This window comes from Oncorhynchus keta, chromosome 7, assembly GCF_023373465.1.
Source record: "Oncorhynchus keta strain PuntledgeMale-10-30-2019 chromosome 7, Oket_V2, whole genome shotgun sequence".
Classification (NCBI taxonomy): domain Eukaryota; kingdom Metazoa; phylum Chordata; class Actinopteri; order Salmoniformes; family Salmonidae; genus Oncorhynchus; species Oncorhynchus keta.
The window spans coordinates 42,598,287-42,886,644 of NC_068427.1; the positions used below are offsets into that span (position 1 = coordinate 42,598,287).

A 288,358-nucleotide genomic window follows, 5' to 3' on the forward strand; every position below is an offset into this window, starting at 1 on the left:
CCTGGGGAAGAGAGAGTAAAGTCTAACATCCCTGTTTTCTCAGAGCAGTCAAAATCTCTGGACTGTTTCCTGTCTGGGTCCTTCCCATCCCTCCAAGTGGAGGAACACAGGAAGTAACTACCCTCTAGGTGCTCTGAATGTCAGAATGCGGTGAGGACATTGCTCGGGGGCCTGATTCATGTTATCATCACACTCCAAAGCTTCACACGTTCCCCTCGCTCATCTCCCACGCTGGAGCTAGGAGCCTTAGGGGCCAGTGACATCACCAGGAAAATTACCCTCTCTTCCTGCTTTACTGTGACTAGAGTACAGCCACTGGCTAAGTAGAGAAAGAGAGGAGAGGGGTGTGGTAGGTTCTGAGAAGTGGAAATCTAGGGGCTTAGAGAAACCAATCAACTCAATTTGATTGGTTGTAAATGCACATGCTTATGACGCACATGCTTGATGATTACTGTGTTGTCACTTCTCATGCTTGATGATTACTGTGTTGTCACTTCTCATGCCTGATTACTGGGTTGTCACTTCACATGCTTGATGATTACTGCGTTGTCACTTCTCATGCTTGATGATTACTGTGTTGTCCCTTCTCATGCTAGATGATTACTGCGTTGTCACTTCTCATGCTTGATGATTACTGTGTTGTCACTTCTCATGCTTGATGATTACTGCATTGTCACTTCTCATGCCTGATGATTACTGTGTTGTCACTTCTCATGCTTGATGATTACTGTGTTGTCACTTCTCATGCTTGATGATTACTGTGTTGTCACTTCTCATGCCTGATGATTACTGTGTTGTCACTTCTCATGCTTGATGATTACTGTGTTGTCACTTCTCATGCTTGATGATTACTGTGTTGTCACTTCTCATGCTTGATGATTACTGCGTTGTCCCTTCTCATGCTTGATGATTACTGTGTTGTCACTTCTCATGCTTGATGATTACTGCGTTGTCACTTCTCATGCCTGATGATTACTGTGTTGTCACTTCTCATGCCTGATGATTACTGTGTTGTCACTTCTCATGCTTGATGATTACTGTGTTGTCCCTTCTCATGCTTGATGATTACTGTGTTGTCACTTCTCATGCTTGATGATTACTGTGTTGTCACTTCTCATGCCTGATGATCACTGTGTTGTCACTTCTCATGCTTGATGATTACTGTGTTGTCACTTCTCATGCCTGATGATCACTGTGTTGTCACTTCTCATGCCTGATGATTACTGTGTTGTCACTTCTCAGCAAGACTTTAAAGGCTGACTGTTGTGATTTACAGTATAAAGTCAAATTAATTCCGAGATGGACTGTTGAAAATAAAGGAGTGTCTGCTGTCTTCTTGGAGTATTTGACACAGAAGTACAAATGTTTGTTTTAAAAGACAACATCAGCATATGCTTACAAACGATGTGCAAACAAAGGGATTAAGTGACTCTGCTAAATCAACTTGTTTTTGTATCTGGTGAGTCACAGGCCTGAGACCTGAAGTCATCTTTTGGATGGAACAACATGGTGCTTGAACACATCTTGGTTTGGTTACCCGCTCTGATGTAGGCATTAAAATCGGAAACACGCCGGATTTTTCCCTTAGCGTACGCCTTGGTGACTCCAAACATGGCATAACATTTACGTTTCCGAGATATCCTGGGATGTTGAGTCGCATGCAGACCCTCATAAGGAAGAGTACCTGACAGGATGTTACAGAGGCTGTATGAGTGACATAAAAACCAGCTGTTACATTCGCCACTCCTAGCTAGCACAGAGCAGAGACATGGAGCTCTATGATGTCATCCGGAACACTCTCATTCTCACTGTGTAATGGAAAGAATTCTGGCATCACTCGGCTTTTTACAGAAACATACAGTCATTTGACAGTGTCACTTGGAGAATTTACACATGCTCCAAATGGGACCATTTTCTCAGCCCCACAAAATACAATTACCCACAGCACTGGTCACGCTTGTTGGATGATTCTGAAGTCGTCCGTTGACTGCACCTTCATAATCTCGAAATGAGGTACTCTTGTGGGCCTAATAACTTACATCATTAGAGGGAATGTTCTGTTTTGGGGGGTTAAGCTATTGTAATGTGAGGAAAATGAGTGATGTAGAAATACGCCAAGTCATCCTCAATCAAAGGCATGTTGATAAACTGCAGATATTTACCCTTTGTCTATGGTGACATGATAATTAGGAATGACAGGCTACGCAGTTGTTCTACATTAAGAATGAAAGATCTCAGTGTTTCTTTGGGTATAAATATTAATAAAAATGTGTGCAATGGTAGATTGTCCTTATGTTACTTGCGGGGGGGGTTGAACAGTTTGAACAGCCTTACCATCAGCAAAATAGAGGAAACACAATTCATGAATCTCCGGTACGTATACCTATACCAAAACTATAAGGATTATAGGGTTAAATAAATAAACATCTAGGATTTTGTATTCTAGCATAAATCAAATCGCATGTATTTATATAGCCCTTCTTACATCAGCTGATATCTCAAAGTGCTGTACAGAAACCCAGCCTAAAATCCCAAACAGCAAGCAATGCAGGTGTAGAAGCACGGTGGCTATGAAAAACTCCCTAGAAAGGCCAAAACCTAGGAAGAAACCTAGAGAGGAACCAGGCTAAGAGGGGTGGCCAGTCCTCTTCTGGCTGTGCCGGGTGGAGATTATAACAGAACTTGGCCAAGATGTTCAAATGTTCATAAATGACCAGCAGGGTCAAATAATAATAATCACAGTCGTTGTCGAGGGTGCAGCAAGTCAGCACCTCAGGAGTAAATGTCAGTTGGCTTTTCATAGCCGATCATTAAGAATATCTCTACCGCTCCTGCTGTCTCTAGAGAGTTGAAAACAGCAGGTCTGGGACAGGTAGCACGTCCGGTGATCAGGTCAGGGTTCCATAGCCGCAGGCAGAACAGTTGAGACTGGAGCAGCAGCATGGCCAGGTGGACTGGGGACAGCAAGGAGTCATCATGCCAGGTAGTCCTGAGGCATGGTCCTAGGGCTCACGTCCTCCGAGAGAGAGGAAAAAAGAGAGAATTAGAGAGAGCATACTTAAATGCACACAAGACAGGAGAAGTACTCCAGATATAACAAACTGACCCTAGCCCCTCAACACATAAACTACTGCATCATAAATACTGGAGGCTGAGACAGGAGGGGTCAGGAGACACTGTGGCCCCATTTGATGATACCCCCGGAGAGGGCCAAACAGGAACCCCACCCACTTTGCTAAAGCACAGCCCCCACACCAATAGAGGGATATCTTCAACCATCAACTTATCATCCTGAGACAAGGCCGAGTATAGCCCACAAAGATATCCGCCAAGGCACAACCCAAGGTAGGGCACCAACCCAGACAGGAAGATCATGACAGTGACTCAACCCACTCAAGTGAAGCACCCCTCCTAGGGACAGCATGAAAGAGCACCAGTAAGCCAGTGACTCAGCCCCTGTAAAAGGGTTAGAGGCAGAGAATCCCAGTGGAGAGAGGGGAACCGGCCAGGCAGAGACAGCAAGGGCGGTTCGTTGCTCCAGAGCCTTTCTGTTCACCTTCACACTCCTGGGCCATCATATGACCCAATGAAGAGATGAGTCTTCAGTACAGACTTAAAGGTTGAGACCGAGTCTGCGTTTCTCACATGGGTAGGTAGACCATTCCATAAAAATGGAGCTCTATAGGAGAAAGCCCTGCCTCCATCTGTTTGCTTAGAAATTCTAGGGACAATTAGGAGGCCTGAATCTTGTGACCGTAGCGTGTAGGTATGTATGGCAGGACCAAATTGGGAAGATAGGTAGGAGCAAGCCCATGTAATCCTTTGTAGGTTAGCAGTAAAACCTTGAAATCAGCCCTTGCCTTAACAGGAAGCCAGTGTAGGGAGGCTACCACTGGAATAATATGATCAAATTTGTTGGTTCTAGTCAGGATTCCAGCAGCCGTATTTAGCACTAACTGAAGTTTATTTAGTGCTTTATCCGGGTAGCCGGAAAGTAGAGCATTGCAGTAGTCTAACCTAGAAGTTAAAAAAAGCATGGATTCATTTTTCTGCATCATTTTTGGATAGAAAGTTTCTGATTTTTGCAATGTTACGTAGATGGAATCTTGATATGTTTGTCAAAAGAAAGATCAGGGTCCATAGTAATTCCGAGGTCCTTCACAGTTTTATTTGAGACGACTGTACAACCATCAAGATTAATTGTCAGATTCAACAGAAGATCTCTTTGTTTCTTGGGACCTAGAACAAGCATCTCTGTTTTGTCCGAATTTAAAAGCTGAAAGTTTGCAGCCACCTTATGTCTGAAACACAGCCTTCTAGCGAGGGCAATTTTGGGGCTTCATCCATGTTTCATTGAAATGTACAGGTGTGTGTCATCCGCAGTGAAAGTTAACATGATGTTTTCGAATGACATCCCCAAGAGGTAAATTAGATTTGCAATATGTAACAAAACCAGAATAGCATTACACAGAGATATATTACACAGTGATGGATGAGTAGATTAAGTAATGCAGAATACCTGTGGTTGCTTTGAATCAATAGCCGTGAATGATGGGGTTGTAGTCGGTTATCTATTAGCTAGAAAACAGGCCAATTCCAGTGACTGGTGCAGATGCAGCAGCCATAATCTGTTTACCTTTGTTCCACCCCGAGGCACTGCAGTGAGGAACAGATGTTAGCAGATGTTATGAGCCAGGTTCCATGTGACATAAAAGAGTGACATTTTAGACCGCTAAAACCCAATCCACACAGGAACACTATAATGACATTGTGGATATGCAGAGACCTAGAGCGCCCTCTAGTTTGAACTCTTTCAACACCTTTATCCAGTGGGAACGCATTCTAGTCATACTGTAACCAACCATCCTCTTACATGAACCCCTGCTCCCTCTGATGCATTACCTGTCTAAGGAGCTGTTTTGTTTTGCGCTCAAGGCGACCTGGAGCATTACAGCAACTCTCTCTGGGTCAAATAATGAACAACCCTAAACTATGAAATAACCTGCTAGTCTCTTTACGAAGAGGACCTCAGAGAAAACAGCCGGCCTGTAAAGAGCAGCTATCGCCCCCTCCATTCCCCTTCCCGCCCTCTACTCTCATATCTTACTCTCTTCCTTTCTCTTCCTGCCTTCAAAACTCTCAACGCTCCCAAGAGCTCCCACCTTTATTCCTGCGGTTTGTTTCCTTCTGCGGACTTACCTAACATGATCTTGGCAACGGACCACGGCCAATAATCCCTGGTGTGGGAGAGAGGTGGTGGGTGTACGCTACGTCTTCTCCACTCCTCTTCCACTTCTGCCCTGGAGGTGGTGGGTGTACGCTAGGTCTTCTCCACTCCTCTTCCACTCCTCTTCCACTTCTGCCCTGGAGGTGGTGGGTGTACGCCACTCCTCTTCCACTCCTCTTCCACTTCTGCCCTGGAGGTGGTGGGTGTACGCTAAGTCTTCTCCACTCCTCTTCCACTCCTCTTCCACTTCTGCCCTGGAGGTGGTGGGTGGACGCTACGTCTTCTCCACTCCTCTTCCACTTCTGCCCTGGAGGTGGTGGGTGTACGCTAAGTCTTCTCCACTCCTCTTCCACTTCTGCCCTGGAGGTGGTGGGTGTACGCTACGTCTTCTCCACTCCTCTTCCACTCCTCTTCCACTTCTGCCCTGGAGGTGGTGGGTGGACGCTACGTCTTCTCCACTCCTCTTCCACTTCTGCCCTGGAGGTGGTGGGTGTACGCTAAGTCTTCTCCACTCCTCTTCCACTTCTGCCCTGGAGGTGGTGGGTGGACGCTACGTCTTCTCCACTCCTCTTCCACTTCTGCCCTGGAGGTGGTGGGTGTACGCTAAGTCTTCTCCACTCCTCTTCCACTTCTGCCCTGGAGGTGGTGGGTGTACGCTACGTCTTCTCCACTCCTCTTCCACTCCTCTTCCACTTCTGCCCTGGAGGTGGTGGGTGGACGCTACGTCTTCTCCACTCCTCTTCCACTTCTGCCCTGGAGGTGGTGGGTGTACGCTAAGTCTTCTCCACTCCTCTTCCACTTCTGCCCTGGAGGTGGTGGGTGTACGCTACGTCTTCTCCACTCCTCTTCCACTTCTGCCCTGGAGGTGGTGGGTGTACGCTACGTCTTCTCCACTCCTCTTCCACTTCTGCCCTGGAGGTGGTGGGTGTACGCTACGTCTTCTCCACTCCTCTTCCACTTCTGCCCTGGAGGTGGTGGGTGTACGCTACGTCTTCTCCACTCCTCTTCCACTCCTCTTCCACTTCTGCCCTGGAGGTGGTGGGTGGACGCTCGTCTTCTCCACTCCTCTTCCACTTCTGCCCTGGAGGTGGTGGGTGGACGCTTCCGTCTTCTCCACTCCTCTTCCACTCCTCTTCCACTCCTCTTCCACTTCTGCCCTGGAGGTGGTGGGTGTACGCTACGTCTTCTCCACTCCTCTTCCACTCCTCTTCCACTTCTGCCCTGGAGGTGGTGGGTGTACGCTACGTCTTCTCCACTCCTCTTCCACTTCTGCCCTGGAGGTGGTGGGTGTACGCTACGTCTTCTCCACTCCTCTTCCACTTCTGCCCTGGAGGTGGTGGGTGTACGCTACGTCTTCTCCACTCCTCTTCCACTTCTGCCCTGGAGGTGGTGGGTGTACGCTAGGTCTTCTCCACTCCTCTTCCACTCCTCTTCCACTTCTGCCCTGGAGGTGGTGGGTGTACGCCACTCCTCTTCCACTCCTCTTCCACTTCTGCCCTGGAGGTGGTGGGTGTACGCTAAGTCTTCTCCACTCCTCTTCCACTCCTCTTCCACTTCTGCCCTGGAGGTGGTGGGTGTACGCTACGTCTTCTCCACTCCTCTTCCACTTCTGCCCTGGAGGTGGTGGGTGTACGCTACGTCTTCTCCACTCCTCTTCCACTTCTGCCCTGGAGGTGGTGGGTGTACGCTACGTCTTCTCCACTCCTCTTCCACTTCTGCCCTGGAGGTGGTGGGTGTACGCTACGTCTTCTCCACTCCTCTTCCACTCCTCTTCCACTTCTGCCCTGGAGGTGGTGGGTGGACGCTACGTCTTCTCCACTCCTCTTCCACTTCTGCCCTGGAGGTGGTGGGTGGACGCTACGTCTTCTCCACTCCTCTTCCACTCCTCTTCCACTCCTCTTCCACTTCTGCCCTGGAGGTGGTGGGTGTACGCTACGTCTTCTCCACTCCTCTTCCACTCCTCTTCCACTTCTGCCCTGGAGGTGGTGGGTGTACGCTACGTCTTCTCCACTCCTCTTCCACTTCTGCCCTGGAGGTGGTGGGTGTACGCTACGTCTTCTCCACTCCTCTTCCACTTCTGCCCTGGAGGTGGTGGGTGTACGCTACGTCTTCTCCACTCCTCTTCCACTTCTGCCCTGGAGGTGGTGGGTGTACGCTAGGTCTTCTCCACTCCTCTTCCACTCCTCTTCCACTTCTGCCCTGGAGGTGGTGGGTGTACGCCACTCCTCTTCCACTCCTCTTCCACTTCTGCCCTGGAGGTGGTGGGTGTACGCTAAGTCTTCTCCACTCCTCTTCCACTCCTCTTCCACTTCTGCCCTGGAGGTGGTGGGTGGACGCTACGTCTTCTCCACTCCTCTTCCACTTCTGCCCTGGAGGTGGTGGGTGTACGCTAATTCTTCTCCACTCCTCTTCCACTTCTGCCCTGGAGGTGGTGGGTGTACGCTACGTCTTCTCCACTCCTCTTCCACTCCTCTTCCACTTCTGCCCTGGAGGTGGTGGGTGGACGCTACGTCTTCTCCACTCCTCTTCCACTTCTGCCCTGGAGGTGGTGGGTGTACGCTAAGTCTTCTCCACTCCTCTTCCACTTCTGCCCTGGAGGTGGTGGGTGGACGCTACGTCTTCTCCACTCCTCTTCCACTTCTGCCCTGGAGGTGGTGGGTGTACGCTAAGTCTTCTCCACTCCTCTTCCACTTCTGCCCTGGAGGTGGTGGGTGTACGCTACGTCTTCTCCACTCCTCTTCCACTCCTCTTCCACTTCTGCCCTGGAGGTGGTGGGTGGACGCTACGTCTTCTCCACTCCTCTTCCACTTCTGCCCTGGAGGTGGTGGGTGTACGCTAAGTCTTCTCCACTCCTCTTCCACTTCTGCCCTGGAGGTGGTGGGTGTACGCTACGTCTTCTCCACTCCTCTTCCACTTCTGCCCTGGAGGTGGTGGGTGTACGCTACGTCTTCTCCACTCCTCTTCCACTTCTGCCCTGGAGGTGGTGGGTGTACGCTACGTCTTCTCCACTCCTCTTCCACTTCTGCCCTGGAGGTGGTGGGTGTACGCTACGTCTTCTCCACTCCTCTTCCACTCCTCTTCCACTTCTGCCCTGGAGGTGGTGGGTGGACGCTACGTCTTCTCCACTCCTCTTCCACTTCTGCCCTGGAGGTGGTGGGTGGACGCTACGTCTTCTCCACTCCTCTTCCACTCCTCTTCCACTCCTCTTCCACTTCTGCCCTGGAGGTGGTGGGTGTACGCTACGTCTTCTCCACTCCTCTTCCACTCCTCTTCCACTTCTGCCCTACGCTAAGTCTTCTCCACTCCTCTTCCACTTCTGCCCTGGAGGTGGTGGGTGTACGCTACGTCTTCTCCACTCCTCTTCCACTTCTGCCCTGGAGGTGGTGGGTGTACGCTACGTCTTCTCCACTCCTCTTCCACTTCTGCCCTGGAGGTGGTGGGTGTACGCTACGTCTTCTCCACTCCTCTTCCACTTCTGCCCTGGAGGTGGTGGGTGTACGCTACGTCTTCTCCACTCCTCTTCCACTCCTCTTCCACTTCTGCCCTGGAGGTGGTGGGTGTACGCTACGTCTTCTCCACTCCTCTTCCACTTCTGCCCTGGAGGTGGTGGGTGTACGCTACGTCTTCTCCACTCCTCTTCCACTCCTCTTCCACTTCTGCCCTGGAGGTGGTGGGTGTACGCTAAGTCTTCTCCACTCCTCTTCCACTCCTCTTCCACTGCTGCCCTGGAGGTGGTGGGTGTACGCTACGTCTTCTCCACTCCTCTTCCACTCCTCTTCCACTTCTGCCCTGGAGGTGGTGGGTGTACGCTAAGTCTTCTCCACTCCTCTTCCACTTCTGCCCTGGAGGTGGTGGGTGTACGCTACGTCTTCTCCACTCCTCTTCCACTCCTCTTCCACTTCTGCCCTGGAGGTGGTGGGTGTACGCTAAGTCTTCTCCACTCCTCTTCCACTCCTCTTCCACTTCTGCCCTGGAGGTGGTGGGTGTACGCTACTTCTTCTCCACTCCTCTTCCACTCCTCTTCCACTTCTGCCCTGGAGGTGGTGGGTGTACGCTAAGTCTTCTCCACTCCTCTTCCACTCCTCTTCCACTTCTGCCCTGGAGGTGGTGGGTGGACGCTACGTCTTCTCCACTCCTCTTCCACTTCTGCCCTGGAGGTGGTGGGTGTACGCTAAGTCTTCTCCACTCCTCTTCCACTCCTCTTCCACTTCTGCCCTGGAGGTGGTGGGTGTACGCTAAGTCTTCTCCACTCCTCTTCCACTCCTCTTCCACTTCTGCCCTGGAGGTGGTAGGTGTACGCTACGTCTTCTCCACTCCTCTTCCACTTCTGCCCTGGAGGTGGTGGGTGGACGCTACGTCTTCTCCACTCCTCTTCCACTTCTGCCCTGGAGGTGGTGGGTGTACGCTACGTCTTCTCCACTCCTCTTCCACTCCTCTTCCACTCCTCTTCCACTTCTGCCCAGGAGGTGGTGGGTGTACGCTAAGTCTTCTCCACTCCTCTTCCACTTCTGCCCTGGAGGTGGTGGGTGTACGCTACGTCTTCTCCACTCCTCTTCCACTTCTGCCCTGGAGGTGGTGGGTGTACGCTACGTCTTCTCCACTCCTCTTCCACTTCTGCCCTGGAGGTGGTGGGTGGACGCTACGTCTTCTCCACTCCTCTTCCACTCCTCTTCCACTTCTGCCCTGGAGGTGGTGGGTGGACGCTAGGTCTTCTCCACTCCTCTTCCACTTCTGCCCTGGAGGTGGTGGGTGTACGCTACGTCTTCTCCACTCCTCTTCCACTTCTGCCCTGGAGGTGGTGGGTGGACGCTACGTCTTCTCCACTCCTCTTCCACTCCTCTTCCACTCCTCTTCCACTTCTGCCCTGGAGGTGGTGGGTGGACGCTAGGTCTTCTCCACTCCTCTTCCACTTCTGCCCTGGAGGTGGTGGGTGTACGCTACGTCTTCTCCACTCCTCTTCCACTCCTCTTCCACTTCTGCCCTGGAGGTGGTGGGTGTACGCTACGTCTTCTCCACTCCTCTTCCACTTCTGCCCTGGAGGTGGTGGGTGTACGCTACGTCTTCTCCACTCCTCTTCCACTTCTGCCCAGGAGGTGGTGGGTGGACGCTACGTCTTCTCCACTCCACTACGTTTGGATGAGTTTACATATGTTGTGTTTTTTCTCTTCTGTTTAGCAATTTCCGAATACATTCTCCAACATATTACATGTAAATAATTGGGACTATTTGTTTGATTGGGCTAGCTTTCAGAGTGTAAAATTTGGTATGGCAATACAGTGCTGGGTGTCAATTTAAAAAGACAAACATCACATATTTGGGGGAAACCTTATTTGCACTATTCTCTGGCAACAGAGAACAAATACATGTTTTTGCTATCTAGACTGGAGGTAAAGTGGTCTTTACTACTGAATTAAACATGTGCACCTCAGAAAACACCAATTTGTTGGCATATTGATGGAGACTTAGGGATTTATGAAAGGTCTCTTATTCCTAAATTATTTTCTATATCTTTGTGTAAATTCTGCCCTGCATTAGGCATCAGATGATGCTTGGAAACTACTTGGCCCGACAAGGTGGGGGATTGGCAACAGAGGCTTATGCTCGTTAATCAGTCTTACAAAAACGCAATCTCCGAACAGATGTTTCTCCTTCTTTTATTTTTTTCCTCGCTGGCAGCTGCAAAGCTGTTTTAGGATGAGTGAGATTGGGAACAGGACACCACCTGTGTCTGAGATGCCATACAGGACCCCGTGGCTGGGAGCATCTGAGCTAATCTGTTGGAGACAAGAGAAGCAGAGGCACAGTGTGTTATTTTCAGATTGCCCTCAGTCCAGGAGGTGCTTTGTGCTCTCCCTTAATTGAACAGCATGTCCAGGCAAGACAACATGAAGGGAGTTGGTTTCTGGTAATCCTTAGGAAATTCTGTAAGACCTACAATCTTAGAAAAAAGGTGCTATCTAGAACCTTAAAGGGTGCTTCGGCTGTCCCAATAGGAGAACACTTTGAGGAACCCTTTTTGGTTTCAGGTAATGTAGAACCCTCTGTGGAAAGGGTTCTTTCTACCTGGAACTGAAAATAGTTATTCTATGGGAACAGCCGAAGAATGCTTTTTGAATCCTTTTTCCAAGAGTGTACAATAGGCCACATGGAGGGGCGGACACTGTTTAGCAGAAATATACAAGAGGACTTCTCTATCAGTAAAGTGGCAGTTTCTCTCACGACAGTCACCTTACTATAAACTCTTAGAAAAAAGGGTTCCAAAGGGTTCTTTGGCTGTTCCCATAGAAGAAACATTTTTGGTTCCAAGTAGAACCCTCTGTGGAAAGGGTTCTACATGGAACTCAAAATAGTTATACCTGGAACCGAAAGGGTTCTACCTGAATCCAAAAAGGGTTCTTCAAAGTGTTCTCTTATGGGGACAGCCGAAGAACCCTTTTAGGTTCTAGACAGCACCTTTTTTTCTAAGAGTGTACCACTCCAGTGCCTCTTAGCTTAACCCTCAGCTTAACCATCCATCATATAAAGGCCTATCTGTTGTTTAGCTCCGATAGTCATCTGGATATTATGAGCAGCTATTTGATCATGCTTGGCTAATCATTTAGCTCAGGCCATGGGGATATGGGCCTAATGCATTCAGTTTACAACTGACCAGGTATCCCCTTTCCCTTTAAAGCCTCTCTGTCAGTCTTTGACAAAACAAACTCTAGCTGCTCTGCTCTCTCTGCAGTTTGGCATTTATTGTCTGTGCCTGTTATATTCCAGGGACTAGAACCGTTCAAACTGAACATCCAAACCTCTGGACTGATACTGTGTTGGTTGTTATATTCCAGGGACTAGAACCGTTCAAACTGAACACTCAAACCTCTGGATTGATACTGTGTTGGTTGTTATATTCCAGGGACTAGAACCATTCAAACTGAACACTCAAACCTCTGGATTGATACTGTGTTGGTTGTTATATTCCAGGGACTAGAACCATTCAAACTGAACACTCAAACCTCTGGATTGATACTGTGTAGGTTGTTATATTCCAGGGACTAGAACCATTCAAACTGAACACTCAAACCTCTGGATTGATACTGTGTTGGTTGTTATATTCCAGGGACTAGAACCATTCAAACTGAACACTCAAACCTCTGGATTGATACTGTGTTGGTTGTTATATTCCAGGGACTAGAACCATTCAAACTGAACACTCAAACCTCTGGATTGATACTGTGTTGTTTTTTTGTTTGTTTGTTTATATATATATTTTACCTTTATTTAACTAGGCAAGTCAGTTTAAGAACAAATTCTTATTTTCAATGACGGCCTAGGAACAGTGGTTAACTGCCTGTTCAGGGGCAGAACGACAGATTTGTACCTTGTCAGCTCTGGGGTTTGAACTTGTAACCTTCCGGTTACTAGACCAACTCTCTAACCACTAGGCTACCCTGCCACCTTACCCTGCCTGTTATCTAACTTCACAGGCTTTATTCAACATCCCAAATCCTTTATAGTTTTTTTTCTCCTTAGCAACAGTTAATTGTTTCAGGGACTACTAACATCACCATACACAGTGGACCTGTAGAGTCCAACCCAACCTCAGAATGAAGGACGTTAAAATGTTGAATTTCCTATAAAAGCAGTATTTTAACAGCAATATTTTTTTAAGGGCCAGAGATACTCTTGGAGTCTCAATAAAGGAAACGATTCCGTCATCAAAAGACCTTTGATATGTTTTGTTAAACTAGAGGTGAACAGCAAATATCGGTTTTAGAGGCATTACTGACATTTCCTTGAAATTGGATAATTGTACCCTGCCTATGCAAAGCATTCAAAGGAGGCCACACAATTTGGCATGAAAGATATATTTTTTGGTGAGGATTAAATTATATGTTGTCGATGGAAGCATTTGTGCTATAATTTTGTGTCTCCCTTTCTTGAGACGTATAATTTTATACTGGATGTACTCTGTGCCAGAAAATGCATAATTTTACATTGTTGCTATGTGCTAGAGGATGGTGATTATCAATGTAGGATGATGGTTAGCTTAGCCTGAAGGTTGAACAAATATCACTTCTGTGAGAGTGCTCTTTTATAGGAAAATCCATTTCCCCCCCCTTTTTTAACTAATTCCCTCTTTGCTGATCTCACCACTGGTTGCGCTAATCATTGTTTTTTACATTTGTAAATAAAGTGTAGGTTAGATTTTGAACCTGTCTATTCTGATAGTTAGATACAGATGTGAATTAGACGGATAAACACTCAAAGATTGTTCCTGAGGCCTCCGACTGTGACCCAGGCATTAATTCAAGTTCAAGTCCAAGTTAAATCATCTTGCCATGTTTCAGCTCCACAACCACTGTATAGGGTGTGACAAAACCGTGTTCTGTAGTCAGAAGTCAATGCGGTGGGCATAACACAAATTAACACAACACATTGTTTAATTTCCCTTTTATATTTGACTTTTAACAACATCCATTCAGTTCATGTGGCATTCCAGATTTGTGGTATTTGGTGGAGTTATATCGACATACAGTAAGTCTTGTTTGAAGCTTTTTTGTGCTTCAGAAATTGCAACAAACAAACAGTTACCTCACAGCATGGGGCCAGGGAAGGCATCTGCTCGCAGTGACACAATGTCATAATATGGGAGGGGGGAGGTGCCCTCTTTAGCTGTTAAGCTGCCAGGCTAACTCACCGGCTGTGACGTAACAAGCTACCAATGTCAATATGAAAAGATAGCAAAACCATTAAGGCACAGTACTAGATATGTACACACCTGACGCAGGTACTTGATTACAGGGAGGAGAGTACTGATAAACATGACAAGCAAACATGTGTATACAAGCAAACATGTGTACACACACACACACACACACACACACACACACACACACACACACACACACACACACACACACACACACACACACACACACACACACACACACAGCCATCACATCACAAATTGTTATGATTCTCTGTAATCAGATTACACTAAGCATCCTAAATACACAGCGTTATACATTTAAAAAAATATATAATTACAAACTAATCTGAGGATGTGTGTGTGTGTGTGTGTGTGTGTGTGTGTGTGTGTGTGTGTGTGTGTGTGTGTGTGTGTGTGTGTGTGTGTGTGTGTGTGTGTGTGTGAGACGTGGGGGGGGATCTATACAGTGAGTATGTGGGGTATTAACCCCGTTTCTGTAAAGGATCATGCAGCCATATTTTATTATGATTTTGACCCGTTTGAACTTACAAACCCTGTTCGTCTGGACAAAATTAGAAGCACCGTAATAACAGACAGATGCAAGATTTAGCTGTTGTCAGGCAAATTTAGAAGAGACTGTTTTTAAAATGTGTAGTATTACCAGTTGCATTTGCTCTATATTGGGTCCATTCAAGCTTAATTTCCTTTATAAAGCATTTGTAAAATTGTTCCTCTGCTGTTCTTTACTTAAATCATAGGGTAGCTGAATTTACTCTTTAATTATAGGTCTATTTTCCCCTCACCAGTCAATTGTTCCATTCAATCACAAATTCCTGTGGGATGCCTATATCGACATAGGTAACATAAAAGATTAATAAAACATTATCAAACGTCAACAACGTCATCCATATCCACCATGTTACACAAATTGTGTTGTCGACAAAACATATATCATTCGGTTAGCTCAGTGAAATATCCCTATATGGGGTACCGTTGAGGTATAACTAACGTCATAGCATGGTGCCAAGCCACAGGTTTGCTCCTGGGATGGAGGATCCAGGAGAGAGGGAGGCTGAGCTGAGCTGTGAGCCAGTCACACCCATGCCCTTAGGCCCTGTGGTCGGGTGGAGTGGGCTGAAGCCCTGCGTGACAAAGCAACAGCAGAAACCTTTTGGTTAGTTACAGAGGCAAGGAAAGAGACTCTGGGTAAATAAACACTGTACTATGGAGAGAGACCTCATCCAAGGAAATATATATTAAGGATCGTATTTCTGAAAGAGCTGTGTCGAAATGAAAATACCCTTGATATAGAATCCAGTAGTATATACTTTTATACTTTCATGGCTGAGGCCATTTTCTATTTTTACATTGTATCAGGTTTCAGGTATGACCCAGATGCAGACAGTGTCGAAGAAACCAAAGTTTATTTCTGGAACAGGAGACAAAGGGCTGTGAGTCATGGGTTTAACTCTGGACACATGAAAGATGGGACGTATGCGGAGGGTACAGGGCAACAGAAGATGAACACCAGAGGGGCTGAAGACTTTGGAGATGGGAAAAGGGCCGATAAACCAGGGGGAGAGTTTGTGGGATGCCACCCGGAGGGGCAGATCCCTGGTGAACAGCCATACCTTCTGCCCAAGATGATACTGGGGAGCCGGGGTCCGGTGGTGATCCGCTTGTCGTCTATACCTGGAGGTGGTCTTGAGGAGAGCCTGCCGGGCTCTCCTCCAGGTACGACGACAGCGGCGGACAAACGTCTGGGCTGAAGGTATGTTGACCTTTTCTTCTTGCTCAGGGAAGAGTGGGGGCTGATACCCCAGGGAACGCTCAAAGGGTGATAGGCCCGTGGCAGAGAAGGGAAGGGTGTTGCAGGCGTATTCGACCCACACAAGCTACTGGCTCCAGGTGGTGGGAATGGAGACCAGACAGTGTGCAGAGTAGTTTCTAGGTCCTGGTTGGCTCGCTTCGACTGGTCATTGTACTGGGGGTGAACCCGGAGGACAGGCTGGCCGACGACCCAATGAGGGTGCAGAACACTTTCCAGAAACAGGGGGACTCCGAGAGGACTCCGGTCAGAGACCATGTCTACTGGCAGTCCATGGATCTGGAAGACATGCTGCACCATCAGCAGGGCCGTCTCTTTGTGAGAGGGTAGCGTGAGAGGAATGAAGTGAGCGGCTTTGGAAAACCAATCCACCACGGTCAGGATGGCCATCAGACAGGGGCAGACCCGTGACAAAGTCCAGGTAGATGTGAGACAGGGGACGGTGAGGGACAGGCAGAGGTTGGAGGAGACCAGACGGATATTGTTGAGAAGTCCTGTTCTGTGCACAGACCGTGCAAGCGGTGACGAAGGCGGAGACGTCAGGAACCATGGTAGGCCACCAAAAGCGTTTTCGCACAAAAGCTAGGGTCCGACAGGAGCCTGGGTGGCAGGCAAGCCTGGAGGAGTAGGCCCACTCCAGGACCGAGGAGTGGACCATGTCAGGAATGAGCATCCGGTTATCTGCCACCCCAGGGTTCGGCCGGGAACACTATGCCTCACGAACCTGCTTCACTAATCCCCAGCCGAGTGCCCCCGCCAGGCACGAGGTGGAACGGATGGTCTCAGGTTCCGGGGTAGTAGCCGTGGGGCTATAGTGGCGTGACAGCGCATCCGGCTTGACATTCTTGGATCCCGGCCGATATGAAAGGGAGAAGTTGAACCGGGTGAACAGTAGGGCCCACCTAGCTTGCCTGGAATTGAGGTGCTTGGCAGTGGGGAGATATTACGGGATCTTGTGGTCGGCCCACACAATTAAAGGATGACCCACCCCCTCTAGCCAGTGCCTCCACTCCTTCAACAGCATCTTTACCACGAGAAGCTCACGATTCCCACATCATATTTCCTCTCTGTGGCGTTGAGGCGGTGGGAGAAGAAGAACCTAGGATGTAACTTAAGGTCCAGGGCAGACCTCTGGGATAGGACAGCCCTCACTCTGTCATCTGAAGCATCGGCCTCCACCACGAACTGGCGGAACGGGTCAGGATGAACCAAGATGGGAGCTGTGGTGAAGCAGTGTTTGAAGTCCCGGAATGCCCAGTTAGCAGCTGGGGACCATGTGAATGGAACCTTGGGAGAGGTGAATGCAGATAGGGCGGAGGCAAGGGTGCTGTAGCCCTGGATAAAAAGGCGATAAAAGTTGGCGAATCCCAGGAAACGTTGCAGCTGTACTCTGGACGTAGGCTGGGGCCAATCCACCACCGCACTCACCTTCCCGGGATCCATCTGTACACTCCCTGCAGCGATGATGTAACCTAGAAAGGGGATGGTGGAGCAATAGAATTCACACTTCTCTGCTTTTACAAAAAGCTGGTTCTCCAGGTGGCGTTGGAGAACCTGTCGGACATGGAGCACATGTTCTTGGGTGGAGAGGGAGAAGATGAGGATGTCAATGAGGTAGATTAAGACGAACCGGTTCAACACCCCACGGATTAGTCCGTTAGTCTCATCTGACCAGCGTACCTTCTTCCATATGTTTGGGGAGTCTCCCACATGCCTTTTGGTGAACACCAATTTCTTTCTTCAACAGTGGGTTTTTCTTTCCACTATTCCATAAAGCCCAGCTCCTTGGAGTGTACAGTGGTCCTATGGACAGATACTCCAATCTCCGCTGTGGAGCTTTGCAGCTCCTTCAGGGTTATCTTTGGTCTTTGTGTTGTCTCTGATTAATGCCCTCCTTGCCTGGTCCATGGGTTTTGGTGGGCGGCCCTCTCTTTGCAGGTTTGTTGCGGTGCCATATTCTTTCCATTTTTTAAATAATGTATTTAATGGTAATCCGTGGGATGTTCAATGTTTCAGATATTTTTTTTATAACCCAACCCTGATCTGTGCTTCTCTACAACTTTGTCCCTGACCTGTTTGGAGTGCTCCTTGGTCTTCATGGTGCCGCTTGCTTGGTGGTGCCCCTTTCTTAGTGGTGTTGCAGACTCTGGGGCCTTTCAGAACAGGTGTAGATATACTGAGATCATGTGACAATTAGATTGCACGCAGGGGGACTTTTTTGAACTAATTATTGCCATCTGAAGGTAATTGGTTGCACCAGATCTTATTTAGGGGCTTCATAGGAAAGGGGGTGAATATATATGCACCCACCACTGTTCCGTTTTAAATTAAAAAAAATATATGTTTAAACAAGTTATTTTTTTCATTTCACTTCACCAATTTGGACTATTTTGTGTATGTCCATTACATGAAATACAAATAAAAATATATTTAAATTACAGGTTGTAATGCAACAAAATAGTAAAAAAAATGCCAAGGGGGTGAATACTTTTCCAAGGCACAGTAGGTTGATAGGGGTTGTATTGTGGCTGACCTGGCCTATAGAATGCCCATCCAGTGCTCTAACAACCATGGGAATGTAGTGGGGCTTAGTGGGGATATCCGGCTTGGAAGCCAGGTTAGCGTCAATAAAGTTATCATCTGCCCCAGAATCGATGAGTATCCAGAGAGATTTTGATTGGTTCCCCCACAGCAACATGACATGAAAAGGGATGCGAGTAAGGGGAGAGGAATAGTTATCCATATGGTCTTTTAGTGGTCAGGTGGAGATGAAATGACCAGTAGTCCCGCAATACAGGCAGCTCTTAGTGTGAAGCCTGAATAGCCGTTCAGCTGGAGACAGCCTAGCTCTGCATCATTGCATAGGCTCAGGAAGAGGTGATTCGGCAGTCTTCGGAGGCTCTCGGCGGATCTCGGATAGCCTTGGGTTTCCTCGGCAACGGAGCCATCGGGGACTTCCAGGATACCTCAGAGGCAAGGTGGAATTGAATCTCCTCTCCTTCCCTTTGTTCCCGTAGTCACCTATCGATCCGAATGGTCAAGGCGATGAGCGAGTTGAAATTCATCAGTAGTTCCTGGGATGCAAGCTCGTCCTTTGCTTCCTCCAATACTGTCCAACAGCGCTCCTGGGTTCAAGCACTCTCAGCTGCCAACTTGCTGAAATCGACAGCGTAGTCTGCCACACTACAGGAGTCTTGTCGTAGCTGGAGCAGCTTGCGAGCAGCCTCTCACCCAGACAACGGAGAATCAAACACAGTCCGAACCTCCTACACAAACTCTTCCAGACTGAAGCAGATGGCGGATTGTTGCTCCCACACCCCGTGGCCCAGGCGAGTGCCCTCCCGGATATCAGCTTCATGATGTACGCTATCCTCGAGTGGTCCAAGGGGAATGAAGAAGGCTGCCGTTTGAAAAATATGCGCACCGGGAGAGAAAAGCCCGGCAGGTTCCTGAATCTCCAGGGTAGCGTTCCGGAGGAGGAAAGCGGGGTTTTCGGGACATTGGGGCAGGCTGGGAGATCACCGTTGTGGTAAGCTGCCTAACAGGTAACCCACGGAATTGCTCCAGCAATGTGTTAAATGATCGGTCATGGTGTTCGACCAAGGTCTGGAACCCACCCATGAGACCACGAAGCAACTCATAGTGTCTTCCAATGGTGGCTCCTTGGGAGGAGAGGGTTTTGCAGAGCTGGCCCGAGTCTGCTGGGTCAGTCATAGCCAGTTCGTACTATCAGGTTTCAGGTATGACCCAATTGCAGACAGTGTCTGAGAAACAAAAGTGTATTTCTAGTACAGTGTCAGGCAAACGACAGGTCAAAGGCAGGCTGATGTCAATAATCCAGAAAGGGTGCAAAAAGGTCCAGAACGGCAGGCAGTCTCAGGGTCACGGCAGGCAGGGGTCAATAATCCAGTGAGATGGGACAAGGTTTAGAATGGCAGGCAGGCTCAGGGTCAGGGCAGGCAGAAAGGTCAAAACAGGGAATGATTAGAAAACAGGAACAAGAACAGACAAGAGCAGGGGAACAAATGCTGGTAGGTTTAACAAAACAAAATGAACTGGCAACAGACGAACAGAGAACACAGGTGTAAATACACAGGGGAAAATGGGGAAGATGGGCGACACATGGAGGCAGGTGGAGAAAAGCACAAAGACAGGTGAAGCAGATCAGGGTGTGACACATTGATGGAATTACAATTCCATCTTCAAGAATGTTTAGTTTCATCATAGTTTGGGCTTGTAAGGATTTGGAAAAACCTTGTATATGAAATCAGAAGTAATAATGTGGCTTCATATCTTGTTGTGGTTTTGATAGATTTGATCATAAATAGTGAAAATAGCCCATTTATAACACATTAACAACACATTTATAACATTGAGGGATTGTGAGCCTTTTCACCACAAGTATGTTGGAGACCCTCACCAAACTTGATAGAAAGGTTCATTTCAGCACTGACCAAATCTGAAGTTTTTTTTGTTACCAACGTGTTTTTTGTTTTGAAAGGTTCTCATCTGACATATAATTTGGACTGTGGTCTGTTTGAATATTGCCCTGCGGCTTGGCTGACATTTAGCAAACCTATGTGGAGTTGACATAACTTGTCTGTGGTTTACCTTACTCCAAAGGAGTGTATTCACACAGAACATTTTTATGACTTAATGCTATGAGAGTTGGCTCCACGTTCACATATCACACAGCAGAACTTTCCAATCTGGACTCTGGACTCTGTTTTATTAAACGTTGGCACGTCTTTATTTCGTAATGGACAATGGAAATGGTCCCTCTACATTTGGACTCTAAGACAACTGTCAAATTTGTCTTGACTCACTAAGTTCCTATAGGGCTACATTAGACTTACTTGGTTGCCATTGTATTAGTCGACTTGAGTCTTTGTCTGCTACTTACCCGACCCACCGGCTAAATGGTTGAAACTATATACAGTATTTGAATAATTGGGCTTGAGTCAATTTATATGACATACACATTAAGTACCAGCAACTCTCTGTCATGGTTCTGGAGTCATTGATGTACTCACATATGAGAGCAGAGTACATCTGAAATACTTCTTATTTCTGGTAATTATCTAAATGAAGTAGAGTTAGTTGTTCTTGTTAATTGAAATTAAACCAGTGTTCTTGTTTATTGAAATAAAACCAGTGTTGTCTTGTTTATTGAAATAAAACCAGTGTGTTCTTGTTTATTGAAATTAAACCAGTGTTGTCTTGTTAATTGAAATTAAACCAATTAAATTCATTAAACTACCTCAAGGACAGACAGAACATTGATATGCCCTCATGGACTACCATCTCACCAACTGCCAGGAAATCATGCTTTTCTGTTTCCATACACTGTGTGGCCGTAGAGTTTGTCATTTATAATCCTCAATCAATTGGTAGGATGGCAATAATTTCATACCTGTTGTCAGAGAAAAGTTACTATATCAACAACACATGGTTAAACATGATAAATGTCCTCCTGCTGAGGAGTGACGGACTCCATCCTAGCTGGAGGGGTGCTCTCATCTTATCTGCCAACATAGACAGGGCTCTAACTCCTCTAGCTCCACAATGAAATAGGGTGCAGGCCAGGCAGCAGGCTATTAGCCAGCCTGCCAGCATAGTGGAGTCTGCCACTAGCATAGTCAGTGTAGTCAGCTCAGCTATCACCATTGAGACCGTGTCTGTGCCTCGACCTAGGTTGGGCAAAACTAAACATGGCGGTGTTCGCCTTAGCAATCTCACTAGGATAAAGACCACCTCCATTCCTGTCATTACTGAAAGAGATCATGATACCTCACATCTCAAAATAGGGCTACTTAATGTTAGATCCCTTACTTCAAAAGCAATTATAGTCAATGAACTAATCACTGATCATAATCTTGATGTGATTGGCCTGACTGAAACATGGCTTAAGCCTGATGAATTTACTGTGTTAAATGAGGCCTCACCTCCTGGCTACACTAGTGACCATATCCCCCGTGCATCCCGCAAAGGCGGAGGTGTTGCTAACATTTACGATAGCAAATTTCAATTTACAAAAAAAAAAATGACGTTTTCGTCTTTTGAGCTTCTAGTCATGAAATCTATGCAGCCTACTCAATCACTTTTTATAGCTACTGTTTACAGGCCTCCTGGGCCATATACAGCATTTCTCACTGAGTTCCCTGAATTCCTATCAGACCTTGTAGTCATTGCAGATAATATTCTAATCTTTGGTGACTTTAATATTCACATGGAAAAGTCCACAGACCCACTCCAAAAGGCTTTTGGAGCCATCATCGACTCAGTGGGTTTTGTCCAACATGTCTCTGGACCCACTCACTGTCACAGTCATACGCTGGACCTAGTTTTGTCCCATGGAATAAATGTTGTGGATCTTAATGTTTTTCCTCATAATCCTGGACTATCGGACCACCATTTTATTACGTTTGCAATTGCAACAAATAATCTGCTCAGACCCCAACCAAGGAACATCAAAAGTCGTGCTATAAATTCACAGACAACACAAAGATTCCTTGATGCCCTTCCAGACTCCCTCTGCCTACCCAAGGACGCCAGAGGACAAAAATCCGTTAACCACCTAACTGAGGATCTCAATTTAACCTTGCGCAATACCCTAGATGCAGTTGCACCCTAAAAACTAAAAAAATGTCTCATAAGAAACTAGCTCCCTGGTACACAGAAAATACCCGAGCTCTGAAGCAAGCTTCCAGAAAATTGGAACGGAAATGGCGCCACACCAAACTGGAAGTCTTCCGACTAGCTTGGAAGGACGGTACCGTGCAGTACCGAAGAGCCCTTACTGCTGCTCGATCGTCCTATTTTTCTAACTTAATTGAGGAAAATAAGAACAATCCGAAATTCCTTTTTGATACTGTGGCAAAGCTAACTAAAAAGCAGCATTCCCCAAGAGAGGATGACTTTCACTTTAGCAGTGATAAATTCATGAACTTCTTTGAGGAAAAGATTATGATTATTAGAAAGCAAATTACGGACTCCTCTTTAAACCTGCGTATTCCTCCAAACCTCAGTTGTCCTGAGTCTGCACAACTCTGCCAGGACCTAGGATCAAGAGAGACGCTCAAGTGTTTTAGTACTATATCTCTTGACACAATGATGAAAATAATCATGGCCTCTAAACCTTCAAGCTGTATACTGGACCCTATTCCAACTAAACTACTGAAAGAGCTGCTTCCTGTGCTTGGCCCTCCTATGTTGAACATAATAAACGACTCTCTATCCACTGGATGTGTACCAAACTCACTAAAAGTGGCAGTAATAAAGCCTCTCTTGAAAAAGCCAAACCTTGACCCAGAAAATATAAAAAACTATCGGCCTATATCGAATCTTCCATTCCTCTCAAAGATTTTAGAGAAGGCTGTTGCGCAGCAACTCACTGCCTTCCTGAAGACAAACAATGTATACGAAATGCTTCAGTCTGGTTTTAGACCCCATCATAGCACTGAGACGGCACTTGTGAAGGTGGTAAATTACATTTTAATGGCATCGGACCGAGGCTCTGCATCTGTCCTCGTGCTCCTAGACCTTAGTGCTGCTTTTGATACCATCGATCACCACATTCTTTTGGAGAGATTGGAAACCCAAATTGGTCTACACGGACATGTTCTGGCCTGGTTTAGGTCTTATCTGTCGGAAAGATATCAGTTTGTCTCTGTGAATGGTTTGTCCTCTGACAAATCAACTGTACATTTCGGTGTTCCTCAAGGTTCTGTTTTAGGACCACTATTGTTTTCACTATATATTTTACCTCTTGGGGATGTTATTAGAAAACATAATGTAAACTTTCACTGCTATGCGGATGACACACAGCTGTACATTTCAATGAAACATGGTGAAGCCCCAAAATTGCCCTCGCTAGAAGCATGTGTTTCAGACATAAGGAAGTGGATGGCTGCAAACTTTCTACTATTAAACTCGGACAAAACAGAGATGCTTGTTCTAGGTCCCAAGAAACAAAGAGATCTTCTGTTGAATCTGACAATTAATCTTAATGGTTGTACAGTCGTCTCAAATAAAACTGTGAAGGACCTCGGCGTTACTCTGGACCCTGATCTCTCTTTTGAAGAACATATCAAGACCATTTCGAGGACAGCTTTTTTCCATCTACGTAACATTGCAAAAATCAGAAACTTTCTGTCCAAAAATGATGCAGAAAAATTAATCCATGCTTTTGTCACTTCTAGGTTAGACTACTGCAATGCTCTATTTTCCGGCTACCCGGATAAAGCACTAAATAAACTTCAGTTAGTGCTAAATACGGCTGCTAGAATCCTGACTAGAACCAAAAAATTTGATCATATTACTCCAGTGCTAGCCTCTCTACACTGGCTTCCTGTCAAAGCAAGGGCTGATTTCAAGGTTTTACTGCTAACCTACAAAGCATTACATGGGCTTGCTCCTACCTACCTCTCTGATTTGGTCCTGCCGTACATACCTACACGTCACGCAGGCCTCCTAATTGTCCCTAGAATTTCTAAGCAAACAGCTGGAGGCAGGGCTTTCTCCTATAGAGCTCCATTTTTATGGAACGGTCTGCCTACCCATGTCAGAGACGCAAACTCGGTCTCAACCTTTAAGTCTTTACTGAAGACTCATCTCTTCAGTGGGTCATATGATTGAGTGTAGTCTGGCCCAGGAGTGGGAAGGTGAACGGAAAGGCTCTGGAGCAACGGACCGCCCTTGCTGTCTCTGCCTGGCCGGTTCCCCTCTTTCCACTGGGATTCTCTGCCTCTAACCCTGTTACGGGGCTGAGTCACTGGCTTGCTGGGGCTCTCTCGTGCCGTCCCTGGGGGGTGCGTCACCTGGGTGGGTTGATTCACTGTTGTGGTCGGCCTGTCTGGGTTGCCCCCCTTGGGTTGTTCCGTGGCGGAGATCTTTGTGGGCTATACTCGGCCTTGTCTCAGGATGGTAAGTTGGTGGTTGAAGATATCCCTCTAGTGGTGTGGGGGCTGTGCTTTGGCAAAGTGGGTGGGGTTATATCCTTCCTGTTTGGCCCTGTCCGGGGGTGTCCTCGGATGGGGCCACAGTGTCTCCTGACCCCTCCTGTCTCAGCCTCCAGTATTTATGCTGCAGTAGTTTATGTGTCAGGGGGCTAGGGTCAGTTTGTTATATCTGGAGTACTTCTCCTGTCCTATTCGGTGTCCTGTGTGAATCTAAGTGTGCATTCTCTCCTTCTCTCTTTCTTTCTCTCTCTCGGAGGACCTGAGCCCTAGGACCATGCCCCAGGACTACCTGACATGATGACTCCTTGCTGTCCCCAGTCCACCTGGCCATGCTGCTGCTCCAGTTTCAACTGGCCTGGGCCCTAGGACCATGTCCCAGGACTACCTGACATGAGGACTCCTTGCTGTCCCCAGTCCACCTGGCCATGCTCCTGCTCCAGTTTCAACTGTTCTGCCTTACTATTATTCAACCATGCTGGTCATTTATGAACATTTGAACATCTTGGCCACGTTCTGTTATAATCTCCACCCGGCACAGCCAGAAGAGGACTGGCCACCCCACATATGCTCTCTCTAATTCTCTCTTTCTTTCTCTCTCTCGGAGGACCTGAGCCCTAGGACCGTGCCCCAGGACTACCTGACATGATGGCTCCTTGCTGTCCCCAGTCCACCTGACTGCTGCTGCTCCAGTTTCAACTGTTCTGCCTTATTATTATTCGACCATGCTGGTCATTTATGAACATTTGAACATCTTGGTCATGTTCTGTTATAATCTCTACCCGGCACAGCCAGAAGAGGACTGGCCACCCCACATAGCCCGGTTCCTCTCTAGGTTTCTTCCTAGGTTTTGGCCTTTCTAGGGAGTTTTTCCTAGCCACCGTGCTTTTACTCCTGCATTGTTTGCTGTTTGGGGTTTTAGGCTGGGTTTCTGTACAGCACTTTGAGATATCAGCTGATGTACGAAGGGCTATATAAATAAATTTGATTTGATTTGATTTGATTTGAAATGAGTGATGGATATTTTTTAAGCAATGGATAATGTATTTGATGTGGTTTACTGTGTTACAGCCCTACAATAACCCTAATGATTTACCCATCCAGAAGTAAACATTAGGTTTTTAACGTATTGTGGAAATGTGTCTAGTTTGTAATCAACAGTAGATTACATTTCTTGGATGTGAACAAAACAATAATTACAATAATTACATTGTGTTAACTTCTACATGATCGGTGTCCCTTCCACAGGACGGTTGAACTAATGTAGGCTAATGCGATTAGCATGAGGTTGTAAGTAACAAGAACATTTCCCAGGACATAGACATATCTGATTTTGGCAGAAAGCTTAAATTCTTGTTAATCTAACTGCACTGTCCAATTACCAGTAGCTATTACAGTGAAAGAATACGGTTGTTATTTTCTTTATTAATTTTCGCCATATCTATTATGTTATATTATTCTACATTCCTTTCACATTTCCACAAACTTCAAAGTGTTTCCTTTCAAATGGTACCAAGAATATGCATATACGGATGCTACACTACAGGACTGTTTTACTAGCACAGACTGGAATATGTTCCGGGATTCATCCAATGGTGTTGACGAATACACAACCTCAGTCATCAGCTTCATCAGTAAGTGCATCGATGACGTCGTCCCCATAGTGACTGTACATACATATCCCAACCAGAAGTCATGGATTACAGGCAACATCTGCATCGAGCTAAAGGCTAGAGCTGCCGCTTTCATGGAGCGGGAGACTAAGCCGGACACTTATCAGAAATCCCGCTATGCCCTCAGACGTACCATCAAACAAGCAAAGCGTCAATACAGGATTAAGATCGAATCCCATTACACCGGCTCTGTCGCTCGTCAGATGTGGCAGGGCTAGAAAACTATTATGGGCTACAAAGGGAAACGCAGACGCGAGCTGCCCAGTGATGCGAGCCTACCAGACAAGCTAAATGCCTTTTATGCTCGCTTCGAGGCAAGCAACACTGAAGCATGCACGAGAACACCAGCTGTTCAGGATGACTGTGTGATCACACTCTCGGTAGCCGATGTGAACAAAACCTTTAAACCGGTCAACATTCACAAAGCCGCAGGGCCAGACGGATTACCAGGACGTGTACTCAAAGCATGCGAGGACAAACTGTCAAGTGTCTTCACTGACATTTTCAACCTCTCCCTGACCGAGTCTGTAATACCTACATGTATCAAGCAGACCACCATTTTCCATGTGCCCAAGGAAGCGAAGGTAGCCTGCCTAAATGATTACCGCCTCGTGGCTCTCACGTCGGTAGCCATGAAGTGCTTTGAAAGGCTGGTCATGGCTCACATCCTCCCGCACACCCTATACCCACTCCAATTCTCATACCGCCCCAACAGAACTACAGATGACGCAATCTCAATCGCACTCCACACTGCCCTTTCTCACCTGGACAAATACAACACCTATGTGAGAATGTTGTTAAGCCTATGACAAAATATTTTAATCATCAGTCCAACTGAGTGAAGACTTTCATTACAATCCGCACTGTAGTGGAATTCATCAGTTGGCAGTGAGAGATCTTCCTATGTTAGCCTCTGTAGAGTATGGCAGATACTTGGCATTATCTGCTCTCCCATCAATGGCAATTTACATCAAGAGTTTCAAAAGACAGCTAGTTATGACACGCTGCACAAATAACGTAAGCAATTTATCTATTGCTTACATTATATCCCGAGTGTGTGTCCGGTTCGCAGCGTGGGTTTGAATATTGAACATAGTTTAATGAAACTTGGAAATACTCACAACTTGGTTATTAATATTCCACTAGGCCTGAGAAAATAAACTTCCTGTCAAAGAATATTGCCATGGCATCTCAAGTTGACACAGCAGTCAAACTAGTTGTCAGTAGTGCATTGTTGTTGATCACCTCTTTCAAAAAGGGCCAAAATCCCAAACCATTCATTATATTTCAATTTATGTTTTATTTTTCATTTCCCCTTTATTTTCCCCTATTCAACATGAATGGTTGAAACAATCTGGATTCTGTAGAAAGAAAGAAAGCCTGGTTGGCGAGGCAGGATGTGTCTTGCTGGGATCCTAATATGAGATTGTGGGGCACAGCTGACTGTAGACACTGTAAGGACACGCTGAACAGATTTTCTCACACATTGTAAAATGAAAATGACAGTTTTGTCAGTGTTAGTGGCCTGGCAGTGCTAATAAGCTAATCCTTCTTTGTACCCTGAACAAAAATATAAAGGCAACATGCAACAGTTTTTAAGATTTTACAGAGTTACATTCATATAAAGAAATCAGTCAATTTAAATAAATGTATTATGCCCTAGTCGATAGATTTAAAATCAAATCAAACTTTATTTGCTACATGCGAGGGAATACAGCAAGTGTAGACTTTACTGTGAAATGCTTACTTGCAAGCCCTTAACCAACATTGCAGTTCAAGAAGAAGAAAATATTTACCAAGTAGGCTAAAATAAAAAGTCATAATAAAAAGTAACACAATAAGAATAACAATAAAGAGGCTATATATGGTACCGGTACCGAGTCAGTGTGAGGGGGTACAGGCTAGTCGAGGTAATCTGTACATGTAGGTGGGGGCGAAGTGACTATGCATAGGTAACAAAAAAACTGTGAGTAGAAACAGTGCACAAGAGGGGGATTGGGGGGAGCTTGGTGTATTGATCCGTTCGCACTACCCTCTGTAGCGTCTTATGGTCAGATGCCGAGCAGTTGCCTTACCAGGCGGTGATGCAAACGGTCAGGATGCTCTCGAAGGTGCAGCTGTAGAACATTTTGAGGATCTGGGGGCCCATGCCAAATCGTTTCAGTCTCCTGAGGGGGAAAAAGTTTTGTCGTGCCCTATTCACAACTGCTTTGATATGTTTGGACCATTCTAGTTCGTTGGTGATGTGGACACCAAGGAACTTGAAACTCTTGACCCGCTCCAATACAGCCCAGTCGACGTTAATGGGTGCATGTTTGGCCCACCTTTTCCTGTAGTCCACGATCAGCTCCTTTGTCTTGCTCACATTGAGGGAGAGGTTGTTGTCCTGGCTCAACACTGCCAGTTCTCTGACCTCCTTCCTGCAGGCCGCCTCATCATTGTCGGTGATCAGGCCAACCACTGTTGTGTCGTCAGCAAACTTAATGGTGTTAGAGTCATGTTTGGCCACACAGTCATGGGTGATCAGGGAATAAAGGAGGGGACTAAGTACACACCCCTGAGGGGCCCCAGTGTTAAGGATCAGGGTTAAGGATATTACCACCTGGGGGCGGCCCTTTAGTCCCAAAGTCCTTAGCTTGGTGATGAGCTCCGTGGGCACTATGGTGTTGAACGCTGAGCTGTAGTCAATTAACCTCTCCGGGATATGTGGGCTAGCGTCCCACCTGGCCAAAAGCCAGGGAGAATGCAGAGCACCAAATTAAAATAAATTACTATAAAAATCAAAGTTTCATTAAATCACACATGCAAGATAGCAAATTAAAGCAACACTTGTTGTGAATCCAGCCAACATGTCAGATTTCAAAAAGGCTTTTCGGCAAAAGCAAACAATGCTATTATCTGAGGACAGCACCCCAGTAAACAAAGAGAGAGTAGCATTTTTCAAACCTGCAGGCACGACACAAAACGCAGAAATAAAACCTATCCACTATCTAACAGTACACTTCAAGTTACCCTCGTTCAAGATACTTCTTCATTACACAAAGGAAAAAAGGAAAAACCTCAACCCATTTCTAAAGACTGTTTACATCCAGTGGAAGTGGTAGGAACGGCAGGAAGGTCCCTTAGAAATCTGGATTCCCAATGAAAATTAATTGGAAAGAGTGTGACCTCAATTTTTTTTTATTCTGAATGCTTTGTCCTCTGGGTTTTGCCTGCTAATTAAGTTCTGTTATACTCACAGACATGATTCAAGTAGTTTTTGAAACTTCAGAGTGTTTTCTATCCAAATATACTAATAATATCCATATCTTATCGTCTGGGGATGAGTAGCAGGCAGTTGAATTTGGGCATGCAGTTCATCCGGTTGTGAAAATACTGCCCCCTGTCACCAAGAAGTTAATCCTGTTACGGCTAGGGGTTCCGCTAGCGGAACATTTTGACAACATCCTGTGAAATTGCAGAGCGCAAAATTGAAAATAAATTATTAGAAATATTTAACTTTCATGTTCCGGACAACTGTGTGATCACGCTCTCCCCAGCTGATGTTTGTTTATTTTTTTATTATTACTATTATTTTATTTTTTACATTAATCAACGTTTCAGTAAAAGTGCCAGTTTTAGCCAGCCAGCTAATTTTCAACCACAGCCCCTGGGCAGGTTATTAAAAACAATTACAATTTAGTCCATAGCAACATAGGACAAGCAAGACGTAGCATACAGCCATAGCAACATAGAACAAAAAGCAGCCAGACAAAATTCAAAAAAGCATCAAAGTGTTTCCACACCTCACAAGCTACAGACAACATGGAAAGCGGCAACACACAGCTAGGGACCATGTTCACAAATCTGATTGACCTTTAGCCATGTCTTCAAGCATTTTTAGAAAGTGTGATATGTGGTGTAGTTATGTGTGTCTGATGGCAGTGTATTCCAGACATGGGAAGCTCTCACAGAGAAAACGGATTTACTAAAGGTGCTTTTACTTAAGGGAACTATACAGTCACCTCTCATGGCAGACCTTGTGGATCTGCTGCCATATGTTTTGGTTTTCTGTTTCACAAAAATACTGAGTGGAGGGGGAGGAGCCAGGCCATTTAGGATCTTGAATACAAGACATGCGTCTGTGTATTGCACAAGATTTTCCCAACTCAGGAGCTCATGCTTTCTGAGGATGTAACAGTGATGATGGCTATTGGGCTTCCGATCAAGCACTTTGAGAGCCTGTTTGTAGACAGACTGAATAGGTTTTAATGTTGTACAGCAAGCTTGGGCCCAACTAGTTAAGCAGTATGTTAAGTGGGGGAGTATCATAAATTTGAAGTACAGTTTTGTTGTCAAACAATTTTGTATAAATCGGAAATTAGCTAGGTTGAATTTGGTTATTTGAATGACCTTTTTCACATGCTTTTTAAAAGTGAGGTTGGAATCAAGTATGATGCCAAGGTACTTAAAATCAGATACCACCTGGAGCTTCTCCCCTGACACATAGACATCTGGCTCAGTAGCATCTGTTGCCCTCTTTGTGAAGAACATGCAAACAGTTTTTTTCACATTGAGATGCAACCACGAGTCACTGAGCCACTTTGTAACCTGGACCATTACAGTAGTGAGTTCTTGTGCAGCTTGTTGTTTGCTCTTTGCATGCACATATATCACTGTATCATCTGCATACATTTGGACTTCAGACCCAGTACAGACAGAAGGCAGATCATTAATGTACAGGCTGAACAGGAGGGTCCCCAGTATTGACCCTTGGGGCACGCCCACATCATAGCTCAGAGTGGACGACAGCTCATTGCTCACTCTGACACACTGAGTTCTGCCTTCAAGGTATGATTTAATCCATCTCAAGGCATCAGGGGAAAAGTTGAACTCAGACAATTTTGTGATGAAGATCTCATGGTTAACAGTATCAAAAGCCTTCCTTAGGTCCAGAAACACAGCCCCAACAATGCCCCCTTTGTCCATTTTGAACATCACATTTTCCAGAAGAAAGCAGTTGGCCGTTTCTGTGGAGTGTTTCGCTCTGAAGCCAAACTGCATGGAGTGTAATGTGAAGGGGCTGTTGTTGAGGAGGGCAATCAGTTTTTCTGCTACACACTTTTCAACAACCTTTGACACCACAGGTAGTTTACTAATGGGCCTGTAGTTACTCACGTCAGCAGGGTCGCCTGATTTAAAGATGACTGTTATTATGGCCGACTTCCATACCCTTGGAAACACCCCAAGACCAATAGATGTGTTGGTGACCTTAGTAATGGGGCCAATGAGTGACTCTTTGTAGTTTTTAAGAAAGGTAGAGTCCAGCCCAAACACATCTTTGGCTCTAGAGTTCTTTAGTGAGATAATCACCTTGTTCACCTTTGACTCAGAAGCCTCCCTTATGGTGAAGACAGGTTGAGCATCATTTACTAGCACTGAGCCCAAGAAACCAGTGGTGGGGTTCTGTGTCAGTAACCTGACAGAGTCAATAAAGTAGGAATTGAAGGCTATTGCTATTTCAACTGCATCCTGTGTTAGATTGTTATTCACCATGATTTTTTGTCTTTTTGCAGTGTTACTATGGTCTTTCCCTGTTAACTTCTTTAGATTCTCCCAGATCAGTTTAGAATTTCCCTTTGTGTTAATTATGTTCATAAAAAAGTTTGCCTTGGCCTGTCTGATTTCTTTCATCACCTTATTTCTCAACATGGTAAACCTACTTCTGTCATGCTCTAATTTGGATATTAGGCTTTTTTTTTTAGAGCATAATCTCGTTCTTTCATGAATTTCCAGATTTCTCCATTTAGCCAAGGAAGAGTTTGGATTTGGATTTGATTTTCTTTAGGAGACCATTTATTGTAGTCTGGATTGTGGATAGAAAAACTTGACTATCAGCTTCCACGTCTGTATAGGACAAAAGATCATTCCAGTTAATTACCTTAATTGCGTTTTCAAAATAGCTTAATTCACTCTTAGGTATTCTGAGTTGATCCGACTTTCTAACAGTAGAGAGGTTAAACCTTCTCTTAGACAGGTTTCTGGCTATAAGTGTCAGATTATGATCAGATAGCCCAGGAACCATATTGAATGATTTAGTCACTCTTTCTGGTTTATTACTGAACACCAAATCAATCTGTGGTTTAGAGCAACAAGTCACCCTGGTTGGCCCTTTCACTAGCTGTGTAAGGTCAAAGGAATTAGTGATCCGTTTGAGAGTTTTCCTACAAAACATGTCTTCATAATTAATGTTAAAATCTCCCATTAAGATTACCTCTTTCCCAAAGTCACATTCCCTGAGCATGTTATTTAACTGATCAAACAACACACTTTAGGTGGAAGGTGGCCTATACATTCCAATAAGGGTAAAAGACATTTGGGGAGACAGTGTAACGTTCAGGCCAATACATTCTGGTTCATTATCACATGACCACTCAATTTGTTTACATCGGATATGTTCTTTAATGTAAATCATCACACCCCCTCCTCGTCTTCCTTCAATCCTGTCTCTCCTGAAAACAATGTAGCCAGGCACAATCAAAGCATCATATGAAGAGTTTTTATGGAGCCGTGTCTCTGAGAGGCAGAGGAAGTCAAGGTTGGAGTCTGTGAGTAGATGTTGAATTTGATCACGTTTTGGAATGACACTACGAATGTTCAAGTGCCCCCCTAGTAGTCTCTTGGGCTTAGTTCGTGGGTCCCAGATGACTCGAGAGTGATTGACACATTGAAAAAAGTTACATTTTCTGTGTTTTCTGACGGCTGGGTTTAGGCCGTTTTGTTTCGTTTTGATTAGGGGCAGTTCGTTAGCGCAATTCCCTCCCGTCTGCACTGGATGCGGAGAACTAATTAAAACAGCTTGGGTACCAGAAGCAGAGTCAGGGATCGCATATAGCGACTCTGGTATGTTGAAGAGTCAAAATCTATCCTAGGAAAGACCTTCAAACAGGTCAACATTCATAAGGCCGCAGGGCCAGATGGATTACCAGGACCTGTACTCCGAGCATGCACTAACCCAATTGGCAAGTGTCTTTACTGACATTTTCAACCTCTCCCTGTCTGAATCTGTAATACCAACATGTTTCAAGCAGATCACCATAGTCCCTGTGCCCAAGAACACTAAGGTAACCTGCTGAAATGACTACTGACCCATAGCACTCAGGTCTGTAGCAATGAAATTCTTTGAAAGGCTGGTCATGGCTCACATCAACACCATCATCGCAGAAACCCTAGACCCACTCCAATTTGAATACTGTACCAACAGATCCACAGATGATGCAATCTCTACCGCACTCCACACTTTCCTTTCACACCTGGACAAAAGAAACACCTACAGTATGTAAAAATGCTATTCATTGACTACAGCTCAGCGTTCAACACCATAGTGCCCTCAAAGCTCATCACTAAGCTAAGGACCCTGGGACTAAAGACCTCCCTCAGCAACTGGATCCTTGACTACCTGACAGGCCGACCCCAGGTGGTAAGGGTAGATAACAACACATCCTTTTTTTTGAGGGGGGGGGGGTATTTTCTTAAAACCGCATGGTTGGTTAAAGCTGTTGTATTCGGCACATGTGACACGGTTGTATGTGGTAGTCTGGAGTTGTCTGGGGTAGTATAGGGTAGTCTGGGGTAGTCTAGGGTAGTCTGGGGTAGTCTGGAGTATTCTGTGGTACTCTGGAGTAGTCTGGGGTAGTCCAGTATAGTCTGGGGTAATATATGGTAGACTGGGGTGTTCTGGGGTACTCGGGGGTAGTCTGGAGTATTTTGGGGTATTCTGGGGTTCTCTGGGGTAGTCTGGGGTATTCTGGGGTAATCTGGGGTAGTAAAATCAAATCTAATCTAATTTTATCAGTGACATTTGCCAAATACAACAGGTATTACAGTGAGATGCTTACTTACGAGCCCCTAACCAACAATGCAGTTTCAAAAAATACAGATAAGAACAAGAGGTAAAAGTAACAAGTAAAGAGCAGCAGTGAAATAACAATAGCGAGACTATATACAGGTGGGTACCGATACAGAGTCAATGTGGAGACTATATACATGTGGGTACCGATACAGAGTCAATGTGGAGACTATATACAGGTGGGTACCGATACAGAGTCAATGTGGAGACTATATACAGGTGGGTACCGATACAGAGTCAATGTGGAGACTATATACAGGTGGGTACCGATACAGAGTCAATGTGGAGGCTATATACAGGGGGGTACCGATACAGAGTCAATGTGGAGACTATATACAGGTGGGTACCGATACAGAGTCAATGTGGAGACTATATACAGGTGGGTACCGATACAGAGTCAATGTGGAGGCTATATACAGGGGGGTACCGATACAGAGTCAATGTGGAGACTATATACAGGTGGGTACCGATACAGAGTCAATGTGGAGACTATATACAGGGGGGTACCGATACAGAGTCAATGTGCAGGGGCATCGGTTATTTGAGGTAGTATGTACATGTAGGTAGAGTTATTATTAAAGTGACCATGCATAGGTGACAACAGAGAGGAGCGGTGGTGGAAAATGGCGCGGATACTCTGGACCCTGATCTCTCTTTTGAAGAGCATATCAAGACCTTTTTGAGGACAGCTTTTTTCCATCTACCTAAAATTGCAAAAATCAGAAACTTTCTGTCCAAAAATGATGCAGAATAATTAATCCATGCTTTTGTCACTTCTAGGTTAGACTACTGCAATGCTCTACTTTCCGGCTACCCGGATAAAGCACTAAATAAAATTCAGTTAGTGCTAAATACGGTCTCAACCTTTAAGTCTTTACTGAAGACTCATCACTTCAGTGGGTCATATGATTGAGTGTAGTCTGGCCCAGGAGTGGGAAGGTGAACGGAAAGGCTCTGGAGAAACGAACCACCCTTGCTGTCTCTGCCTGGCCGGTTCCCCTCTTTCCACTGGGATTCTCTGCCTCTAACCCTTTTACAGGGGCTGAGTCACTGGCTTACTGGGGCTCTCTCATGCCGTCCCTGGAGGGGGTGCGTCACCTGAGTGGGTTGATTCACTGTTGTGGTCATTCTGTCTGGGTTGGCGCCCCCCTTGGGTTGTGCCGTGGCGGAGATCTTTGTGGGCTATACTCAGCCTTGTCTCAGGATGGTAAGTTGGTGGTTGAAGATATCCCTCTAGTGGTGTGGGGGCTGTGCTTTGGCAAAGTGGGTGGGGTTATATCCTTCCTGTTTGGCCCTGTCCGGGGGTGTCTTCGGATGGGGCCACAGTGTCTCCTGACCCCTCCTGTCTCAGCCACCAGTATTTATGCTGCAGTAGTTTGTGTCGGGGGGCTAGGTTCAGTTTGTTATATCTGGAGTACTTCTCCTGTCCTATTCGGTGTCCTGTGTGAATCTAAGTGTGCGTTCTCTAATTCTCTCCTTCTTTCTTTCTCTCTCTCGGAGGACCTGAGCCCTAGGACCATTCCCCAGGACTACCTGACATGATGACTCCTTGCTGTCCCCAGTCCACGTGGCCATGCTGCTGCTCCAGTTTCAACTGTTCTGCCTTACTATTATTCGACCATGCTGGTCATTTATGAACATTTGAACATCTTGGCCATGTTCTGTTATAATTTCCACCCGGCACAGCCAGAAGAGGACTGGCCACCCCACATATGCTCTCTCTAATTCTCTCTTTCTTTCTCTCTCACCCTCGTGGCGTCTGTTTCTGACATGCACATTTATGCAGACACATGCACATTTGTGGCCTGCTGGAGGTCATTTTGCAGGGCTCTGGCAGTGCTCCTCCTGATCCTCCTTGCACAAAGGCGGAGGTAGCGGTCCTGCTGCTGGGTTGTTGCCCTCCTACGGCCTCCGTCATGCCTCCTGATGTACTGGCCTGTCTCCTGGTATCGCCTCCATGCTCTGGACACTACGCTGACAGACACAGCAAACCTTCTTGCTACAGCTTGCATTGATGTCCCATCCTGGATGAAATGCACTACCTGAGCCACTTGTGTGGGTTGTAAGACTCCGTCTCATGCTACCACGAGAGTGAAAGCACCGCCAGCATTCAAAAGTGACCAAAACATCAGCCAGGAAGCACAGGAACTGTGAAGTGGTCTGTGGTCACCACCTGCAGAACCACTCCTTTATTGGGGGTGTCTTGCTAATTGCCTATAATTTACACCTGTTGTCTATTCCATTTGCACAACAACTTCTTTATTGGGGGTGTCTTGCTAATTGCCTATATTTTCTACCTGTTGTCTATTCCATTTGCACAACAGCATGTGAAATTTATTGTCAATCAGTGTTGCTTCCTAAGTGGACAGTTTGATTTCACAGAAGTGTGATTGACTTGGAGTTACATTGTGTTGTTTAAGTGTTCCCTTTATTTTCTTGAGCAGTATATTTGTGTTTCTCCTGTTCTTTAGGTAGTCCTGTTTGGGTTTGCTCCATCCACTCCTTGGTATATTTTCTTTATTTTAGTTTGTCTGATATCAGGTCCAGTGGGGATCCAACTGGAGTTGCTTGGACAGAACTCAGTAGGGGCCCTTTGGTTGCATTTCAGAACCCATGTTAAACCCCCCACCCTTTTCGTTTTGGTTGCCAGTGGCTCATTTGCTAGTTCCTTATTTATTTTGAGCATACATGTTTGTTTTCTTAATGAGGGAACAAATCTATCAAACAATACAGGTTGTCACATGTGTTGGACACAGGGTAGGCATTGTGCGCTCCCACAGTATACTGCTAAGGAGTTGGAGATGTTATTCTTTCCCTGGCTTCTAATCATCTTTGGCAGCAGGTCCACTTCCTGTCCAGAAACTAAATGTCAGTCAACCAACAGAGAGCAGGAAGAGTGGCAGAGGAGATCTGGGTGCTGATGATCAGTGATCGGAGAATAGAAATACACACACACAAAAAACAAACTTTGCACATTCGGGGCATAGATACTATGCACATTTTTCCGTAGTAAATACAGAGTTACAAAGAGAACAGGCAATAAACATGTATAAACACAAGCGAATGTACCACTGCTGCACGCTCGCTGGCTCTCATCTTGACATCAGGCTGGAACTCATCAAAAAACAAGGATGGGAGAGGACAGACCTTTCCCACGTTACAAGCACTACAGGGCAATTTAGAAAGAAATCCCTGCAGAAAGACGCCAGCTCCGTGTGAGTCCAACTGTTTTGTAAACAATACAAAGGAAAGGCCAGCATATAAGTGATATGTGGCCTCAACCACACGCAGACTACTACTAGGTTGTTCACACTCTGAAACGACTCAGATAGCAGAGTCAGCGAGGTGAAACCTTAACAATACCTCACCATGACCATATGTGACATGGTAAAGTAATGTTATGTGTTTAACTCGTATCTCCTGCTTTGTCTCTGTGTAATAACTGTAATTAATCATTATTAATCTGAATTTAATACAATTTACAACAACTATTTCCTTTCATGTTATTTGATTTGTAATGATCTTTCCAGCACCCTGTTGCAGCAGAAGACCATTTAGATATTAAGGCTTGTGAACTTTCAGATCACAAAGTTTAAAAAAGGGTATATTACATTAACAATAACAAAATAGTGTGGGAGACAGTGTACACAGTCGCCACCCAGTCCCATAGGTTTGACTTATTATCCCTTCAGGCTTTCCACATCAAAGCGAAAAGTCAGGGCCCTGTCGAAGAGTACTTGGAACAACGTGACGTCTGATGATGAATTCTTAAGAAAAAACAAACTCTTCCCCCGAGGCACAGCTTTTTTTTTCTTTCTTTCTGTCTTTTTTCAGAGGCGTTCCAGTGTTCTTTCCGCTGTGGAATAAGGGTCCGTAATTTGGCTCAAATAATGTTTAAATAATCAAGAGGCTGCGAAGATTTGAACTAATTCCACAAGGAAGGCACCAGATGTTTTGGTCTCTCTCTCATTGATTGTACAGTTGTACATCTCCTCTGGGGAAGGAAGGAGTGAGTTTACGGTCATTTGACTTGTATCTCAGTCTATATATGTCTACCTGTACCTGTTATCTCTTGGGGAAACCTGAAAGTGACAACAGAAAGGCCTGTAAGACAAATATATATAAAATATAGTCTATATCAATTGTGGATGAGTTGAAATAAACATTTACTGATGGTGTTAAATCAGGTTTTCTGGACATAACAAAAGGTTTATCACTGGGATCGATTCATGGTCCGGTTCTTTTCACTATTTACATGAACAATATTAGTTTATCTGTACACAATTATAACTTTAACTTGTATGCGGACGACACTGTGGTGTATGCTATTGCTTCCACAGCTGACACATTTCTGTCAGAGCTTCAATTTGCCTTTATTTCCCTGCAGAAAGCCTTTGTTGAACTGAAATTGGTACTTAATGCAGGTAAAAACCAAGTACACTACATGACCAAAAGTATGTGGACACCCGCTCGTCGAAAATCTCATTCCAAAATCATGCACATTAATATGGAGTTGGTCCCCCCTTTGCTGTTATAACAGCCTCCACTCTTATGCGAAGGCTTTCCACTAGATGTTGGAACATTGCTACAGGGACTTGCTTCCATTCAGCCACAAGAGGTCGGGCACTGAAGTTGGGCGATTAGTTCTGGCTCGCAGTTGGTGTTTCAATTCATCCCAAATGTGTGTGATGGGGTTGAGGTCAGGGCTCTGTGCAGGCCAGTCAAGTTCTTCAACACCGATCTCGACAAACCATTTCTGTATGGACCTCGCTTTGTGCACGGGGGCATTGTCATGCTGAAACAGGGAAGGGCCTTCACCAAACTGTTACCACAAAGTTGGAAACACAGAATAGTCTAGAATGGCATTGTATGCTGTAGCGTTAATATTTCTCTTCACTGGAACTAAGGAGCCTGAAACATGAAAAACAGCCCCAGACCATTATTCAACATCCACCAACTTTACAGTTTGCACTATGCATTCGGGCAGGTAGCGTTTTCCTGGCATCCATCAAACCAAGATTAATCTGCCGGATTGCCAGATGGCGAAGGTCTATATTCATCAATCCAGATAACGCGTTTCCACTGCTCCAGAGTCCAGTGGTGGCAAGCTTTACGCCACTCCAGCCGACTCTTGGCATTGCAAATGTTGATCTTAGGCTTGTGCGCGGCTGTTCAGACATGGAAACCCATTTCATGAAGCTCCCAACGAACAGTTATTGAGCTGACGTTGCTTCCAGAGGCAATTTGGAACTCGGTAGTGAGTGTTGCAACCAAGGACAGATGCTTTTTAAGCGCTATGTGCTTCAGCACTTGTTCCCGTTCTGTGAGCTTGTGTGGCCTACCACTTTGTGGCTGAGTCGTTGTTACTCCTAGATGTTTTCACTTCACAGTAACAGCACTCATGGTTGACCGGGGTAGCCCTTTGATGACCTGACTTCATTGAAAGTTACTGAGCTCTTCGGTAGGGCCATTCCACTGCCAATGCTTACCTATGGAGATTGCATGGCTGTGTGCTCGATTTTATACACCTGTCAGAAACGGGTTTGGCTGAAATAGTCAAATCCACTCATTTGAAGGGTTTCCACATACTTTTGTATATATAATGTTTGTTATTTTCCAAATTGTATTACGCTACAGCCTTATTCTAAAATTGATTCAGTTGTTTTATCAATTACACACAAGACCCCATAATGACAAAGCAAAAACAGGTTTTTATACATTTTTGCAAATGTATATAAATACAAAAACTGGAAATATCACATTTACATAAGTATTCAGACCCTTTACTCAGTACTTTGTTAAAGCCCCTTTGGCAGCGATCACAGCCTCGAGTCTTCTTGGGTATGATGCTACAAGATTGGCACACCTGTATTTGTTTTTTTCCCCTCGTTCTTCTTTGCAGATCCACTCAAGCTCTGTCAGGTTGGATGGGGAGCATCGCTGCACAGCTATTTTCAAGTCTCCCCAGAGATGTTTGGTCAGGTTCAAGTCCAGGCTTTGGCTGGGTCACTCAAGGACATTCAGAGACTTGTCCCGAAGCCACTGCTGCGTTGTCTTGGCTGTGTGCTTAGGGTCATTGTTCTGTTGGAAAGTGAACCTTTACCCCAGTCTGAGGTCCTGAACACTCTGAAGCAGGTTTCCATGCTTCATCGTAGGGATGGTGCCAGTTTTCCTCCAGACGTGATGCTTGGCATTCAGGCCAAAGAGTTCAATCTTGGTTTCTTCAGACCAGAGACTCTTGTTTCTCATGGTCTGAGAGTCATTTTGACACCTTTTGCCAGACTCAAAGTAAGCTGTCATGCGGAGTGGCATCCGTCCCTTCACTTTACCATAAAGGCCTGATTGGTGGAGTGCTGCAGAGAATCTTGTGCTTCTGGATCGTTCTCCCATCTCCACTCTGGAGCTCTGTCAGAGTGACCATCGGGTTCTTGATTACCTCCTTGACCAAGACCCTTCTCCCCCGATTGCTCAATTTGGTCGGGCGGCCAGCTCTAGGAACAGTATTGGTTGTTCCAAACTTCTTCCATTTAAGAGTGATGGAGGCCACAATGTTCTTGGAGACCTTCAACGCTGCATAATTTTTAAGGTACCCTTCCCCAGATCTGTACCTCGACACAATCCTGTCTCGGAGCTCCACGGACAATTCCTTCAAACTCATCGCTTGGTTTTTGCTCTGACGTGCACTGTCAACTGTAGGACCTTATATAGACAGGTGTGTGCCTTTCCAAATCATGTCCAATCAATTGAATTTACCACAGGTGGACTCCAATCACATTGTAGAAACATCTCAAGGATGATCAAAGGAAACAGGATGCACCTGAGCTCAATTTCGATTCACATAGCAAAGGGTCTGAATACTTATGTTAATAAGGTTTTAATGTTTTAATGTTTAACAAATTAGCAAACAATTTGAAAACCTGTTTTCACTTTGTCATTATGGGGTATTGTGAGTAAATTGTTGATGTTTTTTTGTATTTAATCCATTTTACAGTAATGTAACAAAATGTGGAAAGGGTCAAGCGGTCTGAATAGTTTCCGAATGCCCTGTAGATGGGTATCTGGATGGACGAAAAGCTATCTTTCAAAAATCATGTTGATGGGTTAATTAAGAAACTAACTCTAAAAATACGAACGTAGGCTGGCCTCGTAGATTGCACTCTTTTTTGTATAACACTCTCTTCCGCCATACCTTACCTTATTGTTAACCTTCAGACGTACAGTACAAGGATTCGGGGATGGCTAACCCTGAAGATTCTTTCATAAATAAATAATAGATACATCTGCTTAAAAACAATTGTGGCCCTCATGTCGAATGATCTCCAAAAGTCTTTAAAGTTGGTGAAGTTGGTGCCTCTAGGGTATTTATATAGCCCTTCTTTACATCAGCTGATATCTCAAAATGCTGTACAGAAACAACAGGTCATCTCCTCAGGAGTAAATGTCAGTTGGCTTTTCATAGCCGATCATAAAGAGTATCTCTACCGCTCCTGCTGTCTCTAGAGAGTTGAAAACAGCAGGTCTGGGACCGGTAGCACGTCCGGTGAACAGGTCAGGGTTCCATAGCCGCAGGCGGCAGAACAGTTGAAACTGGAGCAGCAGCACGACCAGGTGGACTGGGGACAGCAAGGAGTCATCAGGCCAGATACCCCTGAGGCATGGTCCTAGGGCTCAGGTCCTCTGAGAGAGAGAGAGAGAGAGAGAGAGAGAGAGAGAGAGAGAGAGAGAGAGAGAGAGAGAGAGAGAGAGAGAGAGAGAGAGAGAGAGAGAGAGAGAGAGAGAGAGAGAGAAAGAAAGAAAGAAAGAAAGAAAGAAAGAAAGAAAGAAAGAAAGAAAGAAAGAAAGAAAGAAAGAAAGAAAGAATGAATGAATGAATGAATGAATGAATGAATGAATGAATGAATGAATGAATGAATGAATGAATGAATGAGAGAGAGTTAGAGAGAGCATAGTCCAACGATACCCCGGACAGGGCCAAAGAAAGTGTTTGTTTCTTAAGTTTGTGTTTTGTGTTTGCTTTTCATGTATAGTGTTTTTGCTTTGTCATAATGGGGTATTGCGTGCAGATTGATGGGGGAAAAAACTATTGAAGTAATTTTAGAACAAGGCTGTAACGTAACAAAATGTAGAAAAAGTCAGTAGGTCTGAATACTTTTAATTTATGTGTATGTAGATGTGTATAGTGTAATTGATGTGTGTATAGATATGTATACTTTCATTGATGTGTATATAGATGTGTATAGTGTAATTGATGTTTATTGATGTGTACGTGCAGGACTCATCTGTGAAAGATACCGTGGTCTCATCATGATTTTCTGATTAAATAAAGGTACAATAAATTCTAAGAAATACAAATGCACATTTTTAGACAATTGGATCATTTGTTTTCTTCCCCCTTGACAATGATGTTCCCTCTGTTTCTTTCTCAGAAATGCAATGCAATGCACACACACACACACACACGCACGCACGCACGCACGCACGCACGCACGCACGCACGCACGCACGCACACACACACACACACACACACACACACACACACACACACACACACACACACACACACACACACACACACACACACACACACACACTCAGTTGATCACCAGAGATCCATTGTGTGGCTAAGCTTTTGAAGACTTCCTGCAATGTGTTGCACATGTTGAGTGATGTTCTGAACCTTCTTATACCCACAATGGATTCATAATTGCAGTAAATGAACCACAGAAGAAATGTGTGCTCAACATTTTCTTAACTCCTCTTGGGTGTTGGGGATAAATAAATACATTTGAAATATGCTGAACAAAGAGTCGAAGATCACCCTGAAAGATTTAATCTAACATTTGATATTTGTGTATATAGATGAATGCACATTTCTAATCAGATTCTCTGCATTTAATTTGAGAATGATGAAAAGGAGAGACCAGGCCTAAATTAAGTTGCCTGCTGGGCCTCCAGAGGAGAGATTGAGAGGAGCTTGTGAGACTGTTTTTATTTGAATCCCGGTAATGAAGTTAATTTTACAAGGTTTCCGTTCATTAAGCACAGCTGGCTCAGGTGAAATGTAGACATTTACAGTAAGCACTAACACACACACACACACACACACACACACACACACACACACACACACACACACACACACACACACACACACACACACACACACACACACACACACACACACACACACACACACACACACACAACATGTAAACTGAAAGTATTGGACGATTGATCCTTGGTAAGTGAAACCAGAAAAAAAGCAAATCTGTCGTTCTGCCCCTGAACAGACAGTTAACCCACTGTTCCTAGACCAGTTAACCCACTGTTCCTAGACCAGTTAACCCACTGTTCCTAGACCAATTAACCCACTGTTCCTCGACCAGTTAACCCACTGTTCCTAGACCAGTTAACCCACTGTTCCTAGACCAGTTAACCCACTGTTCCTAGACCAGTTAACCCACTGTTCCTAGGCCGTCATTGAAAATAAGAATTTGTTCTTAACTGACTTGCCTAGTAAAATAAAGGTAAAATAAAATAAATAAAAAATAAGATGGAGCTACAGAGACACTACCTTTTGAAAAAATGTATTTCCAAATAAATGTAATACCTTTATATTTCACATCTTTGTGTTGGAGACAACCTCCCCCCAACTAACCACTGAGGGCCTTTATAACCATCACCGCGCTACAGAGGTCTGACACAGTGTGTGTTGAACCTGAGAGGGCTCTCTCCCAAGCTTTCACATGAAGAAAAGCTCAGGAATGTCCATGAGAAGTTCACTGTTACAACAGCACATCCTTTTCTCATTACGCTTCAATAACATACCTTTGATTCATTTTGGCTATTTTTAGCCACTTCCTGTCTATCTGTGGGGCAGTGGGGAAGAGTAGAGTGGGCTTTGGAGGGCCAGGTGGTCCATTCTCACAGGAAGTCGAGGCTTAGCACATATAACCTTACTTACTCATAGATCATATCTTATGACATTATATTATCTTCTAATTAAATTAAATTGTCCATAAAAACTTCTAATCAATGAACTTTAAAAAGTTGCCAATATGTTTATTTTTCACATTTATCTCAGTTGTCTGTAAATCTGCATATTCAGCTAGCTGCCTGGAGAGTTGCCACTTTGAGCCAGCGGTGCCCACGATGGAAAGAAGCAGTTCATTACACACTCCCAAATAAACAGATATTAAATGGGGTCCACACTCAGAGAGAGTGTAGAGTGCATCAGAGACATCAGAGACCCTTTCCTAAACAAAGGCAGTTAGCTCTGAGAGAGAGGGGGGAGATTTGACAGAGAGAGAGAGAGCGAGAGAGAGAAAGAGAGAGAGAGAGAGAGAGAGAGAGAGGAGAGAGGCAGAGGAGAGAGAGAGAGGGAGAGAGAGACAGAGAGAGAGAGACAGAGAGAGAGAGAAGAGAGAGAGAGAGAGACAGAGAGAGCAGAGAGAGAGAGAGACAGAGAGGGAAGATTTGACAGAGAGAGAGAGAGCGAGAGAGCGAAAGAGAGAGAGAGAGAGAGAGAGAGAGAGAGAGAGAGAGAGAGAGACAGAGAGACAGAGAGACAGGGAGATTTGACAGAGAGAAGAGAGAGAGGGGAGATTTGAGAGAGAGAGAGAGAGAGAGAGAGAGAGAGAGAGAGAGAGAGAGAGAGAGAGAGAGAGAGAGAGAGGAGTGTCCTGTTTAAGACGGAACAGTTGAGTTATGTACGTCTTGGCAGCGCAGCACATCGGCTGGGCCCAAGGCATCACGGCGCCACCTCAGGCTTTCAGCAGCGGCCGGGGCGTTCTCCCAGCACATGGCATTCATTTTGGGGGCTGTTGGGGAGCGAGATGGGGCTGCTTTTCCAAAGCTGAGCGGTGCCTGAGCAATTAGGGGCAGCAATTACAAAGGGTGGATCTCCTCTCTGGTAATGCCAAGAGTAATGCGCGGGCTGCCAGGGGTCTAATGGAAGTGACAGGGAAGGGAGTCGTAATGGTGATCGTATGCTTGATTTATACCAGGAAAGGTGCAGTGTTTTTGGGATGTTTCTACCCTCTGTTTCAGTGTCCCGCCAATCAGAATCAGAAAAAAGAAAACAGTAACACACGATGTAGCGGTGATGATGAGAGATGATGAGAGATTGAATATGTGACTGAACCGCTGCCTGGTTTCCTACCAATCACAGAAGATGTTTAACCCCCCTCCCGTGATGGAGGTATTTCCAGAAGTGGTAATCAAGTGCCACCAGAGTGTGAGGGCGGCATTGGCCTGGGGTGCTTTCTACATTTTAACAACAAATGTGGATTTTCACTTAGGGACCCCGGGCCTCCAGAATAAGATGGCTTGGCATCAGACAGAAGCACATCTGGACTGATCAAACAATGTTATGTTTTAAAACAAGTATAACTAGCAATTATCCAAAGTATTTTCATAATAGCAATACAGTTTGCCCACACCACTTTGAGCAACTTCTCTTTGGCGATTTACCCTCTCCTCCGCCAACAGCAATTGTCTTGACCTTGGAAGCTCCGTATAATTTCACTTTATAGATGTTTTTCTATGATATATGAGCAGTGATTATTGAATTTCTGAATTATGTAAGAAATAAGAAGAAATTATCCAAACTTTAAGTGATGTTGTAACTCAAGTTGTTGGCATGTTTCTGACCATATATTCGGTCTTGAAACTGCTAGATGCTTTGCGGTAAAGTTAGTTATTTTTCAGCATAATTAAAACTCCTTTCTGCTGTCAAATCACCCTCTAGTGGCCTCATGGGTGGAATGCTATTCATAGTTTCCATCATTTCATAATTAATAAACATGATTTAAAAACCCCACTGAAAATCCAGGGTGTTTCTTTGTCAAATGATTTTGTTATATTTCAATATTCTGTGATGTACACTACTGTTCAACAGTTTGGAGTCACTTAGAAATGTCCAAAAAAAAGCTATTTTTTTTGTCCATTAAAATAACATCAAGTTGATTCGAAATACAGTGTAGACATTGTTAATGTTTTAAATGGCTATTGTAGCTGGAAACAGAAGGTTTGTTTTTTTATGGAATATCCACATAGGTGTACAGAGGTCCATTATCAGCAATGTTGTGTTAGCTAATCCAAGTTTATCATTTTAAAAGGCTAATTGATCATTAGACAACCCTTTTGCAATACTGTTAGCACAGCTGGAAACTGTCATCCTGATTAAAGTAGCAATACAACTGGCCTTCTTCAGACCAGTTGCGTATCTGGAGCATCAGCATTTGTGGGTGCGATTACAAGCTTAAAATGGCCAGAAACAAAGAACTTCATTCTGAAATTGGTCAGTCTATTCTTGTAGAAATGAAATGAAGGCTAGAAATGAAGGCTATTCCATGTGAGAAATTGCCAAGAAACTGAAGATCTCGTACAGCGCTGTGTACCCTTCACAGAACAGCGCAAACTGGCTCTAACCAAAATAGAAAGAGAAACAGACAAGTCCTCAACTGGCAGCGTCGTTAAATAGGACCCGCAAAAACACCAGTCTCAACATCAACAGTGAAGAGGGGACTCCGGGTTGCTGGCCTTCTGGGCAGAGTTGCAAAGAAAAAGCCATATCTCAGACTGGCCAATGAAAATAAAAGATTAACGTGGGGGAAAAAAACATAGACACTGGACAGAGGAATTCTGCCTAGAAGGCCAGCATCCCGGAGTCACCTCTTCACTGTTGACGTTGAGACTGGTGTTTTGCGGGTACTATTTAATGAAACTGCCAGTTGAGGACTTGTGAGGCGTCTGTTTCTATAACTAGACAGTTTTCAGTTGTGTACCGGGGCCTCCCACTCCTCTTTCTATTCTGTTTAGAGTAGTACACAACGTTGTACGAGATCTTCAGTTTGTGCAATGTAATAAAGAGGTCAGGGGGTGTGTGTGATTGGAGTTCTTTTTCATACGCAAATGCTACAATATAGTCATAGACTTCTACAACAGAGACAACTCAATGATAGTATAGGCCGGCAACTGGTGACCTAGCCCAGAATAGGTCACAATTATTAGAGACTCCTATGGAGACTCCTAGTAGATTCCTATCTACCAATCAAAATGGTTTCGCACATGCCACCTGCTCCACATACTGTTAGTTGGAGGACGCTAATGCACATTTCTCATGCTCTGAAAATAATCTCCCATTTTTTTGTTCCGCCTGTTTTGGAGAGAATCTGAGTATGTGTCCCTGATCAAATTGTTGGATCTTTTTTTTTTTTTTGCTTCTGAATCACAAACGCCGGCCTTCATCAACGAATAGTCTCAGAAGAGTCATAATTCACCAAAATTTGAAAATGTGCCGATTTTCAGGAGCATAAAGTGCCCTATTTTTTCCATAAACGTAATCCTAAGTGTAAACATGACGTTATCTGGCCTGAAAACTGACAGTGCTGTGTACGCTGGCCGTGTAGGTTTTATTCGATTACAGACACATCATATGAAGAACTTATACATCTATGGCCAGACGTCATCTTTTCACTGTTTTCTGAAGAATCCATGTTTATGAGTTGATCTTAGTTTAGCACAGAGCTTTGTGTGGCGGCAGAAATGGCACGGGCCACTGTTGATGATGACGTGCGACGTGGTCGGTGTCCCTCACCTTGCTCTATTCAGACCTCTACCGCCTACACTGTCTGTGTAGTTTTATAGCACACTGTAGGCTACAAGTCGTAGGGCAAAAAATGTGAGTGGAGAATAAATCTGTTTATGGCTTTTGTGATAACCTTTCATATATTATATTATTATTATTATTTACAATAAATATGACTACACTGTTCAGAAAGGGTGAATACTGTAGTCTTGAATAGTATTCAAGTGGTTTACGCTTGGGGGAAATAAAACTACGGGGGAAATAAAATGTGTTTATTTGTTGCTCAAGCTGTTACCCTCACTCATTGACATCTAAACACACACAACACATAACTAAATGTTACCTTCAGTTATAAGGACAACCATGACTTGTTTCATGCTCCAAGCCCATGTCAATGATGTATCCAACTTTCCTCATCATGATTGAAAGTTTAACAACGTAGCTATATTATGTTAATCAGGATGTGAAGGAGAATATAAGCCCACGGAAGAGGAGGAGGAGGAGGAGGAGGAGGAAGAGTGGGTATGAGGGAACAGAATGAAGATTGATAGAACTCATGTTCTAGGGAGCAATAAAAGATGACAGTGATCAAATCTAGAAAACGGGTGGACTTGTTACTGTGCAGTAAGCTTCCTGCCCAAAACCCAAAAGGAACTTTGTCTGTGCCTACATTTTCAGTTTAACAAAAGCCTAACCATAATGGAGGCAAACGATGAGTTGAACGTTGGTACTCTCAAATCTAAAGTGGCTCGTCTTCATTGTTTTCTCATCTCACAAAAGAGATCCCTCCTTTAGTTGTTCCCCCACTACATTAAAATACTGTCAGGGATAAAGCAAATATAGGCTACTGCAGAAGAGCCTTCACTCTGAGACCACCAGTATCTAACACCTTCCTCCCTTCCTCCCTGGCAGGCTGGGCTCCTAGCTCCAACACCCCCGCCCTGTGTGTACGTAGCGGTCTGGTTGTTTTTACAGAGTAAGGATGCAGAGAACCAGAGTTTTAACCCCGGAACATGCCTACTTTAATTGTGATAGTCAATGTGCTTCTGTTGCATTTGTTTCTGTTACAGTATCTCAGGGATTAAAACTGAACTGGCTCTCACACAACTCATGTATTGTGTGTGTCTACCTTTCTGAACCTCTGTGGTAACAGCTGACTGTTTCTCTTCCCTGGCCTCCTCATCTCTGACCTTCCTCCAAGTCCTCCTTTTGGGTTTTCTTTCTGTCATTATGTCTTGGGAAACCCAGAGATATTGCTTGTGGTTTTGAGGCAAATAAGCTGGAATGAAAAAATTGATTCCTCTAGCCTTATCCTTAGCAACAGGCCCATCTGTTCTGACAACGGAGTCGGATGCCATTACAGGAGCATGCTCTGTCACGTGTTCCATGTAAAAGTTGTGTGTGTGTTGCCTTTTGTCTCTGAGATAAAGAGGCCTTATTTGAGAATGTCCTATCACCTAAGGGATCAGTGAGACCTACAGTAATTGAGTGGAATGTATATATTCGCTCCATTAGCTAAATGTAGTGTAACATGGCTTGTCACCACTGTGAAGCCAAACAAGTCACTTCAAAACCTCTCCAAAGTAATAGTTCTTATCAGAATTATAGACGTCGTCAAGGAGAAATCATGGACTTCCTCCTGTCCGCTTTCCTATTCATTTTACACTCACTGGCTAAGTAGAGTAAACATAGAGAGAGAGAGAGAGAGAGAGAGAGAGAGAGAGAGAGAGAGAGAGAGAGAGAGAGAGAGAGAGAGAGAGAGAGAGAGAGAGAGAGAGAGAGAGAGAGAGAGAGAGAGAGAGAGAGAGACAGATGAGGCAGATAGAGTGAGAGATGTGTGAGTGCCCAAAAAACGCCTATGGCGTTATCAAATTCAGAGCATTTAGAATGAGACTTTACCCAAACCAGAGACAGTTGGATGAAACCCTGAGGAAATTACATTTGCTGGTACTACAAGGCTAATATATTGTAATAAGTCTGAAAACGATCTTAAAACCCCCTAGAGTCAATGTCCGTGCCCCTGCAGACATCTAATTAGCATAATAATAAAATCCCTTGCAGTTTTAACTCGACATCTGTTTTTGTGCCACATCTGCAGTGAAAGGTGACAGAGCTCAGAGCGACGTTAGTCAGACCATGAGACATCTCGAAAATCGATCTTCTCATTAAATTGTTTGTAGCGTCCTAACGATTTGCCAACTATTATGACCCTTCTATGGAAAGATGAGACTCTCACGAACATGAAACATGTTCCCTGTTTTGATCTGTGACCCCAACACGGGTCTTGGGACTCGTCTGAAGTCAATACAGCCGGTCTGTCAACTTCCGTCTGTGCTACACAGGGAGCTTCCTCTCTGTACATGTTGTTTGTTATGCTCTAGTACGTCTGCAGGCCTCACAAGACCCGTTTGAAGGTCCCCCGTACCAGCTGAAAAAATGAAGTACAGTATATATGGAGACTGTTTAATGCCAAAAATAAGGGGTTAAATACATGTTAAAAATAAATAAATAAATAAATGTTTCCTAATCTTTGCTGTATCTATCAGATATTGGACAAACACTTCATAACAAACTTCCTTTTGATCTTAATTGGAGAATATCTGTTGTTCCATGTAGTTCATCTGTTGTTCAATGCATTTGTATGGTAATAGCAGTAAGGCCCAAAACATTTTTTTAAATATATTTTTATATATATATTTACACTTCAAGAGGACTTAAAATTCCAAATCAAGATAGAAAAATCATCCTTGATATGACTTTCCTAAAACACTTCTATTTAGCTTAGTAGAATATGACAGTGTTCTTGGTCCCTGGAACCAAACTGTTCTCTGCAATGAAATGACCATGGAAAGATTCTAAGTACAAGAGTCACTTGTGTATCCAGTCCTCTCATGTCCAATGACTAAAGCAATACTGACCAGCGCTTATTCAAAAACTATTATGGCAAAAAGTCCATCGTAATATGAGTCAATCTAACGCAGTTTATAAAATAAACATTTTAATAATTTCAAGATATCGCACGCGCGTGTGTGTGTACGTGTGTACACGTGTGTGTGTGTGTGTGCACATGCGTGTGCCACGCAAGTCAGTCTGTTGGCGTGTCTAATTAAGAGCTCAGTGAATTGATTGTGGAGAGTCATCAAACTTGGTCCCTAAGAAACTAGGCGACAGCTGACTGCCTAGGGGACAGTCCCTGTGATCAAAGAAGTACGTGTGACTAAGCGTCCTCACTGTGACAAAGTCCTGGCTCCTGATCCACTTCAGAGACGGAGGTTAGAGAGTGGTTTACGACCTGCAGGAGGCATGGAGGAAGCATCACAAGGCAGATGACCTCTTCATCTTCATTACACACAAGACTGTGCATGTGGACAGAGCACTGCGAATCAATCACCATCTGGTCCTCAACAAGACCTCAGGCCAAACAACAGAGAACAGAGATTAGCTATAGTTTTTAGTTTTACTTTAGTTGTAGAGTTTATGAAGGCAATCATTTGACAAAAAGGTTCACCTTTGAGACAACGTACATCTTATGAAATACAGGTGCAGAGCAATAAATTAATTGTTTAAAAATTATATTTTGGAGTGCTGTACATTTCATGAAAAATAATACCCAGAGGACAAGGTAGCTAAAAGGTATAGCTTTTTGTTCCTGGTGGGACCGTGCGTGCGGGCATTACACAGTATATTATTTTCAGTGGCATGGTAAGGAATCACTGCCCTTTCACACAGAGCTATCTAGGGTCAAACATGATAAATGGAAGGTCAACCATCTTATTATGAAGAAGCTTCTTCTAAGGAGTGCTCTGCTCTATTCATTAGTTATTGCTTAATGTATTCCTTCAACCAGAGGCAATGCGTGTCTTTGCGTCCAGATGCCTAAAAACCCGACGCGATATGAAAATCAGACCCCTAGGCGAAACTGTGCTGGAGACTGAGCAGACAAAAGGACTCTCTGTGATGTCGTGTCACCCCATTGATATTTGACTTGAGGTTTGTTGTGGAAGCCTTCTCCATAGTCCTTCTCATTAGCATATCTACTTTAAGTTTGGGGGCGGCGGTGGGTTGTGAATCTATAAACAAAGTTTCCATCATGTCTGATCTCTCCAAGAAAATGTGGAGAATGGCGATAATGCCACCAGTGTAGTAGGAACATGGAGCAAAGTGTAATTGTGTAAAGGAATGTATGACCAACTGCCATCCACAAAGGGCCTCTTTGGGAGATGAGAGATCATGTGATATTTATAGAATACAGTCCGTCTGTTCATGGAGTTGATTTCAATTAGTTTGTTTTCCAAGGAGCAAGGTAGTCTGGTCCTCTGTCCAACAAAATGTAATATGGTGAAATAATGAAGTCACTGTGTTCACATCAGCATTGATATGCAAGTTGCATCAGATCCCGCGAGGGAGTGGTGATATGATTCCAAGGTATGCATGCTCCATAACATCCTTTGTGTGTATGGCACTACATGCACTATGGCGGACTCAGGGAGGTCTGTATGCCTCAATGACAAACAACAAAGATCAGATACTTCTGGATGTGAAATGCATAAGTCACATGTAGCTACAGAGAGAGGACAACATTACATTTACATTTACATTACATTTAAGTCATTTAGCAGACGCTCTTATCCAGAGCGACTTACAAATTGGTGCATTCACCTTATGACATCCAGTGGAAAAGCCACTTTACAATAGTGCATCTAAATCTTTTAGGGGGGTGAGAAGGATTACTTATCCTATCCTGGGTATTCCTTAAAGAGGTGGGGTTTCAGGTGTCTCCGGAAGGTGGTGATTGACTCCGCTGTCCTGGCGTCGTGAGGGAGTTTGTTCCACCATTGGGGGGCCAGAGCAGCGAACAGTTTTGACTGGGCTGAGCGGGAACTGTACTTCCTCAGTGGTAGGGAGGCGAGCAGGCCAGACGTGGATGAACGCAGTGCCCTTGTTTGGGTGTAGGGCCTGATCAGAGCCTGGAGGTACTGAGGTGCCGTTCCCCTCACAGCTCCGTAGGCAAGCACCATGGTCTTGTAGCGGATGCGAGCTTCAACTGGAAGCCAGTGGAGAGAGCGGAGGAGCGGGGTGACGTGAGAGAACTTGGGAAGGTTGAACACCAGACGGGCTGCGGCGTTCTGGATGAGTTGTAGGGGTTTAATGGCACAGGCAGGGAGCCCAGCCAACAGCGAGTTGCAGTAATCCAGACGGGAGATGACAAGTGCCTGGATTAGGACCTGCGCCGCTTCCTGTGTGAGGCAGGGTCGTACTCTGCGGATGTTGTAGAGCATGAACCTACAGGAACGGGCCACCGCCTTGATGTTAGTTGAGAACGACAGGGTGTTGTCCAGGATCACGCCAAGGTTCTTAGTGCTCTGGGAGGAGGACACAATGGAGTTGTCAACCGTGATGGCGAGATCATGGAACGGGCAGTCCTTCCCCGGGAGGAAGAGCAGCTCCGTCTTGCCGAGGTTCAGCTTGAGGTGGTGATCCGTCATCCACACTGATATGTCTGCCAGACATGCAGAGATGCGATTTGCCACCTGGTCATCAGAAGGGGGAAAGGAGAAGATTAATTGTGTGTCGTCTGCATAGCAATGATAAGAGAGACCAACAACACTGTATTTCACCCCAGAGTGCCTGGCTGGTTGCACCAGTAAATTGAATCAAATCAAATGTTATTGGTCACACACACATGGTTAACAGATGTTATTGACAGTGTAGTGAAATGATTATGCTTCTAGATCCGACAGTACAGCAGTATCTAACAGGTAATATCTAACAATTCCACAACAAAACCTAATACACACAATCTAGTAAAGGAATGGGATGAGAATATATATGTATAACATATATGGATGAGCAGTGACAGAGCGGCTAAGATGCAATAGATAGTAAAGAATAGATAGTGTAGTGTACAGTGTACAGTATATAAACTCAGCAAAAAAAGAGTCAACCGAGTTTATTTTCAGCAAACTTAACATGTGTAAATATTTGTATGAACATAACAAGATTCAACAACCAAGATAAAACTGAACAAGTTCCACAGACATGTGACTAACAGAAATTGAATAATGTGTCCCTGAACAAAGGGGGGGTCAAAATCAAAAGTAACAGTCAGTATCTGGTGTGGCCACCAGCTGCATCCTCATGCACTGCACCAGATTTGCCAAATCTTGTAGTGAGATGCTACCCCCTCTTCCACCAAGGCACCTGCATGTTCCCGGACATTTCTGGGAGGAATGGGCCTAGCGCTCACCTTCCAATCCAAAAGGTCCCAGACATGCTCAAAGGGATTGATATCCGGGCTCTTCGCTGTCCAAGGCAGAACACTAACATTCCTGTCTTAATGGAATTCACGCAACGAACGAGCAGTATGGCTGGTGGCATTTTCATGTTGGAGGGTCATGTCAGGATGAGCCTGCAGGAAAGGTACCACATGAGGGAGGAGGATGTCTTCCCTGTACCCTGTAATATACAGCATTGAGATTGCCTGCAATGACAACAAGCTCAGTCCGATGATGCTGTGACACACCGCCCCAGACCATGACGGACCATCCACCTCCAAATCGATCCCACTCCAGAGTACAGGCCTCGATGTAACGCTCATTCCTTCGACGATAAACGCGAATCTGACCATCACCTCTGGTGAGACAAAACCGTGACTCGTCAGTGAAGAGCACTTTTTGCCAGACCTGTCTGGTCCAGTGACGGTGGGTTTGTGCCCATAGGCGACGTTGTTGCCAGTGATGTCTGGTGAGGACCTGCCTTACAACAGGCCTACAAGCCCTCAGTCCAGCCTCAGCCTATTGTGGCCAGTATGAGCACTGATTGAGGGATTGTGCGTTCCTGGTGTAACTCATTAAGTTGTTATTGCCATCCTGTACCTGTCCCGCAGCTGTGATGTTCGGATGTACTGATCCTGTGCAGGTGTTGATGCACATGGTCTGCCACTGCAAGGACGATCAGCTGTCCGTCCTGTCTCCCTGTCGCGCTGTCTTAGGCGTCTCACAGTACGAACATGGCAATTTATTGCCCTGGCCACATCTGCAGTCCTCATGCCTCCTTGCAGCATGCCTAAGGCACATTCACGCAGATGAGCAGGGACCCTGGGCATCTTTTTTGTGTGTTTTTCAGTCAGTAGAAAGGCCTCATTAGTGTCCTACGTTTTCATAACTGTGACCTTAATATGAGATAAGTAATGTGAGATATGTAAACATTCTTGAAGTGGCATTATTAAAGTGACTAGTGTTCCATTTATTAAAGTGGCCAATGATATCAAGACTGTAGATAGGCAACCCCCTCTCTGTGCTAGTGATGGTTGATTAACAATCTGATGGCATTGAGATTGAAAAACAGCTTCTATCTCTCTGTCCCAGCTTTGATGCACCTGTACTGACCTCGTCTTCTGGAACGAAGCGGGGTGAACAGGCATTGGCTTGGGTGGTTATTGTCCTTCCTGTGACATCAGGTGTTGTAGGTGTCCTAGTTTGCCCCCAGTGATGCATTGTGCAGACTGCACCACCCTCTGGAGAGCCTTGTGGTTGTGGGAGGTGCAGTTGCCGTACCAGGCGGTGATACAGCCCCAGTTTTGAGGATCAGCAGTACCAGGCGGGAAGCAGGCAGATCAAATGGCCCAACAGCCGACATGTCCATTCGGTGACACAGAGCTCACCCTGCCTCCATTCCGCCAGTCCAGAGCCAGCCTTGTGCCCTGTGGCCCTGTGGCTGTAAATGCCCTCTCTCAGGGATTGGTTAATGATTCTCCTTATCTGGGGCCAGCGAAGGACCCTCAAGCATATCATTGGACACTCAATGGACAGATAGAGAGAAATAGTGAGAAAGAGAGGGGGATCTACAGAGAGAGTGGCCAGGATGCGGCTGAGGGGTGGGGAGGGCAGCGTGGGGGGGCTAAATGGCATAGAATTCCACCCTGTGCTCTGGACGATATGAAGCGCAACATTGTACTTTTGCCACAATGGCCACAGTGTCGACACGATCCCGTCTAATTCAATTAGCCTGGGAGATGGTGCATAAATTCCCCAAGAATTCTTCTGATGCACAGAGGTTGCCGCCAATGATGAGGGCCAATGTGAGTGCGTCTGTGTTGGGAGGTTGCAGACTAACCTGCCCCTGGTACAATGGCGTGCCTATGAGAAGAATGGGGCTTTTACTTCAGGTCAAACCTGAACTTAAATGCCAAGGTCAGAAGTCACCCCGGATACGATGAAGTGCTGGTTTGACTGACCACTTCCCTTCAGTCAATGAGGTAAATTGATGACAGACTACACTGCTGCCACGCCTCCAGGAGAAGATGGGTGACACTTTAACTGAGCAAATATGGAAATATGTTGTGAAAAACGTCAGAATCCATTTGGAATACTCGGCACATGATTCAAAACAAGTTTGGAATACTATAGATCTCTATTTACATTGCCTTCATTGCATGCATTGTGTAGTACACATTGTTTAATACCACACAAATATAAACCATGTTCTCATTGATTATACAAAACAAAAGGAGAGCTTTTAAATTAAATGTCACAAATACAAATATTTTCAGTTAGAAAAGTCATTAAAATTGTTGTGTTGTCAAAACACTACAGGACCTGAATAACCCTAATGTGACCACATAATTCGTATTAAAATGTGATTCTGTACAGACTCACAGTAGTGTCATTACTGTAAATGTAACAAAAAACAGAAGCAACAACTTGACTGTTTCTAACCAGTTGGACCATCATTTTCTGGCTTACCGCACTGCAAGAGTACAACAACAGGAAGGAAGAAGGTATTTAGCTCATTATTAGTACATTTTCTCCAGCAAAATCCCCTTCTAGAATGAGTCACACCAGGTGGCCTCCAGATCGCCAAGTAGTGACACCATCTCTCAGTCTCTACATTGATGTAAAGGGTGTATTTCATGGAATCTGAAATAGATGTGTGCTGGATGTTTGGCAGCAGTTTAGATGGGGCCCCCGACATCTACAGGGCATTCGGAAAGTATTCAGACCCCTTGATTTTTCACACATTTTTTTATGTCACAGCATTATCCTTAAATTGATCAAATGTATTTTTTCCATCATTAATATACACACAACACCCCATAATGACAAAGCAAAAACAGCTAATTTTATTCTTCAAATTTATAAAAAATTAAAACCTGAAATAGCACATTTGCATAAGTATTCAACCCCTTTACTCAGTACTTTGTTGAAGCACCTTTTGCAGCGATCACAGCCTCGAGTCTTCTTGGGTATGACACCACAAGCTTGGCACACCTGTATTTGGGGAGTTTCTCCCATTCTTCTCTGCAGATCCTCTCAAATTCTGTCAGGCTGGACGGGGAGTGTCGCTGCACAGCTATATTCAGGTCTCTCCAGAGATGTTCAGTCAGGTTCAAGTCCGGGCTCTAGCTGGGCCACTCAAGGACATTCAGAGACTTGTCCTGAAGCCACTCCTGCGTTGTCTTGGCTCTGTGCTTAGGGTCGTTGTCCTGTTGTAAGGTGAACCTTCGCCCCAGTCTGAGGTCTTGAGTGCTCTGGAGCAGGTTTTCATCAAGGATCTCTCTGTATTTTGCTTCTTTCATCTGTGCCTTGATCCTGACTAGTCTCCCAGTCCCTGCCGCTGAAAAACATCCCCAGAATATGATGCTGCCACCACCATGCTTCACTGTAGGGATGGTGCCAGGGTTCCTCCAGACGTGATGTTTGGCAATCAAACCAAAGAGTTCAATCTTGGTTTCATCAGACCAGAGAATCTTGTTTCTCATGGTCTGAGAGTCCATTAGCTTTGGTAAACTCCAAGTGGGCTGTTATCTGCTTTTTACTGAGGAGTGGCTTCAGTCATCACTCATAAAAGCCTGATTAGTAGAGTGCTGCAGAGATGATGTCCTTCTGTAAGGTTCTCCCATCTCCACAGAGGAACTCTGGAGCTCTGTCAGAGTGACCATCGGGTTCTTGGTCATCTCCCTGACCAAGGCGCTTCTCCCCCGATAGCTCAGTTTGGTGGTTCCAAACTTCTTCCATTTAAGAACGACGGAGGCCACCATGATCTTGGGGACATTTACATTTACATTTACATTTAAGTCATTTAGCAGACGCTCTTATCCAGAGCGACTTACAAATTGGTGCAAACACCTATGACAACCAGTGGAACAGCCACTTGCATCTAAATCTTGTTGGGGGAGAAGGGGGGAGAAGGATTACTTACCCTTACTTACCCTATCCTAGGTATTCCTTGAAGAGGTGGGGTTTCAGGTGTCTCCGGAAGGTGGTGACCTTCAATGCTGCAGTAATGTGTTGGTAATCTTGATCTTGTCATCGACACAATCCTGTCTTGGAGCTCTACGGACAATTCCTTCGAGCTCATGGCTTGGTTTTTGCTCTGACATGCACTGTCAACTGTGGGACCTTATATAGACAGGTGTGTGCCTTTCCAAACCATGTCCAATCAATTGAATTTACCACAACTGGACTCCAATCAAGTTGTAGAAACATCTCAAGGAGGATCAATGGAAACAGGATGCACCTGAGCTCAATTGTGAGTCTCCTAGCAAAGGGTCTGAATATGTATGTAAATAAGGTATTTCTGTTTTTTTATGTTGAATAAATTATCAAACATTTAAAAAAATCTGTTTTGGCCTTGTCATTATGGGGTATTGTGTGCAAATTGATGAAGGGAAGTTTTTTTAAAATCCATTTGAGAACACGGCTGTAATGTAACAAAATGTTTAAAAAGTGAAGGGTCTGAATACTTTCAGAATGCACTGTTTACATACATTAGCAGGTAAAGGTTTGGACACACCTACTTATTCAAGGGGTTTTCTTTGTTTTTACTATTTTCTACATTGTAGAATAATAGTGAAGCCATCAAAAACCATGAAATTACATATATGGAATCATGTTGTGACCAAAGCACAAAATGTTTGAGAAACTGACGCATCACAAGTCCTTCCTTCTAGGCAGAGTTTCTCTGTCCAGCGTCTGTGTTCTTTTGCCCGTCTTTATCTTTTCTTGTTATTGGCCAGTCTGAGATGGCTTTTTCTTTGCAACTCTGCCTAGAAGGCCAGCATCCCGGAGGCGCCTCTTCACTGTTGACGTTGAGACTGGTGTTTTGTGGGTACTATTTAACAAAGCTGCCAGTTGAGGACTTGTGAGGCATCAGTTTCTCAAACTAGACACTCTAATGTACTTGTCCTCTTGCTCAGTTGTGCACCGGGGCCTCCCACTCCTCCTTTATTCTGGTTAGGGCCCGTTTGCACTGTTCTGTGAAGTGAGTAGTATACAGCGTTGTACGAGATCTTCAGTTTCTTTGTAATTTCTCGCATGGAATAGCCTTCATTTATCAGAACAGGAATAGACTGACGAGTTTTAGAACAAAGCCCTTGGTTTCTGGCCATGTTGAGCATGTAATTGAACCCACAAATGCTGATGCTCCAGATACTCAACTAGTTGGAAGAAGGCCAGTTATTTTGCTTCTTTAATCAGGACAACAGTTTTCAGCTGTACTAACATAATTGCAAAAGGGTTTTCTAATGATCAACTAGCCTTTTATAATGATAAACTTGGATTAGCTAACACAACATGCCATTGGGAACACAATGCTGATCATTGGCCTCTGTACGCCTATGTAGATATTCCATTAAAAATCTGTTGTTTCCAGCTACAGTAGTCATTTACAACATTAGCAATGTCTACACTGTATTTCTGATGAATTCTATGTTATTTTAATGGACAACAAATGTGCTTTTTTTATGACATTTCTAAGTGACCCCAAACTTTTCAACGGTAGTGTATATCTTTTTTTTTTTTGCCTGGTCAAAATGACCTCATTTGTATAGATCAGCCCATAAGAGTTTTAAACAGTGAAAGGTCATCTCATCCGATTCAGTGCTGTTGCTTGCTGGTATGTCTCCAGTGTTTGGTGTTAAAAGATCCCCTGAGATCAGACCTACATAGCTGAGGTTTCCGTTAGCTAAAGCAGTGACCACTCTCCAGGCTGTGGCATTCACAGTTGTGTCACCAAGCCCAGACAAAAAAATCTCATGACGTAAGAATGAATAGGTGTGTCTGCGTGGCAGCACTTTAGGGTTGCCAAGTACATGATCCAAAGATCTGGAAAAATACAATTACATTTTGGAAAAAAAGTGGTTAATGGGCAGAGAGCTGTTAATGTAGAGCACAATGCATTTTTCTGCCATAACTATGTATTTTCCTGTCATAACTATGTATTTGTCTGTCATAACTATGTATTTTCCTGTCATAACTATGTATTTTTCTGCCATAACTATGTATTTTTCTGTCATAACTATGTATTTTTCTGCCATAACTATGTATTTTTCTGCCATAACTATGTATTTTTCTGCCATAACTATGTATTTTTCTGTCATAACTATGTATTTTTCTGTCATAACTATGTATTTTTCTGCCATAACTATGTATTTTTCTGTCATAACTATGTATTTTTCTGTCATAACTATGTATTTTTCTGCCATAACTATGTATTTTTCTGCCATAACTATGTATTTTTCTGTCATAACTATGTATTTATGCCATAATTTTCCTGCCATAACTATGTATTTTTCTGCCATAACTATGTATTTTTCTGCCATAACTATGTATTTTTCTGCCATAACTATGTATTTTTCTGCCATAACTATGTATTTTTCTGTCATAACTATGTATTTTTCTGTCATAACTATGTATTTTTCTGCCATAACTGTGTATTTTTCTGCCATAACTGTGTATTTTTCTGTCATAACTATGTATTTTTCTGCCATAACTATGTATTTTTCTGCCATAACTATGTATTTTTCTGTCATAACTATGTATTTTTCTGTCATAACTATGTATTTTTCTGTCATAACTATGTATTTTTCTGCCATTATCCCTTGAAGGCATCGTAAAATATTTTATAGGAGTGGTTTTAATGACGTTCAAGGCACACACTGTAACTCCTATTAAAAACAAATTTACAAAGAACAAAACTAGGATTAACGTTGAAACTTAGCTACACATCCCGAAGTTTGCAAATAGTTCATAAATGAATATATATAATAGTAAGAAATCTCCCATAATTGTGGTCCTAACTAACTCCATATAGTCAATGTGGAGATTACTGACAAATCACTGGACTTTTGTACATTGAATTTATTTAAACATTCTTTGTTTGCTGATTTGACATAATTGTCCATCATCTAAATCACTCAAAGTGACATTAGGTCAAAAAGAATGAGAATACATAGATGCCCTTCAACAGGGTTTAAGAGGTCATGACCTCCAACAGGGTTTAAAAAGTCCATAAATTGAACATTACCTCCATTGTTAAGCGTGTGTGCTTCTGTTACGATATTGTGTCTAGATATAGGTGAAGGAGTCAAGCGCAGGAGAACAGAGATGTCTGAGTAGTGTTTTTTAATAGGCAAGTCCACAAAACATATAGGTCAGGTACAATACCAAAATAAACGCTCTCGACAAAAGAGAAACCAGTTACTCACGGAAGGAGGAAAAAAACAACGCTCCTAGAGCTTATACACACTCGGTATAATATGTGAATATAAACAGGCACAACCTCAACAAGCAACATAACAGGAATAATCCCGCACAAACCTAAGCAGAAAACAGGGGTAATTATATACACAGAAGTTAAAGCAAATGTGAACCAGGTGTGAAAGAACCAAAGACAAAACAAACGGAAAAAGCAAAACGATCATTGATGGCTAGTAGGCCGGCGACGCCGACCGCCGAGCACCGCCCGAACAGGGAGAGGAACCACCTTCGGTGGAAGTCGGCTTCTTAGAATTTCTAAACCTTCACCTCATTCCCTCCCACAATCACACACATACAGTACCTTCAGAAAATATTCAGACCTGTTGACTTTCCCACATCTTGTTGTGTTACAAAGTGGGATTAAAAATAATATAAATGTCATTATTTGTCAGCGATCTACACAAAATACTCTGTAATGTCAAAGTGGAGCTAAAATTCTAACTTTTTTTTTATTAATGGAAAAGGTAACACTAATATACATTATTTTGATTAGGTAAGTATTAAATCCCCTGAGTGAATACATTAGAATGACCTTTGGCAGCAATTACAGCTGTGAGTCTCTGAAAGCGTTGCACTCCTGGATTGTACAGTATTTTCCCATTATTCTTTTTAAATTCTTCAAGCTCTGTCAAGTTGGTTATTGATTTCTCCTTTAGTCCCCATTTGGACTAATCTTCCAAGAGTCCTTAAACATTAAAATACAATTTATAATACAAACACACTTTCACATATAACACACGATTACAAACATACATAATACTAGCATAATGACCCAATAAATACTAAATAAAAAAAAATATTGATTCTTCATCTACTATAATCCCACTATAATCCCACAACAGAAGAACCATATCTCCACCTTAAAACAACCCATGACTGCAACAGAAGAACCATATCTCCACCTTAAAACAACCCATGACTGCAACAGAAGAACCATATCTCCACCTTAAAACAACCCATGACTGCAACAGAAGAACCATATCTCCACCTTAAAACAACCCATGACTGCAACAGAAGAACCATATCTCCACCTTAAAACAACCCATGACTGCAACAGAAGAACCATATCTCCACCTTAAAACAACCCATGACTGCAACAGAAGAACCATATCTCCACCTTAAAACAACCCATGACTGCAACAGAAGAACCATATCTCCACCTTAAAACAATCCTAGCTGCATTCTTCTGTGCATTCTGCAGTCTCCTAACTTCACTTGATGGTGCATTTCCCCAGACCACCGAACAGTAGTTCACCTGACTCTCAATTAATGTTTGTGTTATTTGCTGAATAATTTTTCCTGGTAAATATTTAGCTATCCTTCTGTTTATGCATGCTGTTTTAATATATATATATATTTTTACATAGATTAGATATTTGAGACGACCATGAGAAGCAGTTGTCTAGCTGCACTCCCAATAGTTTGGTTTCTGCCACTTCTTCAATTTGTACTCCTCCCATACTTAATTGTATCCCATGCTGTTGTGGCCTTTTCCTAGTTGAACAGACCAACATAACTTTGGTTTTCATGGTGTTTAAAACAAGTTTGTTTTGGCAAACCCACTTCCTAATATTCTCCAAATCTCCTTGTAAAGCCTGCTGTACCTGTTGAACCGATTGTCTTGCTGCATAAATTCTAGTATCATCTGCAAATATAGTAGATTGAGTTTCAACCAAGGCATAGGGAAGGTTGTTAGTATATATTAGATAAAGAAGTGGCCCAAGGCAGCTGCCCTGCGGTATTCCACAGTTTAACACATTAGGGGACGAAAATGAACCATTGATATAGGTGGACTGTTTCCTGTCAGCTAGATATGACTGTACCCAATTCAATGCCACCTCCTTAAAACCATAATGCATTTATTTAGTCAAAATTATTTCATGATCCACTTAATCAAATGCTGCGCTGAAATCTAAAAATAGTACACCTAAAAATGTGCCATTATCCATAGCATTGAGCCACTGATCAGTCATGTCAACCAATGCAGTGGTAGTGGAATGGTTTTTGCGATAAACATGCTGATTGGCTGTAATCAGATCATTATTTTTCATGTACTCCCACTTTTGTCTACTCACAATACCCTCCAATATCTTACTGAGTGTAGTGAGTAGACTAATTGGTTGACTATTGGCAGGAGTAATAGGTTCTTTGCTGTCTTTCGGAATAGGACACAGTTTCACATGCTTCCATACATTTGCAAAAATTCCCTTTTCCAGTGACCAATTAAATATGTATCTCAGTGGAACTGCAATCTGGAGAGCAGCACAGTGAAGCAAAAAATGGTCCATAAGACCATAACCTGTAGATTTACCATCAGGTAATGACTTCAATAGGTTTAACACCTCCTCTACTGACACCGTTTGTAGACTAAAAGAGCAGATCTTATTGCTCATAATATGATCATACATCCATTGGACAATAGCTTGTTTGGAAGAATGTATGTCTACATTGTTGCTCGGTAATTTAATTTTCTGTGTAAAAAAATCAGCAAAATGATTGGCAATATCAACTGGTTTTGTTATTATTATCCAGTCAACCTCCACACTAGATGGGCATGATGAGATAGATGTACCAAGTAAGCCCTTAACTCTGTTCCATACCTTTTTAGAATAATTTTTACAGTCAATAAAAGCATTGTTGTAAAATAACTTTTTTTTCCTTCGATTCAATTTAACTGCAATTTAATGTTCTATAATTCTGTTCATCAATTTCTAATTTTGACTTGGCTTCTAAGACTTTTGCCATATTTCTTTGAGAAAAAGCCTCACCCAGTTCATCATCAATCCATGGAGATGGACGTGCACCAACTGTACTCTTTCTTATGGTCCATTACCTCCATGAGCAAATCAATAAAACATTCTGTAGGGTGATTTAAATCATCCTCTAGATAAATCAGCTCCCAGGGTACAGCAGCCAAATCATTTAGACATAACTCATGATTAAATGTTTTAAAATGTCTTTTGACCACAATCCTAGGGGGTTTCTTTGGAATCTTAGTGTTTATGGTTATGTCCACAATATTATGGTCTGTCCAGCCCACTGGCATTGATCTGTTTTTTTAGTATTGCAATGGTATATTACAGAAAATCAGCTCAATGCACGTGTCTGAACGATGACCCAACTTAATTGAAGATCTAGTAGTATCATTAACCATTTGTTTCAAACCACAGTTCTTGGCATATCTCATCAATTGTTCTATTCAAATGATTGTGATCCTTACAATTTATATTTAAATCCCCCAAGATAAATACATCTCTGTTGCTATGTGTGGCCTGGTCATCCAGATAGGACAGCTTAGAGCTAGGAGGTCTATACACACATCCTACCAATATGGGTGCCTGGTGAGGTAGATGTACTTGAGCCCATAGTGCCTCTATTTGACCTACATTAAGGTCATCCCTCCTCTTAAAAGGTATATGATTCTGAATATACAGTGCAACACCCCCACCATTCCTGTTCCTGTCCCTTCTCAGTAGACTATATCCTTGAATGTTAATTTGCCCATCATTTACAGATGCATCTAAATGTGTTTCGGTCAAAGCCAAAATATGAATATTATTTATGTTGACCAAGTTAAAAACCTCATGTATTTTGTTAGGAAGGCTACATACATTAACCTGTGCTATATGCAGCCCTTTCCTTATCAAGTGGAGATCAATATAGCATATATTCATTATACTGTAGTTGAAGTTGTCATGATACACTACAACACACAAACTCAGTTTTAAACATTAAATTAAAATAGCCAGGGAGTTACTCTAGAGTCCTGATACAGTTGCCCGTTGATATAAAGTTTATCCATCACCATGGAGACTCGTTGATTCAGGCAACGCTTTTCCGTCATGATGGGATATAGTTTTTTTCTCCTTTCATTGATCTCAGTGGGGAAGTGATCATTCATGCCAAAATCAGTGTTTCTGAGTTCTCTCCCCATGTTCTTCGTCATTTCCTTTTGATTCAATATATCAAAACATGCAATAACAGCCCGTGGCCTATTCCCAGAGGCCTTACCTATTCTATGGACTCTGGAGAACGTGGCATTACGCACAACATCCGTGGGCAATTTTAGTTGAGTTGACATAAAGGCTCGGACTGTGTCCTCACAGCCTCTGCTGTAGTCATTCTCCGGTATCCCTGAGAATATTAGATTGGACTGTGTCCTCACAGTCTCTGCTGTTGTCATTCTCCGGTATCCCTGAGAATATTAGATTGTTCCCCAATGATCGACACTGTACATCAAGCAATGTTTCTTTAAGTTGTTTGTTCTCCCTTTGCACCACCTCCACCTTGCTATGAATAGAGTCTACAGTACCTTTCAGCGCCGTGTTCTCTTTCCTTAGATCATCAATCTGACGTTGGCTGAATTCGAGACTGGCACATAATGCATAGATGTCCTCTCGTAATATATCCAAGATATCAAGTTTGGCAAGCCTTTCATTGATGGATTTTAACAAGTCAACATCCATATCAGTAAACCTCTCCCCACTCGCCACACGCGCCCTCTTACTAGGGGATGGTTTGGTTCCATCGTTGATACCTATTGGCTAACCTGGTTTTGTTTTGTTTTGTTGATTTGGTTGGTTGTCCTTAACAATGCTTGAATCCTCCGAAACAGCGACATTTTTCTTTGAGTTCGTAAGTATCTCTCGTCAATGAATCGTTCAAGAGTTAAACACACAAACAAACTGTTCAGCAACAGCGGCAGTCACGGAGAGTGTGCTGCGTATTGGAATTTTAATTCTTTAATCTAAGAATTGAAATTGAAGGAACTGCAAAAGCTCTGCAAACACGATACAAGCTCTGTTGATGGTGGTTTGATCATTGATAGAGAGCCATTTTCCATTTTCAAGCTGATTTATGTCAAAACTGTCACTCGGCCACTCAGGAGCGTTCAATGTCATCTTGGTAAGCAACACCAGTATATTTTCGGCCAGTATATATTCGTTGTTTTAGGTAATTGTCCTGCAGAGGTGAATTTGTTTACCAGCATCTGTTGGAAAGCAGACTGAACAAGGTTTTCCTCTCTGATTTTGCCTGTGCTAAGCTCTATTACATGTATTTTAATTCTAAAGAATGTCCTAGTCCTTGCAGATGACAAGCATACAAATAACATGATGCAGCCATCACCATGCTTGAAAATAAGAAGAGTGGTACTCAGTGATGTGTTGTGTTGGATTTGACCAAAACATAACGCTTTGTATTCAGGACATAAGGTACGTTTTTGGGGATTGTTTTTGGCCGTATTACTTTAGTGCCTCATTGCAAACAGAAAGCATGTTTTGGAATTTTGTTCTGCACAAGCTTCCTTCTTTTCATTCTGTCATTTATGTTAGTATTGTGGAGTAACTCCTATGTTGTTTATCCATCCTCAGTTCTCTCCTATCACAGCCATTAAACTGGAAAATCACCATTACACAGAACCCAAACCGGCTGCCCGCGTGTGCCATCGCGTGCTATCTTGCATAAATGTATATTACACCAAACACGATCATAACACACAGGTTAAAATATCAAAACAAACTCTAAACCAATTACATTAATTTTGGGACAAGTATGATAATTTAGCTAGTTCGCTTGCACTTGCTAGCTAATTTGTCCTGGGATATAAACATTGAGTTGTTATTTTACCTGAAATGCACAAGGTCCTCTACTCCGACAATTAATCCACACCTAAAACGGCCAACCAAATTGTTTCTAGTCATCTCTCCTCCTTCCAGGATATTCATCTTTGAACTTATATGGTGATCGCATCTAAACCTTCATAGTATTACCACGACGACCGGCAAAACAGTTAGTCTTTCAATCACCCACGTGGGTATAACTAATGAGGATATGGCACGGGGGTACCTGCTTCTATAAACCAATGAGGAGATGAGAGAGGCAGGACTTGCAGCGCGATTATGTTCTATTTAGACCTTGGCATAGCAAACCCTCGTTGACGCGCGCGAGCAGTGTGTGTGTGCAATAATTGAATAACATGGATTTCTACATTTATTCTGCTACGCTCGCACAAGCAATGTGTCCGGTCTGGTCAGCATGTTAGCCACATGGTGAAGTCCCTGAGCAGTTTCCTTCCTCTCCGGCAACTGAGTTAGTAAGGGCACCTGTATGTTTGTAGTGACTGGGTGTATTGATACATCATCCAAAGTGTTATTAACAACTGCACCATTGTTACCCATCTACCAATAGGTGATCTTATTTGCGAGCCATTGGAAAACCTCCCTGTTTTATGTGGTTTGAATCTGTGCTTGAAATTCACTGCCCGACTGAGGGACCTAACATAATAATAATATAATATATGCCATTTAGCGGAAGCTTTTATCCAAAGCGACTTACAGTCATGTGTGCATACATTCTACGTATGGGTGGTCCCGGGAATCGAACCCACTACCCTGGCGTTACAAGCGCCATGCTCTACCAACTGAGCTACAGAAGCCACAGATAATTGTATGTGCGGGGTACAGAGACAGTTCAGTCATTTAAAAATCATGTTAAACACTATTATTACACACAGTGAGTCCATGTAACTTATTATGTGACTTGTTAAGCATATTTTTACTCCCAAACTTATTTACGCCATAACAAAAGGGTTGAATGCTTATTGACTCAAGACATTTCAGCTTTTCATTTTTTATTAATTTGTAAACGTTTCTAAAAACATAATTCACATTAGGGAGTATTGCGTGTAGATCAGTGACACGACATCTCAATTTATTCCATTTTTAATTCAGGCTGTGACACAACAAAATGTGGAAAAAGTCAAGGGGTGTGAATACTTTATGCAGGCACTGTATGCCCACACACACACACACACACACAGTTAAATTGGTCCGCATTCTCCTCTGACAGGCTGTAGGTGTACTTGTTAGGGTGCCAGATTGCTTCTGGTAACATGGTCCTGCTGTTTTACCTGCGTGTGTCTGGGAAACACGCCAGTTCTCTTCCATTTTCCTCTCACTCTCCAAGGCACACAGCCCATAAACCTGTCAATATGCATGTAGGCCAAGTCACCTTTGCCACGATTTAACTCGCAAATTTCCTTTTCCCTCCAGTATAGATGCACGCACACACACACACACATACATACTTACACACACACATGCACACACTCACACACACACACAAACACACTCACAGAGAAAAAGCTTCACTTACTGAGCCTTGGCCTCTGAAAGATAATGCATTGAAGACAAGTGATATATGCTAATTCAATGTAGATGATGTTGTCACAACTCACTGTAATAATATCGTCGTAGAAAATCATAATGTCCATTCATTCCAGCAGTCATTGTTTTATCACATTACTTGAATAGTTGACCTAACAGGTATGAATCCATTTGGGTTGGGTGTCTTAATGAAATGTAATCCAACCTCTCACCACTGATAGAACATGGCATTATGCATTCCAGCACCTATTCCCAATTTGCACAGTTTCATTTAAGTAATCTTGTGAATCCCTCCCCATAAAGATGTGCTTAAATGAATGTGTGACATCAGTGCAACGGGATCTGGCCCGGCGGTGCGGCTGTGGAGACAGGAGAGGAATATATCAAAGCCTCAGACAGACATTTTTCTGTGATGTGTGGACGCCAGGGGACAGCCCAAAACCAAATTAATTGCTCAACAGAATATGTTAGAAGAGAGGGAGAAGGGAGAGAGAGACAGAGACAAAGAGGGAGGGGGTAGAGAGAGAGAGAGTGAGGGAGGGAGGGAGTTAGAGACAATAGTATAACAACACCGTTACAACAGGCTATTACAAAAACACTGTTACAACAATACTATTATAACAACACTATTATAACAACACTATTATAACAGGCTATTATAACAACACTATCATAACAGGCTACTATAAAAACACTATCATAACATGCTATAATAATAACACTATTATAACAATACTATTATAACAACACTATTATAACAACACTATTATAACAGGCTATTATAACAGGCTATTAAAACAGGCTATTATAGAAACACTATTACAACAGGCTATTATAAGAACACTTGTTTAACAGGCTATTACAACAACACCATTATAATGACACTATTACAACAACGCTACTATATCAACACCATTACAACACCACTATTATAACAGCACTATTATAACGACACTATTACAACAGGCTATTACAACAACACTATTATAACAGGCTATTATAACAACACTATTGTAACAATACTACTATAACACCGCTATTATAACAACACTATTGTAACAATACTACTATAACACCACTATTAAAACAGGCTATTATAGAAACACTATTACAACAGGCTATTACAACAACACTATTACAACAGGCTATTATAACAACACTATTACAACAGGCTATTATAACAACACTATTACAACAGGCTATTACAATAACACTATTACAACAGGCTATTACAACAACACTATTACAACAGGCTATTACAACAACACTAATATAACAACAGTGTTAAAACAGCACTAATATAACAACACTATTACAACAACACTATTATAACAACACTAATATAACAACACTATTATAACAACACTATTATAACAACACTATTATAACAACACTATTATAACAGGCTATTATAACAACACTATTATAACAACACTATTATAACAACACTATTGTAACAACACTATTATAACAACACTATTATAACACACTATTATAACAGGCTATTATAACAACACTAATATAGCAGACTATTATAACAACCCTATTATAACAACACTAGTATAACAACACTATTATAACAACACTAATATAACAATACTAGTATAACAACACTATTATAACAACAATACTATAACACCACTATTATAACAACACTATTATAACAACACTATTACAACAACACTACTATAACAATACTATTATAACAACACTATTATAACAACACTACTATAACAATACTATTATAACACCACTAGTATAACAACACTATTATAACAATACTATTATAACAACACTAATATAACAACCCCATTAAAATCAAATCAAATTTTATTTGTCACATACACATGGTTAGCAGATGATAATGCGAGTGTAGCGAAATGCTTGTGCTTCTAGTTCCGACAATGCAGTAATAACCAACAAGTAATCTAACTAACAATTCCAAAACTACTGTCTTATACACAGTGTAAGGGGATAAATAATATGTACATAAGGATATATGAATGAGTGATGGTACGGGGCAGCATACAGTAGATGGTATCGAGTACAGTATATACATATGAGATGCGTATGTAGACAAAGTAAACAAAGTGGCATAGTTAAAGTGGCTAGTGATACATGTATTACATAAGGATGCAGTCGATGATATAGAGTACAGTATATACGTATGCATATGAGATTAATAATGTAGGGTAAGTAACATTATATAAGGTAGCATTGTTTAAAGTGCCTAGTGATATATTTACATCATTTCCCATCAATTCCCATTATTAAAGTGGCTGGAGTTGGGTCAGTGTCAATGTCAGTGTGTTGGCAGCAGCCACTCAATGTTAGTGGTGGCTGTTTAACAGTCTGATGGCCTTGAGATAGAAGCTGTTTTTCAGTCTCTCGGTCCCAGCTTTGATGCACCTGTACTGACCTCGCCTTCTGGATGATAGCGGGGTGAGCAGGCAGTGGCTCGGGTGGTTGATGTTCTTGATGATCTTTATGGCCTTCCTGTAACATCGGGTGGTGTAGGTGGCCTGGAGGGCAGGTAGTTTGCCCCCGGTGATGCGTTGTGCAGACCTCACTACCCTCTGGAGAGCCTTACGGTTGAGGGCGGAGCAGTTGCCATACCAGGCGGTGATACAGCCCGCCAGGATGCTCTCGATTGTGCATCTGTAGAAGTTTGTGAGTGCTTTTGGTGACAAGCCGAATTTCTTCAGCCTCCTGAGGTTCTTCACGACGCTGTCTGTGTGAGTGGACCAATTCAGTTTGTCTGTGATGTGTATGCCGAGGAACTTAAAACTTGCAACCCTCTCCACTACTGTTCCATCGATGTGGATAGGGGGGAGTTCCCTCTGCTGTTTCCTGAAGTCCACAATCATCTCCTTAGTTTTGTTGACGTTGAGTGTGAGGTTATTTTCCTGACACCATGTGGTAGGGTCTACAGTCAATCCCGGACTACAAGAAGAAACCCAGCCCAGTCACGGACCAGGATGGGGATGCCGTCTGGACCTGCAGCCTTGTGAGGGTTAACACGTTTAAATGTCTTACTCACCTCGGGTGCAGTGAAGGAGAGACCGCATGTTTTCGTTGCAGGCCGTGTCAGTGGCACTGTATTGTCCTCAAAGCGGGCAAAAAAGTGATTTAGTCTGCCTGGGAGCAAGACATCCAGGCTATTATAACAACACTAGTATAACAACACTATTATAACAACACTACTATAACACCACTATTATAACAATACTATTATAACAACACTATTATAACAACACTATTATAACAATACTATTATAAGACCACTATTATAACAATACTATTATAACAATACTATTATAACAACACTACTATAACCCCACTATTATAACAACACTATTACACCTGGCTACTATAACAACACTAATATAACAACACTATTATAACAACACTATTATAACAACACTAGTATACAACACTATTATAACAACACTATTATAACAACACTAGTATGCAACACTATTATAACAACACTATTATAACAACACTAGTATACAACACTATTATCACAACACTATTATAACAATACTATTATAACAATACTATTATAACAACATTATAACAACACTATTATAACAACACTATTATAACAACACTAGTGTACAACACTATTATAACAACACTATTACACCTGGCTACTATAACAACACTATTATAACAACACTATTACACCTGGCTACTATAACAACACTATTATAACAACACTATTAAAACAACACTAGTATACAACACTATTATAACAACACTATTATAACAACACTAGTATGCAATACTATTATAGCAACACTACTATAACAACACTATTATAACAACACTATTACACCTGGCTACTATAACAACACTAATATAACAACACTAATATAACAACACTATTATAACAGGATATTATTTTCAAAAAACTATTATAACAGGCTATTATAACAACACTGTTATAGCAACACTACTGTAACAACACTATTGTAACAACACTATTATAACGATACTATTACACCTGGCTACTATAACAACACTATTATAACAGGTTACTATAACAACACTATTATAACAACACTATTATAACAACACTATTATAACAGGATATTATTTAAAAAACTATTATAACAGGCTATTATAACAACACTGTTATAGCAACACTACTGTAACAACACTATTATAACAACACTGTTACAACAACAATATTACAACAGGATATTATAAAAACTCTATTATAACAGGCTATTATAACAACACTGTTATAGCAACACTACTGTAGCAACACTATTGTAACAACACTATTATAACAACACTATTGTAACAACACTATTATAACAACACTATTATAACGATACTATTACACCTGGCTTCTATAACAACACTATTATAACAACACTATTACGCCTGGCTTCTATAACAACACTATTATAACAACACTATTATAACAACACTATTACACCTGGCTACTATAACTACACTATCATAACAAAGCTATTATAACAACATTATTACGACAGGATATTATAAAACCCTATTATAACAGGCTATTATAACAACACTATTATAACAACACTATTATAACAACACGACTGTAACAACACTATTGTAACAACACGATTATGACAGACCATTAAAACAACCATAATATAACAACACTACTTTAACAACACTATTACAACTGGCTATTATAACAACACTTTTAATTATTAATCTCTGAAACTGGAAACACTTATCTCCCTCACTAGCTTTAAGCACCAGCTGTCAGAGCAGCTCACAGATTACTGCACCTGTACATAGCCCATCTATAATTTAGCCCAAACAACTACCTCTTCCCCTACTGTGTTTATTTATTTATTTTGCTCGTTTGCACCCCATTATTTTTATTTCTACTTTGCACATTCTTCCACTGCAAATCTACCATTCCAGTGTTTTACTTGCTATATTGTATTTACTTCGCCACCATGGCCTTTTTTTGCCTTCACCTCCCTTATCTCACCTCATTTACTCACATCGTATATAGACTTATTTTTCTACTTTATTATTGACTGTATGTTTGTTTTACTCCATGTGTAACTCTGTGTTGTTGTATTATAACTCTGTGTTGTACACAATTATAAAAACACTATCACAACAACACTATTATAACAACACTATCACAACAGGCTATTATAACAACACTATTATAACAACACTATTATAACAACACTATCACAACAGGCTACTATAACAACACTATTATAACAGTCTAGTATAACAACACTATTATAACAACACTATTATAACAACACATTTATAAAAACATTATGATAACAGACTATCATAAAAGCAATTTTATAACAGGCTATTACAACAACACTGTTATAACAACACTATTATAACAACACTATTAAAACAGGCTATTATAACAACACTACTATAACAAAGTATTATAAAAGCAATATTATAACATGCTATTATAACAACACTATTATATCCGGCTATGATGACAACATCAACAACATTATAATAATATTATTACAACAACACTATTATAATAATATTGTGACAAAAGCACTATTATAATAATATTATTGCAACAACACTATTATAACAACACTATTACATCCGGCTATGATGACAACACTATTATAATAATATTATGACAACAGCACTATTATAATAATATTATTGCAACAACACTATTATAACAACACTATTATAACAGACTATTATAACAGCACTACTATAGCAGGCTATTAAAACAACACTATTATAACCAGCTATTATAACAACACTATCGTAACAACTGTATTATAACAACACTATTACAACGGGCTATTAATACAACAGGCTATTAATACAACACTGTTATAACAACACTATTATGGCAACACTATTATAACCAGCTATTATAACAACACTATTATAGCAACACTATTATAGCAACACTATTATACTTGGCTATTATAACACTATTACATCAACATCATTACAACAGGCTATTATAGTGCACACAGTTGAATTTGACACGTGTACAGAAACAGGGAGTTGACAATGTGAGGAGGACACCAGCAACCAGCGCTCTTCCTCCTGTTAGATGCAGAAGTGTTAATGTTTTTCCCTCGTGCATTAGTTTATGGTTTCACTTCCTACTTCCTACAGATGCTGTGCAATTCTGTAATTATCCTATGGCAGTCATTCCATGACTGTTGCCATTGTTAAATAATGTAGGCCTCTGTCTGAATTACTATACCTTATATATATTAGTTACAGTAAACTGTTGGCAGACACATATGCATAATTTATAGTTGGCTGTTGTAATGACAACTCTTCAGAGATTTTGGTGATGGGTAAGAATGAAAATTCCGCAGATTCAGCACTGCAATTTCACCACAGAATAGCAAATAAATTAAGGAAGTTTATTATGCTAAAGTTTAACCACTAATTAATGACAATAAGAAAACCATACACAATTTCCTCTCACTCTATCAATGTCTTCTCTTTCTCGCCACAGAATGTTTGGCTCTAAATGCGTACAGTGAATGAGTGTAAACGTGTTTAGTGACAGTGGTGTGGTGTGAAGCAGATCCTCTATCACAGGGCAGGGTGGGTTGGTTGGACTGTTATATATCAGCTGAGTCATTGTTGGTAATTGCTAACATCGGAAACTGTTTATTCTATTTGCATCCTGTATGCTCCAGAGCCTATAAAAAAAGAAAATATCTCATCCTTTTCCCTTAACAATTAGGGTTTATTCTTCTTGTGCCAGTGTCAGCAAATAAAAATACTTTGCATCAGCAAGTAAAGAGGTTTGTGGTATTCTATAACCATTGCTATTCACCCACAATGTTTTAGGCCCAATAATTGGGTTTAATTTTTAAGAAATATATCATTTTTCATATCTACGAGATTCTGGGGGAAGATGTGCAAAATTTGCTTGATTCAACAGTGAATAATTGGATTGTATAGCCATGCCCAAGGTTGAAATAAGTCATGATCATCTCCTAAGGGTCAGGACTGTCTTCACATAGAATTGTATAAACATAAACAATCATGCACACACTTCTAACTGACAGCCAATAGTACCATAGACGATTTATTTTACTGCAACTCCATGAGTATAAGAGAAGGGAATTTAATATATTCCAGATCTATCAAGTACAATGGAATGTCAATATAATAGTAAATATATAATAGTACATCTATCAGCGATTCTAACTCATAGTTGATATTAAGGACATAAGTTGCCCTTATTCAGGAATACAAAATTGGAAAGTTACGCCAAAATAGTTCCGTACGAGCTCCTGCCATTGTACTTCCTTTGGGGTCTGTCTCATCACAAAGTCAGGGAAGGGAAAAAAGCCTCTTATTAAAGTTCCTGATTGTGATAAGGCACAAGGCCTTCCATTCACACTGTGCCTCAGTGAGGTCATCTGTTTTGTAGTGAGCGGAGCTGCCTTTTTGTGTATCTGGGAAAGAGAGCATTTTGTGCATGATCCACGTTGTTATGACCTCCCAGAGAACACTCATCATACAGAGTGTGTAAGCCATTTGAGAAGGCCTTAGGGTGTGTGGCAGGACAAAAAAGGTGCTCAAATGTCAAAAGATACATTTATGTCGTTTGATGAGGGAAATAGGCATAAATTATGTCAAATGTCACAATGAAAAAACAGACACCATTTTATTTGAGCAAAATAATTGTTTTTTGCACATATGTATATGGCACATTCCTAAGACCTTTACATTGACACAAATACATGGTTGCATTAGCGAGCCAGGCAACCCTTTAATAACTCACCCCTTACACAATTTTACTTGACATTGTATTTGACGTGAGTATAAACTTTTTAAGAAACCGCAGTCAACAAATCATAATGCCCAATTAAGACGAGAAGCTGCTGATTTAATTAAGTGAACAGATAAAACAAAATTGGCAACACAACACAAGGACAGCGCCAGTGTCCCTAATGGTATGCCTACTAATGGTGCCTCGCAGTAATTATCGTAATTGTTCAACTATACTGTAGGTTAACACCAGGGGGAAGTGATACCACATACACCTACAACAGACTGCTGCATTCCATCCGTGGAGGCTTTTTCAGGAATTTAATAAAAAATCTAATATTGAAACATTAAAAAAGGAAGCATTTTTAAATAAAACTATACTAATTATATTTATATTACCAAATAATTAATAAAAACACACTGTTCTGTAATGAAGGTCTTCAACGGCACTCTATAGGGTAGCACCATGGTGTAGCCTGAGGACAGTTAGCTTCTGTCCTCCTCTGGGTACATTGACTTCAATACAAAACCAAGGAGGCTCATGGTTGTCACCCCCTTCCATAGACTTACACAGTAATTATGACAACTTCCAGAGGACATCCTCCAACCTTTCAGAGCTCTTGCAGCATGACCTGACATGTTGTTCCCCCAATCAAAGGATCAAATCATTAATATAGTACTGAAAGCATAAGCTACAGCTAGCTAGCACTGCATTGGATAAAATGTGGTGAGTAGTTGACTCAAAGATACAGACAATAGTTTAACAGATTATAACAAATACATTTTTTCCAAAATTAAGGAGAAGCGAGAGAGAGAGCTAGCTATATTTTGTAGTATATATATATATTCACTTTTATTTACTTAGCTAGCCTCAAATGCAGTGAGCTAGTTTAGGCTACTCAACCACCGGGATAAAACTATGTTATAGCTACCTGGCTATGGCTATCCAACACTGGAACTACCTTGAATTCCAAGTCAGGGTTCTGTAAGCTTTTGGGGCCCGCCGGTGTAACTGCTATACTTATTGCTGACTGTACACTGTACTGCATGATTGTAGTGGATTTACTAATGTGTTAGTTCTATTAGCTATGTTGACTTGACGTTAGCTAATATGGTGACAACAATGTAGGCTGTGTTAGTGATATGAAGGTTTGGCTTGGAATGTTTTTTTCGCCTTGTCATACACAGCTGATGTGTTGTGCACTTAAGTCCACAAGCAAAGAGAAAAGGTGAGAGGAGGAGAGCGTAGATACATGTGAGAAGGAATTATATGTGACCAAATTCAGGAAACTAGGTGTATGTCGCAAGTCACGACTTCACAAGAGAGCTGTTTGAACGTAAAAAATGTTTTTTTTTTTCTAAATGCGTTTTTTTTGAGAAATGCCTTCTCGAACATGTGAACTTTCATGTGCCTTAATTTCAAACTTGTATGACATCAGTAAATACAAATAAAATTGTTAAATGTTACGAGACTAGTTGGTTTATCCACAGAAAAAGAGCAACCTTCCCGCTAGCCATGATTGACTGAGATAATGAGTGGGCTGGACATGCCGAGAGAAAAGTTTGGATTGGTCTGCCATATAGCACTGTGTATTGGAGCTGGGCAGTATGTCTAGATAATTGTGTCAAAAGCAACTTTTAAAAAAATGTATCGTGTAGTTAAACATAAAGCTAATGTCAAGTTAAAGTGTACTGTTAGCTGGCTGGTTCGCTAGCAAAAGTTATGTGTTTGCTCTCCACTTTCTGGAGGACCGAGTTTTGAAATCAGTGGAATTCTAAGGAGAAATGTTAAAATGTTGCTACATAAGACTGAATCCAGGTGGTGAATCACATATATACAACAAGCTGTTTGTATGTGGCTGCTGTGAAAGTGAACTGTGATTGCGTGTAATCAGGGGTGTATTCATTGCGCTGATTCTATTGAAAAATGTTTCCTAAATGGAAGCAAATTGAACAAAACGGGGAATAAACATACCTGAATTTGTCTAATAGATACTCTCGTTTCCAAATGTGGGACTAATGATTACACATGTGTGATTACACATGTAGTAGCCTAAACCTATCGATGTTACATTGAGCTGGGAGAATGGAATTTTGTGACTGTCATCCAATATGCTGTAATAGAAATAAGGCAATATTCATTAAAAAAACATCCCCCCTTATCTTAAATGGCACCAACCACCACTGTTTTCAATTATACATGAGTGTATAGTAAATGTACTGGCAGCGCGGCTGCACCAGTGAAGAAATTAGAGCAAATTTGATTACAGGACCTGTGGTAATTCTGGCTCGCCTTTTTGAAGCACACTGTGAATCTATTTTCGTAACTGTATAATTCAGTAATAAGTACTGCTACAGTATGTTATTCTCTTAGATAAAAAATGGGCCATTCTTGCAAAAAACCTGTATGCTGTATGTCTCCCTGTGTCCTATAGAGATTTGTAAGAACAGACTGTTTGTACTGTCTTATAGTCTCTTGTTAGGCTGGCAAAACTTGTCTCATTATAATAAGCTATTTATTTATTTGGATCTCCATTAGCTTTTGCAGAAGCAGCAGCTACTCTTCCTGGGCCCCCCCCTCCCCAAAAAAACACAAAACATGACAACTAACAAAACACAAAACATGACAACTAACAAAACACAAAACATGACAACTAACAAAACACAAAACATGACAACTAACAAAACACAGATACACTGATGGACGAGGACAGTCACACACATTTAAAATTCTAAAATATAATACAAACAATACAACAACAACAAGTATGTGTGTGTTAGAGTGTGTCCCCTCACAGTTCAATGAGATGTTGTTCCATCTGTTTTTTAAAGGTATTAATTGCTGTTGTTTGCTTGAGTAACTGGAGATGAAAGGAATGAGCCCCACAGGCCATCATTCTAATGCACAATGGTAAAATGTACACAACTGCAAGACTTTGGCCACCTTATAGCATTTGAAATGTCGCAAAACCCAACCTAGTAGGTTCCTCATGTGGCAAACCTCACCTGGGGAAGCTTAGGTTGCAAACAAGCAGTAGGTTTGTGTAAGAGGTCTTTTAGCAACATCCTGTCACGGCAACGTTCACAAGTCAAATGACAGATTATCATGACATGACAATGAAATACTATTTCAATGTTTCGATTCATTACATTTTAATGATTAACTTCTCAGAAGAGTTCCAGGTAGAAAAGGATACAACCACCCCATTCAGTCAAACAAAAGCAAAATATTCTCTTTCCGTTGGTGGATGGTGAACTGTTTGACAGATGGTTCAGCCAAACTTCTAACTGCAAGTGTCTTCAAAGGATCTGTGTTCTGGCTCCCCATATGCAGCATCAGAGACTACAGAGCCACTGGATTTTGGAACGGGGCAAGAGGGTCGCTGTAACACGGTCGCACCACCTGCTTCTCTGATGTTGCTGCGTTTTGAAAGGCTCACAGGAACCCAACGTCTGCGGCTTCATTTCTGGTGTGTGTGTGTTCCCCATATGCATTTGTTTAACCCACCTGCTCCATGAGGCATTTCAGAGAGCAGTCAGCAAGGAAGCCTCCAGTCACTCCGGGTCTCCTAAATGAGCCTTGGAAGGCCATGAAAGAAAACTTCTCAACTCCTATGGCTGGTACGTTGTTCAGAGCTGCACACTGACAATCGGGGGTTGACTATGTTTCTGTATTTTGGCAAGACCTTAGATGCCTTCACAACATTAAATAAAAGACAATTGAATCTCTGATCACTCATCAGAGTATCATATCCCTGATCACTTATTTTCCACAACACCGCCTGAACGTCTGCCTGTGTCCTGAAAAGTTTTTTTGAGTTTACAGAGATACGAACTTCTGAAATATATTTTTTGAAGGCAGCGAACCGGCTGTGTTGGGGTGTACCGATGCAGTGGTACCATAATTGTTTACAATAACTTTTCATAGATCTTGAGCTAAAAGTATGCATTTCTTCACAATGAAAAATTACATTATGTTTTATGAGTAGTGCTTGGGACACCTGCTACCTTTGGGACTTTTAGGACTTAATAACTATACATAAACTGTAAGAATACAGGGATGTCCCATATTGGGTTGGAAAACAATAACTGTACTCTGAATGTTTTGTAACCACCAGGGGACCTGTGTAACAAAATGGTTCATTTATCCCCAACACATAACAATTACCGTTGCTTTTTGAGAATGGTATGCCTATTTGGATAGTTCACAGTATTTTCCCCTTTCAGTGCATATCTCATAAAGAGGTCTTTGATGGCATGGCATGGTGGCATAAACAACTGGCTGTTTGGTTTTTCTTTCTCTTCAGCAATGTATTATTCGAGTTGACTATATAGTCTAGAGATTGCTTGGAAATCTGTGGTTTTAACCGATAGTTTAGTCTAGAGCCCTCAAACTCAACTCTGGACCTCAAAATCAGTTCCACTGCATGTTTTCATTGTTCCCCTCGAATCAGGGACTGGTTTTGTCCTGGAACACCAGGTGGGTGCAATTAATTATCCGGTAGAACAGAAAACTAGCAGGCTCCAGACCACGTCGATTAAGAGTTTAATATCCCTGGTCTAGAGATTGCTTGGAGATCTGTGGTTTTAACCTATAAGAAGTCCAGCTTGAAAAAGATACCTATGTCTTTCTCAAGGTTATACTGAATGATCTGTTCTCAGTCATCTCCTAATCTCCTGAAGTGGAGAGTTTATTACTACTGTTATTACTGTTATTACCTTGTGTTATATATGCAGTATAGGGTGTGTTATATATGCAGTATCGGGTGTCTTATATATGCAGTATAGGGTGTGTTATATATGCAGTATCGGGTGTGTTATATATGCAGTATCGGGTGTGTTATATATGCAGTATAGGGTGTGTTATATATGCAGTATAGGGTGTGTTATATATGCAGTATAGGGTGTGTTATATATGCAGTATAGGGTGTGTTATATATGCAGTATAGGGTGTGTTATATATGCAGTATAGGGTGTGTTATATATGCAGTATAGGGTGTGTTATATATGCAGTATAGGGTGTGTTATATATGCAGTATAGGGTGTGTTATATATGCAGTATAGGGTGTGTTATATATGCAGTATAGGGTGTGTTATATATGCAGTATAGGGTGTGTTATATATGCAGTATAGGGTGTGTTATATATGCAGTATAGGGTGTGTTATATATGCAGTATAGGGTGTGTTATATATGCAGTATAGGGTGTGTTATATATGCAGTATCGGGTGTGTTATATATGCAGTATAGGGTGTGTTATATATGCAGTATAGGGTGTGTTATATATGCAGTATAGGGTGTGTTATATATGCAGTATAGGGTGTGTTATATATGCAGTATAGGGTGTGTTATATATGCAGTATAGGGTGTGTTATATATGCAGTATAGGGTGTGTTATATATGCAGTATAGGGTGTGTTATATATGCAGTATAGGGTGTGTTATATATGCAGTATCGGGTGTGTTATATATGCAGTATAGGGTGTGTTATATATGCAGTATAGGGTGTGTTATATAAGCAGTATCGTATAGGGTGTGGTGTGTTATATATGTAGTATAGGGTGTGTTATATATGCAGTATAGGGTGTGTTATATATGCAGTATAGGGTGTGTTATATATGCAGTATCGGGTGTGTTATATATGCAGTATAGGGTGTGTTATATATGCAGTATAGGGTGTGTTATATATGCAGTATCGGGTGCGTTATATATGTAGTATAGGGTGTGTTATATATGCAGTATAGGGTGTGTAATATATGCAGTATCGGGTGTGTTATATATGCAGTATAGTTATATATGCAGTATAGGGTGTGTTATATATGCAGTATAGGGTGTGTTATATATGCAGTATAGGGTGTGCAGTATAGGGTGTGTTATATATGCAGTATAGGGTGTGTTATATATGCAGTATAGGGTGTGTTATATATGCAGTATAGGGTGTGTTATATATGCAGTATAGGGTGTGTTATATATGCAGTATAGGGTGTGTTATATATGCAGTATAGGGTGTGTTATATATGCAGTATCGGGTGTGTTATATATGCAGTATAGGGTGTGTTATATATGCAGTATAGGGTGTGTTATATATGCAGTATAGGGTGTGTTATATATGCAGTATAGGGTGTGTTATATATGCAGTATAGGGTGTGTTATATATGCAGTATAGGGTGTGTTATATATGCAGTATAGGGTGTGTTATATATGCAGTATAGGGTGTGTTATATATGCAGTATAGGGTGTGTTATATATGCAGTATAGGGTGTGTTATATATGTGTTATATATGCAGTATAGGGTGTGTTATATATGCAGTATAGGGTGTGTTATATATGCAGTATAGGGTGTGTTATATATGTGTTATATATGCAGTATAGGGTGTGTTATATATGCAGTATAGGGTGTGTTATATATGCAGTATAGGGTGTGTTATATATGCAGTATAGGGTGTGTTATATATGTGTTATATATGCAGTATAGGGTGTGTTATATATGCAGTATAGGGTGTGTAATATATGCAGTATAGGGTGTGTTATATATGCAGTATAGGGTGTGTTATATATGTGTTATATATGCAGTATAGGGTGTGTTATATATGCAGTATAGGGTGTGTTATATATGCAGTATAGGGTGTGTTATATATGCAGTATAGGGTGTGTTATATATGTGTTATATATGCAGTATAGGGTGTGTTATATATGTAGTATAGGGTGTGTTATATAAGCAGTATCGGGTGTGTTATATATGTAGTATAGGGTGTGTTATATATGCAGTATAGGGTGTGTTATATATGCAGTATAGGGTGTGTTATATATGCAGTATCGGGTGTGTTATATATGCAGTATATGCAGTATAGGGTGTTATATATGCAGTATAGGGTGTGTTATATATGCAGTATAGGGTGTGTTATATATGCAGTATAGGGGGTGTGTTATATATGTAGAGTATAGGGTGTGTTATATATGCAGTATAGGGGTGTGTATATATATGCAGTATAGGGTGTGTTATATATGCAGTATAGGGTGTGTTATATATGCAGTATCGGGTGTGTTATATATGCAGTATAGGGTGTGTTATATATGCAGTATAGGGTGTGTTATATATGCAGTATAGGGTGTGTTATATATGCAGTATCGGGTGTGTTATATATGCAGTATAGGGTGTGTTATATATGCAGTATAGTATAGGGTGTGTTATATATGCAGTATAGGGTGTGTTATATATGCAGTATAGGGTGTGTATGCAGTATAGGGTGTGTTATATATGCAGTATAGGGTGTGTTATATATGCAGTATAGGGTGTGTTATATATGCAGTATAGGGTGTGTTATATATGCAGTATAGGGTGTGTTATATATGCAGTATAGGGTGTGTTATATATGCAGTATAGGGTGTGTTATATATGTGTTATATATGCAGTATAGGGTGTGTTATATATGCAGTATAGGGTGTGTTATATATGCAGTATAGGGTGTGTTATATATGTGTTATATATGCAGTATAGGGTGTGTTATATATGCAGTATAGGGTGTGTAATATATGCAGTATAGGGTGTGTTATATATGCAGTATAGGGTGTGTTATATATGTGTTATATATGCAGTATAGGGTGTGGTGTGTTATATATGCAGTATAGGGTGTGTAATATATGCAGTATAGGGTGTGTTATATATGCAGTATAGGGTGTGTTATATATGTGTTATATATGCAGTATAGGGTGTGTAATATATGCAGTATAGGGTATGTTATATATGCAGTATAGGGTGTGTTATATATGTGTTTTGGCTCTATTTACACAGGCAGCCAAATTCTGATCTTGTGTTCACAAATTGGTATTTTGACAAATCAGATCTGATGTGAAAAGATCTGATGTGATCGGTCGAAAGACCAATAGGTAGAAAATAATTCACCCAGTCCCTTGTTCTTGTAGGTCTCAGGCTGGGAGGAGTGTCCTACCAAATAGTTTTCTCCTGTTTGAAGATTAAAGGCACCGCCTGAGATGAAATTCAATACAAACACATATGAAGCGAAAAATGTATGATAACTTGGTCCTTGTGACCCCTTTATTCTTCCAAAAGAAAACAACACGAATAGTTTCCCTTTCCGACCACTCAGTCGTTGACAGCGTACCCTGGCTCTTAGCCTGATGTCAACTTTCCAGACACAAAGAGGGCTTGGAATTTTGTCAACGCGCCTCCCTAGCTCCACGTCAAGTCTTCACAACCATAATTTGTACTTAAAATATGCCCTGCATGAGTGAAGGAAAATCACTTTGCTATTATTGTCCTGGTTGGTTCCTGGTTAGACCTTCTCTGATGTTTTTGTTTGAACTTTGCTTCCACTTTTAATTCTGAAAATATATATTTTTTCCCCCAACTGAAAATATGATCAAGTTCCAGCCCAATCATCCTATTAAGTCAGTGATGGTTGTCTCCACTTGTTGATACTCCTCTTGCATCACTGAAGACACAAGAGACAAGAGTTGGACTTAGGTCTCCTCTACTTCTCTGAGTTCTCTATGTTTGCCAATTTACTGAAGTGTGTTTAACTGTTTCCTGTTACACTATGAAATGTTTTGAATAAGTGTTCCTTCTCGGGATTTCCTCCACAGCGATGTCAATCTAATGTGTATTAGTCATAAACAGTGGCTGCCATATAGAGACTCTGCCCACGCATATGATAGCACAGAAGACATCTCATATCACTGCCGCCCACCCTGGCCCAGCCTGACTGGTGCCTTTTACAAATCAAACAGGCTATTCTATGACTGCACTTGCTGTGCATGACTTCATTAGTAACTCTAAGGCTTAGGGTAATGGTGTCTCCCGCGAAGAGGACAAAAACTATCGGTAGAACCTTTGCTGGTTTGTTCAAGCCCACATTCTAGCATTAAATCCAGCATAACACGGCACTGTCCAAGCATAACACATTTGGTCATAGCTCAAGGAGGTGACCGAGGCTTGCAGACGTATTGTATACTGTTTCAGTCAGAGCTGTGGGGGAATATGTGTCAACATGATCCGTTATAGTAAGGAGGAATAGCGGGAGGGTGGTAAAGGCTTTGTAACACAATGTATTAGAGGGGCAATTTTCAACACAGAGATGTTTATCCAACAAGAAATATAAAGCCAAGAAGTCTAAGTCACTTTGGTTTTGATTTGTCGTGTCAGTGATCTGGCGCCCCACTACCCCCTACCAACTCTGTCTGCATTCTCTGTCTGCGGCTGCCAACGCAAACCTACATCTCTCCCCTGACACACTACCAGCACCTCCCTCTGCCCTCACGCCTTCCGTCTGCCCGCAAGCTGGAAACTCCCTCCTTTCTTTCACTTTCTTCTTTTCTCTCCTTCCCTCTCTTTCTGGTTTCTTTTCAAAGACACCAGGAATAATGTCTCCACGGAAACAAAAACACATGAGCGGCAACAGGATGAGTGAGAGTCAGTCCCACCCATGGCTTAAAGATGGGATCCTGCCCATCTGATGGCATTTAACAGAAGGAAGTGTACCTTTTCTAAAGTACAATAGTTGTAAGAATGTGAGAATGCATTCTCCCTCTCTGTAGTGTTTTCCTTGTTTTCTGAGTGGGACACACTCAGCATCCTCTTGTTCTTGCATTAAAATGGTTCCTCTGTCTACAAAGCACAATACTATATAGGACGATAGCTTTTGTTTCACACGAGCACAGATTCTAGATCACTGGATGTTTTCACATACTGTAGGCCTACATTAAAGGTGTTGGAGGACTGAGATTTAAATAGCTTGTAGGATGACATTTAATGAAAGTAATGAATAATGAAAACTTTAACAAATGTTTATATTCTTCAGGGCCTGCTAAGATCATATTCTCGTTATACTATCTAATAATTCTTAAAATCGCTCATCGTTTGTATCAAATAGTTCAAACTCTAAGCTATAAAATATATACGTCTCCCCTCTTGGCAAGGTACCATTACGATAAAATGTTGCATGGTAAGCTTGGTATAGTTTGATCTTCTTACAGTGAGATGACCAGAGACAGATATAACTCCAAGCTGTTGCTGGAGATTCTCCAAGAACAACAGGCGACGCAAAACACGACCCTGCCAGGACATCCTGACCCAACTCTCATTTCTGGGTAAACATCTAGAGAGCGAAAGCCGAAAGAACCGTCCACAAGTCAGCCTAAAGAATGCTAGAAATAGGAATTATGGTGATGTTTTATCCATGACCACGGTTGTTCCACAGTGGTTTCTCTTTCCTTGAAAGTTGACATCCTCGTCGGTGTCATCCATTGAATTTTTCAGTCAGTTGTAAGCAAGAGCCCAAAGATCATTTCAACCACGGCTCTAAATAGGTGACACCTTTACTGTTCACCCATGTCCGTGGGACAATGAATGTGCAGCGTCTTGCTGAGTGGTAAAGCGTCTTGCTGAGTGGCAAAACAACAACTATAACACTTTGACTGGAATGTCTGAGGCCCCTGTGGAACGTTTTCTCTTTCAAGGTAAGTAATACGGCTGAAGCAACCATAAAGGAGTCCCCTAGACCCCTGACCCTCCCATTCAAACCTCCCCAGTTACACAGCTAGTTGACATTGGCTCAGGCTCTCTGGGTGTGGAATTAAGACGGAACAGCTGACCTGTGATAGCTGGTAATCGTACTCTCTCAGAGAGAGAGAGAGCTCTACCACCTACAGTACAGAGCACACCACAGACCAATGCCTGGTGATAACAACTGTTGCCTTATGCTGTGTCTGTGTGGGTCTGCGATGGTTTACAGGAAGACCTGATTTATATAATAGTTATTATCTGGGTCAATAAAACTCTGCAATAGACCCCATGTGCTTAATTGAATTTCTGAATTTTATAGAAATATGACAAATATGTTTTTATAAAAATGATATATTTATATATACAGTATATATATATATATGAACCACTCACCTCAGCCAACATCTATCAGTGTGTGAGTAATACCTGCCCACCTGTGAACACTGTGATGTTGATGTATTCATGGAAACTAAACACTAAACCAGATGTAGGCTACCTCTCACTAGGATCTTGAATGACCCACAAGTCGTTACCCCACAGACAACGAACCAATGCCAAGAGCGTTCATGCAGTGCGTACAATATATACTGCACAGGAACGGGATTTTTATTGCTGCCTAGTAAAAACACTGCAAACGGCTGTTCTGGATAAGGGGGACGTAACCCAAGTGGCTGAAACAGACGAGAGCCGTTGGACAGTAATCCAGCAACTCAAGGTTTAACAACTTATTGACGGGTCATTTGTCTGACATCATAGGGAAGAAATTGATTTTTAGGGTTCAACAACCAGGGGTCAAGGCTAGGAAACAGTAGGGGCCAACACCCTAGGTTCAAGGCTAGGAAAGACAGTAGGGGTCAACACCAAGGGGTCTGTCACGCCCTGGTCGTAGTATTTTGTGTTTTTCTTCATGTATTTGGTCAGGCCAGGGTGTGACATGGGTTTTTGTATGTGGCGTGAAGATAGTGGGATTGTAGCTTAGTGGGGTGTTCTAGTTAAGTCTATGGCTGTCTGAAGTGGTTGGGAACCATATTTAGGCAGCCATATTCTTTGGTTGTGTTGTGGGTGATTGTCCTGAGTGTCTTGATGTCCTTGTTCGATGTTAGTTTACACAAGTATAGGCTGTTTTCGGTTTTTCGTTTATTTGTTTTGTAGTATTTGTGTTTAGTCGTGTTTACGTTTGTTTGATTAAACATGGATCGCAATCGACACGCTGCAGTTTGGTCCGACTCTCCTTCACCATATGAAAACCGTGACAGAATCACCCACCGTAAACGGACCAAGCAGCGTGTCAACAGGCAGGAGCAGCCCAAAGAGGAGCTGCGTATTAAGGATTTCTGGACATGGGAGGAAATCCTTGACGGGAGAGGACCCTGGGCTAAACCAGGGGAGTGTAGCCGCCCAAAGGTGCAGCAGGAGAAGAGGAAACAGGAGCAGCCCAAAGAGGAGTACAGTAGGGACTATACTTCTTGGGAGGAGATAGACAGGTGGGTGGTCGATCCAGGGAGAGTGCCGGAGCCCGCCTGGGATTCGATGGAGCAGTGCGCGGAAGGTTACAGGAGAATGAGTTTGGCGAAGCAAGCACGACGGCGCGGACGGAAGCCCAGGAATCAGCCCCAAAAATGTCTTGGGGGGCTTACAGGGAGTATGGCAATGCCAGGTAGGAGACCTGCGCAAACTCCCTGTGCTTACCGGGGGCTAAAGAGACCGGGCAGGCACCGTGTTATGCAGTGGTGCGCACGCGGTATATTCCAGCTCAGCATATCGGCCGGGCTAGATTGAGCGTCGAGCCAAATGCCATGAAGCCGGCTCTATGCATCTGGTCCCCAGTGCGTCTCCTTGGGCCGGCTTACATGGCACCAGCCTTGCGCTCGGTGTCTCCGGTTCGCCTACATAGCCCAGTACGGGCTATTCCACCTCGCCGCACTGGCAGGGCGACCGAGAGTATTCAACCAGGTAAGTTTGGGCAGGCTCGGTGCTCAAGAGCTCCAGTGCGCCTGCATGGTCCGGTCTATCCAGTACCACCTCCACACCCCAGCCCTCCGGTAGTAGCTCCCCGCACCAGGCTTCCTGTGCGTATCCTCGGCCCAGTACCACCAGTGCCAGCACCACGCATCAGGCCTATAGTGCGCCTCGCCTCTCCTGTGCTGCCGGAGTCTCCCGCCTGTCCGGCGCTGCAGCCCCTCAGCCCAGAGGCGCCAGAGCCCCTCAGCCCAGAGGCGCCAGAGCCCCTCAGCCCAGAGGCGCCAGAGCCCCTCTGTCCTGAGCTTCTTTTCACTCCTGAGCTTCTTTTCACTCCTGAGCTTCTTTTCACTCCTGACCTTCCCCTCAGTCCCGACCTTCCCCTCAGTCCCGAGCTTCCCCTCAGTCCCGAGCTTCCCCTCAGTCCCGAGCTTCACCTCAGTCCCGATCTGCTCCTCAGTCTAGTGAGGTTCTGGGTGAGGAATACTAGGCCATGGTTGGCGGCGAGGGTGGACTATCTAGGGACACAAGGAGAGGGGACTAAGACATTTACTGAGTTGGGTCCACGTCCCGCGCCGGAGCCGCCACCATGGACAGACGCCCACCCGGACCCTCCCTATTGATTTGAGGTGCGTTCGGGAGTCCGCACCTTAGGGGGGTTCTGTCACGCCCTGGTCGTAGTATTTTGTGTTTTTCTTCATGTATTTGGTCAGGCCAGGGTGTGACATGGGTTTTTGTATGTGGTGTGTAGATAGTGGGATTGTAGCTTAGTGGGGTGTTCTAGTTAAGTCTATGGCTGTCTGAAGTGGTTCTCAATCAGAGGCAGGTGTTTATCGTTGTCTCTGATTGGGAACCATATTTAGGCAGCCATATTCTTTGGTTGTATTGTGGGTGATTGTCCTGAGTGTTTTGATGTCCTTGTTCGATGTTAGTTTACACAAGTATAGGCTGTTTTCGTTTTTCGTTTATTTGTTTTGTAGTATTTGTGTTTAGTCGTGTTTACGTTTGTTTGATTAAACATGGATCACAATCGACATGCTGCAGTTTGGTCCAACTCTCCTTCACCAAATGAAAACCGTGACAGAATCACCCACCGTAAACGGACCAAGCAGCGTGTCAACAGGCAGGAGCAGCCCAAAGAGGAGCTGCGTATTAAGGATTTCTGGACATGGGAGGAAATCCTTGACGGGATAGGACCCTGTGCTAAACCAGGGGAGTGTAGCCTCCCAAAGGTGCAGCAGGAGAAGAGGAAACAGGAGCAGCCCAAAGAGGAGTACAGCAGGGACTATACTTCTTGGGAGGAGATAGACAGGTGGGCGGTCGACCCAGGGAGAGTGCCGGAGCCCGCCTGGGATTCGATGGAGCAGTGCGCGGAAGGTTACAGAAGAATGAGTTTGGCGAAGCAAGCACGACGGCGCGGACGGAAGCCCGGGAATCAGCCCCAAAAATGTATTGGGGGTGGCTTACAGGAAGTATGGCAACGCCAGGTAGGAGACCTGCGCAAACTCCCTGTGCTTACCGGGGGCTAGAGAGACCGGGCAGGCACCGTGTTATGCAGTGGTGCGGTGCATAGCCCGGTGTGGTATATTCCAGCTCCGCGTATCAGCCGGGCTAGATTGAGCGTTGAGCCAAATGCCATGAAGCCGGCTCTACGCATCTGGTCCCCAGTGCGTCTCCTTGGGCCGGCTTACATGGCACCAGCCTTGCGCTCGGTGACTCCGGTTCGCCTACATAGCCCAGTACGGGCTATTCCACCTCGCCGCACTGGCAGGGCGACCGAGAGTATTCAACCAGGTAAGGTTGGGCAGGCTCGGTGCTCAAGAGCTCCAGTGCGCCTGCACGGTCCGGTCTATCCAGTACCACCTCCACACCCCAGCCCTCCGGTAGCAGCTCCCCGCACCAGGCTTCCTGTGCGTATCCTCGGCCCAGTACCACCAGTGCCAGCACCACGCATCAGGCCTATAGTGCGCCTCGCCTCTCCTGTGCTGCCGGAGTCTCCCGCCTGTCCGGCACCGCCGCCGGAGTCTCCTGCCTGTCCGGCGCCGCCGCCGGAGTCTCCTGCCTGTCCGGTGCCAGAGCCCCTCAGCCCAGAGGCGCCAGAGCCCCTCTGTCCTGAGCTTCTTTTCACTCCGGAGCTTCTTTTCACTCCGGAGCTTCTTTTCACTCCTGAGCTTCTTTTCACTCCTGAGCTTCTTTTCATTCCTGACCTTCCCCTCAGTCCCGACCTTCCCCTCAGTCCCAAGCTTCCCCTCAGTCCCGAGCTTCCCCTCAGTCCCGAGCTTCCCCTCAGTCCCGAGCTTCCCCTCAGCCCCGAGCTTCACCTCAGTCCCGATCTGCTCCTCAGTCTAGTGGGGTTCTGGGTGAGGAATACTAGGCCATGGTTGGCGGCGAGGGTGGACTATCTAGGGACGCAAGGGGAGGGGACTAAGACATTTACTGAGTGGGGTCCACGTCCCGCGCCGGAGCCGCCACCATGGACAGACGCCCACCCGGACCCTCCCTATTGATTTGAGGTGCGTTCGGGAGTCCGCACCTTAGGGGGGTTCTGTCACGCCCTGGTCATAGTATTTTGTGTTTTTCTTCATGTATTTGGTCAGGCCAGGGTGTGACATGGGTTTTTGTATGTGGTGTGTAGATAGTGGGATTGTAGCTTAGTGGGGTGTTCTAGTTAAGTCTATGGCTGTCTGAAGTGGTTCTCAATCAGAGGCAGGTGTTTATCGTTGTCTCTGATTGGGAACCATATTTAGGCAGCCATTTTCTTTGGTTGTGTTGTGGGTGATTGTCCTGAGTGTCTTGATGTCCTTGTTCGATGTTAGTTTACACAAGTATAGGCTGTTTTCGGTTTTTCGTTTATTTGTTTTGTAGTATTTGTGTTTAGTCGTGTTTACGTTTGTTTGATTAAACATGGATCGCAATCGACACGCTGCAGTTTGGTCCGACTCTCCTTCACCATATGAAAACCGTGACAGGGTCAAGGCTAGTGAATATAGTAGGGGCAGGGGGCTTGGCTCTATACTGTATGCAATTACACACATGTAGTACTACCATTAGCATTAACCACAGCTCTTCACCATTGTTAGCAGAGTGAGAGAAATTAGCAACCTTTAATGTGAAGCTGTCTTGTCATGGAGAAGTTAGAGGAAACATTACATCAATGATGTTATCCCTTCCCTGCGAAGTCTGGAAACAGACAGACGGAGAAGAAATGGGGTGCTGGTCATTTGAAAAGAAAACACATGACACAAATCAAATCAAATGTTATTCAAATCCCCCAAAATGTAAATATGTCACATGCTTCGTCACAACAGGTGTAGACTAACAGTGAAATGCTTACTTATGGGCCCTTCCCAACAACGCAGAGAGAAAGAAAATAGAGAAACAATAGTAAATCAATAACACGTCATAATAAAATGTATAATAAATACACAATGAGTAAAGATAACTTGGCTATATACATTGGGTACAGGTACCGAGTCCATGTGCAGGGGTACGAGGTCATTTAGGTAGATACAATGCCTTCAGAAAGTATTCATACCCCTTGACTTATTCCACATTTAGTTGTGTTACAGCCTGAATTCAAAACGTTTTAAAAAATCTCACCCATCTACACACAACGCCCCATAATGACAAAGTGAAAACATGTTTTTAGAAAGGTTTACAAATTTATTGAAAATGAAATACAGAAATGTCTCATTTACATAAGTATGCACACCCCTGAGTCAAAACTTTGTAGAAGCACCTTTGGCAGCGATTACAGCTGTGAGTCTTCAAGGGTAAGTCTCTAAGAGCTTTCAGCACCTGGATTGTGCAACATTTGCCCATTATTTTCAAAATTCTTCAAGCTTTATCAAATTGTTTCTTGATCATTACTAGCAAACAATTTTCTGGTCTTGCCACAGATTTTGAAGTACAATTAAGTCCAAACTTTAAAACGGCCACTCAGTAACATTCACTGTCTTCTTCATTGTAGATTTGTTTTAGGTTATTGTCCTGTTGAGAGGTGAATGAATCTCCCAGTGTCTGTTGGAAAGCAGACTGAACCAGGTTATTGTCCTGTTGAGAGGTGAATGAATCTCCCAGTGTCTGTTGGAAAGCAGACTGAACCAGGTTATTGTCCTGTTGAGAGGTGAATGAATCTCCCAGTGTCTGTTGGAAAGCAGACTGAACCAGGTTATTGTCCTGTTGAGAGGTGAATGAATCTCCCAGTGTCTGTTGGAAAGCAGACTGAACCAGGTTATTGTCCTGTTGAGAGGTGAATGAATCTCCCAGTGTCTGTTGGAAAGCAGACTGAACCAGGTTATACTCCAGGATTTTGGCTGTGCTCAGCTCCCTTACGTTTCTTTTTTATCCTGAAAAACTCCCCCGCCCTTAACGACTACAAGCATACTCATAACATGATGCAAGAGAGGTACTCAGTAATTGGATTGGATTTGCCCCAAATGTAACACTTTGTATTCAGGACAAAAAGCGAATTGCTTTGCCACGTTTTTTGCAGTATTAGATCCGTGCCTTTTTGCAAACAGGATGTTTTGTAATATTTGTATTCTGTACAAGCTTCCTTCTTTTCATTCTGTCAATTAGATTAGTATTGTGGAGTAACTCCGATGCTGTTGATAAATCCTCAGTGTTCTCCTATCACAGCCATTAAACTCTGTAACTGCTATAAAGTCACCATTGGCCTCATGGTGAAATCCCTGAGCGGTTTTCTTCCTCTGTGGCAACTGAGTTAGGAAGGATTCCTGTATCTTTGTAGTGACTGGGTATATTGATACACCATCCAGAGTGTAATTAATAACTTCACCATGCTCAAAGGCATATTCAATATATGCTTTTTATTTGATTTATTTTTTACATATCAACAAATAGGTGATCTTCCCTGGACTTTGTGGTTGAATCTGTGTTTGAAATTCACTACTCGATTGAGGGGCCTTATGTGTGAGATACAGAGATGAGGTAGTCATAAAGAAATCATGTTAAACACTATTGCATACAATGTGAGTCCATGCAACTTATTAAGCAAATGTTTACTCCTGCACTTATTTAGGCTTGCCATAACAAAGGGGTTAATAAGTATTAACTCAAGACATTTCAGCTTTTCATTTAAATTAATTAAAAACATAATTCCACTTTAACATTATGGGATATTGTGTGTAGGCCAGTAACAAAAACTCAAAAATTGAAGGCTGTAAACATGACAAAATGTGGAGAAAGTCAAGTGGTGTGAATCATTTGTGAAAGTACTGTGTGTACATATAACTAGGAACAAAGTGATTAGGCAACAGGATAGTTAACCAAATAGCTACCCGGACTAAATATTTTGCAGTCTCGGGGCTTTGGGGTAAAATCTGTTCAGGGTCCTGTTGATTTCTGTTCAGGGCCCTGTTGATTTCTGTTCAGGGTCCGATCGGTTCCACATTCCATGCTAGAGCAGAGAGAAAAGTCTCTGACGTGGGTGGCTGGAGTCTTTGACCATTTTTAGGGGCATTCCTCTCAGACCGCCTGGTATAGAGGTTCTGGAGGGCAGATGGTCAGCCCCAGTGATGTACTGGGCTATACGGACTAGCCTATGTAGCGCTCTGCTGTTAGATGCCAATCAGTTGTCATTCCAAATGGTCATGCAGCCAGTCAAGATGTTCTCAATGGTGTAACTCTATAAGAGGTTAACAAAAGCTGGTGCGCAATCTCTAATATCAAGGAAGTCTGAGTTAGAATAAATCACCATAATCTATAGACCACACTATTTACCACACTACAGTTTTCATCCATATTTTTTGTAACGTTTTTTTTTTTACCACAACAAGCCGATGCTGGCACCAAGACCACACTCAACAACTGCACTATGCTGGCTTCAAGGCAATCAACACTGAACCATGCATGAGAGGACCAGCTGTTCCGTACGATTGTGTGATCACGCTCTCCGTAGCCGATGTGAGTAAGACCTTTAAACAGGTTAACATTCCACAGGGCCAGACAGATTTCCAGGATGCTGATCAGCTGGAAAGTATCACTGACATTTTCAACCTCTCCCTGACCCAGTATGTAATACCTACATGTTTCCAGCAGACAATCATAGTCCCTGTATCCAAGAAAACCAAAGTAACCTGTCTTAATGACTATCATCACATCGGTACTCACATCTGCAGCCATGAAATTCTTTGAAAGGCTGGTCATCAACAGCATAATCCCAGACACCCTGGACACACTCCAATTCGCATACCGCCCCAAAAGATCCACAGACGAAGCAATCTCCATTACACCCCACACTGCCCTCTCCCACCTGGACAAAAGGAACACCTATGTGAGAATGCTGTTAATTGACTAAAGTTCAGCATTCAACACTATAGTGCCCTCCAAGCTCCCAGGTGGTGAGGTTAGGCAACAACACATCTGCAGCTCTGAGCCTCAACACAGTATGCATGCACATTCACATGCACTACATACGCACACATATACACATAACACACATGTGCAAACCAACACATCACAAACACACACACACACACACACACACACACACACACACACACACACACACACACACACACACACACACACACACACACACACACACACACACACACACACACACACACACACACACACACACACACACACTCATCACTTGCTGCTGCTGTGTTCTGTATTTTACTCTAATAGCATATTAAATAGCTTATTATTATATATCCTGATGCCTAGTCACTTTACCCTGTCTTCATGTACATACAGTATCTACCGCAAATACCTTATTATCATCTCTCCTGATGCCTTGTCACTTTACCCTGCCTTCATGTACACATCTACCTGAAATACCTTATTATTATCTATCCTGATGCCTAGTCACTTTACCCTGTCTTCATGTACATACAGTATCTACCGCAAATACCTTATTATCATCTCTCCTGATGCCTTGTCACTTTACCCTGCCTTCATGTACACATCTACCTGAAATACCTTATTATTATCTATCCTGATGCCTAGTCGCTTTACCCTGCCTTCATGTACACATCTACCTGAAATACCTTATTATTATCTATCCTGATGCCTAGTCACTTTACCCTGTCTTCATGTACACATCTACATTGACTCGCAACCTGCATTCAGAATGACTGCTGGGTTGGGAAGACTTAGATATGAGACTGTCTATAGCATCTAAACCACAACAATCATTTAAGTAACAGATTGGATTAGTTTAGAAAAATGTATGGAATGTATATTTGAGTAGCATAACATTAATTAATCAATCAATATACATGCAAAAACAAATATATTTAAACAAACAATAACAAAAAAAATCTGCCTCCAATAGAGAATGCTGGGAAATATTATAATGATGGGAGTCGTTCTGGTTTAGCACTGGTTATTATCAGGAACACTGGGTTTCTTTGACACCAATGAGTCTCACAGTTAATTTAATGCCTAATCAACACTATAAATGTTACACTATGTATGTATCTAGGATAATGTGCAAAAACAGTGATCTAATTTTTCTAATTTGTCCAGTAAGGTTATGTTTGAAAGACCAAGATGTTCTGCAACATTTTACACATCGATCTACATATTCAGCCATCTTCCCCTTCTTTTGTACATTCAATAATATCTGCTCTTCCTCCTTCCTGCCATCTTTCCTTAGCAGGGAGACATAACACACAACACAGACGGTTGGGAAGCCTTCCTCTGGAAGGAGTCCTGCAAGGGCCTGGATTACAGAGAAGAAATGAAATTCTTCCTCCTCCGCTCTTCCTGTCATTCAAATCAAATCAAATCAAATTTATTTATATAGCCCTTCGTACATCAGCTGATATCTCAAAGTGCTGTACAGAAACCCAGCCTAAAACCCCAAACAGCAAACAATGCAGGTGTAAAAAATTAATCCCCTCTCCTCCCTCTCATTCCTCTTCTTATCATGGCTTCCTGTGCATGTACCTGAAAGGCCTTTCACAGGTACAGCTAATCCTCCATATGGTGGATACACTATCCCATCCAGCAGCAAACACACATCGAAAGTCAAATCTTTTCTTTTTGTGGCTGCTCTTTGTTGATTTAAAAAGAAGAAAAAAACGCCTGGATGTTATTCTATAGAAGGAACGTGATGGACCTCCCCATCCTCCATTCAATAGCAAGGCAGGTCAGACATACTCCGCACATGGATGCTGCAGTGTTTATAATGTGTTTCCGTGTCGTAAAACCATGTGTACGATCAATGCTTGATTTGATGTGGACTTTTCAGGGATTGGTGGTGGTGAATATATTTATACCTTTGTGAATCAGGTCAGTGTGTACAATATTGAGCATGTGGAGATCCTGGTAGTGTTATGTGTCGGGCAGTGTAAGGTGTGCGTAGCTTATAGACAGCTTTTCAGATGTTTGGAAATGCACATGCATGCTTCACTACTGAAGAGCTGGACAGACAATGGGGCGGAGACCGAGCTCCTTAACTCTGGTCCACACATTTCAACACACTCATTCACTTCCTCTTTGAGGGAGCCTGTCTGATAACAACCTCTACCTCCTGACGCCGTCCCACACACACACACACACACACACACACACACACACACACACACACACACACACACACACACACACACACACACACACACACACACACACACACACACACACACACACACACACACACACACACACACACACAAACTGTGTCAACTAAGGGGGTTGACAGTTGTGTGTACAGTAATCACTAGCCAGTCACATCCTCCTCCTATCCTCTTCAGGTATCACCCCACTGCTTCAACCCCAAGTCTTGTTCTCCCTGTCCACTTCCTGTCCTTGGCTGAGTCTTTCTGGAGCTAGCTCTATCTGCTCAGTGTAACATCTACTGAATATCAGGTGTGTCTTGCCCGCTTTTAAAGTGTCTGCCACAAATAAATGGCACACACACACACACACACAGACAAACACACATACACACATACACACACCCGAGCCACAGTTTCTGTTCTATCAGAGTTGACATGTCCAGTGTTCTTCATTATAACTACTGAGGGCATCATGACAGCCAAAAGGAAGTGGCAACCACTCCAGGAGTAAATTTAGCCCAGACATGACAGCCCTAAGATAGTTGACAGGACTAAGTCCCACCCCTTGTATAATGACCATGCATAGACTCATATAGGGCCTTGTTTTAGTAACATCAGTTTGGGGCAGCTGTCACTGCTAAGACACCAGGATATTGTGGTCTCCTTTCTTGAAATCGTTTGAATAAAACGACACTGAAACAAATGTTTCAGATTCCAGTTTTGTTATTGGAGATTTATTTCCTCATACAAGGGCTGACTTCACATGCGTATTTACGGCGCTACAAACTGGGTTAATGGGATTTGTGGTAATTGGAAATGAATACCTTCCAGACAAGGGTGTGAGTTTGAGAGGACTAACTCTTGTGTCTCATAGTGGACTGGTGTAAGAGGACTAACACCTGTGTCTCATAGTGGACTGGTGTGAGAGGACTAACACCTGTGTCTCATAGTGGACTGGTGTGAGAGGACTAACCTATGTCTAATAGTCCCATGTGTCTCCCAAGAGCAAAGTGTATTGATCTATTAAAGGGGCTTCCCTGATGATAAAACTGTAACAGGTGTGCACAGGCACGCCACACCTACCCAGACGTTATCCTATCCTGACAGGCACGCCAGACCTGCCTAGACGAAAACCTATCCTGACAGGCACGCCAGACCTGCCTAGATGATAACCTATCCTGACAGGCACGCCAGACCTGCCTAGATGATAACCTATCCTGACAGGCACGCCAGACCTGCCTAGATGATAACCTATCCTGACAGGCATGCCAGACCTGCCTAGATGATAATCTATCCTGACAGGCACGCCAGACCTGCCTAGATGATAACCTATCCTGACAGGCACGCCAGACCTGCCCAGACAATAACCTATCCTGACAGGCACGCCAGAGCTGCCTAGAAGATAACCTATCCTGACAGGCACGCCAGACCTGCTTAGATGATAACCTATCCTGACAGGCATGCCAGACCTGCCTAGACGATTACCTATCCTGACAGGCACGCCAGACCTGCCTAGATGATAACCTATGCTGACAGGCACACCAGACCTGCCCAGACAATAACCTATCCTGACTGGCAGGTAGGAAAGGAAAAGGTAGGAAAAGTCACTACACCGCAAGGTAGGAAAAGTCACTACACCACAAGGTAGGAAAAGTTACTACACCACAAGGTAGGAAAAGTCACTACACCACAAGGTAGGAAAAGTCAATACACCGCAAGGTAGGAAAAGTCACTATACTGCAAGGTAGGAAATCTCATTACCCCGCCCGCAAGAAAGGAAAGCTCATTACACTGCAAGGTAGGAATACTCACTACACTACAGGGTAGGAAAACTCACTACACCGCAAGGTAGGAAAACTCACTACACTACGAGGAAGGAAAACTCATTACAATGCAAGGTAGGAATACACACTACACTACAGGGTAGGAAAACTCATTACACCGCAAGGTAGGAAAACTCATTACACCGCAAGGTAGGAAAACTAATTACAATGCAAGGTAGGAATACTCACTAAACCGCAAGGTAGGAATACTCACTACACCGCAAGGTAGGAAAACTCATTACACCGCAAGGTAGGAATACACACTACACTACAGGGTAGGAAAACTCATTACACCGCAAGGTAGGAAAACCTATTACACCGCAAGGAAGGAAAACTCATTACACCGCAAGGTAGGAAAACTAATTACACCGCAAGGTAGGAAAACTCATTACACCGCAAGGTAGTAAAACTCATTACACCGCAAGGTAGGAAAACTCATTACACCGCAAGGTAGGAAAACTCATTACACCGCAAGGTAGTAAAACTCACTACACCGCAAGGTAGGAAAACTCATCACAATACAAGGTAGGAATACTGACTACACCGCAAGGTAGGAAAACTCACTACACCGCAAGGTAGGAATACTCACTACACTGCAGGGTAGGATTACTCACTACACAGCGAGGTAGGAAGATACTCACTACACTACAAGGTAGGATTGACTATTTAACAGGAAATACCTAACTGGTTCAATTTACAGGTAAATAGCTAACAGGTTCTAATTACCTGTAAATACCTAACAGGTTCTAATTACCTGTAAATACCTAACAGGTTCTAATTACCTGTAAATACCTAACAGGTTCTAATTACCTGTAAATACCTAACAGGTTCTAATTACCTGTAAATACCTAACAGGTTCTAATTACCTGTAAATACCTAACTGGTTCTAATTACCTGTAAATACCTAACAGGTTCTAATTACCTGTAACTACCTAACAGGTTCTAATTACCTGTAAATACCTAACAGGTTCTAATTACCTGTAAATACCTAACATGTTCTAATTACCTGTAAATACCTAACATGTTCTAATTACCTGTAAATACCCAACATGTTATTATTACCTGTAAATACCTAACAGGTTCTAATTACCTGTAAATACCTAACATGTTATTATTACCTGTAAATACCTAACAGGTTCTAATTACCTGTAAATACCCAACAGGTTCTAATTACCTGTAAATACCTAACTGGTTCTAATTACCTGTAAATACCTAACAGGTTCTAATTACCTGTAAATACCTAACAGGTTCTAATTACCTGTAAATACCCAACAGGTTCTAATTACCTGTAAATACCCAACAGGTTCTAATTACCTGTAAATACCCAACATGTTATTATTACCTGTAAATACCTAACAGGTTCTAATTACCTGTAACTACCTAACAGGTTCTAATTATCTGTAAATACCTAACATGTTATTATTACCTGTAAATACCTAACAGGTTCTAATTACCTGTAAATACCCAACAGGTTCTAATTACCTGTAAATACCTAACATGTTCTAATTACCTGTAAATACCTAACAGGTTCTAATTACCTGTAAATACCTAACTGGTTCAATTTACAGGTAAATGCCTAACAGGTTCTAATGACCAATTACCTGTAAATACCTAACAGGTTCTAGTTACCTGTAAATACCCAACAGGTTCTAATTACCTGTAAATACCCAACAGGTTCTAATTACCTGTAAATACCCAACAGGTTCTAATTACCTGTAAATACCTAACAGGTTCTAATTACCTGTAAATACCTAACAGGTAAATTAGGTTGAGATATTCCTCTCTTAGGGCAGTGGCAGGTTTTTCAAGGCCACCAAAGTCTCGGCTCTGACAAATATTTTGGTAAAGAGAGACTGAAGAGCAACAGCTAATCGCTGAGGACAGGATTGTCTAGACGAGACAGATCTATGCCTCTATAGTTTTAAGGGCATAATCTCACCAACAATTTAGAGCTTTGTGGCATCTTTAAAAATGAGTTAAGATACACAAAACAAATGGTCACTAAACTGCCCCAAAAAACAATATAATTTGAAGTCTATCAAGTAGTAGACCTTTCTGTTCCATGTTAAAAATGTAATCAAATAACAAATCTTAAAAATAAATCACGAAATGTATCTGAAAAACGAAAATTATTTGTGTCACAGTTGCCTATTTGAAATCTGCTTGTCATCAGTAATCGCTGCAGAGTTCCATCCCTTGAAAAAATAAAGAAGGTCTCTAACAGGAGGCACCAGGGTCCATGCAAAGCTTGGCAGGAGATCAACCCGGACTTTGCTGTCATACTGGCAGGGACACAAGAACCTATTTCTTTGGACAGGTCTTAATGAACGGGCCAGGCAAGGCAGAGAGAGATGGCCGGGTGGGTAGAGGGAGAATGGGACAACAAAAAGTGTCACGGCGGTTGTTGGTGGAAGAAGGTGAGGACCAAAGTGCAGCGTGGTGTGTGTCCATATTTATTCAAATGAACACGGAAATAACCAAAATAACACAGAGAAACGACCGAAAACCGTTCTAGCTGGTGCAGACACACAACAGACAACAGAAAATAAACACCCACGAAACACAGGTGGAAAAAGGCTACCTAAGTATGATTCTCAATCAGAGACAACTAACAACACCTGCCTCTGATTGAGAACCATACCAGGCCAAACTCAAAACACAACATAGAAAAACGAACATAGACAACCCACCCAGCTCACGCCCTGACCATACTAAAACAAAGACATAACAAAATAACTAAGGTCAGAACGGGACAATACCCCCCTTCCCAAATGTGCGGACTCTGGCCGCAAAACCTGAACCTATAGGGGAGGGTCTTGTTGGGTGTCTGTCCGTGGTGGCTTCTCTGGCGCGGGACGTGGACCCCAATCCACCAAAGTCTTTCTCCGCCTCTTTACCCGCCTCCGTGGCCTCTTAAGAGCGGCGACCCTCGCCGCCGACCTCGGACTGGGGACTCAAGCCACGGGTCCCTACTGGATGGGAGATTCCGGCAGCACCGGACGGACGGGAGATTCCGGCAGCACAGGACAGGCGGGAGACTCTGGCAGCTCAGGACAGACTGGAGACTCTGGCAGCTCAGGACAGACGGGAGACTCTGGCAGCTCAGAACAGACGGGAGACTCTGGCAGCGCTGGGCATGAGGAAGACTCTGGCAGCACTGGACAGGCGGGAGCACCTGTAAGGAGGAGACGGAGATACAGCCTGGTGCGGGAGGCTGCCACCGGAGGGCTGGTGCGTGGAGGCAGCACCGGATAGACCGGACCGTGGAGGCGCACTGCAGGTCTCGAGCACCGAGCCTGCCCAACCCTACCTGGCTGAATGCTCCCCGTAGCCAGGCCAGTGCGACGAGGTGGAATAACCCACACTGGGCTGTGCTGGCGAACCGGGGACACCATGCGTAGGGCTAGTGCCATGTACCCCAGCCCGAGGAGACGCACTGGAGACCAGATGCGCTGAGCCAGCTTCATGGCACCTAGCTCGATGCCCACTCTAGCCCGGCCGATACGAGGCGCTGCTATGTACCTCACCGGGCTATGCCTACGCACCAGGGACACCGTGCGCCTCACGGCATAACACGGTGCCTGCCCGGTCCCTCTCTCTCCAAGGTAAGCACGGGGAGTTGGCTCAGGTCTCCTACCTGACTTAGCCACACTCCCCGTGTTTCGCCCCCAATAAATGTTTGGGGCTGCCTCTCGGGCTTCCAACCACGCTGCCGTGCTGCCTCCTCATACCACCGCCGCTCAGCTCTCGCTGCCTCCTGCTCTGCTTTAGGGCGGCGATATTCTCCAGCCTGAGCCCAGGGTCCTTCTCCGTTCAAAATCTCCTCCCATGTCCAGGAGTCTTGAGATTTTGGCTGCTGCTGCGGCCTGTTTCCACGCTGCTTGGTCTTTTGGTGGTGTGTGTTTCTGTAACGTTCGTCGTTGGGAGAAAGAGAGGTGTGGACCAAGGTGCAGCGTGGTATGTGTCCATATTTATTAGAATGAACACGGAAATTACCAAAATAACAAAGAGAAACGACTGAAAACCGTTCTGACTGGTGCAGACACACAACAGACAACAGAAAATAAACACCCACGAAACACAGGTGGAAAAAGGCTACCTAAGTATGATTCTTAATCAGAGACAGCTAACGACACCTGCCTCTGATTGAGAACAATACCATGCCAAACTCAAAACACAACATAGAGAAAGGAACATAGACAACCCACCCAACTCACGCCCTGACCATACTAAAACAAAGACATAACAAAAGAACTGAGGTCAGAATGTGACAAAAAGCCTGGTTTATCTGACCCCTTGGGATTTTGAGTACCTCAACAAAAACACTGCACAGGGCAGATGTCACGATCGTCTAAGGTGGAAACAGCGGACCAAAGCACAGCATGGTGAGCGTACATACTTCTTTATTATAAGTCACCAACAAAACAATAAACATCAATATGAAAACGTGACGCCAACATAGTGCTCACAGGCAACTATACATGGACAACTACCCACAAATACAGGTGGGAAACAGTCTACCTAAGTACGGTTCTCAATCAGAGACAACGATAGACAGCTGCCTCTGATTGAGAACCACACCCGGCCAAACACACAGAAATACAAATCATAGAAAAAGGAGTTCTATGTCCCACTCAAATCACACCCTGACCAAACCAAAATAGAGACAGATAAAGCTCTCTACGGTCAGGGCGTGACAGCAGAACTATAATTTACCAAAACAATATCCTAAAATCCTTATAGTATAGTATATACTTTCATCGCTTTAACAATTGTCTGTGCCCAATAATGTTTGTACCATGTTTTGTGCTGCTACCATGTTGGTTGACTAACCAAGATGGCGTAGCAGTCGGATGTGTGTTTTGTCTTGTCCCGTGTAAATATAGTTTTTCCTTGTTTTTTTTCATATATATTTCGTATATATTTTAATTTCACTTTCCATCTACGGACTGAATATACTCTCTTGCAACCCGCCAATGTGGTATGGATCAGCTATTTTTTATACTTTTTTTGGCTACTAGCTAGTAGTCAGTTAGCCATTGCTAGGCCCATCTGCTAGGCCCATCTCTGGGCTACAATACCTGAACCCCCGCCGACCAATTACGACTGGACTACCTACGTAATTCCACCCGAGGGGGTTTTTCAACTGACTCCTCCGTCGCAACGTCCCCTGAATGGCCAACCGCTAGCCTGCTATCCGCGGCCCACTAGCTGTCTAGAGCATATCGGACTGTTAGCTTAAGAGGCCCATCGGACAAATCCTTTTGCCACTATACCTGCTGCTCCGTCCTCTGAACCGGAACCACCCAACAGAAGCTAGCCAGCTAACTAGCTACTAGCTAGTAGTCAGCTAGCCACTGCTAGCGGTCATCAGCTACCTTTTGCCCGGACAACTCTGGCCAGTCTGCACAGCACGACTCAAACTAGAGCAAATCTGACTCATTTTCCCTATATCTCCGGATTCCGACCGCAAGCTCTGAACCTTTTTTTTCTCCCTCACCTGTCTTTTTCTCCTATCATCTGTCTTGCATAGATTGTCAACAGTCCAAAAAAGGATTGCGCCAATGACAAGGCCAAGCTGGCTTGACCCTTAGAACATTCTGCATACTGATACAGTTTAGTAAAGAGAAAGAAATTGTCTATTGCACATAAGTTTTCCACAAGCAAGCTGCTATATGAGTGGCCACTCCTGGCTAACGTCTTTGTCCCGAAGCAAGAACCAATTAGCCTGGAGCTAGCCTTGCCAAGCCCATCTGCTAGCCTCCTAGCCGCGGCCCACTAGCTGTCGAGAGCACATCGGACTGTTAGCTTAAGAGGCCCATCGGACAAATTGTTTGGCCACTAAAACCTATTTTGCCAATTGGCGTGATTTACCACACGGAGCCCGGGTGTTCTGCTAGCTTGCTATCCCCAGCCCGCTAGCTGCCTGAAGCCACTCACTGGACTGCTATGATCATTTCGCTACACATGCCTATCCCTATGCCTTGTCCATTGCTATTTTGGTTAGGAATTATTGCCTTATTTCACTGTAGAGCCTCTAGCCACTTTAACTAACACTTACACTAACATTTTACTAGCACTTTAACTTGTGAAATTGTGTAACGGCGTTCGTTTGTCGAAAGAGAGTCGGACCAAAATGCAGCGTGGTTGTTACTCATGTTCTTTAATAAAGGTGAACGAGACATGAAATAACTTATAAATATACAAAACAACAAACGGAACGTGAAAATCTATACAGCCTGTCTGGTGAACACTAACACGGAGACAGGAACAATCACCCACGAAATACACAGTGAAACCCCGGCTACCTAAATATGGTTCCCAATCAGAGACAACGAGAATCACCTGACTCTGATTGAGAACCGCCTCAGGCAGCCAAACCTAAGCTACACCCCTACTCAGCCGCAATCCCAATAACTACAAAACCCCAATACGAAACACAACAAAATAAACCCATGTCACACCCTGGCCTGACCAAATATATAACGAAAACACAAAATACTATGACCAAGGCATGACAGAACCGCCCCCCCCCTAAGGTGCGGACTCCCGGACGCACCTCAAAACCATGGGGAGGGTCCGGGTGGGCGTCTGTCCATGGTGGCGGTTCCGGCTCGGGACGTGGACCCCACTCCATGAATGTAATAGTTCCTCCCCTTCGCGTCCTGGGATAATCCACCCTCGCCGCCGACCATGGCCTAATAGTCCTCACCCAGAACCCCACTGAACTGAGGGGCAGCTCGGGACTGAGGGGAAGCTCGGGACTGAGGGGAAGCTCGGGACTGGGGGGAAGCTCGGGACTGAGGGGAAACTCGGGACTGAGGGGCAGCTCGGGACTGAGGGGCAAGCCCGGGGATGAGGGTAAGCTCGGGACTGAGGGGAAGCCCGGGACTGAGGGGAAGCCCGGGACTGAAATGGCATATATTATTATTATTATTAGAAAGCCCAGTACTGAGAGAAAACCCAGTACTGAGAGGAAGCCCAGTACTGAGAGGAAGCCCAGTACTGAGATGAAGCTCAGGCAGGTAGTAGGCTCTGGTAGATCCTGGCTGGCTGGCGGATCTGGAAGATTCTGGTTGACTGGCAGATCTGGAAGAGACTGGTCGACTGGCAGATCTGGAAGAGACTGGTTGACTGGCAGATCTGGAAGAATCTGGTTGACTGGCAGATCTGGAAGATCATGGCTGACTGGCGGATCTAGCTGTTCTGGCTGCTCCATGCAGACTGACAGCTCTGGCTGCTCCATGCAGACTGGCAGCTTTGTGCAGACTGACAGCTCTGGCTGCTCCATGCAGATTGACAGCTCTGGCTGCTCCATGCAGACTGGCAGCTTTGTGCAGACTGACAGCTCTGGCTGCTCCATGCAGACTGGCAGCTCTGGCTGCTCCATGCAGACTGGCAGCTCTGGCTGCTCCATGCAGACTGGCAGCTCAGGCTGCTCCATGCAGACTGACAGCTCAGGCTGCTCCATGCAGGCTGACAGCTCTGGCTGCTCCATGTAGACTGGCAGCTCTGGCTGCTCTATGCAGACTGGCAGCTCTGGCTGCTCCATGCAGTCTGGCAGCTCAGGCTGCTCCGAACAGGCAGGAGGCTCCGGCAGCGCTGTAGAGGAGGAAGGCTCTGGAAGCGCTGAACAGGCGGGAGACTCCGACAGCGCCGGAGGGAAGGAAGGCTCTGGCTGTGCTGAACAGGCGAGGCGCACTGAAGACCTGGTGCGTGGTGCTAGAACTGGTGATACTGGATCGAGGACACGCACAGGAAGCCTGGTGTGGGGAGCTGCCACCGGAGGACTGGTATGTGAAGGTGGCACAGGATGGACTGGACCGTGAAGGTGTACTGGAGAGCCTGAGAGCAGGACTGGCACAGGACGTGCAAGGCTAGGTAGGTACACAGGAGGCCTAGTGCGTGAGGCTGGCACATTTTTCACCAGCCGACTAACACGCACCTCAGGACGAGTATGGAGCGCTGACCCAGGTGCCATCAAATCCCCGACACTCTCCGTCGGACAAATCTTGTACCTAAAGCACCAAGCTAGCAACTCCCTCATTACTCTTCACTCCACTTTCCCCATTAACTCCTTCACAGTCTCTGCTTCGCTCACCTCTAACACCGGCTCTGGTTCTGGTCTCCTCCTTGGCTCCTCACGATTAACAAGGACAGTTGGCTCAGGTCTATCTCCAGACTCTGCCTCTCTCCCTCTGAGACCCCCCCCCCCCAATACATTTTGGGGGCTGGCTCACGGGCTTTCTTCTGCGCCGTCGTGATTGTCTCTCCAACTCCATTCTCCTATAGCCCTCTTCGCACTGCTCCAGCGAATCCCAGGCGGGCTCCGGCACTCTCTCTGGGTCGACCGCCCACCTGTCTATTTCTTCCCACGTCGTATAGTCCCGATATTGTAGCTCCTGCTGCTGCTGTTGTTTCTCCTCATACCAGCGTCTCTCAGCTCTTGGCGCCTCCAGTTCTACTTTGGGGCGGTGATATTCTCCCGGCTGATCCCAGGGTCCTTCTCCGAACAATTCATCCTCCTTTCGCTGCTCCTGCTGTCGATGCCTGTTACCACGCCACTCGGTCCGTGTGTGGTGGGTGATTCTGTAACGGCGTTCGTTTGTCGAAAGAGTGTCGAACCAAAATGCAGCGTGGTTGTTACTCATGTTCTTTAATAAAGGTGAACGAGACATGAAATAACTTATAAATATACAAAACAACAAAAGGAACGTGAAAACCTATACAGCCTGTCTGGTGAACACTAACACGGAGACAGGAACAATCACCCACGAAATACACAGTGAAACCCTGGCTACCTAAATATGGTTCCCAATCAGAGACAACGAGAATCACCTGACTCGGATTGAGAACCGCCTCAGGCAGCCACGCCTAAACTACACCCCTACTCAGCCGCAATCCCAATAACTACAAAACCCCAATATGAAACACAACAAAATAAACCCATGTCACACCCTGGCCTGACCAAATATATAACGAAAACACAAAATACTATGACCAAGGCGTGACAAATTGTTAGGTTATATTACATGTTCGATATTACGGCATGGTCGGAACTAGAAGCAGAAGCATTTCGCTACACTTGCATTGACACCTGCTAACCATGTGTATGTGAAAAATACATTTGATTTGATTTGATTTGATTTTAGTTCCACCTCCCACACATGCGGGGACATCACCTGGTTTAAATGATATTTCTAGAGACAATATCTCTTTCATTGTCAGTCTATGCACAGGTTTACCCCACTGTATTCACATCCTACCATACCTTTGTCTGTACACTATGCCTTGAATCTATTCTACCGTGTTCAGAAATCGGCTCATTTTACTCTCTGTTCTAAACGTACTAGCCGGCCAGTTCTTTCAGCCTTTAGCCGTACCCTTATCCTACTCCTCCTCTGTTCCTCTGGTGATGTGGAGGTTAATCCAGGCCCTGCAGTGCCGAGCTACACTCCCTTTCCCCGGGCACTCTCATTTGTTGACTTGTGTAACCGTAAAAGCCTTGGGTTCATGCATGTTAACTATAGAAGCTTCCTCCCTAAGTTTGTTCTATCCACTGCCCTAGCACACTCTGCCAACCTGGATGTCTTAGCTGTGTCTAAATTCTGGTTTAGGAAGACCATTAAAAAAACTGAAATTTACATCCCTAACTATAACATTTTCGACAAGATAGAACTGCCAAAGGGTATGGAGTCGCAATCTACTGCAGGGATAGCCTGCAGAGTTCTGTCTTACTATCCAGGTCTGTGCCCAAACAATTCGAGCTTCTACCTCTCCAGAAACAAGTCTCTAACTGTTGCCGCTTGCTATAGACCACCTTATGTCCCCAGCTGTGCCCTGGACACCATATGCGAATTGATTACCCCCTATCTATCTTCAGAGCTTCTGCTGTTAGGTTACCTAAACTGGGACAAGCTTAACACCCCGGCCATCCTACAATCTAAGCTTGATGCTCTCAATCTCACACAAATTACCAATGAACACACCAGGTACAACCCCAAATCCGTAAACTAGGGCACCCTCATAGATTTCATCCTAACCCACCTGCCCTCTAAATTCACCTCTGCTGTCTTCAACCAGGATCTCAGCGATCACTGCCTCCATGCCTGCGTCCGTAATGGGTCTGCGACCACTCATCACTGTCAAACGCTCCCTAAAACACCTCAGCGTGCAGGCCTTTCTAAACGACCTGGCCCGGGTATCCTGGAATGATATTGACCTCATTCCATCAGTAGAGGATGCCTGGTTATTCTTTAAAAGTGCTTTCCTATCCATCTTAAATAAGCATGCCCCATTCAAAAAATATAGAACCAAGAATAGATATAGCCCTTGGTTCACTCCAGAACTGACTGCCCTTGACCAGCACAAAATCATCCTGTGGCGTACTGCATTCGCATAAAATAGCCCACGCGATATGCAACTTTTCTGGGAAGTTAGGAACCAATATACACAGGCAGTTAGGAAAGCAATGGCTAGCTTTTTCAAACAGAAATTTGCATCCTGTAGCACTAACTCCAAAAAGTTCTTCGAACAGTGTAAAGTCCATGGAGAATAGGAGCACCTCCTCCTAGCTGCCCACTGCACTGAGGCTAGGAAACACTGTCACCACCGATAAATCCGCAATAATTGCGAATTTCAAAAAGCATTTTTCTACGGCTGGCCATGCTTTTAACCTGGCTTCCCCTACCCCGGTCAACAGCACTGCACAGCAATCCCCCTCTTCAAAGGGGGAGACACTCTAGACCCAAACTGCTACAGCCCTATATCTATCCTACCCTGCCTTTCTAAGGTCTTCAAAAGCCAAATTAACAAACAGATCACTGTCCATTTTGAGTCCCACCGTACCTTCTACACTATGCAATCTGGTTTCCAAGCTGGTCATGGGTGCACCTCAGCCACGCTCAAGGTCCTAAATGACATCATAACCGCCATCGATAAGAGACAATACTGTGAAGCTGTATTCATCGACCTGGCCAAGGCTTTCGACTCTTATCAGAAGACTCAACAGCCTTGGTTTTTCAAATGACTGCCTCGCCTGGTTCACCAACTACTTCTCTGTGTCAAATCGGAGGGCCTGTTGTCCGGATCTCTGGCAGTCTCTATGCAGGTGTCACAGAGTTCAATTCTTGGACCGACTCTCTTCTCTGTATACATCAATGAGGTTGCTCTTGCTGCTGGTGAGTCCCTGATCCACCTCTACGCAGACGACACCATTCTGTATACTTCCGGCCCTTCTTTGGACACTGTGTTAACAACCCTCCAGGCAAGCTTCAATGCCATACAACTCTCCTTCAATGGCATCCAATTGCTCTTAAATACAAGTAAAACTAAATGCATGCTCTTCAACCGATCGCTACCTGCACCTATCCGCCTGTCCAACATCACTACTCTGGACGGCTCTGACTTAGAATACGTGGACAACTACAAATACTTAGATGTCTGGTTAGACTGTAAACTCTCCTTCCAGACCCATATCAAACATCTCCAATCCAAAGTTAAATCTAGAATTGGCTTCCTATTTCGCAACAAAGCATCCTTCACTCATGCTGCCAAACATACCCTTGTAAAACTGACCATCCTACCAATCCTCGACTTTGGCGATGTCATTTACAAAATAGCCTCCAATACCCTACTCAACAAATTGGATGCAGTCTATCACAGTGCAATCCGTTTTGTCACCAAAGCCCCATATACTACCCACCATTGCGACCTGTACGCTCTCGTTGGCTGGCCCTCGCTTCATACTCGTCGCCAAACCCACTGGCTCCATGTCATCTACAAGACCCTGCTAGGTAAAGTCCCCCCTTATCTCAGCTCGCTGGTCACCATAGCATCTCCCACCTGTAGCACACGCTCCAGCAGGTATATCTCTCTAGTCACCCCCAAAACCAATTCTTTCTTTGGCATCCTCTCCTTCCAGTTCTCTGCTGCCAATGACTGGAACGAACTACAAAAATCTCTGAAACTGGAAACACTTATCTCCCTCACTAGCTTTAAGCACCAACAGTCAGAGCATCTTACAGATTACTGCACCTGTACATAGCCCACCTATAATTTAGCCCAAACAACTACCTCTTTCCCAACTGTATTTAATTAATTTATTTGTTTTGCTCCTTTGCACCCCATTATTTTTATTTCTACTTTGCACATTCTTCCATTGCAAAACTACCATTCCAGTGTTTTACTTGCTATATTGTATTTACTTTGCCACCATGGCCTTTTTGCCTTTTCCTCCCTTCTCACCTAATTTGCTCACATTGTATATAGACTTGCTTGTTTATACTGTATTATTGACTGTATGTTTGTTTTACTCCATGTGTAACTCTGTGTCGTTGTATCTGACGAACTGCTTTGCTTTATCTTGGCCAGGTCGCAATTGTAAATGAGAACTTGTTCTCAACTTGCCTACCTGGTTAAATAAAGGTGAAATAAAAAATAATTAAAACATCTCCAATCCAAAATTAAATCTGGAATTGGCTTTCACAACAAAGAATTCTTCACTCATGCTGCTAAACATACCCTTGTAAAACTGACTATCCTTGACTTCCTTGACTTCGGCGATGTCATTTACAAAATAGCCTCCAACACTCTACTCAGCAAATTGCCATCCATTTTGTCACCAAAGCCTTACATACTACCCACTGCTGCGACCTGTATGCTCTCGTTGGCTGGCCGTCGCTTCATATCTGTCGACAAACACACTGGCTCCTGGTCATCTATAAGTCATTGCTAGGTAAATCCCCGCCTTATCTCAGCTCACTGGTCACCATAGCAGCACCCACCCATTGCACGCCCTCCAGCAGGTACATTTCACTGGTCACCCCAAAAGCCAATTCCTCCATCGGCCGCCTTTCCTTCCAGTCTCTGCTGCCAATGACTGAACAAAATCACTGAAGCTGTAGACTCATATCTCCCTCACTAGCTTTAAGCACCAGCTGTCAGAGCAGCTCACAGATCACTTCACCTGTACATAGCCAATCTGTAAATAGCCCATCCAACTACCTCATCACCAAATTGTTATTTATTTGATTTATTTTGCTCCTTTGCACGCCAGTACTGCTACTTGAACACTCTTGTTCTGCACATCTATCACACCCTATAATAAATTCGCCACTATGGCCTATTTATTGCCTCACCCCCCCCTTATCCTACCTCATTTGCACACACTGTATATAGACTTTCTCTATTGTATTATTGAATGTATGTTTGTTTATTCCGCGTGTAACTCTATGTTGTTGCTTGTGTCGCACTGCTTTGCTTTATCTTGGCCAGGTCGCAGTTGTAAATGAGAACTTGTTCTCAACTAGCCTCCCTGGTTAAATAAAGGTGTTCTCAACTAGCCTCCCTGGTTAAATAAAGGTGTTCTCAACTAGCCTACCTGGTTAAATAAAGGTGTTCTCAACTAGCCTACCTGGTTAAATAAAGGTGTTCTCAACTAGCCTACCTGGTTAAATAAAGGTGTTCTCAACTAGCCTCCCTGGTTAAATAAAGGTGTTCTCAACTAGCCTACCTGGTTAAATAAAGGTGTTCTCAACTGGTTAAATAAAGGTGTTCTCCAAGGTGTTCTCCTTAGCCTACCTGGTTAAATAAAGGTGTTCTCAACTAGCCTACCTGGTTAAATAAAGGTGTTCTCAACTAGCCTACCTGGTTAAATAAAGGTGTTCTCAACTAGCCTACCTGGTTAAATAAAGGTGTTCTCAACTAGCCTCCCTGGTTAAATAAAGGTGTTCTCAACTAGCCTACCTGGTTAAATAAAGGTGTTCTCAACTAGCCTACCTGGTTAAATAAAGGTGTTCTCAACTAGGTGCCTAGCCTACCTGGTTAAATAAAGGTGTTCTCAACTGGCCTACCTGGTTAAATAAAGGTGTTCTCAACTAGCCTCCTGGTTAAATAAAGGTGTTCTCAACTAGCCTACCTGGTTAAATAAAGGTGTTCTCAACTAGCCTACCTGGTTAAATAAAGGTGTTCTCTCAACTAGCCTACCTGGTTAAATAAAGGTGTTCTCAACTAGCCTACCTGGTTAAATAAAGGTGTTCTCAACTAGCCTACCTGGTTAAATAAAGGTGTTCTCTACTAGCCTACCTGGTTAAATCAACTAAGGTAAAGGTGTTCTCAACTAGCCTCCCTGGTTAAATAAAGGTGTTCTCAACTAGCCTACCTGGTTAAATAAAGGTGTTCTCAACTAGCCTCCCTGGTTAAATAAAGGTGTTCTCAACTAGCCTCCCTGGTTAAATAAAGGTGTTCTCAACTAGCCTACCTGGTTAAATAAAGGTGTTCTCAACTAGCCTCCCTGGTTAAATAAAGGTGTTCTCAACTAGCCTACCTGGTTAAATAAAGGTGTTCTCAACTAGCCTCCCTGGTTAAATAAATAAAGGTGTTCTCAACTAGCCTACCTGGTTAAATAAAGGTGTTCTCAACTAGCCTCCCTGGTTAAATAAAGGTGTTCTCAACTAGCCTACCTGGTTAAATAAAGGTGTTCTCAACTAGCCTACCTGGTTAAATAAAGGTGTTCTCAAATAGCCTACCTGGTTAAATAAAGGTGTTCTCAACTAGCCTCCCTGGTTAAATAAAGGTGTTCTCAACTAGCCTACCTGGTTAAATAAAGGTGTTCTCAGCCTACCTGGTTAAATAAAGGTGTTCTCAACTAGCCTACCTGGTTAAATAAAAGGTGTTCTCAACTAGCCTACCTGGTTAAATAAAGGTGTTCTCAACTAGCCTACCTGGTTAAATAAAGGTGTTCTCAACTAGCCTACCTGGTTAAAAAGGTGTTCTCAACTAGCCTACCTGGGTGTTCTCAACTAGCCTACCTGGTTAAATAAAGGTGTTCTCAACTAGCCTACCTGGTTAAATAAAGGTGTTCTCAACTAGCCTACCTGGTTAAATAAAGGTGTTCTCAACTAGCCTACCTGGTTAAATAAAGGTGTTCTCAACTAGCCTACCTGGTTAAATAAAGGTGTTCTCAACTAGCCTACCTGGTTAAATAAAGGTGTTCTCAACTAGCCTACCTGGTTAAATAAAGGTGTTCTCAACTAGCCTACCTGGTTAAATAAAGGTGTTCTCAACTAGCCTACCTGGTTAAATAAAGGTGTTCTCAACTAGCCTACCTGGTTAAATAAAGGTGTTCTCAACTAGCCTACCTGGTTAAATAAAGGTGTTCTCAACTAGCCTCCCTGGTTAAATAAAGGTGTTCTCAACTAGCCTCCCTGGTTAAATAAAGGTGTTCTCAACTAGCCTACCTGGTTAAATAAAGGTGTTCTCAACTAGCCTACCTGGTTAAATAAAGGTGTTCTCAACTAGCCTACCTGGTTAAATAAAGGTGTTCTCAACTAGCCTACCTGGTTAAATAAAGGTGTTCTCAACTAGCCTACCTGGTTAAATAAAGGTGTTCTCAACTAGCCTACCTGGTTAAATAAAGGTGTTCTCAACTAGCCTACCTGGTTAAATAAAGGTGTTCTCAACTAGCCTACCTGGTTAAATAAAGGTGTTCTCAACTAGCCTACCTGGTTAAATAAAGGTGTTCTCAACTAGCCTACCTGGTTAAATAAAGGTGTTCTCAACTAGCCTACCTGGTTAAATAAAGGTGTTCTCAACTAGCCTACCTGGTTAAATAAAGGTGTTCTCAACTAGCCTACCTGGTTAAATAAAGGTGTTCTCAACTAGCCTACCTGGTTAAATAAAGGTGTTCTCAACTAGCCTACCTGGTTAAATAAAGGTGTTCTCAACTAGCCTCCCTGGTTAAATAAAGGTGTTCTCAACTAGCCTACCTGGTTAAATAAAGGTGTTCTCCCAACTAGCCTACCTGGTTAAATAAAGGTGTTCTCAACTAGCCTACCTGGTTAAATAAAGGTGTTCTCAACTAGCCTACCTGGTTAAATAAAGGTGTTCTCAACTAGCCTCCCTGGTTAAATAAAGGTGTTCTCAACTAGCCTCCCTGGTTAAATAAAGGTGTTCTCAACTAGCCTCCCTGGTTAAATAAAGGTGTTCTCAACTAGCCTACCTGGTTAAATAAAGGTGTTCTCAACTAGCCTACCTGGTTAAATAAAGGTTAAATAAAATAAATGTAAAAATGTAAAAATGTTGTGTCGTTACCATGTTGTTGTCATGTTGTGTTGCTACCTTGATGTGTTGTCATGTGTTGCTGCCTTGCTATGTTGTTGTCTTAGGTCTCTCTTTATGTAGTGTTGTGTTGCCTCTCTTGTCATGATGTGTGTTTTGTCCTATATTTATTTGTATTTAAAAAAAAAAATCTCAGCAGGAAGTCTTCTGCCTTTTGGTAGTCTGTCATTGTAACATATAATTTAACTGACTTGCCTAGTTAAATAAAGATGAAATATAAAAATACAGTAAAATAAATAAAAGGGGGGTTATAGGGGATGAGGGTCATAGAAGAGGAGGGGACGAGGTTATGTGGAGATAGGAGAGGAGGGGGGAGTGGCGAAGGGCATGAGGTGTTGAAAGTGCTCCACAGGGATGCTGGCCCGTGTTAACTCCAATGTTTTGCACAGTTGTGTCAAGATGTCCCTTGGGTGGTGGACCATTCTTGATACACACAGAAAACTCTTGAGCAAGAAAAACCCTGCAGCGCTGCAGTTCTTGACACACTCAAGCCGATGTGCCTGGCACCTACTACCATACCCTGTTAAAAAGCACTTTTGTCTTGCCCCTTCACCCTCTGAATAGCACCTATACACAATCCTCAATTGTCTCAAGGCTTAAAAATCCTTATTTAACCAACCTCCTCCACATTCATCTACACTGATGGAATTTTTAACAGGTAACATCAATAAGGGATCATAGATTTCACCTGGATTCACCTGGATTCACCTGGCCAGTCTATGTCATGGAAAGAACAGGTGTTCCTATTTTATTTGTTTATTTTTTTTATGTTTTGTACATTCAGTGTATAAAAAGAGTGAAACAGTATGTAAACATTAGTATCCCTTTCCTGCAGTCAATGACCAAAAGCAACACCTTTGCCTCATGGGTGGAATGTTAGTCATATTTTTCATAATGTCATAATTAATAAAGATTATTTGAAATAAATTGCAGAAAATACTTTTCTTTCACTGTAGATTTGTTTAAGACTACCAAGAATCACTCTGTGTGACCCTGTTTTAGCCCACCGCAGTATAAGGTTAACGTCACCATTGTTCAATGACTCTATATACCTAGGGCAGCAGTCTCTAAGGTGCAGGGTAGAGTACGTGGTGATAGCTGGCTAGAACAGTAACTAGGATTCAGTCTGATGGCCTGGAGATTTGCCTTGATGCACCTGTACTGTCTCTGCGTTCAATATGGTAGCGGGGTGAACAGGCCGTGGGTCTGTTGGCTGAGGTCCTTGATGATCATCTTGGCCTTCCTGTGACACGGGTGCTGTAGATGTCCTGGAGGGCAGGCAGTGTGCCCTGGTGATGTGTTGGGCTGACCACACCACCCACTGGAGAGCCCTGCATTTGCAGGCGGTGCAATTAAAGTACCAAGCGGTGATACAGCCGACAGGATGCTCCGAATTATGCTTCCGTAGAAGTTTGTGAGGGTCTTAGGGGCCAAGCCTAATTTATTCAGCCACCTATCAGTGACGTGCACGTAGATGAACTTGAAGCTTTTGACCCTCTCCACTGCTGCCCCATCGATGTGGATGTCTCCTATAGACCACGATCAGTTTCTTTGTTTTGTTGACATTAGAGTGCCCTACCTCCACTCTGCCAGGGCTCTCACCTCCTTTCTGTAGGCTGTCTCGTCGTTGTTGGTAATCATGCCTACCAAATCAAATCAAATCAAATGTTATTGGTGACATACACATGGTTAGCAGATGTTATTGCGAGTGTAGAGAAATGCTTGTTCTTCTAGTTTCCGACAGTGCAGCAATATCTGACAAGTAATATCCACTTTTGTGTCGTCAGCAAATTTGATGATAGAGTTGGAGATGTGCGTGGCCACACAGTCATGGGTAAACAGGGAGTACAGGAGGGGGCTGAGCATGCACCCCTGTGGGGCCCCCATGTTGATGATCAGCATTGCGGAGGTGTTGTTGCCTACCTCCACCATTTGGGGTCATTCCGTCAGGATGTCCAGGACCCAGTTTTACAAGAAGGGTTTCAGATCCAGGGCCCTGAACTTAGTGATGAGCTTGGGGGGCACTATGGTGTTGAAGGCTGAGCTGCTTTATTACACTGTAATACAACAGTATGTGAACACCCTTTCAAATTAGTGGATTTGGCTATTTCAGCCACACTCATTGCTGACAGGTGTATAAAATTGAGCACACAGCCATGTAATCTCCATAGACAAACAAAACATTGGCAGTATAATGGCCTTACTGAAGAGCTCAGTGACTTTCATAGGATGCCATCTTTCCAACAAGTCAGTTTGTCAAATGTATGCCCTGCTAAAGCTGCTCCGGTCAACTGGTAGTGCTGTTATTGTAAAGTGGAAACATCTAGGTGCAACAGCCGTGTTCAGCCGTGAAAAAGTAGGCCACACAAGCTCACAGAACGGGACCGCTGAGTGCTGAAGCGAGTAGTGCATAAAAATCAATAACCTGCCCGAATACATAGTGCCAACTGGCAAAATTGGTGAAGGAAGAATAATGGACTGGGGCATTTTTTTATGGTTTGGGCTTGGCCACCAAGTTCCAGTGAAGGGAAATATTAATGACATTCTAGACGATTCAGTGACATTCTAGACAATTATGTGCTTCCAACTTTGTGGCAATAGTTTGGGGAAGGCCCTTTCTTGTTTTAGCATGACAATGCCCCCATGCGAGGTCCATACAGAAGTGGTTCGTCGAGAGCTGTGTGGAAGAACTTGACTGGCCTGCACAGAGCCCTGACCTCAACCCCATCGAACGCCTATAGGCTAAATTGGAACGCCGACTGCGAGCCAGGAAAAATCGGCCAACATTAGTGCCCGAGCTCACTAATGTTCTTGTGGCTGAATGGAATCAATTCCCCACAGAAATGTTCCAACATCTAGCGGAAAGCCTTCCCAGAAAAATGCCCTAACTCCATATTAATGCCCATTTGGAATGAGATGTTCAACGAGGAGGTGTCCAGATACTTTTGGTCATGTAGTGTATTTATTTATCTTGTGCAGGTGGGATAGGGCAGTGTGCAGTGCAATGGCAACTGAGTCAACCATGTCAGGTAAGGTGTAGATCATATGATCCTTAACTAGCCTCTCAAAGCACTTCATGATGACAGAAATGAGTGCTACGGGGGGTCATAGTCATTTTGTTTTAGTTACCTTTGCTTTCTTGGATATAGGAACAATCGTAGACATCTTGAAGCAAGTGGGGACAACAGACTGGGATACATAGAGATTGAAACTGTCTGTAAACACTCCATCCAACTGGTCTGCACATGCTCTGAGGACACGACTTGGGATGCCGGCAACTTTGCGAGGGTTGACTCGCTTAAATCACTTTCTCACGTAGGGCATGGCGAATGAGAATGCTGTTCATCGACTACAGCTCTGCATTTAACACCATAGTACCCTCCAAGCTCGTCATCAAGCTCGAGACCCTGGGTCTCGACCCCGCCCTGTGCAACTGGGTACTGGACTTCATGACGGGCCGCCCCCAGGTGGTGAAGGTAGGCAACAACATCTCCACCCCGCTGATCCTCAACACTGGGGCCCCACAAGGGTGCGTTCTGAGCCCTCTCCTGTACTCCCTGTTCACCCATGACTGCATGGCCACGCACGCCTCCAACTCAATCATCAATTTTGCGGACGACACAACAGTGGTAGGCTTGATTACCAACAACGACGAGACAGCCTACAGAGAGGAGGTGAGGGCCCTCGGAATGTGGTGTTAGGAAAATAACCTCACACTCAATGTCAACAAAACTAAGGAGATGATTGTGAACTTCAGGAAACAGCAGAGGGTACACCCCCCTATCCACATCGATGGAACAGTAGTGGAGAGGGTAGCAAGTTTTAAGTTCCTCGGCATACACATCACAGACAAACTGAATTGGTCCACCCACACAGACAGCATCGTGAAGAAGGCGCAGCAGCGCCTCTTCAACCTCAGGAGGCTGAAGAAATGTGGCTTGTCACCAAAAGCACTCACAAACTTCTACAGATGCACAATCGAGACCATCCTGGCGGGCTGTATCACCGCCTGGTACGGCAACTGCTCCGCCCACAACCGTAAGGCTCTCCAGAGGGTAGTGAGGTCTGCACAACGCATCACCGGGGGCAAACTACCTGCCCTCCAGGACACCTACACCACCCGATGTTACAGGAAGGCCATAAAGATCATCAAGGACAACAACCACCCGAGCCACTGCCTGTTCACCCCGCTATCATCCAGAAGGCGAGGTCAGTACAGGTGCATCAAAGCTGGGACCGAGAGACTGAAAAACAGCTTCTAATAATAATAATAATATAATAATAATAGCTTCTATCTCAAGGCCATCAGACTGAAGTTAAAAACAGCCACCACTAACATTGAGTGGCTGCTGCCAACACACTGACTCAACTCCAGCCACTTTAATAATGGGAATTGATGGGAAATTATGTAAAATATATCACTAGCCACTTTATACAATGCTACCTAATATAATGTTTACATACCCTACATTATTCATCTCATATGTATATTTATGTGATTTGATTTGATTTGTTTTGATGAGAGCACACAGTCCTCGTGAGCAGAGGGGGCCCACATCAGCAACTCAATGTTATTTTCCTTGAAGCGTGTTTAGCTCGTCCGGGAGCGAGGCATCGGTGTCCGTGACCTGGCTGGCTTTCCCTCTATAAACTGTAATGGTGATAGTTGCATAGCAAACTGCAAAAGGCAAAAGGCTATCAGACTAAATTAGTTTTGTTGTTGATTGAAGATGTTGTTTGTTGGATGCCAGTGGGCAACATTCCGATGCTAAACCACATCAGAGAGAACTGCCCTGTGGGTGTTCAATGTGTGACTGGTATTTTGAGGTGACAAGTTCAAGCAATTTAAATATAATCCACAAAACAGTGGAAAACATAAGTTGAGCAAATCTTTCTTTTCCACATTGTTCAAAATAATTAAAGTGGGAGAAGTTGGTCTTTTACCAAATAGGGCTATCTTCTGTATACCACCCCTACCTTGTCACAACAAAACTGATTGGCTCAAACACATTTATGAAGGAAAGAAATTCCACAAATTAACTTGTAATTGAAATGCATTCCAGGTGAATGGAAGCTGGTTGAGAGAATGCCAAGAGTGTGCAAAATTCTACTTTGAAGAATCTCAAAAATATTTTGATTTGTTTAACACTTTTTTGGTTACTGCATGATTCCATGTGTGTTATGTCATAGTTTTAATATCTTCACTATTATTCTACAATGTAAAAAATAGTACAAATAAAGAAAATCCCTTGAATGAGTAGGTGTCCAAACTTTTGACTGGTACTGAATATAAAGTCTAATTTTGGGATGCAAACTCAAAATGTGGACAACGTCAACTCTATATCTGATGTCATACATGTGTCTTCTTTTTTAAGACCATAACCATGTTTGTGAGGTGTATACTTTTGTTTCGAAGTAGATGTTTTCAAGACTACCAAGAAACACTGTGTGTGATCCTGATTTAGCCCACTGCAGTAGAAAGTTGTCTATTTGACTCTAATCTACTCCCTCAACCGTATCCCTCCTGTGTTGCAATAAGACCTCTTGAGCAACATTAGGTTTCTATCTTTGTGGTGTGTGTGTGTGTGTGTGTGTGTGTGTGTGCAGGGCATGACAACCCTCTCCTCAGGTTTTTGAGGTGACTGACACTGTCACTTCTCTTTTTGTTGTTCCTAGAACTTAACAGGTGGTTTTACCACATATATCTATGGACCACACTAAATAAGCCACATACAGAAATTCAGCTTTATACATCTAATATTATAAAATTAAAATAAATATTATTCCATTTGTTATTTTCTTCCCAAAAGGGACAACACGTTCAGTATAAATGTACTTTCATTCACAAACTTTTTCAGAAAACTGCACATACATTTTTCAACACAACTGTTTTAATCACATTGAGGTAAGTATGGTTTCAAAAAATATTTTTGGTCCATTTTCGAAATCAACCACGTTATTTCCCAGTGGGCAGAGACGTCAATTAAACCTGTATTCCACATTGGTTCAACGTCATTTCAGTGTGTCCCCAGTGGGTGGGAATGTCATTTAGATAATGGCAGTATATGCCATTTTTCATGATCAAAAGCTAATTGGAAGATTTAGGCAATTACGGAACTATGATATATGTATATATACTTGGTCAAACTCGGTGTCAGGACAAATGTTCTTAAAATGTTGTTCTTCTAGAAGAGACGAGAGGATGCTCTACTGACAGTAGATGTCGTAAAGATGTCTTGATCATAAAGAACCGCACTCGGGCATCGAAGTCTAATCAAATGTGATGTAATTTTACGAACCAACAGAGACACCAAAAAGAGAGATTTACTTTAAACACGTGTCCTCTGTGCACTTCCAGATAACCCTTGTGATTATTTAACACGTATCCCTGTCGTGGTTCATATTACAGGGCTTATTTACAGACATATTAGATACTTTACTTTTAGCATCCATGTAATTATTGTGATATAGTGAGGCCTTGGAAAAAGTGCTCCCCAATTCCATATGAATAAATACATGAAAAGTAGGCTACAATATATACATTCTTATGACATTCGATAATAATAATAACGTTACAACGTTATTATTGTTAACAACTTTAAAAGATTGCCGTAGAGCTCAAAATTACCTGATAACATCTTCACCCAGTTCCCATACTCCTGGTCTGGTATGATCTCCAGTCTAATCCAGTTGGCTATGAGTGGACTGATCATATTCCATTCATTGGTGAGCGTTTCATCCATGTAGAACATGCATAGACACAGAGAATATTTTAACAACCACAAACCATGTGTGTAACTCCCCCGATAGACATTATGTTACTGTACACGTGGTGATGTAAATGAAAACGAACTATGCTAAACATTTAACACTATTTAAAAAATCCACTCTACAGATGTATACGCATATTTGCAGACTATAATTTACGCCTTTACCGTAGCGTGTTTCGTTAATGCCAGTGATAGCCCGTTGAAAATATGCTGCATCTTCCCTCTTTCGTTTTTATACAAAAATTACAGTGTGGAATGGCACAGAATAATTTAAATGAGAATATAAACTCACTCAGTCAAGATAAAAAGGCAGAGGTATCCGCTGTAGTGCCTCTGAATACATGCCGGAAGACAGCCATTTGCGTGCAGGTAAACTACCTGTGCGCTCCAATCAGGTACCTTGGCGCTCCTTTCATATGCCAGTTTGGAGAGTAGTTGTCACCGCATTATAAATACCTTCTCTCTCACTCCAATACACTGCTGTTTTGTTTATTTTATGAAGTCGCTATTTGGAAATCTGATGCGTGGGTAATTCCTCTCACATTTGACTCAAAGCACAGCCTACAAATGATCAAATACAATCTCATGGGAGACAACAACTTGATCACGTTCTCCCGCTCCACAACAACGCGCGCACATACTCCTCAATTATCCCTGCGCGTGAAGATAGGTGGCGTATTAAGGATGTCTCGCGCCTCTATATTCCAGGAAAAGAAAAAGAGCGAAAAAATGTCATTAGAAGAGGCGTAACCCGTCAGTGCGCGTTCCCAGGTCTGTTTCGTGAAGTGGCTGAAAGAGACCAGTCCTAACCTGCCCATCAGGAATAACGGTCCCTCATCATCAAGCTATTTTCAAGGCTTATTACCAGTTATTTGCTTTGGATCCACAACGCACCCCTTTATCATCTCTCTGTGACGTTCTGTCTTCCAACCAGCTGTTTAGAGGATCACACTGACACCGGTACGTGTATTTTAACATATTGCTTTTTACATCAGTTTATTTGAATGAAACTTCAATAGCTTTGCGATTGAGGTAGATTTGCCATTCAGGTATCCGTGCGCCGTTGCGCAATTATCAAAGTTGGACAGCCTACCTGCTCAGGTGAGAAAGGTGCGCGCTGCTGCAGAAGTGGATAGACCGTTATATAGGCCTACCTGTGATCGGATGCTCTCCTATATTCCCTGTATCCTTTCCGGGAAATCAAATTGTATTCGATGTTATCCATTCCTATTCCCTTTGAGCTGTCCGAGTAGAAACGGGCGTAGGCTATTCGCGTTGGTTTGCCATCCATTGTATTTGCTAATTTTACGCATAGCCTTCTATTAGATAGATCAACATACACTGTGTTTTAAATCTACATTCCAAATTTGTGGACAGCTCATTATGTGTAGCTGGGGTTTGGGCAGTGACCACTAACATCCGGACTGTTGTGTGTGTTGTCGGCTATGTGTGTGTTCACTGCTGGTGCAAATGCCAAAGCCTTGTGAAAAAAAACATGCAATGTGATGAAGTGGCAAACATTTCCAAATGTAAGTCTCTAAACTAGAAGACCCTCGTTTGGGCTGGGCTTCTATCATTCTATTTCAATGGACTTTCCTCTAAAGTATATAATATTGAGCTTTTCCGTTTGTTGTCGTGTAAATGTTTATGGGTGTTTTTGTGTTTGTTTTCTTCTGTTACGGTTCGCTACCCTTTTAATACAAACTTCACTGACACCACGTCCCTACATTTAAAAAACATTTCAATCGGGTCTGGTGCTGCTTTTATTTTTACCAATCAGTTTAAATGGTAGATTAAATACATTTGAACATATCCTTATTAGAAAGGGGAAGTTAGTCTATTTCCCCACATATTGCAACATTTGGCACGTTTTTTTCTTGATGAATGTGTCCAACATCCCAACATCATGTGTATAATCTATTTAAAAAATGATTAGGTCTTTCGCAGATACACTCATAAACACAGTTTGGAAAAATTGAAAACAAACTCGAAATGACTGACATGATATGAGATGAGGCTATTTAGTTGAATCGAACACTTTGCTTAACTTGATTGAGGCAGATGATACAAAGGATTTCAGATTGTAGGCTGTGGGCTATTAATATATGTCGTTATAGATTAAAACTGAATCAATGTTTCTCGAGTGTGATACATTTGGTGATGACAGCAAAGTTGCCTAAGACTGACAGAAGGGACAGCCATAACAAACCTTCATTATCAAAGACATCAACAAGTCTCAGAAGTTGATGTATAAATTCAATTAGAAACTTGCACAGAAACATCCACCATTTAATTTGAGGTTTCATACAATAATCGACATTTTTGGAAGTGTATGCCTTGCTTTATTTCAGTCATCCTTGTAAGCTATTGAATGTGTCTGCCTGTCCGTCCTCCTCCTCCTTCTGCTCCGATTCATTGACAATCTGCCCGATTAGGAGACACATCAAAAGACCAGGCGACGGCGGACGCAGTACGGTCTTGCTCAAACTCCCTCTCCTGGACTTTAACCCATATGGAGTTTCATTGAAGAGTTTAGAGTGAATTAAAACGTTTTATTTCGGGCCCCTGTGGTTGAACGGGATCCATACAGTCATATTGTCCCAACATTTGTCGCCGTTTTGTTTGGTTATTAGATATCAACCGGAGCCTGCCTGTGCTGCTGACTGAAGGAGCCGAGCCCATGCGGACTGTAAGCCATCTGACCTAGACTAAACTCTTATCAATGAAGCAGGAGATCATGGCGGAGGGTCCCCGGTGTAAGAGGCGAAAACAATCAAACCCACAGAGAAAGAACGGTAAGAACATGTTTTAAGTTAAATAAAATGAATGTTTGGGAACATTTGTAAGTTTTACCAGCAGTCATTTGCGGGACCTCCCGCGCCTTGTCGCCTTTCACAGTTCGATTATAGTTTATATTCAGTGTAGGCACTGAGAATGGGGTGGTTGCGTAAAAGTACACTACATTTTGTTGTAGTTTTGAACTTAATCACTATGTAAAGCATTTTCATGTTTATTTTGAATGAGATTATGAGCGTTAAAGTTAACTATCAATGTCTCGAGCTGACTGTGTAGGAAAGGGATGTCAGAATGAGGCTCGAATGCGGTTCAGCGAGATCGTGCTACTTTCTAACAGGCAGGAAAACCGTTATTTGGGTAGGCCTATAGCGCGTCTCCTATGAATTGGATAAATCGGAGAAACCTGTGGATTAGGTAGAAACTGAACTGCGCTGTTAACTTTTGTGTGATTATGACGTAAATGTGCTTTATCTCACGATTGTTCAACACAGTTTCATTGTCGTGTGAATTGTGTTGTGTTGTGGGTATTGTGTTGTGCTATAATTGCCATTCACAAGTGACTTGGTGCCTTTAAAGACCTTTACCACGTCTTAGATATTATATATAGTCTGTCAACTCGGAGTTAATTAAAGGTCTTAAAATGGCCATGACAATAGGACACCGTTTCTGAATGTGTCAATTTTTGTTCGGGTCTGGTGCTGCACAAAGGCTACAGCACTAAACACAACACACCTCGTATAGGCAAGCTCAAAGACTGACCAAATTTCTGAAACGTTACTTGAGTTATGTGTTAACCTACAACGTTTCGAGGATATAGAAAACTCCTGAGTTTTGTGTAGGAGTTGTGTTGGGAGTGATAGGGATTTTGCGAGGGGGCATCCCTTTTGACGCCTCATCCATGTGTGTGTTATGCAAAGTTATATTTAATTCATGTAAATGTTGAACTGACTTGTTTTCTCTTGTTACTTTAATATCCCATGGTATTACATGTTTGATGTAAAACTGGTGTCACAGTAGTTTGTTTAATTTGTATTTTGTTGTATAGCACTATTGTAGCTAAACATGTATTTTTTAAACAATCTTTACATTTAAATTATATAGTTTTTTATATCACACATTTTCAGTCGACTTATTTTGTTTACTAGTTTTTATTTGTTTATTGATTCAGTGAACTCAGTATGTTGTTCAAGATGTTTACTACTGTCAAGCACGTTTCTGATCAACAAAGATAATACTGAACTATTGCAACTGAAGTTTAACCGCACATCGGTCTTTGTAAAAACCAAGATGAGAAGTGATTTTTCGAATTGCAATGGTTTTGTTAAATTTTTTAAGAACATTCAGCCAATGTCAATGTGGGCAAAAATTAAGAGAAAAAGAATGTTGACAATATTGTTTTGTCAGAGGCTATAATGGAGGACTACTGCTTCTGTTGTTTCTCCCAGGTGTGCATTTTTATTATTGATCATTTTAATGTGGAAATGTTTGTTTCCATTCCCCATTTAAACGAATTGCTTCTTCCCTGCGGGAGAATTTCATAGCCTTATAGGTCTATATTTTAATATGCAATTTGTTATTTTTCGCTTGTATTTGCCTGAATATGCCTCTAGGCATACTGTTGATGCAATACATTAATGGTAGGGTTAAGGCAACAACAGAAAAAACAGTTTTGGTCTGGTGTAAATATGTGTATTCAGAATGGATATAGTCATTCAGACTGAAAGTCTACTACGAAATACCTTTGCTTGTGAACTAGAACTTTTGCGAGTCTGAAGATCTTTTTTGCCTGTGGACAACTTTCACTCCGATGCAGTATTCCCAGAGGGATATCTGCTGTATACGGTCTGGAGGACCATATGCATTTTATTATCGCAAGGTAATACAGAACCAGAACTGTTGATGTCTGTGTTAATTTTCTTTTTCCATAATTCTCATCTTCGAAATATGCGATTTATTATGTAAATGAACTCTTAGAGTAGGCCTACAAATTGTCCGTATGGCCTGTTGCATACAGGCCTACAGTATCTTGTGGTTCGGCCTATACTTATTTTTCCCCCCACCTCACCTCATCTTAACTCCGTGACTGCCTAGTCCCAATCGGAGGTCACATTAGGCCCTGTGCAACTCGATATGCTCAGTCTGCACAACTTTGTTGCAGTTCGCAGCCCCCTCCCCGGTGCGAAACGTCACATCCAGCTGTGAGGGGTCGTTCAGTTGTGTGAACGCAGCTGTCAAAAGCGCTCCATTAGCCTCGCCTTAAAATACTCTTTCTTTCATTTTATATATATATATTTATTTTTTTGTTACACTATTTCAGCTTTCAAACCACAATTGGTGTATTAAAGTGTGTGAGGTAAATATAAATAAGACTGATCAATCACCTAATAAACTGGACATGTTATTGTCTTGCAACACTTATATAGTCAGAGTTATAAGACATTTAATACATGGGTTCATCTCAGGATTATCACAACATTCAAATGAAGGCATTGCTGTCATGGCCAGTATGCTAGTGGGTCCATAACTGTCTCAAGACAATGGGGTTTCAATGGAAGTGAGTTTCATTTCCCTGCTCCTATCATCAGCAGTGAGCAGTGTCAGGATGCCTGTTGTACCATTCATGCTACATTTCTCACAAACATGCCATTGTCCTTGCTGCTGGAGACATGTGTCTGTGTTACATCTGCTCCTGAAACGCCCTCTACTGCTCATCCTGTGTCTCCTTGACCTGCTGCTCTCTCCGTCTCCTTCACTGTGTGTGTGATAGTGTGGGCGGAGGCAGGTGTGCTGGAGTAAGAGCAGATCCCCACCAGCTGCAACCTGTTCCATAATCAAGACCTCTACAAATACTCAGCCCTGCCACTTCCATGCTGCCAGATTGTAATCTCTGCTCAGTCAGTCTACGCTTCTAGCCGTTTGTTACTGTTAGATCCTGTTATCCTGTTGTGCCTGTTTTCCTCTCCGCTACAGTTCCGCCCGCTCTGACTCTGGTCCTTGTCTCCAGTTCCACGTCTAGTCATCCTGCTTCCCCACACTACTACTCCCTTGGATTCCCCTCCAGGCCTGCTTACCCTGTCCCAACCCCCCTCGCTCCAGTCTCAGCCTATGCACCTGGTTTCCTGCAACCCACCCGAGCTTCCCCTGGCCTGCACTCCATCTTCCCCCTGTGTTTTAATAAATACCTTGGTTACTTCAATCCCATTCTCCTCGTCTGAGTCTGCTCTTGGGTTCCCCTGTTCCACTCTGCGTAACAATACGATCTTGCCAAAGAGAGGAACCCAGCAGACTCTGATACTCTCCACCAAACCATCATCTCCGTGAGCATCGGAGGGAGAGGGTAGGTAGGATTGCATGCACCATAACATCTGTTTCAGTGCCTTGTCCTCCTTCTCTGAATGCATCCCATCCCAAGGCTATTCCAGATCCTGAACACATGCAGCTCGGCAGGGCCCGTCTCTCTCTAGAGGAGAGGCAACAACGAATCAGCGCTAGGAGCTGCCTATACGGTGGCCAGGTTGGTCACTTTGTCTCCACTTGTTCCCATCCAGCAAAATAGGGGGCTCGGCAGTAGTGGGGGATAAACTGTTTAGCCGAATCGCCTGCCCATCTTCCCCCAGATCTCTGATTGAAGGCAACCTTGTGTGGCAGAGCCAAGCTTTTCCTCTGTCTGTTCTCATCAATTCGGGCACCGACGAGAGCTTCCTGGACTGAGGGGTCGTTACCTAGTTGGGTCTGGACACTGTCCCACTCGATTCACCCCTCGATGCTAACGCTCTCAATGGAAAGCTCCTTGCTCGTGTCTGTGAGAACCGTCCCTGTCATCCTGCGTCTCTCTGGAAATCACGAGGAAAATATCCGTTTCCACATAATCAACTGTCCTTACTCTCCCCTGGTTCTTGGCCATCCATGATTAAAGCTACACAACCCACAGACTGACGGGACCGCCTGAAAGGTAACCACTTGGAGTTCATTTTGTCACTCTAATTGTCTACATTCTGCCATCCCCTCTGCCTTGTCTGTGCCCCAGGTCATTCTAGAACCTCCGGACCTGTCATCAGTTCCTCCCGAGTATCACGATCTAGCTCCTGTTTTCAGCAAGTATCACACCCTGTCGCTGCCGCCTCATTGGCCGTACGACTGCGCCACTGACCTTCAGCCTGGAGCTCCTCTCCCCAGTAGCCAGTTTTTAACCTCTCCCGCCCCGATCAAAAGGCTGTGGAGAGGTACATCCCAGGATTCTCTGGCTGCAGTACATATCAAGCCATCTTCCTCCCCGTTGGGTGCTTGGTTTTTCTTTGTGAAGAAGGATGGGTCACTGAGGCCGTGCATACACTTTCGTGGGCTGAATCATTTTACAGTAAAGAACAAGTACCCTTTGCCACTCATCAGCTCTGATTTTGCCCCCCTCCATGGTGCCACTGTGTTTACCAAATTCGACCTCTGGAATGCCTACCACCTTGTTCTCATAAGAGAGGGGGACGAGTGGAAGACTGCATTCAACACACCACTTGGTCACTATGATTATTTGGTCATGCCTTTTGGTCTTACTAATGCCCCTGCTCTTTTCCAGAAGTTAGTCAATGATGTGCTGAGGAATGTGATTGGACGCTTTGTTTTTGTCTATTTAGATGACATCCTGATTTTTTCCAAGAACCCTGAGGCTCACCAGCAACACGTTGGCCAAGTTCTTAATGGCTGTTGGAGAATAAGCTTTTTGTTAAAGCTGAAAAATGTGAGTTCCATGCTGCCTCAGTGTCTTTCCTGGGTTATAATATTGCACAGGGACAGTTAAGTATGGACCCCGCCAAGGTCATGGCAGTCAAAGATTGGCCTGAGCCCAACAACCTGAAGCAGCTTCAGCATTTCCTGGGGTTTGCACATTTTTACAGACGTTTCCTCCACAACTACAGCCATCTGGCAGCACCTCTCACCACTCTCACCTCCACCTCCACTCCATTCCACTGGACTCCTGAGGCAGAGGCAGGATTTCTGGAACTCAAGCTTTGCTTCACCTCCGCTCCGGGCCTTACTCAGCCCGATCCAGAACTCCAGTTCATTGTGGAGCTGGACACCTCTGACAGCGGGGTAGGTGCTGTTCTGTCTCAACGTTCCCCCTCTGATCAGAAGGTCCACCCATGTGCATTCTTTTCCTGTAAAGCTCTCACCTGCAGAGAGGAATTTTGACATCGGAACCCAGGAACTCCTGGCAGTTAAGCTGGCTCATGAAGAATGGCGTCACTGGCTGGAGGGCTCTGTACCCCCCTTTATCGTGTGGACTGACCATAAAAACCTGTCCTATATACAGACCGCCTAAGGTCTGAACTCCGGGAAAGCCAACTGGGCTTTGTTCTTCGGTAGATTCAATTTCACATTCACTTATAGCCCCGGTTTGAAGAATACCAAGCTTGATGCCCTCTCTCACCAGTTCACCACCGACAACACAGGTACAGAGCCAGGAGCCATTGTGCTATCCACCTGCATCGTTGCCACTGTCGCCTGGGAGATCGAGTCCAGTATCCGCCAGGCTCAGCAGAACCAGCCTGACCCAGTGAATGATCCCTGTAATGCACGGTTTGTTCCAGATTGTGTTCGCTCTGATGTTCTTCAGTGGGGCCATTCTACCCACCTCACCTGTCTCCCTGGTATGAACTGGACCCTTGCCTTCCTGCGTCAACGCTTTTGGTGGCCCACCATGGAGAGAGATGTCTGGGAGTTTGTCTCAGCCTGTTCGGTTTGTGCCGGAACAAAACCTCCACTAAACCCACTTCGAGTCTGCTTCGCCCTCTTCCCATACCGAGTCACCCCTGGTCACACATAGCTCTGGACATCGTCACCGGCCTTCCCCCATCTAACGGTAACTCTGTCATCCTCGCCATTATTGACAGGTTTTCCAAAATGTCTCACTTCATTCCCCTCTCCAAGCTCCTGTCCTCCAGGGACCCTGCGGACCTGTTAGTATCCCATGTGTTTTGTCTGCATGCAAATTCCCACTGACATCGTTTCCAATAGAGGACCCCAGTTTACCTCCCAGGTATGGAGATCCTTCTGTTCAGCTCTTGGTATCAATGTCAATTTTTTTCTGGATATCATCCCCAGACCAACGGGAAGACCGACTGGGCCAACCAAGAGATGGAGACTGCCCTACGCTGCATGACTTCTGCTAACCCTTCCTCCTGGAGCGCTCAGCTACCCTGGGTTGAAAAATGCCCACAACTCCCTCACCAACGTCTCGTCAGATATGTCACGCTTCGAGTGTGCTCTGGGTTACCAATCCCCCTTGTTCCCCGCCCAAGAGGTTGCGGTTCCTTCTGTCCAGGGCCATCTGCACCTTTGTTACTGTACCTGGAGGAAGGCCCGGGCTGCCCTTCTTCGTGCCTCTCACAGGACCCAGTCCCAAGCCAACCGTTGCTGGGCCTCAGCTCCAGTCTACACTCCAGGTCAAAAGGTATGGCTCTCATCGAAGGACCTGCCATTGAAAGTGGCATCGAAAAAACGTTCCGCCCGATTCATTGGTTCCTTTGAAATTGACCATGTTGTTAACCCCTCTGCTGTGCTCCTGAAACTCCCAGCCTCAATCTGGATCCATCCTACCTTTCATGTATCCCTGATTAAACCTGTCTGCTCCAGTCCCCAGTCTCCTCCTGCAGCGGCTCCTCCACCCCCTCGGCTCCTCGATGACCATCCTGCCTATTCCGTCCGGCGACTTTTGAATGTGCGCCGTCGGGGTCGCGGCTGGCAGTACCTGATGGACTGGGAAGGATACGGGCCTAAGAAGCACTGCTGGGTGCCCTGCCATCACATTCTGGACTCCTCCCTCTTACATGATTTATATACCTCACACCCAGATAAGCCTGGTTGGGTGCATGTAGAGGGATTGGGTACTGTTACATCTGCTCCTGCCATGCCCTCAATTGCTCATCCTGTGTCTCCTTGACCTGCCGCCACTCCCCCAGTACCCTCTCCCTCTGTGTGTGTGTGATTGTGTGGGCGGAGACAGGTGTGCTGGAGTAAGAGCAGATCCCCACCAGCTGCAATCTGTTCCATAATCAAGACCTCTACAAATACTCAGCCCTGCCACTTCCACGCCGCCAGATTGTAATCTCTGCTCAGTCAGCCTACGCTTCTAGCCGTTTGTTACTGTTAGATCCTGTTATCCTATTGTGCCTGTTTTCCTCTCCGCTACAGTTCCGCCCGCTCTGACTCTGGTCCTTGTCTCCAGTTCCACGTCTCGTCATCCTGCTTCCCCACACTACTACTCCCTTGGATTCCCCTCCAGACCTGCTTACCCTGTCCCAACCCCTCTCGCTCCAGTCTCAGCCTCCGCACCTGGTTTCCTGCAACCCACCCGAGCTTCCCCTGGCCTGCACTCCATCTTCCCCCTGTGATTTAATAAATACCTTGGTTAATTCATCCCAGTCTCTTCGTCTGTGTCTGCTCTTGGGTTCCCCTGTTCCACTCCGTGTAACAGTCTGCCAGCTCACTATGGCTAATGGTATAATATGAGCACACTCATATGTGTTCATGTCTACGCATCCACACACACACACACACACACACACACACACACACACACACACACACACACACACACACACACACACACACACACACACACACACACACACACACACACACACACACACACACACACACACACACACACACACACACACACAGAGAGACACACCTTCTGTTCTGGAGCTCTTTGGTACTGCTACGGTGGTCCTTCAGAACGCCTTTGGTATGATTACCACTCTTGCTCAAATCAGCGCTGACCTGAATGCCTTTCATATCTGCTCCGCCATGCCTTATGCACCCCCCCCCCTCTGTCCCCTCCTCCACGCCCCCCCCACCCCCCCCCCCTCAGTAAACACCCCAGAGGGCAGAACAAAGAAAAGGAGCTCCTCTCCTCCTCCCTCTCTCCTCATTCTTAATCACAATTCAGGCCTTTCACCGCCGCCAGGCCGCTCTCGCATTCAGCATCCCAAAGCCTGAGATGAAAAGAGCTCAGAAAAATGGAAAGCAGACTGAGTGAGAGTGAGTGAGAGGGGGAATGAAAAAGAGAGATTATGGAAAAGAGGAACAGAAAGTGGGTAGTGACTGAGCGACATAACTTAGGTGTCTTCGACTGTTTGTCAGGCCTCCCCTGGTTACGTGCCCTATATAGCCTCCTTCCCACTCCGCCCAAGGGCTGGGCACTATTGGAGGACAGATAGGGTTACGGGATGCCATTCCTGGACTATTCACAGCTGAATAATAGGAGCGAGAGGGAGAAAGAGAGGGATGAGTGGTGTAGGGAGACAGAGAGAGGGATGAGTGGTGTAGGGAGTCAGAGAGAGGGATGAGTGGTGTAGGGAGTCAGAGAGAGGGATGAGTGGTGTAGGGAGACAGAGAGAGGGATGAGTGGTGTAGGGAGTCAGAGAGAGGGATGAGTGGTGTAGGGAGACAGAGAGAGGGATGAGTGGTGTAGGGAGCCATAGAGAGAGAGAGAGAGAGAGGGATGAGTGGTGTAGGGAGCCATAGAGAGAGAGAGGGATGAGTGGTGTAGGGAGACAGAGAGTGAGGGATGAGTGGTGTAGGGAGACAGAGAGTGAGGGGTGAGTGGTGTAGGGAGACAGAGAGTGAGGGATGAGTGGTGTAGGGAGATGGAGAGAGAGGGATGAGTGGTATAGGGAGACAGAGAGAGAGAGAGAGAGAGATGGATGAGTAGAGTGGGGAGACAGCGAGAGGGATGAGTGGTGTAGGGAGATGCAGAGAGAGGGATGAGTGGTATAGGGAGACAGAGAGAGAGAGGGATTAGTGGTTTTGGGAGACAGAGAGAGATAGAGAGGGATGAGTGGTGTGGGGAGACAGAGAGTGAGAGATGAGTGGTGTAGGGAGACGGGGAGAGAGGGATGAGTGGTATAGGGAGACAGAGAGAGAGATGGATTAGTGGTTTTGGGAGACAGAGAGAGAGGGATGAGTGGTGTGGGGAGACAGAGAGAGAGGGATGAGTGGTTTAGGGAGACAGAGAGAGAGGGATGAGTGGTGTGGGGAGACAGAGAGAGAGAGGGATGAGTGGTATAGGGAGACAGAGAGAGAGAGGGATTAGTGGTTTTGGGAGACAGAGAGAGAGAGAGAGAGAGGGATGCGTGGTGTGGGGAGACAGAGAGTGAGGGATGAGTGGTGTAGGGAGACAGAGAGAGAGAGAGATGGATGAGTAGAGTGGGGAGACAGCGAGAGGGATGAGTGGTGTAGGGAGATGCAGAGAGAGGGATGAGTGGTATAGGGAGACAGAGAGAGAGATGGATTAGTGGTTTTGGGAGACAGAGAGAGAGGGATGAGTGGTGTGGGGAGACAGAGAGAGAGGGATGAGTGGTTTTGGGAGACAGAGAGAGAGGGATGAGTGGTGTGGGGAGACAGAGAGAGAGGGATGAGTGGTGTGGGGAGACAGAGAGAGAGGGATGAGTGGTTTTGGGACACAGAGAGAGAGGGATGAGTGGTGTGGGGAGACAGAGAGAGAGGGATGAGTGGTGTGGGGAGACAGAGAGAGAGAGGGATTAGTGGTGTAGGGAGAGAGAGAGAGAGAGAGAGAGAGAGAGAGAGAGAGAGAGAGAGAGAGAGAGAGAGAGAGAGAGAGAGAGAGAGAGAGGGGATTAGTGGTGTAGGGAGAGAGAGAGGGGTAAATGGTAAGCAGTGAGAAAGGGAGAGAGAGGATAGAGAGGGAAATAGAGGGTGAGGTGAGGGGTGTGGATAGAGAGAGCAGGGTTGGTGGGGCGATTGAGGGAGGGAATGCAACAGATTGTTTAATGGCTCTGAAATAAATCTTGCGAGTGCTTGAGACTTTTCATATTCCATTTTAATCAGCATGACAGAGTTGGGGGCAGGTGTGATTAGTTTTTGTTTTCCCTTCTGGATTGGATGTGCTAGTCACATCGTGTGTTGTATAACGTTACACACTCCGCCCCATCCATCCCTCAACCCCTCACAACAAACTACTTTCCTAAAGTGTGTTATGCCTATATCTGTTCATTTCAAATACAGTGCATGCAATTTGAGCTTCCGTAAAGCCCAAGTCAGAGGCAAAACACGTGTCTTGCAGTGCTGTCCAGAGAGACATTGTGGTAGATCTCTCCTCTTTTCTCCTGCTTAAGAGGTCAGGAATCACGCATCTACAGAGGCAGAAAGAGACAGAAAGAGACAGAAAGAGAGAGAGAGAGCGAGAGAGAGAGAGAGAAGGAGTGAGAGAGAGAGAGAGAGAGAGAGAGAGAGAAAGGGGAAGAGAGAAAGAGAGAGAAATGGGGTGGGATGCTGCAACTTTATCACCATGTGATATGAATTCCTAATTTCTCTGTTCCTTCCCACCACCCCCAGAACTCTTTTTTTTGTTAAGAACAGGAGATTATCTTTATTCACCTTCATTCAACACCATCTCTCCCTTTGCCAGCCCAAGCTGTGAGGGATTTAGGCAGATTTACTTCACCAAACACCTTTGGACATTGGGGAGGAGACAGGCTTGCTTTGGGAAAAAGAGGGGATTTGTTCAAAGAGGTGCAAGAGAGATAATACGTCACCAGGCGGCCAGCCCATTATATTAACCAGGGTGCTGGTGGCCTAGGGAGGGAGCCGTGTTAAGTTTCTATGCAGCCACAGCCCCCTCCTCACTTCTTATACAGGGACAGATGGGCTGACTGGCCCCAATGACTGCTGTCTCCTTGCTATACACTCACAAACAATAACATACACTCTCTCATGTTTACACATTCACAGGGCAAATAACCAAGGTCAAGGTGTTAAGCATGGATGTACAGTTTTATACCTTTGTTTAAACATGAGTTTTGATCATATACTTGAAATGTGTTTTTTATTTTTTTATTTTACCCCTTATTTAACCAGGCAAGTCAGTTAAGAACAAATTCTTATTTTCAATGACGGCCTAGGAACAGTGGGTTAACTGCCTGTTCAGGGGCAGAACGACAGATTTGTACCTTGTCAGCTCGGGGATTTGAACTTGCAACCTTCCGGTTACTAGTCCAACACTCTAACCACTAGGCTACCCTGCCACCCCTGCTGTGTGTCACGAGGAGAGCTATGGAATTATTGAGTCGTGTGTTTGCACCCTACTGTATGTCCTGCTTGACTAAATCACAACAAAGCTACACCTCCTCCACCCCTCTCGTTGTGTAGCCTGCCTGCCTACCTGCCGTTCACTCACTCACTCACTCACCCTGTCCCAACCCCTCTCGCTCCAGTCTCAGCCTCCGCACTCACTCACTCACTCACTCACTCACTCACTCACTCACTCACTCACTCACTCACTCACTCACTCACTCACTCACTCACTCACTCACTCACTCACCCTGTTATTTAATACACTTCATGAGATGCATGGACCCTGCCTGCCTGCCTGCTTGTAAATGCCAAGACGTCTAACTGTACAAACAAAACTCATCACTGTGTCAGAAGCACAGAAATCTTCAGAACAGAGAGCCCGCTTCGACAGCTTCAGAACACCTACGCCTCCCTAAAGCTGCTGACTGGAACAGTGGCGATAGAGAGAGTGTTGCCTGGTGAAGTTAGTACTATGGGGTTGCACTGCACTGACCAATGTTGAGGGATACAAATGGCTGCTTAAGAGTCACATTGTGCTGGTTGTTTGTGTGCCTGGCAGTGTGTGTGTATTTCAAGGTTACTGACATGGGTTATTGTATATGTCTCTCCCTGTAACCATACTCACATTTTTTTTCATGAGTGAATACAGAGTACCCCCGTGACATTATGTGGGGCCACATCGCCTTTAGCCTAAACAGCTAGGATTTACCAAGGTCAGTAATGAGGTATGTCACTGCAGGCTACCGAAACAACAGCCCCAGTTATAATGAATGGGAATAAGGTTCAGCGCAACTATTAGTGGTGTGTGTGTGTGTGTGTTATCACTATTATGAGTCATAAAGTGAGCATACGGTGGTCTCTAAGCGAGGCCTGTATATATTTTGACTGAACATGTTTGAGCCGGATCACAACATTTGCACACACATCTATGGGCCATCCCTTAACATGGATATGTGGGCTTGATTGGTGTGGTGTGGTGCCCAGGGCAAAAGGTCACACACACATGGAACAATCAATAACGGATCGGTGGGTTAAGGTGTTATGACCTCCTTTTGTCCGTCAGCGAGTGTTCCAGTCAGATCTATACAACCAGGACTTGTTGTAAGATGGTCATATCATTGATCATTTATATATTTGATTTTTAATTTTAGGACCCCTGTCGGTATTATTTGATTAAATATTGAATTAGTCTTTTACTACTATATCCCATAGAAACGCATTCAGTAACATATTCACAAATGGCAAAACAGACAGTCCAAAAATGTATCATCAGGAATAAAGATTTAAAGTGTATGTCCTATATCTAGGACATATAAGAAAGCTCAGGAAATATTTTTGTTCTTTGAAAACATATTTAACCCCTTATTTTGTTGGCATAAAAAATACCTTCAGGGTGAAAACCTTTTGGAGTGAAACGGAACACCATCGTGTTTGTGAGAGTCTCATCTTTCCATAGTGGGGTCATATTAGTTTGTAGCCCAAATGGTTCGGACACTACAGACAAAAGTTGGCACATCGTCACTAATAAGTCATAGAGATCTACTGTTCCATGAAGAAGTCATAGTGCTGTTCCATGTAGAAGTAATAGAGATATACTGTTCCATATAGAAGTAATAGAGATCTATTGTTCCATGTAGAAGTAATAGAGATCTACTGTTCCATATAGAAGTAATAGAGATCTACTGTTCCATGTAGAAGTAATAGAGATCTACTGTTCCATATAGAAGTAATAGAGATCTACTGTTCCATGTAGAAGTAATAGAGATCTACTGTTCCATGTAGAAGTAATAGAGATCTACTGTTCCATGTAGAAGTAATAGAGATCTACTGTTCCATGTAGAAGTAATAGAGATCTACTGTTCCATGTAGAAGTAATAGAGATCTACTGTTCCATGTAGAAGTAATATAGATCTACTGTTCCATATAGAAGTAATATAGATCTACTGTTCCATGTAGAAGTAATATAGATCTACTGTTCCATGTAGAAGTAATATAGATCTACTGTTCCATGTAGAAGTAATATAGATCTACTGTTCCATGTAGAAGTAATATAGATCTACTGTTCCATATAGAAGTAATATAGATCTACTGTTCCATGTAGAAGTAATATAGATCTACTGTTCCATGTAGAAGTAATATAGATCTACTGTTCCATGTAGAAGTAATATAGATCTACTGTTCCATGTAGAAGTAATATAGATCTACTGTTCCATGTAGAAGTAATAGAGATCTACTGTTCCATGTAGTCATAGTACTGTTCCATATAGAAGTAATAGAGATCTACTGTTCAATGTAGAAGTAATAGAGATCTACTCTTCCATGTAGAAGTAATAGAGATCTACTCTTCCATGTAGAAGTAATAGAGATCTACTCTTCCATGTAGAAGTAATAGTACTGTTCCATGTAGAAGTAATAGTACTGTTCTTTGGAGATTCGTCTCTGGATGTCTGCAGTCCCTCTCTTCTGTTAGTCCTCTTCTGTTAGTCCTCTTCTGTTAGTCCTCTTCTGTTAGTCCTCTTCAGTTAGTCCTCTTCTGTTAGTCCTCTTCTGTTAGTCCTCTTCTGTTAGCCCTCTTCTGTTAGTCCTCTTCTGTTAGTCCTCTTCTGTTAGCCCTCTTCTGTTAGTCCTCTTGTGTTAGTCCTCTTCAGTTAGTCGTCTTCTGTTAGTCCTCATCTGAACTAGATCAGTACGCTTTAAGACCTCTGCTGGCAGTTTTCTACAGCAGGAAAATAATCCTGCAGCAACAGGAAATGTGAACAATTATGTGGATTATAATTAATGGTCAGTTTTTGGAAGGGGTTGATACATTTTTCATAAAGGAAAATCAAGACTGAAATTTCAAAGAGGAAATTACAAACTTCCGAAGCCTTTTAAAACCTCAAATACACTACAAGTTTTAAATGTCTTGCAATGCAGGAAAGCAACAGGATGATCAAATTGAGATCCGACATCTGTATAGCAACTGAAAGATGTCAAATAATGCCATCGCCGGAATTGCATTAGTGTTGCTTTCTAATCATTAGCTGAACCAATAACCCGGCATGAGTAGTGTGGATGTGAAACCTCACCACCCAGACAAATCTGTCCATTTACATGACAGTTACCGGGACAACAAAAAACACTGTGTACTTGAATTCCCTTGATGATCAGCTTTTGGGCAGTGTTTCTAGTTTGTAGGGCTGTGACTATGACGTGGCTAAAGAGACATCTGGAGAGGTAAATTTGGTCCTCTAATAGGTTCTGACTGGGGCCCAGGCTCCTCTGAGCCGTAGCTGTTCCCAGTGCTGTCACTGCCAAATGTCACCCAGACACCTCCCAGGTGACAAACACAACCAACAGGGTGAAGAGATTAGTCTTGGTGACAGCACCCATTCTCCATCCTGCTTCTTCCATCCTCATCCCCCAGCCAGACAGGCCCCAGCCAGCGCCTCCTGTCCTCGTCTGTTGTTTCCGATCCACTCTCTTGTTTTGGAATCTGTCCTGGTTGGTTTGGAGACATCCTTTGTTCACCATGCAGGGGTTCTCTCTCTCTGCAGCGTTAGGTTAACACTACCAATTCACTGTCCTGTTCTCCTATTGGATGGTCCGTAATGCTCCTGAGGATACATCAGCAGGGGTTCTCTCTCTCTGCAGCGTTAGGTTAACAATACCAATTCACTGTCCTGTCCTCCTATTGGATGGTCCGTAATGCTCCTGAGGGTACATCAGCAGGGGTTCTCTCTCTCTGCAGCGTTAGGTTAACACTACCAATTCACTGTCCTGTTCTCCTATTGGATGGTCCGTAATGCTCCTGAGGGTACATCAGCAGGGGTTCTCTCTCTCTGCAGCGTTAGGTTAACACTACCAATTCACTGTCCTGTTCTCCTATTGGATGGTCCGTAATGCTCCTGAGGGTACATCAGCAGGGGTTCTCTCTCTCTGCAGCGTTAGGTTAACACTACCAATTCACTGTCCTGTTCTCCTATTGGATGGTCCGTAATGCTCCTGAGGGTACATCAGCAGGGGTTCTCTCTCTCTGCAGCGTTAGGTTAACACTACCAATTCACTGTCCTGTTCTCCTATTGGATGGTCCGTAATGCTCCTGAGGGTACATCAGCAGGGATTCCAGTCAGGGATGAAAGGACACAACTTCCTGGTCACGGATCTAGCAATTAAAGTAATGAGGCTGTGCAGTGCACATGGAAGTCAGGCCTGAGCTGGGCCTCAGCTACAGCGATGATGCTGACTGCTGACTTCCGAGCCAGTCCTCCCTCTCAATAGATCCTCAATCTGATCTGCTCAGTCACAACCTCAGGCGTGGGCTGCTTGTGTCCTATCTCAGAGGGTGTCCCGTCTTTCTATTCCAGAGCTAAATGATCCCTTTCCTAGTGTTAGTCCTCCCACTCAGGGGTATTGGACCTGACATTCCTGTCGAAGAGAAGACATACAGGTTTTTTTGAAGGAAATGTGAGCACTCTTTTCTCCCTGCTGTGGGGTTGGATTGTAGTATGGTTGGGGAGCTCTGTCTTCATAAGTGATGAGTTAAAAGGTTTGTAAAAAAAAAAGGCCAGTTGTGTGACAGTTTCAGATCAGACGTCTTTAATTCTGTGTGTCATTTCAGGCGTGATCCATCCGATGTGGTTCTTCCATCACTGAGATGGCTGGTGTATTGTTGTATACTGTACCAAAGAGACTTCACTGCGAGATGTGTGCCACTCATCCAGACGGCACGGCACGTCTTCTTATAGTATCGTCTAAGCAGGCAAAATCACAGGGCATCTTAATGATTGGAGTTTTACAGTACAGGCGGCTGCACTCCTAATGACTTGCCATCTCTCTGGTTTTACCATAAAGGAGTGATCCTTCGCAATTAGATTTAATAAAATATTCATGTGTGGCACCTTCTCAGCCGTCCTCCTCGTAAATGAGCGCGCCACGCTTAATGCACCCCCTGTTTGTATTATGGAGGCAGCATGGCTTCTGTTTGTATTATGGAGGCAGCATGGCCCCTGTTTGTATTATGGAGGCAGCATGGCCCCTGTTTGTATTATGGAGGCAGCATGGCCCCTGTTTGTATTATGGAGGCAGCATGGCTTCTGTTTGTATTATGGAGGCAGCATGGCCCCTGTTTGTATTATGGAGGCAGCATGGCCCCTGTTTGTATTATGGAGGCAGCATGGCTTCTGTTTGTATTATGGAGGCAGCATGGCTTCTGTTTGTATTATGGAGGCAGCATGGCTTCTGTTTGTATTATGGAGGCAGCATGGCCCCTGTTTGTATTATGGAGGCAGCATGGCCCCTGTTTGTATTATGGAGGCAGCATGGCCCCTGTTTGTATTATGGAGGCAGCATGGCCCCTGTTTGTATTATGGAGGCAGCCTGGCCCCTGTTTGTATTATGGAGGCAGCATGGTTCCTGTTTGTATTATGGAGGCAGCATGGCTTCTGTTTGTATTATGGAGGCAGCCTGGCCCCTGTTTGTATTATGGAGGCAGCATGGCCCCTGTTTGTATTATGGAGGCAGCATGGCCCCTGTTTGTATTATGGAGGCAGCATGGCCCCTGTTTGTATTATGGAGGCAGCATGGCTTCTGTTTGTATTATGGAGGCAGCATGGCTTCTGTTTGTATTATGGAGGCAGCATGGCTTCTGTTTGTATTATGGAGGCAGCATGGCCCTTGTTTGTATTATGGAGGCAGCATGGCTTCTGTTTGTATTATGGAGGCAGCATGGCCCCTGTTTGTATTATGGAGGCAGCATGGCTTCTGTTTGTATTATGGAGGCAGCATGGCCCCTGTTTGTATTATGGAGGCAGCATGGCTTCTGTTTGTATTATGGAGGCAGCATGGCTTCTGTTTGTATTATGGAGGCAGCATGGCTTCTGTTTGTATTATGGAGGCAGCATGGCCCTGTTTGTATTATGGAGGCAGCATGGCCCCTGTTTGTATTATGGAGGCAGCATGGCTTCTGTTTGTATTATGGAGGCAGCATGGCCCTTGTTTGTATTATGGAGGCAGCATGGCTTCTGTTTGTATTATGGAGGCAGCATGGCCCTTGTTTGTATTATGGAGGCAGCATGGCCCCTGTTTGTAATATGGAGGCAGCATGGCTTCTGTTTGTATTATGGAGGCAGCATGGCCCTTGTTTGTATTATGGAGGCAGCATGGCTTCTGTTTGTAATATGGAGGCAGCATGGCTTCTGTTTGTATTATGGAGGCAGCATGGCCTTTGTTTGTATTATGGAGGCAGCATGGCCTCTGTTTGTATTATGGAGGCAGCATGGCTTCTGTTTGTATTATGGAGGCAGCATGGCTTCTGTTTGTATTATGGAGGCAGCATGGCTTCTGTTTTGTATTATGGAGGCAGCATGGCTTCTGTTTGTATTATGGAGGCAGCATGGCTTCTGTTTTGTATTATGGAGGCAGCATGGCTTCTGTTTGTATTATGGAGGCAGCATGGCTTCTGTTTTGTATTATGGAGGCAGCATGGCTTCTGTTTGTATTATGGAGGCAGCATGGCTTCTGTTTTGTATTATGGAGGCAGCATGGCTTCTGTTTGTATTATGGAGGCAGCATGGCTTCTGTTTTGTATTATGGAGGCAGCATGGCTTCTGTTTGTATTATGGAGGAAGGATGTCATGTTGGCAATTAGGGCTTTGCTCTGGCAAGCAACTGTAGCACAAGGCGGGGATAGGAGGTAGAGGAGGGAGGTATACATTGGGTAGGAAAGGGGAGAGTTGCTTGTTGTTACACATTCGATGCTCCTCCCCTTGAATTCTCATCTTTATCCTGAACAACAAAAAAGGCACAGGGGGAGTTTATGCCAGCCTGAACAAGACAGGAAGTGGTTTTATATGCTTAGGTATAAGTATTACATTTATTCTGTATGTTAAAATAGAGTCTGACATCATAGCCAGGTCCAGCATATTCTTTTGCGTCGATCAATGATGAAACACCTTTCAATGTTTAGATTGTCTGTCCCGTTCAGCAGTTTTTTTCTTCCTTCATCTCTATATCTCTGTTTCTCCGAATGTGAAGTTCTGACATTAAGCAGCTGTTCAAACACAGCACATTCACAGATTAAGCATGCATCAACCACACATTACCAATTTCTTTCTTTTACTTTTTCTTGCCCTCTCACTCACACACACACACACACACACACACACACACACACACACACACACACACACACACACACACACACACACACACACACACACACACACACACACACACACACACACACACACACACACACACACACACACACACACACACACACACACACACACAGGTTTGCATATGACAGGCAGGGCCTGATGGGGTTACGGCTGTCCACGGTCTGAGCTAAAGCGGAGTGATGACAGAGTTTTGTTAAGCCGGGAACAAAGGAAAAGAGGGGTGCTGGGATGACATTGTCTGTGTGGATATAAGTGTTGTGACTGTTAGGGCTGGTGCAACCCAGCACTCTAGCAGGGTCATATTCATTACATCAGACAACTACAGGGCATTTTCTTGTTGCTATGAGAGTTACTCATTAGGAGCACATTATTTTTCCTTAGTTTTGAAAATTGTATTAACCATTTGTATTATTATTTTTAAAACATTTATAAAAAGAACATATACAGTTGAAGTCGGAAGTTTACGTACACTTTGATTGGAGTCATTAAAACTAGTTTTTCAACCACTCCACAAATTTCTTGTTAACAAACTGTAGTTTTGGCAAGTCAGTTAGGACATCTACTTTGTGCATGACACAAGTCATTTTTCCAACAATTGTTTACAGACATTTTATATCACATATAATTCACTGTATCACAATTCCAGTGGGTCAGAAGTTAACATACACTAAGTTGACTGTGCCTTTAAACAGCTTGGAAAATTCCAGAAAATTACATCATGACTTTAGAAGCTTCTGATAGGCTAATTGACATAATTTGAGTCAATTGGAGGTGTACCTGTGGATGTATTTATTTCCAAATTCCTGAAGGTACAAGCATACTTCCAAAGTTGTGGCAAAATGGCTTAAGCACAACAAAGTCAAGGTACTGGAGTGGCCATCACAAAGCTCTGACCTCAATCCCATAGAAAATTTGTGGGCAGAACTGAAAAAGCGTGTGCGAGCAAGGAGGCCTACAAACCTGACTCAGTTACACCAACTCTGGTAGGAGGAATGGGCCAAAATTCACACAACTTATTGTGGGAAGCCTGTGGAAGGCTACCCGAAACATATTACCCAAGTTAAACAATTTAAAGGCAATGCTACCAAATACTAATGAAGTGTATGTAAACTTCTGACCCACTGGGAATGTGATGAAAGAAATAAAAGCTGAAATGCATCATGCTCTCTACTATTATGCTGACATTTCACATTCTTAAAATAAAGTGGTGATCTTAACTGACCAAAGACAGGGAACTAGGATTTTACTAGGATTAATGTCAGAAAAAAACAGAGTTGAAATGTATTTGGCTGAGGTGTATGTAAACTTCCCACTTCAACTGTATATTGTAGTGGAAGATTTTAGTGCTCATCAGACGAAAACCTACTTTGCTTGTTTCATCAGACCAGTTAACCTTGAAATCTCCTCTCTCATACAAAATGACACGTCATATGCCAGGTTTTCATTTTGAGAAAAGTCCCCATATGCATTTCAATGAGCTTTTCTTTCACAGATTCTCTCTTCCAGTTCCCACGCATTGGGGCCTAATCAGTTGTGCACCTTTATCTGGGGGTCTGTCTGTGTGTGAGAAGTCTCGTGCGTTGTCTTTGCGCAGGCCTAACTGTGTTTGCGGTGGGATTACGAGGGCTGGGGGGGTTGTATGAGGGCTCAGGGGGGCTAAGGGTGGCCGGGTAAAGGTAGCCATGGGAGGACCCCCTGATGGTGTGGAATGCTGGTCAGAGAAGGGTGGTGGTGGTGGTGGGGGGGGGTCCAACACTCTGGAGATGGGACAGGTGTTTTTGAGTCCTATCAGGCATCAAAGCTGTGACAGAGCTGACACTTGTAATACTACAGACCTCCTTGGCCCCCACCCTTTGGGGCTCAGCTGAGTTGTGAGTGGGTGCTGTGGGTGATAGCTATACTCCCCAATTTCAGTGTAGTTTATTTCTCCTAAACGGACATATAGTATCGAGATGGATGCATTTTAGAAAGCCTCGCTATCCAATTTATTTTGAGTCAAATGTATTTACATTACATCTACGCGATTGCATTGACCAACTACAATTTTATTTTCAACGTGACAAACACCTTGTGTAAAGGCTGTTGTTCCCGTGTTGTAAGAGTAGTCCTCCAATACAATGATACCTTTACGGCCTGGTTTAATAGTAGCTGTTTGTTCTAATGGTGGGCTAATGCAGTTCAACGGGTAGTAAATCTAAACGTTTAATTTTCTTCATTGTGTGTTATGGGTCAGGTCTAGACAAATGATCTGCCAATTGGACTTGACTCATTATAGTATAGGACATCATCATACTGTATGTCACAGAAAAACAAAGACTCCAACTCAATGAGACAACGCATCCAAACCGACTCATTTGTCATTTACAATCAAAATGAAAAAGAGTTTGGCACAAAGACATTCCATTTCTATTTTGTGTGCTAATTCCCCCTTAGGGAATGTGTTTGTGCCAGAGACTTACCGTTTATTGTTGTGGCTGCAACTCAATCCACTCTTTCCGACCAATATAAAGTGTTCACCTATTACATGACATGCGGCTTGTGAAAGCTGCCTTTTTCTACACATGCAGTCAAGAAAATCATCACAATGATGCACCTGTAAAACCCGAACCGTGTGAGCTACTGCTGAACTCTGTCGCAGAGGTCTTCTTACAAAACCGATTGTCCAGACCGATGTCCAAACATTTAAAAAATATACATAAGTTTTCTTATATCTCTCAGATAATAGGACAGACACTTCAAGTCTTTGTTCTTTGTGATTCATTGTTTTGACTTTCTGTTATGCCTTTTTTGAATGTGCTATTCAATGTGTTTCTATGGGCTATAGTAGTAAAGGCCAAATTCAATATTTCATATTGTTTTTTTTTGTACCTACAGGGGTCCTAAAAATATAAATCAAATGGCTAAGTGATGTATTTTATGAACGTCTTAAAACAATTTAATGTGTTAGCTTAGTAGATAATCCATTCTAAGGGTTTAGCCCTATAGGATAATTCACTCATTATCATTTCCATTGTAATTTTCAATGTTACTAACATATTCAAATAATGATTGACATATTTATTTTTTAAATGAATTTATTCAGACTGTTTCATCATTATTCTACAATGTAGAACATGGTAAAAATAAAGAAAAACCCTTGAATGAGTAGGTGTGTCCAAACATTTGACTGGTACTGTACATTCAGACAAATGATGCTGATTCATGATTTCGACTGGCTGAGAAAAGCTGCTAGACTGTCTCATCCTGACTCCCAACACATGGATTACTATGGGACAAGCTGGAAAGAATGTCAATATTGAAGCAAAGCGGCAAGACAGACATCAAGGTTTATACAAATTTCCGCTGTTGAAAACCAAATGTTAGTCTAAAAGAAATGGGAGACAATGTCTAGATGCTTTTTATAGTTGAGATCAAGCTTATAAATTGCCTGGCTGGGCTGATGAGATAGTGGATTGCGCAGTGAGATGGAATAGTGAATAGGTATTTCAACATCATAGCCTTAGCCGGTAGTAACTTGTGGAATAGACACGTACTGGAATGTGGTTTTAACCAATCAGCATCCAGGATTTGACCCACCGTTGTATAATATGAATTATTAAATGTGTTACTTCTAAAAGCCTACCTCTGCCCCTCCCTTCCCTACAATGTAACATGTCTTTCCAACTCCTAAAGCGCCAAGCCCTTACATCCCAATGACAAATTGTTGCGCTCTTATCTTTGCACTTCATTGGCTGCTTCAGTGGGACTGTCCCCTGTATTTCATGTCTGGGTAGAGATTGGGAGTGTGGGGGTAGGGGGAGGTGGGCTGCAGAGCAGAGGAAGGGTACAGGTTGAGTCATGGTACCCGAGGTGTCCTTTTTTGTGCGGCCCGTCAAACGTGGTTAACATGAGCAGAGCAGAGCAGAGTGCGGGCCGACCCATTGTGGAGGGAAGGGGGGGGTTCTCTTTCTACGTTTCTCTCTCTCTCTTTCCCTCCCTCCATCCTCCCTCCTGTTTCTCCTCTTGGCTCACAAGCCCCCTGTCATTGTTTTGTTCCATTATTTCCCCCCCCAGGCACTCCTCAGTGTGTGGGTCAGGCGATAGCTGACAAGGTGCTTCAGAATGCCGGGAGCCCCCGCTAGACAGATTGTAGCTTAGCGTGTTGTAGCAGAACCAGGGCCATCAACCAGTGGGCAGTAAACCGTAAGACAGTGTTAGTTACCCCCCATATCCTCTTTATTTGTCCTGTAAAGTACTAAAAGAAACAGTTATACCTGACGGTAAAACTAGAGTTTACAAGCTGCTCTCCCTTTGTTCAGATTTGCATAAAGGAGTGACGAAGTTTGAAAATAACCAGTGTGAGTAACGCCACCTCTAAAGGAAAGTAGGAAATAGGAAATAGAGCGAGAGGGAACACGTCGAGGTTAGGGAGATGTTTCTGGTTGTGGAAAATGCTACTTGTTCTATCCATCAGACTGTTTCAGATCAACATGCTTGTTGTGCGATGAGATTCAGAAATCAAAAGTTTCTGTTCAAAATCAGATCAACCAACAAAAAAAAAAAAACTGTAGCTTAAATTTTGAATGAATTTCATTCCAAAAGAACAAACACATAACGGACACCGCTGGTTTCTGATGACAGTCTAGTCTGTATAATGTGGATGATATAAGCCTCTGTTTGATTGGATTTTTCCTGTGTCTAAATAGGCCCTTGAGCCTGGCACGCAGCACCTGCCTACGGGGAGGTATGCAGTAATTTCATCACTCTAACAGGATTAGGTTGGGCTGTAATTGATTCATTTACAGTGAAGGGAGGTGACAGAGCCCCACAATCCAGCACTGATGCCATGTGTCAATTTTATTACATCAGCCAAGATGAACTTGAAAGGTTCCCTTTGTATTCACTCGTTGGCTGTTTGTGCCTCTCTCTATTCAACACAGGACATTGATAGGTGTTTTTTCTCTCTCTCTGAATTACCAGTTGGAACAAGGTAGCACATCTACAATGTACTGTATCTCCATTCATGTTTTATGCAATGGCTATGGCTTGGTATGAGGTGTGCTGAATCTTCCCCATTAATACAATGGAAACTGTATCTAAATTACTTGTAGAAATAGATTGAAATACATTGAGATACAACTGAGGTTACCGAGGCTAATTGATGTTTCCCTGCCACCATCATCCTGCTTGTTAGATTGGGAGTGATTGTTTTTAATGAGCACACCAAACCTAAGGGCTAAGTTGATGATGAGGATTGTGGGTATCTGTCATGCATCTGTCTGTCATCTTTGTGTGTGTGTGGGGGGGGGCATATCCCTAGCCTATGTTGGCGGGTAGAGAGGTAGAGGAATAGATGTATAGAGGGGTGGAAGGTGGGGGGTTGGAGGGGTAGAGGGTGGAGGGTAGAGGGATAGAGGGGTGGAGGGTTGGAGGGGTAGAGGGGTGGAGTGGTAGATGGGTAGAGGGTAGAGGGATAGAGGGATGGAGGGGTGGAGGTTTGGAGGGGTAGAGGGGTGGAGGGGTAGAGAGATAGAGGGTAGGGTAGAGGGTAGAGGGATAGAGGGGTGGAGGGTAGAGGGATGGAGGGTAGAGGGGAGAGGGTTGGAGGGTAGAGGTTAGAGGGATAGAGGGTAGAGGGATAGAGGGTAGAGGGATAGAGGGTAGAGGGTAGAGGGATAGAGGGGTGGAGGGTAGAGGGACAGAGGGGTAGAGAGATAGAGGGTAGGGTAGAGGGTAGAGGGATAGAGGGGTGGAGGGTAGAGGGATAGAGGGTAGAGGGGAGAGGGTAGAGGGTTGGAGGGTAGAGGTTAGAGGGATAGAGGGTAGAGGGATAGAGGGTAGAGTGTAGAGGGATAGAGGGGTGGAGGGATAGAGGGGTGGAGGGTAGAGGGATAGAGGGGTGGAGGGTTGGATGTGTAGAGGGGTGGAGGGGTAGAGGGGTGGAGTTGTAGAGGGGTGGAGTGGGGTGCAGGGCACGCCAGGCCAGGCAGGGGGATTCCTCAGGCTAGATATCTGAATCGGGAGTTTGGTCCCCATGTAAACCAGTTCACCTGAAAGTAATGGTCCCGATCCCAGAAGGGCCATGCGGAAAGACTCCTTCCCTCCTTCCCTCCCCTAGCCCCCTGTCTCCTGTCTGTGAATGAGCCTGGGAAAGCAAGCCCCCGTGCAGAACTAGGTGACCCTTTGGGCAGGGCCTGCCTGCCGTGGGGAGGTGTGGGGGTGGAGGGGATGGAGGATGAGGGGGGCAGGTCGGGCCCCACGTCTCAGGAGGCTCCTTTGTTTGCACGTCTGGGACATGAGTAGAAATGTGAAGATGGTGATATATGTCTTGGTTCATGCATTTTGGAGTAGAAGCACAGAAGTGGAACGGTGTTGGTTAGTTTGTATAGGGACGTTTGAGGTTCTACTTGTTGTTGTATCAATTGTAAATTATATCCTCAAGTTTTCTTCTCTACGTGATTATGTTGAATCAAATGAAAGATGCTACAATATTGCTCCACATTGATAATTGCTGCCACCCTCTCCCTGTCATATGCATGTGTGGATAATAATGCGCCACAATTCACTCTGAGTTTAAATCTAGGTTAAATGCAAATTGATCCCAGCGATACTAGACAATAATTACAATGTTACTTTATGTGTACGTGCACTAGACCAGAAGATAATTAATTAAGACCTGGATCTGTCTACTGTGGAGTGGGCTCTCCAGTCAGTCACCATTCAAGTCAATAGAATAAAGTAATTATTTGAGCCCCTCTGCTTGCTGTACAACAACAACACACACAAAGGCCTTTTTATTATAAAAGACTTGGAAATGTAGAAGCAACTGAATTTTCCCCGTAGACTGAGATATTATAGGACGTGTCACAGAACAATACGAGGCAGTTTCAAATGACAATGGGGACAGCTTTACAAGACGTCTCTTAGATAAAACAATACTTGTTCTTGTTTTGTATTGATGGGGAATACAATTTTGACCAGATACAATGCTAGTATTTCACAGTAAACAAATTGACAAAAGACTTTCAGCACGTATATAGAGAAGGACACTCAACAAGCACAGCACTTACACAAATGACTGATGATTGGCTGAGAGAAATTGATTAAACAAATGATTGTAGGGGCTGTCTTGTTAGACGTCAGTGCAGCTTTTGACATTATCGATCAGAGTCTGCTGCTGGAAAAACGTATGTTTTAAAGCTTTACACCCCCTGCTATAATGTGGATTAAGAAATACTTGTCTAACATAACACAGAGGGTATTCTTTAATGGAAGCATCTCAAACATAATCCAGGTAGAAGCAGGAATTCCCCAGGGTAGCTGTTTAGGCCCCTTGCTTTTTTCAATCTTTACTAACGACATGACACTGACTTTGAGTAAGGCCAGTGTGTCTATGTATGCGGATGACTCAACACCATACACGTCAGCTACTACAACGACTGAAATTAATGCAACACTTAACAAAGAGCTGCAGTAGGTTTCAGAATAGGTAGCATGTAATAATAAATATTTCTAAAACCAAAAACATTGTATTTGGGGAAAATCATTCACTAAACCCGAAACCTCATCTCTTAATGAATAATGTGGAAATTGAGCAAGCTGAGGTGACTAAACTGCTTGGAGTAACCCTGGATTGTAAACTGTCATGGTCAAAGCATATTGATACAACAGTAGCTAAGATGGGAAGAAGTCTGTCCATAATAAAGCGCTGCTCTTAACAACACAGGTTTTGTCACACCTGGACTACTGTTCAGTCAAGTCGTCATTTGCAACAAAGAGGGACCTGGGGAAATTGCAGTTGGATCCGAACAGGGCAGCACGGCTGGCCCTTAAATGTGCACGGGGAGCTAACATTAATGACATGCATGTCAATCTCTCATTGCTCAACTTGGAAGAGAGATTGACTTCCTCATGACTTGTTTTTGTAAGAGGTGTTGACAAGCTGAAGGTACCGAGCTGTCTTTTTTGACGTGTCATTTCTTACATTGGTACCCCAGGTAATCTTAGGTTTTATTACATACAGTCAGGAGGAACTACTGGATATAAGAGCAACGTCAACTCACCATCATTACGATCAGTAATACGACTTTCCCGAAGCGGATCCTCTGTTTTGCTCACCACCCAGGACAATGGGATCACAGGACAATTGGATCCCAGCCGGCGAACCAAAACAACGACTCCATAAAAGGGGCAGACGAGGCGGTCTTCTGGTCAGGCTCCGGAGACGGGCACATCGCGCACCGCTCCCGAGCATACTACTCGCCAATGTCCAGTCTCTTGACAACAAGGTTGATGAAATCCGAGCAAGGGTAGCATTCCAGAGAGACATAAGAGACTGTAACGTTCTTTGCTTCACGGAAACATGGCTCACTCGAAACACGCTATTGGAGTTCCTTTACATTTTGTAGAAACATGTCAAACGATGTATAGAATCAAACCTTTTTAATGTTTTTAACATAAATCTTCAATAATGTTTCAACAGGAGAATTACTTTGTCTTTAGAAATTTATTGGAACGCACACGGGCCTAACTGAGCTCATGACATTCTACCAGACCTCTTACTCAATCAGCTCTTATTCTCTCCTCCTTTACAGTAGAAGCCTGAAACAAGGTTCTAAAGACTGTTGACATCTAGTGGAAGCCTTAGGAAGTGCAATATGACCTAGACACTGTATATTGGATAGGCAAAGACTTGAAAATCTACAAACCTCAGATTTCCCATTTCCTGGTTGGATTTTTTTTCACAGGTTTTTGCCTGCCATATGAGTTTTGTTATACTCACAGATATCATTCAAACAGTTTTAGAAATATGCATATCGTAGCTTCTGGGCCTGAGTAGCAGGCAGTTTACTCTGAGCACCGTATTCATCCAAGCTACTCAAAACTGCTCCCAGCCATAAGAAGTTAAACGTGTTAACCCTCGCGAGGCTGCAGGCCCAGACGACATCCCCAGCCGCGTCCTCAGAGCACGTGCTGTCAGAAAAATAACCTCACACTCAACGTCAACAAAACAAAGGAGATGATCGTGGACTTCAGGAAACAGCAGAGGAAGCACCCCCTTATCCACATCGACGGGACAGTCGTTTGGTCCACCCACCCATTGGTCCACCCACACAGACAGTGTGGTGAAGAAGGCGCAGCAGCACCTCTTCAACCTCAGGAGGCTGAAGAAATTTGGCTTGTCACCAAAAGCACTCACAACTTTTACAGATGCACAATCGAGAGCATACTGTCAGGCTGTATCACCGCCTGGTACGGCAACTAGCTCCGCCCACACCGTAAGGCTCTCAGAGCAAACTACCTGCCCTCCAGGACACCTACACCACCCGATGTCACAGGAAGGCCATAAAGATCATCAAGGACAACAACCACCTGAGCCATTGCCTGTTCACCCCGCTATCATCCAGAAGGCAAGGTCAGGACAGGTTCATCAAAGCAGGCCCCGAGAGACTGAAAAACAGCTTCTATCTCAAGGCCATCAGACTGTTAAACAGCCACCACTAACATTGAGTGGCTTCTGCCAACACACTGACTCAACTCCAGCCACTTTAATAATGTAAAAATGTATGAAAAATGTATCACTAGCCACTTTAACCTCATAGTCCTGTTCCCCATCCCGCATGCGGTCGCGTTACTACAGCCTCAAGCTCATTACCATAACGCAACGTTAGCGATTTCTAAAAATCGCAAATGAAATGAAATAAATATGCCTGCTCTCAAGCTTATCCTTTTCTTAACAATCCTGTCATCTCAGATTTTCAAAATATGCTTCAGAACCAGAGAAAATCAATAATTTGTGTAAGAGTGGTGATAGCTAGCTTAGCATTTAGCGTTAGCATTTCAACGCAACATATTCACAAAAACCAGCAAAGGGATCAAATAAAATAATTTACCTTTGAAGAACTTCAGATGTTTCAATGAGGAGACTCTCAGTTACATAGCAGATGTCCAGTTTTTCCTGAAAGATATTGTGTAGGACACAACGTTCCGTTTGTTACTATGCATTTGGCTAAGAAACTAACTGAAAATTCAGTCACCTACACGTCGAACTTTTTACAATTAACTCCATAATATCGACTGAAACATACGTTGTTTGAATCAATCCTCAAGGTGTTTTGTCATATATCTCTTCATTGAAATGCCGTCCCTGGAAGCCTGCATTCTTCTCTGATTCGGATGGAAAAATACTGGTAGCTGACTTTTGCGCACCAATTTCCACGCAACACCGTCCAGGACACTTGGCAATTGTAGTCTCTTATGGTCAATCTTCCAATGATATGCCTACAAAGATCACAATGCTGCAGACACCTTGGGAAACAAGAGAAAGTGTCTGTTCATTCCTGTCGCATTCACAGCCATATAAAACAAGCCTCAGAAATCCTGTTCATTTCCTGGTCGGTCAAACATCTTGGTTTTGCCTGAAGCATTTGTTCTAGGGCACTCACAGTGAAAATCGTTGCAGTTCTGGAAACGTAAGAGTGTCTTCTTTCCAAAACTATCAATTCAAGCATCCAGAGCACCTTTTCGTGACAAAATATTGCGCTTAAAAACGTCTTTTTATCCAAAAATGAAATACTCCCTAGGACTAACAGGTTAAACAATGCCACATAATATAATGTTTACATACCCTACATTACTCATCTCATATGTATATACTGTACTCTATACCATCCACTGCATCTTGCCTATGCCGTTCTGTAACATCACTCATTCATATATTTTTATGTACATATTCTTCATTCCTTTACACTTGTGTGTATAAGGTAGTTGTTGTGAAATTGTTAGGTTAGATTACTCGTTGGTTAATACTGCATTGTCGGAAATAGAAGCACAAGCATTTCGCTACACACACATTAACACTTGCATTAACATCTGCTTACCATGTGTATGTGACCAATAACATCAGCTAACCATGTGTATGTGACCAATAACATCTGCTAACCATGTGTATGTGACCAATAACATCAGCTAACCATGTGTATGTGACCAATAACATCTGCTAACCATGTGTATGTGACCAATAACATCTGCTAACCATGTGTATGTGACCAATAACATCTGCTAACCATGTGTATGTGACCAATAACATCTGCTAACCATGTGTATGTGACCAATAACATCTGCTAACCATGTGTATGTGACCAATAACATCTGCTAGCCATGTGTATGTGACCAATAACATCTGCTAACCATGTGTATGTGACCAATAACATCTGCTAACCATGTGTATGTGACCAATAACATCTGCTAACCATGTGTATGTGACCAATAACATTTGATTTGATTTGATACATGTTTCAAAATGATGATCTCCAAATGGATCATTATACTCTTAAATATTTCTCTATTTTTATGGGCGTCTTTTTCTTTTCGGCTGTGACTGTCTGTGAAAAGCAGGTAAGGAGAAATACGGCACACCCACGCACAGACACACACGCACACACGCACACACACACACACACACACACACACACACACACACACACACACACACACACACACACACACACACACACACACACACACACACACACACACACACACACGCACAGTCTGTTGATGGTTTTCACAGTAAGATGTCCTTGAGACTTGATTACAAGCAGTTTGCTGACACTTTATTTCTTGGGGGTTTTGTTGACCTTGTTGCTATGCTATAGGTTCTGTTTCCATTTCTCAGAACAGACATGAACTAACATAGCAGATTGTTCAAGGTGAACTGTCTCCTCTGAACCTTTTTATATTCTGTATATACTGTATATCCACTAAGGCTACTTTTCTCTTCCCTGTTTTAACCACCATTTTACCACAGTTTTGTTTGAATGAAAGAATAGCTATTTCCGAATAAATTGCCTCGTATTATCTTAAATTAATATACCTGTACATAGACAGTGTAGAACAACGTAGTATTTTATTGACAACGGGTCACAAACTATTCTGCCGTTAAAGAAAGCCAGGTGGCCTGAAAGCAAAATAACATTTAAAAAAACAACAACTATATTTTCGATCATCATGGATGTTTAACTAGTCTAATAAAATCTCCTGCGTTAGCTGGTGCTCTCAAGCAGAGCAACAATATATCCTTCCACCTGAGGGAATGCAAAGATATCAACCTCTCTCTCTCTCTCTCTCTCTCTTAGATATTAACGTGGCCAAGCATGCATTCTAACAAACAGAATTCTGGGGATTTTCATTATTCATCCCGATAAATATGTTGGAATCTGTTCCCTAGTTGCGGTGGAACGGAGTTCAGAACTTCAGACTAGAACTACATTCCTATGGGAGCATGATAATGATTACACCGCTCCAACATAAAACAGAATTGAATTGAAAATGAACATATCGACTTTGTGTTTAAATACAGTATCCAGAAGTTAGCCCCATAAAGAAACATGTTTAAATGACCATATCTCATAATGTGGTAGTTATTAACATGATGGCATTGACATATGAGGATGTGAAGTTTCCACAAGAACTGACATGACTGGCTATTTGAGAGACGTGCTGATAGAAGAGAAGTCAGCTCTGACGGAGGAACGGGACATTATGTTAATTTGAGAGCACTATCAGCAAGGACTTCTGGATAATAGGTAAGCGGGTCGTAGGACTCTTTACTCTCAGTCTGTTGCCTGTGTAGAGTGAATTGGTTGAAGTAATGTGATTGTGAAACACTCTGTGGTCTGTTACTCCGGGCCAGTGTGTGTGTGTCTGATACTACAACCATGGGCAACAAGAGTTTCTTGTCACCTCTTCAACAGCAACTATGCTCTCTACTTACAGAATTTAATTTTCCTTGAGACTTTAAGATTTATGTTGATGTGCCCCCCCCCCCCCTTTTCACACTTAGAATCATAGGGATGGATTGAAGCGAGTGATATTGAACAATCTGAGGGGTTTGCTTCATGACTAATTGGTTGAGGAAGCATCGAGAAAGGAACAATATAAGGGTCCTCCTCACGTTTATTTTGGAGTGCAACTAGAGTGTGGCTCAAGAGGGAACACTAAAGGCTTGCTATTAAAGGATTGAAAATGGCCCTGTGGTATCGGGCCTACACGCTGGCTGGGCTGCTGACAGGGGCGAGATGGTTTATCCCCCCTTCGCCCTCCTGGGCTTTCAGTCGATGAGTGATACATCTTTGAATGGCAGCGAACGCGAGAGGGAATGTTCGATGTAATCTAGTCGTAATAGAACCATTTACTGGCCTATTTACTCCTGGCCTGTCACACACACACACACACACGCACACGCACACACGCACACACACACACACACACACACACACACACACACACACACACACACACACACACACACACACACACACACACACACACACACACACACACACACACACACACACACACACACACACACACATTCTCTGACCCCAAGGTAACATTCATACCAGTTCCCTGGGAAGACGAGAGCATGTGTAAAGATGGGGGTGTGAAGTTGGGCCTGGCTAAAGGAGGAACCATGCTTGCATGAGTCAGGAATGGGCGACAGTGTGCTTCTATTTGAGTCGCACCTCGTCCCATCTGTCTGGCATCTGGTTTTAATCAGCTGGCCACTTCCCTGGGCCTTTAACAGCCTCCCAACAACTCCCCCCAACACAGACACACACACCTCCTCACTGGGTGACCACAGCTGTAACAACACCTGGGGCCCCCACAGAGGTGCCGAACACAGATTAGGGTCAGGCCTGAGGAGCGCGGAGAACAGAAACCATGCAGCCCGTCATTTTGAGAAGAACCCTGTAATGAGTCTAAGCCTGCGAGGAACTGACTGGGAACATCGTCTTACCACCCATCTGGTGGTTCATCTTATGGAGGAAGACAAGGACATACAACTTGATTGATCAAAGTGAACAAAGCAGATTCTTGAAGTTGTTATGATTCTATTTGACTCTGATAAAACCTTTCAAACCGAGCCATTTTTTTCTTCCAACTTTAGCATCCTGCCAAGTTTTTGTGGACTTTTCTTTATATCTGAAAGGTATCGATGGCAAGAAGAAGCCTTTACTTTTATATCCACCAACCAACCTCGTCATGATGGCGGTAAAGTTCTGCCTAAGGCTTAGTATAACATTTTGTCGTAATGCTGAGGCAGCATTGGCACTCACTGCGCTCTTAAGCTCTACGATGGTTGCTAGGCAACGCCCGTTAACCATCCTCCTGCCAGCTGTAAACTTGGCTTTAATGTGAGAATAAATATAACTGAATGACGAGAATACTGGAATAAAGTAGGCTAATGCAATTGAAGGCATCAAAATTACTGAAACTCCCAAAGTCATCACATGTTCAATGATTTCAGCATTGCTTCGCGTTGCTTTGAGACAAGAGTGGGGACTTACCTTGATAAATCAATCAATATCAGTTTTTTCTTTTCATTGAATCTCCATTTGGATATTGATTAGGCTACAATTAGGCTGTGGAAATGTTAGCTAAGTTGAGGTGAGTGCTGCTCACGATCATCTTGCCTAGTTTGATCATGTATTATCTCTGATTAGAACATTTTGCCAGCATGTTATGTAGCTTAACAAATGGATTATTTTGCTCTCCACTAAGTCGCTCAGTACCCTAGGCCTACTCCCAACACAAATCCGTTGACTTGTCTTCATCAATAAATGTGATATTGTTTCACAGAATGTCCATCTGTATATTTGTCTAATTCTCTGGCTGGGCAACACACGAGGTTGGTGGCCCCTTTAATTGGGAAGAACAAACTTGTGTTAATGACTGGAGTGGAATCAGTGGAATGGTATTAAGTACATCAAACACATGGTTTCCATGGTTTCCAGGTGTTTGATGCCATTCCATTTGTTCCATTCCGGGCATTATTATGAGCCGTTCTCCCCTCGGCAGCTTCCTTTGCTTGGCAAATGAGTGGAGGTGGAATAGCTCATCTATTCATTGGCTCATCTATCACTGATCATAAACATGTAGCATGCTATAATGTAGCCTGAATCACTGATCATAAACATTTAGAATGCTATAATGTAGCCTGAATCACTGATCATAAACATGTAGCATGCTATAATGTAGCCTGAATCGCTGATCATAAACATTTAGCATGCTATAATGTAGCCTGAATCACTGATCATAAACATTTAGCATGCTATAATGTAGCCTGAATCGCTGATCATAAACATTTAGCATGCTATAATGTAGCCTGAATCACTGATCATAAACATTTAGAATGCTATAATGTAGCCTGAATCACTGATCATAAACATTTAGCATGCTATAATGTAGCCTGAATCACTGATCATAAACATTTAGCATGCCATAATGTAGCCTGAATCACTGATCATAAACATTTAGCATGCTATAATGTAGCCTGAATCACTGATCATAAACATTTAGCATGCTATAATGTAGCCTGAATCACTGATCATAAACATTTAGCATGCCATAATGTAGCCTGAAAAAGTGACCCAAAAATGAAAACTAGGCACTTTTCCTGGTGTAGCCTAATTCACCCCCTTTATATCAGACTTCTTCTAACTAAAACTATAAAGCTGCATAATACATATTATTTCCCAAGAGCAAGTCTTAACATCTTTTAGATCAATCTGAGTGGTTTTCTGCATGACTAGGGATGATTTTTGTTCAGTTTGATAATGTACACATGCTCATTAGTTAGCTAGCTAGCTAGCTAATGTTAGCTTGCTAACACTTAATGAAATGAATGGGGTTGTAAGTGCAGCACAATGCACACAACAATAAATGCTTTACCAAACTAGCTATCTAGCAAGATGATGAAGAAATAATGTAATTCACTCTCCATTATTTCATACTGCCAGTGCCAGCTCGCTTGCTGGCTAATGCTAGCTAAATGGTTTGCAGTGCCAGCTCGCTTGCTGGCTAATGCTAGATAAATGGTTTACAGTGCCATTTGGCACAACATAGCCAGCAACTACTCCACCGACTCTCAACCGCTAACAGGCAGCTGCTTCATTCAAAAACAATTCATTCGGGATTTCATTATAATGGTACTAGCCATGTTAGTTGTCTAGTTGTGCCCAGCCGGTTAGTATTAACAAGGGCTTACTTCAAATTCTAGCAACATTCTAACAACATTCGTGCAGCTTGCAAGTTATCTTACATTAGCTACTGCCACCTTGGGCCCGGAGAATTTAAACAAAACAAATCAGTAAAAACTGTTCCTTGCGAAACAACAAAAAGTTAAACTGGCGACACTTTGGGTAGAGGTGCTAAGCACCTATCGGCAGTCACATGTCTTGGTGTGTCTGACTCTTAATAGAGATAGTTAGCTCAAGCCCTGTATTGTCTGCCAACTGTGCCCTGAACAAAAGGACCAGTGTTTATTAACAGACCCTGCTATGTTCAAGGAAGCCCAGACCGACCCTCTTTTCCTCAGGATGAACCTGACCGTCAGGCTTATACTGTGTAGATTAGCGGGTAACTAAGACAGAATCAGGTAAACTCACTTTCAGTGTATTCATATCTATTTATTTGTTGTGACTTGAAGTTGCTTTTTCTTTCGCTAGTGTATTTTGATTTCATCTATATTTTACTTACTGGTTGAAATGGTAAAGACTACAATTGGGTAGTCTTTAGTTCCAAACCAGTTACGTTAATCATTGTGGGTTCAAAAACCCACAACTTGGTGGCCATTTCACCCCGCTCCTCCGCTCTCTCCACTGGCTTCCAGTTGAAGCTCGCATCCGCTACAAGACCATGGTGCTTGCCTACGGAGCTGTGAGGGGAACGGCACCTCAGTACCTCCAGGCTCTGATCAGGCCCTACACCCAAACAAGGGCACTGCGTTCATCCACCTCTGGCCTGCTCGCCTCCCTACCACTGAGGAAGTACAGTTCCCGCTCAGCCCAGTCAAAACTGTTCGCTGCTCTGGCCCCCCAATGGTGGAACAAACTCCCTCACGACGCCAGGACAGCGGAGTCAATCACCACCTTCCGGAGACACCTGAAACCCCACCTCTTTAAGGAATACCTAGGATAGGATAAGTAATCCTTCTCACCCCCCCCTTTAAGATTTAGATGCACTATTGTAAAGTGACTGTTCTACTGGATGTCATAAGGTGAATGCACCAATTTGTAAGTCGCTCTGGATAAGAGCGTCTGCTAAATGACTTAAATGTAAATGTAATGGAAGCCAGCTATCTGAAGAGACATGGAGGAAAGAGGCTAGGAAGGTTGGATCGGGTCATGTGATACAAGGAGTTGCTACTTTTCTAGTGTGTGCACAATTTATCCCCTCCCCCTGAGATGTTTCCAAAATGGACAAGCGCTACGAGGGACAGGTGACTCGTGACTTGCTTCGGATTGTCACCTCAATCTAGTCTGGGTGTTGACACAATGTCAGAGTGATGCAGAAAGGAAAGATGAGGACAGGCAAGGTAAAACATCAGGCTCATGTACAGTATGCATGTTGCCTGCTTGTTCCCATCGATTACTCATTTAGTCAGGAGTGTGCTTTGAAGCTGCCTTCATGTGGTTTTATCAATGGACCGTCCTGTGCTTCCCAGATCTTTATGTTTGCATGGTGCCCCTGTACACAGCATAGAACAGCTACCATTTTAGAGCTTCCATGTTCTTAGCCACCCATGTCCTTTGCTGGATGGTGAAACACATTTTTGGAGCTTGTCCTTGAATTGATCTCCACCTGGGTTCTGTAGGCACAGGCCCAAATACAATAAGGACGTTAAAAAAAAAGTGTTAATTAAAGAATAGTGTTCCCACCATGGGTCCTGTTGCTGTCCTCTATGTTGCCTTGCTTACAGGACAACCCGAATTGCTACAAAAAATGCTAAAAGCACGAGCTGTTAAATTTCGCACCTGTGACATGGTGAAATAGCTCGCAGTTACTCATTCAGACACTTTTCACTTTTTCTAAGTTGCCTTGTCCAACTGTTTCAGAATCAGATTGTGTGGTATTTCAATTCTACACTGACTTCTCTGGCAGCTCAGCTCGACACAAAGACTTTGGACACAAATCCTTTTGGCATCAGGTGGTAGGCCTAGATGTGAGACAGGAAGTGTTACCGCTGGATCTGGGATCACACAGCTGGGCCAAGATCATCCAGCTTGAGCCTTTTAGAAAATATTGGAATTACTGGGATCGGCAATATTTGATTTAACCAGGAAATCCCATTGAGGTCAGAATACCTCTTTCCCAAGAGAGACCTTGCTAATATCCTCCACCTTTATCCACCTATCTTTTGATTATGATTATTATAGTAGTTTGTCCTTAAATGTTATCTGGCCCAGTTTGATTCATTCAGTCAGTGCGTCTGTCTTTGTGTCCTTCGCCTATATCAGGCATACAGCTAGGCAGCTTTCCTGCCCTAGGCGGAAGTGGGATACCTCATAGGAGGGCGGCACAAATGGTGAGCACATCACAGTAACACTGGGCTCATTGTGCCTGCACCACACCCCCTCCTCTCTCCACCAACACCCCCTCCTCTCTCCACCAACACCCCCTCCTCTCTCCCCTATCCCCGTTTTACCGCACTCCATGTCCCCCCAGCTCTTATTGTCAAAGAATGATGCACCAGTACTCTCTCTTCACTCTTCACTCTTCTCTCCTCTCCTCTCCTCTCCTCTCCTCTCCTCTCCTCTCCTCTCCTCTCCTCTCCTCTCCTCTTATTCAGCTTGTTAAGGCTACAGCTCCGCCATGACAATCAGAGGACATTGCACAGGGGAGTTGAAAGAATGGTAGCGTAGGTTAGGTGAAATGCTCTGCAAAGGTTACTGTTCAGCAGTAATTCCAGTGCTTAACCAATGTCATTATGTTAGCACCCTTATGTCAAAACATGATTTTTAAGGTCAAATGCTATCAGGGTAATAAAATACATTTGGATGCTTGCTGTGAGAGAGAGAGCGATGGAGAGCCAGCAGGATAAGTCTACATTGTTTGGGAGTGGAAGTGGGGGGCAATACATAAGTCATTTATTTGATTTGTTTTATCCCCCAGCCTTCCGATCCACTTGACTGGAAAGTTGTGCCTTGGGGACTGAACGCTTGTCAGTTCCCCTCACCTCAGCCTGGCTAGCGACATCGACAGTGTAGAATGGGAACAGGGGACAAATTACCCACACTGGGCCCGGAGGTCGGTGACAGTAAGGGGTCGTTTTCCCAGGTCACATGGAGGATGCACACATCTGTCACTCCAAAGGTGGCACCGCAGGGCAAAGTGCTCTGATCTAGGACAGGCCACATCCATTAGAATTGACATACAGCGTGTACCTCATTTCCTGTTTATCCTTCATCCTTATTTACCGGGTATTACTGTCACAGAGAAGGGGAGAGGAGGGTGTCGTATCAGACTGTCTATCTATTTGAGGCTTATTGACGTTTTCAGTAATTGTTATTTCTATGGTGTCATACTCATCATTTTTGCAAATTCATTAAAAAAAAAAAAACTGAAATATGACATTTATATAAGTATTCAGAACCTTTACTCTGTACTTTGTTGAAGCACCTTTGGCAGTGATTACAGCCTCGAGTCTTCTTGGGTATGATGCTACAAGCTTGCCACACCTGTATTTGTGTAGTTTCTCCCATTCTGCCATGCAGATCCTCTCAAGATCTGTCGGGTTGGATGAGTAGTGTTGCTGCACAGCTATTTTCAGGTCTCTCCAGAGATGTTCGATCAGGTTCAAGTCTGGACTCTAGCTGGGCCTCACAAGGACATTCAGAGGATTGTCCCAAAGCCACTCTTGCGTTGACTTGGCTGTGTGCTTAGGGTTGTTGTCCTGTCAGACGGTGAACTTTCGCCTCAGTCTGAGGTCCTGAGCTCTCTGGAGCAGGTTTTCATCAAGGATCTCTCTGTACTTTCCTCCGTTCATCTTTTCCTCAATCCTGACGAGCCTCTCAGTCCCTGTCACTGAAAAACATACCCACATAACCTTGTGTGTGTGTGTGTGTGTGTGTGTCACAGGGTCAAACGACTGGCTGCCAAGATACAAACTCACTTTCAAGCTTGACATTTTACCTGAAAAGAAAACAAGTGTATTTATTTCTGTGCACTTTTCATGGTGGAACCTTTTGAAGCTTTGAGATGTTATACTGGATCACCCTTTACAGTAGGCCTTGAAGCACCTACTGTTTCATCCTATGTGAGTGAAGGGTGTCGGAAAGCATGACTGCTGGTCAGAATGTATGACTGCTGGTCAGAAAGTATGACTGCTGGTCAGAAAGTATGACTGCTGGTCAGAAAGTATGACTGCTGGTCAGAAAGTATGACTGCTGGTCAGAAAGTATGACTGCTGGTCAGAAAGTATGACTGCTGGTCAGAAAGTATGACTGCTGGTCAGAATGTATGACTGCTGGTCAGAAAGTATGACTGCTGGTCAGAATGTATGACTGCTGGTCAGAAAGTATGACTGCTGGTCAGAAAGTATGACTGCTGGTCAGAATGTATGACTACTGGTCAGAATGTATGACTGCTGATCAGAAAGTATGACTGGTGATCAGAAAGTATGACTGCTGGTCAGAAAGTATGACTGCTGATCAGAAAGTATGACTGCTGGTCAGAAAATATGACTGCTGGTCAGAAAGTATGACTGCTGGTCAGAAAGTATGACTGCTGGTGATCATGAAAGTATGACTGCTGGGTCAGAAAGTATGACTGCTGGTCAGAAAGTATGACTGCTGGTCAGAAAGTATGACTGCTGGTCAGAAAGTATGACTGCTGGTCAGAAAGTATGACTGCTGGTCAGAATGTATGACTGCTGGTCAGAAAGTATGACTGCTGGTCAGAATGTATGACTGCTGGTCAGAATGTATGACTGCTGGTCAGAATGTATGACTGCTGGTCAGAAAGTATGACTGCTGGTCAGAAAGTATGACTGCTGGTCAGAAAGTATGACTGCTGATCAGAAAGTATGACTGCTGGTCAGAAAGTATGACTGCTGATCAGAAAGTATGACTGCTGATCAGAAAGTATGACTGCTTGTCAGAATGTATGACTGCTGATCAGAAAGTATGACTGCTGGTCAGAAAGTATGACTGCTGATCAGAAAGTATGACTGCTGATCAGAAAGTATGACTGCTTGTCAGAATGTATGACTGCTGGTCAGAAAGTATGACTGCTGATCAGAAAGTATGACTGCTGCCTTGGCCTGCTCTGTAGTCATACCACCATGTAAAGCTTGAGCAGTGTTTGGCCAAACTGACCCCCTCAGCAAAACCAGCAGTTTCATTACTCCAAACTGTGTTTTCCAGGAAATGTACCAGCTTCGCAACATGCCAAATGTGGTGTTTGTCTGGTCGACAGGGAGAGGAACTATAGTGTCGAATGTGAAGCAATACACAGTGTTTGTGTGTGTGTGTGTGTGTGTGTGTGCGTGCATGCCCCTGTGTGTATGTGTGTGTGTCTGTGTCTATGTGTGTGTGTCTGTGTCTGTGTCTGTGTTTGTGTGTGTGTGTGCGTGCATGCCCCTGTGTGTATGTGTGTATGTGTATGTGTATGTGTGTGTGTGTGTGTGTGTGTGTGTGTGTGTGTGTGTGTGTGTGTGTGTGTGTGTGTGTGTGTGTGTGTGTGTGTGTGTGTGTGTGTGTGTCTGTGTCTGTGTCTGTGTGTGTGCGAGCACCCTTGTGTGTACACTTCCATGTTGCAGTGTGTGATGATGAAGTTGAAGCCATCCGTGGTAATTAAAGGCTTGGTCCCTCGTTAGGATCAGGGAGTGGCCAATCTAGAATATTCATTAGGCAGGGTGCATGTATTATCTTTGTCATGATTCATCCCGGGATAATTGCAAATGCTGTCATACAAGTAATCTGTAACCCCCCCCCCGCCTTAAATCCCTTAAACTGGATGCATCCGAAATGGCACCCTGTTCCCTACATAGTGCACTCCGTTTGACCAGAGCCCTATGGGCCTGTTCCCTATATAGTGCACTCCGTTTGACCAGAGCCCTATGGGCCTGTTCCCTATATAGTGCACTCCGTTTGACCAGAGCCCTATGGGCCTGTTCCCTATATAGTGCACTCCGTTTGACCAGAGCCCTATGGGACAAATGGTCCCATTTGGGACACATGCACTGTCTTCACAGTGCCACTTATTATCCTTTACTAAACAGATGATTCCTGTTATGGCACTGTGTACGAGGGATTTTGGCTTTTTGCGTGTCAGAAAGGTCTCATGTAGCTGAGTTATTTTACATTTCAAACAGCCTTATGAAGACTTGAAACAGAAATGATCATGTATTTTTTTTGCTTCGAGAACTGAAAGGGTCATGTTGATTTTGAAATCATCATGACCCTTCCCACCACCCCTCCTCTTCTCTCTTGTTCCACTCCCACCATACTAAAATAACTCAAATAAAAACCTAATAACATTCTCTAGGGTCCTCTAATCCCTACCCACCCTCAACGTCCTGCTACAAAGCTCTGTGCTAACCCACTAAAGGGTGCTCACTTGAGGGAGATTTCTATCAGCCAAGGTTCACAAATAAGATCATCTACAAACAAGATTATGTTTCATATTTAGGGCCGGCTGACGATTATGATTCTACAGGGGCCAATAAAGAGAGACGGCTAGGAGCCAAACAGGCAGACACAGACGTATAAAATGGATAGAGGTCAGAAAACTATCCACTTAGTCTTTTGCCGTTACTCTGAGGGTTACATTAAGATACACATTTCTTTACACCTGTAATCTTGAATTATTTGGTGTGAAATGCTTGAGTAAATCTATCATTCGGGAACTTTATAGCAGTTCCATAGATTCATTTTGAGAAGCTGATTCTTGTATGGAACTTGTTTTGTATTTATAATTTTACTTTTTGGAAGGGGAAGGAGGGTGTATTCATCGAAGGGATTTGAAATTAAAAACCTTTGCTTCCTTTTGTAAAAATGATTAAAACAAGGATTAAGTCTTTTTCCACCTGGGAAGATTAATAATTCAGACATTTTGGAAGTAGGCCTCCTTCCCTGTCCCTCCAGAGAGGCTGGTGGGCTGCCTGTAAAGCCTAAAACATACATTATTCAGTTCAACTTGACTTAAGTCAGTCTTCTCTTAGGCAACCTAGATTCCAGCGTGGTGAGGGTATGTAGCTCTTTCCTACCTCTCTTTCTAGCAGTTGATGATTGATTGAATGCGTAGATGCATTTTTCTTCAACTGTATGTAGCACATGTTCAGAAGTTCCAAAGGGAATTGTATACCTTCTCTGTGGTTTGGTGTGCTCAATTCCATATTTATTACTTGTTCTATCTCTCGTTTTTCACATTCACACATTGCACATACATGGACATGCAAACTCACGCATACACAAACTGCAGTCCCTTTGCCTGACGACTCACACTAAATGATTCCGACTGCTCTGTTGTTCGCTACATACTTTAGTGTGAGACTGGCGTCATTGTTGTTTGTGGTGAAGGGGGCTTTGTACAAAACAAAGTCATCAGTGATTGGATTGCCTCTAAACAATCAGTGTATCAAAGCCAACGTATGTTTTGGCTCTCACCCAACCCATCGGTTTCTGGACCAATCAGACGGCCCAAATGTGTTCGCATTCGGTGAAGGGTCTGGGAGGTACTCAGATACAGAGTCATTGTGGAGAAGAAACTAACATCCGTGGGTGTGGCCTAGCGTTTGACCGGAACAAGGAGTCTGGGTAGTTAGGAACGGAGGTTCTAGCATGGCAGTAAAATCCGTTAAAATATAGCTGAAGGGCACACTCACTCACCCACTTACATCCACTCATACGCACACACACAGCAAGCTGGGACTTAACAAACTGTACAAGGCTATAAACAAGCAGGAAAATTTGCACCCGGAGGCTGCTTTTCTTGTTGCCGGCGATTTAAATTTGGGGTCATTAAGACACGTGACGCCCAACTTCAGTCAACACATCTTCTTCGTCACTAGGGGAGATAAAGTCCTAGACCACTTTCACTTTACTCACGAGCAAGCATACAAGGCCCTCCCTCGTCCTCCATTCGACAAATCAGATCATGACTCTGCGTTCCTGCTTCCTGTTTACAAGCAGAAACTCAAACAGGAAGTGACCGTGAGCCTCTCCATTGAGAAATTATAATCAGAATCAGAGATTATGCTACAGGATTGCTTCGCTAGCGCTCATTGGAATATGTTCCGAGACTCCGCCGATGACATCACGAGCTAACCACCTCCGTCACCGGCTTAATTAGGATGTTGTCCCAACAGTAAAGGTTCGCTGCTTCCCCAATGAAAAACCCTGGATTAACACTGAGGTTGGCACTAAGATAAAGGACAGGCTACCTACCGCACACAGGGCTATCGCAGACAACCCTGAGGATACGGCTGAGGACAGGAACAGGTACAATAAGTCTTGCTATGACCTCCGCAGAGTCATCAAACGAGGAAAAAGAACAATACAATATAGTACACAGCAGCCCAGCACATGTGGCAAGGGCTACAGTCCATTACGGATAACACAGGAATACCCAGCCATGATCTGTCCAACGATGCCTCTCTACCTGACGAACTTAATGCATTCTCAGAGTATGCTCAGAACAGCTGGCAGGCATATTCACAGTCATTTTCAAACTCTCCTTAACCCAGTCTGTAATCAGCATGTCTTAAGGGCACATCGACATATTTTTCACCTATTCAGCTCGGGGACATGTCATTTACATGTCATTTACTGGCCCAATGCACTTAACCACTAGGCTACCTGCCACAGAGGGTCAGTCCCAGGGTCCTAAGCTTTGTGACGAGTTTGAAGGGGACAGTGGTGTTGAACTCTGTAGTCAATGAACAGCATTTTCACACACTGTAGATATTACTCTTATCTATATGAGTATGGACTGCAATTGAGATTGTGCGATCTATTAGGGCGTTATGCAAATTGGAGTGGGTCTAGGGTGTCTGAGATGATGGAGTTGATGTGTGCCATAACCAGCCTTTCAAATCACTTCATTATTACAGATGTGTGCTGCAGGACGGTAGTCATTATGGCATGAAGCCTTAAGAGTTGTTGGGAACAGGAATGGTGGTAGTCAGCTTAAGCAAGGCACTTAAACCTATCTGCTCCTGTAAGTTGCTCTTTATAAGAACTTCTACTAAATGACTAAAATGTAAATGTAAGACCTCCCTCTGCAACTGGATCCTGGACTTCCTGACTGGCCGACTCCAGGTGGTGAGAGTAGGCAACAATAACTCTGCAACGCTGACCCTCAACACAGGGGCCCCACAGGGGTGTGTGCTTAGTCCCCTCCTGTATTCCCTGTTCACCCATGAGTGGCACAGCAGTATAAGGCACTGCATCTCAGTGCTAGAGGCGTCACTACAGACCCTGGTTCGATTTCAGTCTGTATTACAACCGGCCGTGATTGGGAGTCCCATAGGGCACCGCACAATTGGCCCAGTGTTGTACAAGTTGGGTTTGGGTACTCCGTCATTGTGAATAAAAATGTGTTCTTAACAGACTTGTCTAGTTAAATAAAGGTTAAATACATTTTGAAAAACAACTCCAACACCATCATCAAGCTGGCTGACGACATGACGGTGGTAGTCCTGATCACCGACAATGATGAGGCAGTCTATAGGGAGGAGGTCAGTGACATGGCAGTGTGGTGTCGAGACAACAACCTCTCCCTCAACGTCAGTAAGACCAAGGAGATGATTGATGGGACTGCAGTGGAGTGGATCGAGAGCTTCAAGTTCCTCGGTGTCCAAATCACTAAGAACTTAAAATGGTCCACACGCCCGCAGTCTTCCCCCTCAGGAGGCTGAAAAGATTTGTCATGGGCCCTCAGATCCTTAAAACGTTCTACAGCTACACCATTGAGAGCATCTTGACTGGCAGCATCACCGCTTGGTATGGCAACAGCACCACCCTCGATCACATGGCTCTACCGTGGGAGGTGCGGACAGCCCAGTGTATCACTGGGGCTGAGCTCCCTGCCATCCACACTCACAGGACTCTACACACTCACACACACTGACACTCCAAAATACACACACACACACACACACACACACACACACACACACACACACACACACACACACACACACACACACACACACACACACACACACACACACACACACCTGGAACTGTCCCTGTATATAGCCTGACCCTGGAACTGTCCCTGTATATAGCTACTGACCCTGGAACTGTCCCTGCTACTGACCCTGGAACTGTCCCTAGCTACTGACCCTGGAACTAGTCTAGAACTGTCCCTGTATATAGCTACTGACCCTGGAACTGTCCCTGTATATAGCTACTGACCCTGGAACTGTCCCTGTATATAGCTACTGACCCTGGAACTGTCCCTGTATATAGCTACTGACCCTGGAACTGTCCCTGTATATAGCTACTGACCCTGGAACTGTCCCTGTATATAGCTACTGACCCTGGAACTGTCCCTGTATATAGCTACTGACCCTGGAAGCTACTGACCCTGGAACTGTCCCTGTATATAGCTACTGACCCTGGAACTGTCCCTGTATATAGCTACTGACCCTGGAACTGGAACTGACCCTGGAACTGTCCCTGTATATAGCTACTGACCCTGGAACTGTCCCTGTATATAGCTACTGACCCTGGAACTGTCCCTAGCTACTGACCCTGGAACTGTCCCTGTATATAGCTACTGACCCTGGAACTGTCCCTGTATATAGCTACTGACCCTGGAACTGTCCCTGTATATAGCTACTGACCCTGGAACTGTCCCTGTATATAGCTACTGACCCTGGAACTGTCCCTGTATATAGCTACTCACCCTGGAACTGTCCCTGTATATAGCTACTGACCCTGGAACTGTCCCTGTATATAGCTTCTTACTCGTGTTCTTATTTCTTGTTTTTGTTCGACTTGACGCTGTTTTTAGCACTACATTGTTTACTACATTGTTGGGTGTAGGGCTTGACAGAAAGACATTTCCCTGTACCTGTGCGTGTGACATTAAAACTTGAAACAAACACACACCCACGCCGTGCCCATTTGATATCTATCTCAGAGACTCTTATCAGGGAGACACAGCAGTGACTCAGAGACTCACCGTTGCAGAAATGTTACTGGTCCCTTGAGATGAGAGGACTGGGTGCTGGAACTGTTACGTGGCATATGCATACAGAACTGACTGAACTTTAAAACATGTGGCTTCATTAAATACTGACATCATATCACATTAATAGCACATTACAGTAAGATTGAATAATTACAGTGTAATATCTAATAACATATTCTAGACTCTGAAAACAGTTGTATTGTTGTTGTTTTGTTACTCCTCAATGTTTGATGTATTGTGAGGGGCATTGTGTTATATTGTGTTAGCTGGTTGGGGTGGTATGAAGCAAAGGAGCGAGGGGAACCACAGTTAATGCTCCCTCTAGAACAGCCAGACCAGCTCAAGGTGCCAAAACCTGATTAAGCTCCCCTCAGAAGTGTTTTGTGCTACATAGCAGTCATCCCGTGACATGTTCAAAGAGGAACTCACTTTTTCACACCTTGCACACAAGGCAGCAGGGCTGACAAGAACACACACATAGAGACTAAAACACGCCAGGGTGAAACTAGGCGGTACATAACAGAAAATAACAAAACAGTGTGGCAAAATACACTTCTCTTTCTCTCTCTTTCCTCTCTGATGTTTTCACACTCCTCTATCTGCAAGGGGCTAATTTGTTGCCTTTGTCAGACTGTAAAGGACCACCAGCGTCGGTCAGTTTCTCTAAACCCCGGTGAGGTATAGTGTTACTCAAAGGGGCTCTCGTCAGAAATAAGGAGCCACCTACAAGATAAAGCACGGCCATGGTCTCACTTTTAATAGGGAGCTCTGAGACATTTCATTTTTTTGCATGTTTGAAGTTGAGAGCAGCACCCCAAACCTCCCCATTCCCAGAAAGACTGTTCACAGGCTGTTGAATTTGAAGAAATCAGAACCAGTCAGGTTGAATTACAGAGCGACTCTCCTTTTTGTTTTCAAAATGGTGGACCGCATCGGGGAAAGGCTGGGTATGGCAGCCATAATGATAGCCCTAGCTGCCAACAGGTTGGCTGGCTATGGAAACCAACGGCAACGCTACTGCCCTGATCTCTCCTGAAGCCTCCTTCTCCGCAGAGATTTTCTCCATTCTTAGATTCTCCGTCTGCATAGTTGAGAAATGATCAGGTTAAGCGTGCCCAGACATCTCCACAAGGAGCCGGGTCATCTTGACTTTCATAAGAAATACACAGTAGTTGATAGGCCCTAAAAGTCTCCCCGCAACGCTGTTCTATAGTTCTATAGTTCTATAGTTCTATAGTTCTATAGTTCTATAGTTCTATAGTTATTTCTGAACGTTCTGTGACTCCTAGTGCTCACCCAGCAACTTTATGTTTTCACATTAGAGCAGAAGAGGTCGTAGTTAATGCATGTCCCTGTCCTGTGATTCCACAATGCCCCGCCACCCAACCCCCACCTTGGTCTCGAGTCTGTAGCCATGCCCATGACGATGCCTGAGTTACGGGGTCGACAGAGTTGATACGACTTCTATCTGGGATGATCATTTGATCCGCGGTTCTCTCCCCGGAGGAACCCCCAAGTGGAAAAGGCAAGTTTTTATAGTCTTCATGGTCTCCCAGAGAAAGTGGCAGGAACAATGGTGCTTCAAATATTCACTGCAGCTAAGCTCATAATCGTCCGTCCTGGAGCATTGTTAATGGCTTGTACAGACCGTGTGTATGTATGTATGTGTGTGTGTGTGTGTGTGTGTGTGTGTGTGTGTGTGTGTGTGTGTGTGTGTGTGTGTGTGTGTGTGTGTGTGTGTGTGTGTGTGTGTGTGTGTGTGTGTGTGTGTGTGTGTTTAGGGTACAAGGGGATTCCATAGCTTAGCAGCGTGCAAGCCAGATCCCTATTTGAGTGGCGTAAGCTGCAGCCTAATTATCCACTTGCTCTAATTATCACCTTTCCAGGTATCCTAAGAACTCACACACACTCATTCAGCCCCTGACTAAAAGACATTCACAGATGCCCTAAATCCCTTTGGTTATAGATGTGAGCTGTTGTATCTCTTTGACAACAGATACCCTGGCCAGGTTAACTGACAGATAATATTACAGTGTGGTTGTAGCCTTGTGGATGTAGCCTAGTGGTTGTAGCCTAGTGGATGTGGCCTAGTGGATGTAGCCTAGTGGATGTGGCCTAGTGGATGTGGCCTAGTAGATGTGGCCTAGTGGATGTAGCCTAGTGGATGTAGCCTAGTGGATGTAGCCTATTGGATGTGGCCTAGTGGATGTAGCCTAGTGGATGTAGCCTAGTGGACGTGGCCTAGTGAATGTGGCCTAGTGGAAGTGGCCTAGTGAATGTGGCCTAGTGGATGTGGCCTAGTGGATGTAGCCTAGTGGATGTAGCCTAGTCGATGTAGCCTAGTGGATGTGGCCTAGTGGATGTAGCCTAGTGGATGTGTCCTAGTGAATGTGGCCTAGTGGATGTGGCCTAGTGGATGTAGCCTAGTGGATGTGGCTTTGTGAATGTGGCCTAGTGGAAGTGGCCTAGTGAATGTGGCCTAGTGGATGTGGCCTAGTGGATGTAGCCTAGTGGATGTAGCCTAGTCGATGTAGCCTAGTGGATGTGGCCTAGTGGATGTAGCCTATTGGATGTGGCCTAGTGGATGTAGCCTAGTGGATGTAGCCTAGTGGATGTGTCCTAGTGAATGTGGCCTAGTGGATGTGGCCTAGTGAATGTGGCCTAGTGGATGTGGCCTTGTGGATGTAGCCTAGTGGATGTGGCCTAGTGGATGTAGCCTAGTGGATGTGGCCTTGTGGATGTAGCCTAGTGGATGTGGCCTAGTGGATGTGGCCTAGTGGATGTAGCCTAGTGCATGTGGCCTAGTGGTTGTAGCCTTGTGGATGTGGCCTAGTGGATGAGGCCTAGTGCATGTGGCCTAGTGGATGTAGTCTAGTGGATGTGGCCTTGTGGGTGTAGCCTAGTGGATGTGGCCTAGTGGATGTGGCCTTGTGGATGTAGCCTAGTGGATGTGGCCTAGTGGATGTGGCCTAGTGGGTGTAGCCTAGTGGATGTGGCCTAGTGGTTGTAGCCTTGTGGATGTGGCCTAGTGGTTGTAGCCTTGTGGATGTGGCCTAGTGGTTGTAGCCTTGTGGATGTGGCCTAGTGGATGTGGCCTAGTGCATGTGGCCTAGTGGTTGTAGCCTAGTGGATGTGGCCTTGTGGATGTAGCCTAGTGGATGTAGCCTAGTGGATGTGGCCTAGTGGATGTAGCCTAGTGCATGTGGCCTAGTGGTTGTAGCCTTGTGGATGTGGCTTAGTGGTTGTAACCTTGTGGATGTGGCCTAGTGGTGGTAGCCTTGTGGATGTAGCCTAGTGGATGTGGCCTAGTGCATGTGGCCTAGTGGATGTAGCCTAGTGGATGTGGCCTTGTGGGTGTAGCCTAGTGGATGTGGCCTAGTGGATGTGGCCTTGTGGATGTAGCCTAGTGGATGTGGCCTAGTGGATGTGGCCTAGTGGGTGTAGCCTAGTGGATGTGGCCTAGTGGTTGTAGCCTTGTGGATGTGGCCTAGTGGTTGTAGCCTTGTGGATGTGGCCTAGTGGATGTGGCCTAGTGCATGTGGCCTAGTGGTTGTAGCCTTGTGGATGTGGCCTAGTGGTTGTAGCCTTGTGGATGTGGCCTAGTGGATGTGGCCTAGTGCATGTGGCCTAGTGGTTGTAGCCTAGTGGATGTGGCCTTGTGGATGTAGCCTAGTGGATGTGGCCTAGTGAATGTAGCCTTGTGGATGTGGCCTAGTGGTTGTAGCCTAGTGGATGTGGCCTAGTGGATGTGGCCTAGTGGATGTGGCCTAGTGGATGTGGCCTAGTGGATGTGGCCTGGTGGATGTAGCCTTTCAGAGAGTCCATAGGCCACAGAGCCTTTGGGGATTAATAGGGGGTTAGGGGACAGAAGGGAAGCCTATGTTTTGTACCTTGTGGGGATGTTATTCAGGTGACATGGATCCTGGCATGGTATATGTGTGTGAGGGTGGGAGGAGGAGGAGAGCAGATGTGTCATCAACATGTGAAAGAGCTGCTGGGATTTATTTGCTGTTGCTCAATAGTGGGCAATTACTATCACTCATGCGGGTAAACACACACACATGCAAGTGTGCATACACACACACAGACATCTTTGAATGAATGCTCCCTACACTGCCAGCTGGTCACTGGCATGGTATGACTGCAGTTACCACAGACCAGAGATGCTCCTCGTGCTCTCTCTCTCTCTCTCTCTCTCTCTCTCTCTCTCTCTCTCTCTCTCTCTCTCTCTCTCTCTCTCTCTCTCTCTCTCTCTCTCTCATAATGAGACGTAAAACAGCTAACAAAGTACTCTGGGGCAGTACTTAACTGCAATTTAGGTTTGCTTAGTTTTTCATGAAGGATAACAAAAGAGCTAATAGTAATATATACCAACAGCAACTTATGTTATTGTAGCAGCCTAATACATCTGACAGGAAGAGTAAGGCACTATCAGATGGCACCAGCACTGCGGATACATTTATTAATGCTCTTAATCAGCTTCAGATAAATTCATTTCACACTGATTACATGTATTCATCCAAATGTGCATATATTTAGGCCAGGTCATTTATTTTCCACTCTAGTGTCTCACCAATAAACACACACACACACACACACACACACACACACACACACACACACACACACACACACACACACACACACACACACACACACACACACACACACACACACACACACACACACACACACACACACCCCGTGAGTGTGATCAACAAAGATCCCCATAACAGTTATTGGCTGATTTGAAAAAGACAAAAAGGTAAAAAAAAAAAAAAGTGCTTTATAAATACATTTGATCGATTGATTGCAATTGATGATGGCAGGGAAGAAGTGGAGTCTGAACAGAGGCTCAGCAGGAGAGAGAGGACAGCAGGACCAACCAGGCACAGACCATCACCACAACCTGCAACACAAAGTTAGACACGCATTGCTGCTGTCACCGGCTTCCTCTGTGTGTGTGTGTGTGTGTGTGTGTGTGTGTGTGTGTGTGTGTGTGTGTGTGTGTGTGTGTGTGTGTGTGTGTGTGTGTGTGTGTGTGTGTGTGTGTGTGTGTGTGTGTGTGTGTGTGTGTGTGTGTGTGTGTGAAAATAGAGAGTGGAAGGGATAGGTCTCTTATTAGGCTACAAATAATATAAAAGGAGAGATAACAAACATAGTTTCCAGGGTTTATGAAAATATTGCTCTTGTGTAGGATTTAACTGCAGCTCCAACATTCCAAAAGGTCATGTTAAATTAAACAGCTCCTCAATATTTACGAGTCTCTGTGAGATTTAAACTTTGCACAAACAAGACTACCTACATTGATAGCAGAGCAGAGCCGAGTAGAGCGATGACTACTATGTGTGTTATTTTGTCTTGACTTGCCACTCTGACAGCAGGGCCTTGTTTTAACATGCCAATCAGATCAGGCAGAATTACCACTCCTCCTTCCTCCGCCTGGAAATGTCACGAGCAACTTGTTTTTCTGATTGTGAAACATGGTTTAAAACTCTCCTAATGTTCTAATGGCCCCTTCTGGTGCCATCTGCACCACAGAGGTGAAAATCACATTTAGCCTCAGTACAAGAACACGTAACAAGTCACAATCTAGATATATACAGTACCAATCAAAAGTTTGGACACACCTACACATCCATGGGTTTTACTTTATTTGTACTATTTTCTACATTGTAGAATGAAAGTGAAGACATCAAAACTATGAAATACCACATACAGAATCATGTAGGAAGCATTTTTTTTAAAAACAAATCAAAATATATTTATATAATCGATTCTTCATAGTAGCCACCCTTTTCCTTGATGACAGCTTTTCACACTCTTTGCATTCTCTCAACCAGCTTCATGAATAATGCTTTTCCAACAGTCTTGAAGGAGTTCCCACATATGCTGAGCACTTGTTGGATGCTTTTTCTTCACTATGCGGTCTAAATCCTCCCAAACCATCTCAATTGGGTTGGGGTTGGGTGATTGTAGAGGCCATCTGAAGTAACACTCCATCACTCTCATTCTTGGTCAAATAGCCCTTACACAGCCTGGAGGTGTGTTGGGTCATTGTTCTGTTGAAAACAAATGATAGTTCCACTAAGCCCAAACCAGATGGGATAGTGTATCACTGCAGAATGTGATGTGTTTGGGTCATTGTCCTGTTGAAAAACAAATGATAGTTCCACTAAGCCCAAACCAGATGGGATAGTGTATCACTGCAGAATGTGATGTGTTTGGGTCATTGTCCTGTTGAAAACAAATGATAGTTCCACTAAGCCCAAACCAGATGGGATAGTGTATCACTGCAGAATGTGATGTGTTTGGGTCATTGTCCTGTTGAAAACAAATGATAGTTCCACTAAGCCCAAACCAGATGGGATAGTGTATCACTGCAGAATGTGATGTGTTTGGGTCATTGTCCTGTTGAAAAACAAATGATAGTTCCACTAAGCCCAAACCAGATGGGATAGTGTATCACTGCAGAATGTGAGGTGTTTGGGTCATTGTCCTGTTGAAAAACAAATGATAGTTCCACTAAGCCCAAACCAGATGGGATAGTGTATCACTGCAGAATGTGATGTGTTTGGGTCATTGTCCTGTTGAAAACAAATGATAGTTCCACTAAGCCCAAACCAGATGGGATAGTGTATCACTGCAGAATGTGATGTGTTTGGGTCATTGTCCTGTTGAAAAACAAATGATAGTTCCACTAAGCCCAAACCAGATGGGATAGTGTATCACTGCAGAATGTGATGTGTTTGGGTCATTGTCCTGTTGAAAACAAATGATAGTTCCACTAAGCCCAAACCAGATGGGATAGTGTATCACTGCAGAATGTGATGCGTTTGGGTCATTGTCCTGTTGAAAACAAATGATAGTTCCACTAAGCCCAAACCAGATGGGATAGTGTATCACTGCAGAATGTGATGTGTTTGGGTCATTGTCCTGTTGAAAAACAAATGATAGTTCCACTAAGCCCAAACCAGATGGGATAGTGTATCACTGCAGAATGTGATGCGTTTGGGTCATTGTCCTGTTGAAAACAAATGATAGTTCCACTAAGCCCAAACCAGATGGGATAGTGTATCACTGCAGAATGTGATGTGTTTGGGTCATTGTCCTGTTGAAAACAAATGATAGTTCCACTAATCCCAAACCAGATGGGATAGTGTATCACTGCAGAATGTGATGCGTTTGGGTCATTGTCCTGTTGAAAACAAATGATAGTTCCACTAAGCCCAAACCAGATGGGATAGTGTATCACTGCAGAATGTGATGTGTTTGGGTCATTGTCCTGTTGAAAAACAAATGATAGTTCCACTAAGCCCAAACCAGATGGGATAGTGTATCACTGCAGAATGTGATGCGTTTGGGTCATTGTCCTGTTGAAAACAAATGATAGTTCCACTAAGCCCAAACCAGATGGGATAGTGTATCACTGCAGAATGTGATGGGTTTGGGTCATTGTCCTGTTGAAAAACAAATGATAGTTCCACTAAGCCCAAACCAGATGGGATGGTGTATCACTGCAGAATGTGATGGCAGCCATGCTGGGTCAGTGTTCCTTGAATTCTAAATAAATCACAGACAATGTCACCAGCAAAGCACCCCCACTCCATCACACCTCCTCCTCCTTGCTTCACGGTGGGAACCACATATGCGTAGATCATCCGTTCACCTACTCTGCATCTCACAAAGACACCGCGGTTGGAACCAACAATCTCAAATTTGAACTCAACAGACCAAAGGACAGATTTCCACCAGTCTAATGTCCATTGCTCATGTTTCTTGGCCCAAGCAAGTCTCTTCTTCTTATTGGTGTCCTTTAGTAGTAGTTTCTTTGCAGCAGTTTGACCATGAAGGCCTGATTCACACAGTTTCCTCTGAACAGTTGATGTTGAGATGTATCTGTTACTTGAACTCCGTGAATAATTTATTTGGGCTGCAATCTGAGGTGCAGGTAACTCTAATGAACTTATCCTCTGCAGCAGAGGTAACTCTGGGTCTTCCTTTCCTGTGGCGGTCCTCATGAGAGCCAGTTTCATCATAGCTATAATGAATACACAGGGAGAAAAAGGTATAGATTCACGCGTAGAGCGCAGCAGGTGTTTATTTCGCCTTCGCAGAAGGCAGGAATCGTGGTCACAGGCAGATAATGATCATACACAGGTAGGCAACCAGGCAGGTGAATCAAAACTAGGACTGAAGGCTGTAGCTGGTTCTCACAAACGAGCTTGGAAAAGGCTTAGAAGAGTCAAAACGGACAATGCCTCACAAAGGCACAACAATAATGAACTGAACTAAATAAGGAGCTGATGACACCAAGTGATTAACTAAAACAGGTGAAAACATTGAACAAAAATGAAAGACAGGGCTACGTTCAAGAACACAATGAAACAGAACACAAGGTTGACTAAGAAAATAAATACAGAACCTTACAATAGCGCTTGATGGTTTTTGTGACTTTACTTGAAGAAACGTTCAAAGTTCTTGTTCTTGCCATAATATGGACTTGGTCTTTTACCAAGTAGTGCTATCTTCTGTATACCACCCCTACCTGGTCACAACACAACTGATTGGCTCAAATGCATTAAGGACAGAAATTCCACAAATGAATTTTTAATAAGGCAAACCTTTTAATTGAAATGCATTCCAGGTGACTACCTCATGATGCCAAGAGTGTGCAAAGCTTTCATCAAGGCAAACGGTGGCTATCTTTGAATAAAATATTTTTGATTTGTTTAACACTTTTTTGGTTACGACATGATTCCATTTGTGTTATTTCATGGTTTTGATGTCTTCACTACTATTCTACAATGTAGGAAAGAGTAAACATAAAGAAAAACGCTGGATTGAGTAGGTGTGTCCAAACTTTTGACTGGTAATGTATATATACGATATATATATATATATATATATATATATATATATATATAGTGAGAGATAGATTCATAGATTTAGAGAGAGAGAGTCTGGGCTCGATTTAATATATAGATGCACTCAAAACAAGGATAATTTGTCCTATTGGGTTTGTTTTTCAGCTGAAATCAATGCAAAATATGGAGCACCTCATCGTCATACTGAAAATAGCATTAGCGTGAAATCGATGGCTAACCTGCAGCCAAGAGCAAAATCCATTTAGTTAAGTGAATTCAGGTCAACATCACAGAGCAAATGAAAAGCCCAAATTGATCGTGGCAGTTATTTTGGCAGTTTATTACAGAACAAAGGAATTGTTTAAAGACCCAACGGTGTAAAGTATATGTGCAGAATGGCTGCCTTTCATAGGGCATTAGTTTCAGTCCAGGTTTGTAACCGGTAGCGTTGTTTGTTCTGAGAAAAGACTGTGATGTGTTTGTGGTGTGTTTGTGGTGCTGTAACAGTTCTATACAGCTAGAGACCGACCGGCCAGATAGAATCACACAGGAGGCATCTGACTACTACACAACTGCTCCTACATTTGCATATTAATTGACCCGTATTCACTCCAAACAGAAATAAATATCTATCTACAGTAGTCCATGACTCTACAGAATGATCAAACTAAATCCTCCCTCTGTACTCAGTACTCTGTACTCTGCCTCTTATTTTCTCTTTCATCTGCTCATGTGGGTTGATCATCAGTCACTCCTTTGTATTTTTCTTTGTAATCCTTTCCGTGTGAGGACATCACCCTTCTGTCTGATTTGGTCTTTGTTTCTAAAGGCTTTGGCTTTCCTTCAGCCACCATGTGAAGGAACCGTTTTGAAAGTTTTCTATCTTTAACTTCCTCCAGTCTTGCAAAGGAAGACTATTTGGCTTTTTGTGTGAGGGGGCCGGTATGGATCCGGTAGGGATCCGGTAGGGAGCTTGTAGGGAGATGGTAGGGGGCCAGTAGGGGCCTTGAACATTTATCTAGAGGATTGACATGTGCTCAGGCAGGCCACAAATGGCTGCGTAACGGGAGGGAGGAAACGAGGGCGGGAGAGATGAAAGGAGGGAAAGAGGAAAGGAGGCAAGGAAAGAGGAAATAAGGGAAGGAGATAGGAAAGGAAGGAAGGAGAGAGGAAAGGAGGGAGGGAGTAAAGCAAGGAAAGAGTAAAGGAAGGAGGTAGGAAAGGAGGGAAGGAGAGAGGAAAGGAGAGAGGGAAGGAGTAAAGCAAGGAAAGAGTAAAGGAAGGAGGGAGGAAAGGAGGGAGAGAGGAAATGAGGGAGGGGGGAAAGGAAGGAGGGAGGAAAAGAAGGAGGGAGGAAAGGAGGAATAGAAGAGAGGAAGGAGGGAGGAAAGGATGGAGGGAGGAAAAGAGGGAGAGAATAAAGCAAGGAGGGAGTAAAGGAAGGAGGGAGGAAAGGAGGGAGGGAGGAAAGGAAGGAGGGAGTAAAGGAAGGAGGGAGGAAAGGAGGGAGGGAGGAAAAGAGGGAGAGAATAAAGCAAGGAGGGAGTAAAGGAAGGAGGGAGGAAAGGAGGGAGCGAGGGAGGAAAGGAAGGAGGGAGGAAAGGAGGGAGAGAGGAAAGGAGAGAGGGAGGAAATGAGGGAGGGAGGAAAGGAAGGAGAGAATAAAGGAAGGAGGGAGGAAAGGAGGGAGGGAGGAAAGGAGGGAGAGAGTAAAGCAGGGAGGGAGAAAAGCAGGGAGGGAGTAAGGGGAAAGGTGGGCCATCTGGGTGCCGGAGTAAATCTTTCTCTTGCTCTCTCTTTCTTATTTCTCTCTCCTTTTCTCCAGGTCAGGACCCTCTAGATACATTCCATCTCAGAACCCTCTAGATAAATTCCAGCTCAGGACCCCCTAGATAAATTCCAGCTCAGGACCCGTAGATAAATTCCAGCTCAGGACCCCCTCGATAAATTCCGGCTTAGGACCCCCTTGATAAATGGGAGTTTAATTCAATTAGAGGCAGGCTACTGTTTCTGCCTCACGGCAGGCACTGGCACAATGGAACCACCCCATTCCTCTTGGCTGTTATACCCCTGACGTTCACACACACACACACACACACACACACACACACACACACACACACACACACACACACACACACACACACACACACACACACACACACACACACACACACACACACACACACACACCACACATCTTGTAAAGTCTCCTGCCTACTTTGCCAGCTGATAAACAATGCAACAGCTACTGTATGGGAAACATCTACATTTCACTTCCCTGCGAGTAGTTACGGTATTATGGCAAATCATTCATACTGTAGGCTATTTCCATGTAACATTCTCAGGAAATAATATTACACCTTTATTTCCCACCTCCCTGTGTGTGGAAAATCCCTACCTGTCTGCCTGGGATTATCATTAGATGGATGTTGGACCACTTCCAGCCTGCAGTAGCTAAGGCAGACACCTCATTTCCACAGTGTTCAGACCACGCTTCCTGACCTACTCACTCCCCTCCCCCTCACCTTCCCCCTCCCCCGCCACTCCCCCTCACCTGCCCCTTCACCTTCTCCCTTACCTCCCCCTCCCTCTTCCCCTCACCTACCCCTCCACCTCCCCCTCCCCCTCCCCCTCCCCCCCCCTCCCCTCCACCTCACTCTCCCCCTCACCTGCCCCTCCACCTTCCCCTCCCCTTTCCCCTCCAGTTGTTCGCTCAGGTGATCTGCACCACTCACAGGCAGAGGGAGAGAGAGAGAGAAAAGAGAGAGAGGTAGAACAGAGAGAGCAGTTTTCCTCCGGTAGCTTCCACCTCATCTCTCATTATCCAAGCAGTGGTAGCGGCAGACAGGAGAGAGAGGAGAGCGTGCGGATCACCTGGAGCCAGCAGTAGACCTGAAACATGTCTATTTATTTTTATGATCATATCAAACACATATCAAACATGGCTTTTTTCATGGAAGAGCCACACAGAGAAAGGAAGAGAGATAGAGAGAAAGAGACTGTATGGAGTAGATACTAGCGCCTCATGGCATATGCAAGGGCTCTGTCTGATGTGTCTGTTGAACTGCGGGGCTGTTTAAAATGGACGACGAGGAAGGAAGCCTCCCTCAGGAGAGGAGAGGGCAGGTGTGGTCTCTGCAGAGCCTGAGGACGCGCTGTGGGACAGGCGATGATGTGGACAGGGTTATCTTTTACGGAATTAATATGATATGTGACAGGTATGGTATGCACCTGTTAGTTAGCACATTTACATGCTCCTCAAAGGCATTTAGCTCATATTGAAACAAACAGTTGTATTAATAGTCTTGATACTGGGATGTCTGTTTCATAGGATTTAGTGGATTTGTACTGTATTCAAATTAGGATGGGGTTTATTTAAATATTTTAAACTGGGTGGTTAGAGCCCTGAATACTGATTGGCTGACAGCCATTGTAAATCCGACCGTATACCATGGGTATGACAAAACATTTATTTTTACTGCTCTAATTACTTTGATAACCAGTTTATAATAGCAATAAGGCACCTTGGGGGGGGTTTGTGGTGTATGGCCAATATACCACAGCTAAGGGCTGTGTCCAGGCACTCTGTGATGCGTCACGCATAGGGACAGCCCTTAGCCGTGGTATATTGGCCATACACCACACGCCCTCATGCCTCATTGCTTAAATAAGCCACAAGAGGCTGTGCTGTATCATGAATACAGTCACAGGTAAATGGCGTTGTTCAGCCTGACATGTTTTTTTTTTTTAACAATGAATTATATATTTTCATTAAAACGTTAATTTCATAAGTTAATTCATACAATTTTATTATTCCACCAGAAAATATAGTCCGGACCAAAATCTTGTTGTTAGTTATTTTGGTCATGTTGCTACAGACGCGAGCCAGTCATTCATTCCTGTTGCATAGTTCAACAGGTCAGGTCGTCCATTCTAAACAAATTGGTAGCTATGCAGGCTGGACAGCTAATGTTCGTGTCACTAACTAGCTCGCCAACTTCAGCTAACTCAGTCACGTCAAACAATGAACCTAACTGCATTTTTTGTTTGTTAGAGCTTTCATTCAATTACTTGGATATGTCCATGATAATTGACGTTGATGAGTGATTTCGACTTGCTCAAAAAAAAGTTGTCTCGTCTGGGCACCGTTCACTCTATGTACGGTACTAACTTATTACAGAGATCACAATTCTAAAGTGAAACATTGTTTCTGAGTTCAGACACGCAGAACAGCAAGGCTTACCAAACTAAATGATAGGTTTATCTTAAACCCGCTGTACCAAACTAAATAATAGGTTTATATTAACCCGCTGTACCAAACTAAATGATAGGTTTATATGAACCCCCCGCTGTACCAAACTAAATGATAGGTTTATCTTAAACCCGCTGTACCAAACTAAATAATAGGTTTATATTAACCCCACTGTACCAAACTAAATGCTAGGCTTATATTAACCCGCTGTACCAAACTAAATAATAGGTTTATATTAACCCCACTGTACCAAACTAAATGCTAGGCTTATATTAACCCCCCGCTGTACCAAACTAAAAGCTAGGCTGGAATCAAGGGGAAATAATGTTTGAGTTGAGATAAATACAAGAGATGATTCGGACAGCAACATGAACATGATACTCTGATGGAGACTCGGTGATCATTTTCAGATGGAACTGTTAGCAGGCGTAGGTGTGTCTGTGACGGCCAACACAGCACGGCTTGGAACACTGCTTACGGGGGGAGGGGCTCTTTTTTTATGGGACAAATAGTAAAGATGTCACGTAACAGTAGAAATGAATGACCTTATATTATCTGACTGTCAAAAAAAAATCACTTATAAAATGTAGGCTACCTGTGCATGTTCATCCACTCCGAAATAACTCCACTATCCAAACAGTGCACTGCGTGTGCTCTTGCGACATTTGATGAATGTAAATGAACATCTGTTAACAAAACACCAGAAAGTGTTCCTAATGACGTTCAGTGATTTCGTCTTGCTGACAAATTGACTGTCTTTGTTGTCGGAACACATGAAATTGAGGCCGGAAGAGTCACAGGAAAAAACATCATGGTCAGTCACCCTAACACACAGTTCATTTACTAGCCTAGGCTACAGTGTGTATTACCATGAGCTTTACATAGGCCTACTTGTAGCCAGTGATCTAGCCTAGTGTGTTAAATAAAGAGGCTAAACTCTGATTGCGGGTCGCGGTGAAAAAAATGTACGCTCCCTATACTTTCAATGCAAATTTCTGAAAAAAGTGGGTAAACAGCGTTCACCTGTATTTACCCTTGACTTGGCTTGCACCACTGCTGGTAGCCTACCATCTCAGCCGAGGCAATTTTACACAATATGAACACACCCAGGTTTCAGAAAAAACTGCTTATCTCGCGTAACAAAACAACTGGGAACTCGAAAATCTAGCTGGATGGATTGGATGCGCGTCTAGTTGTCTAGTGATATTGTCGACCATCATCAGCTGATCCAGGAAAGAAAACACATTTTGATAGAAAATAATAAAGTTAAATAGATGGTTGACTTCTTGTGGCCATGGAGAACACCTATACCCACACACACCTGAAAAACAAAGAAATGAGCGCCCTTAACAGCTGACTGAGAAAAGCAAACAATGATAAAATAACAGATAAATCTAATGAATTGGATTAGACTAATAGGCTATTTTGGAAAATCTATGCTTTTAAGTGAGCTCAGTTAAGGCTGAAATTCAGCACTACTGAGTGGACAGCGCCTCCTCTATAGAATTTGCACCATTCATGGACAGGGAGACGGTTTGTGCAGCCATGTATAAATAAATGGGGTAAACCATTATAGAGAGGCGGGGGTGGTTTTATTTTCAAAATAACCACTTCCTTTTAAAGAAATAGGTGAATGGTTAAATTAAGATTATTTAGAGACCCCCAAAAGTTTGACTCGGAGCTCATGTCTCATTCAGGGGAGCTGAGTAAGAGAGGGAGAGTGAGAGGCAGACACAGAGAGGGAGAGAGATGGAGAGAAAATAGAGAGAGAGAGGGACAGAGAGGGAGAGAGGCAGACAGAGAGAGGGATAGAGAGAGAGGGAGAAGCAGAGAGAGAGAGAAGCAGAGAGAGAGAGGGAGAGAGTAGCAGAGAGAGCGAGGGAGAAAAAGAGGGGGAGACAGAGAGGCAGAAAGAGAGGGGGAGAGAGAGAGAGGGAGAAGCAGAGAGAGAGAAGCAGAGAGAGAGAGAGGGAGAGAGTAGCAGAGAGAGCGAGGGAGAGAAAGAGGGGGAGAGAGAGAGGCAGAAAGAGAGGGGGAGAGAGAGAGGCAGAGAGAGTGAGGGAGAGAGAGAGCAGCAGAGAGAGAGAGGGGGAGAGAGAGAAGTAGAGGGAGCGAGAGAGAGGCAGTGAGAGAGGGACAGAGAGCGGGAGAGGCAGAGAGAGAGAGAGCAGTAGAGGGAGCGAGAGAGAGGCAGTGAGAGAGGGACAGAGAGCGGGAGAGGCAGAGAGAGAGAGAGAGCAGTAGAGGGAGCGAGAGAGAGGCAGTGAGAGAGGGACAGAGAGCGGGAGAGGCAGAGAGAGAGAGAGCAGTAGAGGGAGCGAGAGAGAGGCAGTGAGAGAGGGACAGAGAGCGGGAGAGGCAGAGAGAGAGAGAGCAGTAGAGGGAGCGAGAGAGAGGCAGTGAGAGAGGGACAGAGAGCGGGAGAGGCAGAGAGAGAGGACAGTAGAGGGAGCGAGGAGAGGCAGTGAGAGAGGGAGAGAGCGGGAGAGGCAGAGAGAGGAGCAGTAGAGGGAGCGAGAGAGAGGCAGTGAGAGAGGGACAGAGAGCGGGAGAGGCAGAGAGAGAGAGAGCAGTAGAGGGAGCGAGAGAGAGGCAGTGAGAGAGGGACAGAGAGCGGGAGAGGCAGAGAGAGAGAGAGCAGTAGAGGGAGCGAGAGAGAGGCATTGAGAGAGGGACAGAGAGCGGGAGAGGTAGAGAGAGAGAGAGCAGTCTGATGAAAATAGCAAGCATTGTTGCTGCTTTGTTTCGGGATCCTTGAATGAGCACAATGAATCGATCGATGGATAGATGACGGGCGGAGACAATGGATCTCTGTGAGTTCAGCAGGTCGGAACGGCGGCGTTCCACACACAATGGAGGTGCGACAAGACAGAGCGAAGGGTGGCGCTCCATCAAAGATGTCACCGGAGACAAAGCACACTCACTCCCTGGCTCTCTCTGTGGCAGGGTTGTTATAACTTGCTTTATCCTAACGCAAACCTACAGAAAATGGTTTACTAACTACCATCAAGAGTAATGGCAGCTTGTACGTATCGGTAGCATGTCGAAAATCATTTCCAACCAGAACTATTGATTTAGAGACACACAGCAACTGAGATCCCAGCCTGTATCAATCAATCAAATGTATTTACAAAGCACTTTTCTCAAAGTGCTGTACAGAAACCCAGCCTAAAACTCCAAACAGCAAGCAATGCAGATGTAGAAGCACATGGCGAGGAAAAACTCCCTAGGAAGAAACCTAGAGAGGAACCCGGCTCTGTAGTCTTTAGCCTGTAGCTTTAGTCCTGTAACACTACTAGACCATGTGACCATGGAGACAAACAGTTCAATCAATTGCTTTTGTTTGGGAGGTTACTGAATTTTCTTCGTCCGCCTACCGCCCACCGCAACACAGATGGAAAACAGCCACACACTGGCCAAGTATCTGAGCAACATAAGTAAAGTAACAAACAAACAGTCGTCTTCGTGTTTTTCCCCGCAGACATTTATCTTTGTTGGCCGGTGAGTTATTCTAGGAATGGGAAGCATGCATCTTTCTCTCTCTTTTTCCAGGAAGAAATTAGTTGAATAATATCCTTTCCTAAAGTAAATGTGCCTACATATTGTCTGTGGCATCATAACACGCTCAAGTCTAGATGGCAAAAACACAATTTCTTAAGTGGATAGGATGCCAGCTGGTCTTGTCACTGGTCTTTCCCAAACTGCTCTTAGCTCAGAATATATATTTTTTTAAAGGGTCATATATTGCATTCAGCGAAAAGGCAAATCCACTGCTGTTGCTGTAGTGGCGGGACTAAAGAAAGGAGGGTGTGTGAGGGTGAGCGCGAGGTTAAGCTGTTCAATGAAGTCATATTATATCCAACATATACCTAGACCACACAACGTGTTTTCACGTCTCACTTTTCAGCCTTTTCTTTCTCTCTGTCTCTCTTTCTTTTATTTTTTTGATCGGAGAGGGCATTACCCTGTCTGAACTCACCCTAAATCCATGTGGTCACACCTCTTATTAAAGAGGGTTTTGTCCCACGCCCTACACCCCCCTCCACTGCTCTTGGAATTCAGCCCGGGTCAGCAGATTTCAGCCCACCGTGCTTACCCTTTTTAATTTGCACCTGTTGTGCAGTTGTCCAGGAGGCAAGTGCCGAACCATACAGTCAGACAAAGATCATATTATGAACAGATATTCAATGCCTAATCTCCATGTACCCAAAGGGGAAAAGTAAAATAAAAAAACTAAATATTTTTTATTCTCTTCCATGGGAACGTGTGCGGGAATGGTATGCCGTTGGGATGTAAAGGTTTATGGTTTCCAAAAACTGTTGAGGGGAACCAAATAATATCCCCAAACAAGCAATTGACTTCAAAAACACATCATTTTAAGCCACTTCCCATTCGCTATCTGGAGTTGGCAGCGCCCTCCAGAGATAACATGCATGAAAGCTTTGCGAAATATTGCTTTATTAGGCATACACAGAACTCAAAATGAACCTGAAAATTGTGCTCTATTTTCTATCCCTGAGGGCCCCTTTTCCTGCGCCTAGTTCCCATGATGTCATGGCTTTTACATTTTCTTATATTATTTGTTCCCACCTCCCTCGTTTTCTTTTGGACCTATGTCTGCTTTTCTCATGCACCTTTATCAGAGTATTTTTCATCTCCACCAAAGTGGACATGTTTCTAGGTTACCGTGAAAGGCCCTTGAGTTCAGCCTGAATCACATTTTTTTTTATCAAGGTTCAGGGATGTAATATTATAAGCTGTCCATTTGGTTCCTAGGTTGTCTGGTCTGTATAAAAAGCTCCCCAAACTATTCAAAGCAGGAATGTGACTTTCTCCTTCCTACCATCAGAACCGAGTTAGGCGGATGTTGTTTTAGAAACCTAACAGGGTCTCTTTGTTTGTGTCTTGCAGTGCTGACATATGAGAATGTGGTGGAGATGAGCTCTGAGACAGAAGAGGATGACAAGAAGCTGCTCTCAGAGGAGAATTGCCTGACCAATGGGGAGGAGGGTGGTATCCCTGCCGGAGGCAGTGTGCCTAACCTGGAGAAATCACCCAGGGTGGGCCACGCCCTGCTGTCCTACAGGGGTGAAGCTGAGGGATCAGAGGGCGGGGACGGACGGCAGAGCCACCACCACGCCTGCCGCCTGGGAGACAACCAACACAGACACCTCAATGGGACTGGTGAGTGATCTGATCAGGTCAACACCTGCACAATATAAATCAGTAGCCTATATCAATCCAATGCATTTATATAACACTTTTTTTTACATCAGATGTTTTTTTTTTACAAAGTGCTTTGACAGTAAATCAATCAACACACCTCACTTATGTATATCAATTACAGAACTCATAATAATACAGTATATTCACCTCTTCAGTTTCTGCTAAAATAGTTGGAGCCTGGGAAATGGCTTTGTTCTCTACTCTGTCTATTTTTTCAATTTCCGGATCTCTGTGAGGTTGACAGGAGATTGTAAAGATTAACACAGTGCTCTATTCTAGTGAGACGTGTTGCTGCTGAAATACAGTCAGCACTTTAGCTGCTTTACAGGCTCACATCGCAAAACCACCTCCCTCGCTCCCATACTCATCTCTGTATGACTGTTCAAACTCTCTAGGACCTCTGACCTCTGACCGTTCTCTGTCCCCTCTTTCCTTCTCTCTTTTGTCTTGGTTTTGTTATTAAAGCACTGTCTCATCAATGTTTCTCTCTCTGTTGTCTTGGCTCGGTAAAAGCATTGTCTCCTCATTGGTTTCACATACATTCAGAGGAATAAAGTCAACTCCAAACAGTTCAATATTCTCAAGGTGTCGGCAGAGGAGAATGTCACAATATTTTAGTTCAATATATGAAGCGCTGTGAAACAGCCAGCCTTTCATTCTCATTGACCCATAATTGTAACTCTTATAATTACTCAGTTTAGTGGGTTGTGCCCAACGGAGCCTCTAACTCCCGCATACAGGCAGAGCTACCAATGATAAGCAAGTAGCGCATGTAAAACCTGTCAACCCACCCTCTCTCTCTTTCTCTTTTGCTCCCTCTCCATTCCCCCCTCTCCTTGCAACTCATCTGCATCAGTGACAGGACCACTGGTGTCGCCAGGGCCGCAAAGACAAATACTTTTAATTAGAAGCCAAACGGGATTGTTAAAGAGGGAGCCAGGCTTTTGCAGGACTCATTAACATCCCTAAATGAAATTCTGAGCTTTATGACGCCCATTTACATGCTTAATAGGCCCCCCATTCTGTGGCCGTCTGACAGATACAGAGTGCAGAGAAAAACTCATGCGAGACAGTTTTTTTTAAAGTTTTTTTTTTTAAATGGACCTGCGTTGACTATCCGTCTCTGTTAATGACTTGGTGGTGAGCTGCGCTGCTGAATTTGGAAATATGAGGGACTGGGAAATAGTTTTAGAAAATTTGAACCCGGTCCAAAACGAAATGTAAATGCCTTGATATGGGGAGCATATGTGTATAGAATCATTATTATCATGATCATTATAAGAAAGCTGTAAAAAGAAATCAATGCCAGATTAGCACATCTGCTACAGTCCATTATAGCTAATGCTAACCTAGCTATTTGCCGAATGATTTGATTTGAATTCAACTGGCATTTGACATTTATATGTAAACTGATGAAAGATGAGAGACAACCCACATATTTGTTATATTCATTTCACTCAGGTCACAGATGTGAAAGACTCGGGTGTCACTTCGAGGTACTGAGTCACATCGAGAATGCACAAAGGATCGAATCAAGATTTACCACAAAAAATAACAGAAATGCTCATTTACTGTACACGCCACCTTGCCTCTGCCTCTCTAGGGAAAAAAAGACGACTGAGTGAAAAACACAAAGAGCCTCCATTTTATATTTCAGATTTCATATACAGTGCAAGTAGTACTGTAAGTGTAGTGAAGGAGGGGCCTACTGAAAATAGAATGAAACTTGAGAACAGTGTCGAGATTCTACGACAGACACAGGGCGTGACTCACATGTCTTTGTCCGTACTCTGAGGCCTGGAACCCAAAAAAAAGCCCCATGTTGGCTGAATGAAACTCATTCTGTAAAGTCTGGCAGTGATTCTGAAGTTGAGGCGAAGGGAAGCAACACTTGCTTTCCCCATCAGGAGAGGCATGCATTTTTGCAGTTGTTCTCTGAAACATGCAGCACCACCATTTTATCTGCGTGGTTCTGGGGCGAAACATTGTGGGGAGAAGTGTGAGACCTCGCTTCTTCATTACATTTCATCTTGGAATTATGAGAAAGAAAATAGTTTTCATCCACAATATTTAGAAATTGAAGTAGGATAGCTACCTTCAACAAAGCTAATCGACTATAAACATTGATCCTATGTTGACATGTTCTCAATAGGTTGTGTATAGTACCTTGTGACTCATTTGACTCATAGCAAGACTATTTTGGTATAAAAAGGCACAGCATCAGGTTCCTGTATGACACATTGCTCATGAGGAAGGAGGTTTTGAAAAGTAACCTGCTGTAAATGAAAGGGGGGGTGAATCTGGCTGTTCTCGCCCCCCCCCCCTCCCCTCCCCTCCCCTCCCCTGCTGCAGCTTGCATGCAGGGGTGTTGTATATCCCTCCTTTGAAGAGGGAAAGCGTATGATTCGTCACATGACTGGGGCCAGGAGGAACAAACACAATGGGCACAGTATATGTACACCCCTCGCCTGCCTGTCCCTCATTATCAGGAAAATACATTCATATTACAAGCCGTGGCTGAATGGAAAGAGGTACTTAACTGAACTGTCAGGGTAGCATGTGCATTCTAGTTGACTTTGCCTCGAGTGTTAAACCATGGTCATACTTCAGTTTATTGAGTGCTGTGATAGCCACAGTTGATTGTCTGATTTTTGAGCCCTTTTCTCCTCTCCTTCATAGATGAAAGGAAGGATGAATATGATCCTTTGGGGCCAGAGGGGTCTCTTCACTCTGTAGGAAGTGGTACAGGTGACTTCCACCCTTTTTATTGAACTTTTATTTAACTAGGGAAGTCAGTTAAGAATACATTCTTATTTACAATGACGGCCTACCCCGGCCAAACCCTAACGACGCTGGGCAAATGTGTGCTGCCCTATGGGACTCCCAATCACGGCCGGTTGTGATACAGCCTGCAATCGAACCAGGGTCTGTAGTGACGCCTCTGGCACTGAGATGCATTGCCTTAGACCGCTGCGCCACTCAGGAGCCCCGCATATATATTTGCCAAAAAATAGATGGGGGATTGGAAATGATGCAGACACATACATTGATGGAAGCCACAATCTATCTGCAATATTAAAACTGATCTACCCCCTGAAAGAAAAGAAACATATTTATATATAACACACTAGGACGAGACATGATTATAACCCCTTGCAGCAGGTGATATACCTAATAGGAAACACAAACACACAGTCAAGGGCCACGAGAGACGATGCAAAGCAAACATTTGCAGGTTGAGTGAGAGCGCAGCACAAATCACATCTAGCTACAAAATTGAATTTTGACCTAAATCTCATTTGTTTGATTCACATACTTTCAAATTGGTTTAAAATTGTAGTTTGTCCTGGCAGTGAATCACAATGTCTTTGCAGTTAAACATTTTTATCAACACAATCTTGCCTTATGTAACTTCAAGGGATCCAAGCCTCTTGGGGACAGTTCAGTGTCCTTCGTTTTAAGGATATTTTCAACAACAAAAATATACACAGTATCTGTGTCACAGCTGCAGACAACACATAAGCCAATAGCAAACAGTAGTCACACTAACTGCCCTGATTTGTTAAATCAGCTGATGAATACATTAGACACCTGATGTACCATTACACCTACACTGACTGTTTGGCAGATATAGCCTCACATCTTCTTACTCATAATCAAATCTCTGCTTTAAATTATGTAGAGAGAGAATTCTAAGTGAGATCTGTAAACCAGAAAATCTAATTGCAACTTAAACCAATTACCTGTTACACTAGGAAATATTTAAGTTAAAATGTCTAAAAGCTTTAAAATGGGTTGTGATCACTTAATGATGAAATTATCTCTTATTTTTCTTTGTCGAGGTCATTACATGGCATCATTATCGGTAACTTAAATGTATACTCCCCTCTAAGTAGTGGCTTAATGCTTCCCTCCCCCAGTGTCCTTCATCACATTTAGAGACCAGTCTGTTTCCCTGTGTGGCCAATATAATGTAGCTGTGCAGCACATCTCAAAATGGGGGAAGGAGAATGGAGACCGACCAATGTTCTCATTTGTCTTCCTCTCTCTTCTTCTCTAACTCTCCCTCATCTCCTCCTCCTCCTCCTCCTCCTCTCCATCCTCCTCCTCAACTCCTCCTCCTCCCCCTCCTCCTCCTCCTCCTCATCTCCTCATCCTCCTCCCCCTCTCCTCCTCCTCCTCCTCCCCCTGTCCATCCTCCTCCCCATCTCCTCCTCCTCCCCCTCCTCCTCCCCATCTCCTCCTCCTCCCCCTCTCCTCCTCCTCCTCCCCATCTCCATCTACTCCTCCTCCCTCTGCTCCTCCTCCCCCTCTCCATCCTCATTTCCTCCTCCTCCCCCTCTCCTCCTCCTCCCCCTCTCCTCCTCTCCATCCTTCTCATCTTATACAGTTAATGGAATGGATGGGGTGTCAGAGCTTGACGACTACTTCACTAAGTGTAGTAAACTGGAGGAGAGTGATGGCCTCTCGGCCAGCATCGCTGAATACCTCCAGCGTGGCGACACCGCCATCATCTACCCAGAAGCCCCAGAGGACGTGACACGACTCGGAACTCCCGAAACCATTGGGCAAGACGAAAACGAAAACGGTGAGAATCCATAAAATCCATTTGACAGTTAATCTCTGATTATTTGCAGTCTCAGAAGCTGCATTAAAGGCCTTCCACCCTGTGCCTTTGTCCCCAATAGTGTTACTGACAGACTTTTATGGGTAGTCTGTGTTCAAGTGTAAGCTGATGGTGACTCTACATAGAGTCTTTGTGAAGCAGAGATAATCATGTTGCTTGTTGTACTTCCTCTGTTTACAACCTGGGCATACTGCCCATCAAGGTCTACTGGCTGGCCTTATGACAACGCCTCCTCCTTTCCCCTATACAGAACTGTCACCTGGGACTCCAGATGCTTTCACCCAACTGTTGACCTGTCCTTACTGCGACCGGGGCTACAAGCGGCTGACATCGCTCAAGGAGCACATCAAGTACCGCCATGAGAAGAATGAGGAGAGCATACCCTGCCCACTGTGCAGCGAGACCTTCTCACACCGAACACTGCTGGAGAGACATATGGCCATGCACAAGCCAGGGATCGATCAGGTAAGACAGACAGACAGACAGACAGACAGACAGACAGACAGGGGGGGTGATGTTTTTCTGTTTTTCTTTTATTATTTTCTTTCCTCATCTCATCTCCTTCACACTGTTGTGTCGTTGTGTGGGTCGATCAACGATCTGGGTGAAACACACAGTATCATTTTAGGTCACTGCTCTTTACTAATTTATTTTTCCTTTTAAGATTTGTGTTAATTATAATGGCTTTAATGGCTTCCTCATGGTGACTGGATGCTCTTTTCTTCTGCATGGAGAATCATATTCTCTTGAGTGAATTAGTATTCTCCTTTCCTCTTCCTGTCATCCTCTACTCCTCTCACATTAAACAAGTTACTTCAGACCCCCACACGGCTTCAGACCCCCACACGGCTTCAGACCCCACACGGCTTCAGACCCCCACACAGCTTCAGAACCCCACACAGCTTCAGACCCCCACACAGCTTCAGACCCCCACACTGCTTCAGACCCCCACACAGCTTCAGACCCCCACACAGCTTCAGACCCCCACACTGCTTCAGACCCCACACAGCTTCAGACCCCCACACAGCTTCAGACCCCCACCCTGCTTCAGACCCCCACACGGCTTCAGACCCCCACAATGCCTCAGACCCCCACACGGCTTCAGACCCCCACAATGCCTCAGACCCCCACACAGCTTGTTCACAGCTGCATTGTGTTGCGTCTTTCTTTAGTGAGGCCTGCGTGGGATGTGCTAGCATATTGCGTTCCTCAGGCCATCTGACTTTTTACATCAGCTATTGCTAGAAGTGGACCAGATTTGATTAGAAATGAGCACTCATACATAGTAGCAGAGATTTGGACCATTTCCTATGGTTCAATACGCAGTTCTTTCACTGAGCATAGCGTTTATTAAGTACCAGTTTTACAGATAGGTAAACAGTAGCAGCACTGTCACTTTATTCCTAGTTATTTGTACATGTCTACCTCAATTACCTCGTACCCCTGCATGTCGACTTGGTACTGGTACCCCGTGTATATAGCCTAGTAATCGTTACTATAAGGGCACAAGGCGAGACCCAAATGCAAACACGAGGCAGATGGCAGAGCTACAATATTTATTCTAATAAAGGGAGGAGGCAAAGGCAGCTCGGGGACAGGCGAGAGTTCATAAACCAGGTCAGAGTCCAAACAGCACCAGACGATAGGCAGTCTCGAGGTCAGGCCAGGCAGGGGTCAGAAATCACATCCGAGTCCAAAACAGTACAAGGGGATAGGCAGGCTGGTAGTCAGAACATGCAGAGTGGTCAGGCAGGCGGGTTCGGAGTCAGGACAGGCAAGGGTTGAAACCAGGAGGACTAGAAACAAACAGAGACTGGAAAAGATCGGCGCAAGGAAAACCACTGGTTGTCTTGTCAAACCAGATGAACTGGCACAGAGACAGGAATCACAGAGATATATATACACCGGGGATAATAAGCGACACCTGGAGGGGGGTGGAGGAAAGGTGAACCAGATCACAAGGACAGGTGAACCAGATCATGGTGTGACAGTTACTGATTGTGTATTTAAATATTACTTTTTTTAAATACGTGTTTCATTCTTCGATTTCTCTATTGTCTTTCTCTCTGAGTTGTTTGGGCCCATCAGTAAGCTTTTCATTGTTAGTCTACACCTGTTGTTTACCGATTCGTGTGATGGATAAAGTTATATTTAATTTTGTATTTTGATTTTAACCAGGGAATCAGTACAAGTACAAGCATTTACAACCAGCAATTTCTAAACATAAAGACCAAAAACCAAAAGTATAGGCCTTTGTTTCTGTCATAAAACAGAACCTACAACTGTCTCTTCTGACGGACCATGCAAATAAGCAGTGGAATCATTACAATTGTCCAATTATATACTTCCTCCCTGAGTCCCCCTCCACCCCTCACCTGACCCCCCCCCCCCTTTCAGACTGGCTTAAATAAGAGCAGATGGTATTTCCCCCAGTGATCTGGAGTATCATAATCCTCAAATGACTTTAAGTGTTAGTTTAGTTCTGTACTTCATCTCCAGTTAAAAGAGTTAAAGAAAGGATCTTATGGAAGGTCATTATGACTATGCTACCTTAGTGCACCGGACTGTGGAGGGATTTCCATTTGAGTGCGACTGAGTTCCCTGTGGTAACTTTTCTGACACCTCCTGCTTAAAACCCAAAAAGTCAGAAGGATCATGAGGCCCCGCTTTCACGGTCTGTATTCATACTGAAAATCAAGATCAAGCGAGCTTTTGCCCTTCTGCTCCATTGGTGCAAACATGTCAATTGTGCTACTCTGCTTATCCTCTGTGTGCAATGGAATGTATTTTTAGCATGGGGTAATTGTTCACACATTTGGTTATGAAGGCAGGTTCTACCACATCAGTCATTGGCCCCATTTTTTTCAGATCGCTAGCATTTTCACAATGTAGTCCCCTTCAAGCCACATTCAGTAGTCTAACTCTAATCACATGCTCTAACCTGAAATGTCACCTGCTGCCATACATACACACATACACAAACACAATAACACACACCGATATATAGATTCTTCAGCAAGCATTAGTGAAAAGGGATTTTTTTTTACATTGAAATTGTACCATGAAAACCTCCCACATCTTTCTCATAAAGGTCTTTGTGGGGCTTTATCTCTCTACATGCTGTTTTTATTTGTTATCTGCACTCATTTGAATTTCAGGAAATGCACCTACACTAAACAGTTACCTTTGAACAGAACACAAAAAACTCAACCCACACACTATTCTCAAAATTGATTTATGAGTTCCTTGCACGCTTCATCATTTTTATTAAACCATTTCAGATGTAAAACCCTAAAAATTACTTATGCAGTTAGATGTAGTTAACGTTTGTGACGGAGGGTTATTGTGTTGCAAGGTAGCCTACCGTTGAAGCTACGACAAATTCATTACATTCCTTCTCAAGGCCAGCTACCTTGAAATCTCACCCAGTGCCTGGTTCATTTGTGACTCCCACACTTACACAACACGTTTAGGTGACACTGATGTGAAAACTCTCTTTTCTATCTCCTCCACAGCCCCAGCTGCTGAGTGAAGGGGCCGGCAATCGCAAGTTCAAATGCACTGAGTGTGGAAAAGCCTTCAAATACAAGCATCACTTGAAGGAGCATCTTCGCATTCACAGCGGTAGGTACTAAAATGAGTCAAGCCGGCATCAGCCCACCATTTTAAAATGTATTCATGTGACTGTGGCTAGATGACAGAGAGGGCTCATGCCATAAGAGTAAAATTGATAATGTTCCTTTTTGGCCTCTGTCAGTAAATGAGTCATTCTGTTTTATAATAGCTCACTGTTTCAGACCTGTTTTATAACTGACTAACTCCGCCATATGGATGAGGCCATAGCTCAAGAAGACAAGAGTTGAATAGACGTGTAATAGAAATAGAAATTCACATTTTCACACTGAAAGAAATCTTCAGCTATTTCACTACCAGCCAATTGCAAGCATTCAAAATGGATTAACTTGAGATTCATGTACCTGTTTATCGTTTATAGGCGAGAAACCATACGAGTGCTCCAACTGCAAGAAGCGTTTCTCCCACTCCGGCTCCTACAGTTCCCACATCAGCAGCAAGAAGTGTGTCGGTCTGTTCTCCGTCAATGGACGAGTAAGTAATGGAGGAGGCAACGCCAAGGCTGGCTCCTCCCCTAACTCCACCGCCTCCTCCCCGGGAAGCCCCGCCCTGGCTCTGCTCCGCCACAAGCTGGAGAACGGCCGCCCCATGGGGCTCCAAGACCAACAGGGCCACCTGGACATCAAGGCAGAGCCAATGGACTTAAACGACTACCGGCTACTGATGGCCTCCCAGTATGGCGGAGGACCAGGGGGCTACATGAATGGAGCCTGCCGAGGAGGCAGCCCCCTGGGGGTCCACAGCTCATCCCAGAGCCCCCTGCAGCACCTGGGTGGAATGGGGTTGGACCTGCCCTTGCTGGGATACGGGTCCCTGGGGAACAACCTGAGCGAGGTGCAGAAGGTCCTCCAGATTGTGGACAACACGGTGTGTCGGCAGAAGATGGATGGGAACCCGGAGGAGATCTCCAAGCTCAGGGCCTATATGAAGGAGCTGGGGGCTCAGATGGAGGAACAGAAGCTGGCCTTGTCCTCTCCGCGTGCCAGCTTCCAGGCGGTGGGCCATGGCAGCCCCACCAAGAGCATCATTGACTACACCCTGGAGAAGGTGAACGAGGCCAAGAGCCTGATCGACGACTCCAAGAGGCAGATCAACATGGACATAAAGAAGGAGAGGCTCAACCACTCGACGGATCGTGAGGACAAGTCGCACCACGAAAGCCACCTGGTTCCATTCCTGCCGTTCTCCTGCCAGTTCTGCAAGGAAACCTTCCCAGGGCCCATCCCACTGCACCAACATGAGCGCTACCTGTGTAAGAAGAACGAGGAGATCAACCACCTTCAGCCCAGCGAGGACGTGTCTCTCAGTCACAGGGGAGTGTTCCCCTCAGACCAGCAGGCCTCCCTGCTGTCCTCTCTTTCAGAGAGGGGCGCCACCAGCCCCGCCAACCCCTTCAAGGACCACATGTCAGTGCTCAAGGCCTACTTCGCCATGAACACAGAACCCAACTCAGAGGAGTTGCTGAAGATCTCCATCGCAGTCGGCCTTCCGCAGGAGTTCGTCAAGGAGTGGTTCTCCCAGTGGAAGTATCAGCAGCAACAACAACAACACAACAAGGGCAATGCCAACCCCAGGAAGCAGTCACTGCCGCCAGAGCGGAGCAGTGCAGAGGAGCGCAGGCACCACAGGCTAACCAGGTCACCAATGTCCACAGCGCAACACGTGGACCGTATCATGGCACTCGCTGATTTACATGGTGGCAACACCAACGGTGACCGTGACGCTCTCCACAGACACTCAGAGGCCAACCAGTTTACAGCAAACAGGCAGACGGGTGACAAACCACTAGACCCCTTGAACCAACTTAGAAGCAGAACTCCATCTCCTCTAAATCTCTCCTCCACTTCTTCTAAAAACTCCCAGAGCAGCTCGTACACTCCAAACAGCCTGGCCTCTGAAGGGGATGGCCATGGGGGGGACGCACCGTTGGACCTTTCTCTGCCAAAACACATGATGAGCAACAGCATCTCACTGGGAGAAAAGAGGTCCGAACCAAACGGCTATGTCTCAGACTGCAACGGTGACCACCACCATTCTAGCCGGGAGCAGGGTACTGAGCCCATGGACTTGGCCCACATCAAGAAGGAATTCCTGGGCTCGGAGAGAGACAACAGAGGCAACCGCGGACACCAGATGGAGAAGAGTGTCAGCCCCATCTTTGGCATCAACCCCTTTGGTGGTGGTCACATGTACACATCTCTGCCCCCACATGGAGCATTCCCTCCGCCTAGCTTCATGCAGGCCCAGGCCAGCATCCCAGGCCTGAGGCCATACCCAGGGCTGGATCCAATGAGCTTCCTGCCCCACATGGCCTACACTTATGCAACTGGGGCGGCTACATTCGCTGAAATGCAACAGAGGTCGAGGAAGTACCAACGGAAAGCAGGTTTCCAGGTAAGCAAGCTCTTTTGTGGTTTCAGGTCCATTCACTAAATCCATTTTTAGTAAGAGCTTAACAATAAACATTTTGCCCTTTTAAATTAGTATCTAATGGATAAAGTTACACTCAACACCAAACAAATGAAATGTTTTAGATTAGTAAAAAAAAATGTTAAAGTTGTGTTTTTGTCAAATAATTTCCTGTAATTAGATGAGTTTGCACTGTGGCTGTCTGTTTTGTATATGCGTCCACTCCACACATCAAATCCACAACACAGACTTAAAAAGCCCATATGTTCCCCTTTTTATTGTCTCCTCTCCTGGGCAGTAAGGGTCTTACACAGGTCGTACGGATCGACGACTAAGCCCTGTCCAGACTTGGGATCAAACTCAGAGCAGAAAGTGTCTTTGTTTTAGGTGACAGGTGTGGATTACTTACAAATAATTGAACAATATGCCTCTCTCATCTCATAGGGTGAGCTATTGGACGGCACTGTGGACTATCTGTCAGGCCTGGAGGACCTGACAGACGAATCCCTCCTCTCCCGGAAGAAGATTAAGAAGACAGAAAGTGGTATGTACGCGTGTGACTTGTGCGACAAAACATTCCAGAAGACCAGTTCCCTCCTAAGACACAAATATGAACACACAGGTATATAACATTTGGACAGTTGTTTTCTACCCCAACCTCCCTCTTTACCTTTGTGCCAGTCCCCATCCATGTTTTGTGTCATTTGAAAGCTGTTCTTTTTTGTTATTTCATCCTCTCTCTCTTTTTTTCCCTTCTTGATCACTTCATTGTTTTCCCCCCAACAATCTTAAGTGTTATTTTCCTCTCGTCTTTCATAATTTCCATTATAATGTGTTCAGATCCATGAACTTTAATGTGTTCCTTTCTTATTGACAAGGGGTTTGGGAATAGTGGGCTGTTTGGATATGAAAGCAGTTACATAAACATTCGGTAAAAGTAGAAGTGAGCATCATTGCATTCATCACAGACACCATAGTAGTAGTCATTCTGACTCCAGGCATTCTAAATGACATCATCATATGGTCTCCAGAAGTTACAGGACCAGTGGCCATTTTGGAAACAAACATTCTGCTTCAAGAGGGACTGTCTTTTTAAAGATCACGCTAGTATGTTAAGACACAGGGACATACAGTATATATACTGTGCCTTCAGTGACAGGGACGAGAATTACTGCGTTGACCCTGGTGGTATTTAACAGAATGACAGGTCGTATAGGAGGCTTGCCTGTGTGGCATGTTTGGTTATTTTTTAAATGATCTTCAAAGATGTGACCTCTCCTCCTGGGGACTCCTCTCTTTCAGCATCCTGTAATGGAATGCCCCATGAGGAATTCTCTGTCTCCTCTATTTTTGTCCCACTGTAGGGGAGGTGGGGAGGGCGAGGGGGGGGGGGCACTTAAAGTATGCCAACTATGGATGATGTCGCAGGCATTCCAAGGCTATCTGAGGATAGGAATCGCCTGTGTGTGTGTCTGTGTGTGTATGTGCATTCTGTTGTGTGGCTGCTCGCCTGTGTGTACTTTATGTGTATTGGCTTTCGTAGGATGGGAGGTGTTTGTGCATGTGAGCGTGGGATGTGCGCTTTGGAAGGGTGCTATTATATGGGCCGATTGAACTTGCATTTGAGAGGCCCATTTTGTCTAATAGAAGGGAATATATTTCCGGTAGCACTGCTGAGTTATAGTAAACCTTTAGTGCGAGGACCTGCATGTTGCGGGGACGGGGAAGAGGGGCAAAGGGGGCTAGTGGTGTGAAGGTCCTCCTCCTATAAATATAACTGTCACACCATCACGTGAAGGATGCCTAATCCTACTCGTTTTAACCTGGACCTATGATGTCATGAGAACACGCTGTCACTGGTGCCAGGCTGCGCTTCAGTTTCACCTTGCTTGGTGTTCGAAACATCTGAGTTCACTGGCTTAGCTCGCTGCTCGCCGGCCCCGCCCATCATAGAGTGGTGAGGGGTTTTATTTCCACCTGACTCCCCACCGTGATTTCTAGCAGCAACTAAAATTAGCTCTAAAGTTAGATTGTCAACCATAAATTGAGGTTTACTTTTAACGCTTTGTTTTCTAAAATGTATTTGAGAAATGTACTTGTATTTATTTGTACCATCACAACATTACTCATTCCTATCATTATTGTGTCCTATAATAATTTTCACCATGATGGAGGGAATGAAGAAATCCGTAATGATGATATCAATGCTTTTACACTCAGTATGCACATAACATGATCAATACATTCTGTGTCAAGTCAGACTAAATTCACTCTAATTTTACATGTGTACTACGTGTCTGTTCTCCTGAATAACTCTTTATTTTCCCTTTGTGTTTTTCTGTGTTTCTAGGGAAGGGGACCATAGTAACACTGTAGTAACACCTCCTCTCCCCTGTCTCCTGTGTCTCCGCAGGAAAGCGACCACACCAGTGCACGATCTGTAAGAAGGCCTTCAAACATAAGCACCACCTCATCGAGCACTCTCGCCTGCACTCTGGAGAAAAGCCATACCAATGTGACAAGTGTGGCAAGCGCTTCTCTCACTCAGGCTCCTACTCCCAGCACATGAACCACCGCTACTCCTACTGCAAGAGGGAGGCCGAAGAGAGGGAGGCAGCTGAGAGGGAGGCGGAGGAGAGGGAAGCCTGGGACAAGGGCCAGGGCCCCATGGAGCCCACAGAGCTACTGATGAGGAGGGCCTACCTACAGGGTCTGGGGCCGTTGGGCTACTCAGACCCCGAGGACCAGCTGGAGGACGGGGGCGACACCATCCTGAGGGATGGCACGGAAGGAGGAATGAGGGGAGGACGAGGACAGAGGGAAGTGGACGAGACGTATGAGGAGGTGACAGACAGACGAGAGGCGGGAAGTTTCATGGAAGGAGAGGACGAGGGTGATGGAAGGATGGACACAGCGAGGGATGACGAGGGGAAAGGTGCAACGCATTCGATGGATGACAGTTCAACAGAAGGGAAAAGAGACACCAAGTCAGACCATTAGGAAGCAGATTAAATCAATTCTGCAGTCAGTCCCCAAAAAATATTGCAGAAAATATTTGTCGTGATGGTTTGTTTCATTTCCTTTTCCCATTCTTCCAGCAAACATGAAACTTGCTTTGTTTTCAGAAGGGCACTGCAGTGGCTAAGTCAAGCAACTTGTAGCTTCTCAGAAGCTCATAATGATGGACTCATGGAATGTTGTGACTGACTGCCAACATCAGAGTTGAGATGACAAGCTGGGTGGGATTATTTAAGAATCAACATTATGATGTAAGAATGATTATGATTATAATAAACAAATTAAATGAAGCTGTCTTTAATGTACAGTGTTAAATAAGGCCTAAAAGCTGTGTGGTGCTATAATGTTGTTAACCTTTGTGTTTTATTGTGTTCATACCCCAAACCAGGAAATTGCACTCTGCCCCTTTAATCACTACAAAAAAACAATAAAAACTATTTAAAAACCCCTATGTATATTTATACCGTGCTTGAAGACTTGGTAACAGTCCGTCAGTGTTGTACTTTGTCTACTACTTACTGTGATGTCCTTGGTTCTACCCTCCCTTTTGCTCGGCAAACTAACCACACCATTTTATGTCTTTATGTGAAGGAAACTTTAAACCTGTGTGATTTTGTCTTAAAATGGACTGGATTGAAATGACAGAATGAAATAGAGAATTGTGAAATATGAAGGGCTCCATATGACAGACAAGAGACTTAGTATGTTTTATTTTCTCAAGAGAAAGCCTTATATGCAAACCTTTTCACCTGTGCGTTTCTGCAAGTGCCATCCCTGTACAGTGTAAAAATCAGAGTTTACTTGTATTATCTTTGCTCTGGCTTCAGTATTAAATCAATATTTCACCTAGTTTTTCAAAGTACCTATGTCAGTATTAGCATCGATAGAGACAGCAGTTCGTTAGTTTACATGTTTGTGCAATTTTATGTATTTTTCATTACCTTTTTTCAGCATTACTTTTGTTTTTGTAGATTTTTTTTCCCAAGCATAAATTACATTTCAATCAAATTTTAAGATTGCCATTTTATTTATGTGACTCATTTTATATTTCCTAATTGTATTTATTTCATACTGTAGTGTACAGTATTATAGTTCCTCAACAAATATATTTTAGTAAAGGATTCTGCCATTGACTATTGGAGAAAATCATCAATAGAGAGCACTCTATGGTATTTGGAAAAACAGTCATTGTTAAAATTGTCAAATTTGTTCTTATCATTTTATTTCCTTTAAACTACTGGAAATTCGAAATTTGGGGAACTTTTGATACAATATTGTGAAAACACTGTATTTTTTGACAATAAAAAATCCACTTTAGTCATCCAGGTAAAGAGATTAAGATAGAGGGGGTGTTGATGGAAAATTCCTAAAATGTCTTAAGTAGGCTATTATTGAATTTTTTATTTCTCTTGGAAATGACCTCGAATAAATGTAGCCAAAATAAATTTGAATAAAGCTGTGTTATTCTTCTTGTACTTGAATGACTTATATTTATTATCAATTTAACAGTGATCATTTATACTTGCAAGCATTTAGGAGTAGGCCTGTAGCAGTCTCATCTCTATAGAATGTGTATTAGGTAAACTCAGCGATATGACGTAGATGCAGAACAGCATACTGGGTTTTTTTCCACTACAACTTAGAACGTTGAAGTGCAAGGCTCAACTTCTCCCCTGTTTTAGTGCCCTGGCTACCATGCGGTACACAGCGTGAAGCGAATCCTTGCACAGATGCTGTGTGTGACTGTGTTGCATCATGCTCATCTCAATATATTGCTACCAGTATTACTACTATTGGCAGTCCTCAATCCATGTTCATAGGTTGAAGTGAAAAGTTATCCATTGCGACACATACAGTAAGCTTATATCTCATACGTGGCCTCACGTGGATCTTAGAAACCACACATAATACATACTAGCTGTTTTACATTGGATGCCAAGACGCAGTTGATCTTTCAGAATAGCCTATTTCTCCATAGGGAAACGTTTACCACGAGTAAGGCAATAATGCCTCTCAGGTTTGAGGATGGATTAACCTACTGTTTGTTTTCCAATGTCCAAACTAGAAAGCACATACAAGGGATGTGAAAATGTCACAGTTCAGTGTTTGGACTGGAGACTTTCTAACGGAGCATGTCACAGAAGGAATGTGAAAATGTCACAGAAGGGATGTGAAAATGTCACAGTTCAGTGTTTGGACTGGAGACTTTCTAACGGAGCATGTCACAGAAGGAATGTGAAAATGTCACAGAAGGGATGTGAAAATGTCACAGTTCAGTGTTTGGACTGGAGACTTTCTAACGGAGCATGTCACAGAAGGGATGTGAAAATGTCACAGAAGGGATGTGAAAATGTCACAGTTCAGTGTTTGGACTGGAGACTTTCTAACGGAGCATGTCACAGAAGGAATGTGAAAATGTCACAGTTCAGTGTTTGGACTGGAGACTTTCTAACGGAGCATGTCACAGAAGGGATGTGAAAATGTCACAGAAGGGATGTGAAAATGTCACAGTTCAGTGTTTGGACTGGAAACTTTCTAACGGAGCATGTCACAGAAGGGATGTGAAAATGTCACAGTTCAGTGTTTGGACTAGAGACTTTCTAACGGAGCATGTCACAGAAGGGATGTGAAAATGTCACAGAAGGGATGTGAAAATGTCACAGAAGGAAGCGTTTGTGTGTTGTGTTTTTGTTTCGCTTTACAATTGAATAATAATATAATTTGAACATACCAATATAATGGTACGTTCAATAAACATTTAAAAGGGAAACATTTTCAAAAGTACTATAGACATTTCTAACTGTCCATGACAAGCTTCTAGTCAGGGATAGTTACAATTTAATACAAAGTAATTAGCACAGACTTTTACTTTACTATAAAATGAGAAAGAATAATCTAACATCTCTCTCAACTGTCAGTTATTGCTGCCTTTACACTTGTGTGATTAGTTCTGCTGAATTATGACCTTCTGATGTGGATTCTACTTCATGTGAAGATTTCTTAGAGGCTGTGTGAGAGACTTTTTAAATTACTTTCGCCTCTTTGAAGTTTAAAAAGACTAGGCTTGAGCTCAAATTACCACAGCAGCAGACAACCAAACTGCCCATGAACTGTTTACACAGGATCTCAGAAGAATTACATTATCCATGACCTTACTAATTTAACTAACATAATGAAATGCAAATAAAATCCCCCCCACACACACACCAAGATAAAGTCTATTTTAGGATCTTGCAGATGTTGGGTAAAATATTGTACATATCGTCACTGAGTCCACTAAAACATGGAAGATCAGTTGTTGGCAGAGAATATGTTCACAAGTAGCCTAGAAAAATCATCCCTTGACAGTATCGTCAAAATAGTGAGCGAAAAAACTCTCTCTCTCTCAAGCCAGTGAAGACCTAAACAACGAACAGCGTGAGGGGCGTTCCTAAAACTACACCATCACGCACGGACGGAACGAGTGCGTCATTTTTTCTACCAATAATATTCAGGAACAGGGTGAGTTTTAGACAGAAACGAACACTGGCATGTTGTTTCAAACACTTTCTATAAAGCGACGCTTTATTTCTACATTCATTTGTCTCACTGAATAGAAAAACAATTGTCAATTTGCATAGGTAGACTGTACATTTTTTCAATGACAAATATGGTTACGAATGGAAATGTGTCTCTGGCAAAGGATACGTTGTGTACAATCTAGCTCTGGTCCAGGGCATTACTGCGCCTTGTAAACTGAGCATTCTGGATCGGGCCAAAATACGAAATCCATGTGTATTGACTGAATTCAATGTAGGCTACAAAGTAAAAAGGAAAGATGTTGCTCGAGTGTTGAATAACTGCTATCTGTAGGCTATGTGCCAGCTGCTATTTAAAAAAAATATGACTTATTTTGAGGGCATTTTGTTTACTGCCTTTTTGTTTTGTGTCCTACAGCATTGAACACATGCGCCTGAATCGGTTAGTCTAGCAGTTACCTAAAGTATTTTAACTTCGTATTATATTTCCTGAGCCTTGCCAACATGTCATGCGAAATCTAAATGGGCCACTCTGTCACAAACCAGCCCATCATTTCAGATAAATCTAGGTCCGATGGTATGGCAAAGAGACGGGATGGGATTTGTATAAAATTGAAGCTCACTTATTTATTTTTTTACACAAATTAAAAACAGTTAAAATCGAAATTTGGAGAAAGGTAAAAACAAGCAACAGTGACTCCAGCCATGATCACCTTGTTGCTGTAGTTTCATTCACGTCAGACAATATGGGATTTAAAGGGACAATCTACCCCAGAGGTAAAAGTCTTCATTTTTTATTTAACCTTTATTTATGACTAATATCTCCCTCATGAACTTTAAGCACCAGCTGTCAGAGCAGCTCATAGATCACTGCACCTGTACATAGCCCATCTGTAAATAGCCCATCCAACTACCTCATCCCCATACTGTTCTTTTTGTTGTTGTTGCTCCTTTGCAACAACCATTATATCAAAGTAAATTAGTCATGAGATGATATGGTATGTGATCCTTCTACTACAACTCAGGAAACCATGCCGTTTATTTGGCTACAGATGAAATAACTTATGATGAACTTCACAGGTTGATGAAAGTACACAGTGATCTTGATGCTCCTTTACAGTAAATATCGAGGGGCTGATTCTGGTGACATGATGATCGATACTTGACTGCCGTTTGACTAATATAAATATTCTCGCTCTTATCCATAATAATCTCATCATGTAGACTAGCTTACCCGCTCTGTATCTGTGAGCTGTTGGCTAGAGCGCAAATGCCAAGACCAGAGTAGGCACATTTGGTATTTAACCCAACAGTTTTTGTGACAATCTAGAGTAGAGTTAAAAATGTGATGGATGTACGTTGAACTTTACATTTGAATCTCTACATAAAAACTTAAGCAAAAAAAGTACATTTTTTTAGTGCACTGTCATCACGCACTGATTTTGTATCTGCAACGAGTTTGTTTGGTGGGAAAATGCACATCTTTTTTTTAATGCTGATTTTGAAAATTTGTCATCAATCTAAACTGTACTAAATTCTTCAACTCAGTTTCTCCCTTTAAGTACCATCTTGCAATGCTCAGTGGCTGCGTTTCAAACTCATAAACGACACCCTCGTCCACTTACCCTCGGCCTTATGCCCTTGGGGGAATCCCCGCGGGCATATTTGTCCAAGTGATTAGCAAGGGAAGTGTGCAACATAAGGCCCTCAGCCCTCGTATTTAATGGAGTTTGCAAGTGTACAATTATGTTCACTTCGGGGCCTGAAACGCCCCATAATTCAATTTGAGATGATTGTACATTCCTAACCCTAAGAAAAGTCAGCCAAAACTTAAAACCTCAACGTCAATATGGAGTTAACATACAAGTGTAAGTAAAAACAAATGTAAATATGTTGGATGTTGTCCTACTAATGCACAAACACATCTTGTAAAAAGTAAATATGTTTTTGTTGGGTTAGCCTTTGGATATTGTAGAAATAAAACATTTTCCTTCTTCAGAAGTTCCAGCTTGGCAGGCTGACGTTAGTTAGCTCATTCATTTGCTAGCTATTATACTTATAGTAATAATTATATGGTTAATATAAGTAGACATGCAATGATAGAGCATATAAAACACAATCGTTGCAGGACGAACGAGTGATGAATTTCAGAGAAAAAATGTAATGAATTAAAATGAATTCCTTCCTCACTTCCTGCCTTGCAAGTGTAAACTCGTCAGATGATACGTCATCAGAAGTGTCCACTTATTTTGAGGGCTGAGGGTAGAGGGTGTGTCTGTTAAGTGTTTGGAATGCAGCCAATGTCTGTGGGAAAGTGCCATTGTTGCCACAGCAATGTACTCTGCACTCGCTTTGGGCAGAGGCGGACTGCAAGTTGAACTCCTGAGATGGACTCTTAAATTGATAGTACAGTTTGTTAGGCAATTTTCTTTTTCTTTCCAGCTAGCTAGCTACTGACTTTGGTATTATTGTTTGGATTTACATTTGCTAGCTAGCTAGCTAGTCAGCCAGCCCAGAGAGAGACCATTGCATCGTGGGTTTTGTAGTCGACTTGAGCTGCAACAGATTTCCACAATGATTTGACGTTGCTACATTACCAACCTTGTTATGAGGACAAATTGAAACATTTGTTCAACAGAAATATAGTTTTCACATATTAGTGTTATTTAACATAATCATAGGAATTTGTGGTTTGGGATGGATTTTCCCTTTAACATTCTAAAAACACATGTCATACTGTTCACTAGTTCAGCATCAGGATTAAAAAACTTGTTTAGCTCCATGACAAGTCAAACAGCAGTTACCTAGCCAAACAGCAGTTAGCTAGCCAAACAGCAGTTACCTAGCCAAACAACAGTTTCCTAGCCAAACAGCAGTTTCCTAGCCAAACAGCAGTTTCCTAGCCAAACAGCAGTTACCTAGCCAAACAGCAGTTACCTAGTCAAATAGCAGTTACCTAGTCAAACAGCAGTTACCTAGCCAAACAGCAGTTACCTAGTGAACCAGCAGTCACCTAGTCAAACAGCAGTTACCTAGTCAAACAGCAGTTACCTAGTGAACCAGCAGTTACCTAGTCAAACAGCAGTTACCTAGTGAAACAGCAGTTACCTAGCCAAACAGCAGTTACCTAGCCAAACAGCAGTTACCTAGCCAAACAGCAGTTACCTAGTCAAACAGCAGTTACCTAGTGTCCCAGGTGTCCTCATGGTCCTCAAGCCAGCCATACAGACACTCTTCTGCCATCCCGCTCCCAGGTGTCCTCATGGTCCTCAAGCCAGCCATACAGACACTCTTCTGCCATCTCGCTCCCAGGTGTCCTCATGGTCCTCAAGCCAGCCATACAGACACTCTTCTGCCATACCGCTCCCAGGTGTCCTCATGGTCCTCAAGCCAGCCATACAGACACTCTTCTGCCATACCGCTCCCAGGTGTCCTCATGGTCCTCAAGCCAGCCATACAGACACTCTTCTGCCATCCCGCTCCCAGGTGTCCTCATGGTCCTCAAGCCAGCCATACAGACACTCTTCTGCCATACCGCTCCCAGGTGTCCTCATGGTCCTCAAGCCAGCCATACAGACACTCTTCTGCCATACCGCTCCCAGGTGTCCTCATGGTCCTCAAGCCAGCCATACAGACACTCTTCTGCCATCCCGCTCCCAGGTGTCCTCATGGTCCTCAAGCCAGCCATACAGACACTCTTCTGCCATACCGCTCCCAGGTGTCCTCATGGTCCTCAAGCCAGCCATACAGACACTCTTCTGCCATCCCGCTCCCAGGTGTCCTCATGGTCCTCAAGCCAGCCATACAGACACTCTTCTGCCATACCGCTCCCAGGTGTCCTCATGGTCCTCAAGCCAGCCATACAGACACTCTTCTGCCATACCGCTCCCAGGTGTCCTCATGGTCCTCAAGCCAGCCATACAGACACTCTTCTGCCATCCCGCTCCCAGGTGTCCTCATGGTCCTCAAGCCAGCCATACAGACACTCTTCTGCCATCCCGCTCCCAGGTGTCCTCATGGTCCTCAAGCCAGCCATACAGACACTCTTCTGCCATCTCGCTCCCAGGTGTCCTCATGGTCCTCAAGTCAGCCCTCTAATACCGCTAAACTGCATTTTCCTTTTAATTGGGATTGGAATGACTTTAGTAGCCTATTTTAAGTGGTTGTTGAGCTTGGGTATGGTGACTGGTCACAATGTATGACATTTTTCTGCCAACATCTGATAAGCCAACTCATACTAAATAGTACCAAGTATGTCAACTCCATGATGATTTAATCCACGGAGTTGAGCGTAGACTACAGATTTTGAAATAAACATCTGACTAATTAGTCACTATGCAGTCGATAATATATATATTTTTTTACATTTTAAACCCTTTCTTTGTTTGATGAAATCCATACTTTTTAATAAAAAAATCAAATGAAACCATCGACTGCTCCCTTGTTGAGATTCAATTGGCACATGCACATTTGCGCTGAGTTGCCATTTTAGATCAACAGCAATGAGGAAGCAGTCAGTAGTTGTATTTGATTTATGATTTATTAAAAAGGATGGAATTCAAAAAACAAGATAGGCACTCAACAACAGAGGACAGACATAAGTACACGGTAAGGATAAAAACACACTAGTCTGCGCTCAACTCCGTGGATGAAATCATCGTGGACTTGAGGTACTTTGTAAACTTCGGAGCAGAGTAAAGTGTCGTCGTTTATGACAGTTCACTTACTGTGTTAATCAACAAATGACATTGTTCTTACTGCAGTAGACCTAGCTCATAAGTGAAACTTTCACCAGTGATGTGGTTTTTAAATGACTAAGGCTCTCTAGGCCTACTTCAAAGGGATGCTCTACATTTACAAGGCCACCCAAAGTCCTGAGAATTGCTTACACACAATGTAAAAGCCTTTTTTTAGTCAGTGGAATGCCTGAAAGTGTGATAAGTCAGCTGCATGACAAATCATATTCTGACCGATACAGTATGATTTTAATAGCAGAGTAAATCATTTTATATTCAATCACTTTTTGACAACCCCTTTTGATTTGAACAGAACCTTCCATATGTATTTGCCCATTGTAGAAGTGCTCAGAAAGTAACTTTTTGGACCTGAACGCCAAATCATTTGAGATAAAGGTGTTTTTTGCATAACCCACCATACCATGAGGCATACAGTACCAGTCAAAATTTTGGAAACACCTACTCATTCAAGGATTTTATTTTTTTATTTTTTACTATTTTCTACATTGTAGAATAATAATGAAGACATCAAAACTATGAAATAACACATCGAATCATGTTGTAACCAAAAGTGTTAAAAAAATCAAAATGACAGCTTTGCAAACTCTTGGCTTTCTCTCAACCAGCTCATGAGGTAGTCACCTGGAATGCTTTTCCAACAGTCTTGAAGTTCCCACAAATGCTAAGCACTTGTTGGCTGACTTTCCTTATTTACAATGACGGCCTACCATGGCCAAACCCGAATGACGCTGGGCCAATTGTGCGCCGCCATATGAGACTCCCAATCACGGCAGGATGTGATACAGCCTGGATTCGAATCAGGGACTGTAGTAACTCCTCTTGCACTGAGATGCAGTGCCTTAGACCACTGCGCCTCTTGGGAGCCCATTTCAATGAGCATTTAACAACAGAGTTTTAAACTGCCCTACCGACACTAGGAAATCCAGGTGTTATTAGTTTTGCAAGGTATTCTATAATTATGGTGCATTAAAACTATAGGCAGATTTACCAAACTTTGTGGAGACAAGCGGAACCTCCAGAGTTAACCAACACTGCGAGCTGGACACGAGGAAGGGAGTAATGAAGTGATCTAAAGGGAGTATACTGTCAATCCTACGTAGGAAACTTATTGAAATCATAAAAATATATAATAGAATACACATAACCATTTAAGTTGACAATCGACGGTGGGTGGGCCGAGCGGCCATCTTTATGGTAGTAATTCAAATGTAGCAGCTAAATTCCAGTGGTCTGAAGAGATAGGTCCATTCTATGAATTATAGTATTGAAATGACACTCACTCTGTATTCAGAAACATGTTGTGTCTCAACTGATGGCGGGCACTACACCACCTCAGATGATGTAACGTAGGGTCTAAGCTACATCATATGTGAATATGTGAAATTAAAGAAAATTGTAGTTTACACATTTTTAAATAATTGATTGACATTAAAGGTTCAAAACATTTCAGTTTGACAACCTTGTTTGTAAGCTTTTAAATGATATCAAACCCAAACGTTTATGTTTTCGAGTGACATGGTGTCTCATGAATTGGTGGGGTAGGCAAAATGTTTAAACTGAGCACCTTTATCTCCTGAATGTTCTGGCATTCAGGTCCAAAATGTAACTTTCTGAGCACTTCTTGCATGATCAAACATGTATGTAAAGTTTTGTTTAAATCAAAAGGGATGCTGTCAAAAAGTGATTGAATTCAAAGGGATTTACCCAGCAGTATAGAGGCAAGAGTACAGTTATAAAAGCAAATGAATGGCTCACCTCTCACATGTAGGGTCATTTCCAAAAGGAGGACTGATATTCTTGAGTGGGGCACTCTAGTTTGTCATATATAGTCTGTGAAGTTCTACAGTGTAAAACACATGAAGGACACTTGATCTTTCCATGTCATAGACTGACCAGGTGAAAGCTATAATCCCTTATTGATGTCACTTGTTAAATCCACTACAATCCGTGTAGCTGAAGTGGAGGAGACAGGTTCAAGAAGGATTTTTAAGCCTTGAGCCAATTGAGACATGGATTGTGTATGTGTTCCATTTGCCTTTGAACGGGGTATGGTAGTAGGTGCCAGACACACCGGTTTGTGTAAAAAACTGCAATGCTGCTGGGTTTTTCATGCTCAACGTGTGTATCAAGAATGGCCAACCAGCCAAAGGACATCCAGCCAACTTGACACAACTGTGGGAAGTTTTGGAGTGGGCCAGGATCCCTGTGGAATGCGTTCGACACATTGTCGAGTCCATGCCCCGACCAATTAAAAGCTGTTCTGAAGGCAAAATGAGGGGGTGCAACTCAATATTAGGAAGGTGACCTAAATGTTTTGCACACTCAGTGCATATTGGACTGCCTTTCCATTTTCCTGGCTATTGTTCATATCACTGTGCCTTCTCCTTCTACCCATTCAAAGCAGCACAGAGAGATTAACACATGTCCATGTGCCTATAATTACAGCTGTAGTTCCTTTCAGTGGATCCTTAAATGATTCGCTCTTACATAAAGCCTGCGCTTGTGAAGTACAAGGGCACGACTCCCTCAATTAAAAGAAGGAAAAGTCACTGCTCACTCATTTCACCGCTTTGAAACCTTAATCTGCGGAAAATGGGAGCTGCCTCCCCTTTTCTAATATGAGATCAAAGGAGTTCTGAATAGCATTACACGTTCCTTGCTCGATGTGGGAAGCCGCTTAAATTTGCATTGTCAACCTGAAAAGCCTGCCATGAGAAGACTGAATGAAAGGTTTTTAGGACACAATATTACCCTCTGTTTTGCTGGTTGAGCACTGATCCTAATGGAATCATGGTTAGTCTCATGACTGCAGTACCCACTTTTGAACGATATCTGTGAATATTATTGCCCTATGACCTATAACTTCATTATAAATCAGGATGGAACATCCAAATGTAGTCTATTTCAAGTATGTCATCTAACTAAACCTTTCAATCAAAAATAAGACAATGCTCTTATACCTTGATATATACCATGATATCTATTCAGGTTAAAGGAAGAGAAAATGACAGAAGCTAACCTATTTTCTCAAATATTTTCCCACATGTCAAACTGCAGTTTATTTGACTGTCTAGTGTATGCATTTCTATATTTAGATGTGTAGTAGGTGTGTTATGTTACATATGTATTTACGACACTTGTCAAGTGAGACCTCATCCCTAACTACCTTCCGGACGGTGCACAACACGGACTCAGTCAGCCACGTTCTCAGCATCTACAGTATCTGAGGCGATATCTCATGTTTATCTTATGTTTAGGATAAATAAACCCTCACAGAGGAAGTATCAGATCTATAGTCTCTTCTCTTTCAAACCCCATCCAATATGTTGATACACACACACACACACACACACACACACACACACACACACACACACACACACACACACACACACACACAAACAGAATGCATGCTTAAACCCTGAATGGCTGAAAGGACCAAAAGGGAGGTGTTGGAATCTGGCACACATGCTCCAGCGATCTGTGTGTGTCGCTAGCCACTGCAATCCCATCCAACCATGTGCCTGCTGTCCGCAAGGGCACGATGGGGGCCGTGCTTCTGGTGACGACTTTAATGGTCACGATTGGTCCTCACTGTGACGTCTTTATGCATTTTTATATGGATTCACAGCGGCTCAGGCTGCCTCCCCCACCGTTGCTATTTAGGTCTATGTAAATCCTGTGTTTCTGCATGAAATCCCTGTGCACCTCAGGGCGGTGTGTGTGTGTTTTTCAAAGGTACATACACATGATTTATAAAGCTGTGGCGATGATTGGCTGATTGTCCTTAGATATTTACTGTATTCATCCTATGCTCTGAAAATGTTGTCAGTGATGTTGAGGATGTGAAGCTACATTATAAATATGAAGGCATTGTGCTAAAGATTAAACCAGACAACAACAATTGTCCAATATTCACTTTTTGTCATATTGTTTTGTTTCCAGACAGGTGTTTTAGTCTAAAGACTAACCCTATCTGAGAGTCTCCAGACAGACAGGTGTTTTAGTCTAAAGACTAACCCTATCTGAGAGTCTCCAGACAGACAGGTGTTTTAGTCTAAAGACTAACCCTATCTGAGGATCTACAGACAGACAGGTGTTTCAGTCTAAAGACTAACCCTATCTGAGGATCTACAGACAGACAGGTGTTTTAGTCTAAAGACTAACCCTATCTGAGAGTCTCCAGACAGACAGGTGTTTCAGTCTAAAGACTAACCCTATCTGAGGATCTACAGACAGACAGGTGTTTCAGTCTAAAGACTAACCCTATCTGAGGATCTACATACAAACAGGTGTTTTCAGTCTAAAGACTAACCCTATCTGAGAGTCTCCAGACAGACAGGTGTTTCAGTCTAAAGACTAACCCTATCTGAGGATCTACATACAAACAGGTGTTTTCAGTCTAAAGACTAACCCTATCTGAGAGTCTCCAGACAGACAGGTGTTTCAGTCTAAAGACTAACCCTATCTGAGAGTCTCCAGACAGACAGGTGTTTTAGTCTAAAGACTAACCCTATCTGAGAGTCTCCAGACAGACAGGTGTTTCAGTCTAAAGACTAACCCTATCTGAGAGTCTCCAGACAGACAGGTGTTTCAGTCTAAAGACTAACCCTATCTGAGAGTCTCCAGACAGACAGGTGTTTTAGTCTAAAGACTAACCCTATCTGAGAGTCTCCAGACAGACAGGTGTTTCAGTCTAAAGACTAACCCTATCAGAGAGTCTCCAGACAGACAGGTGTTTCAGTCTAAAGACTAACCCTATCTGAGAGTCTCCAGACAGACAGGTGTTTCAGTCTAAAGACTAACCCTATCTGAGGATCTACAGACAGACAGGTGTTTCAGTCTAAAGACTAACCCTATCTGAGGATCTACAGACAGACAGGTGTTTTAGTCTAAAGACTAACCCTATCTGAGAGTCTCCAGACAGACAGGTGTTTCAGTCTAAAGACTAACCCTATCTGAGGATCTACAGACAGACAGGTGTTTCAGTCTAAAGACTAACCCTATCTGAGGATCTACATACAAACAGGTGTTTTCAGTCTAAAGACTAACCCTATCTGAGAGTCTCCAGACAGACAGGTGTTTTAGTCTAAAGACTAACCCTATCTGAGGATCTACAGACAGACAGGTGTTTTCAGTCTAAAGACTAACCCTATCTGAGGATCTACAGACAGACAGGTGTTTTCAGTCTAAAGACTAACCCTATCTGAGGATCTCCAGACAGACAGGTGTTTTAGTCTAAAGACTAACCCTATCTGAGAGTCTCCAGACAGACAGGTGTTTCAGTCTAAAGACTAACCCTATCTGAGGATCTACATACAGACAGGTGTTTCAGTCTAAAGACTAACCCTATCTGACAGTCTCCAGACAGACAGGTCAGGTAGTGAAATGAATAGTCAGCATTCACAGTGTCCTTGCCTTGTTATTCACTCCTGGGTGGTTTGGTGCGTTGGGGATTCCCTTTCATAGCAGCGTGAGGGGGAGAGAACGGTGACATGAAGCCTTTCAGTTAATTTCTGAGGTGGAAAGATGTCAGTACCCTGAATACTGTGAAGAGGTGGGCGAAAGGTATAGGTGAGGAGAGATTTGATCGTCAGTGGGTCCATTTGGCAACGGTTGGAAATCACCCCGGAGATGTGGTCTAAGACTTGTTGTTTCGTGTTCTATTCCAGATGAGATGTTTGTCTTCTGTTAGCTGTTGTTATGCCGAGCTTTATACAGCAATGGTCCATCGTCTATCCACATGTTTTTTTTTTTTAATAGTTTTTTTTTCTGTGTAAGCGTCCATAATGTTTTGTGCTTGACAAGAGTCACACACAGTAGAGATGTCAATATGTAACAAAGACTACATTTAGCTTTTGTTTGCACATTTAATTCTGCCAGTATGTCTTGGTATTCCATTAGGGGTTTTGGATCAATGGGTCACAATTGTGCTTTCAGGAAGATAGATTTTTGTCATTGGCCTAAACTTCTGTTTGCCCTGTGAAACATCCACTTTCTACTGAACTCCACGTCTTTTAAACTCCTAAAGGGTTTGTCTCTACAAAAAGATTGCACAGCTCATTCCCTACTTAAGATATGACTTGCATTTCAGAGCGAGAGAGGGACCAAGATATTGACTGATTGGAAAGTCTGTGGGCGAACGATGAGTTACCCATTGTGGGCAGGAAGAATGAGATGGAGGACAGTATTTACTGTAGATGTAAACTGGATGTCATGGTGAGAGAATTAATTGGAAAAGAAATTGCACTCAAACAGAGTTTTTATTTTATTTAACCTTTATTTAACTAGGCAAGTCAGTTAAAAACAAATTCTTATTTTATTTACAATGACGGCCTACCTCGGCCAAATCCTAGCAAAGTACGACGCTGGACCAATTGTGCGCCTTCCTGTGGGACTCCCAATCACGGCCTGTTATGAAACAGCCTGGAATCGAACCAGGGTCTGTGGTGACACCTCTAGCACTAAGATGCGGTGCCTTAGACCGCTGCACCACTCTGGAGCCCAGTGTCCTGTATATCAATGTATTCTCAGCATTTTAGGCTGCCATTGCCTTCTATCGCCATCACTCATATTCTTCCTTGCGCTTGCCATTCCTTTACACGACCAGATAGAGTTTGTGATGACTATTTTACAAAAAACAAATTTGTATGTGATTGTCAATTTACTGTAACTAATACATTTGGAAAAGACTGTGTGGGCTTAGCTCAGCACATCTTTTTATTTGTTCCACAGGAAATTAATAGATTATACTTCCCAAAATGTAACTGGTCTTTTCCCTTTCCCTGCCAAGGAGGCCTTCATTGCCAACCTCTGATTTCCCCATAATTTCCTATTCATACTGCAGTGTTCTTTGTCCTTGCTTATGATCATCCCATGTTTCTCTCCTCAGATTCAGCATAGCCTTTCCATGAGTGTGCTTCTGTTGGAGGTGCTTTCACAAGCAGCTGATATACCTGTTCAGAGAGAATGTGGAAGACTGCGTAGCCATCAGCAGCCCAGGCCATCCCGGCCAGCCCCTCATACAGGTTAACACAAAGACGCAGGATGGAGTTAATTGATACATTCCTGAGTAAGGTTGCTAGGTAATTGGGGCATGTGGGGCATGTTGCAAAACGTACACTGGTTTTCTCTTTCCAAGACGTTGTTTGTGAGTTTCCATGTACAGTGAGCTCAGTATAGGGGAAATCCAATTCCTCTGTTTTGGTACAGTGAGATGGAGATTGGGGCATGCGGTTGTCAGCTATTCTAAGGTACCCTGGTATCACTCACTACTAGATGTCAGAGATTGGTATTCCATTCCGTCATTTACTTCCACGTAGAGGGTTTAGGTAATATGTAGAGCAGGTTTGTCACGCTCATTTTGGCCCGCAGGTCGCATTCAGTCTTCACCAAGGTCTGGATGGCTTCACTTAAAATGTGTTATATTTTCTCGCCATAAAAATGTGCAAACATAATCCTCTATCCCAGGGTTTCCTAAACTCGACCCCCTGAGTGCACTTTTTTTGTTTGTTGCTCTGACCCTACACAGCTGATTCAAATAATCTTGATGATGATTTGGTTATTTGAATCAGCTTTGTAGTCCTTGGGTGAAAACCAAAACGTGGGTCCCGGAACTGAGTTTGGGAGACCCTGCTCTATCCCATTGCTTCTAGAATTTCTAATGAAATCCTCCCTGATTGTCTATCTTTCCTTTTGATTACTGTTAGCAAGCTGGACAGTGTGAAGAGACTGTAAATACAGGTTCATTTTCATTTCTACACAGTTTCCATTTGGTTTTAGTCATTTCGATTGAGATCGTCCCCCCCCACAAATGTTTTTTTTCTAGACAAAATAATTGAAAGGGTTCCATATGTTTGACACCTTATTAATAAGGGAAGAACCCAAGGCATAACAGTAGTTAGCCATCCTCTTTTTGTGCGTTGGAATTGCTTGCATGTTTTATTAGCTCATTTCTTTTGTCGTTAAGCCAGAGTGTGCAGTATAATCATTTGATGAGAAACTCTGCTTTGCAGAAACTGCTGTGATTCAGGACTTGGTGAGTGCTTGACAGATTGCCAAAGATGGGGTGATTTACTATACGTTTGGAAAAGCGATGCAGTGATGCTGCAGTCCTTCCACACACCCACAGGACTACCACTCAGGTTGATGTGTAACCTTCTTGTATGGTTTTTGATCTCTTATCTGTCATATCTGCAACACTGCTGTAACGGTTGCTACTGAAGAAACACAGTGGGCGAGCCACATCACATACAGTAGAGTTCCTACTTCAAAAGGTCATCAGTCAAAATGAAGACAGGTAGTCAAATCGGTAGTGGCTAGATAGCCTACATTATGGAGTGCCATGTTACTAAGTAATAGCTCATACAGTAACTAAACTAAGCAATTTTCTCTTCTTTTTGATGATACTTTTTGATACAGAACGAGATATTCCCTTTTCCCTATGTGAAAACAAGTTGTAATTCAACACATAACAAATCAAAATGTTCTACTTATTATTCATATAATAAAAACGGAAAGCAAAAAAAAATAATCTATTTCCTGCTAAAGTGATACATTAAGTAACTCTGTGCTTCTAATTCTTAACTACACAGGATGTCCCTGTGGACTATTCTACTGGCAGGAACAAGTTAAAAGTAGAGAACTCTCATCTGGTTTGAGTCAGAGCCCTGCATTACCAACAGAGTTTAGGCGGTGAGGGTGATTTCTGTAACGTGCAGTACTGTAGGCCTCTTGGTTTTGATCGAAGGCCCAAACAGGCCAGGAAATTGGGCTAATCCCAGGTCTGAGAGGCACACGGGGACGTGATCTTAGCGATGGCTCGTGGACTCAACCACATCAAAGTGTCCTGCTCATGGGTAAAGGGGACTGACTGACTGATGAAGGGACGATCCATGGCTTGAAGTCACTTAGGGAGTTTCTGGAGCTTCAAAGACTCATCACTGAGCACGCAACAGATACAGAGACGCCGCAGAGAGAGACGGAGAGAGAGAGATGTGTGTTCCACAGGGCTGCGGTGGAAACGATGCAGTTCTTATAGCCTTTAGCCGTACCCTCATCCTACTCTTCCTCTGTTCCTCTGGTGATGTAGAGGTTACCCCAGGCACTGTGTGTCCACAGGCGCTCTCATTTGCTGACTTCTGCAACCATAAAAGCCTTGGGTTCATGCATGTTAACATCAGAAGCCTCCTCCCTAAGTTTGCTTTATTGACTGCTTTAGCACACTCTGCCAACCGTGATGTCCTAACCGTATCTGAATCCTGGCTTAGGAAGGCCACCAAAAATTCTGAAATTTCCATCCCCAAGTTTGCGGAATTGCAATCTACTGTAGAGATAGCCTGCAGAGTTCTGTCATACTATCCAGGTCTGCGCCCAAACAGTTCGAGCTTCTACTTTTAAAGATCCATCTCTCCAGAAATAAGTTCCTCACTGTTGCTGTTTGCTATAGACCCCCCTCAGCTCCCAGCTGTGCCCTGGACACCATAAGTTAATTGATTGCCCCCCATCTATCGTCAGAGTTCGTACTGCTAGGTGACCTAAATTGGGATATGCTTAACACCCCGGCCGTCCTACAATCTAAGCTAGACGCCCTCAATCTCACACAAATTATCAAAGAACCTACCAGGTACAACCTCAAATCCGTAAATGTGCACCCTCATAGATATCATCCTGACCAACTTGCCCTCTAAATGCACCTCTGCTGTTTTCAACCAGGATCTCAGCTATTACTGCCTTATTGTCTGCGTCCGTTATGGGTCTGCGGTCAAACAACCACCCCCTATCACTGTCAAATGCTCCCTAAAACACTTCTGTGAGCAGGCCTTTCTAATCGACCTGGCCCGGGTATCCTGGAAGGATATTGACCTCATCCCGTCAGTAGAGGATGCCTGGTTGTTCATTAAAAGTAATTTGCTCACCATCTTAAATAAGCATGCCCCTTTAAAAAAATGTAGAACTAAGAGCAGATATAGCCCTTGGTTCACTCCAGACTTGACTGCCCTTGACCAGCACAACAACACTCTGGGGCGTACTGTACTAGCATCGAATAGTCCCCACGATATGCAACTTTTCAGGTAAGTCAGGAACCAATACACACAGTCAGTTAGAAAGCAAAGGCTAGCTTTTTCTAATAGACATTTGCATCCTGTAGCACTAATCCCAAAAAGTTTTGGGACACTGTAAAGACCATGGAGAATAAGAGTACCTCCTCCCAGCTACCCACTGCACTGAGACTAGGAAACACTGTCACCACTGATAAATCCACGATAATCGAGAATTTTAACAAGCGTTTCTCTATGGCCGGCCATGCTTACCACCTGGCTACCCCTACCCCGGCCAACAGCTCTGCACAACCCACAGCAACTGGCCCAATACCCCCCCTGCTTTTCCTTCAATCAAACCCAGACAGCTGATGTTCTGGATCCCTGCAAATCAGCTGGGCTGGACATTCTCTTCCTAAAAGTATCCTCCGCCATTGTTGCAACCCCTATTACTAGTCTGTTCAAACTCTCTTTCGTATCATCTGAGATCCCTAAAGATTGGAAAGCGGCCACTGTCATCCCCCTCTTCAAAGGGCGAGACACTCTAGACCCAAACTGTTACAGACAGACCTATATCCATCCTGCCCTGTCTTTCTAAAGTCTTCAAAAGCCAAGTGAACAAACAGATCACCGACCATTTTGAATCCCACCGTATCTTCTCCGCTATGCAATCTGGTTTCCGAGCAGGTCACGGGTGCACCTCAGTCACGCTCAAGGTCCTAAACGATATCATAACTGCCATCGATAAAAGACAGTACTATCCAGCCATCTTCATCGACCTGGCCAAGGCTTTCGACTATGTCAATCACCGTATTCTTATCAGCAAACTCAACAGCCTTGGTTTCTCTAATGCCCATCACTCATGCACCCTATTCATTTTTTATATATTTTTTATTTCACCTTTATTTAACCAGGTTGGCCAGTTGAGAACAAGTTCTCATTTACAACTGCAACCTGGCCAAGATAAAGCAAAGCAGTGGGACACATACAACAACACAGAGTTACACATGGGAAACAAACGTACAGTCAATAATTCAGTAGAAAAATCTGTATACAGTGTCTGCAAATGAAGTAAGGGGGTAAGGCAATAAATAGGCCAATAGTGGCAAAGAAATGACAATTTATCAATTTACACTGGAGTGAAATATGTGCAGATGAGGATGTGCAAGTAGAAATACTGGTGTGCAAAAGAGCAGAAAAACAAAAACAAATATGGGGATGAGGTAGGTGGTTGGTTGGAGGGGCTATTTACAGATGGGCTGGGTACAGCTGCAGCGATCGGTAAGCTGCTCTGACAACTGACGCGTAAAGTTAGTGAGGGAGATATAAGTCTCCAATTTCAGTGATTTTTGCAATTCGTTCCAGTCATTGGCAGCAGAGAACTGAAAGGAAATGCGGCCAAAGGAAGTGTTGGCTTTGGGGATGACCAGTGAAATATACCTGCTGGAGCGCGTTTCTATGGTGAACAGTGAGCTGAGATAAGGCGGAGCTATAGCTAGCAAAGACTTTTAGATGACCTGGAGCCAGTGGGTTTGGCGACGAATATGTAGCGAGGACAAGCCAACGAGAGCATACAGGTCGCAGTGGTGGGTAGTATATGGGGCTTTGGTGACAAAACAGATTTGCTGAGTAGAGTGTTGGAAGTTAATTTGTAAATGACATCGATCGGTATTTATAGTTGTCAACATATTCTAAGTCAGAACCGTCCAGAGTAGTGATGCTAGTCGGGCGGGCGGGTGCGGGCAGCGATCGGTTAAAGAGCATGCATGCGTTTTACTAGCATTTAAGAGCAGTTGGAGGCCACAGAAGGAGTGTTGTATGGCGTTGAAGCTCGTTTGGAGGTTTGTTAAGACAGTGTCCAAAGAAGGGCCAGATGTATACAGAATGGTGTCGTCTGCATAGAGGTGGATCAAATAATCACCCGCAGCAAGAGCGACATTAATGATCCATACAGAGAAAAGAGTCGGCCCAAGAATTGTTGAACCTTGTGGCACCCCCATAGAGACTGCCAGAGGTCCGGACAACAGAACCTTTTATTTGACACACTATCTGAGAAGTAGTTAGTGAACCAGGCAAGGCTGGGTGGATTATCCTGCTGGGGGAAAGTTAGTACATCTGGGTGATGTTAATGTTTTACCTGTTGGTTCTAACCAATGGCTATTAAATGAATTTTAGAGGTTTGCATCGGAGGGAACATTTCATTCTGACATGGCTCAGCTAAAAAAGACAGTTCTCTCTCACCTCCCAAAGTTTCATTTTAGTCACACAGTAGTAGGTACATAGAGGATTAGGAAGTAAGGCTTGGCATTTGTTAGTGAGGAATTCATGTATTTGCAGATAGATGAACTCACCATCCTGACCCACTGTGCTGTGTTCTGGTCTAGTGTGGTCTGGTCCTCAGGGTACTGAACCTGTCTGAGCTGGTGGTCCTGTGCCCTGACCTGGCCACACTGAAAAATGTGCTATACTTCCGCCAGAACCAGCTGGTCTATCCGGTCCGCAAGAGTCAGGACAGACACTTCCAGTATGGATGCAACCATGGTGAAGATTGACCTGGTGCCATGGGTGTGTACCTTATTATCACAGTTAACATGGACAAAACTAACGTCAAAGCAAACAGCTGTCCCAAGAAACAAGAGCCCAAACAAGCAAGGAAAAATTAGCAGCATAATTACTCTGTGTATTTAAAATAACAACCACACTATTCATACGGTAATAGTTTGTCTTAATGAGCATGTCAGGGGTGCGCAACATGATTGGTTAATTGCGATAGGCCAACATGATGCTCTCTGGGTAATTAAAGTCACTTGTGTCGAGCGACTGCGTTGTCATTAATCAGAGGGCAAACAGTAAAGAGAGAGGCACTCTAAAGAAAAGTCATTGTTGTTGATCTGCGTGGGGAAACACGTCAATAAGCCAGTTCTGTAAGGCCCACTCAATCTACTTTAATGTCAATAAGCCAGTTCTGTAAGGCCCACTCAATCTACTTTAATGTCATTAAGCCAGTTCTGTAAGGCCCACTCAATCTACTTTAATGTCAATAAGCCAGTTCTGTAAGGCCCACTCAATCTACTTTAATGTCATTAAGCCAGTTCTGTAAGGCCCACTCAATCTACTTTAATGTCATTAAGCCAGTTCTGTAAGGCCCACTCAATCTACTTTAATGTCAATAAGCCAGTTCTGTAAGGCCCACTCAATCTACTTTAATGTCAATAAGCCAGTTCTGTAAGGCCCACTCAATCTACTTTAATGTCAATAAGCCAGTTCTGTAAGGCCCACTCAATCTACTTTAATGTCAATAAGCCAGTTCTGTAAGGCCCACTCAATCTACTTTAATGTCAATAAGCCAGTTCTGTAAGGCCCACTCAATCTACTTTAATGTCAATAAGCCAGTTCTGTAAGGCCCACTCAATCTACTTTAATGTCATTAAGCCAGTTCTGTAAGGCCCACTCAATCTACTTTAATGTCATTAAGCCAGTTCTGTAAGGCCCACTCAATCTACTGTAATGTCATTAAGCCAGTTCTGTAAGGCCCACTCAATCTACTTTAATGTCATTAAGCCAGTTCTGTAAGGCCCACTCAAACTACTTTAATGTCATTAAGCCAGTTCTGTAAGGCCCACTCAATCTACTTTAATGTCATTAAGCCAGTTCTGTAAGGCCCACTCAATCTACTTTAATGTCATTAAGCCAGTTCTGTAAGGCCCACTCAATCTACTTTAATGTCATTAAGCCAGTTCTGTAAGGCCCACTCAATCTACTTTAATGTCATTAAGCCAGTTCTGTAAGGCCCACTCAATCTACTTTAATGTCATTAAGCCAGTTCTGTAAGGCCCACTCAATCTACTTTAATGTCATTAAGCCAGTTCTGTAAGGCCCACTCAATCTACTTTAATGTCATTAAGCCAGTTCTGTAAGGCCCACTCAATCTACTTTAATGTCATTAAGCCAGTTCTGTAAGGCCCACTCAATCTACTTTAATGTCATTAAGCCAGTTCTGTAAGGCCCACTCAATCTACTTTAATGTCATTAAGCCAGTTCTGTAAGGCCCACTCAATCTACTTTAATGTCATTAAGCCAGTTCTGTAAGGCCCACTCAATCTACTTTAATGTCATTAAGCCAGTTCTGTAAGGCCCACTCAATCTACTTTAATGTCATTAAGCCAGTTCTGTAAGGCCCACTCAATCTACTTTAATGTCATTAAGCCAGTTCTGTAAGGCCCACTCAATCTACTTTAATGTCATTAAACCAGTTCTGTAAGGCCCACTCAATCTACTTTAATGTCATTAAACCAGTTCTGTAAGGCCCACTCAATCTACTTTAATGTCATTAAGCCAGTTCTGTAAGGCCCACTCAATCTACTTTAATGTCATTAAGCCAGTTCTGTAAGGCCCACTCAATCTACTTTAATGTCATTAAGCCAGTTCTGTAAGGCCCACTCAATCTACTTTAATGTCATTAAGCCAGTTCTGTAAGGCCCACTCAATCTACTTTAATGTCAATAAGCCAGTTCTGTAAGGCCCACTCAATCTACTTTAATGTCAATAAGCCAGTTCTGTAAGGCCCACTCAATCTACTTTAATGTCATTAAGCCAGTTCTGTAAGGCCCACTCAATCTACTTTAATGTCATTAAGCCAGTTCTGTAAGGCCCACTCAATCTACTTTAATGTCATTAAGCCAGTTCTGTAAGGCCCACTCAATCTACTTTAATGTCATTAAGCCAGTTCTGTAAGGCCCACTCAATCTACTTTAATGTCATTAAGGCAGTCAAATATGGCAGCATTAAATAATACGCTACTCAAAGGGAATGTATCATTAAGAGATGTTTGATTGGATTCAAGCCAGATTGCTTTGCTAATTTGAATTATAATGCAGGGCTTTCTTTGTAATGAAAGAGAATGGGAGCCATTTTAGACTGTAGAGATAAATGCACACTATGCTGAACCTTTCCATGTGGCACACAGAATCTGCAAATGAACGGCACAGCAGTGTCACTTTGTGTGTGTGTGCGCATGTGTGTGTGACACTGACTGTGTGCACCCTCTTCCCCCAGCTTGGTGGAAGATGTTCAACTCCTCTTTTTTTAACATGGAGTCCTTCCTGTCCTCCATTTCATCCTTCATGAAGATGATTCCGGACCACAGGCCCAAAGACCTGGACAAGCTCATCTGCCCAAAGGGCCGGGTCCTCCACTTCCCCATCCAATCCCCCCATGTCACAAGGTCAGTGTCATCATCCTTGGCTACAGTCATTTGCCTTCTAGGGATAACCAGGCCACTGATTAAAGGAAGCAGAGTTGAGAGAGAGAGTGTTGCAGGCTCCTAATCCGACCCAGAGAGCTGATAGGGTTTGGAAGCATGGTTAATGGCAATCTGACTGACTGGAGAGAAGTTAGTTCTGTAAGTCAAGATTAGAAGTGACTATGGAGCTTTAATATCCTGTTTTGTTGAAGCCCATCTATCACTCTCATCCGTACTGTCCTGTGTATATGTTACAGATGTCGGCGTGACGTTACAGATTTCGGTGTGACATTGCAGATGTCGAAGTGACGTTACAGATTTCGGTGTTTAGTGGACCTGTGTGAAGTGTTTGGGTGAGATGGTCAGAGGTGGCAACATTAAGAAAACATTGTTTGTTATCTCTTTAAGTTCTTCATCAGTGTAAGGAATATAAACTCAGCAAAAAATGAAACATCACTTTTTCAGGACCCTGTCTTTCAACAATCATTCTTAAAAATCCAACTTCACAGATCTTCATTGTAAAGGGATTTAACACTGTTTCTCATGCTTGTTCAATGAACCATAAACAATTAATGAACATGCACTTGTGGAACGGTTGTTAAGACACTAACAGCTTACAGACGGTAGGCAATTCAAGTCACAGTTATGAAAACTTAGGACATTGAAGATTCCTTTCTACTGACTCTGAAAAAAGAAAGATACCCAGGGTCCCTGCTGATCTGCGTGAACATGCCTTAGGCATGCTGCAAGGAGGCATGAGGACTGCAGATGTGGCCAGGGCAATAAATTGCAATGTCCGTACTGTGAGACGCCTAAGACGGCACTACAGGGAGACAGAACAGATAGCTGGTTGTCCTCGCAGTGGCAAACCAGGCCAGCGAAGAGCACGGATCTCAATTCCATTGAGTATGTCTGGGACCTGTTGGATCTGAGGGTGAGGGCTAGGGCCATTCGCGCCTGAAATTTCCGGGAACTTGCAGGTGCGTTCGTGGAAGTGTGGTGTAACATCTCACAGCAAGAACTGGCAAATCTGGTGCAGCCCATGAGGAGGAGATGCACTGCAGTAATTACTGCAGCTGGTGGCCACACCAGATAATGACTTTTGATTTTGACCCCACCTTTTTTCAGGGACACATTATTCCATTTCTGTTAGTCACATGCCTGTGGAACTTGTTCAGTTTATGTCTTAGTTGTTGACTCTTGTTATGTTCATACAAATATTTACACATGTTAAGTTTGCTGAAAATAAACTCAGTGAGTTTAGTGTCGAGGGGTGGTACTATATTTATAAGCTGTTGTCTCGGATCAGTGACGAGGGATGGTACTATATTTATAAGCTGTTGTCTTGGATCAGTGACGAGGGATGGTACTATATTTATAAGCTGTTGTTTCGGATCAGTGACGAGGGATGGTACTATATTTATAATCTGTTGTCTCGGATCAGTGACGAGGGGTGGTACTATATTTATAATCTGTTGTCTCGGATCAGTAACGAGGGGTGGTACTATATTTATAAGCTGTTGTCTCGGATCAGTAACGAGGGATGGTACTATATTTATAAGCTGTTGTCTCGGATCAGTGACGAGGGATGGTACTATATTTATAAGCTGTTGTCTCGGATCAGTAACGAGGGATGGTACTATATTTATAAGCTGTTGTCTCGGATCAGTGACGAGGGATGGTACTATATTTATAAGCTGTTGTCTCGGATCAGTAACGAGGGATGGTACTATATTTATAAGCTGTTGTCTCGGATCAGTGACGAGGGATGGTACTATATTTATAAGCTGTTGTTTCGGATCAGTGACGAGGGGTGGTACTATATTTATAATCTGTTGTCTCGGATCAGTAACGAGGGGTGGTACTATATTTATAAGCTGTTGTCTCGGATCAGTGACGAGGGATGGTACTATATTTATAAGCTGTTGTCTCGGATCAGTAACGAGGGATGGTACTATATTTATAAGCTGTTGTCTCGGATCAGTAACGAGGGATGGTACTATATTTATAAGCTGTTGTCTCGGATCAGTGACGGGGTGGTACTATATCAATAAGCTGTTGTCTCGGATCAGTGACGAGGTGTGGTACTATATTTATAAGCTGTTGTCTCGGATCAGTAACGAGGGATAGTACTATATTTATAAGCTGTTGTCTCGGATCAGTAACGAGGGATGGTACTATATTTATAAGCTGTTGTCTCGGATCAGTAATGAGGGATGGTACTATATTTATAAGCTGTTGTCTCGGATCAGTGACGGGGTGGTACTATATTTATAAGCTGTTGTCTCGGATCAGTGACGAGGGGTGGTACTATATTTATAAGCTGTTGTCTCGGATCAGTGACGAGGGGTGGTACTATATTCATAAGCTGTTGTCTCGGATCAGTAACGAGGGGTGGTGCTATATTTATAAGCTGTTGTCTCGGATCAGTAACGAGGGGTGGTGCTATATTTATAAGCTGTTGTCTCGGATCAGTGACGAGGGGTGGTACTATATTTATAAGCTGTTGTCTCGGATCAGTAACGAGGGGTGGTGCTATATTTATAAGCTGTTGTTTCGGATCAGTGACGAGGGGTGGTATTATCTTATTGCTCTAAAACAATGTACTCTCGGCAAAGCACTCCAAAACCCGATGCAACAGAGAGGGCCAGCTTCTTATCAGAGAACAAATCAACAACATACAGTTCTTCACATGAAAGCGAGAACATCGTAACAGTTTAAACTTAAATATTAATATTGAAACTCCAAATTTATTCTGACAAAGTCTGACAATTGGTTGCACAGGTTTGTGCATGTCACCCCGTCGTCTGTGTCGCTGCTTGAACAATTCTCTGATGTATCACACACAGCTGTAATTTCTTACATGGTATCCCATTTTTAAGCGAAACCATAATGCCTAATATTTTCATCGGGGCAGCGTGGTGTTTATTGAATAGGAACTGACAAACACCTGATGCAGTTTCTTTTGCGAATACTCTTGCTTGCTTTCTTGCCAGCCTTGCCTTTATGGAAAAGATGAAAGCAGTTTCCGTCGCTCACCCAAGTTGCTCTGAGCATACTCTTTTGGCATATTATAGCTAATTATGTAGGCCTACGTCCCCTTGGGTGTTCCCTCTCCATGAAACTTGTGTGTGAGAGTGTGTGACCCTGCCTGCAGTTATTGTGTCATGCGGACTTTATTTTATGGCCTTTCCAATTAGAGTGAGTGAGTTATGTGATTTGAGTCCACTCTGATTTATGCTGGATGCACATATACCCTCACGGGGATAGGTTTAACATGATAATGCATAACCACATAACTAGCCAGCTTTTGTGCCTAGATTAAGAGTAAGGTTTGTTTATAGTATTTAGAGACTATTTATTTTGCCTTTTGAAATTTTAAGTACATTGAAAGCAATGATGAGCAGAATCTGTGTGTGTATTTCCACATGTTTCCCTGTATATTAGCTGGGGTAAGAAATACTGAAAGTGAGGCGACAAGGAGGCCTCTCGCCCAGAGTGATTTTCAGCTCATTTTCAGTTGGTAAATTGCCTGATCCAAAGTAAACTCACGGAGTGTAAGTAAGCGATTATATGCATGGCCGACAATCCCTAAACATGCCTGCGGTCCATGTCCAAACACAGTTAGTCCAGCTCTTTGAAAAGATAAAACTCTCAAAGGAACACCAGATGATTGTTCTGTATTTGTGTTTTCATTGTCTCTGAAATGTTCTCTCAGTCCAAGCACTCAAATCATCTGGATAGTGTGTGTTTTCGGTATCCATCTATCACTCGGCTTTAGAGAGGTGGACTTTTGTAATTGAATTGCGATTGACCTGAGCCAGCAAAAACCTGCAGTGAGAGACAAAGCTTTTCACATTTATCATGGTGGAACAGCAGGACATTGCATTTCTTTGAGGATTGTCAATTCAGAGGTCTGGTGTGTAATCAAATCAACATGCAGATAATCAGCAGGTGCCAGATTCTGGGACCCCACTGCAGTCTCCCCATTCACCCCAGTTCTCTCTGAGGTGTTTGTGTAGCTGTCAGGCAGCGTGTATTTCTGTTTCTCCGGAGAACAGAACGCCGTCAGGTGCTCAAGTGGGAGGGAAACCAGATTGATCAAGATTAGTCTATTGTTATTTAATTTTCTCACAAAGAATGTGGAAGGAACCAAGGGTATGTAGGGTTATATGGAACAGGTTCTCCATTGTTAATGTTAAAGGGAAAAAGAAGGGACTCTTTCATGTTCTTCCATGAAAAGATATCAATGCAGGTTTCAACTCTGCATGAAAGCGTTGCACGTCCTTTAGGACCTCCCACTGATGACCGGTTTTCATTAAAGTCCCTTAACTCACTGCAGATAACTGAAGAAAACTTTTAAGTTGATTGGGAAAAGGTTGTTCTTTTTTTGGCTACCTTTAAAAGCCATTGATGTGGCTCCTTGTGAAGAAGCAGTCAAGTCAGTCAGCTCAGGTCTCAAATGACTGACTCCTGGAATGAGTCTGCTGGAGGAGCAGATGGCAGGATATCCTGTTTGAAACGTTCATTTGACAAAGTTCAAATGCAACTGGACGTTTTTGCAACCGATGAAGATGGTAACACTTTTAAACGGGAGGACACAAGTAATGTTTAGTCCCAACACTATCCACAATAACTTAATTTGTCTTGTCCGTTGTGTCCTGCTATACAGTAAAGGTTGTGTGTTACTGTTTGACTGATGAGACAGACACATCTAGACGTTTAGGTGAATACTGTGATGTGTGAAAAATGGAGAGGTAAACCGGTTTGCATTAGTTTCTGATTAGAGAGATTGTTGTTGTTTCAGCCACCCCACATGGAGAACCTATGAAGAGAACCACCCCAAGGAATGTTGACAGTTTCCCAGATTCTGGACATCTGAAGGCAGTTGTTGCCACGTGCCTCGGTGAGCCTTGGTGATGCTGTTTAGCCGTGGGACTGTGGGGACTAATTGGAAACATTAAAGCGATGGAGCAGAGGAATCTGAAAGGCAGCCTGTGTCTACTGGCTTAGTGAGAGGGGTTTGTGTTAAACAGGGGTTGTGTAGACAGACAGTAGACTGACTGATGGGATTTATTTACCATGGGATCAACAGGGTCATTTTGCTTTAGAAAGTAACACTTAATAGAGCATTCAATGTATTCTGTAGGTTATTTAGTAGCTTGAAGCTATGTTGAAAAGTGAAAATAATTCAGACTTTGTCTGGTTGGTTAATTACACTATTTGTATTAGAACGTTGATGGTGCATATCCCCTTGCTGTGAATTGTATTCAGATGATTCTCTCATTTTGACTTTCTTTATGGATTGACTGGAGACTGATCCTCTTGTTTACCCACCCTCTACACAATCAGTTGGAGAGAGGCTTCTCTCTGGCCGGCACTTCATAATGCCCATGGCCAAGAAGAACGTGTTCAAATATTCCTTTGTTCCTTGTGCTGTTGGACTACTAAATGCAAAGTAAATTGTATTGGTATATGTACTAATCTATCTAGTGCAGTTGGGACAATGGTCAGTTGTGAGTGAATGTATTAATGTCCTGATGTGACAATGCCTGTGATCCTTTTAATGGAAGGTGATGCCAAAGAAAAATGTCCATCCTGGATCGACCAAGTTTTATTCTATTCTAACGAAAACATAGAACAATATTTCGTGTTCAACATAATTCTATTACGGTGTACTTGTGTACTCCAATCTGAACTTCTAATCTTGATCATGACACCGAGTTAGAGACAAAGACAATGAGGTACATCTCCCTAAACCTCACCTCAACCAGCCAGCCACTCACCCAACCACCTCAACCAGCCAGCCACCCAGACACCAACCCAGCTAGCCACTCACCCAGCCACCTCAACCAGCCAGCCACCCAGCCATCAACCCAGCCAGGCAGCTGGCAATCCAGCCATCAAACCAGCCACCCACCCACTCAGCCACCCACCCACCCACCCAGCCAGCCAGCCAGCCATCAATCTAGCCAGCCAGCCATCAACCTAGCCAGCAAGCCATCAACCTAGCCAGCCAGCCATCAACCCAGCCATCAACCAATCAACCCAACCAGCCAGCCAGCCATCAACCCAGCCAGCCAGCCACCCACTCAGCCAGCCAGCCAGCCAGCCACCAACTCAGCCAGCCACCAACCCAGCCTGCCCGTAATAGCCAGCCTCGCTCTGCCCACCATAAATTTCACAAGTCACTCAAGCATCCAGCCAGCCAGCCACTCTCCCAGCCAGCACAGGCTAGCCAGCCTCGCTCTGCTCTGCCCTACCCTACCCTAAACCTCACCCGCCCACCCAGACAGCCCAGCTCTGCCCAGCCCCGTCCCGCTCTGCCCCGCCCCTCGAGGGTTTAATCCACTGTCACCATTTGGCTCCTAAGCCTGTCATCATCTTATCAGACGACCCGACACTCGTCCCACAATGTCCTCTTTGATTACTCTCCAGTCACCGGCCGGCGGTCACCCTGACTGCGAGGGTAGGTGGAGGGAGAGGAGAGGGGGAGAAGGGTAGGGGCTGGAGTAGGGGGAAGCCTAGCTTTCCTCATTAAACCACCCATGTTTAAGCTCATCGGTGACTTGATGAAAACAGCTGTCGGTCGGGTTGGTCTACTATTCCCCCCCTCACATTTGAGTACAGTATGTATGGAATAAGAGCTCAGCCCAAAGTATGATAACAGTGTACAGTCAAACTGCAGGTACGGTGGTGCCTCGGTTTTCAGTTGCTCGTGTGCCAGGAACGACCACAATTAGGTCCATATAGTGTCTTTGAAGTTCGGGGAACTGACTGTGATGATTAGGAACAAATTAAAGATCAAACCCTGTATTGGTGATTTGTCCTTAATACCAAACATTAGCTAAAACGCATTGGCATCTGTTCAGTGGTGACATCATTTACTTTTAGCACATGGCAAGTCTGAAATGTGCGTCACACATTCTCAATAACAAAACATTTAAATACATGTTTAAACATTTTTTTTTAATAATAATACTTCACATTGTAAAATACAGTTGAAGTCAGCAGTTTACATACACCTTAGCCAAATACATTTAAACTCAGTTTTTCACAATTCCTAACATTTAATCAGAGTAAAAATTCCCTGTCTTAGATCAGTTAGGATCACCAATTTATTTTAAGATGTGAAATGTCAGAATAATGGGTGTGTAAGAAGTTTACATACACTCAATTAGAATTTGGTAGCATTGCCTTTAAATTGTTTAACTTTGGTCAAGCGTTTCGGGTAGCCGTCCACAAGATTCCCACAGTAAGTTGGGTGAATTTTGGCCCATTCCTCCTGACAGAGCTGGTGTAACCGAGTCAGGTTCGTAGGCCTCCTTGCTCGCACATGCTTTTTCAGTTCTGCCCACACATTTTCTATGGGATTAAGGTCAGGGCTTTGTGATGGCCACTCCAATACCTTGACTTTGTTGTCCATAAGCCATTTTGTCACAAATTTGGAAGTATGCCTGGGATCATTGTCCATTTGGAAGACCCATTTGCGACCAAGATTTAACCTCCTGACTGATGTCTTGAGATTTTGCTTCAATAAATCCTCATAATTTTCTTTCCTCATGATGCCATCTATTTTGTGAAGTGCACCAGTCCCTCCTGCAGCAAATCACCCCCACAACATGACGCTGCCACCCCCGTGCTTCACGGTTGGGATGGTGTTCTTCAGCTTGCAAACCTCACCCTTTTTCCTCCTAACATAACGATGGTCATTATAGCCAAACAGTTCTATTTTTGTATCATCAGACCAGATGACATTTCTCCAAAAAGTATGATCTTTGTGCAGTTGCAAGCCATAGTCTGGCTTATTTATGGCGGTTTTGGAGCAGTGTCTTCTTCCTTGCTGAGCAGCCTTTCAGGTTATGTCGATATAGGACTAGTTTACTGTGGATATAGATACTTTTGTACCTGTTTCCTCCAGCATCTTCACAAGGTTCTTTGCTGTTGTTCTGGGATTGATTTGCACTAAAGTACATTCATCTCTTGAAGACAGAACGCGTCTCCTTCCTAGCTGTATGACGGCTGCGTGGTCCCATGGTGTTTATACTTGTGTACTATTGTTTGTACAGATGAATGCGGTACCTTCAGGCGTTTGGAAATTGCTCCTAAGGATGCACCAGAGTTGTGGAGGTCTACAATTGTTTTTTCTGAGGTCTTGGCTGATTTCTTTTGATTTTCCCATTATGTCAAGCAAAGAGGCACTGAGTTTGAAGGTAGACCTTGAAATACATCCACAGTTACACCTCCAATTGACTCAAATTATGTCAATTAGCCTATCAGAAGCTTCGAAAGTCATGATATAATTTTCTGGAATTTTCTAAGCTGTTTAATGGCACAGTCAACTTAGTTTATGTAAACTTCTGACCCACTGGAATTGTGAAACAGTGAATTATAAGTGAAATCATCTTTATGTAAACAATTGTTGGATAAATTACTTGTATCATGCACAATGTAGATGTCCTAACTGACTTTCCAAAACTATAGTTTGTTAACAACAAATTTGTGGAGGGGTTGAAAAACGAGTTTTAATGACTTCAACCTAAGTGTATGTAAACTTCCGACTTCAACTGTAACTGCCTGTGACAAACCCTCCAATGACTGATATTTGATCAACACTAATGATATGTCCTGTTATAATGTTACTTTCATGTTCCTGTTAGCTAATTATCTACAACCAGTCAAATGAGCTTGGGTCTCACACAAACAATCTCCATTCACCAGAAACTTTAGATATTCAATATTCAATATACACATGCAGTGGCCAGCTAGCCCCCGAATAGCAGCACTGTAGAAACTATTACACTCAACGGAACGACTTGATTAGTGTAGTGCCACTGCCAGCTAGCCTACAAAGTCAACAACGCAGCCACTGCCAGCTAGCCTACTTCAGCAGTACTGTATCATTTTAATAATTTTAGTCAATAAGATTCTTGCTACGTAAGCTTAACTTTCTGAACATTCGAGACGTGTAGTCCACTTGTCATTCCAATCTCCTTTGCATTAGCGTAGCCTCTTCTGTAGCCTGTCAACTATGTGTCTGTCTATCCCTGTTCTCTCCTCTCTGCACAGACCATACAAACGCTCCCACACCGCGTGGCCGCGGCCACCTAATCTGGTGGTCCCAGCGCGCACGACCCACGTGGAGTTCCAGGTCTCCGGTAGCCTCTGGAACTGCCGATCTGTGGCCAGCAAGGCAGAGTTCATCTCAGCCTATGCCTCCCTCCAGTCCCTCGACTTCTTGGCACTGACGGAAACATGGATCACCACAGATAACACTGCCACTCCTACTGCTCTCTCTTCGTCCGCCCACGTGTTCTCGCACACCCCGAGAGCTTCTGGTCAGCGGGGTGGTGGCACCGGGATCCTCATCTCTCCCAAGTGGTCATTCTCTCTTTCTCCCCTTACCCATCTGTCTATCGCCTCCTTTGAATTCCATGCTGTCACAGTTACCAGCCCTTTCAAGCTTAACATCCTTATCATTTATCGCCCTCCAGGTTCCCTCGGAGAGTTCATCAATGAGCTTGATGTCTTGATAAGCTCCTTTCCTGAGGACGGCTCACCTCTCACAGTTCTGGGCGACTTTAACCTGTTAGAACTCTAGGGGCAGTATTTCATTTTTGGATAAAAAGACGTGCCCGTTTTTAGCGCGATATTTTGTCACGAAAAGATGCTCGACTATGCTTGGAATTGATAGTTTTGGAAAGAAGACACTCTGACGTTTCCAGAACTGCAAAGATTTTCACTGTGAGTGCCATAGAACAATATCTACAGGCAAAACCAAGATGTTTGAGTGACCAGGAAATCAACAGGATTTCTGAAGGCACGTTTTCCATGATCTCCTTATATGGCTGTGAATGCCACAGGAATGAACGGACACTTCCTATCGTTTCCCCAGGTGTCTGCAGCATTGTGACGTATTTGTAGGCATATCATTGGAAGATTGGCCATAAGAGCCTACAATTACCAAGTGTCCCGCATGGTGTCTGCGTGGAAATTGGTGCGCAAAAGTCAGGTCCCAGTATTTTTCCATCCGAATCAGAGAAGAATGCACGCTTCTAGGACTGGCATTTCAATGAAGAGATATATGACAAAACACCTTGAGGATTGATTCAAACAACGTTTTCCATGTTTCAGTCGATATTATGGAGTTAATTCGGAAAAAGTTCGACGTTTAGGTGACTGAATTTTCGGTTAGTTTCGGTAGCCAAATGCATAGTAACAAAACGGAACGTTGTGTCCTACACAAGCATCTTTCAGGAAAAACTGGACATCTGCTATGTAACTGAGAGTCTCCTCATTGAAACATCTGAAGTTCTTCAAAGGTAAATTATTTTATTTGATCCCTTTGCTGGTTTTTGTGAATGTTGCGTGCTAAATGCTAACGCTAAATGCTACGCTAGCTATCACCACTCTTACACAAATTATTGATTTTCTCTGGTTCTAAAGCATATTTTGAAAATCTGAGACGACAGGATTGTTAAGAAAAGGATAAGCTTGAGGACAGGCATATTTATTTCATTTATTTTGCAATTTTCAGAAATCGCTAATGTTGCGTTATGGTAATGAGCTTGAGGCTGTAGTCACAATCCCGGATCCGGGATGGGGCGGCCTAACAGGTTAACCTCCCCACGTCTACCTTTGACTCATTCCGCTCTGCCTCCTTCTTTCCACTCCTCTCCTCTTTTGAACTCACCCTCTCACCTTCCCCCTACTCACAAGGCAGGCAATACGCTCGACCTCATCTTTACTAGATGCTGTTCTTCCACTAACCTCATTGCAACTCCCCTCCAAGTCTCCGACCACTACCTTGTATCCTTTTCCCTCTCGCTCTCATCCAACACTTCCCACACTGCCCCTACTCGGATGGTATCGCGCCGTCCCAACCCTCGCTCTCTCTTCCCGCTACTCTCTCCTCTTCCATCCTATCATCTCTTCCCTCTGCTCAAACCTTCTCCATCCTATCTCCTGATTCTGCCTCCTCAACCCTCCTCTCCTCCCTTTCTGCATCCTTTGACTCTCTATGCCCCCTATCCTCCAGGCCGGCTCGGTCCTCCCCTCCCGCTCCGTGGCTCGACGACTCATTGCGAGCTCACAGAACAGGGCTCCGGGCAGCCGAGCGGAAATGGAGGAAAACTCCCCCGCCTCCCTGCGGACCTGGCATCCTTTCGCTCCCTCCTCTCTACATTTTCCTCTTCTGTCTCTGCTGCTAAAGCCACTTTCTACCACTCTAAATTCCAAGCTTCTGCCTCTAACCCTAGGAAGCTCTTTGCCACCTTCTCCTCCCTCCTGAATCCTCCTCCCCTCCCCCCTCCTCCCTCACTGCAGATGACTTCGTCAACCATTTTGAAAAGAAGGTCGACGACATCCGATCCTCGTTTGCTAAGTCAAACGACACCGCTGGTTCTGCTCACACTGCCCTACCCTGTGCTCTGACCTCTTTCTCCCCTCTCTCTCCAGATGAAATCTCGCGTCTTGTGACGGCCGGCCGCCCAACAACCTGCCCGCTTGACCCTATCCCCTCCTCTCTTCTCCAGACCATTTCCGGAGACCTTCTCCCTTACCTCACCTCGCTCATCAACTCATCCCTGACCGCTGGCTACGTCCCTTCCGTCTTCAAGAGAGCGAGAGTTGCACCCCTTCTGAAAAAACCTACACTCGATCCCTCCGATGTCAACAACTACAGACCAGTATCCCTTCTTTCTTTTCTCTCCAAAACTCTTGAACGTGCCGTCCTTGGCCAGCTCTCCCGCTATCTCTCTCAGAATTACCTTCTTGAGCCAAATCAGTCAGGTTTCAAGACTAGTCATTCAACTGAGACTGCTCTTCTCTGTATCACGGAGGCGCTCCGCACCGCTAAAGCTAACTCTCTCTCCTCTGCTCTCATCCTTCTAGACCTATCGGCTGCCTTCGATACTGTGAACCATCAGATCCTCCTCTCCACCCTCTCCGAGTTGGGCATCTCCGGCGCGGCTCACGCTTGGATTGCGTCCTACCTGACAGGTCGCTCCTACCAGGTGGCGTGGCGAGAATCTGTCTCCTCACCACGCGCTCTCACCACTGGTGTCCCCCAGGGCTCTGTTCTAGGCCCTCTCCTATTCTCGCTATACACCAAGTCACTTGGCTCTGTCATAACCTCACATGGTCTCTCCTATCATTGCTATGCAGACGACACACAATTAATCTTCTCCTTTCCCCTTCTGATGACCAGGTGGCGAATCGCATCTCTGCATGTCTGGCAGACATATCAGTGTGGATGACGGATCACCACCTCAAGCTGAACCTCGGCAAGACGGAGCTGCTCTTCCTCCCGGGAAGGACTGCCCGTTCCATGATCTCGCCATCACGGTTGACAACTCCACTGTGTCCTCCTCCCAGAGCGCTAAGAACCTTGGCGTGATCCTGGACAACACCCTGTCGTTCTCAACTTACATCAAGGCGGTGGCCCGTTCCTGTAGGTTCATGCTCTACAACATCCGCAGAGTACGACCCTGCCTCACACAGGAAGCGGCGCAGGTCCTAATCCAGGCACTTGTCATCTCCCGTCTGGACTACTGCAACTCGCTGTTAGCTGGGCTCCCTGCCTGTGCCATTAAACCCCTACAACTCACCCAGAACGCCACAGCCCGTCTGGTGTTCAACCTTCCCAAGTTCTCTCACGTCACCCCGCTCCTCCGCTCTCTCCACTGGCTTCCAGTTGAAGCTCGCATCCGCTACAAGACCATGGTGCTTGCCTACGGAGCTGTGAGGGGAACGGCACCTCAGTACCTCCAGGCTCTGATCAGGCCCTACACCCAAACAAGGGCACTGCGTTCATCCACCTCTGGCCTGCTCGCCTCCCTACCACTGAGGAAGTACAGTTCCCGCTCATCCCAGTCAAAACTGTTCGCTGCTCTGGCCCCCCCAATGGTGGAACAAACTCCCCTCACGACGCCAGGACAGCGGAGTCAATCACCACCTTCCGGAGACACCTGAAACCCCACCTCTTTAAGGAATACCTAGGATAGGATAAGTAATCCTTCTCAACCCCCCCCCCCCTTTTAAGATTTAGATGCACTATTGTAAAGTGACTGTTCCACTGGATGTCAGAAGGTGAATGCACCAATTTGTAAGTCGCTCTGGATAAGAGCGTCTGCTAAATGACTTAAATGTAATGTAAATGCAGTACCAGGCAAAAGTTTGGACACACCTACTTGTTCCAGTGTTCTTCTATACTTTTACTATTTTCTACATTGTAGAAACATAGTGTAGACATCAAAACTATGAAATAACACATGGAATCATGTAGTAATGAAAAAAAGTGTTAAACAAATCCAAATATAGTTTAGATTCTTCAAAGTATCCACCCTTTGGCTTGATGCAGCTGTGTACACTCTTGGCATTCTCACAACCAGCTTCATGAGGTAGTCACCTGGAATGCATTTCCATGAACAGGTGTGCCTTGTTAAAAGTAATTTTATGGAATTTCTTTCCTTCTTAATGCATTAAAACCAATCAGTTGTGTTGTGACAAGGTAGAGGTGGTATACAGAAGATAGCCCTATTTGGTAAAAGACCAAGTCCTTATTATGGGAAGAACAGCTCAAATAAGCAAAGAGAGATGACAGTCCATCATTACTTTAAGACATGAAGGTCAGTCAATCTGGAAAATTTCAAGAACTTTTAACGTTTCTTCAAGTGCAGTCGCAAGAACCATCAAGCACTATGATGAAACTGGCTCTCATGAGGACCGCCACAGGAAAGGAAGACCCAGAGTCACCTCTGCTGCAGAGGATAAGTTCATTAGAGTTACCAGCCTCAGCAATTGCAGCCCAAATAAATGCTTCACAAAGTTCAAGTAACAGGCACATCTCAACAACTGTTCAGAGGATACTGTGTGAATTAGGCCTTCATGGTCAAATTGCTGCTAAGAAACCACTACTAAAGGACACCAATAAGAAGAAGAGACTTGCTTGTGCCAAGAAACATGAGCACTGGACATTAGACTGGTGGAAATTTGTTCTTTGGTCTGATGAGTCCAAATTTGAGATTTTTGGTTCCAACTGTCGTGTCTTTGGAAGATGCAGAGTTGGTGAACGGAATATCTTTGCATGTCTAGTTCCCACCGTGAAGCATGGAGGAGGTGGTGTGATGGTGTGGGGGTGCTTTGCTGGTGACACTGTTATTAATTTATTTAGAATTAAAGGCACACTTAACCAGCATTGCTACCACAGCATTCTGCAGCGATACGCCATCCCATCTGGTTTGCACTGAGTGGGACTATCATTTGTTTTTCTACAGGATAAGGATCCAAAACACCTCCAGGCTGTGTAAGGGCTATTTGACCAAGAATGAGAGTGATGGAGTGCTGCATCAGATGACCTGGCCTCAAACTGAATTGGTCCACCCACACAGACAGCATCGCGAAGAAGGCTTGTCACTAAAAGCACTCACAAACTTCTACAGATGCACAATCGAGAGCATCCTGTCGGGCTGTATCACCGCCTGGTACGGCAACTGCACCGCCCACAACCGTAAGGCTCTCCAGAGGGTAGTGAGGTCTGCACAACGCATCACCGGGGGCAAACTACCTGCCCTCCAGGACACCTACACCACCCGATGTCACAGGAAGGCCATAAAGATCATCAAGGACAACAACCACCTGAGCCACTGCCTGTTCACCCCGCTATCATCCAGAAGGCGAGGTCAGTACAGGTGTATCAAAGCAGGGACCGAGAGACTGAAAAACAGCTTCTATCTCAAGGCCATCAGACTGTTAAACAGCCACCACTAACATTGATTGGCTGCTGCCAACACACTGACTCAACTCCAGCCACTTTAATAATGGGAATTGATGGAAATTGATGTAAAATATATCACTAGCCACTTTAAACAATGCTACTTAATATAATGTTTACATACCCTGCATTACTTATCTCATATGTATATACTGTACTCGATACCATTTACTGCATCTTGCCTATGCCGTTCTGTACCATCACTCATTCATATATCTTTATGTACATATTCTTCATCCCTTTACACTTGTGTGTATAAGGTTGTAGTTTTGGAATATTTAGGTTAGATTACTCATTGGTTATTACTGCATTGTCGGAACTAGAAGCACAAGCATTTCGCTACACTGCTAACCATGTGTATGTGACAAATACATTTGATTTGATTTTGATTTGACTGCAGAGTGAAGAAAAAGCAGCCAACGAGTGATCAGCATATGTGGGAACTCCTTCAACACTGTTAGAAAAGCATTCCAAGTGAAGCTGGTTGAGAGAATGCCAAGAGTGTGCACATCTGGGCAAAGGCAAAAGGTGGCTACTTTGAAGAATCTAAATTATAAATCTATGTTGATTTGTTTAATACTTTTTTGGTTACTACATGACTCCATATGTGTTATTTCATAGTTTTGATGTTTTCTCTATTATTCTATAATGTAGAAAATAGTCAAAATAAAGAATAACCCTTGAATGTATTTATATATTTTTTACCTTTATTTAACTAGGCAAGTCAGTTAAGAACAAATTCTTATTTTCAATTCTTATTTGCAACCTTCAGGTTACTAGTCCAACGCTCTAACCACTAGGCTACTTTGCCTCCCCAGTGAGTTAGTGTGTTCAATCTTTTGACTGGTACTGTATCAGTCCAGTGAAATATTTTTCCTAAACATTTATCCCGTTACACAAATGTTATTTATACCCCATTTATACTTGAGATTTAGAAGGAAAATGACAATTATGTAACCTCGATGACAGGTCAACAGAGCATTACATCATGGAAAGATGGGGCCTCCATGCACTTAACACAAATTCCTAATTTTGCTAGGTATTGTACTTTGCTCTCCGATACAACCATTTTTTGGTGGTCATTAGCACTGTATACATGATACCAATTTCAGCTTCAAGATGCCGGCAATTGGAAAAAATGAAAAAGTAGATTGTGTTGATTTATTGGCACGTGGAACCATGTCACATGCTCTAATAAAAAAACAATGACATATCTCAATTGTGCCATCTTTATGCATGACTACCATGACGTTTGAGTCTTTTCTCCTGGGATGGATAGTGCTTGCGTGTCACAATGGAAGGCGCTACTTTTATTCTGTGTTCCAACCCAGTAAATGACAAAGGTTCACGTTCAGGGAAACAGTTATGAGAAAAAAACGTCCCATGTATTGTGAGCACGGAGGTCAGTTTGATGTCTCAGTGGGATCCGTGCTGTACAGTGTACCCCCCCCCCTCTTTGCAATGCATTATGGGGACTTTATATTCCATTTTTTTTTTGTGATGACAAGTCAAATCCTGACATGGGGATGTTACATTAGGATTTTCATGTCTGAAGCTCAACCTGGATGAAAACATTGAGCGGACAGGTTATATTGGTGAGGGTATTACCGTGCAATCTCCTCTCCACAGCAGATGTCTGGGCTTTGTGTCTCTGGTGAAAGCTGATTGTTCCCGATGTCACATTCTGCAAGCCATATGCATATTACATAATGTCAGCATTTTCCCAGAATAATCACCACAAAAAACTCACTATGATTTTATCTGACTTTTGGGTCTCTGAGCTCTACTGTTTTGCCATGACGCTGAAGGCAAAATGTCATCCACCCTCCTCTGTCCTCCTCGCTCCTCTTCCTTCCGTCTTAATCTCTGTCTAAGTCTGAACACTCGTGGGGAATTTCCCCCTGGGCCCTCGCTCTGACCACAGCCTCCTATCACCATGCCAGATGGAGTGGACCAGTGTTCCTCATAGGGATGCTGCAGAGTGGACCTATAGCTTCTGACTAAAGGGTCAGCTCGCCAGCCTCGTAATGACTGTAAAGTAGATCTTAATGTGTTTTAACGAACTGCTCCGTCCATGCCACAGAGGCTGAGGCTTCTCCCCTCTCTGGCTGCCTCTGGAACGGCTATAGCGGCTGTCTGGCCTTCCCTCATCAAGCCACTATTAGCTAAATGCCCTATCCTGGTTCTTTAGGATTGTACTGATGAGATTATTTTGAAGTTTTGGCCTCAGGACAGTAACCTTGCTGCTAAACCTTTGGATGGTTTTCTCTTCTCTACTCTAGTGGCCAATCACTTACTCTGTCAGGTCAGATTCACCCCGAGGAGGAAGGAGCAGGAGTTGTCTTTGACTACCTTAAAACCAGATGTACGTACTCCCCAAAATGAATGATACAGTTGAAGTCACATGTTTATATACACCTTAGCCAATTACATTTAAACTCATTTTTTTCATAATTCCTGACATTTAATCCAAGTAAAAAAATTCCCTGTCTTTGGTCAGTTAGGATCACCACTTTATTTTAAGAATGTGAAATGTCAGAATTATAGTAGAGAGAATAATTTATTTCAGCTTTTTATTTATTTCATCACATTCCCAGTGGGTCAGAAGTTTACATACACTCAATTAGTATTTGGTAGCATTGCCTTTAAATTGTTTAACTTCAAACATTTCAGGAAGCCTTCCACAGGCTTCCCACAATAAGTTGGGTAAATTTTGTCCCATTCCTCCTGACAGAGCTGGTGTAACTGAGTCAGGTTTGTAGGCCTCCTTGCTTGTACACACATTTTCACTTCTGCCCACACATTTTCTATAGGATTGAGGTCAGGGCTTTGTGAAGGCCACTCCAATACCTTGACTTTGTTGTCCTGAAGCCATTTTACCACAACTTTGGAAGTATGTTTGGGGTCATTGTCCATTTGGAAGACCCATTTGTGACCAAGATTTAACTTCCTGACTGAGACTGTCTTGAGATGTTGCTTCAATATATCCACATAATTTTCCTACCTCATGATGCCATCTATGTTGTGAAGTGCACCAGTCCCTCCTGCACCCCCACAACATGATGCTGCCAACCCCGTGCTTCACGGTTGGGATGGTGTTCTTCGGCTTGCAAGCCTCCCACTTTTTCCTCCAAACATTACAATGGTCATTATGGCCAAACAGTTATATTTTTGTTTGCACAAAGTAGATGTCCTAGCCGACTTGCTAAAAGTATAGTTTGTTAACAAGAAATTTGTGGAGTGGTTGAAAAACAAGTTTTAATGATTCCAACCTAAGTGTATGTAAACTTCCGACTTAAACTGTATATCATGAGAGGGCCATAAACAGTAACTAAATAAAATAAAATCAAATTTATTTATATAGCCCTTCGTACATCAGCTGATATCTCAAAGTGCTGTACAGAAACCCAGCCTAAAACCCCAAACAGCAAACAATGCAGGTGTAAAAGCACGGTGGCTAGGAAAAACTCCCTAGAAAGGCCAAAACCTAGGAAGAAACCTAGAGAGGAACCGGGCTATGTGGGGTGGCCAGTCCTCTTCTGGCTGTGCCGGGTAGAGATTATAACAGAACATGACCAAGATGTTCAAATGTTCATAAATGACCAGCATGGTCGAATAATAATAAGGCAGTACAGTTGAAACTGGAGCAGCAGCACAGTCAGGTGGACTGGGGACAGCAAGGAGCCATCATGTCAGGTAGTCCTGGGGCACGGTCCTAGGGCTCAGGTCCTCCGAGAGAGAGAAAGAAAGAGAGAATTAGAGAGAGCATATGTGGGGTGGCCAGTCCTCTTCTGGCTGTGCCGGGTGGAGATTATAACAGAACGTGGCCAAGATGTTCAAATGTTCATAAATGACCGGCATGGTTGAATAATAGTGCTAGTAGTGCTGCATACTCCAACAAAGTTTACAGTCTCATCTTCCTGGTAAAAGTGTTATGAAATAATGAAGTGTAGTCACATTAGAGGACACAAGCTCAAGTACACAGTACAAGATGATACAAATATTAAAATATTTGATGATGCATTTTCTATTCAACAAAACTGTGTGACTAAGGCTTGAAATGACTTGTATGCTTTCAAAATATAGTTAAACAAATTCTAAAACAACAAACTGTAAGATTTCACCCTCCTTAAATGTCTGCCCATCTCTTTGAACGTCTTACAGAGCTCTAGCTAGGCTTCCTGAACTCGGTAGGAACTCACCTTTCATCTCATATTAATGTTGTCCATCTTGTTTAAAATATATTCATTATTTTAGATTACTGACTATAAATTGATGTGCTACAGTGCAAAACCACTGTCTCCTGCTGTTGTAACGGTTTTCTAGGTGTGAAGGAGAGTCTGACCAAAATGCAGCATGTAGATTGCGATCCATGTTTAATGTACAAACGTAACACGAATCTAAATACAAAACCTACAAAACCATAAACGTAATGAAACCCGAAACAGCCTAATACTGGTGCACATACACACAGAACAAGGAACAAAGACACTAAGGACAATCACCCACGACAAACTCAAAGAATATGGCTGCCTAAATATGGTTCCCAATCAGAGACAACGATAAACACCTGCCTCTGATTGAGAACCACTTCAGACAGCCATAGACTTAACCAGAACACCCCACTAGCTACAATCCCAATACATACACACCACATACACAAACCCATGCCACACCCTGGCCTGACCAAATAAATAAAGATAAACACAAAATACTTCGACCAGGGCGTGACAGCTGTGCTACGATGTCAGGATTCCAGGCGTTGTCAGTGGCTGTGACGTTGGGTTCAGCACGACTTGATGGACAGTCAGAAGAGCGAATTAAATGCTAGGAGGGACATCACAGATTCAAGTGGTGCCAGATTTCACATCTTGATTCACACAGGCTAAAGAGACAAGCCCTTTTCATCTATGGTGTCCCCAGATCGATATATAAGGGAAAATGTTGGTCGGAATTGGTACTGGTACCAGAAACACAAAGGTCCCCAAAACAGGGGACATTTGACATCTAATAGGTTTTAACAGCTGTGTCTATTTATGCAATAAGGCACTAGGGGGTGTGGTATATGGCCAATATACCATGGCTAAGGGCTGTTCTCCGCACAACGCAATGTGGAGTGCCTGGATACAGCCCTTAGCCATGGAATATTGGCCATATATCACAAACCCTCAAGGTGCCTTATCGCTATTATAAACTGATTACCAATGTAATTAAAGCAGTAAAAATACATGTTTTGTCATACCTGTGGTATATGGTCTGATATACCACTGCTGTCAGCCAATCAGCATTCAGCCAATTGGCTCGAACCACCCAGTTTATAATATTGTTTAAAACTCAGTTAGTTTTGGGGAACCTATGCTGATCATTTCCTGTTACCATAGGAGCTATAGATTTTACATCAACCTCACAAACAAAGAAGAAACACCATCACCTACAATTCTTCATTGTCATTATACTTATTTATAGTCACATTAGCAAACAACACAATAATAGTGTGACTGAACAGCACACATGGCCTCCATTCTCCTGCCTCCCCAGAGCAGAGCATAGAGCCCAGCCCTGCTTCACCATGGCTCAGAATCACTGCTGTTTTTCATTTACCCGGTGGGAAATTAGATCAAATGATTTTTTGACTTCCTCCTTCGTCCTTTCACATTTAATCACATGCAGATATAATGGCTTCACAGAAATGGCTGTTGATTTAAAAATAAGCATCATTTTTTTCTAAGTACCTCTGTCTGTCTGTCTGTCTGTCTGTCTGTCTGTCTGTCTGTCTGTCTGTCTGTCTGTCTGTCTGTCTGTCTTTATTATCCCTAGTCAAAACCTCTTCATCCAAATGTTTAAATGGCTTATCAAATAATATGTTGACAGGGTGCTGTGAGGCAGCCTCATTGGTCATACCTCACCACAAGTGTCTCCTTGTCAGCTCCACTGCCAAGCTGTTCGGCAGAGATGATCCCATGTCCATATCTGTTAGTTAATATATCTGCCTACTTTATCCCACTTTTTCAGTTTTATCAAGGTAATGCCTGGCAGCATGGTTTCAGCAACACTGCTTTGAAAATAAATGTTTTTATAGATTCTCTAGAGATGGACAGCACTTACCATAAAGCTTAGCCATGTTTTCATGTATTCCTTATGCTAATCTTTCCACAGCCAAGGCAATATTATCACCCTCTATTCATTCTGTCTCCCGAAGCAAGCTTCATTATATGACAAGGAAATGTATGAAGTTGGCATGAGGAACCTGTTTTTACCCAGCTCAACCATATGTTGTAGCCTATATGCTACCACATTCCAGTTTATTTCACTTTTTCCAGAAATAGAATAAAAAGGCCATAAACACCATCAACATCTTATGGTAACATTTCTAGATCTGTCATTCTCACCACAGGTTTATTATGGCGTCAGTAACAAGATTTGAATGAAATTCAGGATGTGCCTAAACTCCACTATTCAGACCCCTTGACTTTTTCCACATTTTGTTATGTTACAGCCTTATTCTCAAATTGATACAATTATTTCCCCCCTCATCAATCTACACACAATACCCCATAATGACAAAGCAAAAACAGGTTTAGACATCTTTGCAAATTTATTTAAAAAAATACAAAACTGAAATATCACATTTACGTAAGTATTCAGACCCTATACTCAGTACTTTGTTGAATCACCTTTGTCAGCATCAAGTCTTCATGGGTGTGACGCTACAAACTTGGCACACCTGTATTTGGGGGGTTTCTCCCATTGTTCTCTGTAGATCCTCTCAAGGTCTATCAGGTTGGACGGGGAGTGTCGCTGCAAAGCTATTTTCAGGTCTCTTCAAAGATGTTCGATCAGAGTCAAGTTCGGGCTCTGGCTGGGCCACTCAAGGACATTCAGAGACTTGTCCCGAAGCTGTATGCTGATGGTTATTGTCCTGTTGAAAGGTGAACCTTCGCCCCAGTCTGAGGTCCTGAGCACTCTGGAGCAGGTTTTCATCAAGGATCTCTGTACTTTGCTCCGTTCATCTTTGCCTTGATCCTGACTAGTCTACTAGTCCCTGCCGCTGAAAAACATCCCCACGGCATGATGCTGCCACCACTATGCTTTACAGAGTGGCTTCTGTCTGGACAATCTTTTTCTTATTTTACATCTATTTAACCAGGCAAGTCAGTTAACAACAAATTGTTATTTTTAATGACTGCCTAGGAACAGTGGGTAACTGCCTTGTTCAGGGGCAGACCTTGTCGGCTCGGGGATTCGATCTTGCGACCTTTTGGTTCCTAGTCCAACACTCTAACCACCAGGCTACTCTACCAGCTCTAGGAAGAGTCTTGATGGTTCCAAACTTCTTCCATTGAAGGATGATGGAGGCCACTGTGCTCTTGGGGATCTTCAATGTGGCAGAAATGTTTTGGTACTCTTTCCCATATTTGTGCCTTGACACAATCCTGTCTCGGAGCTCTACGGACAATTCCTTCGACCTCATGGCTTGGTTTTTGATCTGACATGCACTGTCAACTGTGGGACCTTTATATAGACAGGTGTGTGCCTTTCCAAATCATGTCCAATCAATTGAATTTACCTCAGGTGGACTCAAATCAATTTGTAGAAACATCTGAAGGATGATCAATGGAAACAGGATGCACCTGAGCTCAATTTTGAGTCGCATAGCAAAGGTTCTGAATACTTATGTAAATTAGGTATTTCTGTTTTGAATGTTTTACTTTGTTTTCACTTTATCATTATGGGATATTGTGTGTAGATTGCTGAGGATTTTTGTTCATTGAATCCATTTAAAAATAAGATTGTAACTTAACAAAATGTGGCAAAAGTTAAGGGGTCTGAATACTTTCCAAAGTAATTGTATTTTCTACAATAGTTGCTGGTTCATTTGGTTCCGGTATAGTCGCTGAGAAAGACCAAGGCCGTGGGCGGTATGCTTTGATACACAGTGGGGTCCAAAATGATTGACACCCTTGATAAAGATGAGCAGTAATGACTGAGTAAAGCAAATCATTCAAATATTGAGCTGTATTGTATGCTGAAATGAAATTAAATGAAATGACCCCACTGTACTGTGTCGCAGTGTTCCTCACCCACTGGAAAAATACAGGTATTCATAAAGCCAATGAGAATGACTTTGAACCAACCAGGAACTCTTGAGTAATACTTATTGGCCTAATCATGGTTTGGCCCTGAGGTCTCATACTGAAGTGGCTGAACCTCCACACTAGAGAGGTAACAATACACTCTGAAGGATGCCAAGTAACGGCTCCATAAATCCACCCTGGCCACGAACACTTGCCGTGGTGCCAGCATTTTCAATGTGTTCCCCATTCCTTCGTCAATGACATCAGCATCTTTCCATGCTTGTTTGCTTCCTCATCCCTGTCTCCCTCTCCAAGCAAAGCAGAAGACAACCGAAGATTTCAGTAGCATTAGAAGATCCTCCTTCGTTTGTTTTCATTAGTGATTCTGTTGTCTTATGATGCAAACCATTCAAGATTCACAAGATGGATACAGTTCTATGAGGAGATTTTCATATCTTCTTAGATTTCTGTGAAATTTAAGTGTGTGCATTTAACAATATTCCTAGAAGTGTATGCTTTCTGTATTCCCCAGACTCCTCCCTGGACACAAGATCCGTCACAGGCCAGCAGTCTTGTGTTAATGACCTGTCACAAGCCTCACAGGGTACACACATGTCTCCAGGCAGGCCAGAGACTCACAGGGTCAACCCATGTCTCCAGGCAGACCAGAGGCTCACAGGGTCAACCCATGTCTCCAGGCAGGCCAGAGGCTCACAGGGTCAACACCATGTCTCCAGGCAGGCCAGAGGCTCACAGGGTCAACCCATGTCTCCAGGCAGGCCAGAGGCTCACAGGGTCAACCCATGTCTCCAGGCAGGCCAGAGGCTCACAGGGTCAACCCATGTCTCCAGGCAGGCCAGAGGCTCACAGGGTCAATCCATGTCTCCAGGCAGACCAGAGGCTCACAGGGTCAACCCATGTCTCCAGGCAGGCCAGAGGCTCACAGGGTCAACCCATGTCTCCAGGCAGGCCAGAGACTCACAGGGTCAACCCATGTCTCCAGGCAGGCCAGAGGCTCACAGGGTCAACCCATGTCTCCAGGCAGACCAGAGGCTCACAGGGTCAACCCATGTCTCCAGGCAGGCCAGAGACTCACAGGGTCAACCCATGTCTCCAGGCAGGCCAGAGGCTCACAGGGTCAACCCATGTCTCCAGGCAGGCCAGAGGCTCACAGGGTCAACCCATGTCTCCAGGCAGGCCAGAGGCTCACAGGGTCAATCCATGTCTCCAGGCAGACCAGAGGCTCACAGGGTCAACCCATGTCTCCAGGCAGGCCAGAGACTCACAGGGTCAACCCATGTCTCCAGGCAGGCCAGAGGCTCACAGGGTCAACCCATGTCTCCAGGCAGGCCAGAGACTCACAGGGTCAACCCATGTCTCCAGGCAGGCCAGAGGCTCACAGGGTCAACCCATGTCTCCAGGCAGGCCAGAGGCTCTATGGTAACACACTAGGAATAGTAATAATATGAAATAATAAGCCATTGGCTATGAACAATTACTAAGCTTTTCATTGTTAAAAAGTGTCATTATTGGGGCCTCCCGGGTGGCGCAGTGGTTAAGGGCGCTGTACTGCAGCGCCAGCTGTGCCATCAGAAAATCTGGGTTCGCGACCAGGCTCTGTCATAACCGGGCGACGCACAATTGGCCTAGCGTCGTCCGGGTTAGGGAGGGTCTGGCTGGTAAGGAAATTGTTGTCTCTGGTGTGCGATGAGACAAGGATTTCCCTACCAGCCAAACCCTCCCTATGTGGCGGGCCGGGCGCAGTGCGTGCTAACCAAGGTTGCCAGGTGCACGGTGTTTCCTCCGACATATTGGTGCGGCTGGCTTCCGGGTTGGATGCGCGCTGTGTTAAGAAGCAGTGCGGCTTGGCTTGGTTAGGTTGTGTTTTTTTATTTTATTTTATTTCACCTTTATTTAACCAGGTAGGCTAGTTGAGAACAAGTTCTCATTTGCAACTGCGACCTGACCAAGATGAAGCATAGCAGTGTGAACAGACAACACAGAGTTACACATGGAGTAAACAATTAACAAGTCAATAACACAGTAGAAAAAAAGAGAGTCTATATACATTGTGTGCAAAAGGCATGAGGAGGTAGGCGAATAATTACAATTTTGCAGATTAACACTGGAGTGCTAAATGATCAGATGATCATGTACAAGTAGAGATATTGGTGTGCAAAAGAGCAGAAAAGTAAATAAATATAAACAGTATGGGGATGAGGTAGATAAAATTGGGTGGGCTATTTACCGATAGACTATGTACAGCTGCAGCGATCGGTTAGCTGCTCAGACAGCAGATGTTTGAAGTTGGTGAGGGAGATAAAAGTCTCCAACTTCAGCGATTTTTGCAATTCGTTCCAGTCACAGGCAGCAGAGAACTGGAACGAAAGGCGGCCAAATGAGGTGTTGGCTTTAGGGATGATCAATGGCTTCCTGCGCACCTGCTGGAGCGCGTGCATACGGGTGGGTGTTGCCATCGTGACCAGTGAACTGAGATAAGGCGGAGCTTTACCTATTATGGACTTGTAGATGACCTGGAGCCAGTGTGTCTGGCAATGAATATGTATCGAGGGCCAGCCGACTAGAGCATACAGGTCGCAGTGGTGGGTGGTATAAGGTGCTTTAGTAACAAAACGGATGGCACTGTGATAAACTGCATCCAGTTTGATGAGTAGAGTATTGGAAGCTATTTTGTAGATGACATCGCCGAAGTTGAGGATCGGTAGGATAGTCAGTTTTACTAGGGTAAGTTTGGCGGCGTCAGTGAAGGAGGCTGAATAGAAAGCAGACTGCGGAATAGAAAGAATAGAATAGAAAGCAGACTCTAGATTTGATTTTAGATTGGAGATGTTTGATATGAGTCTGGAAGGAGAGTTTACAGTCTAGCCAGACACCTAGGTACTTATGTCCACATATTCTAGGTCGGAACCATCCAGGATGGTGATGCTAGTCAGGCGTGCGGGTGCAGGCAGCGAACGATTGAAAAGCATGCATTTGGTTTTACTAGCGTTTAAGAGCAGTTGGAGGCCACGGAAGGATTGTTGTATCGGAAGACGCAGGACTTTCAACCTTCGTCTCTCCCGAGCCCGTACGGGAGTTGTAGCGTAGTATCTACCAAAAACAATTCAATACCACAAAATTGGGGAGAAAAAGGGGTAAAATTCCACACACACACACCAAAATAAAGTGACATTACTGGAATAATAAAGTGCAGGATCATCATCGAGGGCCATTTCATATTGTGTTTGTCTTTATCACATCATGAAGTGGTGGCAGTACAGTGTCTTCACCCTTTATCTAAACCCAACAGGCCTGAAGAGCTGCTGTGTCCAGTAGAACAGGAGGAAGGAAGGGGAGGCACCTCTCAGCTCTCTCATTACCCCTCTGGCTCCCAATGCACTGCTCTTGAGCCTAGAAACCAAGAGGCTGCCATGCTGGATCAGAGCGTAGGCACTGGGCAGGCTGAGGCTTCTACTCACCCCAGGGAAGAGCGAGTGCCTGGGGGAGAGATGGAGGAGTAGGAAGAGGCGGAGGGATAGGGGAGAGGGCCATATTAGACCTCTTCATATCATCTGGCCTCATTGGTGGTAAGTTGATTACTCCCCATATCTCTGTGCTCCACAAGTACATATACAGTGCCTTGCGAAAGTATTCGGCCCTCTTGAACTTTGCGACCTTTTGCCACATTTCAGGCTTCAAACATAAAGATATAAAACTGTATTTTTTTGTGAAGAATCCACAACAAGTGGGACACAATCATGAAGTGGAACAACATTTATTGGATATTTCAAACTTTTTTAACAAATCAAAAACTGAAAAATTGGGCGTGCAAAATTCAAGGGGGCCGAATACTTTCGCACGGCACTGTACACAGTCGGTAATGATGAATTTACCGATGCTAACCATAGTTGATTGTTTTGTAAAGACTCCATAAAAACCCTATGGATGGAAAGTGTTTGGCGCCAACCGTGAAGGCTAGCGTGTTAGCATATCATAACGCCTGTCACGATTTACAGAAACAGCCCAACTGGCCTGTTATTACCTTGCTTGCTTTTCTGTGTTTGCTGCTCCTGACATCGCATGGCAACAAAGTTGCAACACAAATAACAATCCAAAGATCATGTTGTAGGCCTGTCCTGGAACTTAAATGACCCGGAAATACTTCTCTAACAGCAATGCACGTACTTACCAACCAAGTTATTTTCTTTGGATCGTTAAAGGGTTGTCTTGACAACAAACTGAGGGCATGGAAAATTACAGTGTCAAAGGGGAAAACTAGCTAGATATTGTTGGTTGTGTGTTGAGCTCAAGCTTTAAGGCCTTCATTAAGGATAATCTATAAACAGGTATACTCTTATTGTATGGTTGCCTTGGCAGCATTAGCCATAGAATGTAAAAGCACAAGTTTAATGAAGTAACACTTTATTTGGTCCCATGTAGATGGTTTGTAGATGTTTGTAGATGTTCAATAAATGTCAACATTTCAACTAACTACAGTACCTTGCAAAGGTATTCATTCCCCTGCCATTTTTCCCATTTTGCTACATTACAACCTGTAATTTATAGGGATTTTTATTTGGATTTCATGTAATGAACATACACAAAATAGTCCAAATTGGTGAAGTGAAATTTAAAAAATTACTTGTTTTAAAAAATGTTAAATAATTAACAATGGAAAGGTGGTGCCTGCATATGTATTCACCCACTTTACTATGAAGTTCCTAAATAAGACCTGGTGCAACCAATTACCTTCAGAAGTCACATAATTAGATAAATAAAGTCCACCTGTGTGCAATCTAAGTGTCACATGATCTGTCACATGATCTCAGTATATATATATATATATATATACCTGTTCTGAAAGGCCCCCGAGTCTGCAACAACACTAAGCAAGGGGCACCACCAAGCAAGCGACACCATGAAGACCAATGAGCCCTTCCAGTAGGACAATGACCCTAAGCATACTGCTAAAGCAACACTTGAGTGGTTTAGGGGGAAGCATTTACATGCTCTGAATGCTAGTCAAAGCCCAGACATTAATCCAATTGAGAATCTGTGGTATGACTTAAAGATTGCTGTACACCAGTGTAATCCATCCAACTTGAAGGAGCTGGAGCAGTTTTGCCTTGAAAAATGGGCAAAAACCCCAGTGGTTAGATGTGCCAAGCTTATAGAGACATACCCCAAGAGACTTGCAGCTGTAATTGCTGTAAAAGGTGGCTCTACAAAGTATTGACTTTTGGGGGTGAATAGTTATGCATGCTCAAGCTTTCTGTTTTTTTTTGTCTTATTTCTTGCTTGTTTCACAATAAAAAATATTTAGCATCTTCAAAGTGGTGGACATGTTGTGTAAATCAAATGATACAAACCCTCAAAAAATCCATTTTAATTCCAGGTTGTAAGGCAACAAAATAGGTAAAATGCCAAAGGGGGTGAATACTTTTTCAAGACACTGTATCTACTAACCCTAACCCTTATCCTAACCCTGAACTTAACCCTTACCCTAACCTAACCATAACCTTAGCAAGCAGTTGCTTATCAACACATAGTCTGTAGAGCATCTATATGGAACTATCCAAATAAAGTGTGACCAAAACATGACTGTTATCAAAATACTGTGGGTGGATTTGTAATTTTTGTATTTTAAGAAAGCAGAAATATCCTTTACGTCATTCGGGGTAGTGTTTGTTTTTTTTGCACAGCGTTTCTCTATAGCAGGCTCATCTGTGTTGCAGAGGAAAGAGTCTCTCTCTGTGGATTAACATTTTTCTCCTCTGACTCCATTCTCCTTTCGGCAGCGAGTTTCTTCACCAAAACATGTCCGTAAATCAGATTAACAACCGCAAAGACCACCAGTACCGTAGTTCCTCGCTGGCGCCGTGATTTGCCATTGTCACCATCATCCATTCTCCTTCCTGCTCATTGTTTTCATGGGGCAGCGTCTGTCTTTCACCTACTCTTATATCATTTACAACAGCAGCCATCATGTAATCTCTTCTAAACTGAGCAAAACACAGATGGATTAGCGCTCACAACATCCAGGCTCCATAAACGTTGGCTTTATTCTAGGGCAAATTAGGAGCGAGAAAGGGAGAGGGAGAGAGAGAGTTGGAGAGACAGAGAGGGATGGAAAAGGAAATAGCGAGAGAGATGGAAAGGGAGAGAGAGAGAGAGGTGGAAAGGGATAGAGAGAGAGTTAGAAAGAGAGAGGGAGAGACAGAGAGAGGTGGAAAGGGAGGGAGAGAGAGAGGTGGAAAGGGATAGAGAGAGAGTTAGAAAGAGAGAGGGAGAGACAGAGAGATATGGAAAGGGAGAGAGAGAGAGAGTTAGAAAGAGAGGGAGAGACAGAGAGAGGTGGAAAGAGGGAGATGGAAAGGGATAGAGAGAGAGAAAGGCAAAGGGAAAGAGAGTGACAGAGAGAAAGAGAGAGTGGGAAATAGAGACAGATAGAAAGAGAGAGGATAATCTCCATTGATGCTGCTCACAGTGTATTTAATTTCATTCTCCTAATTTCTCTCTCTCTCTCTGCCCTCACTTTTTCTGGGCTCATCATTGGTTGCAGTTTGTTAATCTGCGTGTGGCCTGGATACGCGTTTTCCCTCAGATTACAGGACTGTTTTATTGCAGGCAGTGGCCCGGGTGGCCAGGCCAGAGGGGATCAGATCAGATCCTGCCCAGCCTGCCCCACCAGAGGACAAGACAGCTGTTTACAGGTGAAGATGGCTTCGTGCCACAGTAGTGATGATAACATCCAGCCAGTGGAAGAGCAGAGGTTAATTATCTGTTGCCAGGGGCTTTAGCTCCATTTAAGGTTGATCAGGATCAGCTTTTACCTCAAGAGGATTGTCCTCCTGGAGTATTTCTGATTGCAAAACAAACAAAGCAATCAAGACGTGTAGACGCACGCAGCCACACCGCTGAGGAGGAAACAGCAGGTGATAGACAAGAAGCACATCGTGGGGGTGTAAGACCCGTTGAGGGGCTAGACTTACGTTGTTGAGGGGCTAGACTAGCGTCGTTGAGGGGCTAGACTAGCGTCGTTGAGGGGCTAGACTAGCGTCGTTGAGGGGCTAGACTAGCGTCGTTGAGGGGCTAGACTAGCGTCGTTGAGGGGCTAGACTAGCGTCGTTGAGGGGCTAGACTAGCGTCATTGAGGGGCTAGACTAGCGTCGTTGAGGGGCTAGACTAGCGTCGTTGAGGGGCTAGACTAGCGTCATTGAGGGGCTAGACTAGTGTCATTGAGGGGCTAGAGTAAAGTCGTTGAGGGGCTAGAGTAAAGTCGTTGAGGGGCTAGAGTAAAGTCATTGAGGGGCTAGAGTAAAGTCATTGAGGGGCTAGACTAGAGTCATTGAGGGGCTAGACTAGTGTCATTGAGGGCTAGAGTAAAGTCATTGAGGGGCTAGACTAGTGTCATTGAGGGCTAGACTAGTGTCATTGAGGGGCTAGAGTAAAGTCATTGAGGGGCTAGAGTAAAGTCGTTGAGGGGCTAGAGTAACGTCGTTGAGGGGCTAGAGTAAAGTCATTGAGGGGCTAGACTAGTGTCATTGAGGGCTAGACTAGTGTCATTGAGGGCTAGAGTTAAGTCATTGAGGGGCTAGACTAGTGTCATTGAGGGCTAGACTAGCGTCATTGAGGGGCTAGAGTAAAGTCATTGAGGGGCTAGAGTAAAGTCGTTGAGGGGCTAGAGTAAAGTCATTGAGGGGCTAGAGTAAAGTCATTGAGGGGCTAGACTAGTGTCATTGAGGGGCTAGAGTAAAGTCATTGAGGGGCTAGAGTAAAGTCATTGAGGGGCTAGACTAGTGTCATTGAGGGGCTAGAGTAAAGTCATTGAGGGGCTAGAGTAAAGTCATTGAGGGGCTAGAGTAAAGTCATTGAGGGGCTAGAGTAAAGTCATTGAGGGGCTAGAGTAAAGTCATTGAGGGCTAGACTAGTGTCATTGAGGGGCTAGAGTAAAGTCATTGAGGGGCTAGAGTAAAGTCATTGAGGGGCTAGAGTAAAGTCATTGAGGGGCTAGAGTAAAGTCATTGAGGGCTAGAGTAAAGTCATTGAGGGGCTAGAGTAAAGTCATTGAGGGGCTAGAGTAAAGTCATTGAGGGGCTAGAGTAAAGTCATTGAGGGGCTAGAGTAAAGTCATTGAGGCGGCGGGGTGTATTGCTTGTTGTTTTTCTGCTAATCCCTGTCCGGACGGGCCACTTATCATTAAGTCCTGACGTACAGACAGGCCACCCGTCCAGTGTTGTGCCTACAGTCCAGAAGTATTGGCCCCCACCCATCCTGGTCTGGGCTTTCCCCTGGCATGGCCTCAGGCCACCACCCTAATCTCAACCAACCCTTAGGATTTAACGACATACATAGGACCAGGAAATGGAAGTTAAACACAGGGGTATGATCTGATTGACTAATCTTTTTTGGCCAGTTCTGTTTCTCAGGGTCATCCCTACAATGTGGTGTTTGTCATGCTTTATGGCCATTTATTCATCATATGTGATCACACATCCCTAGTGTGGCCAGCACTCTACTCCAATGAGATTATGTCATGTGGGGCCGGTACAGTGTAGTAGGCAGCAGGCACTGGAGAATACATGTAGACTTTGTGTATGAAGATGGAGCCCGTTGCCATTCCCAAAGTTAAAGTTATATTTATAGAAATGTCTAACCATCTGTAGTTCTCCTAGACGTATGGTTTGAAAATCCCCACTATCTACAGTGGAGCATGTTGTCAGGCCTTTGAACGGAGGATTCTCATTGGTCCGCTCCTTCTGCATGTTGGTCTGTCTTAATCAATCTTCAACAACCAAGTCTTTGTCTTTCAAGTGTCCCCTTAATTAGTGCGCAATCCTTTGGTTTCTGGTGATTGGGCTCATTTCACAATTGTGCGTTGGAGTAAATAGTATTTGAATTTTAAAACGCACCTCTTGGGTGCAACATAAAGTAGAATATGTAATCAGATTTTTAAATGAGAGGATCTTATTTTCTTTTAGCTTCTACGTGATGCATATTAATGAGGTTTCTCTTGGTAGTAGGAGCATACTTTTTTCATGATCATTTTACCCAACTTCATCTGTGAGGTCACAGGGGTGATAACACCACAAAGGACTCACCACAAAGGACTCACCACAAAGGACTCACCACAAAGGACTCACCACAAAGGACTCACCACAAAGGACTCATAAAGTAAAAGCAGAAAGAGAGGAGCGGTCAGGGCTCTGTGCAGGCCAGTCAAGTTCTTTCACTCCGATCTCAGCAAATCATTTCTGCATGGACCTCGCTTTGTGCACAGGGGCATTGTCATGCTGAAACAGGAAAGGGCCTACTCCAAACTGTTGCTACAAAGTTGGAAGCATAGAATCGTCTAGAATGTCATTGTATGCTGTAGTGTTAAGATTTCCCTTCACTGGAACTAAGGGGCCTAGCCCGAACCATGAAAAACAGCCCCAGACCATTATTCCTCCTCCACCAAACTTTACAGTTACAATTTTGCATTGGGGTAGGTAGCGTTCTGCTGGCATTTGCCTAACCCAGATTTGTTCGTTGGACTGCCAGATGATGAAATGTGATTCATCAATCCAGAGAACGCGTTTCCACTGCTCCAGAGTCCAATGGCGGCAAGCTTTACACCACTCCAGCCGACTCTTGGCATTGCACATGGGGATCTTAGGCTTGTGTGCGGCTGCTCGGCCATGGAAACCCATTTCATGAAGCTCCCGACAAACCGACGTTGCTTCCACAGGCAGTTTGGAACTCGGTAGTGAGTGTTGCAACCGAGGACAGACCATTTTTATGCGCTTCAGCACTCGGCGGTCCCGTTTTGTGAGCTTGTGTGGCCTACCACTTTGCGGCCTAGACATTTCCACTATACAATAACAGCATGTACAGTTGACCGGGGCAGCTTTAGCAGGGCAGATATTTGACGTACTGACTTGTTGGAAAGAAGGCATCCTATGACGGTGCCACTTTGAAAGTCACTGAACACTTCAGTAAGGCCATTCTACTGCCGGTGTTTGTCTATGGAGATTGCATGGCTGTGTGCTCGATTTTATACACCTGTCAGAAACGGGTTTGGATGAAATATCTGAATCCACTAATTTGAAGAAGGGGTGTCCAAATATGTTTGTATATATACTGTATATATACGGAAAGTATTCAGACCACTTGACTGTTTCCACATTTTGTTACATTACAGCCTTATTCTAAAATCCTCATCTATGTACACACAATACCCCATAATGACAATGGAAAAACAGGTTTATAGGAATGTTTGCTAATTTTATATCAAAAAGAATAATTTTAAATCACATTTACAATTATTCAGACCCTTTACTCAGTAATTTGTTGAAGCACCTTTGGCAGTGATTACAGCCTTGAGTCTTCTTGGGTATGACTACAAGCTTGGCACACCTGTATTTGGGGAGTTTCTCACATTCTTCTTTACAGATCCTCTCAAGCTCTGTCAGGTTGGATGGGGAGCGTTGCTGCACAGCTATTTTCAGGTCTCCAGAGATTTTCGATCGGGTTCAAGACCTGACTCTGGCTGGGCCACTCAAGGACAGTTAGAGACTTGTCCCGAAGCCACTCATTGTTTTTGCTGTGTGCTTAGGGTTGTTGTCCTGTTGGAAGGTGAACCTTGTCCCAAAGCCACTCATTGTTTTGGCTGTGTGCTTAGGCTTGTTTTCCTGTTGGAAAGTGAACCTTCGCCCCAGTCTGAGGTCCTGAGCACTCTGGAGCACATTTTCATCAAGGTTCTCTCTGTACTTTGCTCCGTTCATCTTTGCCTTGATCCTGACTAGTCTACGGACAATCCCTTCGAACTCATGGCTTGGTTTTTGCTCTGACATGCACTGTCAACTGTGGGATCTTATATAGACAGGTGTGTGACTTTCCAAATCATGTCCAATCGTTTGAATTTACCACAAGTGGACTCCAATCAAGTTGTAGAAACATCTGAAGGATGATCAATGGAAACAGGATGCACCTGAGCTCAATTGTGAGTCTCTTAGCAAAGGATCTGAATACTTATGTAAATAAGGTATTTCTGTTTAATTTTTAATACATTTGCAAAAAAAATAAAACAATGAACTGTTTTCACTTTGTAACTATGGGGTATTGTGTATAGATTGCTGAGATTTTTATTTATTTAATCCATTTTAGAATAAGGCTGTAACGTAACAAAATGTGGAAAAAGTGTGTGAATACTTCTGTGTAGGCACCTTCCTAATATTGAGTTGCACCCTCTTTTGCCCTTTAGAACAGCCTCAATCAGGGCATGGATATTTAAAGTGTTCCACAGGGATGCTGGTCCATGTTGACTCCCATGCTTCCCACAATTGCGTAAAGTTTGCTGGATGTCCTGTGGGTGGTGGACAATTCTTGATACACATTCTTGAGCGTTAAAAACCCTGCAGTGTTGCAGTTCGTGGCACAAACCAGTGCGCCTGGCACCTACTACCATAACCCCGTTTAAAGACACTTATATATTTAGTCTTGCCCATTCACCCTCTGAATGGCACACATACACGATCCATGTCTATATTGTCTCAAGGCTTAAAAATCCTTCTTTAACCTGTGTTCTCCCCTTCATCTACACTGATTAAAGTGGATTTAACAACTGACCTCAATAAGGGATCATAGCTTTCACATGGTCAGTCTGTCAGGGAAAGAGCAAGTGTTCCTGATGTTTTGTACAGTACACTCTGTATGCGTGGGCGCGTGTTTTTAAGTAGGAGTTGGAAACTTAAGAAGTTGAAGTAAGCTAATGGGAGCAACGAATATGTACTAACCTCATATCTGTTGAGGTCATAGGAAACTACTGTAGTTAACTATTGGACAACCCGTTGGCTTCTACTTCCAGATTATACATATAGTACAAACATTTACTAAAAAAAATAAAGTAAAAAATAAAACGAATATAAAAAGTAACACAATAAAATAATAATGACAGGAGGTGCCTGTAATTGGTAGGTAGGGTTAAAGTGACTATGCAAAGATAATATACAGCGAGTGGCGGCAGTGTAAAAACGAAGGGGGTGGGGTGTCAATGCAAATTGTTCAACAATCTTATGGCTTGGGGGTAGCAGTTGTTAAAGAACCTTTTGGACCTATACTTGGTGCTCCGGTACCGCTTGCCGTGCAGTAGCAGAGAGCACAGTCTATGACTTGGGTGACTGGAGTGTTTGACAATTTGTTGGGCCTTCCTCTGACACTGCCTGGTATATAGGTCCTGGATGGCAGGAAGCTTGGCCCCAGTGATGTACTGGGCCGTACGCACTACCCTCTGTGGCACCGTACTGTCAAATTCTCAACCGGTGAACATACCAGGCAGTAATTGAACCGGTCAGGATGCTCTCGATGGTGCAGCTGTAGAACTTTTTGAGGATCTGGGGACCCATGACAACTATTTTCTGTCCCCTGCGGGGGAAAAGGTGTTGTCGTGCCCTCTTCACGACTGTCTTGGTGTGTTTGGACCATAATAGTTTGTTGGTGATGTGGACACCAAGGAACTTGAAACTCTCAACCCGCTCCATTACAGCCACGCCAATTTGAAAAAGGGCGTGTTCGTCCCCCCTTTTCCTGTAGTGTTTATTTTACAATAGTTATCTTTTGTTTGTTTTCAATCCCATCCTTCATCCTTCACATAGCCTTTGTTTGTCACTCTCCCTCTAATCAGTGGGATGACGGCTCCCTCCGATTTGGTTGACTATTGCTAGGGGTTAACAGTCCTCATTAACAGATCTAGGTCATTTGTGGGGAGTCACGGCGTGTGTGTGTCCCTATGTGTGCCCGTGTGCTTGACAGTCAGTGCAGAGAACATTGTCATCACAGACTCATTGTCCTACAGAGGGCAACGCTAGTGCAGAGAACATTGTCATCACAGACTCATTGTCCTACAGAGGGGGACGCTAGTGCTGGGGGCAATAAAAGGCCACTTTAACATTTGCAGTTTTGTTACCCAACACAATGCCACAGATGTCTCAAATTTTGAGGGAGCGTGCAATTGACATGCTGAGTGCAGGAATGTCCACCAGAGCTGTTGCCAGATCATTTAATGTTTGTTTCTCCGCTGTAAGCCGCCTGAAGTCATTTTAGAGAATTTGTCTGTTCGTTCAACTGGCCTCACAACCGCAGACCACGTGTAACCATGCCAGCACCAGGACCTCCACATCTGGCTTCTTACCCTACGGGATGGTCTGAGACCAGCCACCCGGACAGCTGATCAAACTGTGGGTTTGCACAACCAAATAAAATCTGCAGAAACTGTCAGAAACCGTCTCAGGGATGCTCGTCTGAGTGCTCGTTGTCCTCACCTGGTCTCGACCTGACTGTAATTCGGCTTCATAATCGATGTGGGCAAATGCTCACTTTCGATGGCCACTGGAAAGCTGGAGAAGTGTGCTCTTAAATGATCCCGGTTTCATCTGTACCGGGCAGATTGCAGACAGAATGTATGGCATTGTGTTGGCAAGTGCCCCATGGTGGCAGTGGGGTTTTGGTATGGGCAGGCATAAGCTACGAACAACAAACACAATTGCATTTTATCAATGTCAATTTGAATGCACAGACATACCGTGGCGAGATCCTGAGGCCCATTGTCGTGCCATTCATCCGCCGCCATCACCTCATGTTTCAGCATGATAAATCATGGCCCCATGTCGCAAGGATCTGTACACAATTCCTGGAAGCTGAAAATGTCCCAGTTCTTCCATGGCCTGCATACTCACCAGAGATGTCACCCATTGAGCATGTTTGGAACACGTGTACAACAGCGTGTTCCAGTTCCCGCCAGTATCCAGCAACTTCACACAACCAATGAAGAGGAGTGGGACAACATTACACAGGCCACAATCAACAGCCTGATCAACTCTATGCAAAGGAGATGTGTCGCGCTGCCTGAGGCAAATGGTGGATGACTGATTTCCTTAAATGAACTGTAACTGAATACAATCTTTGTAATTGTTGCATGTTGCGCTTATATTTTTGGTCAGTATATTATAGTGCTTTGCAAGGGGCAACTCAAAAACCTCAAACATCAACTATCACTAATGTGTGGCTTCAATGGTAGATTCATGCAGGGCAGCCATTTTACTCCACAATACTCAACACACAGTGATTGTCAGTGGAGAGAAGCTGCAGGGACTATTAAAAAGTGCTATTATATATAGCACATGACAGTTGGCTACAGGGTCCATTCCACCTTCATATCCCTCCTCTTGGTTGAGATGAGGGCCATGGGAGGTTTAGTGACCAGAGAGAACCAGGACCTACATTGTTTTTTTTTCACATCCAGGGCGATGGCCTAGTCACAACCTGGTAGTCTCACAGACCCCCGCTCTACAGCTTCAGAGGTAAGCCACCAGAGATCCACAGGGTCATACATCCACCGGGTCATTCAGGCACAGGGTCATACAGGGTCATACAACCACAGGGTCATACAGGGTCATACCACTATTTGCATGTAGTCAACGTTCATACATTTTCTAGAGTTTATACTGGTGACAAACAGTAAATGAAAGTGAGGTAATAACCCTACTCTACTGGACCTTCACTGTTTCACCCAATATCTGTTTTGTATTATCTAAAGGAGGTTGTTAATGAGAATGAGCAGACACTCCTGTTAGTCACTAAAGGAGTTTTTTATGAGAATGAGCAGACACTCCTGTTATCTCAGTTGACTTTAGTCCCTGTTCCATCCTTCAGATTAGCATGGAGGTGAGAGACTTTCACAGCATGACATCTGCTCCCCAGCTGAGCACAGCACCTGTGTTAACTAGGATCACTCCTCCCAGGGCCAACGGGGCTTCTCTCTGAGCCAACAGGGATCTCTGTCTCTCTCTCTGTCAGCTTGTTAATTCCTCCACCTGGTGCACCACACCGATACCACAGTCAAGAGTCCCCTAGGGAGTGCTATGATCTTTCTCTCTTTCAGCCTTGGCTTGTGTAACCTGGCCTGTCTACTAGTACCTCTGTGTGTGTGTGTGTGTGTGTGTGTGTGTGTGTGTGTGTGTGTGTGTGTGTGTGTGTGTGTGTGTGTGTGTGTGTGTGTGTGTGTGTGTGTGTGTGTGTGTGTGTGTGTGTGTGTGTGTGTGTGTGTGTGTGTGTGTGTGTGTGTGTGTGTACGTGTGTACGTGTGTGTGTGTGTGTGTATAAATCCCAAAGCAGAATGGTACTGGGAGGCGTAAGCCTTCGGGTGCCTGGTGCACACCAGGCACACACACACACATACGAGCCTTTCTACAAGTAAAACATTTAGTGTGCTCTGGTTCGGCGATGACACTCATTTTCAAAGCAGCAGTGGATGTTTGGGTTTAAAACTCAGTTCATTACTCAGTTCACGGCGGTGTGGTGCACCAGGTGGAGGAATTAACAAGCTGACAGAGAGAGAGAGACAGAGATCCCTGTTGGCAGTGTAGTATACGCTTTTGCAGCCAAGGTGTTATGTTGAGTGTTCTGGCTTTCAGTGTGACTGGTCATTTCAGTAGGTGTAGGGTTAAGGCCGTCTCAGAGACCGGTGTTTTTAGCCCTCAGGACAGTTTTTAATTGATCTTCTTCCTATTAGTAGATGATGATGCTACAATGACATCGGGATGCTGTAATTTATTCACAGTTGAGTGTTAAGTAAATTAATTCACATTCTGGCCCATGGCTGGAAGCAAAGACAGGCTAACAGGAAACGTACGCAATTATATTGGGAGGATAAACATGGAAAGAGAACGTACATTTTTCTCATATTTAGTTATTACGTTTATGATTGCTCAAAAGGTAATCGTGTTAGAACAATTTTAATCTAGTTAGTCACTTTATTGATTATTTTCACCCCTCGTCTGTTTCTGCCAATCTGCGATTGTATATAGATTCAGTTCTGACCTGTGTTTTTGATATAAAGAGTTAATTTTCCTCTGTTTTCCTAGATTCACTATATGCCCTGTCACACTAACCTGCTCTCCTTATCACTTTCTGGTTGAAATCTTCCTGATTTCATCATTATTTGTGATGACACAGCAGCATGGAACTCATTATTGGGGCGGCAGGGTAGCCTAGTGGTTAGAGTGTTGGACTAGTAACCAAAAGGTTGCAAGTTCAAATCCCCGAGCTGACAAGGTACAAATCTGTCGTTCTGCCCCTGAACAGTTAACCCACTGTTCCTAGGCCATCATTGAAAATAAGAATTTGTTCTTAACTGACCTGCCTAGTTAAATAAAGGTCAAATAAGTTATGAGTCCAGAATGTCACAGACAGATGTATTGCGTTGCATTATGTTATTTAGTTTACCCTCAATTAAACTGAAGTCTTGAATCTAATTGGTTATAAAGAGTTCACAAAGTGATTGACTGAACAAAGCTGATTAATCTACTCAGACATTTTACTTAATTAAATGAAAGCAGATCAAATACTGTTATTTGATCTCATTCATACAGTAACATACATTGTTATTGTAAATAATCGACATCAGTCTCTCTCTCTCTCTCTCTCTCTCCCTTTATCTCTCTCTCTTCATCTCTATTTCTCTCTATCTCTATCTCTCCCTTTATCTTGATCTCTCTATCTATATCTCTCTCTTTATCTTTATTTCTCTCTATCTATATCTCTCTCTTTATCTTGATCTCTCTATCTCTATCTCTCTCTTTATCTTTATTTCTCTCTATCTATATCTCACCATGCTTGCTATATCCTTCTGCCTACAGCACAAAGTCCCATCTAACAGATAGGTCCATGGGAAAGGTACACTATGTATGCTGTGTGTGGCAATATGAGAATCTGTCTTCGACAGAGCGAGGACAACATGTAGAAGCTTGACTGTGTGCAATAATGAAGCCACGTGCTAATTATGGTTGTGAAAAATCCTATTCTGACTTTGAGGCCGGAATGTCCGTCTGGGGGAGTCGTGTACAGTGATCGTCTCCACTTACCAAACCAGGGGGATCTGAGACACACAAGTCCACCCACTGAGCTCCATTGATGGTGGACCTTGTGGTGGTGGTGGTGGGAGCTTTCTGTGTGTTTTGGACAACACAGAAAAAACCCACACATTAAATGGATCAATATGAACACTTGGGTTTCCCTCCAGCCTCCAATTGGCTTCCCGAAAGTAAACAAAATAGATATCAGTGCTCGTTGAGAGTGTTCCATTCCATGATGTTCCTTTTCAAGTCAGTAAGGGATTTCGATCAGATGTTTAATGTTATCAGCTTCACATACTGTGGCATTCAAAGCAGGAAAATAGTTTGACGCGTTTCTCATTTCCACATTCTTCTTCAGGATAAACAAGAGCACAATCAGAGAAAAGAGTAGTCCAGTCATATTGCCTGACCAGAGGTGTGTTTTAGTCCTCATTATTCTTTCATTTGGCCTAATCTGATTAATTATGCGCTAGCAATGTGAGCAGACGCATATTCATGCCCTGAAGTGAATAAGTCATTTAGCCCAGCAAAATTGTCAGCTAATTCTATTTTAGGAAGAAAGCCTGTCAACCATAACCATGCCCACTTTACACACAACGCCACTGAAACGGAACTGACCTTAAGAATCGGTTTCATAGATTTCGCTGTCATAGACCACGGGGCTATTGTCTTGCTACCTTTAAATGAGCTTGATTAGTCATGCCATTCTTTGGAATGCAGGCGAAGGCTATTCGACTATGAGAAAGCGTAAACCACTTTCATACAAGTCCGAAAGGTAGTTCCTCTCATTAAACCTAGGACAAACTGTTGTCTGTCAAACATGTTAGGATGAAAGAATAAGACTATTCATTTTAATAACACCATCATTAAATAGTCTGTAAACTATTAGTACCTAGCCAGTTATTACTAGCTGTTACCCAGTTTGGCACATTTTAGAATGCAGACTACAGGGTGTGTTTACCGCATGGGACTAGATGTGTGAGGAGCTTTTGCCCATCCGCTTTAGTCTTAACATGAAATTAAACTCTGAAAAACGAATCCCATGTTTAAAAATGTATGTCTATTGCATGAGGAATGATGTACTAAAGTGATGGAAAGGAGTGAAATTGAGGTGTCATCAAATATTGATGCACATTCTACAAAATATTTAAATAGGCAGGTTTATGCACTGGTCAGTAGGGTTCAGATATGTTCAGTGAAAGTAATGGAAAGCTCTATGTACCATAATATACTATGCCATACCATACTATACCACATCATACCATTGCTATACTATACCATACCCTACCATAGTATTACCATACCCTACTATACCATTACCATACCCTTCCATACAATCTATTGCCATACTATACCATTACCATACCTTACCATACTATACCATTACCATACCCTACTATACTATACCATTATCATACCCTACTATACTATACCATTATCATACCGTACCATACTATACCATTACCATACCCTACTATACTATACCATTACCATACCCTACTATACTATACCATTACCATACCCTACTATACTATACCATTACCATACCCTACTATACTATACCATTACCATACCCTACCATAACATATCATTATCATACCATAGCATATCATTACCATACCCTACCATAACATATCATTATCATACCATAGCATTTCATTACCATACTATACCATAGGATGCCATTACCATATCATTACCATAACATATCATTATCATAACATAGCATGCCATTACCATATCATTACCATACATACCAATTGTCTTCTCTATCTCCAAGTTATTTCAGGAGATGAACGTTTTAAAAAATAAGTTATTCACATTTGAAAACTTTTGTATGGCTTTCAGTTCCTCTCTATTTGTTTTTTAACGTCCTGTAACATTGATGGGTCCACTGAAAGAGCGGCTTTTCTCTCCACATCATTTTGACAATGGGGAAACGCGGTGCCTCGTCTGGATGCTTTCTTTCCTTTAGATATTCCCAGCTAGTATATGGGGCTTTATTTATTCAAAACTGTGCATGAAATAACCAATGTCAACAAAGACACAATGGGACCCATTTTGACATCGCTGTTAGGCTCATGGCATTATTAGTGCCAGATATTGTGTTCACTTTCCAATTTTGGGGACAGAGCAAACCAACTTTTGTCCGTCATTGGCAAGACCAGAACTCATTTTTTTTTGTAAATGGATTTCTGACAAAATGGTTATGTATAGAACTGGTGCCCAAATGTGGAGCCACTGTATTACTTGTTGGTTTTAAGCCAATGCTTTCGACGGGAAACTAAATGATACCGTTTTATATTGCAGGCTAGAAAATGTTCATTGTGGCTGCTATCGAATGTGCCCCGGGGCTTTAGTGTATCCTTAAATATTACCATGTATTCCCAGTATGCTATAATACACCATTAGATTGCAAGACATTTCATTCTCTAATTTTATTATCTCTAGAAGTGTGTTGTATTTAAATGTTCATGGTGTAAACCTGCAAAATCAAACACAGAAATTGGACCTGGTGCTTAACAACAGAGCTGTGCTTGTTCCTTTAATCAGATTTGCATAAATAATGCGACTTTAAAAATAATACTAGTTCAGTTATGTAAAATCTGTCCCAGTTCAGGGTAAAATGTATTTTTTATGATACAAGTGAACGGTGTTCAGCCCGTGCTTTGATGTTTTTATTTAATTAAAGATGTATGTTCTCCTACAGCAGGGTATCATTAATCTTCACCTGATGCTCTCCCTCCTACAGCAGGGTATCTGTAATCTACACCTGAACACTGTAATGTTAATGTGATGCTCTCCCTCCTACAGCAGGGTATCGTTAATCTACACCTGATGCTCTCCCTCCTACAGCAGGGTATCTGTAATCTACACCTGATGCTCTCCCTCCTACAGCAGGGTATCATTAATCTTCACCTGATGCTCTCCCTCCTACAGCAGGGTATCGTTAATCTACACCTGATGCTCTCCCTCCTACAGCAGGGTATCTGTAATCTACACCTGAACACTGTAATGTTAATGTGATGCTCTCCCTCCTACAGCAGGGTATCGTTAATCTACACCTGATGCTCTCCCTCCTACAGCAGGGTATCGTTAATCTACACCTGATGCTCTCCCTCCTACAGCAGGGTATCTGTAATCTACACCTGAAAACTGTAATGTTAATATGATGCTCTCCCTCCTACAGCAGGGTATTGTTAATCTACACCTGAACACTGTGATGTTAATGTGATGCTCTCCCTCCTACAGCAGGGTATCTGTAATCTACACCTGAACACTGTAATGTTAATATGATGCTCTCCCTCCTACAGCAGGGTATCTGTAATCTACACCTGAACACTGTAATGTTAATGTGATGCTCTCCCTCCTACAGCAGGGTATCGTTAATCTACACCTGATGCTCTCCCTCCTACAGCAGGGTATCGTTAATCTACACCTGATGCTCTCCCTCCTACAGCAGGGTATCGTTAATCTACACCTGATGCTCTCCCTCCTACAGCAGGGTATCTGTAATCTACACCTGAACACTGTAATGTTAATATGATGCTCTCCCTCCTACAGCAGGGTATTGTTAATCTACACCTGAACACTGTAATGTTAATGTGATGCTCTCCCTCCTACAGCAGGGTATCTGTAATCTACACCTGAACACTGCAATGTTAATATGATGCACTCCCTCCTACAGCAGGGTATCTGTAATCTACACCTGAACACTGTAATGTTAATGTGATGCTCTCCCTCCTACAGCAGGGTATCTGTAATCTACACCTGAACACTGCAATGTTAATATGATGCACTCCCTCCTACAGCAGGGTATCTGTAATCTACACCTGAACACTGTGGTGTTAATGTGATGCTCTCCTCCTACAGCAGGGTATCTGTAATCTACACCTGAACACTGCAATGTTAATATGATGCACTCCCTCCTACAGCAGGGTATCTGTAATCTACACCTGAACACTGTAATGTTAATGTGATGCTCTCCCTCCTACAGCAGGGTATCTGTAATCTACACCTGAACACTGCAATGTTAATATGATGCACTCCCTCCTACAGCAGGGTATCTGTAATCTACACTGAACACTGTAATGTTAATGTGATGCTCTCCCTCCTACAGCAGGGTATTGTTAATCTACACCTGAACACTGCAATGTTAATGTGATGCACTCCCTCCTACAGCAGGGTATCTGTAATCTACACCTGAACACTGCAATGTTAATATGATGCACTCCCTCCTACAGCAGGGTATCTGTAATCTACACCTGAACACTGCAATGTTAATGTGATGCACTCCTCCTACAGCAGGGTATCTGTAATCTACACCTGAACACTGCAATGTTAATATGATGCACTCCCTCCTACAGCAGGGTATCTGTAATCTACACCTGAACACTGCAATGTTAATGTGATGCTCTCCCTCCTACAGCAGGGTATTGTTAATCTACACCTGAACACTGTAATGTTAATGTGATGCTCTCCCTCCTACAGCAGGGTATCTGTAATCTACACCTGAACACTGCAATGTTAATATGATGCACTCCCTCCTACAGCAGGGTATCTGTAATCTACACCTGAACACTGTGATGTTAATATGATGCACTCCCTCCTACAGCAGGGTATCTGTAATCTACACCTGAACACTGCAATGTTAATATGATGCACTCCCTCCTACAGCAGGGTATCTGTAATCTACACCTGAACACTGCAATGTTAATGTGATGCTCTCCCTCCCACAGCAGGGTATTGTTAATCTACACCTGAGCACTATAATGTTAATGTGATGCTCTCCCTCCTACAGCAGGGTATCTGTAATCTACACCTGAGCACTGTAATGTTAATGTGATGCTCTCCTCCCACAGCAGGGTATTGTTAATCTACACCTGAGCACTGCAATGTTAATGTGATGCACTCCCTCCTACAGCAGGGTATCTGTAATCTACACTGAACACTGTAATGTTAATGTGATGCTCTCCCTCCTACAGCAGGGTATCTGTAATCTACACCTGAACACTGTAATGTTAATATGATGCACTCCCTCCTACAGCAGGGTATCTGTAATCTACACCTGAACACTGTAATGTTAATGTGATGCTCTCCCTCCTACAGCAGGGTATCTGTAATCTACACCTGAACACTGTAATGTTAATGTGATGCTCTCCCTCCTACAGCAGGGTATCTGTAATCTACACCTGAACACTGTAATGTTAATGTGATGCTCTCCCTCCTACAGCAGGGTATCTGTAATCTACACCTGAACACTGTAATGTTAATGTGATGCTCTCCCTCCTACAGCAGGGTATTGTTAATCTACACCTGAACACTGTAATGTTAATGTGATGCTCTCCCTCCTACAGCAGGGTATCTGTAATCTACACCTGAACACTGTGATGTTAATGTGATGCTCTCCCTCCTACAGCAGGGTATCTGTAATCTACACCTGAACACTGTAATGTTAATGTGATGCTCTCCCTCCTACAGCAGGGTATCTGTAATCTACACCTGAACACTGTAATGTTAATGTGATGCTCTCCCTCCTACAGCAGGGTATTGTTAATCTACACCTGAACACTGTAATGTTAATGTGATGCTCTCCCTCCTACAGCAGGGTATCTGTAATCTACACCTGAACACTGCAATGTTAATATGATGCACTCCCTCCTACAGCAGGGTATCTGTAATCTACACCTGAACACTGTAATGTTAATGTGATGCTCTCCCTCCTACAGCAGGGTATCTGTAATCTACACCTGAACACTGCAATGTTAATGTGATGCTCTCCCTCCTACAGCAGGGTATTGTTAATCTACACCTGAACACTGTAATGTTAATGTGATGCACTCCCTCCTACAGCAGGGTATCTGTAATCTACACCTGAACACTGCAATGTTAATGTGATGCTCTCCCTCCCACAGCAGGGTATTGTTAATCTACACCTGAGCACTATAATGTTAATGTGATGCTCTCCCTCCTACAGCAGGGTATCTGTAATCTACACCTGAGCACTGTAATGTTAATGTGATGCTCTCCCTCCCACAGCAGGGTATTGTTAATCTACACCTGAGCACTGCAATGTTAATGTGATGCACTCCCTCCTACAGCAGGGTATCTGTAATCTACACCTGAACACTGTAATGTTAATGTGATGCTCTCCCTCCTACAGCAGGGTATCTGTAATCTACACCTGAACACTGTAATGTTAATATGATGCACTCCCTCCTACAGCAGGGTATCTGTAATCTACACTGAACACTGTAATGTTAATGTGATGCTCTCCCTCCTACAGCAGGGTATCTGTAATCTACACCTGAACACTGTGATGTTAATGTGATGCTCTCCCTCCTACAGCAGGGTATTGTTAATCTACACCTGAACACTGTAATGTTAATGTGATGCTCTCCCTCCTACAGCAGGGTATCTGTAATCTACACCTGAACACTGTAATGTTAATGTGATGCTCTCCCTCCTACAGCAGGGTATTGTTAATCTACACCTGAACACTGTAATGTTAATGTGATGCTCTCCCTCCTACAGCAGGGTATCTGTAATCTACACCTGAACACTGTAATGTTAATGTGATGCTCTCCCTCCTACAGCAGGGTATCTGTAATCTACACCTGAACACTGTAATGTTAATGTGATGCTCTCCCTCCTACAGCAGGGTATCTGTAATCTACACCTGAACACTGTGATGTTAATGTGATGCTCTCCCTCCTACAGCAGGGTATTGTTAATCTACACCTGAACACTGTAATGTTAATGTGATGCTCTCCCTCCTACAGCAGGGTATCTGTAATCTACACCTGAACACTGTGATGTTAATGTGATGCTCTCCCTCCTACAGCAGGGTATCTGTAATCTACACCTGAACACTGCAATGTTAATATGATGCACTCCCTCCTACAGCAGGGTATCTGTAATCTACACTGAACACTGTAATGTTAATGTGATGCTCTCCCTCCTACAGCAGGGTATCTGTAATCTACACCTGAACACTGTGATGTTAATGTGATGCTCTCCCTCCTACAGCAGGGTATCTGTAATCTACACCTGAACACTGTAATGTTAATGTGATGCTCTCCCTCCTACAGCAGGGTATCTGTAATCTACACCTGAACACTGTAATGTTAATGTGATGCTCTCCCTCCTACAGCAGGGTATCTGTAATCTACACCTGAACACTGCAATGTTAATGTGATGCTCTCCTCCTACAGCAGGGTATTGTTAATCTACACCTGAACACTGTAATGTTAATGTGATGCTCTCCCTCCTACAGCAGGGTATCTGTAATCTACACCTGAGCACTGTAATGTTAATGTGATGCTCTCCCTCCCACAGCAGGGTATTGTTAATCTACACCTGAGCACTATAATGTTAATGTGATGCTCTCCCTCCTACAGCAGGGTATCTGTAATCTACACCTGAGCACTGTAATGTTAATGTGATGCTCTCCCTCCCACAGCAGGGTATTGTTAATCTACACCTGAGCACTGCAATGTTAATGTGATGCACTCCCTCCTACAGCAGGGTATCTGTAATCTACACCTGAACACTGTAATGTTAATGTGATGCTCTCCCTCCTACAGCAGGGTATCTGTAATCTACACCTGAACACTGTAATGTTAATGTGATGCTCTCCCTCCTACAGCAGGGTATCTGTAATCTACACCTGAACACTGTGATGTTAATGTGATGCTCTCCCTCCTACAGCAGGGTATCTGTAATCTACACCTGAACACTGTAATGTTAATGTGATGCTCTCCCTCCTACAGCAGGGTATCTGTAATCTACACCTGAACACTGTAATGTTAATGTGATGCTCTCCCTCCTACAGCAGGGTATCTGTAATCTACACCTGAACACTGTGATGTTAATGTGATGCTCTCCCTCCTACAGCAGGGTATCTGTAGTCTACACCTGAACACTGTAAATTGACAGTTGACACAACAGCTTATTCCTGCCTTTTATTCTTTCGTCTGTGTTCCACTTTAGGTTGACACTAGTGTCTATTCCTGGGATGCTCTGAAGAAGGACTTCAGGAGTCTGCTGGCATGTGAAGAGGACCACCATCCCTGACAGACAGAGACTGGGCCCAAGGCGAGGCAGGTCAGGCAGTAGCCTCCAGTCTCCACAGATCTGCTCAGAAGTGGCAGAATGAGATGAATGTAAAGTTTGATGGAAAGTTGATGGAAGTGTAGCGAGGGAGGGAGAGTCTTTGGGGGACGTCGTCATAGCTTCCTGACATGGAGCCACGGGCCACAAACCTGTGGTGGCTTCAGACAGCCTGTCCCCACCACCTCTCTCTCCACTCAGCTCTACTCTTCTCCGCTAGGCTAAAATCAAAGCCATGCCTTTTTGGAGACATTGTGCCGGCTGTAAACGTTCCCCATCTTCACGTGCGAGAGAGAGAGTCTTTCATGTCGACTGTGGTTTCTATTTGAAACCAAGAGAAAAGAAGGACACATGTGTAAAGGCTTTCATGTTTCCCAAAGGCGGTACCACCTCATATATCCGGTTGTATCCATTTTTATCCTTTGTACTGGAGAGGACGTGGGGCTGCAAATCGTTGTCCGTCCGTCCCCCCCCCACCCACCACTCCTAACAGAGTTGCAGCCAAGTTGTGGGTTGAAATGCTATTCTCTACCTCCCCACCTGCCAGACCTGGAGTCTCCCTGAGAGCCTGCTGAACTGTATTTTTCTTCGTCTGCTGGTGTCAATGCAGGTTTCTCTGTTTGCTCTCTGATTTCTTGTAAATACCACTGCAACTGGTTCAAAGTTTTTTATTTTTTATTACTTTGTTTTGCAGAATATGGTTTTTGTTTTGAGAAGAATAGAATCCATTTCTGACAAGTGAATGTCTTTTGGTCCTTTCAATTTCAGATGGAGCTCTCATAATGTGTCATGCCCAGACTGCCTGTACTATCACAGCAATCATGTACTACCACGGTTTAAATAATGGATCAGCCTCTTTAGAGAATACCTTACAACCATGTATTCAAGGTAGAGCAGACACTTCCATTAGCGGAGGACAGAAAGGTTTAAGGTTAACCTTATCATCAGGACTGAACCATACAGGCCTAACTGCAGCATTGTTTGGCCTCCTTCCCCTTTCAATCTATCCACTTCTCAAAGCATGTTCCCCTTTAGTGTTGCTAGCAGCAACCTGAATCCTTCGCCTTCTCATGTACCCTTGATGTTTTATGGAGTAAAAGCAGGCCAATAAAACAGAATTTGTCCAAAACGGGCTCATACGACACAGAGGGAAAAGATGTTTAAAACAGATTTTTAATATTTGAATTCAACTTTTTTTTTATGAGAACATACTGTAGGGCATCTGTGTTTTTAGGGTTAGGCTGCATGGGGACTGGAGGGGCTGCTGTCTTTGTAGGGTTAGGCTGCCTGGGGACTGAGTACACTAGTGAGTACACTGGGAGCCTCAGTATGGTGACTGTATTATGTTAGGAGTAGTGAGTACACACAGAGCCCTCAGTATAGTGACTGTATTCTGTTAGTAGGAGTAGTGAGTACACACAGAGCCCTCAGTATAGTGACTATTCTGTTAGTAGGAGTAGTGAGTACACACAGAGCCCTCAGTATAGTGACTGTATTCTGTTAGTAGGAGTACTGAGTATGGTGACTGTATTTTATCTTGACATAATGCCTAGGGTATTGTCAAGTAGCTTGGAGGTCGATGGTTTACTAGGATATAATGACATCTTTGATGCTTTGAATCCTATTCAAGTCCTTGATTGTCTATGTAGGGCCCCTGTTGTAAGTCCCTTGGGATTCATTTGTTTGGTGTAGGTCCGATTGTAATTTTTCTGCCGAAAAAGTATCTATTTGGTGTTCACACACATCCCCCTAAAGCAATTTACTGGACTTGTTCTCCTTCCCGTAATGAAACCCTCTCATCTCCAATATTTAGCCCTGTACATAGTGGACCATAATGCAATGTGTAACCGTCGGTATCATTCAATTAAATGGGCACCAAACACTACATGACACATCACTGCAATTTACCACTAACACGTATTAATCTGTAAAAATGTAAATACAAACACATTCCATGTTTAAACACTGTGAACAAATGTTGCCCTGTGGTTATTCTCCTCCACCTGGTAGTTAACTGGTCATTTCTCTTGCTCTCACCAAAGTGTGTCAGACTGTTCACGTCGTACTCTAGCACGGTATTGTAGAGAAACAAACAGCACAGTCCCCTTAGCTTGTGGACAGTGGTAACGGTTAGATCAGTATTTAAATCAAGGCTGTTATAGCTGGTACGATTAGAGCAGTATTTAAATCAAGGCTGTTATAGCTGGTACGATTAGAGCAGTATTTAAATCAAGGCTGTTATAGCTGGTACGATTAGAGCAACATTTAATCAAGGCTGTTATAGCTGGTACGATTAGAGCAGTATTTAAATCAAGGCTGTTATAGCTGGTACGATTAGAGCAGTATTTAAATCAAGGCTGTTATAGCTGGTACGATTAGAGCAGTATTTAAATCAAGGCTGTTATAGCTGGTACGATTAGAGCAGTATTTAAATCAAGGCTGTTATAGCTGGTACGATTAGAGCAGTATTTAAATCAAGGCTGTTATAGCTGGTACGATTAGAGCAGTATTTAAATCAAGGCTGTTATAGCTGGTACGATTAGAGCAGTATTTAAATCAAGGCTGTTATAGCTGGTACGATTAGAGCAACATTTAATCAAGGCTGTTATAGCTGGTACGATTAGAGCAGTATTTAAATCAAGGCTGTTATAGCTGGTACGATTAGAGCAGTATTTAAATCAAGGCTGTTATAGCTGGTACGATTAGAGCAGTATTTAAATCAAGGCTGTTATAGCTGGTACGATTAGAGCAGTATTTAAATCAAGGCTGTTATAGCTGGTACGATTAGAGCAACATTTAATCAAGGCTGTTATAGCTGGTACGATTAGAGCAGTATTTAAATCAAGGCTGTTATAGCTGGTACGATTAGAGCAGTATTTAAATCAAGGCTGTTATAGCTGGTACGATTAGAGCAACATTTAATCAAGGCTGTTATAGCTGGTACGATTAGAGCAGTATTTAAATCAAGACTGTTATAGCTGGTATGATTAGAGCAGTATTTAAATCAAGGCTGTTATAGCTGGTACGATTAGAGCAGTATTTAAATCAAGGCTGTTATAGCTGGTACGATTAGAGCAGTATTTAAATCAAGGCTGTTAATGATGGTACGGTTAGAGCAGTATTTAAATCAAGGCTGCTGACAATTGTACTGTTAGAGCAGTTTTTAAATCAAAGATGTTGAAAATGTTGAATTATGCTAACATAATTAGTGAGTGGCTGGCTGCATTGGATATTGAGACATAAGACATTGTTGTGCGGATGAATCCTCACATTTCACCAGAAAGTATTTGGAAACAGGTGAAATATTGTCTTTCCATATCGCTCTGAAGATTGTATAAGGTACTATTACATTTTGAACAGATGTCACTCCTCCCCTATGCAGAACAATTAGGAGATGATCTGATAATCTGACAGGATAAACAACAGTTAAGAATATGAATCACGGCATGCCTCTGGTTGGACAGTTAAAATCATGGCACAGATTAGGTATAATATTGTCAAGGCTCAGCTTATTCTGTGACTACTCTTAGAATGCCCACATCACTCCTGTGTGGTATACTAGCAAGCTAGATCTACTTGGGGTTTTATAAAGCTAGCCGGCTTCAGTTAACTTCACATTCCAGATTAGGCTTCATCCGTACTACGACAGTGGATATTTCTTGTCCGCCTGCTGCTAACTCCAGCAGGCTTGTAACTGAGTGTACATGTCGTACTCTTCATTGAGACAATGCTGAAACATCAACCCATGGGCGAGTCAGTTGCCACACTTTAATTTATGCCAAAATCAAAATGAAAGAAAAGTTATTGCAAATGCAGCAGGCTATATAGTGAAATAGGCTTTTAGAAGTGCCGTCTTTATTGTATTAATTATTGGTAATGTCTTTGTGCTTATAAATGTTCAATCACCTTTCTCCCGCTCCTCCTCTAATCTGTAGAACAGCTTATTGTGTTGTGACCATAGTCATATAATGCATGGAAGGCGTTTGGGTAACCTGCCAATTTGACTGTTAAACTCATGGGTACACGAGCAATGACTGCCAGTCTTGACTTGAATGGAAAATGCTGTCTATGGATTACAGTGTCTTGCAAAAGTATTCTTCCCTCTTGCCATTTTTCCTATTTTGCTGCATTACAACCTGTAAGTTAAATTGATTTTTATTTGGATTTAATGTAATTGACATAGACAAAATAGTCCAAATCGGTGAAGTGTAATGAAAAAAAAAACGTAAAAAAAAACAGAAAGCTGGTGCATGCATATGTATTCACCCCCTTTGCTATGAAGTTCCTAAATAAGATCTGGTGAAAACAATTACTTTCAGAAGTCACATAATTAGTTAAATAAAGTCCACCTGTGTGCAATCTAAGTGTCACATGCTCTGTCACATGATCTCAGTATATATACACCTGTTCTGAAAGGCCCAAGAGTCTGCGACACCACTAAGCAAGGGGCACGACCAAGCACGCGGCACCATGAACACCAAGGAGCACTCCAAACAGGTCAGGGACGAAGTTGTGGAGAAGTACAGGTCAGGGTTGGGTTACAAAAAATTTTCAGAAACTTTGAACATCCCACGGAGCACCATTAAATACATTATTTAAAAAATTGAAAGAATATGGCACCACAACAAACCTGCCAAGACAAGGCCGCCCACCAGAACTCACGGACCAGTCATGGAGGGCATTAATCAGAGAGGTAACAAAGAGACCAAAGATAACCCTGAAGGAGCTGCAAAGCTCCACATCTGAGATTGAAGTATCTGTCCATAGGACCACTTTAAACTACACTCCAAGGAGTTGGGCTTTACAGAAGAGTGGCCAGAAAAAAGCCATTGCTTAAAGAAAAAAGTAAGCAAACACGTTTGGTGTTTGCAAAAGGCATGTGGGAGACTCCCCAAACATATGGAAGAAGGTATTCTGGTCAGATTAGATTGAAATTGAGCTTTTTGGCCATCAAGGAAAACGCTATGTCTGGCGCAAACCCAACACCTCCCATCACCCCGAGAACACTATCATCAGCAGGGACTGGGAAGCTGGTCAGAATTGAAGGAATGATGAATGGCGCTAAATACAGGGAAATTCTTAAGGGAAACCTGTTTCAGTCTTCCAGAGATTTGAGACTGGGACGGAGGTTCCCCTTCCAGCAGGACAATGAAACTAAGCATACTGCTAAAGCAACACTTGAGTGGTTTAAGGGAAAACATTTAAATGTCTTGGAAGGGCCTAGTCCAGACCTCAATCCAATTGAGAATCTGTGGTATGACTTGAAGATTGCTGTACACCAGCGGAACACATCCAACTTGAAGGAGCTTGAGCAGTTTTGCCTTGAAGAATGGGCAAAAATCCCAGTGGCTAGATGTTCCAAGTTTATATATATATATATATATATATATATATATATATATATATAGAGACATACCCCAAGAGACTTGCAGCTGTAATTGCTGCAAAAGGTGGCTCTACAAAGTATTGACTTTGGGGGGGTGAATGGTAATGCACGCTCAGGTTTTCCGTTTTATTGTCTTATTTGTTTCACAATAAAAAAATATTTTGCATCTTCAAAGTGGTAGACATGTTGTGTAAATCAAATGATACAACCCCCCCCAAAAAAATAAATTTTAATTCCAGGTTGTAAGGCAGCAAAATAGGGAAAATTCCATAGGGGGTGAGTACTTTGGCAAATCATTGTTTATGTCTATGGTTGGTTGCTGCTGTCTCAAAATGAATACAGATTCAGATTTCACAAAAACCGACAGTTTGTAAAGCAAGTGAGTAATTTGATAGGCATTTTTAACATGATATACTTTTTTACGCACAAAAACACATTTCATTAATAATATATTTAATCTGTCGTCTTCCTCAAATGAAAGGGATGATGACAATCTTTGCTAGAAGGAGGGTATCTGATTTCATTGGTCCTCAACTTGTAGCTCAGACACTTAATTTAAGATAAATGGAGTTAGCCCTGAGTTAGCCTGCCCCGGAACAGTTTAGTTCGTTGCCATAGAAATGTACCTGGTTAAAAGGCCAGCCACTTTCGTGGTACCGGTTGAACTCAAGAGTTGACCAGAGTTACCTCGCTAGCTCCTCAAACCTGATTCGTAGTACTGGGCTTTGCTTTTACACTGGGATTAAGCATCCTTCCATTAATTAATCAATATCCCTCACTTACACCTGATTAGTTTCTATTCTGTCCTGATTGTGAACAGATAAGATTTGAAGGTATTGATAACGTAACCCTAGCTTCTTGTCAACATCCCGGGTTCAACCATAACCCTAGCTTCATGTCAACATCCCGGTTCAACCCTAACCCTAGCTTCATGTCCACATCCCGGTTCAACCATAACCCTAGCTTCATGTCAACATCCCGGTTCAACCATAACCCTAGCTTCATGTCCACATCCCGGTTCAACCATAACCCTAGCTTCATGTCAACATCCCGGTTCAACCATAACCCTAGCTTCATGTCAACATCCCGGTTCAACCATAACCCTAGCTTCATGTCAACATCCCGGTTCAACCATAACCCTACCTTCATGTCCACATCCCGGTTCAACCCTAACCCTAGCTTCATGTCAACATCCCGGTTCAACCATAACCCTAGCTTCATGTCAACATCCCGGTTCAACCCTAACCCTAGCTTCATGTCCACATCCCAGTTCAACCATAACCCTAGCTTCATGTCCACATCCCAGTTCAACCATAACCCTAGCTTCATGTCCACATCCCGGGTTCAACCCTAACCCTAGCTTCATGTCCACATCCCGGTTCAACCCTAACCCTAGCTTCATGTCAACATCCCAGTTCAACCATTACCCTAGCCTCAACCACAACCCTAACCCTGGCTTAATGTCACATCCCAGTTCAACCGTAGACTCAACCACAACCCTAACCCTGGTTTAATGTCACATCCCTGTTTAACCCTAGCCTCAACCACAACCCTAACCCTGGCTTAATGTCACATCCCAGTTCAACCGTAGACTCAACCACAACCCTAACCCTGGTTTAATGTCACATCCCTGTTTAACCCTAGCCTCAACCACAACCCTAACCCTGGCTTAATGTCACATCCCTGTTCAACCCTAGCCTCAACCACAACCCTAACCCTGGCTTAATTTCACATCCCTGTTCAACCCTAGCCTCAACCACAACCCTAACCCTGGCATAATGTCACATCCCTGTTCAACCCTAGCCTCAACCACAACCCTAACCCTGGTTTAATGTCACATCCCTGTTCAACCCTAGCCTCAACCACAACCCTAACCCTGGCTTAATGTCACATCCCTGTTCAACCCTAGCCTCAACCACAACCCTAACCCTGGCTTAATGTCACATCCCTGTTCAACCCTAGCCTCAACCACAACCCTAACCCTGGCTTAATGTCACATCCCTGTTCAACCCTAGCCTCAACCACAACCCTAACCCTGGTTTAATGTCACATCCCTGTTCAACTCTAGCCTCAACCACAACCCTAACCCTGGCTTAATGTCACATCCCTGTTCAACCCTAGCCTCAACCACAACCCTAACCCTGGCTTAATGTCACATCCCTGTTCAACCCTAGCCTCAACCACAACCCTAACCCTGGCTTAATGTCACATCCCTGTTCAACCCTAGCCTCAACCACAACCCTAACCCTGGCTTAATGTCACATCCCTGTTCAACCCTAGCCTCAACCACAACCCTAACCCTGGCTTAATGTCACATCCCTGTTCAACCCTAGCCTCAACCACAACCCTAACCCTGGCTTAATGTCACATCCCAGTTCAACCGTAGACTCAACCACAACCCTAACCCTGGTTTAATGTCACATCCCTGTTTAACCCTAGCCTCAACCACAACCCTAACCCTGGCTTAATGTCACATCCCTGTTCAACCCTAGCCTCAACCACAACCCTAACCCTGGCTTAATTTCACATCCCTGTTCAACCCTAGCCTCAACCACAACCCTAACCCTGGCATAATGTCACATCCCTGTTCAACCCTAGCCTCAACCACAACCCTAACCCTGGTTTAATGTCACATCCCTGTTCAACCCTAGCCTCAACCACAACCCTAACCCTGGCTTAATGTCACATCCCTGTTCAACCCTAGCCTCAACCACAACCCTAACCCTGGCTTAATGTCACATCCCTGTTCAACCCTAGCCTCAACCACAACCCTAACCCTGGCTTAATGTCACATCCCTGTTCAACCCTAGCCTCAACCACAACCCTAACCCTGGTTTAATGTCACATCCCTGTTCAACCCTAGCCTCAACCACAACCCTAACCCTGGCTTAATGTCACATCCCTGTTCAACCCTAGCCTCAACCACAACCCCAACCCTGGCTTAATGTCACATCCCTGTTCAACCCTAGCCTCAACCACAACCCTAACCCTGGCTTAATGTCACATCCCTGTTCAACCCTAGCCTCAACCACAACCCTAACCCTGGCTTAATGTCACATCCCTGTTCAACCCTAGCTTCAACCACAACCCTAACCCTGGCTTAATGTCACATCCCTGTTCAACCCTAGCCTCAACCACAACCCTAACCCTGGCTTAATGTCACATCCCTGTTCAACCCTAGCCTCAACCACAACCCTAACCCTGGCTTAATGTCACATCCCTGTTCAACCCTAGCCTCAACCACAACCCTAACCCTGGCTTAATGTCACATCCCTGTTCAACCCTAGCCTCAACCACAACCCTAACCCTGGCTTAATGTCACATCCTTGTTCAACCCTAGCCTCAACCACAACCCTAACCCTGGCTTAATGTCACATCCCTGTTCAACTCTAGCCTCAACCACAACCCTAACCCTGGCTTAATGTCACATCCCTGTTCAACCCTAGCCTCAACCACAACCCTAACCCTGGCTTAATGTCACATCCCAGTTCAACCGTAGACTCAACCACAACCCTAACCCTGGTTTAATGTCACATCCCTGTTTAACCCTAGCCTCAACCACAACCCTAACCCTGGCTTAATGTCACATCCCTGTTCAACCCTAGCCTCAACCACAACCCTAACCCTGGCATAATGTCACATCCCTGTTCAACCCTAGCCTCAACCACAACCCTAACCCTGGTTTAATGTCACATCCCTGTTCAACCCGAGCCTCAACCACAACCCTAACCCTGGCTTAATGTCACATCCCTGTTCAACCCTAGCCTCAACCACAACCTTGGCCTTAATATCTACTTCACATCCACTGTTTCTCTACCCATGACCTCTTTTCCATACACCTGTAGTCTCTTCATCCGTGCAGTCTTTATCATGCTCCTAGTGGCCATAGACTAGCAGGGCAGCCACCACAGACCCAGTTCATGTCCTCACGACGCCGTGAAGTCCATAACAATGTCGCCCGTCTCCCCTTCGCAAAATGCCACCCCACTCATAAAGGTTTTATAGCGGAGTCCATAAAACACTGAATGCATTAAACCTTTTCATTGGCCTGTTAATACACGTTGCTTTGAACAGTTGGTGTCATGTGTACTGCCTGTGTGTGTGTGTTTAGTGTAGGAGTTGTGTGTTCTGAAAGTGTGTGCGTGTAGGAGTTGTGTGATCTGAAAGTGTGTGTTTTGATTTGATTTGTACATGACTGTTGATCTAGGACTGTTTGCCTCAAAACAGCCAACTTGACACCACTTTGCCCATTTCGGTTTCGGAAAACATCCCCAACTTAAGTCGGATGGAAACATTACTGATGTGTTTGTTTGCACAACCTTTCATTTAGCTAATATTCCATGTTTATTTGTTTCTGATAAGAACATAATCAACAAATCACTTTTATACTATTTTGTTACAGTATATTTCCAGAGAGTTTTAGAAGGTGACATACTGTACAATCTACTTTGTAGTAAGGTAGCTAAGGAAGGAGACAGGCTACACAAAACCTAACCCATGAGAATCAACGTTCCGTGATCTCTCTCCATGTCTCGGTGTTACATTTGGGGTTTGTTGTCACTCCCTATCCCATCCCCTCCACTTACACATACAGCCAAGTGAGAATCATTCTTTCCCTGGTAATTCGTCTTTTCTTTTTGCCACGGGTCAAAGGAATGGGAAACGGTTCATTCCTTAATGTGTAGGTCGGTTAGATGAGTGCATCATTGTGTCTTAGCCTCACAATGAAATTGACTTCCATAGATCCAAGGTAATTGTTCCTCATGTCAAAGTCTGATGCAATTTTTAAAGAAATGACTGACTTCTGCAGATAGTTTGCCTATATGATGGATGATATTATTCTGGATATTGAAATGACAATTCACTTTTTTTTTTTCATATAAACTATTTTTAAGAGATGGAAGATGGAGAAAAGGACTGCAATTTGAATTTGAAAGTAAGAATATTTTGGTTTGGGGCATTTTGATTATCAACAAAGTGTAGCAACATTAATTTCACGCATCAGGCGAAAGCCTGGTTCTCCCATTCCGTCCTCTTGGTTCCGAGGCTGTCTGATTTTAGACTGAAACAACACCTCCAGCATGGAATGACAAACTAAAAGAAAGACAATCTCTGGTCTTGGGAAATGTGTTTATTTAAATGTTCATGTGGATAAGACGCCACTGTTTTCCTCATGACATCTGATATATGTCCCCATATAAGAAGACCTGTTATGTCACTGTGGCGACTGAGTGAGATGATACATGCATATGTTGATCATCTCTCTAATGGCTTTATTATAACTGTCAAGGTCTTTGACAAAAATCTATTCACTACATGCAATCCATCAGTAGTTAATCAGGTATTTTCAAATTGTTTTTTTTTTTAATTATGCAGTATTAACCACAGGAGGTTGGTGGAATCTTAATTGGGGAGGATGGTAATAGCGGAAGTGGAATACGTGGAATTGGTATCAAATGCATCAAACACATGGTTTGATGCCGTTCCATTCGCTCCGTTCCAGCCATTATTATGAGCCGTTCTCCCCCCACAGCCTCCACTGGTGTTAACCTATGAATAATAATCACCATTTAATAGCATGCAATATCAGGCAGTTGTGAGCTATGATTTGTGAATGTTATAACACGTAAAGAGGCTGTAGAAACAGTGCCATAAGATAAATAGCATCCCAGTTAACTGTATAGTTCCTTACAGTTATTTACTGTGCCATATGCCAGTCGTTACTACTCATGCCGTGTTGCCACATTTGTTCCTAGAACACAATAAAGGAAACAGAAAATGCATCAATTCACGCAGATAAACGTATAAATAAAGAACAGTCTTTGAAGTGGCAACTTCGTTTACCACACATGGAAACTGAATTCAGCAAATCAAACCTTAACCCAAGTGTAGGCCGATCAAAGGACTTCTGCAACTGTCACAGAAACCCGGGGAGTTATTTTAAAATGTAACTCTTGAGGAAAGCAAATACATTTTTAAATAAAGGCGAACTTTCCATGAGTCTTCAGATGAGCTCTGTCCCAGGAGAGGCAGCATTAAGGGTAGAGTAATTAGCAGAGCCCAGCTAGCGCTTCTTCCAGTCTTTTTACTGTAGCCATATGGACCATTGGATTTCTCTCTGACAGTGTTCCCTGACAAGAAGAAGTTAAATTTAAAAAATGAAGGCGTTTTTTCTCAAGTGACAGTCATATGCTATCAATATGCTGTCATGTTCTTTAGGAGCTGAGGCTGTGTTTTATTGGCCCCTGTGGTTAGAACGTGGCATGTGTTTCACAGGGACACTGTATTACTGAGGCTGTGTTATAATGGCCCCGGTGGTTAGAACGTGGCATGTGTTTCACAGGGACACTGTATTACTGAGGCTGTGTTATAATGGCCCCGGTGGTCAGAATGTGGCATGTGTTTCACAGGGACACTGTATTACTGAGGCTGTGTTATAATGGCCCCGGTGGTCAGAATGTGGCATGTGTTTCACAGGGACACTGTATTACTGAGGCTGTGTTATAATGGCCCCGGTGGTCAGAATGTGGCATGTGTTTCACAGGGACACTGTATTACTGAGGCTGTGTTATAATGGCTCGGTGGTCAGAATGTGGCATGTGTTTCACAGGGACACTGTATTACTGAGGCTGTGTTATAATGGCCCCGGTGGTCAGAATGTGGCATGTGTTTCACAGGGACACTGTATTACTGAGGCTGTGTTATAATGGCTCGGTGGTCAGAATGTGGCATGTGTTCACAGGGACACTGTATTACTGAGGCTGTGTTATAATGGCTCGGTGGTCAGAATGTGGCATGTGTTTCACAGGGACACTGTATTACTGAGGCTGTGTTATAATGGCCCCGGTGGTCAGAATGTGGCATGTGTTTCACAGGGACACTGTATTACTGAGGCTGTGTTATAATGGCTCGGTGGTCAGAATGTGGCATGTGTTTCACAGGGACACTGTATTACTGAGGCTGTGTTATAATGGCCCCGGTGGTCAGAATGTGGCATGTGTTTCACAGGGACACTGTATTACTGAGGCTGTGTTATAATGGCCCCGGTGGTCAGAATGTGGCATGTGTTTCACAGGGACACTATTACTGAGGCTGTGTTATAATGGCCCCGGTGGTCAGAATGTGGCATGTGTTTCACAGGGACACTGTATTACTGAGGCTGTGTTATAATGGCCCCGGTGGTCAGAATGTGGCATGTGTTTCACAGGGACACTGTATTACTGAGGCTGTGTTATAATGGCTCGGTGGTCAGAATGTGGCATGTGTTTCACAGGGACACTGTATTACTGAGGCTGTGTTATAATGGCCCCGGTGGTCAGAATGTGGCATGTGTTTCACAGGGACACTGTATTACTGAGGCTGTGTTATAATGGCCCCGGTGGTCAGAATGTGGCATGTGTTTCACAGGGACACTGTATTACTGAGGCTGTGTTATAATGGCCCCGGTGGTCAGAATGTGGCATGTGTTTCACAGGGACACTGTATTACTGAGGCTGTGTTATAATGGCCCCGGTGGTCAGAATGTGGCATGTGTTTCACAGGGACACTATTACTGAGGCTGTGTTATAATGGCCCCGGTGGTCAGAATGTGGCATGTGTTTCACAGGGACACTGTATTACTGAGGCTGTGTTATAATGGCCCCGGTGGTCAGAATGTGGCATGTGTTTCACAGGGACACTGTATTACTGAGGCTGTGTTATAATGGCCCCGGTGGTCAGAATGTGGCATGTGTTTCACAGGGACACTATTACTGAGGCTGTGTTATAATGGCCCCGGTGGTCAGAATGTGGCATGTGTTTCACAGGGACACTGTATTACTGAGGCTGTGTTATAATGGCTCGGTGGTCAGAATGTGGCATGTGTTTCACAGGGACACTGTATTACTGAGGCTGTGTTATAATGGCCCCGGTGGTCAGAATGTGGCATGTGTTTCACAGGGACACTGTATTACTGAGGCTGTGTTATAATGGCCCCGGTGGTCAGAATGTGGCATGTGTTTCACAGGGACACTGTATTACTGAGGCTGTGTTATAATGGCCCCGGTGGTCAGAATGTGGCATGTGTTTCACAGGGACACTGTATTACTGAGGCTGTGTTATAATGGCCCCGGTGGTCAGAATGTGGCATGTGTTTCACAGGGACACTGTATTACTGAGGCTGTGTTATAATGGCCCCGGTGGTCAGAATGTGGCATGTGTTTCACAGGGACACTGTATTACTGAGGCTGTGTTATAATGGCCCCGGTGGTCAGAATGTGGCATGTGTTTCACAGGGACACTGTATTGTTTTGCCTCATCTCACTTTTTGAGGGACTTTTCTTTTTCAATGAAAGAACGCAGATGTCCGTTGCCGTGAAGCTCTTTCAAAAAGGAACAAAGAGGTGAGCTATTCCAAAACAGAATGGTTGACACAGTTATAATATGAAATCACCACACATAGAGGCTTGGCTGGGAGAAGGAAAACAAACCGCCCCCCCCTGTACTGTAGTGTGACTCACATGTCAGGGATGGAGTCGGACGGAGGGATCCTAAGCTGAAACCAGAGTCATTCCTCTGAACCTTTTCCTTTATTCACAGACCACTACCTACTGTGCATATGAATAATACTGACCTGTTCATATTTCTATAGATTTGTTGCAGGTTATTTTAGAATACCCTCCATGCTCCTCGTCCTACATTTGGTCAAAACCCCTTTCAACAAAACAAGCTAATGGGTGAAACATTCCCACGCAGCAAAAACTCTCAGTCTCTCGGATCCAAGACCGCCTTCATAGTTTTTGTCAGAAGTTGTGTAGAGAGTGTAATGTGGCGCTGAAAGCATTGCCGGGCTCGTTTGGTCTTTGAAAGTGTCTCTGCGTGCCAGGAGGGAGGTCACCCAAATCTGGAGCTCGTTCTGTCTTTTATTCTCCGTGGAGATTTTGTGAAACACACAACCACAAAGCTAGTTTAAGTATGTCACTCTCCCAGTCGGTCTGCCAAGGCATCTGATTTAGAGAATAATAAAATGCAGAAAAATGCCTTTCCCATAATTACAGATGTTCTCTTATCTCTGCTGAGCTAAAGAGAGGAAAGAAAGAGCACATTCCATCATGGCAAAGTCTTTGCATTGGCTTTTCAAATGTATAAACAGAAAAGTGCTGTTGGGGAGTATGAAAGCAGTTGTCTGATTGGAAACTGATGTTAACGCTGTTGTACAGTTCCACACAGCTACAATTGTATCTCTGTGGATTATCTACACATTCAGTACATGGGATATATGCTGACTGAGCAAGGCTTTCTGATAGTATACAAATCATGTTTGTGCCTCGACAAATACAATAGTTGGTTGGTGGCCTACCAGAGGATGCAATGATCTTGATTTAGCTTGGAACATTTTTGATTTGACTCGTGTTCAACAGAAAGACACCTGTGGCTGTAGCCTTCTCTTTGTCTCTTCATGCTCTTCCTCAAAGAAGCTCTACAGGGAAC

The 288,358-nt window shown here is 43.8% G+C and overlaps 3 protein-coding genes and 2 long non-coding RNA genes across 19 annotated transcripts in view; 3 read left to right on the forward strand and 2 right to left on the reverse strand.

Annotated features, from left to right (window-relative positions):
* Positions 1-37,232: 37,232 nt before the first annotated feature.
* LOC118386536 (uncharacterized) lies at positions 37,233-122,481 on the reverse strand. Of its 2 annotated transcripts, XR_004826251.2 has the most exons (4): positions 122,339-122,481; positions 121,905-121,981; positions 41,463-41,945; positions 37,233-38,350 (listed from the first exon to the last, which is right to left on the reverse strand). It is a non-coding gene; the product is annotated as an uncharacterized LOC118386536 (long non-coding RNA). The 2 variants fall into 2 exon arrangements; XR_008140089.1 differs by having other exon boundaries at positions 37,233-41,945.
* Positions 122,482-122,838: 357 nt separating this feature from the next.
* On the forward strand, positions 122,839-203,570 carry LOC118382210 (zinc finger E-box-binding homeobox 2-like). 4 transcript variants are annotated; one of them, XM_052522940.1, is made up of 9 exons: positions 122,839-123,006; positions 124,680-124,841; positions 188,094-188,366; positions 192,799-192,996; positions 193,286-193,500; positions 196,551-196,659; positions 197,030-199,062; positions 199,522-199,621; positions 201,428-201,562. In XM_052522940.1, exons 2-9 carry the CDS (start codon positions 124,769-124,771, stop codon positions 201,451-201,453), a joined length of 3,027 nt encoding a protein of 1,008 aa, XP_052378900.1. In that variant the 5' UTR covers positions 122,839-123,006; positions 124,680-124,768; the 3' UTR covers positions 201,454-201,562. The 4 variants fall into 4 exon arrangements, with proteins under 4 accessions (XP_052378900.1, XP_052378897.1, XP_052378898.1 ...); XM_052522937.1 differs by having other exon boundaries at positions 122,840-123,006; positions 199,522-199,699; positions 201,491-203,570; XM_052522938.1 differs by having other exon boundaries at positions 122,840-123,006; positions 201,491-203,570.
* Positions 203,571-205,659: 2,089 nt separating this feature from the next.
* Positions 205,660-209,722, forward strand: LOC127931163 (uncharacterized). 2 transcript variants are annotated; one of them, XM_052522941.1, is made up of 4 exons: positions 205,660-206,390; positions 208,868-209,041; positions 209,100-209,215; positions 209,274-209,722. In XM_052522941.1, exons 1-4 carry the CDS (start codon positions 206,360-206,362, stop codon positions 209,709-209,711), a joined length of 759 nt encoding a protein of 252 aa, XP_052378901.1. In that variant the 5' UTR covers positions 205,660-206,359; the 3' UTR covers positions 209,712-209,722. The 2 variants fall into 2 exon arrangements, with proteins under 2 accessions (XP_052378901.1, XP_052378902.1); XM_052522942.1 differs by having other exon boundaries at positions 208,868-209,389; positions 209,506-209,722.
* A 12,491-nt stretch (positions 209,723-222,213) lies between these two features.
* LOC127931164 (uncharacterized) lies at positions 222,214-241,601 on the forward strand. The gene is made up of 3 exons (XM_052522943.1): positions 222,214-222,975; positions 225,466-225,634; positions 239,929-241,601. The coding sequence occupies exons 1-3, from the start codon at positions 222,972-222,974 to the stop codon at positions 240,419-240,421; spliced, it is 666 nt and encodes a 221-aa protein (XP_052378903.1). The 5' UTR covers positions 222,214-222,971; the 3' UTR covers positions 240,422-241,601.
* Positions 241,602-285,589: 43,988 nt separating this feature from the next.
* The window catches only part of LOC127931167 (uncharacterized), a 6,489-nt gene continuing 3,720 nt past the window's right edge, over positions 285,590-288,358 (reverse strand). For all 10 annotated transcript variants that reach the window (XR_008140095.1, XR_008140097.1, XR_008140094.1 and 7 more), the window contains one exon: positions 285,590-288,358. This exon is cut by the window's right edge and continues 2,202 nt beyond it. This is a non-coding gene — a long non-coding RNA (uncharacterized LOC127931167).

Bases quoted from the DNA above. Each gene is read 5' to 3' on its own strand.
- LOC118382210 (XM_052522937.1), top strand. From the start codon at position 124,769: ATGAAGCAGGAGATCATGGCGGAGGGTCCCCGGTGTAAGAGGCGAAAA. The intron at 124,842-188,093 runs GTAAGAACATGT...TGTGTCTTGCAG, and splicing joins AAACCCACAGAGAAAGAACG to TGCTGACATATGAGAATGTG. The intron at 196,660-197,029 runs GTAGGTACTAAA...TATCGTTTATAG, and splicing joins GCATCTTCGCATTCACAGCG to GCGAGAAACCATACGAGTGC.
- LOC127931163 (XM_052522942.1), top strand. From the start codon at position 206,360: ATGGGATTTAAAGGGACAATCTACCCCAGAG. The intron at 206,391-208,867 runs GTAAAAGTCTTC...TCCCGCTCCCAG, and splicing joins AGGGACAATCTACCCCAGAG to GTGTCCTCATGGTCCTCAAG. The intron at 209,390-209,505 runs GTGTCCTCATGG...TACCGCTCCCAG, and splicing joins TTCTGCCATCCCGCTCCCAG to GTGTCCTCATGGTCCTCAAG.
- LOC127931164 (XM_052522943.1), top strand. The intron at 225,635-239,928 runs GTCAGTGTCATC...GTTTTTCTACAG, and splicing joins CAATCCCCCCATGTCACAAG to GATAAGGATCCAAAACACCT.